Genomic DNA, 288,358 nt, shown 5'->3' with positions numbered 1-288,358 from the left:
GTTCCAGAAACAGAAACCCTACTGGCTTGAATGGAAATTTCCAGAATCCACTTATCAAACCCTAAAGAAAGTTACCATTATATTTATTATCTGCTTCAAATTGTCTCTTCCTTTTTGGAAAAAAAGAGGAAGTGTCAGAATAGCTACTCAATCTCTAAAGGAAAACCACACAAGTTTTTTAAAAACTTGACTTTACTGTGTACTGTATCTGCCAGCTACAACAGAGTTCATGCCATCAGAGGGCAGAAATAATCTCATAGCTGCCATCACAAAGATGACACATGGAAAAACTTGGTAGTGTTAGTATTTCAATATACATTTAGTGGAATTTTCATTAAGGTCGGGTATAACCAGTCCTGGTAACAGCTCAGTAATGCACTGTATTAATTGCTCTCCACCCACAGTTAAATCTGGAGGAGCTATTGATGCTCAACCTGTCATGGGATGTCCTCAGAGCCTACAGGATCAGTAATTCAATGTGCGGAATATTCACAGCTTGTTTTCAGAGAACCTTGACTAAGTGCATTTTCCTTTGCAAAATATGTCATCTTTCTTCTTTGTGGCTTTCTCCTTGGGCATGCCTATGCTTTGAGAAGTCCTCAGTGCGGAAAGTCTTACTTCCAGGCCTCTAAAACAACTGAACAAAAAATATCTACTTTGCAAAGTTAATTAAATTCTCACTTTTCTTAGCTTGTGGAAAAGTCATGGACATTGCACACAATATTGGCTGAAAGTTTGCCCTGCCTTTACACCCCTCTAGATACCAAATGACTCACATGTCTTATGCTGAATTTGTTTGATGGCTTTTAGCTCATAAATGTAGTTTATGTAGGAGTATCTGTGGCCTAGTGCCTTTCCTCCACTGCTCCTCAGTTAGACCTGGGTCTCAGCTTTTATTCTCTGCAACACTAAACTTTGGTTTACTTAAAGAAATGGAGGCAGCCACGTGAGGATGAATCAACGCTTCATGCGTAGTTGAGCAATAGACACAACATGCCCAAATCAGCTTTAAGTGGAAGGCTAATTTTCCCCAATTGTTTTTAAGAGTGCATTTTTAAACAGAGGCTGGGGAATTCCTGAAAGAGCAGAAAAGTAGTACAAGCAGGAGAGAGACCAACTCTTAGCAAATACTGGTCAGTACAAATTTTGCCCTGAAGCTCATCCCAAGCAGCAATGTGGAACACCTAGAGGAGACATTGCTGACATGGGGAAGACTTGCGGATTTACCGCAAACTTTCTATCATTGAGTTCCTAATTTTCAAGGGAGTCATGTGAAGAACAAAGCTGTATTATCCAATGAGGCGTAAAGGACTAATAATAAAATCAGTAGGTATTTATGTTAACAGCTGAGACACTTGGGACCACAGTCTGGTTGTGCTTTAAGGGGAGCTGGGGTCAGTGGAGCAGTTACCCATCCTTCCCCTAGCTGGTAGAGATGGGAGGGCTTGAGCAGTTTGGGGAGGGGAGTGTTTTCCCCCAGGAGTCCTGGAGAGCCTGGCTAAGGTGGGATACTGCTGGTGAGTGTGCTTGCAAAGGCTCACAAAGGAGGGAAAGGCTCCTCATCCTGTAGAGGAAGGAAGAAACGGAAAGCAAGTTGGGATAGGTGACCCTGGTGTGCTTTGTGTTTTCGCTTGTGCCCTGTGTTGTCTTGGGGCTGTCTGTCGGAGCAGACCTAAAGGGTTGAAAACGTGGAGGTGAATTCCTGGTTGACTGAAGAGCTCGGTGTGGGAGCACAGGATTAGGTGATCACTGATCCCTAGGCCAGGAAAGGCAGTGGAGGAAACCAGCTCTGCTGTTTTCTGTGTTCATGTCACGTGTTGACTTGTGGAAGGTACCGAAACTAGAAAGAACCTGCTAGGGTTAGACTGTATTTTTGTATTTAACTATTAATAGCAATTACTAAATTAAAATGACTGACCACACTGCAGACACTGCTTGCTTTCTGCCTGGCTTAGCATGTGGCTGCTGTGGGTTCTAGTCCATGACCGGAGCTGGAGGAAGTCTGATCTGGTCTCTGAACTAGATCTCAGAAAACATCTTCAGCAGTTTCTGCTTTCTGGAATTTTACCAAATCAGTCTCTGCTGGAATCAGACAAGCGTGGGGTTTCCAAACTTACCTGGTTCCAACCACTCATGCTCTTAAGGAGTTTGAAGACCATCCCTGAAGACTGCTAATCATGAAAACTGCTTGCCCATAAGGATTTTTTTTCTTAATATTACAGACTAATTCTTATATCAGAGAGTTTTCATGCAAAATAAGGTTCTAGAATATCTGATAACCAGAATCTCTATTAAAGTTTCCTTTCTGCTGTGCAGTTAGTTGGTAAACAGACTCTGCAAAGGTTGTGTGGAGCAAGAACTTTGTCTTGGATATGCAGTATAATACATGCAAATACATGCAGGCAGAAGCTCCCTGTACTTTTTCATTACTTCCACTTATGTCAGTGGATCTTGGAAGAGGCATTTCAAAATGAGCCCCAGAGTTGTGCAGGTGGTACTTGGAGCCTGTTCACCCATTAGGAGATTATCCAGCTGCACACAAACTGGCAGCACATTGAGTGTGATATGGCTAACTAACGAGCTGCAAACTGATTTTTTTTTGAGACAGTTCTCTGCCTTTCCTTTTCTGCCTGCAAGAAGCCACTAGATAGCAGTACAGAAGCAGAAAGCAAGTTACATTTTTCTGGTTCTTCCCAGCACACTTGGATTTTGGGTGATGTTTCTCAATTCACTCTGCTGCATTTAGCCCAGTCTTGCTAAAGAAACAAAGCTTACATGATGCTGTGTTCATTCTCTTCCTTCCCTAGTCACCTGCAACATACTGACCAATTCTGTTTTGACAAGCTTCATGGAAATTCGTAGCTGGATAAAGATCCAAATTTGTGCCCCAGGTGGGATTCAGCTGCTCCTTGCACTGGCATCAGCTGGGCATGGGCTTGAAGCCACTGCTTAATAGTGAGCGATGAGAGACAAAGGACAAACTGGGATCATTGCAGGGAAAAAGTCTTCAGGATATTGGACACATCAGGTTTCATTAGTTCTGTTCACAGAACAGCTGGGGCCGTGTGTACTTGGCATTGTATGAACTGTACCTGGTAGAATACAGCAAATTAGATATTTTACTGATTGCTGGTTAACCTACCTTATAATGTTGACAATAAGACGCTGCTCTATTGTTGTGTCTATCCCCAGTGGTTGCTGTTTATGCTGCACTGAAGCATGTGAAGGTACAGATCAGCATTGCAGCATCACTGATTCAGAATAAACTCAGAATAGTTCTCTGAGTTTCACGGTGCCTGAATCTGCCACTAAGTTGGGTACAGGAGCATCAGTTGGCTACATGCCGGAGAAAGAACCAGGCACCCTGGCTTTGCTGGAGCCTGGTCTATTGGGGATCTACTTCTTGCTAGTGCAACATAGTGGTGGTGTGAGGGATGAGGATGCTAATGAGAGGTAGCCTCCTACTCCAATGCACTACTGAGTCCAACAGGTCTGCAAGCACAAGAGTCCTTCTCTGATGCTGTGTTGGGGTGGATATTGAACAACTAATCCCTCCCCAACCTTCCTGTGCTACCCAAGATTTTGTAGACCTATTCCCGGTAGGTTATCTCTTTTCCAGGCTAACTTATCATGGACTACCATCTAATCCTCCTGTGGAAGCTCTTCCATACTTTCCACCATTCTTTTTGCCCTTCCTGGAATCCTTTTTGGATCTAACGTATGCTTTGAGGGGACTAGAACTATACATAGGATCCAAGGTAGATTTGTACAGTGGTGTATTGCTGTCTTCTGCTTTGTTTCCTATTGCTTTATTAATAACTGCTAAAATTTGATTGGCCTTTTTTAATGCTAAAAAGCAGAGGGGTGACATTTTCATGGGCTTGACTACTCAGGATAAGCCCAAAATCTCCTCTCTGAGGGGGTAATGTCTGGTTAAAGCCCATCATTTTATCATTTGAACTTGGAATTTTTTCTCCCCTTTGCACACAGTTTTGTCTGCCTGCAATTCTTCATTCCTGACCTTAATGCCCTGAATTACTTTTGCTTTATTACTCATTTCCAGAGAAGAACTTTCAGATAACTTCTTTATCAATTGGCCAGGAAGAGTAAAAAAAAAAGTCAGAAAGATTAAAAAGTATTTCTTGGAGTTGGTGTTGCAGATTTTTGGGAAGGATTTATTTTTTCAGGAAAACATTTGTGAGTGTCTCTGCAAGACTGTCTTTACGAATAGAAAATATGAATCTGGTGAAAGAAAGAGGAGGGTCTTCAAGCAGAAGGCAGAATCAGGGGAAATGAAGGGATTAAGAAAATGTAAGTGAAGACAAAGTCAGAGGTGGAGACTAAGCCAAATACTTAGGAGTGTAAGAGCACAGAGCTTGTTCTTGCTGCTCAGCACCACAGAACAGTAATGGGCCTTAAGAGTTCCATGGAAAGGCAAAACAAATAGTACATTGAAATCTCTGGTGGTAGTACCATGCTGAGCGTCTTGGAAGAGGAAGGAGAATGGGATAGGATAGAATGGGATAGGATAGACTAGTTCGGTTGGAAGGGACCTACAATGATCACCTAGTCCAACTGCCTGACCACTGGGCTGACCAAAAGTTAAAGCATGTTATTAAGGGCGTTGTCCAAATGTCTCTTAAGCACTGACAGGCTTGGGGCATCGACCACCTCTCTAGGAAGCCTGTTCCAGTGTTTGACCACCCTCTCGGTAAAGAAATGCTTCCAAATGTCCAGTCTAAACCTCCCCTGGTGCAGCTTTGAACCATTCCCGTATGTCCTATCGCTGGATACCAGGAAGAAGGGATCAGCACGTCCCTTTCCATGTCCACTTCTCAGGAAGCTGTAGAGAGCAACGAGGTCACCCCTCAGCTGCCTTTTCTCCAAACTAGACAAACTCAGAGTTCTCAGCCGCTCCTTGTCGGACATCCCTTCCAGCCCTTTCACCAGCTTTGTTGCCCACCTCTGGACACGTTCAAGGACCTTAATATCCTTCTTAAATTGTGGGGCCCAGAACTGCACACAATTCTTAAAGTGAGGCCGCACCATTGCTAAATACAGCAGGAGAATTACCTCTTTTGACTGGCTTCTGTCCGGAAGCGTAGGAAAGAAGCAGTTGTGGTACATAAAATCTGGAAATGGAGAAACGAGACTTCAGTGGCGCTCACTCAGCATCTCTGGAAAGCGTAAGATCCAGTTTTCTCTCCTTCCACTCGCTGCCCTGGAGTCTCCATCAGCTAAAATGTCCCATTTTGTGCTGTTTCACTGGATTATGATACAGATCCTTATAGGTGAGTCTTCACCTGCTTTTTGTGTGCTTGCTCAGTAAACAAAAATTTTATAAAATTAAGAAGAGCGACACTTGTTTTGTGAAAACAAAACAGTGAAAAAGGTCATAATTATATACAGAACTTTCTTAACTTACTGAGTTAATACTGATCAAGAATTTTTTTTTTTTCTTTTTAAAAATGTATGTGGTTTCCTCTGTGTATGGGCTTGGTTAATTCTCTTGTCCCCACAAATTAACTAATTTCTTTACTACTGTTAAATGTGTACTTCTGGCTTTGCTGCTTCATCTGTCTCTCTACCACACTACAGTGCTGACACAGCCCAAGCTAGGGAATTGAAATACTGAGAGAGTAATGAATGTATATATGTGATAAAGAAAAGATTTTCTGAAACTCTGAGGGCTGTCTGCTGCTATAAATTGAGTATGGAAAAGCACAGCTGGAGATTCTTCTCCTTTTACTCCCAAATGTTCATCTCAGCCATCTAAAATCTGAATCCTAAAAGAGATAGAAGTCAAAGAAGAGTAACTTGGGAGACTGGGTCTTGCAAGCGTGGTTGGCATCGGCTACATTTCTGCATGCGCATTTAAGTATCAGCAATGCAGTTTCCAAATTGCCTGAGGTGGCTCAGGAATGTGGGTTCACCCACTTTCAGTGGGGCATGAGTTCCTAATGGGAGCTGTGCTTTTAAATCACTTAAGCATTTCAGGAAATTCTGTCTCAGGTGGCTAAATATTAATTGGCTAACCTCTGCCAGGATGAAATATTATGTATAACATCTAGAACAACTGCAGTGTTCTTAAACTGGTCTGAAAAGTAGTGGAAAAGTTTGCTCAGTGGCGAGATACACTGAGGGACAAGAGGTGATCCATGCCCTGTTCAAGCAAGGTAACACAACCTCCACGGTGTCTGCTGCACAAGCGGAGCTTTGCCAACGCTTTGCTGTATTTTTTGTCTTTTGCCAGTCTCAGCAGAAGAAACAGGAGGTCTCTTTCCTTGCTATATCTTCAGCCTCAAAATAAATTGGAGGTACTTGCCTCCATTTGGTCTTATTTTCAAAAACTTTCTTATATGCAGAGCTACTGAAGGGTGAGACTGGCTGTTTTGTTACCTTCTCTTTAACTTGGCTCCGTCCTGAGAATGGGTAGTCTTGAGGCTCAGGAAACCAGCAGAGCGGTCAGTTAAATGCATCTTTTCTGTTTATCAGTCATTTTCTCTGCAATTTCATCAGTACAGAATCTTCAAGAAGAAGTAAAAAAAAAATAATAAATAAATAGGATTGATAGGGAAAAGATACCAAGTATCTTCTACAAAGAAGGAAAATTATTCCAGAAATAGATCAAGAAAAAAAAAATTATTTTTTGGCCAGCTGTCTTTGCTGGAGGATGTACGTCTTTGTCCATCCAATGGCCAGTCTACAGGAGAGAAGACCACTACAACAGCAACTATTGGAGTTACTGCTTAATACCAACTGTCACTGAGGGTTGGTTCAAGAGAGAGTATATATAAATATGTGTATATCTGCATGATCTGAACAATTATGAATAGCTCTTTCTATTTTGGAAGATATATTAAACATCTGGAGTCCATTTCTCCCTCACTTGGATTAAGGATTTAGAGTGGCAAACCTCACTGACTTCAGTGGGACTACCCAGGCATAGCTGATGCTCAGGGTGCCTTGGGTCAAATCTGGATGCTTAATCTGCCACGAGCAAGGGTAGGATTCCTCCCACAGTGAGACTAGCACAATATAACAGTCTCAGGAACCTCTTAATTTCAAAGACTTGTTCATTCAGTGCTATTTACTAGTTCTTTTGGAAAATGTATCTGTGGAAGAGGCTGCAACTGAGAAGAAAGTTATTTAGTCCTTGCAGAAGTTCATACTGTTGAATCAAGGCTGTTGTGGTATTGAAGCTTTCCATACCAACCTACAGGGCAGGCAGATGTTAGCAACATTAGCTTCACATAAATTAAAAGAGGATTTGAAACTGCAAAACCTATAACTTTCTAGCACAATACTGGTGGGAAACTGCACTGGAGACAATCTGGTGCCTTTTGTCTTCCCTCTTCTTCCTTCTATTATTTACTTATTTATTTAATAAGTTCAGAGCTCTGCTTCTTTCAAAGAGAAAAGCAGGTAAATTTTCATTTGTTAAAGGATTGCTTAATGAAGCTGCCTTTGTGCTGTGCAGCACTGGGATGAAATAAGATTAGAAGATGAGCCCATTTTGCCTCAAGCAGCAGTGACCTTAACACCAGGAACAGTTCAAGCTGGTTGTGGTTTTGCACATATCTTTGTTGGGGTGACTTGAAAATATGTGTTAACCTGCTCAGTGACTAATGCCCTGCTCCTCTAGGGATACTTTCAAGGTCAACTGGATGAACCGTTTTGTTCTGTCGTTACAGAAAGAGGCTGTTTTCTTTGTTTGTTTTGCTGTAACAAGGCAAATGAACCTACCCTTTCCAAGGACTAAAACAAGCAGCCATCTTGCAAAGCCTTATCCTGTATTCAGGAATTCATTTTTTGGCACATTTCTACCTTCATTTCACTGCAAAAGCTTCTGCCCTTCACACCATATTGCATGTTGTTTTGTCTGCCTCTACTCTTTTAGCATTTGGAGCTGTGGAAACCTGAACGAGTTGGCTTACCTTGCCAATGGGATAAGCAATAATGAAGCTGAAATGTCATCCCAATAACAAGTCATGAGGCAGCCTGCCACAGACTAAAACCTCACCTGGGGAATAGTCCATTAAAGACAAAACAAAAGAGACATGGACACAGTTGGAAGCATCTGTTTGCTATCTGGGAGTCATGCCAAAAAGAAAAGGCATTCAAACAGCTGGCAAAATAGAAATGTTTGGCAAGCCAGGGCCAAAGCTGGTGATAATAGCAGCAACTGCTGTAAGTCCTCTTTGGGGTAAGCAAGCTGGCCATGAGATGTCAGATCTGCAGGATGATCCTCTTGGTGCAGCAGAGAACCAGATCTGGATGCTCCCCAGGTCCCCGAGTTCCTGCTCCACCATATGTAAATGATAACATGGGGAAAAAAGGCAACAACGTAGGAGGACCGACACAGACTAGATGAATGTAAACCAGAAAAGATTTGTTCCTGTATGGGAACCTTTTTTGTATAGTGCCTTTCATGAAGAAGAAAACCCTTTTAGGTCAACCTGGGAACTGCATAGGCAGTTAAAAGGGAGCAGTATGTAGCAAAGATTCAAACCAGATGCTAAGGTGGGTGTTGGCTGTAAACACCAAGTAAAGCTGGTTATTAAGAGTAAAAGCACAAGGACAGCATGCCTATGCTCTTTTTAACATCAGTATAATGCTAGCAGTTAAAACATCTACGTATACAGTGCTCTGAAAAGTAAGTGGGATAGTTGACAGGACTTGCTCAGAAACAGAAAAAGCAGTGCCCTTTCTGAGAACAGGTTCCCATAGACAGATCCCACTGCTCTGCCAGCTTAATTAGGCCCTAATTTCATACATGAATAGGTATTTTGGACCCTGCTATTGAGACTGTCAGTGAAAGGAAACTGTGACAGCATTTCCTTTTTGAAGGAGATGATGGTGAACTGAGAAAACCAGATGTGTTTCACACCAGGTTTCTGAACAAATTTCAAATGGTCTCTTAGGAGAGGAGATGGGATGGGAGCGGAGTTCCCAAACTCCATTTGCAGAGGTCTATTCCGCACTTGGGCTGCCAGTGACAGACCTCAGCTTTGCTCACCACATCTTTGATGTGAGCGATGTATTTTGTGAGCAGCCCTCCAGCAGCAGGGCAATGTCTGCGAGCTCCTGGCTGTCACCTGTAGTGCCCCGGGGCCGTTAGCTGCACCAGGCTTCAGGAGAAGGCACAGGGGATCCGTAACTGTGCCCTCCCTGCAGGCAGGAGTGTTTCTTTTCCTGCCTCATTGTGTTGCATAGGTAGAGTCATGCATCGGAGACTGCCAACGCTCATCTTTCCTTGTTCTTCCTCCACAGCGCACACCGCATCCGAAGCCGTTGTTAGAGGAGTAATAGGGCAACCTGTTCAGTTGCCTTGCTTCTACCAGGTGTCACGACAGAAGGACATCTCCGATATGTGCTGGGGCAGAGGTCCCTGCCCAAATTCAAAGTGCAGTAATAAAATTTTGCACACCACTGGGAATAGGGTGACGTTCAGAAAATCTCAGAGATACAGTCTCCGGGGCTATATTTCCTATGGAGATGTGTCTCTCACGATTGGGAAAGTGAAGGCAGAAGATGCAGGTATATACTGCTGCCGCGTAGAGATCCCAGGTTGGTTCAATGACATCAAAAGGAACATGCGGCTGGAGGTGGTCAGAGGTGAGTTTGGGGGCCTTCATGATACAGCCAACAGGGAGAAAACTCTTACTGGACAGGAGTTGAAAATTGGAGTCTACATGTGCTTTCTTTGTTTGTTTGCTTTGGCAAAAAAGTGTTTTTCCTAAATTATGTGGTTTTCAAGGGTGGTCTGCAACCAGTTGTCAATTTGAATCACGTTCAATGAGCAGTTTTGAAGAGAAAATAGTAACTTTTACCCTATTTTTGCCTTTCAAATGAAATATTTAATTTCTCATTGTATATCTATATTTGATGTCTTGAAAGATGATGGAATTAAAAAAGGGCTTTATCATTTGAAAAGCCCTTGGAATGAAATTCAGTTTTTCATCTGGGGTGAACCCCAATGCCAAAAAGGCTTTCATTTGGTTCACGTCATAAGGAGACCCACGTGTTTAGAAATTTTGTCTCGGAGCCTTAAAGGACTTTTTCCCCTTCCTCACTTTATCCTGCAGCTCAGCAAAATAATAGGGTCTTACAAAGTTGAGAAGAAGCTGAAAAGCATTGCAAAGCACAGGAAAAGTTATGGTACCCACCCTCCACACTGCAGAAAGATAATTTTTTTTTACTTTTACAGGGTGCTCAGGAATGCAATTGGTGCTGATGTACACAGCACTCTTGTATGCTTGTTGTAAGCTATGTAACGGGGCAAGGGGGGAATGCTGCAATCCCATGTCTATCCCTGAGTTTGAGGGCAACAGAGTTCATAAACAAGGACTGGTTGAAAAGATTAGCAAGAAGGTGGTAGCTGAAAATCGAGCCATTTTATTTATTTTATTTTTAGGAGGACATTGAAAAGCAAAATCACAAAGTTTGCAAGTTTTGGGGTTCTACTATACAAGGTTCTGGCCCTTCCATTTCTGTAAGAGGGTCAAGGAGGGGTTGTTTGAAACCTACTGAAAAAAAAGAAAAGCAAATCTGTAAATCTGAGAATTACTCTGGCTGGGGCGTGTTTTCTGCTAATTAAACAACCTTTTTAAATAGCAACTCTCCCACCTTCATTCTCAGTATTTTATCAGCTAGGTAATTTTCATTCATTTCTGTGTTGGCTTTACTTAGGGTCAGTTGTGAATGCTCTGATCTAGCTTTTCTCTTGGCTATGTTTTTTCCATGCAGCCCCTCCAGTGATGACAACCACCACAAGAAAGGCTCCTGTTTCCCCCAAACATTTTAGAAAAACAACTCTTGCTCCCAAAGCAACCTCTGATCATCAAACAACAGCAGAGACTGCTGTCCTCCTGACAACCACCATCCCCAAAGCAACAACTGAAACCAGTGATCATCAAACAACAGCAGAGACTGCTGTCCTCCTGACAACCACCATCCCCAAAGCAACAACTGAAACCAGTGATCATCAAACAACAGCAGAGACTGCTGTCCTCCTGACAACCACCGTCCCCGAAGCAACAATTGCAACCACCGAGTCTCCAGCAGTAATTACACTGGAGACCATTGATCCCCCAACATTTGCTGTCACAGAAAATTATACTATTCCAGCAACTGTGAAGACAACCAGTGCTCTCCCAGATTTTCCAACTGATTTCCAAGAAGCTGACATGAAGACTGAAGACGACGATGTGTTCTGCACAGCAGAGTCTGTCCCTCTTCCTGGAGGTACAAAGGGTAACCAGCACCAATCCTTTCCTTTTTCTGTGTAGCAGAGATGGTTTGTGTTAGCCTGTCTCTGGCATCATAGAGACTCTCTAGATACTTATATTTGTATCTGGGAAGTTTTCTCTGAGATGCCTATAGGTCTGTCTCAGTAGGTGTAAGGAAACACAGGTCAAATGTTGTGGATGATGCCAAACCCGGGTGAATGGCCAAGATAACAGAGGGTCAGGCTTGCATTTAGAGGAGTTTTAACAGGCTGGAGAAATAACGTGACGGAAACCTCATGATGTACAACGGAAATAAATGCAAAGTCCTGCACCTGGGATGGAGTAAGAGAGATTCACTCAACTATGCACTGATTTTTTTCTTGATTTGGGAAAGACAATTGAAACGGTCTGCTGAAAAGGTTAGTTTAGAGCATTTTCTGCATGAGCAATCAAGTCAGTGAGAATTCAAAACATGCTTAAAATTGAGTACTTACATTGTCATCCCATATGAAGGCTGCTGTTATTATTAATATTTAGTTGATCAGAGTGACCTATTATTATCCTAACCATTCCTAGGTTGCTACTTATCCACATCCGTAACTTATTTTCCACAGATTGATGTCTGCACACAAGGCTGGTTTTTGTACATTTTGGGGGTCTTCTATCACTTGGAGTTCTTTGCGACCTGAACCTCTGAGGACAGCTTTTCTGTATCATCTCCTGTCTTCCAGCCCTAACGATGTCCCCAGTTAAACTTGGAAACAATTAATTACATCCACAGCTGAGCAGTTAAAACATGTGAACACTGGCCATGCTAGTAAAGTACATCAGTTATCTGGGTAGGATGAGCTGCAGACATGAAAACCAAGATGCAGATTTTCACCTCTTAGCTGCAGATGCAGAATTGTGCAAGCAATTCTGAATGCCATATGAAGACCCTCCTAATCAGTGATCTTTATGAGCATTACTTTTTACTTTGTTTCAGTGACTACCAAATTGCCAAGTACACTTCCGACTGCAGAGGGAACTAAAAGTGCTCACACTTCTCTCACGGTGGAAGGCATGCCAACTACAGGTGAGTAGGATAATGTTGCGAGGTCAGAAGTTGCACGTTCAAAGAAATGAAGAAGTTGTCATAAGCAAAAGGGTTGCCCGTTCTTAAGAGTGTACTGATAGCTATTGCATCTGGAAGTAAGAGGTGTCTGGGGTCCACACAGAAATTGTTTGAGATCAGGATGTAACAACAGCTGAGAAAAACATGTTTTTAAGCCTCTAAAGGAAGTAGACTTTGAGTCACTCACTACTGTTGGGTATCTCAGGTCTGCGAGAAGTTAAAAACTGGTCTTTGTCACCACCCAAGCTGAATCCTCAGATATCTGATTTGTCATCACTGTGAGTTCATTGAGCTTTCCATTTTAAATCCTCCCTGAGTGTTGTGAGCCTTGAACCTCACTGAGTGTATTCAGCCAGATGTGGCTGCAGGCTCACATCTCCAGTGCCTAACATGTGTCCTTGGTCATGATGGAAAGCAGCAGGCATTTACCACAAATATCAGTCAGTTCTTCAAGAGAGAAGGAACTGGTATACAAAATTCTACCATGTCTGGGAAATGAACAAACTTACATGAAGATTGCACTTTATGTCTCTCAGTCAAGTATAAAAGTAGAATGGCTCAAGTTACTCAATTGTGATAGCCTGCTCACCAGATGTCCTCAAACGAGGACTTGAAAAAAGGAAAGCTAAAATTCAAGGATGACATGTCATATTTGGCTGTTAAGAGAGTCCTTTAGTTTCAAGTAGTGCCAAGAATCTCTTCTTTCTTAAAAACACAGTATTTAGATTTTTGCAGGTCTTCTTTTGCTAGACTTAGAGACTTACAACAGAAATAGAGTTTAGGAAACTGTTGCTTTATGCCCCAGAGAGGGCTCACGGAAGAGACTAAACTGGTCTCTTGAGCATTTGTGAGGGTTTCTCATCCCTGTTTCACTTGTCATCTTTCTGATAGAGTTCTGGATAATGCCTATATTCTGCCATTGTAAACAGGAAGTTTTGCAAAGAGTCTTACCTCTGGGATTCTGGGGGCAACTTAAGTTGTGATTGTGGGGTAGAAAGAGCTATCACAAAAGCAATAACAGCAGAAAAATATACTGTGCTTATGTGACTCATGTACACTCCCACCCATGCAAAAACTTGTGTCATGCTATTTCTGAGAGCCAAACCGTCATAATGTGTGAAAACATTGCAGCATAAATGAGCACTGTCTAGTAAGAGCCATAAGCCAAGTTAAGTTCTTGACTCAGTCTCCTTTTACTCTGTGAAATAATGCACTAAATGGACCAACTTCAGCCTTATTGTAATGTAAGGGAAGGCTAATTTGTTGCTGAACTCTGTGTTGATGTTAGCACAGTGGCTGGAAGAGAAACCTATGGTTGAGAGAGCCCTCCATCTCCAAGCACGATTCTTGGCAGATAGGTTGAGTTAGCTGGGGTGGTTGGTTCCTGCTGATCAGGCTCTGATTTAGTTTCTCTTCTGCCTTCACCTGCTTTTCCCCAGCAACAACCCCTCCAGCAGCAACCACGCTTCAGACCCCAGAGAGAACCCTTGCTCCTCCAGGTATGGAAAGTAAGAAGCAATAGTCGTTCCCATCAGCCAGGCTGTGGCATGCTTCCAGAAAGTTTAATTTTGACTTGTGGGACATGTATGTTGGAGGGAGATATGCACTTCTTGTGTATTTGGGGGTAGTTCTGCTGAACTTCCCTGTCCTGCCCTGCCCTGCCCTTCCCCATAAAACAGGCATACAGCAACATGCAATGTTCACGTATCCCTGGGATTTTTAGCCCTTGCTAGAGTTTTATTACCTATATTTGTTTAGCTGTAGTGCTTATTAGCCATAATCTCTTTTCTACTTTAGTGCAAATTTCTAGCTACGGTTGCATGTGTATGAGCTACCTGTGCCCTGTCCATGTCTGTTAAAATGCAAGCACATTATTTGGTATGTGGAGACAAATCAACTCAGCTCTCATAGAGAGCTGATCAGAACTGAGGAATTTGGGGAAGATTAGGTTATTCACTGAATAACATACTCTGAAAAGTTAAAAGTAGAAAAAAGCAATTTTTTTTCTCTAATGGGATTATTTGTGACCACCTGATCACCCCCATCAGCATGTGACATTCTGGGTGTCTCATGCATATAAAGTTTCCTTTGGCTGTGGTCTTCAGCACCGCAAGTGTGTTACACAGAGATGCCTCGACAACTGACTCATCTGGTCCTTGGTACATTTTGCTCAGATGGAGGATCTATGGTTGCTCTCTTGTTACACCTCTGAAAGCACTACTCATCACAGTCTTTCTATACATTAGGGCATGACCTAAGGCATAGGAGCTTTCCTGTCACAGGATGCAAGCTGAGGTTTTGATTCACTAAACTGAGTGACTCTTCTGTTTTTAAGATGCTGCTAAACATTGGGCGCTTCCTGTGACAGATCAAGTGCTCCAAATACTTAAATATTTCAGTACTTTGTAGCATGAGGTCCTGATGAGCTAAGGCCCAAGCCTAGATTAACTTTTTGTGACTTTAAATTCACTAGCAAAAGTAAGAGAGTAGGATCATAGAATAACAGCAGAAAAGTTTGCTGCAAGGGTTCTTGAGCATTCATTTAATTCGCCCCTATTTCCAAAGCTTAGAAAGCTAGAACTGAATTATTCTTAATATCCCTAGATAGAAAAAAAATGCATTATCTTCATAGAGCTTTCCTAAAACTGTGGTAAGTTATCTGAATGTAAGGAAGTTCCCTGTGGTTTTCAGTACTAACGCAGCCTGCAAAACCTGCGATCACACTTAAGTCTGACCACAGTTCAACTGAGGCAGTTCCTCCACTTAGACTTGTACCCTGTTTACCACCTCTGCTCTCTATGACATCTTGTAATGCTTACAGAATTGAAAACTCTTTCACAGCAGACTGGTTTCTACTGTCTTGCTTCATGGGCTCTCCCTGGGAAGCCTCCTCTTTCCTTGATGAAGACTGACATTTCCCAATGACTGCCTGACAGACCATTTGTGGCGGAAACAGATTGTTCCCTTTTGGTTGCAAGGTGCTTTTTTTCTCCTACTCAGGGCCAGACTTTGCCCTCCTCGTTCCATGAGAGTTCATTACTCCTTGACTAAAGCAGTGACAACCACAGTGGCCCTCACTCCTTCAGGTGACTGTGCCAGTAATAATTTCAATCTCTTTTATTTCAGCGAGTTCAGACAGCAATGCTGAGAAACGTGATGTTAACAGAGATAAGGTAAAACTTCCTCTAAGTTTCAAGAAGCCAGAAGGACAGCAGGACATGCTAGTGATTTTCGATATATTCATACTAAAGGGCCAGTGTTTGCAAAGAGTAGCTTGAACTTTTGTTTAGAAGCTCAGGAACCATCTAGTCATCTTTCCAGTGGATAGAGCCAAAGTCTGTGACCATCCCATCTGGCTTGGACACTTCAGAAAAACCTCATCCCCCTGACGCCCCTGTAGGAGAGGCAAAGGTAGCATCCTAGTGTGGCCAAGCAAAAGGCAACTTAGGAGGGTTGTTATGCTTCCCTGTCTCTAACTGAGAGAAGGATGAGGGTGACTAAGCTCCTACTTTAGACATCTTATTAAGACGTTCATGTTAAGTGGGACAAATCTAGGCTCAAATGCTTCAGAGGAAGATTTATTAAATACTTAACGTAATTCGTGTTGTTTATCATGATCAACCTGATGTGTCTTCTCCATACTTTGTAGAGGCAAGCTCAGAAAAGCATTGTGAACTCCAGCCCAATGCAGATATTTCAGAGCTCTTAGCCGCCAGGGCAACGCACTCCTGCGTGAATAGGTCTGAAGTAAACAGGTCTAAAGCCTTTTCAGTTTTTCTTTTCTCCCTTCCAGTTTCCCAGCTATGCCATCCTCATTGCCTGTCTCCTAGCGGTGTCCATTCTTTTCATATTGATGCTCTCGTTGTTGTTTTGGAAACGTAAGTATCCCTAAGCACATAATTGATTAACGTTTCTAATGCTGGCCTAGTGCAGATGTCCTTCTGTATCTCTGGTTAATCTTCTGGTAAATCTGCCGTGGCCCTGTGACAGCACTCTGTTCATTTTATGGGGGTTGCTGTCCTTACTCCAGGACTGTGTCACCACGAGGAGACCAGGGAGCATGAGTTGGTGGGGATGCAGAGGAGGAAGCCTGTGCAAAGAACCTGTTCACTCACTTGTTGCAGGTCTGGCTCATCTTGTTGGCTCTTGCTTTATAGTAAAGTGGTCCCATAGATTCCTGGAATTGCTCCTGACAGACATTGGTGTAACTTAAATCAGAATGAGATCCTTTCTTTTCTGCTTAGCCCACAGAAATTTTGCAACTTACTATCTTTGCTTCTGAACTCATTTGACTGATTCATTAGAATTGCAGATTCCTTTTTGCCATTGTGACATTAACATTATTTTGCTTCTAGGTAAACACACAAAGAAGTTTATGATTAAAAGGTAATCCATTTTGTAATTTCTTTTAAAAGTTCCAATGTAATTTTTCTTAGAGGCAGGAAGGTATTGGCCACTGATTCTAATGGTGTAGTATTGGCTTGTGGTGCTGACTACCAAAGTTGTATTATGAGCAAGCTTCAGATAATTTCACCCTAGAAAATCAAACAGTGGTTCATGGATACTGCTGCTGTGGACTGATGAACAGACATCCAGAGCACTGGAGAACTTCGGCAACTGGTACTCACTGTTATGTAGCAACCCAGCTTAAGGAAGTACCTAATCTGCTTTATTCTTTGATCAAGTACCAGAGCATAACCCTGGTGGGGGTATTTTAAAGAAATGAAGAGACAAATGGTTATGATGATCAACTGACAAAATGATTGCTCAGAAAGGGATCAGGGATTTATGGACAGTCCTCCATGGAGTGGTAATTCATGCCAATACACAAAGAATGGGCCCCATGAAGGGCACACTGCAGCAGTGTGGCAAACCAAGCTTTCCACCGCTAGATAAATCTTGCAGCTCTCATGGGGCCACTGCACCTTCTCACACACTCTTTGGGTCACGCTGAGGTATCTGAGGTGATCACTGAGGTGATTGCTTTGAGGCAGACATGAAATAGGAAAGTATGGTGAGTCACTTTGTGCGGGTGGTACTGAAAAATTCATGTCTTCTGGCTTATCTTCAGAAAAGGATTTTCTCTAGACACACCACAGGATAGTCCAGTGAAGTATCATCCCTTTGCCAAAGACCAATAATTTTTTCAATGGTAGATGGTCTCCCACTGCATACCCCACATAGGAGATAAGGCTTGGGGGCCAAGGAGGGACTGTTTTCTAATCCCATGGTGGTTATCCTACAGCTGCCATTATGAGATCTGAACAGCCCTTTCCTATCCATTAGAAGAATGTAAGCAAGGTAAATACTTCAGTGGTGCAATGCTTACTTCTTACACCAGAGAAGTCAGTGGACTCAGTAGCTTCTGGTCTCCATTTCAATGGGAATTTGTTGATGTGACAAATAAAAGACAGGATGCTCTGAAGCAGCAATGTGCTTTTGCCCCATCCATAGTGATCTATGCTTCTCACTACAGCCTTGGACGAGCGGAAGACCTTGAAAAAGTTTTTAGTGGCGCTGAAGGAGAAAACAGCGTTTTTTCCCTATGAAGAGCTCCTACATCATCGTAGATGCCAAGGAAAATGAAGAGGGCCTGTTTCATGCTGCATTGAGAGATGCTTATGAGCCCTCAAAATACCAATGGGTGTAAACCAAAGGCCAACGCTTCAACTGTGAAAATTTAAAATCTTTGTGCAAATTTTGCCATGTCACCTTTAAAATGCAGTGCATGAAGAAGCTTCTTTGAGAAGGTGCTTTATGCATTATTCATAGGTGTTTCTGGCATCTGCCTTCTTACTAATACCATGTTACAGAACTGAATCTGCTTTCCTCCATTTTTACTAATGCACTTCCTTGAATACAACTTATACTGTGAGGAACAGAAGAGAGAAGAAAACATAGAATGCTGCCTAACTTCAAATTGCCAAAAAAAAAGAAAAAGAAAAAAAATCAGCAAATACAGTTCTTATTGCTTTTATATAATCAAGAGAAAAATTAAGCCACAAGAATGCTGCGAGTATAAATCAAAAAAGCAGATTACTTAAGGAGTACCAATGCTGCCTGTGATTCAGCATGTTTGAACGACCCTTGGAGAGTATGTTAATAAACTTTGTAATTTACCACTAGCAATTGTATTTTTTATGCCACATCCTAAGGCATTTGAACAGGAGTTAGTTATTCCCCAGGTGTTGAAATGACTGGTGTGCTGTCTCAGCTCTCCAAAGAAGTTGTGCAGCATTTCCAGAGGTGGGAAAATTCCCAGAAGACCAACCTGTAGGGAAATTTTTCTATCCTGCTGGCATAAACCCCCATACCACTCATTTGTAAATCCATGTCTCCCCCAGTGATGTGCAAAAGGGATCCCCAGTCGTTTGTTTGGAGTTGCCTTTTTGTCCTCACGACAACGACCTGCAAAACCCAGCACCTCTCGTGGTGGAGTCTGCTCAGCAATGCAGACCTGCACCATCCAGCCCCGGGGTGCTTCATTTGGGCACCCAGCACCCAGTCACAGGTTAGCATAGTGCTGTCTGGCTGGGTTTTGTGTGGATGAGACTGGGCTGCCCAGTCCCACGAGTGCTGCCCATTTATCTTTTAGAGAAGCTGCAGGTGAGAAGCACAACACAGAGCGCAGCCACATCTTGGAAACTTGGCCGTCCCTCCAGGTGCCCATGGGAGGTGGGTGAAGCCACCTCAGTGTTTCTGAGTAGTGTAGGTAAAACCCCTGTGATTTCCATGGAGAGGCTCTGGGGACACTAAAAACAGTGAAGAAGAGATGAAGGGTGGCATTCACCTGCTGCTGCTTCTGGTGGGACAGAAGGGCTGTGGGGGAGAACATTGCTGCTGCTGGGGACAGAATTTGTCCCCAGTCCTTCTCCGCAGCAACAAGCTGCCCCCAAACTCCTACCCCATCCTCAGGGACACCGCCAGGACCTGCCATCCCTGTTCCCAGGACTTTGGCGTCACAGAGCTGACAAGCAGGCTGTGGCTGTTTAACGGCTCAGACGTATCCCTGTGTCGTGCTTAGGGCTGACCCTGAGGATGAGGATGGTTTGGACACTGTGGACCGCATGGGCACGTGTGTGGTTAGCACAGGGGGGTCAGCTCAGCTCCACGCTGTGGACCTTGGCTTGGCCCTGGGCTGCCTGAGCAGGAGACAGGGCTGCCGGCAGCACAGAGCAGTCCAGGGAAGTCCGAAATCCTCCCTGTTATCCTCAAGCCCTGTAAATGCTGCCATAGTGATAGCTCTGGAGCACTGACCTTGTCTTCTACCCAGCTGGGAAAACTGGAGCCTTTGAGTGGCTGCGGGGCAGATCAGCAATGCACGGCAGAGCAAAGCCCATCATTTCACCATGCTAATTGCACCCTTTCTGAGGGGGCTTTTGGTTGTGTTTCAGCTGGCTTGAGATTTAGGCTTTAAAAACTAGACTGAGTCAGTAACCAGCCGGGGGGCATTAGTGAAGTGGGACTGGCCATGGAGGCTGGGGGATCATCTATGGGGTACGCTGCAGAGCTTTCATGTATCTCATCGGGGTCCTCACCAACTCTGCTGCAGCGATGATGGGAACGGCACGGGAGAAGGTTCAAATCCACGACACTGTTGTCTCCATTGCCTGGAGTTCAGCAGTCCCTGCTATGGCAACTCTGGGCAACGACAACTTGAAGTAAGAGCACATTGTGGGAATCACAGTTGATCAGAAGACAACATTGTGTGGCAGCTCTGGACTTCCCTGCTAGTCATGCTCAGGGCTGCGGTGAGACTTTTTGACCCTACAGCATCTTCTCACAGGCCATGAGTTAGGGATGAGCAGGGGAGGTTCCTCTTTGGGGTCCCTCTCAGTCTCGCCTGGGTTCAGCACCCTGGTCCAGGGGCACGGTGGGAGGCAGAAGAGAGTCCCCGAGCAGAGGATGTGGGCTGCAGGCTCCCAGGTTGGGTTTGGTCAGCTGAGACCTGGGTCTGTTCCACGCTGCTCAGCGTGGCTGCTGCTGTCCCCAACACACAGCACGTGCTGAGCCCGGGGGGCTGGCACCCGACACAGCTTCTAGGCATGAATCCCACACAAATCTGTACGAAATAAAAGGGGAAAAAAAAAACCCAAACAGTTTTCATGTACTCCTCATAAAAAACCCAACAAACCAACACCTTTTTTTTTTTTTTTCTCCCCAAGTAAACCTGCTAATTAAGCCAGCAATATCTTCATTGCAACTTCCAATTGGCAGGGCTGGGCCAATCCTTTTGCTCTTATTAATTAGCTCTGCACTAATGACTTCTTTAGAGCAGGGCTGGCTCTTGCTGGGGAAGGTTCTAGCACATTTGCTGTGGTGCTGGCTGGACTTGCAAGGCCCTGCTTTGGGGAGTTGCACAAGGGCAGAAGAAATCAGAGCCAACAAAGTGAGTTTGATCTGATCAGCCATGTGGAAATGCAGCCCAGAAATGCCGTAGGGAAGCTGTAAGTGTAACTTATGTCACTGAGCATTTTTATTTATCTTTTTATCCACCCCAATTATTGAGGCTGAGGTTTGGGTTTAGAGTGGCAATTGGAAGCAAGGAATCTGGGAGGCTTGTATTTAAATGAAAATACATCGAAGTAATTTCTGAGGAACTGACCCTGGCTGTCTGTATGTTCAGTGAAAGGTTAAAGGGAGCCTTTTAAAATGTAGCTGGAGGAAAAAGAAATGCTGTTTTCCAAAAGCAACAGAAACCCCAGAATGCAGTTTCTGGGTCTAGTGAGGAAAAAAAGGATGAAAGCAGCAGGTTTTTAGAAAGAAAAGACTGTCAGAGAGTACGTCATTGGCATCTGGAAATGTTAGCCTTTATTTTTAAGACACTTACCTTGGGAGGCAAGGAAGAAGTGCACTTGAGTAAAGATAAAGCACTGCAGCCAAGAAAACCCTCTGGTAAGCAGCTTAAAACAATACACAGAGTTTTAGCTGCAAAGCCCTACAGGGGCCAGTGCTTCAGACTGGGAAAACTTTGACAAAAGGCAACCTGGCCCCTGGCAGCTGCTGTGAGGCTCATGCTGTTGTGTTGTGGGATGCAGGTTTCCTCAAGAGTTGCTTTGCTACAACTTGTTGCTACCCGTTGAACTTGCTGAAAAGCGTGTCTCCCTGCAAAGTCTGCCCGTGTGCACCTTCGCCCTGCCCTTGCTGCCCTCCTGTACCTCCCAGAGAGCTGCCAATGAGCAAAGCCATTTGCTTTAAAGATGCCATGCGTTTCCCCAAAAAACTCCAGTCCCCCTAGACTTTGCCTCCCACCGTCTCTCACACTGCCAAGCACTAAGACCTGAAATCATCCAGGTTTAATGCCTCTCCCCAGTGCTCTGAGCTGCTGAAGTTATTGCAGCGTTTATGGGCTTGTGCTGGGAGCCTGTGGCTAGGGCGAAGCACGTTTTAATTTGTTTGGAGTCCACGGCAAGCCTAAATGGTGTTATATCTGGGGAGTCTGGCTCTGCTCCATGGAGCAATGTGGTTAATTAATGAAGGATTTAGCTTTTGGTCCAAGTAATAATTTTCACTGGACCCCAGTACTTTGTGGACAATTGTCTGTATCAAAATGACCGATTAAATTGGGTAAAGGAGGTCTGATGTGAAGAGATAATGACTGAACTACCCAATTAGTATGGAGAAATACAGAAAAGCAATTAAAAAGGGAGATCTGAATATTTTGGGACATGGGATTGGCTAATGAGAAAACAGGAGGAAATACTGAAAAAAAAGGCAAACACCGAGTTAGGAACACAATTCCTTTAAAGAGAAACCAGAGAAGTGAATTAAATATCATTTTGAGATTAATGAGACCTCTCTTAATAGACTTTATTGGAGCTGACTGCTCTGATGGTCCCTTTCCATCTCAGCAGCACATTTCATTATGTTTCCAGGTTTGTTTCTTAGCCTTAATGTGCTTTCCTAGGCATTTTTTAAGGTCAATATAAATAAATCTCTGGGTTCCAAAGGTGGAATCTAATTGGAGCTTAAGAAAGAGCAAGCAGAAGGGAAGAATGTGGCTGCGTACATAGGAAATTAGAAATAAGAATAAATAGCATCATGGGACTTGGGGAAAGAACAGAGATAACCGCACGGTGTGAGATGAATGCATGAAAAAGTGGAAAATTTTAGCCTGGTAGAAAGAGGAAATGGGACGTGCTGCTGCAGACATGACAGCAGATGGCAAAATCGAGCTACAGAGCAGAGAAACAGCTGGAGAGATTAGAAGAGGCTGTAAAGGTGATGCAGATTTGCTGCCACCGAGCAGAATAAATGCAGCCTCCTCCAGTCACGATGGAGGTCCGAGCTGGGAGCTTGGCTCATGGCTGGCTCCAAGGCACGCTTTTGGCACGCTTTTGGCACGCTTGGCGTGGACTCCGGTTTCTGTGTCCTCCAGCAGCACGATTTCCTGCAAGTCTTAGTAAAGGCTGGAGGCCATGGTGCCTATGCACTTCTTGGTTTCCTCTTCCCACTGATGTCTAACCCCAGCTGGGAGCAGCGTGGCTTTGGTTTCTCTTGCTATTTTAAAACGCAAAATCCAAGACTCAGCACCTCCTGCAGTCACATCGCAGCAGCAGTGACCTGGTAAAAGAAACGCCAACCTCTAACCACCCCAATGCTCATCTTGGCATCCGCTCCCTCCTGCTATCAAGCTCATGAGAAAGGGTGGTGGTCTTGGCAAGGGGCCCTCCAAATGATCACTTTGGGGAGTGCTCAGAACTAAGAGAAACACTGAGATTAGAGCGGGGCTTCCTACAGAGAACCCTTTGGTAGGAAGGCTCATCTCCTTACCCCGTGGTAACCTCTGCTTAAGAGTTCCCAATGGTTTGAAGCTGAGTGAGATAGGAGGCCACAAGGACACTGGGAAGATGGATGCAAACTGGAGCTTGCAAAAACCATTGGAAGGATTAGGGAGAAAGGTGTTGGGAAATGATCTTTGCTATAAGTTCATTGACTTTAGTCTTTCAAGCACTGAGCCTTCTCCAAGGGGAAGGGAAATCCACCACTTCCCAAAATGCTAATAAGGAAAGAAGATATACATTGTCCTGCTATTTCAAAAATGCAGGGGTTGGTTTTTTTTAATATCTGGAAAAAAGGAAAGGTTTGTGGTTGTGGGTTTGGTGGTTTGGGTTTTTTTTAATATCCAGGAAAAGAGGCATAGGGTAGGTAATCCAAACCAGGGAATAAGTCCTGTCTATAGTTATGTTTTCTAAAACAAAAAATACTGAGGCCTGGCTCTCCTCTCTCATGTACTGGTGTATGCTCTGTAGTTCTATTGATGTTAGTGAACCTTGAATCCTTGAAGGTAACCCCTTTTCATGCTTAAATGTCCATCTAATGAAGATTCATGGCTTCAGAGTTGCTCTCAAGCACCAGAGCTGGTGTCATTCTTAACTAAGCCATCCAGTAGTTAATAAACATCACACAATCATCTGCATATTTAATGCCGGGCAGAGAATTTTATGGAGAAATCTATAGCTTTTAATCCAGTGATGAATCATTTATGGGATTTTGGATTATTCACTTTGCACTGAATTAAGTTGTCTCTCTCTCTCACCACGTGAGACCCCCTGACATGGTCTGCGTCGCAGACCAGGCTGCACAGTGATGTATGTTGCTGGGATGAATTATTTATTGGACGTTTTAGATCACTTGCCCAACAGTCAACTAAGCCTGTTAATTTTAAATCTGTTCATATCCATTCCTAAGTACACATAAAGGATTTTATGTACATGTAATCCATCTCTCCTTCTTCCTCCCTCTGCCTCCAGTGCACTAGTGAATTATCCATGAAGTTTGGGCTGAGTTAGTTTTGGATGCAAACTTTCCCTTAGGGGATGCAGTGACAGCATCCTGGCATCAGGGACTGTTCGTCCAAGCCATTTTTGGACCTGCTGTGCAGAAGGTGTTTTTGTGAGCCCTTCAGCTCTCAGTTGTGTCCTACTTTAAAAACTGTGGAACTGAAATTATTGTGATTTCTTAGCTTGTAATGCACATGGTATAAACCTCCTAAGCCCAAGGGAGCTGTGCAGAGAACTTATCAATGGACCTAGTATAGCGAGTACGGAAACTCCCATAGGCTGTGATGATCAAACACTCCTTTTTTTTTACTTCTGGGTTTTTTCACTTCTGTTTTTTTTTCACTTCAACCTGCAAGCCTCAGCCCATGCTGGGGCAGAGCTCTTTCCCAGGGCTTTCCTGTGAGCTCTGCTTCAAGGACAAGGGGAAATCAGTCTCTCAATGGAGTGGTGAGTCAATGCTGCTTTTGAATTCTGCTTGGTGTTTTATGCCCTTGGTCCATTATCTAATGGAGAACATGATGAGGTAATTATGGAAATACACAAATTGCAACCTCATGAATACCAAAGAAATTCATGATGATCCATGCTAAAAGAATGCATAAAAATGCAAATCATTTCTAAATGGGGAGCGGTAAATCTTGTTAATATTAATAACTCGGAGCATTTAATTGCATCAGGTCTGGATGAATTCTAACCAAAGCCCTCTGAAGAGAGGTGTTTAAGACTCTGTCCTGTGAACTGTGTACCGTGAGGTCAAGGGGAGCTCTAACTTGGAGCCACATGGTGTATGGTTACCTTTGGCTCCCTCCATAGTTGAAGGAGGGAGGATGGGACTGGTCCAGAAGGTGATCCAGCCCACCCTAGGGAAGGTGGAAGATGCTCTTTTGTGGGAGAACTTCAGAACTCTGTTGGGCATTGCTAACTCTGTGCAAGACCCTGGACCTGTATCACAGGGACTCACAGTATGAGACTTTGTGTCTGTTGTGTGGCTTTGACTGTATAGTTAGGTTAAATAGCACTTTTTGGGGAAATGTCCTGGGTGTATAAAACCTCATTGCCTTGTCAGACATGCAGGCTCTGTCCTAGCAGTACCAGTGGTGGTGAGCATGGCTATCTCTGAAGCTAGTAAGAATGGGTTGTCTCTGAGGTGGTATCAGGTCTCCATCTTCTTCTCTAGGACAGGATGTCTGTGTCATTCTAGCTTTTTAAAAGTAGTTTTTGCCCATTTGCATTATTGATAGTTAAGAGTACGCAGTAGGCTACCAAGTACAGAGCTCTAGTAAAGTGCATGATGTTGTCTCTGCAGAGAGCTAATTTATCAGCTGTGGGCAAATATGTCATCAACCTGCTGAGTTATGCCAGTTTTCTCAGTCTACCAGCACTTCTGACAAGCTTGTTCCACATTCCTCTAGTGTTTATGGTCATGCTCCGGACACCATCAGCATCATCAACCTGAGCATCTCCACAGGCTCTGTGGTGGCTGTATCACGGCTGTCCTGGTTTCAGCTGGGATAGAGTTAATCGTCTTCCTAGTAGCTGGTACAGTGCTATGTTTTTGAGTTTGGTATGAGAAGAATGTTGATAACGCTGATGCTTTTAGTTGTTGCTAAGTAATGTTTAGTCTAAAGTCAAGGATTTTTCAGCTTCTGATGCCCAGCCAGCGAGAAAGCTGGAAGGGCACAAGAGGTTGGGAGGGGACACAGCCAGGACAGCTGACCCAAACTGGCCAAAGGGGTGTTCCATACTGTGTAATGTCACTTCCAGTATATAGTCTGGGGGGAGTGGGAGGATCGCTGCTCGGGGACTAACTGGGTGTTGATTGGCGAGTGGTGAGTGATTGCATTGTGCATCACTTGTATATTCTAATCCTTTTATTGTTACTATTGTAATTTTATTTGTGTTACTATTATCATTATTAGTTTCTTCCTTTCTGTTCTATTAAACCATTCTTATCTCAACCCACAAGTTTTAATTCTTTTCCCGATTTTCTCCCCCATCACACCGGGTTAGGGGGAAGTGAGTCAGCAGCTGCATGGTGCTTAGTTGCTGGCTGGGGTTAAACCATGACAACAGCACGGAGGAGATAGTAGAGAACTGGAGCCTGCAGAGGACTTGGAACTTGCAGAAGGCAATTAAATGAATGAGTCATCAAACTGGGATGAGAGGCCATTAACTGTGAATTTCAGTGCTGTTTCTGACCAACCTGATCCCTTCTTCTCTCCCTAGGTTGCTCAGTTTACAAAGCTGGGGAATGTGCTCATCCTTCCTGAGGGGCTTACCAGTACCATAACTGCATCTTGAGCATGGGTATGGGGAGGACAAAGGCCACAGCTGAGTGAGCCGGGGATATATATAGGTGATGATTAAGTGCCTCTGCTTTCCCTGGGAGCCTGCTCTTCTGTGGTTGCCTCCTTCAGACAGTCTTCACGGGGAACAAAACCCCTCCAGTGCTGAAGAGGAAAGGAGCTGGTTTATTAAGCTTGTTGAGAGATGGCCAGTGTGGATGTATGGATTACAAAGCCCAGGGAGGTCCTGTGACAGCAGTGTCACTGGAATGGTTTAAACCAATTTTAATACTGGAAGCAAGATGCTGGGAAGCTACAGGGCCGCCCTTTCTGTAGCATAAGCACTGCTTGGCCAGTTCTGTGGGCTAACGACAGGGCTGGGATTTGTCTTCAGGCTTCTCTCTGGGTTTTGTCATATCACACCGCATCTGGTCGTGGGTTGCAGGAGGTGCTCCCAGCAGCATTCTGGGCAGGAAAGGGAGAAGAAAATTCAGTTGTGTTCAGATTTTTGCCTTTTTTGTGCTGTTGTTGTGATCCCTCTGGCCAGGTGTAGAGGGCTTTTGTTAGGAGTCTGCTGAGTTGGGTTTCCTCTGGATAACCACTCACTGAAGCTTTCCCAAGCCATTAAGAAACTCTTTGTTTGTTTCTTTTCCTTTAAACTTTGCCAGGCTTGACAGTGGCTGGGTGTTTGGTAGGGTTCACATTTATCAGCTTGTTCTTCCCTCTTTAGTTCATTCATTTCCTGTCTATAGTTGAGTTATTCTACAAAAGAAATTAATTTTATAATACAAAGATACTGGATGGCACTTTCAGACATGATGCCTGCAGCTTCATAAAACCTGATGAAGGAGAGAGGAATATTCCAAGAGAAAACGAGGAAAGGTCATGATTTATTGCTTATAAACAGCTCCCTGGATCTTATTATCTTTGCTGTGTAGAAGCCTGGAGATCTAGATTGGGCTTTATAATTCACATCGAAATTCATGGTATCACATATCTCCTGTAAAGCCACATTTTTGAATGATACGGCAAACCCTATTAAACAGGTACTCATTAAACTACACCACCTTATAAATTCTTCCAGAGTTTTGTTGACAGTACACATCAAACACAAACCATTAAGAGCTTTTCATTTTCCTGGTAGTGTGCAATCATAATGCATTACATGACAAAATAATGTGTTTACATGACAGATTTAATGCTTGATCTGCTGCATGAAATGCTTCTGAGCACCAGAAGATAAGAGAAAAATGTAACATTACACTTCCAAGTGTCTATTAATTCTTAACTAATAATAAATTACAGGGGGATGCTGATAGAAATGGATGAGAGAGGCACATGCACATGGGAGGCATTCATGAGGATCAGTGACACGGCAATGAATACTAAATGCAGACATCATAACTAGAGCTAAAACGAAGCATTTCTGTGTTGGCAAGAGCGCTCCTAGAGCCTGTGGGCTTGCTGCTGCTCCATGGGTGTGTGTTTCTTCTTTTGTGTCCTGACAGCCCACACTGGCTTGTAGTGAAGGTCATGTTAGACTTACTTCCACTTGCCTCTCCTCCAATATGGTGCTAGCAAGCAGTCCCAGCTTGCCCTGTCCTGGGAATTGGCCAGGCACGTGGCCAGCATTGAAACGGAACACCGACTCTGGGGACATGAGGCTGCCCTACACTGCCCTGGCAGAGCTTCCTACGAGTCCTTAGTGTTACCCTGGGGCTGAAAGGGTTACCCACTTGTCCCCTTTAAACCTTGTAAGCAGCAAGGCTTGCTACAGCGAGTTGTTTTTCTTTACAAATTGTCAGCCTGTGCCTAGCCTGACAGCTGAGGGAGCACCATGGGATGGCTCTGCGGACCAGGGAGCAGCTCTGTGGACCTTGCAGCTCCACAGCAAGCCTCTGCGTGGATGTCCAGGGATGATGGGTTCATTGACGGACAAGGGCAATCACCAGTCCCCCTGGGTTGGGGAAAGCCAAACAAAAGTCAACCCTTGCTTGTTTGCTTGCAAACTGTCTCCTACCAGCAAAAGAAATTAAGCAAGCTTCTGTTTTTTCCAGCCAAAAGGATCTCCCCTTTTTTTTTCCCTCCTTGGCTCCTCTAACTAGGAACTGGTCCATCCCTGCACCTCCTGTGCTGATCCATGCGCCCTGTGCACAGTGCTGGGCACATAGCTTCCCACACTTATCCTGCATGTCCAGCCACTCCAGCCCATGCACCTCCAAATCAAAGCCCAAGGGAAGGTTTGCTTCCATGTGAATGAAATGTTGTGTTTGAGCAATGATTTCATGCTTTGGTTTGGATTGTGCTTCCTACTTGTCTTCAAAACAGAACACAGATGAATTTAGTCTCAAGGCATTCTGTTCCAAATTTCTTTTTTTTCATTTGAAAACTTCTAAGGAAACTGGTTTTACTTTTGCTGTTTGTTTGTTTTCCTCAAAAATGGTTGCTAGTTCTGGAGTTTCTTTATGAAAAATTGTCCTTCAACAGATCTCATTTCTCCACAGTGCTACTAGTCCACTGCCAACCCTTTCACTCATGCAACTCTACTATAATCCATTACTTAGTTGACTTCCAGCCCCAGCAGCTAACTGTCAGGACCTTGAATTTGGAATTTCAAGAGTGACATTCAGCCACTTCACAAGTTTAGAGTGTGAGGGCAGCTGAGTCTATTAATCTTTAAAAAGAACCCAAATCTCTGTTTTTTATTACAAGTGGGAGCTAAGAAGGAATTGGTATGTGGGAAAACAATGCTGTAATAATGACATACAATCAAAGGGAGGGTAATAAACCTGCTAGTTCTCTATATTTACTGGGGGAGTTTGCTGGGGAGCAGGAGCTGAGGCTTGTTTTAACTACAGACAGCTTTCTCCTTTCAGTTTTTATGGCTTTCTCAATCACTTTGCTCATCTGCTGCTGGAGGCTTTTATTTGCTGATAAGGGCTGTTAACCAGTTGGAAAGTCAGACCAATGAAGTTATGTAACATGCAGTGAACAGTTTTTGGCTGGTTAGAGCCACGGTGCCGGAGGAGTGAAGGAGATGGGAGGGCTCCTGCCCCTCCTGTTGGAAAGGGAAATGTCCTGAGGAGGAGACAAATTGCAGTTTTTTATATATATATATATATATAAAAATAAAAGATATATAAAATATAAATAAAAATATTTATTTTTAGATATAAAAATATATTAAAATATATAAATAAAATTTATATATATATATATATATAATATTTATATAAAAAACCTGCAATTTGTCCCCCCTCAGGAGGGGACATATATACACATATATAAGTACATAGGTGTATATATACACATACCTATATCTGTCCCTGCTCCTTGGCATCTGCTGGTGCTGATGGGACAATTTGTTCCTCTTCTTTATTGTTCCCTCTTTTTCAGAGAAATTTCTAAGGTTTCCTTTAATGGGGAAATGAATAACAAATGCCGATTTGCAACGGGAGGGGTGCTCAGACTGCCTTGCCCCAATGTGGTGGTGTGAGCAGTGTCTCTTTGTGAGGAAATGACCAGTTGAACTCCAAGAAGCCTTGGAGGTACATTAAAAGGTGCTTCCAAAGTGACTCCATAGTACCTTTCCTTATCTGGGAGCAAACAACAATAGAAATGGAAAAAATACCTGATTTTAACATTGCAGGTTTCCTTTGAGCAGTCTTCAGAGTTGTGGCTCTGCGAGCCTGGATGCAGGCAATAGTGCTATGGCTGCAGCATTTTCTTTTCTAGCAAAACAGTTTCTAGGAGCAGAGCATCAGATATGTGTAGGCTTCCCTGTGTGTCCATGAGTGCTTTGAAAAATCCCAGGTTTGGCTGAGAATTCAGATTTTCTTGTTTATAAGCTGTGTCTAGCAATGTGATCTTATTTCATGGCATTTTGCCCCCAAGACAGTATTTCTAACCCCTGGATCTCTGTGTATGATGCTACTGCAAAATTCAAGAAGAGAGTGCTATTAGTTTGAGTTCTTAAAGAGATATTCAGCAAGGAAAGCTGGAGTATAAGACACAGGGTGTTATGATCCATGGTGAACCTGTCTTTTTTGGTTTGGGATTGCAAGTTTATTCTATACAGGTTTTTTTTGCAAAGGCAACAGTGATTCTGGGTGTGCTTCATTTTGCTTCCTCAGCCATTATTTATTTATTCTTATATGCCCCTTTTTGAGAGAATTAAAAATTAATCTGGAATGTCACCTCTGGAAGGTCATGTACTATATATATATATATATATATATATAAAAACTTTATAGTTTTTAAAGTTAAAAAAAAAAACCAAGAAAAAACTTTTCCCAATATCTAGCTACAATCATTCAGGTCCTCCCTGCAAATTGCTAGCATAATTCAGTCAACCTGAGTGCACTTTTAGTGGTTTCTCCAACTTTACAATTTTTAAAAGGTTTCTAATTTGCTTCAGCTCATTTCGTGTCCCCAGGGTTGTGGATTCTCTTTAAACCCTGTTTTTCTCACCAACTGTTTGGAGGTCTCAATTACTGGAGTACAGCAATATGTAGTTTTCAAAAAATTTCCTGGCAAAGCAGGCAACCTTTTCAAATGTCACCTCCATTTGGTCATCACTTGACAAATGAGGAGCATCAGATTTTACAAAAGCATTTCAGTTCCCCTTCTTTCTTTCAGAATCTTTTTGTCCTGAAACAAATTGGAAACATTCAGTAGTACCTTCTTGTAAAGTCTCACTTCTCAGATTGTGCATGATAGAAAGGCACCTACCTACCTACCTCCTACTTTCAGTCTTGAGAAATTTCCATCTACCCACAAAGAAATAGCATGTCAAAACTGATGTCTCTGTTTGGAAGTAGTCCACTGTAATGTGACAACTCCTCTTCCCTGGAGCAGCTGGTAGCCTGGGAGAAACACTGCTGACTGCAACAACCAATCCACTTGATTTTCCTTTTCCTCTCTGGAAACAGCTTTTTCAAAGCCCTCTGCAGTCAGGGAGCCTGAAAGAATAGTTTTAAAAGGTCTAGGACAGGATTTACTCTTTGCATTAGTTGACAGACTGCTACTTCAGCGTAGAGCAGTTAATTGAAAATGGGGAAGGAAAGGCTGTTAAAAGGTGAGTATCATGTGAATCTTGGCTCAAAGTGGTAAAGCCCAGCTTTCAAGCTAGTTTCTTCCCTGTTTCTTTCTTGAAAGAGGTGCAAGTTCAAGGGATAGAGATCTGAGGGTTTCTGGATGGTCATAAAGCTGCTTGGTAATGATGGAACATCTCCTGCCGCAGAGTGAGTGCAAGCGCTCGCTGTGAAAGCCCGATGGGGCTGTGACCAAAAGCTTTAGAGTAACTGATTTCCTCTGTTTCTATAAGCGTATGAGTATAAACTTCCCAAATTGCTATTGCATCTGGTCTTTCTCCTCTAGCAGTCTGGATTTCGGGTCCAGTGCGTCATGACATGGTCACAGCAGAGCAGGTTGGTGCTCTGACCCCACGCCTTCTACTACCTCGCAGGCAGTGGTTGCTGCATTTGCACTTGACAGATGAGCCCAGCTGCTTCATAATTTGGAAGATCACTTTCCAAACTGTGGACTCTTAACTGTGTATAGTGTTGGCTCTGAATGTGAACCTCACTTCAGGAAAGGCTGGTATGAATCCTATTAGAAAAAGTATAGCCAAAGAGTCTGCCCATATGTATGCTGGCATGTGCAGTGGGTTCCCTTTTCTACCCTCTGCAGGAGGGATTTGAGATCTCCTTGGCTGATGTTACATTTTCTGATGGAGATGCATTAAAAATTGATTACTTTTTTTTAGCAGGCTCCACTACTTTCCTGCTGGGGCTATTTATGTAGAACTAGATTTAAACATCTCATATTTACTCATAAATTGTATTGACCTGGTAAAATCCATGCCATTTTCAGCAAAGTCTGTTCCATTTGGAAATAAGATATAAATCTACTGACTTCAGAAAGCTTTTCTGAAAAACCCCTCGTCTGAGGCACAAGTGGGGTCAAAGCAAGCTAGAAACTGCGATCCAAAGTTTTCTGCGCCGCCTCCTCACCCAAGCTGCTACCTGATACCAAAATCTACCAGTGTTGTTTTCCCATGTTAAATCCCCCCAACCATCAGAAAGTTTCACTTCTCAGCACTTCTACTTGTGGGTTAATAAAATCCACAGTCTTAACAGACTCAGTTGCTTTCCTTCTGCTGCACCATGTTTGAACCCCTCCGAGACCCAGAAATGAGGCACGTGGCTGGCTGTCACCTCTAAGGGGCTCAGCCTGTGCCTTGCTCCCAGGGTGATACTGTGCCTCAATACTGAGTTTCCTATAAAATGTAATTGCCGCTGCTTTCTTTTAAGACATGACCAGAGGAAGGAGAGGTGCTGAGGGGAAAATCCCTTCTTTATAAAGTAACTTGTGAGTTACAGTGTGTGCTCATGCACTGGAAATCAGGAATTCATCTCCACCCTTCTCCTTCTCCTAAACCCACTTCTCCCAAGACAGTGGCCGAGCCAGTGGCTGCTCTGCGGTAGGGACACTTTCCTCCATCGTCTGGAGCTAGGATACTGGGGAAAAAAAAAAAAAAAAAAAAGATTTGGGTCCCACTGGTGGCAGAGAGAGAGAAAGTGCTGTCAGAAAGGAGCAGGATCCAGTGAAAGAGAGACCTGGGCTCTGGACCCTCCCCCACCATTGCTTTGCATTTTCCATTCAACACCCATTCAACCAAGTATATAAGCTTTTGGACCAGGAACAAAGTCCTTTTCCCTCTCTGTGAATGTCTTAGCAAGCAGCTTATACCCGCAGAGATCCTGTGCCCCTTTTGCCTGTTAAGAAGATTGCAGGTGGATCATCCGTCTGGATGGTTCAGCTTTGGCTGGATCATTTCCAAGGCAGCTACTAATCCCTGTGGAGTGCCCCTCTTCCAGGCCCTTCACTCCAGGATCTGGATCCACTCCAGTAGCCAAGCACCTTTACTCAGCCCCAGAAATTGCCATGCCTAATTTTCAGATGCAGAAGGTACTTTCATCCAGCCCTGAGTGTATGCACACAGGAATAAGTAAGCCACTTGATGAACTGATTAAAGATTTATAGTTCTTAGAGCACATAGCCGTCTTTTGGGGAAAATCCTGGATCAGAAATCCATCTCTGTCCTCACTAATCCACATATTATTCTCTCTCATTACTTTGTATTGATTCATTTCCATTTCATGTTGCAGCGTTGAGTCACCAGTGTGTGTCTGATATTGCAATACATTATTTAGCTGTCTCCTGACTCTCTTTGGTATTTGGTGGCATCTGTTAGCATGGTTGACTCCTCTCTGTCTATTTATTTAATGATGGTACCTTAATTTTTTTATTAATAATACCAACATCCTACTGGTCCATTAGCTGTTTATATTCTGCCCGAATCCAAAGTTAACTCTTTTGTGCCTTCTCTTTTCTTTCCATTTTACTACCTGCAAAATGCTATCAGGAGTTGCTTTTGTCTCCTCTGACTTTCCAAGTGATACAAACCCCATTTATGGTGTCATCCCATGGGAATTCACATAGAGAAATTGGAGAGCAGAGAGCTCTCCTCTGCTTTCACATACCTCTAGGCTGCCACTCAACCACTGGAGTGAAGTACCCAGGCTATTTAAGGAGCTTTACAAGAGAATGTGTACCCAGACTGAGTGCCACGCAGACCCAGTGTAGTAGGACCAGACTTCGGCTGTTTTCTCTCTTCATCTCTATATTTTTGACGAAACATTGCAAGTCAGGGATTCCCCTCCCTCTAAGCAAGGGAGGGTGGGACCTGATTTCCTGGTTTGGGTTCCAAGGCGTTATTTTAATACAAATAGAAATCCTTTTCTCTTCCCAAAGCCCACCACATCCCAGATACTTGTCTCTAAGAACATGGGAGGAAACCAGCAAGTGGTTCTTGCTTTCCAGTGATGAGCAAGTTGCTGCAGCAAACAGCAAGCCCAGAGCTGTGCTCCTGCTCAGGCTGAGCGTAGATGTGGGCTGGCGTTGCTTGCACAGACACGGACGCAGATGAGCGAAGTGTTCTCCAGCTGCCTGCTTGCACAGCCCTTGCCTTTCTCAGTGACTGGTCCCTCTGAAGAGGGACTGCTCCACGTCTCTCTGGGCATGACCCACTTGCTGCCTCTCATCAGTTGTGATGGGCTTTTAATATTTTAAAATGTCAGAGAACATCTATCAGCCCCAGCGGTGATGAAACCTTTCTTCGATGTTCCCAGGCTTGTAAAAGTGGTGTTGCAAGGGACTACAGAGCACCTCTGTTTAGTTTCAAATCTGCTTGTAACAGCTGGGCTGTATCATCTCCCGTGCTCAGAGCAGCGCAGCGTGGCAACCCCTCTCAGCAGGCTGCTTTCTCCATCTCAGCTGCATCCCTTCAGGGTGTCTCTCATCCAACTGGCCCCTCCTGAAATCCATAGCAGATGCAGAGTAACATTGGGATTTCTCATCATTTTCCTTTGCTGGACTGCCTGAGCAACAATGGCAATACCTCTAGCATCGCTCTCCATCAATTAGAAAATGCTGTGAGTTCCCTAAACTGCAGCTATTCCTCTCACTTCCTCTGGATTCACAATAATAATAAAAGACAGCTGGACTGTCCTGTGTAACTCCTTCCTTGCTTGGCCAGAACACCCTGTTTCACAAGTTTTGAGGACATGGCAATACCAGGACTTCAGTAACCTGGCTATGCCGACACCTGCCCCATCCCACGACTGGATAGAAAAGACTCAGCTGTTGGAGAGACTTCACAGCAGCGTTTAGGAGAGGCTTGGCTGCTGGAGGGAAGTGTTGCTCAGAAACACCTCTATGGGCTCCCTACGACTGACAATGTGAACACAGAGGTCTTGCAGATAATCCCCTCAAGTATTTTTAAGAGGACTAAAAGCCATCAAATTTTCAATTCCTTTTATTATTTTCCACCTTATCAAGCACATGGCCCTCAGCTAGTATAGTATCCCTAACCAGAATGGAAATGAGGTCCCGTTGTCCAGAGTGCCAATTTCTGCCACCCCTGTTCAGATTTTGGCTCCCATTCATCCGAGAAGGGCTGCACCCCCAGAGGGTGATGCAGGTGTTGATGCTCGGGGCTGACCTCTCAGCAAATGACATTCCTGTATCCTGGGTTGTGGGTGGCATCTGGTGGATGCCTGTCCCTGCTGCAGTAAGATGAGCTTTGACTCCGTTCTCCCATGAGAAGAGCGGAATCTTGACTAAACCATCTTCCAGCAATACAGTCAGTTTTGCTTTGGAGATATTGATGAGGGGTGTGGGAACTCAGCCAGGATTAGTTTGAGACCTCTCCTTGTTTCATTTCTGGTTTGGCTGCATCCAGATCACAGCCGTAGCTTCTTACCACGCCTTTCTCCACGCAGCACCAATATTTCTTCCCTGTGAAAACACTCATTTCCAATGCTGACTGGCTTTGACTTTCTTGATAAACAAAATTGACCTTTAAAATGCCCTATGGACTCTTACTTTTCTAAATCTTAAATTGTTTTGTGCTTCTCTTTTTCCGCTGGTTCAATTTTTTAATATGCTTTTAAAAAAAGCCATCGGCACCAGGGTTGAACCAACATCCTGGGTTTGTCTCGCCAGTGGCACAGTTGGGAGTAAAACTCACCTTCTTCCTTCTGCTTGCTCCTGTGTGGTTGAGCTGGATATGTCCCCAGTCTTTAATTCAAATACTTCCTGTGACAGAAAATCTATCAGGTGCTAATGGAAGATGGTCCCATGGTTAATTACTCTTTTTGGTTTGGGAAAAAAAAAAATCAGAAAATGACTCCCCATACTTAGCTTGGATTGATCCAGTTTCAGCTTCCAGCCATTGGGTCTTATCCTGCCCCTGTGTGCTAGATTAAAGAGCTCTTTCTTAATAGAAAATCATGTGGATACTTTAGTGACCTCTTAACCTTCTCGTGGTGAAATCAAATAAAAGGAAGCTCTTTGGTCTCTTACCACAAGGCAAGCTTTCCTCATGGGGGTCAGGGCAGGCCAGCAGGGTCCAGGTCAGAGATCACAAAAAAAGAAAATATTTGTGTTCTTGGCCCACTTTCTGGAAACCCAAAATAGATGAACTGTGAGAAGGGATTGGGCACTTAAATACCTTTCCTCTCTCCCCTCTTCATGATTCAAATTAACAGAGAACTAATGGATAAAATTAATCAGGTGCTATTTCATCTATCTCCTTCATGAAAAAGCAGGTGAACATTGAACTACATTAAACATTACTATGAGGAAATTGAGATTCTATACAAATACAGTTAATTAAAGATTGAGACCAGCCAATTACGTGAATATGTACAAGAATGATTTGAATACGGATGCTACAAGATTGGAGGAAGGAAAAAGGGAACCTGTCTATACCCCTGAATACCATTTGAACAGCTTAGTGCTGCATTTCGTATTTAACTTAATAAAGGCATTTACTGTTAATGAGGTGATAAATGCACTGGAAAACACGACTAAGGGATTAAAATAGGAAGTTCTTGAGGTGTAGCACTTGGCAAGGGTGGAGATGGGAAGGAAGTGGGTTACTGGGAGCATCTGATGGGAAGGGCTTTGCTGGGACCCATGAGACTGGCAGGTAGGCACCCAAAGACGTGTCTCATAGTCCCTTTCTTGGCCTCTTTGGCTTCCTGACCTTCCCTCTTTCTTCCTCCTCTTCCTGATGTTGCTGACTGTGTTGCTAATGAGCCCAGATCGTGCTGTTGCTCTGTAGGTCTGCAAATATAAATGAAAAGACAATCTGTGCCCAGTGATTTTTCCAACCTACGTGCATTTGCTTGTCCAAAACAACAGTACCAGAGGCTAGGTTAGTAAGTTGGTCACAGGAGCAGAGTCCTGTTGAATAATGGTAGCATAATTTAGCCCTTAGATCATAGGAGATTTGGGAGATTCTTGAATTATGCTAGTATAGCTGGGTGAATTTCATGATTTTAGTGACCTCCAAGCAAGGACAAAAAATACTGCTTTCTGTCTAAAGCCACTTTCTGCAAAAATAAGATACAATTTCTGGACACAGAAGAATGAAGGCATTGTCGTTTCAGATGCTATGTATGGGACTTATATTTGCAAATTTTCATTTGTTATAAAACATTGATAGGTTGAATTCAGTGCCTCAATTCCCCTCTGGAACTGACCTCCTGGGAACAGGCTGCTGAAGCATTTAATATTTAGATTGCTGCGAAAACTACCTGCAGCAAAAGCTGCACCAAGAAAATGGGAACATGTTAGGGTTTTGTCGCAGCATACCTGCATTGCCCTTTCAATTCAGGTTAAGGAACGTTAGGCAACGGAACACCCTCAAATCTCACTTTGCCATTGGAGAGCTGGCAATTCAGTGCACGTTGCTGGGATAGTGAAGGTAGGTTTGGCTCTGCCTTTCCTTCGCTTCTGTGCTGAAGGGATGCAGTCTTGCTTTTCTGGGCATAAATCACGTTTAGTTATGGGAGGTTAGGAAGAAACCTCCCTGGAAGCGGGTTATCCAGTGATTGACTATTGAGGAGGTTTTGTACCTTTCTTTGAAGTATCTGGCTGAAGGCTGTGTTGGCTCATACAATTCAGAAGACTTTAATGCAACAACAGCCACCACTACATTGGAGGAGAGTGCTCATGAGGAGGGGAGAAGAATCCACTGAGTGATCACAGGAGTGTCTTGCTCGTGCCATAGGCACTAAATCGTAACAGCCAGAAATGGGCTGGAGACCATCCTCCCTGGAGGATTTAGTCCTTGTCTCAGACCTCCCAGAGGTGGCATGTATGAGCCCACACTGGCAATGCCACGCAGGTTGGGTCAGAGAAAAGCTGAGCTGTGTGTTATGCATACATTTAGACTATGTCACATGCAGGACAGAGGAGAAAATAAGATAATGGTTGTTTTGATTTCAGATGTATAGGCACTGTCTCTGCCAGGGAAGAAAAAAAAGAATCAGTGGAAGGAAAGACAGTGTCTTCTGGTTTGTATCATGCAGAACAGGATAGGGGGTGACACAGGAAAGCTAGGAATGATGACAAAGGAGAAAATGAGGGATAGAGCAGCTCCTTGAAAATATTTGGCCATTAGGTGACACTCTTTTGCTATGTTTCCAACAGCCAACGAGGCAGGTGGACAACACTAGGCAGACACAAACTCTTATTTTGGGTAAGCCAAGTGTAACTGTTTCTTCAGTTTACAGGTTGAATTCACGTGGGAACTTTACAAGAAATTTTCTGATCAAGAACCTTCCACTTCATCCAATTCCTGATTAATTTGATTCTCCACTTTAATGTGATTGAAAATTCAGGAACCAGCTCCCTTGTGTTCAGAATAATAACCACCAATATATTTTGCTTGGTTTAAATCTCTTTAGGTAGGTATTGTGAGATAATTAAATCATCAGCTCCAGGGTGTAACTATTTAATTTGTGCAGAGGGTGGCATTTCAGCACTGTGGAAGGCAAAGGAGTCCAAGAAAAATACGTGAATAACAACAAGAAAGAGAGGGACAGTCAGGGAGTTATTTTGCTGGTATTTCTGGCTGTGCCACTGATCCGCCTAATGACTTAGGTCAAAACAAAGACTCTGAAAGCAGCACAGAGTAACCCCAAAGTCAGAGAGATGAGTTTGCCATTTTCTGGCAGCAAAGTCTGTATAAGTGCATCTGTTCCACCTACTTTTCCACTGTCTTCTGCTACTGTAACAAAAGATAAATGCATGCTTGGCCATCCCTTGAAAGAGCAGCATTGACTTCTCAGATTACATCCACATCATTATGACTCAGTTGAGAATGATGGCTTACATGGAAAAAGCAGTAGCATTAATTTTTTTTCAGGAGCATTTGAAAGATTTATAGCAAACTTGCATATTAGTTCTAGGAAAGTAACTAGATTAGTACTAATTAAAGACTACATTTTAGATTTTAAAAACAGTCACTTATGGGTTGCAGATACAAAACTCGCTCATTTTTGCTCCTGACTAAGATTTTTTTTGTTGTTGCTGCAGTCAGCAAATGGAAAGTTCCTGTTTTCTGCAGTGTGCCTTGCTGGGAGGAAAATTGCCAATATAAGAAGTGAAGGAGACTGGTGGGGAAGGCATTATATATTTCTTTTTAATCTTTTTAATATCCATGTATAAGGGGGACAGCACCTGCAGTGACCCCTCCCCAGGTGATGGAGTGCCTCTGCTCAAGGTCACTTATTTATGCCTGTATTTGTTTGCTCTGGAGCCCACCTATCTTCTTGAATAATTCACGGGCATGCTCGGGCCCAGGAGCCCTCTTTAATGGGTTCGGGAAGCAGCCAGGGCTCAGCGCTGCAATCAGCTTCAGACTGCTGAAGTGCAGAGCATGGGGCGCCGTATGCCAACCCAGGGCTCCAACGTGTACCTAACCAATATTGGACTTGAGCAATTTACACTCAGTGAGGACAGGAGGGGGAATAGGCTCCAACAGGAGGCTGCCAGACCCATCCCAGTGGTTCTTCTTCTTCAACCCTCCAAGATAATTAAACTTGATAAGAAGTGAGGGACAGAGATTTAATTTCTGCTGGGAGGGCACTCTGATGCTTCTGTTCTTTTTTGACTCGTTTTCCCTGTCTAGGGCCAGATCCTGTCCTGTTTTGCAGGTTTAACTGAGTCATTGAAGCTGGAGTAAAGTACTGCTTAATGGGAAGTCAGGGTGATCGAACTGGACTTGGAGGAGTCAGTGCAGATGGTTATATTCTGTCTTTACAGGATTAGGAATACGTCTGCTTGCTTATCTGCTGAGAGCTTCCCACACAATACTGTTCATAAAAACAAGAGGAAAACGATCTTGTGCTTTCTTTTTTTGCCAGATTTCTGGTTGTGTGGCAGAGGGAACTGGGTCTCTCACAGGCTCCCCTGGCAGTATCTGTATGCTATGACTCAAGAACAAGGAATGTGAAAAGATCCATGAATACACTTGCTGTAGTAGCCACCAGCCTTCATCCTCTTCCTGCTGAGCACCTCCTCTCTGGGAGGAGCCAGCATGGAACAGGATTTACATGTTTGCTCCAGCCTAGCTGGTATTCATAAGCTTGCTTACAAGTTTTCAGAGAAAAATCAGCTTTGCAGATATGCTCCACTAATCTGCAATGACTTTGGTGTTGGTTTTTCATTCCATTGGCATACTTGTATTTACTTTTTTGCAACACAAGGTATTTTTTTGCTGTCTTCCTTTCTGCATCTGTGTGAAGTAGGCAAGGCAATTTTCTGTTTGAATTGCTTCTGGGGAAGGCACATTTAAAGCCATACGCATGCTTGAAAGGCATGTTAAAGACTTAAAGGGTCATCTTAGGGACCCAGCTGTATACCTCAAGTCCTCCAGTACGCAAAAAAGGGCCATAATCTGGTTTGGTACTTCTGATCCTTTCAGGAAAGAAAAGAAAAAAATAGCTTAATTTGCAGTAGGTTTTTTGTTGGGTATTCTGGAAAGCTTCCTAACTACAAGTTCATCGGAACAAGCTGAAGGAGGCTTTTTCAGCAGGTTATGCCATCACCTGTCAAATGCTGGCATATTAGATCCTGCAATAAAAGAAAAAATAGCCTCGATGTCCTCTTGGTTCCCTGTTTCTGACCTGATCTCTCAGATAAGGGTAAGCAAGCATTGCATTATTGACCTCAGTGAGTCTGTAAAGACTTAAGTCTGTTTGGCTCTTCTTCTATGAACCTGAACTAGACTAGCAGTTAGACAAGATTTGTGTCCTCCGCATGTAGTGATCCTGCCTTTCAGTAAGATGATTTTGCTCCCCTTGTTAGTAGTATGCGCTTAGGTGGGATTGTCAAACCTGGGAAATTATATGGATTTGGACTTGTTCCTGTTGCAAAATGAGCTCTAAAGAGCAAGGTTCATGTCCCACAAATCTATATTTTTGGATTATGTTTTTTTGGCTGGTCAGTTGAAACATTTGATCTTTTCCATAATGCAAAATAAATACTGGAATGAAAAGCCATACCACACTGCTGCTAAAGCAGTTGAAGTGCTCCATCTTGACATTTTCAGAACAGAAGCCAGATGTTACCAAGATGTTTATGGGATGGCCTGTGTTTTTCTTTAATGAAAAATCATTAGTGAGCAAATATCCACAGAAGGACTGAACTTCAATGAAATGGGATTTTTCTGATAGAAGATGTTTTACAGATACTTATTGTTGCTTTTTTTGGCAGTTAATTGGCATACCCTTTCTGTGCCTATGCCCTTAATCCTGCCTGTGTGATTTGATCAGAGCATCTCCCTCCCAGAAAGACATTGCTCTGCATACTGCTTTATGCCACATTCCCAAGAGCTTTTTGCTGTATGGAGATGCTCTGTTAGAGCTGCCCAACCTTTTCCAAGTGGTGCAATGGAATTTGTGCTGGCCTGTAAATAAAAGTGAGTTGTGTCTTTAGAGATCAGCTGGCTGTAGCCTCAGTGCTACTGGAAAGCTGTCTCTGAGGACCAGCGCAGGAGGTTTGTGATCAGATGCTGGAGCTGGGGTGAATGCCACGGACTATTTCATAGTCACTGCTTGTGGTAATCTTGTGTAATAGGACATGTGGATTCTCTCTGTGACCATGTCTTGTTGCAAAGCCTGGGGTTAGAGATGAGCTGGCTGGGACATGTGGGGAAACTTAGAAGTGCTCTGCACTGTTATACTTCAGAAAAAAGGGGAAAAAAAGGCTATATTTCTGTATATGTAAAATCTGGTCAGACTGGTATCTTTTCTCACTGTGGCTGTGTTGTGCTTGTTCTTCTGTGCTACCTATGACTACAGAGTATAATGATTGTCCATTAATTCCCTGCTGATTGACTGAAAACATAACTAAGGTGTTACTGTGTAAGTCTATTTTCACTAAATTAGAAAGATTAACAGTAGCAAATTGATATTAAACAGAGATTCAGGGCAGTAGCAGTTCCAAGTGCAATCACTGCTTATTCTTCTGAAAGCCCCGGGCAGAACTTACAGTCCTACAGCCCGGTATGGGAGGACCACTGTTGGGTCTTAATCTTAGCCCTTCTCTGGTTGGGCAATGAGAAGTGCTTGATGGAAAAAAAGCCACCTGAGACCTAAGGGGACAATGTGAAAAAAAGAAGTGATCAGTGGAGGTCCCCAGCGAGCAGGGGGCTGGTATTGGAAACTGCTGGGAGGAGGTTTGCTCATTCTCACGCTTATTTTCACTCCACCGTGAAATTATTCAGAAGTGACGGTCTTCGCAGCATCACCGAGAGCCCGTCCTTTCCCCACAGCTGCTGGAGGAAGGGATGATCCAGCTGCAGGGATTGAAGCCCCTGGAAGTCTGCTCACTTGCTGGCTGCGGTGTGCTGCCTATACGAGCACAGCTGGGCACCGGCAAAGCCACTGCTGGTCTGGGCAGGCACAGTCCAAAATCTGCACGCACACGGCTGCTTGGAGCTCGCTTTGAATTTGCTGCAAGCATCGTAGTCTGCCTTCATTCAGCCAGTGTTTTAGGAAAATAGCAATGCAGAGATTCCCACGTGTAAAAAGCACTGAGCTTGCTATCTCTGCATAGGATGTTTTCTCTGAAAGTCTGATCTATATATGGACCAAATGAAAATTCTTGCTTGATGCTCAACCTGCAGACGCAGGTCCCTGAGGCTGGAGGGGACCTATGTTTTAGTCTTTCTGCTGCAGGTGGCAGTACTGTTCCTTTTCTTTTAACTCTCCGAAATCTGAAGTGATGAGTTATTTGCTATGGTCCAAAGGGCAGCAGAAAAGCCTGACCAAATTTAACTAAACCAGAAGGGCACAAAAAGGATTTTGAACAAAATGTGAGTGACTTGCTCGCCCTGCCCATCCCTTCTCAATTACTGAGAGCAAATAACTTGCATGTAATGGCTATGGGGGGAGAGGCATGGAGAAGAATCAGAAAAGTCTTTTTGGCAAAAACAGTGAGCTTTGGGCAGAAAAAGCAGATGAATTCCATAGTGTTTGCACAAACACGGTGTGTGCTCGGCTGGCTTGGGACTTCACAACTAGCCTCACAGCTGACACTGAGCAGCAGCAGTCTGGTACTCAGGGCTCCATGCTGGGGACCCTTTTGGATTTAATGTTCATCCTTTGCACCCTGGCTTGGAGCAGCAGCTCTCCACAGTGCCAATCCCCCAGAATACATGCCAGCAGGTTTGTCCTGACTTCTCTAAGGACATAAAGAGAATTAGCCCTCTCAGCACCATGGTGATGCTTCCTCTCCTGCAGCCTGATGTGCTGGGGGTGTGATGCAGAAGACCCTCAGGACCCATCACATAGGTGATGGCTATAGGATGGTCAAGATCAGATTCCCCTGGCAGAATATGGGCAGCTAGTTTTCTTCCATTTCTTAAAATCCAGGTGAAGCTTTGTTTTTCCTTGTGAACTGTGTTGGGGTAGTAGAAGGGAGGAAACCAGTAGCAGTTAGTGGACCAAATGCAATTATCAGGTGGTGCTCAGGTAGGAGGAGGGAGGTGGTGGGACCCCTTCCCATCATCCCCAATAAGTCAGCAAAGGAATGCAGTGTTTGGGGCAGTTCCACCTGCCCCAAACTGTCCATCAAATCATAGCAGGTTCAAAAAAGAACAACAAAACTTGAAGACACAAATGTGTGGGACTGAAGAAGCTAAGGTATTTAGCAGTTTTATCCAAGGGAAGGTTAAGAGGTGACCCTGTCACAGCCTGTAAGTAACAATAGCAGGCAGAACAGTTTTTTAATTGAAGGGAAAGAGTATAACTAAATTTCAAAGGCTGTAAATGGAAGCTACGTAAATCCAAGTGGGAAATAAGGCATGTGAAATGCCATTCAGTTGCTACCCTGGGCAGGTAACAGGAGGGTACATGCAAGATGTATTTCTTACCTGTGTGCGACACCATGTGCACTAATCTAAAAAGCCCATAAAAATCTTCCTGCAATTTAGCTTGATTCCATGCAGTACAGGAAGAGTAAACAGAGAGGAAAAGTATATGGATTGAGTTGATGGAAATTTACTTTTGACTGATTGAAACTGAGGTGACATAAAGCAGATGGAATTTTTTCTCACCACTGCTAGCTTAAGGAAATGAAATCTTTCATGATGATCCAATTTTTTTATTAATTTTCATATAAAGAACACAAAATATTGTGGCTGTGAAAGAGCTGAATATGAAGCAGAAATAAAATATGTACATAAAACAGGATAACTGACAGCTTTAATACATTTTCAATTTATATGTGAATATAGACACAATTCCCCCCTGCATAAACCAAACACCTAGCCACAGGGTATAACATGGGAAGCATAAAATCAAAGCAATGTGCAGCACTTGAGCTAGAGAAAGGGTGGTAGAGTGTTGGCAGAGAGCAGGTACTGCCCGTTGGCTTGATGGGATGAGCATCTCCCTCCTTCCATGCCCATCTCTGTAGCAGGCATCAGACTTACTCAGGACTTGACAGGCACAAATCTTTGGTCTTTTAGTGCAGTGTCTAACACTTTGTTCATCAGCAACCCAGCTGTTCTGCTAGAATCAGAGAAATCATCAAGGTTAAGGAATTGATTGTAATGGCCAGATGTGACAGAAGGCAATTTGAAGGCAAAGCTGGTGCGACCAGACCGTAGCTGTTTCCTAGCAGCTCCCAGGTGACCTATAGAGGCCACTTCAAGATCGTTCTAAATTGCACCAGGCTCCACTCAGATCCTGTGTGACTTCAGGCACACTGGTGCCATAAAGCCACCCTTACCATCTTACCACCTTACTACCCTGTGATGCCTGTACTTCACCCTAAAGTTTTGGCTTGCTTAAAAAAAAGGAAGGAAAGGAAAGGAGAACAAAAAAAAAGAAAAAGGAAAGAACATAGACAGAAACACAGAGGAGCAGAATAAGAGAGGGAAGAGATTAAATTTTCTGCACCCACAGCAGTAACCTGTCTGACTCCCAGGATGCTCGGCTGTGCCCAATGCTGCCTTTTTAATTATTGGCATAATCAGGTCGTGCGGCTAATCAGCACCCTGGTGTGGGAGCTCATGCTCGCTCTGAGTCACTCCTCTGCCAAGGCTTTTTTGGAATTTGTTTAGCTGCACGACATAGTGAAACCTCATTAGGAATAAGTCGGGCTCTCCATAAAGGATAAGTTCTGACGAGTGGGTCTTTTCTCTTCTGCTTGAGCTACTGAAGGGCTTTTTGAATTAATTTAACATAAGCAGCAACAAAAGCCTCTCAGACAGCTCTGCACTTTCCTTCCCCAAATGGCTGTTTATAAGGATTCCACTGTCCTACCCTATGTTTTTCAGCACAAAATTTGCAAATATTTAGCAGATTCCACCAGGGCCTGCTGCAGCTGTTCTTTGTTCCTGCAGGATGACTGTCCTTACACAGCAGAGTTGTTGTTGTGTCACAGGGAACCACACGCTTTGCGGTGGCTGCTTCCCTGCTGGAGTGGTTGGGTGGCTGTAACATACTGGGAGAATAAGGTTGTGCTATGCCTGAAGAACAATATCTCCAAGGAAAATGGACTAGGGATTTCCCATGGCTTTTGAGGAACGTCCCAATCTAGACCCGCTCTTTAAATCTGCCCATGGGTTTCCAGCAATGCCTCAATCTAGATCTTTTCTAGGAATTTCCCACAGTTTTCCAGGAATCGCTCCATCCAAAACCTTTCTAGGAAATCCCTAGGAACTTCCTTTCTAGGACCCCCCCCCCCCCCCTTAAGCTTTCTAAGAATATAACAGTTGCTTTCTAGGAATCCTTGCATTAGAAAGTTTAGGGCAATTTCCATAGTTTTCCAGGAATTCCTCAATCTAGAGTCCTCCTAGGAATTCACGTAGTACTTTCCAGCAATTCCTTGGGCTAGAATCTGTCTAGGAAGTTTCCTGGTTCTTTCTGTGCAATTTCCTGCTACTTTTTAAGATTTTTTCCAGCTGCTCTTCAGACTTATTTTTGTGACATTGTGTAGGCAATTTTCTCACAGCCTTTCAACATGTGCTTTCTAGGAAAATTCCTGTTGCTTTTTGTGACTTCTCCCCATGCTTTCTAGGAATTTTTCTGCTCTTTTCTGTGACTTTTCCTGTTGCTTTTTAGGAATTTTTGTACTGCTTTCTAGGAATTCAATTGGTGCTTTTCAACTTGGTTGTTTTCTAGAAAATTAAATTAACTAATTAATGTGATTAAAAATTAATCTGTTGTTTTCTAGGGATTTTACTGGTGCTTTTTTGAAATTTTCCCATCACTTTCTAAGAATTTACATGGTGCTTTCCAAGCATTTACCCTTAGATTTCTAGGAATTCACACCAAACTCTCTAAGAAATTCCCTACTGCTTTCTAGGAATTCACACCAAACCCTTTAAGAATTTCCCTGCTGCTTTCTAGGAATTTTCTGCAGTGTTGAAGGACTTCATCAGTTGCTCTCCAGAAATTTGGGTGGTGCTTTGAGGGAATTGCCCTATGCTTTCTAGGAATTTTCCCGCTCCTTCCTAGGCATTTTCCTCCTACTTTTTAGGATTTTCCCCACTACTTCTAGAAGTTTGCTCTGCTGCCTCAATTCATTTTTTCAGGTGAAAACTCTGTAAGCCACTTTCTGCTCTGCTAGCATGTCCTTGCTGTGCTAATGGTGTCCAGATTAACAGCACGTACCATCTGTGACCAGGTAAAACAGACTAATGAGACAGGGCAATGGTGTGGAGAGAAAAATAGGGCAACTCTTACATCTTCACCCATGGTTATCACTTGGTTCTGCTATTGCAATTTCTGCCTGTACTATGTCAAAGCTGAGATTTGAGGAGAAACTTCTATATCTTTAAAAAGTTTATTTTTTCCCGTAGAGTAACACTTAAAGGAGTTTTGCAATTAGAATTGCTAATGCTCAAGTGTGCTAACAGCCAAGCACAATGCAGCCTTTCTGTTTGGAACAGCACTGATGAATTGTTAGGAAAAGGAACTGATTCACTTTACTAAATTAGAACTGATGCCACAGGCACTATGAATGTTAACATCCATGTAATTATGCAAAATATTTGTACTTTTATCTACATTAAGTATGGTACAAGTGTACAAGACACTGAGGCTGTCAGAAAAACACCCACAACTTACCCAAAAGAAAAGTTTCTTATCTATCTCCTTGGTTCCCAGGAAAAAAAAAAGTGTAGTGACAGGTTCCATCTAAGTCTACTTTTTGTAGTGTATCATTACACATAAAATAAAGCAGAATTCAGGGTCTGGGGTCTCCTGCTTATTAATGGGAAGAGCTGGCCTGCTGTGCTGGGAGCACTGCTCCTTTGGTTGCAGTGTGAACTATGTAGCCCAGGGAAAATAGGAGTTCACCATTTCTCCCTGTGAAATAAGATGTGAAGGTAACCACGAAGTCTGCACAAGGAAATGGAAGAATAAAGTATGACCCAGATAAATGATGTAAGGAGAAGTCAGGCACAGCTAACAGTGCCTTTCTTCATACCTCTCGCTAAAGCAGAATTCTCGGTTTGGGTTTGTTTTTTTTTTTTTTAGCCTTTTCCCGGTAGTTATCACCCTTTCCTGCAGTGCCAGAGGACAACTGAAGTTGCTCTCAAGACCTCAGAGTAAGGTAAGTAAGTCACATATTATGGTGGCCATTGATTAACCTTTTCTGCTTGCCAGCTTGAACTTCTTGTCTCGGTGGTAGGAATTGACACAGGACAAGGCAGGTGACAGGCTGTGGAGAGACACAAGCATGTTTTACTCTGACAGACTCTCTCAGGCTGAACTAATTGAAAGGATAAGCATGTTTAGAAGCGATAGTCTACCTGTTCCACCTGTATTCACATACCTGTGGTGACAACACTGAAATCTTTGCAGGTCTGTAATGCCATTGCATTCATACTTCTCCCTATTTGGGGAAAAAGTTAAATCTTAATAGTTTAAACACTAAATCATCCCACATGTTCAGAGCTGCCAAAGGAATTGTAGAAACAACCCAAAATATGTGATTTCACTTTCAGCTGTTTAAAGTTTTAATCTGAATTTAATTACATTTGGGGAGTGGAGGTGGTGGTGGGGGTGTTACTACAGAACACTAAATCTTCAGCACTTGCTGATTTGAAGGTGACTTCTCAAAGGAGAAACTTTCTTAAGAAGGGTTTCAAGGTCAGTCGCACTTATTTTTAACCAAAAAGAAGGCTGTTGAAAAGGATTCTGATCAGCAAAACCCTTGATCTTTCACTTTGGTTTCATAGATTCTTTTCGGAAGACTCTGTCACTTTTTCCTGTTCGTTATTTATCTAAGAAGCTTCATGCCTATGGTTGGAGAGATATTTGACCTTTCGATGTTGAAAGTTGTTCAGGTAGCGACTCCTTTAATACAACAAGCACTTTCCTTTAGTAAGTTGAACCTTGGCTGACGTATGTATAAAACCATCACAGTCTGGACAAAACCCCACAGTCCTGGGAGAGATGCTATTTGTTCATCAGGCTTGAGAAGTAAATGACTCTTCATCAATATTAACATGGTTCGGGAAGTCAATACCCAATATGTCTGCTGACACTCCAGGAGGTGGTTTGAAACAGCAGTATATAGAGATGAAATTCCTCCACGGGGTCAGTGGTATAAAAACCTTGGCAGTTTATTCACCTTTCTACTTTTCTGACAGCCATTGGAGAGAGGTGTTAGTGAATCAAAATGTTTCAGTTAACCTTAAAATATCTCAAGAGTTTTGTACGCTGTGAGGTTCTGAGCTGGATCTCACTGTAGAAAGGGGGTTGCTATTTCCTTGAACACACAATGAGTTTTAATTACTTCGACTGTTACCATCAGCAAAGTAAGTGTCAGCACAGTGTTGCACTGGTCAGGCCAGGTTCTGCCATACTGGGAGAGAGTGAAGGTGAAGAGATGTCTGCTGCTACCTGGGACAGAATCAGGATTTAGCCCTTACATGTTCTGAGTTTGGTGGTGTTTTTTTTAAAAAAAAAAAAAAAAGGAGGAAGCAAAAATTGGTGATTCTGAAGTGCCAGCCTGTTTAAGCCAGTAAAGATATATTCCGGCACATTCCTAATCCACCCCACCTCATTCACAAAATCATCAGCTAATCCTTTCTACTGGTTGCGATGATCTACAAAGCTTCAAAGCAGTTTCTTTTTCAGCTAGTACATTAAACAGAATTGGTTCTGCTGTAGATCCTTTACCGCTCAGCGGAAGCAGTCATGTTTGAGTGAGAAACTGCAGCAAGTGGGATGTAACCGTAACAGCCACAGAACATCAGCCGCATTTGCTGTCTCCCCTCATGAGTGATGGTCTCAGAGCAGGCATTCCCATGGCCGTGGTTGCCGTTAAGGCTCAAGGCTTTGCAAGCATAGCTCATGCTGTTGGCAGAATTAACTCTTCTTTTCCCGAGATCCTCTTTATCATCTTATATGCTATATGAGGGTTTATGGCATGGGACTACTGACAGGTGCTGCCCCAAAGAGGGCACTGGGAGTCTGGATGTGCGATAGTCAGCGATGGATTGCAAATTAGCTCTGTAACAGTAGGATGTGAGACTGTCCTCTTCCCTGATACTGTCCAGACAACTCATAGCGATCAGGCTGAGTCCGACCTCCTACGCATAAACAGATTTTAATTTGCTGTTCTGCTGAGAGTCTGACTGGAAAACTGCAAGTGATTTCTCATAGATGTATCTCAGTCCTAGATGTATATTACCAATATGTGTTTGTGTGTGTCTGTGTGCACATACATGTACAAAGTGCTGGTTTGTCATAGCAAGGCATTTTAACCTTTTCTTAAAAAAAACACCAAACCAAAACCACAACACCCCCCTGCCTCCCCAACCCCCATGTCATAGTTTAACCCCAGCCAGCAACTAAGCCCCACACAGCCGCTCGCTCAGTCCCCCCCGGTGGGATGGGGGAGAGAATCGGAAGAATGAAAGTGAGAAAACTTGTGGGTTGAGATAAAGACAGTTTACTAAGTAAAGCAAAAGCCACGCATGCAAGCAAAGCAAACCAAGGAAATCGTTCCCCACTTCCCATGGGCAGGCAGGAGTTCAGCCATCCCCAGGGAAGCAGGGCTCCATCACGCCTGATGGTGACTTGGGAAGACAAACACCATCACTCCAAACATCCCCCCTTCCTTCTTCTTCCCCCAGCTTTAGATGCTGAGCATGATGTCATATGGTCTGGAATATCCCTTGGGTCAGTTGGGGTCAGCTGTCCCAGTTGTGTCCCCTCCCAACATCTCATGCCCCCCCCAGCCTGCTCACTGGTGGGGTGGGGTGAGGAGCAGAAAAGCCCTTGGCTCTGGGTAAGCACTGCTCAGCAGCAATGAAAACATCCCTCTATTATCAACACTGTTCTCAGCACAAATCCAAAACATAGCCCCATACTAGCTGCTAGGAAGAAAATTAACTCTGTCCCAGCCAAAACCAGCTCATCCCAGAGGGAGCATTCATTTTTAGAGAAGAGATAATTCCACCATAGGACCCCATCAATAATGAACTGATGCCTGCTGTGCCCTGCAACTAGAAGCATCCTAAGATCAAAAAAATGGTGAGAAATACTGCCTCTCCTACAGGAATCATGTGTCTCTCCTTAGCAATGTCCAGGCAAGGTGTTTCTGTGGGCTGAATCAGGGTGAAGTCCATGGTTTAAGGAGCTCTGCTGTATCATGTTCCTTCAGGTGATTTGACAACTTCGATTTTTTTGTATAGCCAAGATTGGTAAGTGGTGGTGATTGCTTGACACAGAGCTTTAGCACCTTTAAGTCTTGTCTTCATAGTCACCTTATTTTAAGATGATGCAGATTACGATCAGATCCACACCTCCCTTGGAGCATTTGGGTGCTGTTTGACCAAGGGGAAGACAGCAGTGTGTGTCCACCAGCAGATGGGACATAAGCTGGGAGAAATTCTGGTTGCAGCTGGGTGAGGCATTGCTCTTTAGTCCTGTTACCTCCTTGTTGTTTCATTTTCTGGAAAGCAAGAGCTGAAATGAAATGAGGTGGTTTGCAGCCACTACTTTCAAGCTTGACAACTGCAGCTGCTGGTGGGATAGGAGGGTCCACAGTGAAAAGCCTGAAGTGCTGATTATCCCACCCTTAAGCAAGGTATCTGATTTTTAAGCTAGAAGGTCAATACACCAAGATTTAGCTTGGGAACAGTCTCCAAAGTTGTTTAAAATTCTTTCTTACGCTATGACTGGGTGAAATATTTTGTCAGTCACGAAATTTATTCTAAATCCTAGAGAGCTGCAGAGAAAGAAGCAGTTTGTACGTGATCACAAAACAGCAGTTTCATCAGACTTGTTGCATATTTACAGCTCTCCTTCTCAGGAGTTTTCCTATTTCAATTAGGAGTCAGGATGCATAAGAAAAATACTTTCTCTGTCTCCTACATAGATTTGGGTCAGCACAGGAGAAGCAAGAAATTCAGCTGAGCAGTGGCTAATGTACATAGGAGGTATTTGATTTGTATTGACTATCATAACTAGCTTGAGCTCCCATATGTGATTCAGACGGGAGACTGCCAAACTTCTGTGTCAACATTGTGATGGCAACGATAAAAAAGAAAGGAGGAGAGACTACCACAGAGAGCAAGCTCTGGAAACAATCCTTCACAGTGTGACTTTCTGCGTTGTTAGACAAAGAGGGAGCAACTAATTGGAGCACTATTTTCCTAACAGAAGCTCACATTTTGCTCTCAGTTACATGTTAGCAGCTACACTAAAGTAATTGGAATAACACCTCCAGCAGAAGAAGTTCAGATACCATGGTGAGGAGTGCTAATAGAGAGACTGGTTAGATAAAGCAGGATGCATAGATGACAGATAGGTTTAGTTAAATGTATTTTACAAGTCAGAAAGATTTTCATGTATGGCTTTCTTTTGAATCAAACACTAAACCAGATAGCTTTAGGAGTCTTCTTCCTAGGGAGGTGTTAATTTGCAGGATTTTTATGTTTGCGGTACTAATGCTTCAGAGATCCAAATTCTGTTTTCTTTAAAGTCAACAGAAATTTTGCAGTTATAAATTGTGATCCCAGTTATGAAATCTTAGTTATTACTGGACAATATACATTTCTACCACATCTGCTGTATGATTAGAAAGAATTTTCTATGTGATACTTTTAAAGATGCGCGGGTCATGAGTTTTCGGAGTAGGCTAATGACACCTCGATGCTAGTTCTGAAACACGACTAGAAAATCTGTAGGTAAACCTAAGCAGCGTGTCTATAAATGTTTCATTGCTATGAATATTTGCTGAAGATATCTTCCCTGGGTGCTAACTGCAGAGGACAGAAACTGATTTTTAAAATTCCCTTTTATATTTTACCCAGTTAATACTCAAACAAGATTAAAAAAACTGTTCTTGACTAGGATTTTTCTTTTCTTTTTTTCAAAACATCTGGAACTAGCTATTAGGTAGTTTAAATGATTAAGCTTGTGATAATTCTGTGACAGGCCAAAGTTGATATGAACTTTATTCTCTGAACTGTATCTTGGGTAAATTACTGGGTGTGGGAGGGAACTGGGCTGACATGCCCAAAGAAGAACTCAAACAACTGGTTTATATGCAGTAAAGGCAGTCACTGTATGCCTACCAAAAAAATCTAGATAATCCACTCAGAGTGAGACTTAGACAGTATTCCCAAACAGACTGTGGGAATCTCTCTAGGAGGTTTCAAGGGAGCTGATTTGCACTTCAGACTTCAAGATTTCTTCATTGATGTCCTCCGAAAAAGGTAGCTCAGCCATCTAGGACAACAGCTTCTCCACCTCCTCCCTTCCTTTCTACTCTCAGAACTGATATCGTCCATCCAGTATTTACTCAGCAAGATGTATGCTGGCTGACAAAGTTTTGCATCTTTCACTAACAGGTTGCTTTATAGAGTAGCACCTACAAAACTGATGCTTGTGAGAGCATTTGCTTACAATTGCTTGTAAGTGCTAATTAAGCTGTTCAGCCATTAAAATACCACTTGCACTGAAATACAACAGTGTGTTGAATTGTGGTGGTCTTCAACCACTTTTGTTTAGGAAGCTCCGGAGGAAATAATTAAATGCTTTGGTTTCATATAGCTGAATAGTATATCAAAGCTTCATTCAGTGCAGAAGTACTGATGTACATCCAGAAAATCGAAGCATTCCTATACATAAAAGCAACATGCATGAATTTTTAGAAATCAAAGTTCAGCTTTATAAGCGGGATTATCCTTTTCTTTTTAGCACCATATGGAAGTTAAAGTCACTGCTTGATGGGTGGTAGCCGACAAGGAAAATTATAGGGTCTGACTGCCTTCTTGCTTAAAGTAGAAGGTCAACTTCCATGGTATCAGGAATCATTCCTTTTATGATCTGGGTAATATAGGTTTATTTTATAAGCTTCAGCCAGACTCCAATATAAAAGCCTGTAGATCACACATGGTGGGAAGCAGATTGTCTCTTCATAGATGTCTCAAAGCTCATTCAATGCAAGACCTCAGCAGAAGATAACTGCTACAGGTCTCTTCTAGGGATGTCACGTGGGCTCTGCTTCATTTCTTCTAGTCCTCAACTTCTGCTTTTCCCAGATTTTGTCTAAGTCTTTTAGGCAAACATCTTCTGCATTACGTAATGCTCAGGTGTGTTGCAAATAGAAGAGTTCTGTGTTAACCCCTGCAAGAGGGCTGTAAGTGTGCATTTCTCTTAATATGATAGACACTGGAATAGAACTAGGAAAGGATTCTGTATTCAGGTTATCTGAAGCTTTGTGCTAATTATTTCATTATGTGTTAGAGAAGTATCTCCCAAGAAATGTATTAATTCCTAGAATAGAGCTGCAGACAAAGATACTAAATGGCTTATACGGAATTGTTCTAAGCACAAGGTTTCCTGGACCCTAGCCTCACACATTAGTCTCAAAGTCAATCTTCCTCAAATAGTTTGCTCTGTCTAATTTTATCATAAGACTGAAAATTCACAAATTTGGCCCGAGTTCCACTTTGCAGCTAGAAGCCAGAAGTAATAGCACTTTGCTGAATATTAATGTTTCCCCCTACAAGGAAGCTCCTCCAAGTCTGTGCCAGCTAGTGGCTACTCTGATAGACAGAGTGCGACGTATTGGCATAGGCAAGATGTTTCAGGGCCCTGAATGGAGAAGTTCGGCTCTTTTGTCCTATGTAACTATATGTCAAATGTTAATTCTGCCTTGGAGGTAACTCAGATGTCTCTAAGTTCTTGGGCTAGAGCTAGGTAAACTCACTCAGATGAGCCTCAGGGTTAGTATCGGTACAGCCAGACATTATCTCTCTATGCTGCTCTTCACATTGGTTTCATGTGTAGCCAAGGGGTGGGAGAATGCTGTTTCCACATTAAATTCACGTTACTTGCTTGCCTTTATCATTTTGGAAAGCAAGTTTTTGCATCTCAGAGGTGTCTGACCTGATGTCTGCAGAATCTACTGCAGGGAACGTCAAACCAACATTTCCAAATTTCTGCCAGTTAGAGGGAAAGCAATCAGAGGAAGGCATCTGTCAGTCTTTTGCCAGCTGAACATCTGGGAAATACAAAGTGGTCTCAGAAAAGTTGGTGCACCGAGGCATTTTAACAGCTATTTGTTAAGCAAACATTGGTAATTAACAGAGAATTTGAGAACATTGCCTATCAGGTTTTCCATGTGCCTGGCATCTCATTACCGCGCGTACAAGTCACAACTGTGTTTGTTACTCAGCGTCAGGCTGAGAGCACCACCTTAGGAGGTGCACCAGGGAGAAACCAGAGGCAGTACAGTAACATTTGAAAAAGAAAGGCAGAACAAAGCAGTCCTGGATGGAGCATCTTCTGCACCCATGATTTTGGACTCATCTTCCCAGATTATCTTTCTGCTGGGGCAAGTCCCAAGTTTCTTGGAGACAGGAGCTAAACTCAAATTTGTGTTCAATCCTCCCCCAAGGACCATACTAAAAATAGCTAGGTTTTCCTATTACTGCTCAGTCGTGCTGTTATTTTCCTTCCTTTGGAATGAGCCAAGTCTGAATGCTGGAGGCCTCCAGCTCTCCTGTTTCTTGAGAAGTCATTGTTAATTCTGGGATAGTACTGTTGTTGATGGCTTCTTGCTTCCTCAGTTCTCCCCAACACATGGGCGCAGGGAATGCTCTGTCTGGCCAGAAAGGGCAGAGGAATGAGAGCCAGAGATGGAGGCCCTTTTGGTTTGATTGTGCTCCAACATTTCACTAGTCCTATATGAGTTTTGTCTGCTGTTTGACTCTCAGTATTAATAAAGAAAGGAACTATCTTTCCACAGAGCCATTCCATACAATTTATCTTTCTGTGCATGAAAGAAGATGGGCTAGCCAGGCAAAATACCAGTTCTCATGACAATGGTGATTTTTGCTTGTCTTCTAACCCTGTTGTCCCATTTTGACACTGTCTTCACATCTGCCATGCAGCAGCAGATGTCCGGGGCATAGAAGCTTGGCTTCAGTGATCGATAATTAACAGTAGTCAGAGCATTTCTTCCAAAGACTCAAAACTTGCTTATCTACAAAGATAAAGACCTGGAGGGCTGGGCCTCCCAGCACTGCCTGTGGCTTTTCCTGTTACAGGATTCAGCCATCTACCTGGGGTTCACTAAACACATGATTTAAGGCAACAGCTACCACAAGGTGAGCGACAACTTGTGTGAGAACTGAGTGTCTTGGCACCAGAGTCTTGCTCTAGCTGGACTCCCAGCCTGGGATTGGACTGAGGGCTGGATTTCTTTGCACGAGTGGGAACTATTCCTGGTCTTGCTCCCTTCTGGGAGGGCCAGCAGAGACCCTCGACTTCCCACCCTCTGCAGAACCAACTGCTGAAGAGCCTGCAAGCCCATCACCTTAGGCTGCATGCATTTGGCTTTAAGTGGAGCATTTGCATAAGGGATGTTTCAGTCTGCTTTAGCCTCCCTCTTTGCACCTAATCAGCCCTCTCATCTTGAGGGAAATCATTGCGGAGAGGTGTCAGGATGTCAGAGGCTTTCTGTGCCAGCTCCCCTGCCCAGCCAAGTCAGAACTAGCTTCTCCTCTCAGGCAGACTGGGACATAATCCATCCCATTTTTCCACAATGACTGTAATCCTAGCACTGTTTATTCAAGCATGGCCATGCTACAATTAGAGCCAAGGGCTTTAAACATCCAAATGATGCCATTGGCAGAGCTTGTGCTCCAACGAGCGAACTGCCAGCACCTCCTCTATGATTTGTGCAGCCTTTTCCCAACCGATAACTGAAATGCCTTAGTGTGATCTTGAACCTAAGTGGAAGAAAGGGCTTTTGCAGTCTCACCTCTGACTCCCCCCACTCCTTCAGCACACCTTGTCTCTGGGGTTTTGAATAACTGACATGGCTGAATGGACCTGCTTTTTCTTCTGAAGCTTTTAAACTCTCACTCCAGGCAGAACTCCTATCTGAATGCTGGGTGAAGTCCTGAACACCAGCGCCAGAGCCAGAAGAGAAAAAGCTTTAATTCCTCCGGGAATTCCTCTCCATGCAGCGTGTAGAAAATCTCCCTCCAAATCTGTCTCCTGCTGATGAACAGAAAACCCATCCTGCTCACACTGGCACAGCTGCATCCACCCCCGAGAGGGAGCTACTTCGCAGCCTGCCAGTGGCTGCTTCAGAAGCATATGCCTCTCTTTAGGTACGTGAATGTTCCCACTGAAATCAGACCTAGCCTTGGCACTTCTGGATCAGAAAATATGATTTCATCACTAATTTTTTCAGCTATCTTTTCGCTTGAGCCTTCCTGTTTGAAGGGATTTTTGCTAAGGTCAACAGCTTCCTAAAAGGCTTAAACTGAAACAATATTCCTGGGAAAATGCAAGTTAAAGCTAGTTGTTAGCAGTCTAATGCAGACAGGCCTTTTTCTTGCCCCAACAAGCTTCTAATGCCTGTTAGGTGACCTGTTGTTACATTAAAGACTTGTAGTTCCCGCTCTGGCTCCAAGTTCTCATTAATCAGAGCGAGGAGCCGTGCAGGGCAGGGACGTCTGCGCAGTGCAGTGCAGCACCAGCCCAGCGGTGCTGAGAGTGGGTGCTGCTGCCTGCTGCAAGACGATGCTGGGGATGTAAGTGCCCATCATGGCCTGGTTTGTGCCGAGCAAGAAGTTTGCCTGCTGCTGTTTTGGTGGAGGACGACTGCCTTTCCTGTGCTGCGTTTCTGTGCTTTAGGGACTCTGAATCCTGTGTTTAACTTCATCCAAGTTTTGTTGGTTTGGTGGTTTTTTTTCAGTGAAAAGTGTCAGCTTTTAAGTCTTTTCTACTGCAAGCAAGCTACCTCAGGAGACTCCACGTGGCTTCTGGGATTGAGGGAAGCCAGAGAAATTGCCACTAGAGCAATGCACCCTGTTTAATTTCTCGTGGATGTGACAAATTCCAAGAGCGAGAAATCTTGAGGGGCGTAGAAAAATCCAAGGTGGGAAATCACTGCCTAATCGATTTTGCAGTTCAGCAAGGATCATTTAGAATTGGCCATTTATCCAACTGCAACCAACAGAGTATTTTACAAGAACGTTATATATGACTTGATCTCAGCATAGAGCAAACCCAAATGAGCCGGGATAGTTCCAGTGTCACTCCATCACAATATCCTCCAGGGAGTGTATTCTTTTCTAGATATGACCAAAGAGCAATTGCTTCTAGATTTTCCAGAGTGTTTCTAGATTTGCAGTCTAGGTATTGTCATTATGGCTTTTAACTATTTTGTTCAGGTGCAGATGCCCATGCACCTTGGGCTCCTGTGCAGCACCACGTGGCTGGCTGATAGTTGGCTGATGTGGACACAATGACTGGTAATTCTCCATTTCTTTGGGATGGTAGGAGATTAATTTAACATTTCTGGATTCTCTTTAAGTCCTTCTAAGGCAAGAGTCAGGCATGTGCGATGGAGCTTGTTCTTTCCATTCTGTCAACAGTAAAATAACAATATCCTAACTACTTTCATAAATTGAGTAATTGTGGTCAGGTCAGATGCAGTTATTTGCTGGCATCCATGTAACTTTACAACTGCCTGGCAGTGACTTCTGGTGCATGTGACACCAAAGCCATTACAGCATTAGGTCAGCTCTGCATCTGATGGAGGAACCGCGTTTCTCCATGGTCCCAAGCATGCTGCATTTATTCCTGTTGCATCCAGATTTCTGCTGCAGCTCAGCATGCTATGATATGTGCATTAGAGCTTTCAGCCTACTGCCTGCTGCATGATGGGCTGGTTTGAGCAATGATGTGCTCCTCACCTAACAATTTTTTTATGTGGTGAGATGAAAACATAAAAAGACAGATCCTTCTTTAATATGCAATTAGGGGTCACTTTATAAAGGCCATGCCATGTTAATGGAACTTAGCAGTTTATAAATGTTTTTTAACTGCGAATAATTCATTGTAATTTATTGAATGAACTGTTTACCCTGAATTGCCTGCCATCTCCATTTCTGCACCTTCTAAGGCTTATCTTAAAAAGTCCTCCTTGCAGTTCTCATGTAAAGCAGGGATGAAAATATTCTTTTGAGGGCAGTAGCCCTTAGACTATTATTAAATTATTAATTTATTTTTAGCCTTCTTGTTTTGGCCCTGATGGCTGTTTTAGTCTTCTTTCTCAGGAAGGGAGTAGCCCACATCAACTCTCCTGAGCCAAACTGGCCTACGGTTTGGATTAATCTGGATCCAAACTGTCATTCACATCATGCCAAACTTTGGCCCTTTCATTTTAAGCTGGCTGTTCTGTCTCTTAAAAATGGGAGTGACAATCTATATGTAGACAGAGCACCTACTGATTTCAGTGGGAACTGCTTGAACTTGCCCTAGGGTTGCAGAGCTTTCAATATTTCTGCTGTCATTTTTTGCTTGTTACGTGTTACAAAAGTCATCATGTGTGAGAGGGAAAAAAGTGACAAGCAAGATCCATCACTCACTGCAGAAAGCTAGTGCCTGTGTCCACCTACCTTTCTCACCCCCGGGACACATGGGCCCCACCAGCTTCCATCTGTCTCACCGTGCTCTTACCTCTCTCTGTGATACAAGTTGTATGTGCAATGTCCTTGTCCTGCAAAACTGCAAAACCCGAGGTCTCTCCTTGGCACATCGTGCTCATCAGTTTTATTCCACCCAAGTCTTTGATTTGATGGACACCAGCACACGGCTTCAGGTCCAGAAGTCAATGGAGAAAGCAGAAAGGAAGAAAAACAGGAAAATAATCATCTCATGACTCTGCTGTTCTCAGCTGCTCTGCCTGGTCTGCTGTCTTCAGGAGGAAAACATTGACTGTCCTCCCAACAGCCAAAGTCTGAGCAGAGTTTGAACTGCGAAGGTGTCTGAAATGTTTCACCTGGTTTCTAACTTCAGATGATGTCAACTTCTTTAAACTATTATAGAATCTTTCTGCTTTTACCTTCAGTCTTTCTGGTGGAAGACAACATGAAGGGCAGCTTCTCACCTGCTCTGGGGAAATATTGTGGCTTCACCTCATCATTCAGAGCCTACACAGGTGTGAGTCAGACTTACCGGGGGATGCGATGCTGCTCTTCTTCCCACAAAGAAATGGTTCCATTGCGGCACTGCCGAAAAAACCCCCCATGTCCCTCTTGGCTGGCAGGACTGTGTACTACTGTGCTGGGCTTGGGGATAGGGGCACAGCCAGGGTTAAGGGTAGCTGAGATGCATATACCTTAGAAAAGTGACCATTATAAAAGTCATTGTGGGAAGGAAGCTAAACCATGCTCAGGGGTACTGTGCTTTAAGGGGAGCAGCAATCTCAGCCACCCCACTGGAACCAGGCAGGACTGGTGTTGCTCCAGAAATGAATGAAAAACAAAGATCCAAAAGCATTTATAAATTATTCAAACTGCAGCAGCCAGGAGCTATGTTGGGAAATGTCTGCTGCTCTGTTCGCACAATGTGCCTGTCCTGGTTTTGGCTGGGATAATTTTTTTTCTAGTAGCTGGTAGAGTGCTATGTTTTGGATTCAGTATGGGAAGAATGTTGATAACACACTGATGTTTTCAGTTGTTGTTAAGTAATGTTTATACTAAATCAAGGATTTTTCAGCTTCTGATGCCCAGCCAGCAAGAAGGCTGGAGGGGCAGAAGAAGCTGGGAGGGGACACAGCCAGGACAGCTGACCCCAACTGGCCAAAGGGGTATTCCATACCATGTGATGTCATGCCCAGTATATAAACTGGGGGGAGTTGGCCTGGGGTGGGGATCGCTGCTCGGGAACTAACTGGGCATTGGTGGGTGAGTGGTGAGCAATTGCATTGTGCATCACTTGTTTTGTATATTCTAATTCTTTTATTATTGTCATATTATTATTATCATTGCTATATTATTAGTATTAATATTTTCTTCCTTTCTGTCCTATTAAACTGTCTTTATCTCAACCCATGAATTTTACTATTTTTCGATTCTCTCCCCCATCCCACTGAGCAGAGGGAGCGAGTGAGCGGCTGCGTGGTGCTTAATTGCTGGCAGGGGTTAAACCATGACAGCCTGGCAATGCCACAGGAGCTGCAGCAAGCCCAGAACAGCCCAGTCCGGGCCAACCTGCCTGTTCTGCTTTTGGTTTCTCCCAAGCCTGTCCTGCCTGTGTTCTCCTGCTAGCTCCCACATCACCTCTGTCCCTGCCCCAGGAGCTACTGAATGCAATTCTCAGCTCTGCCAGGAATCCAGCCAGGTTTGTTTATGCCCACGATCCGTATTTGCATTCGAGAAATAAGGCACACAGCAGCTGGTTAGCCTGAGAGCATGTCACGCAGCTGCGCGGCCAGCATCAGGACTGGGGCTTGGCTGCAGCCGCATAATCAAACCAGGGATCTCAACAGAGGAGGAGAAAAAAGACCCGCAAAAGCATTAATTTAATGTCCTGCTAAAGGCCACTGCTGGTGTGCAGCCCTCAGTGCAGAGCCCATTCCAGCACTGGGCAGGGGCAGCTCCTTTTACAGCCTGGCTATAAAGAATTAATTTAAAAGCAGGATGTGGCCTTTGTATCTCCTGATTTCGTTGTTCCCGTCATTAGCCTTTGAGCAGCAGCTCGCTGTTCTAGTGTTTCAGCTTAGCATAAAAACAGAGCGGTGGGGGAAAGGTGCGGGGCGGTGGGTGACGACTCCTGACGGAGCGGTTACAGCCACAGCAGATGTCTGGAGACCAAGAAGCGCTTGTATCTGTCAGCTGGCACTGGATGAACGACGGCATGTGCCAGTGCGGTGCGCAAGTGGGGTCGCAGGGTATGTTGGAATATTAGTACACCAGGCTGGGGTTTGCTAGGAACTGGATTTTTGTCTTAAACTTTCTTAGCGTGCAACTCATCATCTCTACTGCTAAATGTCTTCTTGCCGGAGGAACAGCACGGTCCTGTCCCCTGCCGTCACCCCAGGCTGGGCTGCACTGCCAGTTTTTGTTTCCTTTGACTGCTAAACTGTTCAATGCAAATTAATTCATAAATAATTCATTGGATGTTGCATTCTGTGCTTAAAAGTTCATCATGTAGGTGGTAGGTTGTGGGTTTTCTTGGAAGTGACAGTGCTTTCTCCTTTCTTTTTTCTTTGTTAATCATGTGTGCGTGCGTATGTGTGCAGAGCTCCCATAGCATTCACAGCCTGATGGTTCCACTATAGATGTTTTAATGTCTTCATAGAAAGATGATAGTTACTTTCCAATTTAGTTATTATGGTTCAAGATGAGTGTGTTGCAAAAACTCTCTTTTGAAATTGGGGTTTATTGAAATACCCAAATGCTTTCGGGAATTGCTACAACTGACACAAAATAACACATTATTCAGAAATGTCTTTTCCCCCATCCCCATGCATGCACACACACAAGTCAGTTATTATTCCTAAGCCTGATGATACCGGAAAGCAATGAGAAGTTTTTCTACACCATGGTTTGCAAAGGCAGGTTGTGTTTGTTGGGTGGGCATCAAGATAAACGTGGCCCTCTCTGGGACCAATGTCATCTCTAAAACTGCTTATTTCAGCCCTGGGGCCTCCTCGTTTTGTTCCCATAAGAGCATTGAAACCCATATAAATATGTCACTTGGGACACACTGGGGTGACAATCGTATCTCGTGCCTCCTGACAGACTTCTTGCCATGGCAGGAAGGGAATGTCTTTCTATGGAGCATCCTACGTGCTTGCACGGCTCCATCCTGCCATGCTGGGAGGAGCGGGGCATTTCCCCATCACCCTGCCCCGGTCCTGAACCCATTGGGGATGCAACAGATTGCAGCCGTTGAGGCATGGTGCAGCCAACCCCAACTGCAGCAGCTTCCATCAAAACTTCATCCCCCAGGGCAGGAGATGTGGCATCTTGGTTGGACGAAGGAGGGAGGCCCTGGCTAAGAGTGGCAGCCGTACAGAGGTAACAGCACCACTTTTTGCATGTGCATGCACTGGTTTTTGTCTTTGTTTATTGTTAGATTTCCCTAATCTGGCAAAGCAGATGCAAGACCCATATTCAATGAGTAAGATCCCATCTCAGTCATGTTCAGGATCCTTCGGCTGGCTTGGAGCTCTCAGCTGCTAAACTCAAGTTGTAGGTAGAGTTTAGGCCAGGAAACGTGGATGTATTTTTTGTTCAAAAAGGTGCTGAAATATGGAGCAGCACTGAGGTCCCCTGCGTACTTGCGGGTTATGCTGTCTTTTACAATATTTCTGTTCCCTAGGCTGAGTCAGGCAGTGGCACGGGAATCGGGCTCTCGAGGAAGGAGAGGTGGGACCAGGAGCCCCAGGAGGGGTCCAGCCCCGGCAGGAGCCCAGACTGCCGCCAACTCTGCCTCTGCAGCTGCGTGCTGCAGCGGGAGGAGCAGAAAACCAAGCCAAATGAGGTTATTTCAGAGATTTAAAAGGTGTTTTGTGCTACTCCCCTCCCTACACGCACCCACTGAATGGAGCAAAGCAGATGGTCGCACGCATTCCTCAGCGAGGAGGCAGTGGGCTTGTTTTCTGCCTGCATTGCCGTGCTGCTTACGAGACTGAAAACAAAGCCTAGAAGTATGGTAAAAAAAAAAATGTTCCTGTAGGTGTGAAAGGGAAAATACCACAGCTGATGTTACACAAGCCTAGTTGTATGATGGCCTGAAGCAGAGCTGTTATATGAAAGGCTATTCACAAACCCCAATTTTAAAACATGCAGATCATATCAGTAATGTATATTACAACAGTCCGATAGTGTGAATCAAATATTTAAAGACTACCTACAGTCTGCTTTTTATTCTGAAATGACTGCAAAAAAGAGCCAAGTTCTAGCTGCTGGCCAGACTTCTTGCTTTTTCTCTATTAAATGAGGCCATATAATTTTCCTCTGGGATACATTTGGCATTGGAGCTATTTAGACCTGAACCTTCATCACTAAATTCAGGAGGATTTTTCTGTTCAGTTTAAGGAGAAAGAATCAAGGTCACAGCTCTGGAGAAAAACTGTTGAAAACAGATACTTCTCATCACTGATTTCTGGACACTGTTCATAAAAATAAAAATAATCACCCTGATTTAACAACTGAACTTCAGCAGCACCAACTTGTCTGCACTAGACTTAAATGAAAAATACAAAACCCAGCTGCACATAAAATTTTAAAATGTTGAAGTTGTTATCATTTTACAGAGTATGAAATGGACTCATTTCATCTCAATGATTCTTTTCCGCTTTTCTAATTCTTTTTTTCTGTTTGGTTCATCTTTTCTGTTTGCTACTTAGGAAAAAAAAAAGAAACAATTAATTACTTACAGGGGTACAAAGGAAAGAAAGCAAAAATTGGGAAGTACTCCTTAAAAAATGGAAGGCAAGATACCTGGGAGAAAATTACATTTTGATAATTTTCCCAGGAGTCAATTTTGAAAGACAAATCCTGTTTTTAACTACAGCTTCCCAGGCTTTAGAAATGGTTAATATATTGTTGCTACTGAGTACCGCACTTTGCATTTCTAGCATGGGGGCACTGCAAATATGCTGCTGTTAAGGCTGAGTTTCGTAACTACTCACTGCCTAAATCACAACACATTTACAGGCAGCTGATGCAGAGTTTGCCTGTACTGGGGAAGGATTTGGCCGCTGCCTGCCGTGGCAGTGCTGGGTGCTGCCCATGCAGCTACGCAGAGCTGCATCTCCTGCGGGTGCTGTGAAGTTCCTGCCAACACGCTTCTTAATGGGGGTTAATTCATGAATTATTTCATTGTCAGTTTGCTAGAAATTCCAAATTCAGGCCAAGAACTGCAGCTGAAGTTCAGCTGAAAGATGTCTTTTTTTTTTTTAAAAAAAGTGCAAACAGTCCAAAACCCAGCAAGCGAGAAGAAGACAGTGCGTGCCCACCGAACAGTACTGAGTGAACTTATTTGGAGCCTGGTAAACAGTAGCGCCTGCAAACTGGTAAACAAGTATCCCTACAGCCTGGATTTTGGCAGTGTCTCAGCTGCGAGGACTGGGCTCGAACTCTCTGTGCCCTTGGAAGGCACGCACATCTTTTCAGCTGGATTGAATTCTTGCTATTCGTTCAGATAACAAGCCTCAATCAATGCTCTCATTTACTGACAAAATCCAGGGCGAACAAATTCATATTTAAAACCTAGCTCCTGCAAAATGCCCTCAGAAGTGATTGCCTGGCACGTGTAGAGTCACCCATGAGCATCTGATTAGTTAGCCAATTAAAATAAAACTGATGGATCATTAAAGCAGCCAGAGGTTTTCAAGAGGCTTTCTGTGAGTCGGTCCACACTGCTGGGTTTTTTTTTTTTCTTTTTTTTAAATTATTATTTTTTTGCAGGCAGACTTGAGCTTGTGCTCCCTACATTGTGTGCAGGTGGGGGCTCACTCCCAAATGCATGCACCCGGCTCTGGTCCCTTTTGGAAAACCTCGAGTTCCTGCTGGTTTGGAGCACAAGCAGCACCAGATCCCCGCTACTACAAGTGATGGTCTTCGAGAGGTTTATTGTGCTCAGGCAGGACCCCAGTGCCTGCAACATTTCTTGGCTGTGAGTCTCTAATGCTAGGACAAGGGTGAGAAGTTCAACAAAACTGTAAGCAAGATGGTAACTCAACTTTCCCAAAGGGAAGATTTTTTTGTTTTGCTGACGACAGGTTTTCTTCTGACAGCCATCCGCTGAGATCCGCGTTCCAGCCTCTACAGCGTTTTTGGCATGAATATACCCAGGGCTTGATGCTGTGAAATGGATCACTAGTGTGATCCTGTCTGGCATATCCTACGGACATACAGAAATACGGACATATTCTACAGACATATCCTATCCATATCCTACAGACATATGAAAGTTTGAGGTCTAATTCATGTTTGCCATGCTCAAACAAACAAAAAACCCTCAACATCTCTTTCCTTCTTAACAATCATTATTTTATTAATATATTTTACAAGATTGCAGTTGAAATCATTTAAATACAAATTTTTTTTTATACAGAAAGTGTAATAAAGTTAAAATAGTTCCTTGTGTAATTCATAGCATTATTGCAATGCTTACAAAATTTTGCATAGAGTGTGCAAGGATTGATGTTATTTGATACAAAAAAGCTTTATATTTTCCCACACAACCACACACATACATAAATTAAAAAGAAAAAAGCCAAACAAATCTGAATTTCTTAATGAGAACTGTGATAAGACTTTAAATTCATTTTGTCCTGTTTACATGACCAAGGTTATTGGTGGTTATCAGAGCAGAGGTCAGAGAAGGTATTTTACCATCACAGATGAAAACTCCTATAGCATATGGGTCATGCCTTTTATGCTGCTGCTGTAGATGAACTGGGTTTTGCTTCAACTCGCACTGAATGTTGTTTTGCTGTTGGGTCTACCTACACAGAGCATTTGTTGGGTTAATATCAACAACTCTATTGCCATTCACGCACAAGGAAACTGATTCAAATAAAGGGTGGGCAAAAAAACCCCAAACCAAAACCCAAAGGGATCTGAGTCAGATCCAGCAGGTCGATCCCTTCCCTGTTCCCAAACTACTACACAGTGCAGATCCTGACCGAGATCTGGGTCGCAGCTCAGGAAAAGCTCCGACCTAGGGAGGAATCCAGGTGCGAATGCTGTCAACTGAGCCCTTCTTCAATAAACACAGTATGTGATAATTGCTCAGAACTGCTCTTTATGAGGTTTCTGGCACGCTCTTACTCTGCTGAGCTAGGGCAGGATTTGTTCATCTTCTGTGCTCGCTCCGATAACCCGCAAAAGGGGACAAGAAAGTGAATTCCTCCAGCAGCGCCCGCCCTGTGAAAGCCACTCTGCAAACAGTGCAGCCCTGCCCTACCACCAGCGGGACCCCCTGGCAGACCCCCGGTGTCTGCCCGGCGAGACCTTCCGCTTCACCCGTTACCCACCAAATCACCAGCTGAACTCCAGCGTGGTCAGTGGTGGTGGCAAGGAATGAAGCTGGATGAACATGCCTCCATTTTCAGGTAGCGGCTTGAGCTGGCAGCGATGGGAAGACTTGCCACAGCTCCTTATCTGGAGCTCGTGTGATAAGGAAAGCCCGGAGGCAGGAGGAGTCCCCTGTCCCGTGGTGGCCCCAGGAGCACCCACGCTGTAGTTTAGACAGGGCAGCCAAACTCTTCTTTTTGATTTCACAAAAGGTGCTAAACCTGTAGGGCCAAACCCTCAGGCTACCAGTGACTTAAACGGAACCAAATCCTGATTTACACCAGCTACAGAGTCAAATCCCCTGTGCTGTTGCACTGCTCCAGCCCAGGCTCCCAAGGCGGGCATCACGCCTTGCTGCTATTTCTAGTGCAGAGGACCCGGCAATGGGATGGAGATAAACGAGAAAGGGCAAAGCCACCCACCAGCCTCCCCCACCCCGCAGGCTTCCCGAGGGGAGGCAGCGTACCGGGGTACCATCCCCGCGGCATCCCCTCGGATGCTGTACAGGTATTACCGGCACAAAGCAGGGGCGGCTTCAAGAGCTACTGGGCTGCGCCTTATGGAGTTACTGCCAACGCTTTCAAGGTGGTCAAAGGCTTGTTAGAACAGCAACCAACAACTACCAGCATTATTTGTACCACTCAGACTGCAGATACGTATCATCTGTAAAGTCATTAATACTGGTGAAGTGTTTCATTATCCATTCTGTCAGTAACAGCACTGATACCGAGTGCACAAGCCCTGAGGAGGACCCAGATGAAGACAAAATTATCAGGCTCTGGTTTAGCGAAGGAGCTAACTCCCTGCTCTAAGGGCAGCTACCCTAGAGAAATCTAGCCGTAGTGTTGGGAGATGGTGGTGTTTGCAGCTAAGTAAGTGTGGGAGAAACTCTAACAGCAACATTTTTTCAACTACAATCCAGCCTTTGATAAAAATAGAACCGCCCACAAATAATTATTCTTCTACTCTCCAGTGTGAGTCTGCCTCAAGATGTTTCAAGGACTCCGTTATGAGGAAGTTTTTAAAAGACCAAAGAAACTACATTGCTTTAGAAAGTGATAATGCATTTAGCAGTAGCAGGCTTCGGAATGCTTTATCTCCTATCGGCGGTTAAGCCTTTTGAATGGGGCAAAAATGTGAGAGTACAATGCAATTTAAAATTCCTGTTACATGCAAAGATGCACACGACCTATGCTTTGCAATGGGCTATTCCAATAATGGCAAATATGTTAGAAAAGGTGAGACTTTCCGTTTGGGTAGGACCTGATGAAAGGCTCCAAAAAGTCCTTTTTAATCTCAGAAGAAAAGACTGTTTAACTAAGGCTGCATGTTTTTTATCTGAAGCATTTGGTAGCAGGGCACAATGTAAATGTAACACTTTCACACACATTTATTTCTCCTTCTGATATTTTCTCTTGCTGGCAGAAAGATTCAACCAACTAAATGCAAGACAAACATACAATTACATATCACTTCACAGTGGACATATCCTTCCTATGTTTCAATACTGGTTAAAAACTACGAAAAGCTCAGTCCATGGAGATGAGTTGCCTCAAAGGAAATCTGGCTTCCTCTGAACAGGCAGCCCATCGCTACCAACTGGTGGCAGAAAATCCCAGCTACCGCGTGGCTTTGAGCTGTAATAAGGTGAGACATTTCCTGGGAGTGACACCAGTGTTAACTTCCCTGCAGGAATTATACTTGTAGCAAATTAATTTTTAAGGGACTCGCACCTCTAGTTTAAAGTGACTTGGATGGGAAATCTCGGTGGTGCCCTATGATTACATTTTCTTCTTCGCCTTGGATAAAAATCCTGCAGCTTTAAATATCCATCTTTTCCTGTATAAAGAAAGTGTGTCGCTTTTCACAAGGGCACAATACAATTCAAGTGGTAGGACAAGAGAGTCTGAAATGATAAAGCCTCAGGGTTGTATGTGCATAACCATGGGCTTCTCAACCACAGCAGACTTCAAAGCTTTCTAAATACAAGCTATTTATTATAATTTCCATCGAAGCCCCAAGCCACTGTGGTTACTGTGGACGGAAACAACACCCTAGCAATCTTGAACAGCCCAAGCTGTAAGTGGTTTCAGTGACAGTAATTCCACTGTGCACCATGAAAGATCAAGGATAATTGCTACCATATTTAGTAAAATGGATGTTATTAATTTAAAGTATAATAGTGTAAACAGACAGAGAAGTTTGCTGCATTACTGTGATTAGGGTGATGTCACTCGCCTTTTCTTCCCTTTCCCTCCTACCTGCCTCGTTTAATTCACTCCACTCTTGCTTAAATAATCTCATCAGCGCCACATCAGTGTTTAACTGCGCTCCACTCACAGCTGTGAACTCGGCTACATCAGCTGTGAAAACACAGCCATTGCCATGCAGAATTTACCTGAAAGTCCCCAAATCCACCTTAGTGCCACTGCTACATGCAGGTTTTGGTTTTTGGGGGTATGTGAGAGCAGAGAAGTGACACGATGGGGATTCAGGGGCTGCTGGCCACCTGCTTGCAGCCCCCTGTGTGGCAGGACACCAGCTACCCAAATATTACACAGCAATTTCAGAACTGAGGAAAAAGGTTAAAATGGGGAAAATGGAAATATTGCCAAGACTGCCTTCCTCAACAGCAATGGCAATAAAAAGGCTGGTATTTTCACATTCAAAAAGCACCAATCCAGTGCTTGGCAAAGCTTCGCAGGAACGTGCCCTGCGCTTGCTGGGGTGAATTCTGGATGATGACATTTCAAAATTTAAAATGTCAGCCATAAAAAAAAAAGAAAAAAGAGCACAGCCTCTAACTTTTTTTGTTTTTACTGTATGCACTTTTAAAATGAAATCATTATGGCACAGTTACTCTTCTTCACTGAGCAGCTACTGGAGTTCCTGATCTGCTAATGCTTGAGTGCAGGTAAGTGAACAGCCAGTAGCATTTACTCAGTTTATTTATACTTTCAGCCCAGGATGATGTCTTTTAACGTTCTGGGCTATTTCTTCACATTTCACATTTCAGGTAACCTTGCCTGCACATATTTAAAGATTTTTGACATTATTTCCTTTTCTGCCCACTAACGAAGTGAGAGTCTTCCTGCCATTTTACTCTCTCAAATGCAGCTTTACGATAAACCTGTATTTTTCCTGCCCAGTTCAAAAAAGCACCATTAAAGTTAACTCATTTCAAGCATGAGGGCAATCAGAGAAGGGATGAATTTCTCTAAGTCTTTGGTCTTTGTCTCACTCTCTTTTGCAATGTGAAACTTAAAGCCATAACAACAGATAAAAGAAAATTGGCTTTCGTTGTAAGCAAGCGTACGTAAGTGTGTGTGTGTATATGGGTGTGTGTGCGCGCATCTTATGACAACAAAAGCTAACTTCCTTTAAGAACATCTGTATTTGCAAACTAGGTATGATGTGAACTAACCCGACATCTTCACAAGTTTACAGGAATCTCTCTTTAACCTTGGAGCAATTTCTAGGGAGGGGTTTTTTATTTAGACATCATTTTGCTATACCGTATATCGCAGATGGTATTTTTAGGCTTATGCCTTAAACTTTTTTGTTTGTGCAATGTGACATTTATGATTAAAGGAGAAAAAAACCCCCTCTTAAAATCCAGCTGTTTGACAGCACATGACTGAGATAACCGAATACAAATCACTCTGGCACATGCTTAGTTTTCTAAAAACATATACCTAGGAGAGGCCTTATACATAGTTACCGGCTTCCCCTTCTGATGACTTCCTTTTGTGTTAACATTTCTTTGTACTCTTAAGCTACCCATTTCACTGACTACTGGGTAACATACTTCAAAAAGTGTAACTAAAAAAAAACCCAACCCCCAAAAACCCACAAGGAAACTTGGAGAACGGATACAGTTGTAGAGTCAGTATCAGGATCTCTGCTTTTGCTAATTGCAAAGTCTTTTTGCTTTAGAAAAAACATCCTAACTCACCTATGCCAGCAGAGGGATCATATACTATAAATGGATAAGGTACTGGCGTACAGGTGAGCACTGACAGTCATTTTCCTGACTGCTTACTGAAGTGTCGCATTTAAAGCAAATTTAACAAAGTCCTGAAGCCCTATAAAGTTAAGAGTTACAATACATAAACTCATTTATGAATCCTGCAGCATTCACGGTTGCCTAAGGTGTACTGACGTTAGTATCAGAGTCCCTTGATGAGCATCTCAGTGGGGTTTTAGTGCTCGCAGCTGCAATGCAGACCTGCACGCGGTGCCGAGGCAGGGTTCGGTCCCGCAGCCACCCCAAGGGCTGGCAGTGTTTCCACTGCCCTCGGTGCCCTGAAATGTCACCTGTCCAGCTCCTGTCCCAGCTCAGGCCACGAAGTCATCGGCGTCTCTTCCACTGAGCTCAGCAGAAATCAATTCACCATCCACCCCAGCTTTGCCTTAGCGTTGGGAGGTAAAACTAAACTCTGGTTTGAGATAAATGCCACGTCCCCCAATAGCAAATGCTCAATTGAACTAAACTGCAGGCCCGATTCACAAAGAAATACACAAACCCTTCTTCGTTTTCAGCATTTTATCGATGGCAGGTAGAGCATACGCGTGAAATTCCAGCCAGGGAGGCTCTAATTTAAATGGACTCAGGGAGAACCAACCCGTACAGGTACAGCAACTGTGAGGGGTTTCTGGGCAAGGCAGGAGGAAAATGGACTCTCCTGCGTTCGTCCTGCCCAACAGGTGAGTCAGTCACTCCGCAAAAGCCCCCAACAACAAAGTACGAGATAGCTGGATGTGTTTGCATGCTGCTTTTTAAACAAGATGCTCTTTTTCCCCGCCCAGGATCTCGGACACACAGTCCTGTTTGCTCTGGTTTGCCACTCACTGAACAGCAGGGGACTAATCATGCGGCCAACACAAGCGCAGGCAGCACCATCTAAACTGCTGTCTTAAAAGTCAAGTGGGGCTCAAATGATTTACAAGTCTCTATACGGGTTCAATCCTTCTAGCAACAATTCCTCGTCTTTCAACACAACGTATAATTTTATGCTTAAGATGGAAACATGATTGTGAAATGCATTGAAGCAACTAGAATTCCTTTGTGTAGACGTAATTCGGGTACCCTTTGTTCACCTCGGAGAAGCATCTGCAGGGATGGCACGGATGTGTAAGGTTGCTCCCTAACAGCTCCCCCGGGGAAATTCATACCAAAATAAATCGCTGAATGTCCTTAAGCAGTTTCACGGCCTTCGTGATACGAGAAGGTGATAACCTCATCCAAGACCCCAGCTGAGAAGACCAGCCACTCAAAATTAATTTGCTGGGACGGAAATCCTCAGCAGAGCAGCCAAAGGGTGCACTGGGATGAGGACTGAGCCACCGGCCTCTTGGGAGCGGAGCATGGAAATGGATGCAGCATCCCTGCTGGGTCAGTCCTTGCCTTTCTCACCAACATAAATACTCTCAGGGACGGAAAAGTTAAAGCGACTCGTTTTCTGTACAGGGTACTCCTCCTGCAGCATGTGTCTTCACAACTGCTCAGATGGGATTTGTTTATGAGCTGGGCCGTGCTTGCTATAAGGTTTGTGATTGGTATTAAATGAAACAGGGAAAAAAAAATTCTACAGTAAATGTAGGACTATGAATGGGACTTCAGTTGTGGTCCCAGAGGTAACGTACACAGTATTTTGCTATATTTAAAATGGTAAAAAAAAAAGTCTGTATCACTCTAGGTGCCCCTACAGTCTTAATGCATTTCATTAATATCTGTTTTAATTTGCACAACCAGTTCCCAAGACACCCTCCTGTCCCTCCCCCCAAATAAACTAGTTTTAATAACAAGATAAATATGATGTGCTTCTCCTTGCTGAGTGCATTGACTTAAGGCATAGGCACAATTCCCCTCTTTGAACAGAGATGGTATAGTCCTGTGTCCCAATACAATTGTTATCCTGGGTGACCCTTTGCATTCAAATGTTGACTCAAGACATAATAATTACAGGAATCGTTCATTAACAAATAGTTTGAATTCGTTAATTAATCGGAAAGCATTACTGAAATAAAAATAGATCGTTCAATCCTCTTTCAGGAATAAATTTTATGGAAGTGCTGCTTTGTTAGGCAGCAACACATCTAATCTAAACTCCATAGAAATCTTTCCTTTGAGTCCAGTCAGTTTTGGATTAAGCCAGAATTGTTCATTTAAAAAAAAAATTAAAAAACCAAACCCTGGTACTCTCCAGACCACAAGAAAATATGTGGAAATCTGTAAAAAAGGAATGGGCTAAATTATTTGTAAAGATTTCTGTCAGCTACGTTTTATCTTGAAGATTGCTTGAAGAATACCAGCCTTGCTTAGATATCACTAGGGATGGGCACAGATCTATCATATTTGCACATGAGGTAATATTTTCAAAAGTATCTCAGTGGCTTAGAAACCTTGCTGTCCTTGTGAGATTTACTGTGACTTGGATACTTTTGCTGTAATTGGTATATTTTTTTCAAGGATTTTTATATGCATGTGGATGCAATTATGGGTCAGAATTCAATGATCTGGGCTTTTCTTGTTATTTTTCAAAAACTTGAACAGTGGATGTAATGTTACCAGATCAGATTTCATGTTTTATCCTGCCCGTAAATGACTCTAGACTTTAAAATAAGGAAAAATGCAACCATGAGAAGATTCAACCACTGAGTTTTTGGGGCTCAAATTCTAGAGGAACTAGCATCCAAAACCCTTGCTTTCCAGTAATCTGGCTTTGTTACAATCTTTATAAATCCTTAAAAAGGTCTGTTTCTTTGTCAGCATCTCTGATATTTGCAGTCTCCACCAAATCTAAGTGACCTTGGACTGTATATCCTGAAAAGAAAGGTGACAAAAACTCTGGCATAGCATCTACATTACACACCTAATTTGTATGAATTTCCCTGTTTCTATGGGTAGAATAGGTAATTTTCTCTCTTTCTGTAGGTATTGATAGGCAATGTCCAAATCTTAAATCTTCACACCTTCACACCAAATCTTTTCAAAGTTAAAGGTGCTAATGGAGAGTGTGTAGGGTGATCCAAGACACCTGCTAATTAAGGAGGTTCAAGATTTTTCTATTTAGTCCAACTTTCACAACTTCTTTCCTTCCAAGAACTAAATGCAATGCCAGTTTTGTTAGCACAGAGATGACTTTAGGCTAGGGTTAGAGCTGATGTGTCACATCTGAATAGCACAAGGCATCCTTGCCCATGCACAGGCAAGTCTCAAACCCCTTCAGAAAAATACACGATTATTCCAGCAAGAAGATCTGGACTTTTCTACTGGCCAAGTGCAATCCATCTCTCCCATCAGGGAGCCATGCGTCAGGTGAAAATGAAAGAGTGTTAATTTAACCTTAGGTATCTTGGATCACTCTTAGGTGATCAGTACAGCACATCTGGCTGTTTTGTTGGTTTGGTTTTTTTTTTTTTCATGCCACTGATTTAATGGTGCAAAAATAATCAGAGATGCTTCTCTCCCCTTTGTATGTTGGTGGGTCTACGTTGGTTCCAGGGTCTTGCCCAGCCAGCAACCCCAATGCCCTGAGAACACGATCAGAACCAAGGGGCGATCATTAGACTATATTAATACAGAAGGGACCAGGGGAGCATCAAATCCAATTCAGCAGATTGTACCAGTAAAATTTGGTGTGGGAAAAAAGAAATGCTACACAAATGTAACAGGGTCACCCTGGGATTCCTTGTACTGAAACATCATTTTACACAGAGGATATATATATTTTATATATATATTTTTATATATATATTCACACACACGCGCGCGCACACACAAAAAAAGTCTTTGATAGGCTTTCTGTGTTCTAATAAAAATAGTTGGCAGCTGCAATCTGTGAGACCAGAACTGGCTTTTGTGCTGCCTGCGATGCCCCACTGCAGATTGTCTCTCAAAAGCAGACGCTTGTATTTATCTGGCAGGTCGAGCTAGTGCCTGCCTGAGACAGAAATAACCTCCCATTGGGACACACACAGAGCTCGTAGATTTTTTGCCTGGACCCTGCAGAAGAGGAAGATCCTTGAGGCAAGTTAGGTAGTTTGATTTTTGCAGAATTCAACGTTATCTGAAGTCAGAGGTGGGGAAAGAGAGAAAAAGAGAGAGAATTAGTGGAGAGCTGTTATTTTTGATCTTGTGTTTAAAGAAGCTTCCTTCGGACAACTCAGCTGATACACAAACTGGGTAGGTATTAGGATGGGAAGGTCAGATACAAATCTGGGGGAGCATATTATCTGCCTTTATCATGAGCCACCCAAGACCTCCAGTTTGTTTCTGCTAATCTACCCACCGTGTCTTTGTGGCTCATAGCTCATAGTTAACCCAACCAGAGGCACCCCACTGCTAGGTGGGGAGCGTGTATGGTTCACGTCCACACAACGACTCCGCTCCTCCACTGGGACTTCTGGCACTGTGATCCCACTGCCAGTTATGCTTGCAGGCTCACAGCACTGACTTTTATGTATATTTTATGTATATGTGTAACACTTTTATGTATATTAAAAATAACTGAAATGCTGTAACAGACCTGAATTTCTCCTTATAAAACAGAACATAAAAGTGAACATGTGGCAGCTCTTAGACACATGGCAGCTACAGGGGAGTGCTCTAACATCACTGAGAAGAGCACAGTAAGATAACCTGCACACCAGAATATGACAGGGCGACTGACAGTATTTGCTCTTATCTTGCAATTACAGTAAGAGTCTCCAGTTTTAGTATCCAACAATCTGTTCTCCAGAGACAGGTCAATATATGCATTTTAAAAGCAACTTAGTGTTAAAAACATTAAGGCAACTGCTTGCAGTAGTGAAATGCCTTGGATTTAAATTGTAGTATTTTAGGTAGGGGTTTTTTTCTATTTTTGAGAGTTTTTTTGTTAACACCTGTGGTCTGGGTTCGGAATGTCTTAAAATGCAAATGTTTAGAAATAACAGGAATTGCAATAAAAATCCCATTCTATTTATTACACCTGACACTAAGACAGGAAAACATTAGCTTGTGTTGGGGCCCTATTGCTGGGAGGTTTGCGTTCAATGGGAAGCTCCCCCTGCCAAGGCTCTCGGTGGGTTCCCCAGCAGGAGCTCCTCAGTCACGTCCTTTGGTGTCTTCCATCATTGTGCCAGGAGGAGGGGATGAGGACCATGTGCCCACGTATTTTTGAGACACCACAAGAGGTTTAACTCAACACCTATTTTACTTTTGTTCTGTGTTACCAGTTTTAGTTATTCTCTCTCCCCCTTTGGAAGTTTCCCTAGGGCAACAACCTGTGTCTTCTAATGTTCCCTTTCTTTCCAAAATGAAAACGTCAGCTACAAAAGCTTTTCAGATCAATGCCAATGAATTAAGCTCTTCTTATAGTAAAATGTATGATAAAAGATTTAATTATGTTGGCCAAGTAAATCTTGTTTTAAAGTGACAAGGAAACAAAGAATTTAGGAGCACTGGGTATTTTACAGCCACATAAATCTGCTTGAACAACAGATGCTATTATCCAAGCACTTTAAAAATAATGAATCAGCCAGCCTTTGCCACAGAGTGAGTCTCGTTTGCATATGATATGTTCAATCACTGCTAGCAGAAACTAAGCTAGGAAGGCCTGCTGCACCAGTGCTTTCACACCAGTCTTTCAAATGCAGCATCTCGGTGACTCAGAAGGTTACAAATCTGCAGGAGATCTGTGGCTTGGTTTGTTTTTGCTGCCGCGCTTGATGCCCTTCGCTTACCTCTCCGTCTTTGGACTCCAGCCTGAGCTCTGTCCTGCACGTGGCTTTCAAGCTGCCGGCCTCGGCGTTGATCTCGATGCCTTTTGGAGCCTCCATCACCAGCGCGCGCGTAGGCGACTCCAGTCTGTAACAGAAAGGGGAGTTACAGAGCACGGTGCATTGAATGTGCACGCTCGGTCTCAGGCTGTCGTCTTGCACGGCCTGACTGCCCATTGCACGGCACCTTAGGACCTACTGATGTTCAGATCCACGCCTGGTTTGGTCAGTGGGAAGAATAACACATCACAAATCCAATCTACTAAGATTTCGTATCAACTTTGCTATGCTGGGTCAAGATGCAAGGTGCAGTAAAGTTTCCCCCATGATCAGCTTGCTCATATGCAAGTTCAGATTTCTACCTAATCAGTGCTAATGGGGGATATTAGCAAAGCAGTATACCTACACAGAGAGTGCAAGCACTTTTCTTCCTCAAACCACTTTGCAAGTAGGAACAAATTAGTTCTCCTGACTCTCTATAATGTGAGGTCTGGAAGGGTTTAGGGACATAAGGATACCGATGAAAACAACCAGGCTGAAGACCCCCAAATTCCCGGCCTCCAGTCCTACGCTCACATCCCACTGCTCACAGCCATGCCCCCCTCTGCAGTGCTTCAACCCCTCCTAACCATGGATACACCACACAGGGATCTGACAACCCTGTTATAGCACTAACACAGCCAAACCTTTTAGTTCAGGCAATTAGGGTTAATGCTGTAAGATGTAGAAGTGCAAGGTTCAGTCTTCCTTGCTGATTATCCATTCATAGTTCTTTTATTATACTTGTCTCTTCTCTTCTTTATAATACAGGCTCTTATTACTTTCTGTATTGAAAATGATAATAAAACCCAATTCTCCCTCTTTGGGAATATCCTCTTAGTTGATTTTATCACCATTTATTTACTGTACCGTCACAAAATCTAGACTATGATCTCCCCAGGTGAAGCAGGCAGGCAGACTGGAACAGAAAGCCCTCTGCTTAGACTGCTTTGGGCGGGCAGCACTAACAAAACCGAAGCACAGGGCAGCACACAACCACCAAGCTTACTTGGGCAGCTTTTAGGATTTGCTTGCATTACTGCAGTGGCACTTTAGCTGTTTCTCTGCTCTTCATATGTAATCATTTGTGCAAGTAAGTGTGTTCTTAAATGGACTCCTGCTGGTACTGAGACAACATTACAGGAGACCGAGGGAATTCAGCTGTATTTATTGCAGCCAACAGTTCAATAAAGCAAAGGCAAGGTTCGCTCTGTGTGGCACTTTTCAAGTTACGACCTTCCCTCTTGTTGGTGTCTTCATATTGCTGCTTTTCGAATACCTTTCCCTCAAGACCCTGAACTCATCCATAATTTCCTAGCTGACTCAACTAAATCTACATTTCAGGGAAGAACTGAGGCATACACAGCCCGAGGAATGAGCATGGTCTCATGGTTAGCAGCCTCTGCACAATCTTTCTGAGCTGCTTTTTGTTTGCTCTCTGCAGGGAAGCTACATCTTACATAAACCTTCTTCTGATCCCTCCACTGGTATCACCCCGTGGCTGGTTCCTGTACAAGAAACCTAAGGTTAAGACTAGTGCTACTCACTTTTTCCCCCCCTGATTGAATTGCAGATTGCATGGAGGAGAAAAAGCTTGCAAAGAATGATTGACATTAAAAGTGCTACCTGGCATATGATTTCCTCTGACCTTCCAATCACAATAACTGCCTTTCCAATATCTTTTAGAATTTCTTTATGGTAAAAATAACCACAGCACACAGCTCTAGGGCTCTGGCACATGCGCTCTGGTGGCTTTCATTACGGTGGCTTAACACGCTGTGTGCCCCACATTCTCCCTGGAGATTTCTGCCCAGGGTTACAGTACGCTCTCATCCTTGGCGGTGCAGCTCACAAGCTGGTATCTACCCCGAAAAATGAAGGACAGTCTGCTTGCACTAAGCCCCCAGGATCTGAGCTGCGGTGGCTGGGATGCAGGCACATATACCTTCCCGCTGCCTCCAGTCAAGAGGCAGGCTCCTCCAGAGGAGAAGCAGAGAGCTGAGGGCCAGTAATGTCTTAAGTCACTGTGGCTAAATTCACCAGAGGATGTGTCCAAACCCCAAGATGGCTGAGCTAATCTCAGGATAAAATAATTCCTAAGAACCATGGCCAGGTGACTCTTCGGCTCTCCAGCATCTTAGTGACTCTTCAGTTTCTTTGATGTCTTGGCTGTCTCAGTATATTTGTTCATCTGTTAATCTTGTAGCTCTTCTGCCCACTGAGAAATAAATCTTGTAAGTACAAAACAGTGTTCAGACACCAGAGTGCAAATGCACTCATTTGCAGCAGCAGCAGCTCTCAATTCCTGCCCTGTACCTGAGCAGCCTCCCAGTCCCACACCAGTGCTTTGCTGGAAAGGGTGGAGAGCTGGGAAATCAGTGAATGTCTTCCCATGGTGGGGGAGATCAAGAGGGACCTTCTCCTTGCATACCTTCCCCTGTGCACACAGGTCCCCGTAACATCAAACCAAGTTAAATGGATGCTTTGAACAAGCTACCAGGTACCTGGGAGTCTATCAGATACCATTGTCCCAAAGTTTTATTCTGTTCTCCTATCTAACAAAGTGACCGAGTTGTTCTCCCTCCTCCACCCAATGAAAAACTACAGGCAGGATAACAGCATCTTACAAACAGTGATGAAAACCCATGCAATTAGACACATCCTAATCCCTGCAAAGCTTCTTGCCTCATGGAGGCACAGAGGACCCTCTCCACCACCTCCCAGTAGTCCATGGCATAAGGTGGGACAAGCACACAACGCCGGGGCTTTGCTGCTGCTCCGTAACCCACCCCGCTCCCCGCAGCACCACGTGTTTTTTAAAGTTAGCTGAGCTGACCCCCACTCTGTCATCCTAAATCACTAGCTCAGACAGCTGCAATCTTGCTGACATGCTGAATTAACCAAACCCCATTCCTTTAATGTTAAAAATATCATTTTGAAGCCCAGGGGTTTTTTTAAGAACCTTAAAACTATGGAAATGAGTGCAAATACTATAACAGCAAAGTGCAGCTCTTCCAATGATGAGAAACTTGGGCTTGCAGCCCACATGGTTTTGTACTTGTGCCGGTGGGTTTGGAGTCTGACTTTTCTCTCTCCTACATGTTCGATATTGGTGTAACTCTATCTGTTCGCATGGGACTTTTGTCCCAATTTATGCTACTGTAAATGAGGACAGAAAGGTCTTAATAACATTTTCCTTGGCATTTGAGGGTCATATGATTGTAAGGGATTTAATTTGATTATTTTCTGATATCCTGAATGAATCCCTGAGACACCTGTCTTTAAACCAGGAGCTGAAAAATCTATGCAAAGCCAGAGAGAGCAGTTGAGGAGTTTATGCTCTAGGGGGTTTGAGTAATGTTTACTGAATACTTTCATTTGAAGCAAGTGTTTAAGAGACACTCTGCTTTTAAACCTAATTCTGTCTTCCAGAGCAGAACCAATTTGGAGACTAATAACAAAAGAAAATGATTTAGCAAAGAACAGATAATTTGTTCAAAATCAACATTTGTTTTCCAGTGTGATACTCTGGAGCTTTCAGCAGGATTCACATCTCCCGGTTAGGTGTAAGCCCGTACTTACAGCAGTAGGCTGGAAAGGTGGCTGCATGAATATAGATTGTTTCATTATTTGCTCCTGCTCTTGAATTTTCCATCCCAGCAATTGGCACATAAGCCCTTTTTATTGACCATGGGTGCTGCTTATTTTTGTTCCAATATTTCCAGGACCGGATTCTGACCTCTCTCACAGAGCTGGGCAAGCGGAGTTAAAGCTTGCTGAATTCAGGACCGAGATAAGCTATAGCCATAAAATTGCTCCTGTCCCACCTACAGTCTCCTATAGGTGGATGAAGAGACAGTCTCCTGTCTGGGTGATGACCCACAACATGGGAACCTCTCCTATGGATCCCAGGGTGTTATGTAAGTCCCAAATTTTAAAAGAAAGGACACACGTAACAGGATTTTCAGAACTATCAAAGTACCCAGGTTCCACTCATTACAACGGGTGTTAGGTACTTTTGAAAATCCCATTGAGCACCTAAACGCCATAACAAATCTGACCCTTAATCTCAGTTCTTAGTTCTGCAACAGAGGTAATAGCACTTCCCAACTCCACAGGGAGGATGAAAAGATAAATATATTAGTGGTTGTGAAGTGGTTACATACTGTAATAACGGAGGCCAGGTAAGTACCGTAGCCAAAGATAGATGGCTGGCAGATGGATAACTGATCTTTCCAAAGCTGCAATATTAGGCTCTTACCTTCATCAAAAATACTGTTAAGTCTTGTTCCTCCCACTGAGCACACTCAGCCTGCATATCAATGCGCAAGATGATGTATGCAGGGGAAGCCTTTCTCCAGCTCACCATGCTTAATGGACAGTGCTAAATGTGCCTCTTAAGCCCTTTTACTCAAACCTATCACCGAAGCATCTCACATTTTAAAGACAGGTGACGGCATGTCTGCATCTCGCAGTGAACCCCTCTCCTGCTACCGATGGAAATTCTGTGCTCCTGGGAATCAACGAGGGAGCAAAATTTTCAGTGCCATCCCTGCTTTGCTTTGAAAACTTCAGCAGTAATTTAAAGGAGGGCAGCATATGAGTTTGTATTGTGGTTTCAGTGAAAGTCATTCTCTTGGAAAGATCATTACTTACCCAGATTTCTAGTTTTCATTTCCTTCATCATAAACAGTCACATTAATCACTCCAGTACCATGGATGATTATTTCCTTCATGTCCCTCTCCTCACCCTTTCCAGGATAATGTGTCGTTTTCCTTACTATTATGAACAGCCTTTTGAATTTGGGGAGAAGAGAGGATATTATAGATGCGAAGGCAGTACCACCAGCAGCTAGGGGCTGCTGACGTGCTTCCAATAAAGTGGACATAATTTCCTTAAAAAAATAAAGTTTAATGCATATAGTTCAGGGGGGAAAAATATTTGCCTGGGTCCAGCATTGATGCAAACAGGACTTGCAATTCATGGCTGGTACCAAAGGCTGCAGCCATGAAGCAGAGGGATGATCCTCAACATGTGAAAGGAGTTAACGTGAGCTGGGGACCTATTGCTGCCACTTTTAAATTTTTATTACTAGAAGGAATGGCCTCAAGCTTCAGATTTTCTCATCCCCAGTGGGATTTTTCTGTGTGGGGCACAAACTTTGCTTGCAGCATGGAAATGGAATGAGAAGTTTACTCTCAGGAGGTGAGGAGCATATGATGCAACAGTGTGGTAACATGAGTTAATTTAATTTTGCTTAGAAACCTCTGGACTGAGAATATAGCATGTATTACTGCAGCTGTAGCCCATTATTTCTAATGACTTTAATTATTTCTTATGGTATCCATCTGACCAGCTATAAGATTTCACGTTGAGCATAAAATTAGCCAATGTTACCACTGTGCCTGCTTACATCTCATACAATTGGTAAATTATGCTAGCAAGTAAACGTAGAGCTCCATCAATTTGCTGGTAATGAACCAGCATCTCAGGTTGAAATTTGTTTTCAGTTTTAACTCCCTTGTTTCAATGAAATCAATGGGATCACCCATTCACAGAGACTTATCTTTCTGACTCCATTATTTGTGTGTTCTCTTATATACATCTATTCATAGAAGAAAACACAATATTTTTCTCCCTATTAACTGGAAGTTAATTAGCTTTTACAGAATTGCAAAGAAACCATGCTTAATTTCTATTTCTAGAATGCTTTTAAACCTTTTTTCTTCATTTGTCTTATCTTTGCTTGTATTGGAACAGAAAAAGTTTGGAAGAAGGACCAATGGGTTGGTTCTGGACTCACCTGGTGAAAACCTCAACTTATCTTAAGTTCAAGCAATGTCTTGTCATCTCCCAAAGAGCAAAAGGCTCTGCCCTGAGCTCCACCCTTCGTCACTAGATTTCCTTCCTACTGGGAAGTACTGCCATTTCATGAGAACAAAATAAGCTAAAGTATGGCAACAACAGGAAGCCTAATGTAAAACAGAGAAGAGAAAAAAAGGGAGCTGGCCTCGGTACTTCAGAGTGAGAGGTCAAAATCAAAAGGTGAAAATGCACAATGTCTGTTTCCAAGATATCATGATTTTGACAAAATATGACATACATGGCACAGTGCAAAAGCAGCAAGTACTCTGAGAGCTTACAGAAGAGATCATCACTAATAAGAAAATATGTATCCCTGTTATTTATTGCCTAGCATTGACATAAATCTTGTTTTCAATTACATTTTAATGAAGCACACCAATTACTGTTTGAATAGGGACATCTGATTACAGTCACAATCAACAGAAATGAATCATGCTTATGGAAGGTTTCCAGGGTATTTTCTTTAGGAACATTAATTACAGAAGTAAACAAGGATATATTATTATCATGTCATCCAATTGTAAATCCTGCCTAGTGCTGTAAATACTGTTTAGTTTGAGAGCGTGTGTCACTATACGGTTTCGACTGTTTATGCTGCAAATCTAATAAGTGACAATTCCAGTGCAGCCATACTCTGAAACAGATTTTTATGGCTGGTGGTCCAAAGCCTCATGTAATTCCTAATATGATCAAGCGGACAATGAATGAAAATTCTTTCAGCTATCATCCACAAACCATGGTTAATTCCTAAGGAAAATCCAGTTAAATCTGTCAGAGACTTGACAAGAGCAGAGGTCTAATGATGCTTTATTGGAAATTACAGTTTTCTAATTGAGTTCGAGATAAGTCTGGTTCAAATGGCCAGGGGTGCAACAACTTTGCTTCTCTGTATTTGGGCAACACAGATGCTAAAGAGATTTTGTACAAAGCTGAGGCAAGAGAAAGAGAAAAATGAGATGAGAAAATAGTATGAATTACCCTTGTGCTTAACATTGTTCATAAGCTTTAATATTTCCTTGGATGGGGAACCTAGTGAACATGCTGCACGAATAGTCCTGCCTGGACTCTGCAAGTGCTGCAGTCCCTGATGGATGAAGGAACGGGTGGGTGTGCGTGTGTTTGTGGGTACCTGTGTGCTTGCTCCATCCTCCCCTCCTGGTGCGCTGCATCGATCAAGTCCTGACCATTTCTCCCTGCTTCAGCTCTGCTAATTCAATCTCATGCTAATGCCTTAAATCTCATTTTACAACTTTCTTTTTCTCTTTTTTTTTTTTTTTTTTAAAAATAGAGCTCTTACAGCTGCAATACAAAAAGAAGTGCTTAATCACAAGAAGTGTAATAAATCTGCTGCTGGCTTTGCTAACTTCAGCTTAGTGCCAAATGAACCAGTTTATATATATTTCACCTAGTTTGAGGTACAGGTACTGTGTTTAGTGAACTTCTTCTAAACAGAGTCCATGCTGAAACAACACTCTCCTGACCATATAATGGGAATATCTTAATGTCTCTTCAGAGACTACAACTCTGGGAGGAGGGCTAATTGAGTAACAGGAGCGGTTTGAAACCATTGCAAAGCAGGTCAAAGCCAGCATTAGGAAGATGCTCAGCTAATATTCAAAGAAGATTTGAGTGGGTCTAGACAAATGAGGAACCAGAGGAGTTTGTAGGTACGGTTCTGGCTTACAGCACTAAGCAAGTGAGAACCAGCTTTCATTTTCCTCCGAAAAAAATGTCATTCCTCAGCAAAAGGAAAAGTTCGAGCATGCAGTTCCTCCCAGCACGCTGCAAATCCCCCGTTGTAGTCTTTCAGTACGCTTTGCACTAGCTGAGGCTTATTCAGAGCACTAGAAAAACATGGACGAATCAAAATACAATTGTAAATTCTTTGTGATTGCCTACAGCATGGGAATTGCTGAAGGAGATGTAATTATGCAAAGTTGTCCTAAATGTTTTAGGGTTTGGGGGTTTTTTTGGACTTTTAAAGTAATTTCTGGAATGGTTTACAAGAAGCCAAATATAGTATTTAGAAGACAAAACCAGAGATCAAACAGAAGATATCAAATTAATCTAGGGAGAAAAATGTACTGTGTAATACTATTGAGATCTAGTTTCATTAAGAACTGGAGAAGTTGTGAAGGATAGAAATTGTCAAAGAAAAAAGTACGAGATTAATGTTTAATGAAGTGGAGGTATGGCTGGGAAAATTAAAATCATCTGGATAATTAAAAAATTCTGTTGCTTATAAATCAAGGAAGGAAATTATCATAGAAATTGGGAGATAGTAGAAAATGATGTGTGGTAAATACAGATGTGGTTTAAGAAGATGATGTGTTTAAGTGGCCAGGGAAGGGATTCAGGGATGCAAAATGAATTATTCCTATTTTAAGTGTAGAGATGACTGCAACTTCACTGTCCTCACCCGGTGGGTTGTGAGCAGATTGGTCTTGCTCTGATTCCCTACTGTGCCTGACAGACCCAAGCGGAGAGCTGTCTGCAGGATTACCTCCGTCCTGCGGTGCTCAATCTTTCAGCCTTAATTGATAAGCTGGAACACCCAGAGTCATTACTGTGCCATGTGGTGGGAAACCTCCACGTAACAGCGCCTGGCTGTGGCCAGAAAAAGATGCTGAGTGGCCGGGGGCCGCATCCTGAGCAGGCGTAGTGCCACAGTGCACCTCTTGGCAGAGATGTTATCAGCTGGGAGCACGGGCACGATTAATAAAACCATAGCAATTGTAGGTGGGACTGAGAAGATTCAGCCCATAGAGTATAGCCCTGTATGTTAACATCATCTCTGCCAGGAACCAGCCATAGGAGACACTATAAAATACAGGAGCAGAGAGTCAGCTTTGGCTGGAGGAAAAGCAAAGGACAGATGTTCCCTCTCCTGGCATGAGCAGAAGTGGGACAGTAAATGACATTATCATCGAGCAGGCTGAGCTCTAACTAAGCCATAGTGCTGCTATTGATGCCACTAGCTGGAACTTAAGAGCCTGTAATTGTTTTTATTACAAAAACCTGACCACCAAATGTCTCTCGTCACAAGTTACATAGTCTGGGTCAAAACTGGTCAAGTAATGGTCTGGAAATTCCTTTGTGGCTGTGTGTGCTAACCAGAGAGCTTGGAGCTCCAGCAAGGCCATGCCTCTGCTCCCGCTGACCACAGCTTCGCTGCGCTCCCAGCGAAGCAAAGTAACAGACTCGGTAGTTAAATATGCCCGATCTACTACCTAAACAACCTTTTTTTTGCTTGTCTGTTATACCTCGTTACGTAACTTATTGCAATAAAATAGAACAAATCGAAACAAAATAAAATCCTCCGCCTGTTGGGTGCATTAATGAGCGCACTCATTTCACAAGTGGAGAAAAATAATTACTTCTTATGTTACCATAATTGCCTAAACCACAAATGCATTTTTCAGAAACAAAGGTTGGGCTGGTGTAAGTTTCTAATTACAGGTTGAAAGCTTCTAATTAAAAGGCATAAATTGGAAGAAATCCTTTCAACCAGAATTACAGAAGAGGCAGCTAAGATTGGGTATTATCTTGACATTCTGTCACCAAGCCAGGGAGGAGAAAAAGAAATAGAAACAAAGCGTTGCAGCTCTTCAACGGGGCCACTGACACCGCTTGCTACCTAATGCCTAACAAAGTGCTGCCATCAGGAACACGGAGGAGATGAACACATCACAAAGTAGGTCTGGGGGGGCCACCAAATTTCATAGCAACCCTGAGCCACTGGAGTGGGGAGAGGGTCAGCTATACTGTAGTCTGGTGGTAACAGATCAGGCTTAAATGGGCTTTCTCCTGAAGTTTATACTGGCTGCTGGATGGTGGCAGAAGGACAAAAGTCACCTGAGTTGGCCTAAAATTATAAAACCTGATGGAAAGATGGTACTTGAGTCAGCTAAAACTTGCTACATTAACCCATAAAATATTTGTTAACATAGACGTTATACAGTGCTCTACTTTGGGGTGACTTTCATGTGCGGTCAGTGGTTGACCACCGGATCAGTTTGGGCCAACTCTCTACTACTTTCATGGCTTGCTATTCCACTCCACTTTGGAAGATGACTGCACCATACAAAATTTTTATCTTAATCTTCTGTTTTTCAGGGTGTTAAATAATCCTGATGAGCAGACCAGCATGTCATCACTGACAGAGAAATCACTTTCTTGTGATAACCTAAAGTACTCAAATGAGAGGATTACTACTGGCAGGGGTGCAGGGCTATGCAAATAGTGCAGTCGTCATCATCAGTAGTTTGCATGCAGTCTTCTACATCAGAACTGCTTTACGGAGAGAAGGAAAGTTGATCTAGATTTCCATTTTTAAGTTCTTTTTGAAGTCTTATCTGTCATGGGATTTTTACCTGCTGTTTGGTCAGACATAAAGGAAAAGGGTCAGGGAGATTAAAATCTCATGTGGATAGCACACCGGTTCAGCCTACAGTGCTTTCTGCAGTGATGATTTATTTTTTCTCTTCTTCAATGATTTATTCCATTCCTTCCAAAAAGATTGGACTTAATAGTAAGACACTTACAATGAGAAATATAGAGATAACAAAACTAAAAAGGATTCAAAATGGTAGAATAAAAAACCTGCTGGAAAAAAGGGTGTGTCTGTATGCATCATGTACTTGGTGGTGATACCCTTTGGAAACATGTACACACTTGCCTAAGTGGATTTGAAGAGCTTATTTAGCATGACAAATTGGCTACAACCTGATGGCTATTTCTGAAAACCCACTTATAGACCTTCAGACTCTCATACTCCTGTGGCATATCCATTCATTGTACAGTCAATTTATAATGATTCCAACGAATTAAATCTTTATTAACAAACCTATTGACTCTGGCTTTGACTTTTTGTCCCCCCTTTTAATTAACTGCAGTAATGAGACAAGCAACAGCCAATATAACAACTGACCAAACATTTTGTTTAAAACCTGCAGTTTATTTCAAGCAGCTTCACAAAAAAATGAAGGCTGAATTGCTATTTGCTAAATGTCAATTTTCACACTCTGTTGAACCTTTTCTGAAGCTTGTCAACCACAAATCTGTAGTAATTTTCCCCCCTCTGATCAGAGCTATATAGAGCATATAACAGGTTTTCAGTTACTTTTAATTTTATGCAGAAGATGTACCATTTGCTGTCCCCAGTATACTTCACAAAATGGTAAATACGCAGAAATTGTAAATCTAAAGGGATGCATATGCCAAAGTTGTGGCCTCTTTCACAGTCACAATTTACACCTGCAATACAGTATGTCTGCCTGCGTAAGGCCACAGGAATGATCCAAACTCCTCAAATCCAGCCCATTATTATGCAACAATGCTGCACCATCCTCTTTTCAAACGTGCTGGGCTCCTGCTCAGAGTTAGGGAAGTGTTTCACCCTCCAGAGCACTCATTCACAGCCTTGCTCCCTGATTAAAGGCACAATTCCTATTTCCAGCTACAATTCCCTGCCCTGCTGCCTGGCAGACAGAAAGCAGCCTCGCTTAATCACAAGCGCGTACACACGTCCTTGTACAAGCAACTCTGACCACGCACAGAGGTGTAGGACTCGGCTCCAGTGAGAAGAAATACCTTTTGCAGGGTCAAAACCACTGGCAATCGCTAAATTTGTCCTAACTTTTCCCACACTTATTACTACTTGCTAAAGCTGCGATAGCAAAGAGGGATGACAAAAGATGGTGTCTAGGTCAGGATACTACCACTGAATAGGGCGATAACCAGTGTCTAGTCTGATTTCTGGCATAAACCAGCCTGGAAGTCAGTTGCTCATTCCTGTATCAAACCCGGCTGAACTGAAACCTGCCTTTCAACAAGACAGCCAATTTTTAATAAGCATCCACTGATGTAAGATTTCTCTACATCCCTCCTTTTTAGCACTGCTTCGTAACCTATTTTGACAATCTGGAAAATTTTCCTGTTTACAACTTACAATGTGCAATAGAGAATACAAATAAATGAAAAACAAACACATCTTCTCCGGAGGAACGCCAAGACAAAGCCAAGGAACAGGCAAGACTGCTGAGAACAGAGAGAAGGGCCCAGTGCTCCATTCTGAGCCACTGCCATTTCAGTGCTGAGGAGTTTGGCTGGGAAACGGGAGGGATGGGGAGTATGTGAAGAAGTTAGTCTTAAAGCTCTTTGATAGCCTAGAACTGAAAATCTTAAAGCTATTTGAGATTTCCAACTGATTTCTTGCTTTCAAATATGCAAAGGAAAATAGGTTGGGAAATGGTGCAGAGAAGAAAATAAAGGGATTGTGTGGGTGGGTGGAGGGAGGAATGGAGCAGAGAGAGAAAGAGATTGGGAAGCAAAAAAAAACCCCAACTTGCTGAAAAAGAGAGTATAGAGTTGTCTCCAAAGGGACTACTTTAATTCTGGGAATAGCATGTTTTGCAAATTCTTAGCATCAATTTATCTTCAGCTAAAAATGAAACTGTTTTCTGTTTATCTTTTGCATATAATCACTCCTGAGTAAAACATATGTTTTAAGGTAAGGTTTGGCAATCTTTCAAGAGAGATATGCTAAATGATATTTTTCTTAACTGAGAGAGAGACTGAGCCTGGTGGTGACAATTTACCATATGCTGGGAGATGAACATATTGGCATGGACCCACCTCTATGTAGGGCAGCAACATCCCTGTCGTGCTCTACCTGGAACTGGTGGGAACTGGTGGGAACTGGGAGCTATGAAGCACTGCTGCTCACAGGTGCTTGTTTCAAGAAGCTGTGAACCCTTCCCTCGGCTCTGCTTATGCTATTTGATTTGTGCCACTGTGCTATCGCTGGCATCCATACTGTAGGTTGTTGACCTTGTTTGTTTTAAGGTATTGATATCTGTTCTCCAGCTCCTTGGGTCAACCACAGCAAAATGAGAAAATGTTCAACATTTCTTGACTTCCATGAGGTTCCTTCCACCCTTCCTTGGGCAAGTCTGCATTTTGACTGTAATAACCTCCCTTATATGACTTTTTAGCAGATAACAAAGGGACAATTACAGCTGCTAATGGAAGAGGTCAAATGGAGGTGAAATGAGATGGATTAAAAAAAAATGAACCGATGTCAGAAAAGCCCTCATACCAGTCAGTGGCATAACCACTTCCTAGAACAGGTTTTTAGCTGGGAATTTCACTTCATCTTACTCGATTTTATTTTGATTTTAAAAAGAGAGGCAGGCAGCTAGGAGGACTGGCTTTGTGGTTGAAGCTCTGGAATTCCATTTCCAGCCCTGTGATGAACTGCCTGTGTGACCACGTGCAAGCGCATCCAGTGCTCCCTGGGTTTACTGCAGTATAGCAGCAGTGGGGATGGCTCAGCACAGCCCAGGAGGAGTAATTGTCCCCAACACAGCAAAGTGATACAGGCAGCTCTTCACTGCTGACTTCTCCTAGTACCCAAGCCAACTCACCTGAAAACTTTCTCATAGCAGACTGCCACTGCCGCTGCAGAGCACGGCTCTGAGCCATTACCTCCACAAGGAACTTCACCAGATGGTCTTGTGCGGTGGGAATGCCCCCAGGTACACAGGGGTAACCCACTGACTTCCCAAGTACTGCCTTTAAAAGAAGTCAATAGAGTTACCTTGGGAACATAACACGGGAAAGGAAATTGGACCTTAAAATCAACCTTAATTCTTTTTTGCATGGCTAAACAAAATAATAACAATGAAGAAACATTGCAAGAGAAAAAGATAATTGTGGTTATTTTACGGTCTTCAAAACCAACAACAATCAAAGCTGCAAGGTATAATTTTTTTTCCTGGAATTCCTTGCTTTTTCTGAACTGCCTGTGCCCTCGTGGTACCTCTCAGCAGCCATGTTAACACTATATATTGATTGTCTGCTTGGTAGGTAGAAGAAGGGAAAAATAAAACAGGCAAGAACTTAACTCTGTTTAGGTTCCTCCAGTGCATGTGGAATTTGGACAATTTTCTGTGGGTGGCCACCACTGCTAAAACCTTCCCAGTGAAAATTACTACCATGGTCTTCATCTGTGTCCATAACCAAAGCCACCACCGAGCCAGGCAGGGTGGGAGTTAGGGTCCGTTTCTTCCCTTCTCTTTAAAATGCTGGTGTGTTACTGTTCTTCGAAGCAAAAGGTATGAGAGATGTCTTGATTTCTACCATTCGAAGCTGTCACCCTGCCAGGTTTCCAAATGTCCCCTGCTCCCCATCGACAGAGAAGTGCTACATGCTAAGGCTGGCCTGTCACACCCCTAGCACGGGGAACGCCAAAATTCAGCATCCCTTCTAATACCCCCATGTCCCAGCAGCCAGGAGTGGTTAACTCCAGTTCCAGAATAGTGAATCCAGTCCTCGCTTTGTGGCCCCAAGGAAATGAGGAAATTTGTATCATGTCCACGCACCATCCTGAGGAGCCATGTTCAATGCTGGACCTTCCAGTCCAAACCGGTACCACTATCCACTTGCTAATGTTACCCACTGGGATATCACTGCTGGGATAAAACACTGGAATGAGTCAACCTAACAGATCACTGGTTTTGACACTGAATATAAAGCCTGCCATATAGAGGTCAGAGAATCTACATATCTGTATCAGAGAAATACAGTAGAAAATGTCCTTCGGAGAAATTCCTCAGTAGGGAGGAGGCACTCAAAGCTGGTTATCTCCTGTCCCCCCTTTCCGAGACGGATAAGGAAAGTTCTCAACATTAATGACACAGATTTTTTCAATGTTACCTTTCATTTTTCACGATTAGACTTCAAGGTTGCCCAGATATCAAAATGCAACTTTTCAAGTTGTCTCCAAACATTCACCAAGACTTGGCTGCGATTTAGAGGGTGAAGAACAACAAGCCCCAACCCATGGCTGTACATCAACGTGTCAGGGAAGTGTTTAATATTGCGAGCCCAAAGCTTCCAAATGGAAACTTCTGCGGTTTTTGAGCTGCTGTTCTAAAACGCATTCCATGTCCATGCAACATCCCAGCATCCCAGTTTATTGTGGCAGTGAATATTTGTTTTTCAAAGCAATTTAGAAGTGGTGGAGAGGCAATGGCCTGGGAGTCAACCTGGGTTTTCTCCTGCCTCAGCCCCTGCACTGCTGCACACCACCAGAGAGGTCATTTCAGCGTGCTGTGCCCGGTCTCCTTTTGTCTTTTCTTGTTTGCTCGGGACACAGTTAGGTGCAAGGACTCTCTCTTTCGCTGTCTACACAGCATTATGCACAGTAAGAACTCGTTTCATCTACAGCATTTAGGAACTAATCCTATGTAAGAAAATATTAGCCAAACACGCTCGGGTTACCCAAACTCAATTAGCTGTGAATTGGAAGGGAATATGTTTAAAAGAACAGGACCATTAAAAAAGACTGGAGATTCGTAAAGATGTTTACATGCCTGCTGGCCTGTTTTTAAAATTCTGGTGTTGCATCTTTCTGTGCCCATTGCATGTGAAGGAGGTAACTGTATCTTATCTTCATGTAGTATCTGCTGCTGGATTCTCTGGCCTAAATGATTTTCATTCTTACCTAACATACCACATTAATGCCTAAGGGAAGGAACCTATTTCATCCCCGGACTCAATAAAACTCGGACAATGGGATCATGAGTTCCATCACACAGGTCTCTCAATAGAACCTGACTCTGGCTTAAAGAGGACGGGAAAGGAAGACAGCTGCCTTTTACAAAACTTGGAAATTGCCAAAGAATTACTTTTCTGTCCCTCACATATTATTAAATTCACTGCAGTTCTTCCCTCCATCTTACCCCAATGATTCCCACAGCCCTCTTTTTTTCCTGTGTACTGCTATAGAGCAAGTCACCGGGTATAAACAACATTTGGTGTCACCCTAAAAAGGAACATTTGCAATTTTTAGTTTATAGGTGATGACAGTAACGGAGTACCCAGGGCAAAACCACTGAAACCACACAACCCCCCAGGCCACTATAAACACGCTCTGCCACTTCAGAAGAGTTCAGCTGACTCCATCCCAGCAGCATTCGTGGTGGACGAGGTGTGACCTGCCTTTCCGCCGCCTGCAGAGCTGGGAACGCCTGCCTGGGGCTGCAGGGCACGGCCGGGTCTGGCGGGGTGCAGCTCCGGCAGCGGGGATGCCGAGAGAAACCTGGGGGCAGGTTTTATCCGGTGATGCTGACTACACTCCTAATATGCTTCTACAGATGACAGTATACAGAGTATCTTTATCTCCTCTAAAGGGTATCTTTTATAAAGCAGTCACATCCTGACAGTCATGCTGCTTTAACTTTACTGCTCTAGTTAGAGGTATAATGTGGGGAGAGCTTAAAGAGATATAACTGGACAGGCCTGTTTTAATTGTTCCCACTAGACCTGTGCTCTGTGACCTTGGACATCTACAGAGCCATAAATATAAGCTTTGATTGCTGTTCCCATAGTGACTGGCAGGAAGAACACACTGGAGGGTGGACTAGGACCACTTCAAGCAGGCAAGCAGCAACTGGAAATGATTAAGTTCAGAAGCTCTGGGGACACTAATGTCACCGCAGGCCAGCCAACCTGGAAGATAAACATTGCTGGGCACTGCGAAAATGATTTTTCTATTTGCTTTCCGCTGAGAGAGTGAACCAGGCACTAGGCTTGGCAAATGAGACCGTGAGCTCTTCTAAGGCAAATTTACCGGTCCTTTCTGCTGCTGGAGATGTCAAAGCTGCTAGCGGGGCTTGTCACATTTGTGCTGTGCACACTTAGTGTTGAGGAACAGGAACAGCAGCCCTTGAGCTCAGTTAGACCTGCAGAGCAGGGACGGCTGATGCACAGAGAACACTTCTACACGGAGCAACACACAACGTGGGAGGCTAAATCGCCCCGTGCAAAGTTGCCTGGGCTGTCCCTCTTCCAGCGCCAAAGCCAGCGCAGTTATTTTTATAGTGCTCTGCATTGTCCAACGAGGGCTGTCACAGGGTTTGGTGTGGAAATGGGAGACCTTTGGCAACCCACTCCAAAAGGGTAAGGACCTGCTGGATGCGCTTGGCAAAAGGAATGCAGCTTGTCCTGTGACTGTGACATCCAGCTCTCGCTCTCACTGTGCCCTCTGCTGTTGTCCTGGTTTCGGCTGATAGAGTTAATTTGCTTCCTAGTAGCTGGTACAGTGTGTTTTGGTTTTAGTGTGAGAATAATGTTGATAACACACTGATGTTTTAGTTGTCGCTAAGTAGCGCTTATCCTAAGTTAAGGATTTTTCAGTTTCCCATGCTCTGCCAGCAAGCAGGTGCACAAGAAGCTGGGAGGGACCGTGGCCAGGCCAGGACCCAAACTAGCCAAAGGGGTATTCCATACCACAGAATGACATGCTCGGTATATAAACTGGGGGGAGCTGGCCGGGAGGGGCGGATCACTGCTCGGGCATGGGTCAGCAGGTGGTGAGCAACTGCACTGTGCATCACTTGTCTTTTCTTGGGTTTTATCTTTTAAATTTTATTTTATTTTACTCCTTTTCATTACAATTATTGTTATTATAATATTTTATTATTATTAGTGTTGGCATTTTTCATTTTATTTTACTTTAGTTATTAAATCGTTCTTATCTCAACCCAGAAGTTTTACTTTTTTTTCCAATTCTCCTCCCCATCCCACTGGGAGGGGGAAGCAGCAAGCGAGCGGCTGTGTGGTGCTTAGTTGCTGGCTGGGCTTAAACCACGACAGCTGTGAATACATAAATAGAATTCCAATAGCTCTAAACTCTCCTATTTCAATATAAGAAATGGTAGGGTTTCAGGAAAAAAGTTCAAGATACATCCTGGTGGCCTGAGTATATATAAAAGCAGCTCAGGAATATTTATATTAGCAGAATGCACAGCAGGAAAAGCTGAGCTGTGCTAAAGGCAAAGCTGCCAAAGTATTTCTGAGTGACTTGCTCAATAGCACAGCGTGGTGTGCTTGCTGGCTGCCCATCCACACGCAGCTTCATTAACTCCCTGGCGATCAGGGCCTTACACATCACAGAAGAATGGAATTTATACATGGTCAAATCTAGCATTGTCCATAGATCACTCAAATTTATAACCCTCAAAACCACAACAGCCTCACTGTCTCCATGAGTATATTAAGGTTTGGAAAACTGCTGTTCAACCATCCAGGATAAATCAGTAATTATTCAGATGGAAAGTAACACTGAATCTACCTGCCTATACACTTTGTACACTACCCAAAGTCTCTAATTCACATATATTAAACTCTTCAGACTTTGCTATTGTGGTAACATTAATGCCAAAAGAAAACAGATAAGCCAATAAAAGAAGTACAAGGCATCACTTCTCCCTTACTACATACAGCACTTTCACATATACGCATAGGTCTGTTAAAAACCCATGGTAATTCTGACATGTTTTGAAGTCAAGATTACATGGTGTTTTATGAGAAGAAACTTAATGACACGCCACGGGGAGACACTGTACTATTCTTACGTGATAACCGATCATCCCGGTCTCTTCTCTATGCCTCTAGCCTTTCACCGAAAGTAGATCCCATCATTTTTTCAAGTAGCTGAGTCAGATTTGCAAAGTCTGCACATTCTTATAGTGACCATAAGCACTTAATGCATCAGCTATTTTTTTTTCTAAGTTTGGTTCTTCTTTTTTTTTTTTTTTTTTAAACCAAGTAGAAAATGCAAGAATTGTCCAACATTTTTTAAAATGACTAGCTCATGACCCTCTGATATTTAAACAGTATGGACCATCATACTCTGAAAAATCAAGCTTTATAAAAAATTAATCTCTCAGGTGCTCATATGTCTTAAGTTACTTTTGGAAATACTGACTAATAATAATTATTGCCTGCTCTGCTTCAATGTTAATCTCTCTTTCAGAAAGTGCACTTCTTGAACTGTAGAAAATGACACTTTTAAGAAGAATTTTGCATTTTTCTGACTGCAGCAAACCATATGGAGAGTGGCTGACGGGTCCTGATGGATAACACATATACTAGCAGCCTCCCAGAATACTTAAATCTGAAAAGAAGGAAGCTCTGCAGAAGTGGCCTGGATAGCTCCATAAATCAATGCCACACTGTTAATTCCTGACAGCTACTAAAAATTAAGGGATGGTCAATTTTAAGGATTGGTCCTACAAAAGTCTTGCAATTGTTCTTTCACGAGAGCCATAATCTCCATTTGGGGAGCAAGAGAACCATTATATGTAATTATTCAGTGGCTCTGCTGAAATTTCAGCCTAGCTCTTGAAGGCTAATTTTGCTATTCATCACTCTAAGTAAAAGCGCAGCCAAAGATGTCGCTTTTGTTTATATCAAGTTTTTTTTCCTGGAAATTCAAACCAAAAAAAGCATCGCATTTGTTGTAGAATCATTCAGTCCCACTGGCAGGTTAGCCAGTGCTGTAACCTACCACAGCCTGGACGAGGAAAGCCAGACACTAAGGAAATTATATGTGATTTGCTTCACTTAGAAACAGACTACTGGCATCCAGCTAGAGGAAAGCTTCCTCAAAGAGATGATTATGAAACCAACACTCGCATTGGTATCACACAGACATTTTGACATACTGCATGAGTCAGAGAAACACTTTTAATGTGTATGTAAGCACCCTTGCCTGCAGAACTCCCATTGCATTGACACCAATTCTACTTTCAAGTCACATCAGTTCACAAGGTATGATGCAACATCAAAATGTGCATGTATTTATTAGAGGTTACAGCATAAAATATGCAGGCACCTTGAAATATATTTCAGACTGTGACAGCAGGCAGAGTGACTGAATACATGTCAGAGGTTTATGATGAACTCTAAAGTGTCTTCATTTAAGAGGCAGCATCCTTTTTTATAGGCATCCTTTATTGCTTGATTTATTCTTTCTATCTGTAACTAACCTCTAGACTCATAGATTTAGACTCCTGGTGTGATGTTGCTTGAATGCCATGCACCTCTGAGCTCTGCAAAATGTTCTGACAAAGTCATTGCTTGGTCGTCTCTCACTGTTCAGAACAATGCCAATGGATTGAGAGATTAAATGATACCCCACTGCTCAACTGAGAACCCATAAAATCAACATATTTAGTGGGTGTTTTAGAAAATTTGTCACATGCTAAGCAGGAAAGAGAAGGAAAGGACTAGGAGAGATTTAGTGTTCCATTTTCCGCTCTCTTTAGCAGTATTGCCCTTGATGTTTTCAGTAAGACCTTTTTTTGCAAAGAATTAAGCACAAACTGATGGTGGGGATGAGGAACTGAGCGTAAGTGAATGGCAAATTACTCTCTTCTTGATACAATCAGTTTGATCCCATATAGCGAAACCTGAGCATTTATGGAAGTATGCAGGGCATAGACGGGCCAAGCCCCACGCTAAGGCAGCGACCAGATCCCAGGGATGAATTCAGGACCCAGCTTGTTTCCACAGGTGCAGGTCATGCAAAAACGCATACAGTGTGTTTACAAGAAGACCTCATTAACTTGAAAGGAATGATACAGTAGTGAACAAGGGTCATAATGTGCTGTGTAAGGCCATCGTTACCTCATGACTTCATGGGAACTTTTTTATTAATAAAGGCAAAGCATTGCCTACAGGATTTAGCCTATTAATACTAACACCAAAACTGTATCAGTAATCCCACATTACCAAAGTTTCTTCAAAAAGTATTAGTGAATTAAGCCAATGCCTGCAGTACGATATACACCTAAGGGTTTGGATTTGGCAAGGAGCAGAAATGCATTGCCCAAATCTCCCGGCACCGTACAGCTGGGACTGGCTTTTTCCACTGTGCTCCTAGCACAGTTCCTTCTGCCCCAGGGGAACAAGAATTGATGATCTGGTACTGAGAGGTTTGGAGGCTTTAGATAGAAATGAACAGCAACTACGAAAGACTTAATTTTTGTACCCTAAAAGGCTCTGTCAGAAATGTAATTTGTAATTAATTAGAAGTGTATAAACCAGATAAAAGCCTGTTAAAGTCAAGTAGTTTTTAACCAAGGGAACTCTGCCTTTCACCTACCAGCTGAAAGCTCAGGACCTTTTCACAAGTTTCTCTGTGCTTTCCAGCTGATCATTCTGGCAGCACATGAGTTTCCAAAATCAAATTCTTCAGGTTTATAAAAAAGTTTCCATCTTTAGACAGAGCTCCTCAGCTGATTCTTGTAAGATATCCTGGTTTTTTTAAAGAGACTTTTATTGCAATATGAATTTATTACAAACCATTCCACATGCGCACATATTCCATCATACCTTGTGGGTCATAAGAGAGAGAATTTAATTTCAGAAACCTTAGGAAGCAATAACAATCTTTAACCTCTGGCATTGCACGAGAAGATACTGCATATTTTCTATCAAAATGAACAGCTCTAATAACCTTCCATTAATATCCATTTATATTTATTACTTCTTCATTAAAGTTAAGGCACCAAATCCTTAATAAAAAAAAATAATAAATTGACATTTCACTTCACTTCTTTCTCTGTCTTTTAAAATGTTAATACTTAAGGAAGTGGACAGGACATGACATATTTTTATCACTGCCACACAGTTCAGCACTAGCAGCATAAACCCTTTGTGTCTTGCTTTTCGCCCTTATTATATCAAATATAAGCAGATTTTCACTGGGTTCACTGACAGGGAACATCTCCTTACAGCAGCACATCCCCTCATTATCCAGCCCTCTCAGCTGTTCTCAAGCTCACCAGGAGGCCATTTCCCCTCTGCTTTACAATCTCATTTATGATCCTTGATGGCCTAAGTTTGGGGTTTTTTTGGTTTACTTTCTTGCTTGATTCCCCTGTGTCACTTTACAACATGTCCTCAGCCAGCCTTCCCACAGTCGTCCCTAATGACATGAAACCAGGCAAAGAGGGGGAGAATGTGTTTTTCTTTTTGTATTGTGAAAAGCAAGAGATAACTCACGAACCGAAGTCAACTCGACATGAGAAACAGAATTGCAGCTGAGTTTCAGCTGGTGAAACAACTGCCAGGAGGGTCCCAAGAGCCCAACACCCATTCGTGTTAGCCTAACCCAGGGAAAAGCTCCTCTCCTGCAGCTACTGCCCACACCCTGGGAGATATGCTCCTTCTCTCTGGAGAACCAAGCGATATTACTGAACATGTTTTTTCAGGCTTTCTTGGAGCCACTCACCTGCTTTTTTAGCTACAACAGGGTTGCAATCACGTTTCTGCTTCCTCATCTCCTGCATGGTCCTGAAACCATATGACACCGTGTGAAACACAGGCTTCTAAGTTTGGCTTCTTCCATCCAAGGACACAATGTCCTTGTGCAGCTCAAGTGAAATACGGCGTTATTTTACTTGCCAGCAAAGCTGTGTGTATGTACTGAGGTATGTATTTATAGCAGCCACCTCTGCTGATGGATGAAATGGTGGCTGCCACTTTGCCTTTCAAACTAGCAACGCTCCACCTTTAATACGGTGCTTTCACGTGCTTGGCCTCAAAAAATGCTGCTTTTTTCAGTGAGTCACTCCAATGCCAACTCAGCTGGGAACCTGAGCAGGGGACTGCCAGCTTCAGAAGCATCAGCAGAATCTGGAAACGAGGCGGTGAAGTCCACAGGCTCTCAATTTTACTAAGACAGAGAAAAGAAAGAGGAACCACCTGCCAGCTTCTGCCTGCACTGCCGGCACCAGTAGCTTCTGCATTTCCATTTCCTCCCTTCATGGGACATGAGCGTGCACAAGGTGCAAGACGGGTCACCAACCATCTCCAGCCCGACGCTGCCGAGCCAACTCACTTCTGAGCCCAGAAAGCGCACGGCAGCACGCAGCAAATGCTCACGCACTAATAATATATTACTATCGTTCTAGATGAAGCAGAGACCAGGGGAGCAACTATGGGTTGTGTAGGGGTCCCCAAAGAGGGACACAGGTTTGACTGCTGAGTCATATTTAGAAAGGGGTTCTCATTAGCCACGTGCTGCCTCCGCAGAGCTGAATCCAAACACCATTTGACAGAAGGGAGTGACATTCCTTTACTATGAACTCAGCAATGCTATTTGGTCGGAAATTACTACTATTCAAAACAGCCAAAGGTGCCACAATAACCCACGGGATAAATCCATCCTGCAAAATATGCAGGTGGAGTAGAGCAGCAGTAGCCACCGCACATTAAAGAGGTAAAATCAATTAAAGTCATGAGGAAACGACATAGCTACTCCTGTTTGGCCTAGAGAAAACAACCCTGTTCCACATGAGACATAAACTCAGAATAAAGATTCTGTAGGCACAGTGAATATTTATGATTTCTCTTAGTAAGTCTACAAAATACTGCTTTCAAAAGAAAGGATCCCATTACAGTTATGGACACATTTTTCTCCTCTCTTTAACAGGGTTATGCAACAGGTATCGATTCCTAACTACAGTCTAAAGTACAATTAGTGTATTTGTAATAGTGTCCTTTTTAATCACAGTGGACTTGTATAGCTCGAAGTACCTCACTCACACTAAATAATAAGTATTATTGCTTGATACAGCCAAACCCTCCGGCATCAGCAGACAGCAGTAGGAAACGAAACCCTGAGGACCTCTTCACTTGGGCAGAAAAGCGTCTACACTGTCCTTCCCTATTTTGTACGAGGTTAATGAGAAGTTCATGTTAAATGCTCGGTTTTAAGGAAGCTGGTTCGTAACCGCTGCTCTTCGTCAGGCAAAACCCCAGCTGCGGTTCCCATGCTGGGCTCTGCACGGCTGCGGGCGCGGGGAGCTCTGTTTGCCAGAGGGCTCCCAGGCTCGCGTGCAAAGTCTCAGTGGGGAGACAGTCCTTCCTTAAAAGCAGGTACCGAGTGCTGAGTAAGGCAAAGATTTTTATTTTGCCTGCTTTGCTCTTCATTTCGGGTTTTAGAAATGCGAGATACACAGCTGGAGAGAAGCATAAAGGGATAGAGAGAAATATTAAAGAAAACCATGTATTTTTCTACCCAAAAGCAAACATGGTGCTCAGTGGATTACATTCCTCTCATTTCTTTAAGATAAGAATAGCGTTCAAAGGAAAATCTCCTTCTCTTCTGAGCTATTCAGTCATTTTGAACACGATTACATCCTAAATATCACAGTATTTGCAAAGGATTGGGATCACAGTGATAGGCAGGTAAGATGCTTTCTTTGCCACCTTTCTATTTACTTCTGTATTTCATGCTCAATATCCTTGGTACAAATAGCTCTATCTCAAGTACAAATGTTATGATAAAACAACAGTTTTTGAGCCTCTCACAGAGCATTAGAAATGCTGCATCCCAGACCAGCACACCAACGGATTCACAGTGCAGCATCTCCCAACTACGCTACATAAGAGCAGCACTAGCCAGGCTCTGCTGCAAGGCAAACGTGTTGCCCAACTTGCACTGAAACAAACGCTGGTTTGCCTGCCCTCCTCTCTGGGTCCTTGTCTAATGATTGCTTTTAGGACACTTATGGCTGCAGTTAGACAATAACCTGTTACAGTTGACACCCCAAAAATGGTCCTTAAAGCCTGCAAACCAGGTTTTCCTCCCAGGGCACAAGCAGTAAGTTATGTCACTCTGGAACATGTAGCCCTCCTTAATCATTATCAAAATGTAAATGAAAAGCAACATTTTCTATAAACATCTGCATTCTAGAGGCTAAAGGGTATTTGCATCATTTTCTGTAAGACCTTCCAAAAAATACCACCTCAGGGAGCAGACTAACCTACTAGACAGATACATCATGTTAGATGTGTCATCACATCCTTTTAATCAGTGCATAGTCAATACTCTGTATCATATGAATAACTAATTAGTTTCGCAACTTATTTCCACAGATGTCATTGCAAAATCTATCTGAGGAATGTCATCTGCACTTGAGAGAAGGACAAGCATTGTAATTAAGTATTAAGCCATTTCACCAGTGTGAGTCTGCCATGGAGTGTGAAATGGCTATAATTCACATTTTTAAGACCTTGCATTTATTAGCATCTATTTTCTACTCAAGGTTAGTGGTGTGCCGTACAGAGAGTTAAAAAAAGGCAAAAAAAGCTCACTTTTTTGTTATTCAAATGGATATACATGCATGTCTGACTGTACAGATTGGTCACACCGATAGGGTTTCTCTTAAGTCCCAGAGGACTTCTGGCTCATACACCTTTGTGAACAGCACTTGAAGGTTAGATGAATGCTCTGATTATGGAGCAAGCGACATTCTGCTGTTGAAAGCTAATGACAATCCTGGGCGCAACGCACCTAGGCAGGATACAGATCTTGTATACAAGAAAGATATTCAGTCTGAGATAACAGTCAGGATTGACGATTAATATCTCCCAGAAAAAAGGCTTTGTTTGCGTTAGGAAACCCCTACAGAATACATGCAGAGAGAGAATAATGAACCAGGCTACTGTATTCTATTCAGGGCCCAGGGAAAGTTAAACTGGTCTCTGTCTGGAGCCATTGCTCCAGTTGCAATTATGCTACTTAATTATATGCAGAAGAGGAGTCTTGTGTATCCTCCCACCAACCACCAAATGAGAGGGGTATTTCCACTGCTCTCTATCCCATAAGCGATGCCATTTGGCATTTCCTTTAGAAATCTGTCCTTTACTTCCCTACTCCCACTTGAAGGGCCACGTGGCTCTGGTGGAATATGCATGCTCTGGTGGAATATGCATGCTCTCGCACCCACGCATTCCTGCAGCACAGGGGACATGAGCACATCTGGAAAGAGCCACGCACCCCACTGCAGGCTGCTCAACCACCAATTCCAACTGCTTTGCCTTTTTTCCGTAGCTCGAGTCTATCTCATTTTTTATTTCAGCAATATACCGTGTTCAAAACACCTTCATGCCAAGCTCCCCTTCCTGCCAAGCCTGCTTTCACCATCCATTAGCCCTCTTTGAAGAGGATCTGCCTGTCTATGGACAGATGCTATTAGCAGCACTGTGAACAGGGCAGGGCCATGATTTATCCAGCCGGGATAAATCAGCAAAGCTCTGTCAACGCCTCTGCCATTTCCCAGGCACGTGCCTCCTGAGCATCTCATCCAAATCTAGGCTTCACCTGCTAAAAGCAGGGAAGGAAAGGACACCAAGAGGTAAATCCCCCTTTTCTGGTGCTGGGTGTGAAAGAGATGAAGGTCATTAAGAGAAGATTTGCTGGGGTAAAGGAAGGGAACAGCAACCTCCCTCTCCCCCTTTTTGCAACAGAAATACTTTAACAGATGGAAAGCCCCAGCAATCGACTGCCTTGTAACTCCAAGCCTTATAATACGCTGCCCACAAGAAGCCTATGGAAAGCCTGCCTTTGATTTGGGAGGGCTGTGGCTTGTCTTCTGTAACAGATGAACAGGCAGCAGCTTTGAAGGGATGTCAACAGGAGGAAAGGCTAAAGCAAAGTGGCTGTGGCCGTGAAATCAGTGTGAATTCTGCTCTGAGAAAGTTTCATCCAACAGCAAGCATTTCAGGAAGCTTTAGCTGTTGCAGGAAAATTGTTAGATCAGGTGTGGTCTCCTAGATTAAACAATGAAGAGTTATGAGGACCTCTGCCATTCAAAAGAAACTCCCTGAAGTCCCCTGAAATTAGCTCGAAGTTTAGAAACCAGGAACCTGTTCTCTCATTTTAGTTGCACGCTAATGTGTTGACTTCAGTGGAGATAGTCATATAAATCCAACCCATCTGTGTCATATGAAAATAGTTATATTTGTTACAATGTGGAAAGTAAAGCTCACCCCAAGGCAAAAGTCTGTTGTCTTTTAAGCTGGTAGGACTACCAAAATTATTGGGATTCCACTGGTATAACAGAGAAAAGAATTGCATCCTTTCTGGTAAATTAAACGGAAAATAACACCAGATAGTTACAAGGCTACATTGGCCATTTTACATTTGCTGGCACCTCACAGGAATCCCCAAGTGTTTGCTGTAAACTAAACAGTGTTTCAGTATCACACACTAGTCTTTATAAACAACTTCCATTTCTCATCAATTACTTCCTCTTTCATACCATTCATTTTTTGCATTTCCTCTAATTTTTGTTCCCTTAATCTTTATTAATGTAACAGGTTTTAGACAGAAACATTATTTGTGCTCGTACTTACTGAAAATGTCGCTGCTGCCTTGTGAAACACAGCTAAGAGAAACCTTAATTCGGTAAGAATTACTGTTTTGCAAAATGAGTATTGTTACATCAGCTAAGCACTGTATTAAATTGCTTTTTGTTACAATAGGTCTCACTTGGACTATTTGGATAGTTCAGTACTGCACATGGTAAGGTAGAATTGCACTAATAAAATCAAGCTGCAGGTACATTTCATCTGCCATTTGGTACTTTCAGTGCCTCATAATTAACTTTGGTCAAAAATTACCCCTTCAAGCCCAAGGGATTAATTCTTCCTTAACTGTATTTGTGCATTACAGGAAAACGGTTATCCCTTGGTTTCCTGGCCTTGGATGAGCGGTTTACTGCATTTTTAACCTACAATAATTGTGGATGAATTCCAGCTGTGTGCTTGCCCCTCATGGAGTGAATTTCGTGCCGATTTCTTTTTATTTAACTCTGGGAACAGAAATGCCCTAAACCTGGTTTCCATGCTCTGGGTGCCCCTGCCCAGCATGACCTGGACACTGGGGAGGTACTCAGGCTAGCTCTGAGCCCAGGGACTGGGATGGATGCTGTAACACAGCACCCATCTGGCATACAACCTCCCAGCTTCCAGCACTTAGCAGTTTAACAACATCCTCCTGATATTTTTTCTTATATTGGATCACCCACTTTTTAATCCCCTCCCCTCAAATTATTTCCCTTCTTCCTTACTCATTGGCTAGTCTAGCCTTTATCCCTCACCTCGGAAGAGTGCTGATCTTGTGTTTGTCCGACAACTTCTGTTAGCCTCCTTGGATATATTTGCCTTTTGGAAGAAGATAAATAGAGAAAGGCAGGTGATTCCTGCCAGTGTCAAGGAGAGGCTCTCAAGACAGGCTCTTGACAAGTTACTTGGGTGCTACTAAAATAATCCAGTGAAAAAAGGTCATCCTGAATTCAACTTTTATACATAGGCAATCACATTACCATATGTCAAAGACACCAGCCTGCATTAAAAAGAGTCAATGCAGATAAGTACAATTATTTCAATGTCCAAACAAATCTCCCAAGCCCTCCCCCTAAACTATTTTGGGATGATATTGAATGGCAATATTAACCATTCCAAGAATTTCAAAATAATTTGAATTTGTTTCCTTTCTTTTTTACCTTTTTTGACCAGTTTTGAACCCAATGAACAACTACCAAAACTTTCAAGAGCCTAAAATTACTTTAAATAAGTAAAAACATGGAAACGTTCACAGAAGTATATCAAATAGTTTTTCAACCATCTCTAGTTCTTAGGTCATTATTAAAGAATATTCTAGATCCCATATAGGAAACATGAACCGTTAATAACACCCTGCACTAAACAAGACATTTATGAGCTCTGGCATTCCTACTACAACTGATACTGAATAGGATTGGTTTAGGACACATGAGTCTGCAGCACGAGAGAGCACCTCCTGAGAAGATCAGCAGCAAAGTCCAGACCTGGATCAAACAAACATCGAACTAATTCTTGCAGCCTTGTGATGGGTGTAGCATGCAGGGAAAAAGTTACGCACATATGGCCACCTGATTTTCCTCCATCTAAACCACTGCAGACAAAAGTGTTTTAAAAAGGGCAGTCGGGAAAGAGGAACACACCTTGTCTGTTCTCCAGGAAGGCGACCACCTTGTAGAGCAGCTGGTTACTAATAAATGAATTAGGCTACATGAACTGAAGACCGTTGGTCAGCTAAATGGGGACAGAAAGTCTGTTGAGGATGTGTGTGCTGTCACTTGGAGCGTGTCAGTCTTCATGACACTTGGGCATGACTGAAGGGCTTTGGGAGATGGGAGGAAAAGAAGGAAAGAAACAGGGGTGACTGGCATGATTAGCGTACTGCCTGTCTTGCAGGGGAAATCAGTCTGTTAAGGAGAGGAGAAAGGGAAAGAAGACATACAGATGGTCTGACTCCCTGTGGTGACAGGAGCACTTGGTCTCCTCTCTTTCTGATAGTGACAGTCACTGTCTCCTTATTTTGAAGTCTCCTAACGAAAAAGTGGGAGTCAGTATGGTACTGAAAAGACCAAATGGATAAATCATGTAACTAATCGTAACTATTTGGTCTAGGAAGAGTGATGGAGATTGGTGGCACTTGGCGACGGCCTGCAATAGCTGAATGTGTACTTTCCCACCCTGAGAACTTCAGACTAAGGAGGAAAGAAAGTTTGCATGATTTCTTACAGAAAAAGGTCTTTTAGAATCAAGCTAGCTACTGAGTGCATGTTTACAATGCTGTTTTCCTAGCAATGTATGAGAGCTCAGGACCCATAGGGTGCCATCTCATTCAGCCCCATTTCACTGCAGCATCTTTTTAAATAGGCCAAAAGGACACCTTACGCACACACTCTGCTGTCAAAATAGGAAGGTACCAAAAAATGTCCCCCCAAAGTAAGATTATTTTCTCTCTTAACTCTGTACTGCACCCAAAAGGCACCATTTTACCTAAGAAGCAGCCAGTGCTCCAACATGTAGGGAGAGAGATGGATGGTTCTTTGTTTGGGGAGGAACAGAGCATTTGCTCTTGGAAAACTTTGCTTTCTCTACACCATGCTACCATTGCTCTTTTCTTCTCAGGGTGGTGGAAAAACATTTATTTTTGCCAAGATAAAGTTTTCAGAAGCACACAAAATGTTTTAGGACCCTGTGGGATTTTTTTTCAAGGTAAATCCTATTTAATGATTTTCCCTTAAAAAAAAAAGACACGCCCCTCCCCTCCCCCAATTTTTATAGGATTTTTTTCACCCAGTCCACTAATGAAGTCAGTTATCTAATGGCTCTCTGCATAAAACAAGTGAACTAACAACACGAATTTAAAGCAGAGCAAATATACTGAATCAACCCCTCGGATGGATATTGCCAATAATTCATTTCAACTTCATTTATCTTAATTCCCTTTGGAATAGAAGCATACGTAATCAGATTAAGGCCATTTTAATTCACATTTTCCCCCTCTAATATGACACCCTACACTTATTTGGATTAAATTCCCCTCCCATGTTTAGAAAACTCCTAAGTAACCACAAACTTAGACCTAAATCTTGCATCTCTTTTTCACTACTGAAAATGGGACCTGGTTTTGTAAGTGACTTAGATGCTAGTGGATATTTTAACTATGAACTTGCTTTTTTTCTTTTTTCTTTTTCCCCTGAAAATGTCAGTAAACATGGGCTGTGCCTGAAAGCCTTTGTTCCCCGAACCTCACCTACAAATCCACCCACCTGCTGACTGCTTCATTTGCTTGCTCTGCCCGGAGAAACGGAGGGTACGTGTGCTCTGCACCACCGCACCCTGCCCTCCTGCGGCTCCTTCCATCACAGCAGACCCTGGAGCTGCCCTGGCAGTCACATGCCAGGCTAAGCAAAGACCCTGTTTCCTCTTTTTTTAAAGGAAATATACCAAGATTGGGAAAACCACAAGGCAGGGTTAAAGTTACTTCACGGAGAAAGAGAACAAACTTTCCTAACAAACTGAACCACAGCACCACTGTGCTTGTTGTCTGACATATGAACCCCTGAGTGCAAAATGGGAACAATTAGAGTGTTTCCAGAGAGAAACTGAAAGATAGAGAGAGACCCAAGGGAAGGCAGCCAGGGTATTCTTCATCTTCCACGGTGATCTAGCTGGGCCATAACTATGCCCGGTATCAGAGCAGAGAGAGTTAATGAGAGGTCCTCTCCCACCTCACTGCATCCGCAGTAAATCTGCAGCGCTCGTGCACAACTTCAGCTGTCTGAAGATTGCTTCACCCCAGCAGTTTCCAGGAAAGGAGTTTGCAACCTAAGACCTAAGGACAAGATGTCCTTCTGGAGACTTTTTTTTCGCCTTTTCTCTCTCTCTCTTTTTCTAAGGAAGGAAAATTAGAGCATTGATGGCAAACCCCTACAGCCCTCTTGGTCAGAAGATATCAGGAGATTCAGTCAATAATTTATTAGGCCATATGATTAGTGTCTTTTCAGAGACTAGTCATCCAAACTAACCTGTAGTGCCATGCCTTTTTTTTTTTTAATAAATATAATGCCCAGCATAAGCTTGAGGGCAAAGCTGGTTCTCAGGAGCTGTGCTGTTTATTGCCTCCTGAAATACTGTTGTCAGCAAGCGGCATCTCTGTGAGCGTCAGCAGTTACATGCATGCACAGCTAGACCCTGTGTAGGTCAGGGAGGGTTTGCTTTTCTGCGAGACAGATAATGCTGGGGAGCATTATCCTTTTGCCTGCTGCTACTCCCTGTGTTTCAGCCCGGACTCCAGTATCTCCCTGCACAACCAGGAAAAGATTTCTCTGTTTTTTTTCAAATGCTGAGCCCAAGGTACGCAGAGCATGTTACAGAGGAGAAACAATGTTCTCGTGAGCTGTGATTGCCTTGAGCTCGGTCATATTACATGTAAACACAGCAGGTCCCTTCTCTTCCATGGCATCCTCTTGGTGATGCCTTCCAAAGTGAATCCCCAAGCTCTTAAGCAAAAGCAAAAATGATGCCCAGCAGTATGCACAACTCCAACAAGGCGCCACTGAGTTACCGTTAAACCACATTCCAAAGTTTACCTTAGTTCCTTGAAGGGGTCTGCCCTGACATTGGGAGTTTCTATAGATTTAGGGAACACTGTGCCTTCTGCTCCTGAAATCACAAAACAAAACAGAAGACAAATTGTAAACATTATAAGCTGTTATCAGGGGAGTGATTGTCAAATCATACCTAGGTGCAATTTAACCCGTCACCTGACCCCATTTCTCTCTTGCACACAACCCTTCTGTCCCCAGGAAAAGCCAGATCTTGATCATCTGAAATTGGTTGCCTTGATTACAACTGGAATTTGCCTGTAAACCGCACTTCTGGCTGTAAAAGCAGCTGCTTGCACCCTGACTGTGGGAAGTGTTTGCTGACCCAACTGATGCAGGGAGCTTGGAAAAGATACCCCCTTGGTAACCAGGCATCTAATCCAGCTACGTCCCTCATTAATGAACCTGGATGCATGCCATGACATTATTTCTTTTGCTGGGCTCTGAGAGATACTCAAAGGAGAAAATCAAATTTTGGCTCGATCATTGCAAATGTCTCTCCGGTCAGGCTGTGCTCCTGCCTGGTGAAAAGGAGGGAGGTGTCCACCTGATGAAATGCAGCACAAGCAGGCAGCAGACTCTGCTCTAGTCCCAGCCTGGCCACTGGTTTGATGTGTGACCCAGAAGTTATTTAACTTCTGCTCATTTCCCCTTCTCTTAGAGATGGTGGGGAAGGCAGCACTACCCACATTTGCTGACTGGTTTTAGATTGCGAGCTGTGAACTGCTAGGTAATATGAACAGCTTTCCTAAGTTTCAGGCTACTGCAATCCTCTTCCGTGGCCACCTGCGTATAGCCCAGGCTGGGCCATTTCACCCAGCCATCCCTGCACTGGGTCCGTAATTTGTGACCGAGCCATGCTGTGTCTCTCTAGAAAGATGAGTTTTCCCTCCCCATATCATTTAAGCCAATTTATCACCTTTTAAGCCAAAGGCAGCCCATGCCATCCTCTGTGAAGCCTTTCCACTAATTGTTCTAGCTTAAAAATGTGCATCTAATCTGAACAGGTCTCACTTCAGCCTTCAGGCACTAAATCTTCTCGTGTCCTCATGTGCCAGCCCATTGGCCCTGCATGAGCAGACTCTCTACCTTCTGTAGATACCGACAGTGACCCAGTCACCCCAACCTTCTCTGATTCTCTGAAAAGTTACGGCTTTCTGAATCATTCACTGTGAAGCAGATTTTCTGGACTTCTCATTGCTCTTTTCTGAACCTGTTCCACTTCTAAAATACTCTATTGGGACACAGGAGTCCCCACGTGCTGTCACTGATGCTCTTTGCTGCGGAATGTCATGTTCTTGCTCCCATTGAAACTGCCAATTAAAACACAACTGAGAACGGTACTAACTGCCTTACACACAGCAGTGCACTAGAAATTAATGTTCATGTTCTCTAATATATAGCTGCCTACCTGATGAGCAAGTACGACCTGTATTCTTAAATTTAGACCTGGGGTCTTGTGTTCAGACGCATTGTGAACAATTAGTCATTTATTATCTGTAGTCATCACAGCAATTTCAGTGTCAGCATGCAAACAGCACCAGTGGCATTTTTTTAATTCCTTAATTATTACTTTGATAAAGCTATTGGTGCAAACTAGAGATCCTGATGAGACCGTTTACATATACTGTTTGAGATCTCTTAACACGTGCTATTATAATTGTTACCAATGTGCAGTCTGGAAGTCGCCACTATAGAATAAAAAAAGTTCTGAGATGATGCAAAACATGTTAATAAAACATCCTTCTGTAACTTCTGCTATAAGTGAGAGACACCTGTGGCTTCATTAAGGCTACACTTTCTTTGCACTGAAATAAATTATCTAAGCTGTCCAATGGTGTTAAAGAAAAAGAATCAGAATGAAAATAAGCACTCTAACATTTATTAAAAAAAACCAACTGCTTTTTAACCTAGAGAAAAACAAAGTAATCTCAAAGATGATAAAAGCAGCCTAAAATTTGAAGCTTTATACTTGGGAATTGAATTGATCCTATGGCACAATACAGTTATTTAGCTCTTAACTTTACTATAAGCCTTCATCGTTACAAGTTGTCAAAAGCAGCTGTAACTTGCTTGAAGGTTATTATTATCAGATCTGTCCTCTCTCCACAGTTTCCAAATGATTTAAATCTCTGTTTATCCACACAATTGCCTTGGCTATTAGCTTTGCAATGAAACTTAGCAAAAGACACAGCTTGCACATACCTGCATAATAAAACAATGATTTTCCAGAGGAGGAAGATGAGGAAGTGTAGCTGCAGAGGTGCACATAGATATTCTTATACCCTTTTCACCTGTATTGCTTAAATGGTGACCTTATGCTGGTAATTTTAATTCATTTTTACACACTTGAAGTCAGCTACTTAAGTTATGCAAAGCCCAAAATAATGATCTGCACGTAACCAGAAATGCTTGCAGAATAAGGAAAAACTTTAGCATATTTCTAATGACTTGGGGTTTTCCAGGCTTTCATTATTTAATTTAAATGTAGGGAGCAACTTTGGAAACAAAGACAGCAGAGATTCCAGTGCAGTCATTTCAGGAAGGCTGAAAATAAAAAAGCCTGCTATACCTCTCCTCCATCTCCTTGTTCTCCTTTCCCGACACACAGTTCTTAAACCCTCTTTTCCTGTCTTCTTTATTCCCAGATCCATGAAAGAGTCCCTTATGCACTGGGAACAGGAATGAGATTTCCAAACCCTTCTGTTTCTCTGCTTTGATACGAATTAGAACTGAATGCTACCTTGATAAGGCTTCCTGCCTTGACAGCGTAATTTCTTATTATTCTGTTTTAAGACCACAAGATCTCCCAGAGGGCCACCTGTCCCTGTCACTGAGTTGGCCATCATCCACGAGGGGATGCTGAGGGACCAGGACTGAGACATCCCTCCCTTGACTCTGGCTGTCAGCAGCTGAGGGACTCCTTGAGCTGGCCGTCTCATCCAGCCACTGGAGAGACACTGATAAGCTTTCCTCAGCTCACCTAATTATCATTTTAAGTGTCCCCATTTCTGTAGCAGGGAGTTCACAGATGAATTAAATACTCTGGAGAAGTTCTTCCTTTGGTTTCAACCTGCTGCCTGATGATTTCACTGGATGTTTGTTCTGCCTTGGACTGTGAAAAACAGTAAATAACCGTCCTCTTCTTTTTGTGCTACTGGAAATTTTATAGACCTCAAATGTGCCCACTCCCACCAGCCCTCTCTCTGCTACGCTGAAGAGTCTCGGTCTCTGCCTGGGGGACCGGCAGCTCCCGCAGTGCCTCCTGATCGAAACAATTGCCTTGGACAAATTCAACCACGCTGGATATTGGTGTCAAAGTCTGGCTCTTGGCCACTATGGAAGCCCCTAGCCAGGCTGTGATATCATCAATGTTGGACGGCGTTGAAAGTGAAGGCATTAGGCTGGAGGAAGTGACCTCATTTAGTGGTTTTACTAAAGGCTTTGGCAAAAAAAGAAGGAAAGTTTGAGGGAAATGTGCTGTTGACACTGAATTGGATTATTCTGGCTCTGCAGAGGAGAAGGGAGATGTCACAGAGAAACAAATGTTTGACCTCAAGGAGTGGAAGAAAAGAGAGAGGGTGAGATTTAAAAATATGAAGTCCAAGATCATGTGCTTAGAAAGTAGTAAAAATTTCTTCTCCATGTTGGATGCTTCCAGGATAGGAACATCCCTGGATAAAGGCTGAGTGCCACTCATGATTCATGGCAGCAAGACAGTGCCAAAGGAAAGGCAAACGTGACATTAAACTGAAAGGCAAGAGGCAAGTCTAACAGGAACATGAAAAAATCACAATATTTTAAGAATCGTCAGCGAATCCTTTAACGCTCATGTAGCCCTCAGCTCATCCCCAGTGAGGAAAGTGTATAGAGAGGAAATACTGTCATGGCTGCACTAACAGAAAAAGTCTATCCTACAAAAGAAGACTGGAAGGACTTGGCTTTTTAGCTTAGCACCATGATGGCTAAGGAGGTATACGAATGCTGTGTATAAATACATTAGGAGGATAAATAACATGAAGGAAAAAGAACTGCTGGCTCTAGGCCAATGTTGGCATGAGAGCAAGTGGCAACAAACTGGTCCCAAATATATTTGGGGAGAAAAGTAAGTGTTTTCTAGCCGAAAGAGGAGCAAAAACGGGAGCAGCTTTTCAGTTAGATGGGACAGACAATCTAACAGATTTGACAAATTCATGACTATAAGACATGGCATCTCAAAACCAAGGGACAAGATTTGCAGGACCAGAAAGTGACTTTTAGTCTTGCACTCCCCTAGTCTTATTTTTACCGGCCTCTACCTGAGGAATGATGGGTTTTGGCAAATGGTATTAATGCACAGCTTCAACAGTTCAAGGCTTAGCTGCTACAATGTCCCTTCTCAATCACAGCTGTTATATCCCTCTTCTCCCTTTACTGAGCATAAAGCAAATGTAAATTAAATTTATTATTGTACAACACAGCTTCTGCTTCCTGAATTATCTGTTATTAAAACATTTGCTATCTACCATGAAAAATGCATAATACAAAATTTCTATTTCATTGCAAAGTACTGAAAGTAATTTTTTCATCTTATGAGACTCTCTGCTGCTGCTAAGGGTAACTTACCTGCAAACAGCCAAAGACAGTTAAGAGAAAACAATCACATAATTTGTATTTAAACATACTATACTGTACATCCCTAGGCAATAAATTATTCTTTCTCACAGTACTATATCAGAGTGACTTCTATTAAAAGCCATACCTACTGATTCCCTCTTCTGACGCTGTGTAATTTACCACCGATAAATGTTCATAAACAGTTTGACTGAAAAATCCATAAAGCCATTTCAGCTTTATTTTAAGTTCCATTTAATGTCCCTCAAAAATGATTTCATCAATGTGTTTCCATTAGCTGGTTCTCTGCCCAATAACTTATTTCCACACAATCAGTCAGGAACTTCTAAAGCATATGACAGGATCTACCTAAAGTGTTTTGAATCACCACAAAGATTCACTCAAAGAATGTTTCTTTTTTCCTTTCTAGTGCATAAGGTGTGGGGGCACAAATGTCGAAGACCCTTGATGTGTTCACTTCGTGGAAGAACAAAAATCAAGAGTCCTATGTCAAGGGAATATTTACAGTTCAATTTCAGGGTTTGGGGAATTTTTGTTTGTTTGTTTCTCATCTTTCATTTGAGACTCAGAAGAAAGACTGCATGAGAACAGGTCTGCCAAACAAGAGTTTGTATTTTCTCTGGCACTAGTGGTTTCTTAGAAGCTTACTGCCACATCCAGGAGACAAGCCTTGCAGTCTGGACCACTGCAAGTGCGTTGTTGGAGCGACATCCAGCTTCTGGACCTTCTCTCACCTCCCTCTTTCTATTCTGCACCCACCAGAAGAGCCTCCAGTGCCACCAGTCTGTTGTACCTTCTGAACAGCTCCAGCTCTTGCACAGAAAGACACTGTCCTTTCTTGCTGCAGAGCACGTGCCTGGCACAGCAATCTGCCCTCGCTGCTGCCAACATGGAAGCAACAAAAAGAGCCAGGGGGCTGGGCTTTTGGCAATCATCTCGCTCTATTACATGAATCCAAGACAGGATTAAACAAGGTGGTTTTTTAATCCCATTTTCACATTGAAACAAAGCAGAAGCATCATGTTGTGCATGTGCGTGTTGGTCTGCCGGTCTCCTGTTGAAGGGTGCCTTTTGAAGCCCTCTTCATCCAAATGTGGAGTTGGCTGATCAATCTCATGAGTTTTGTGAGGAAAGACTGGGAGATTACTGACACCCCACCAAGGCAAAGGCTCTGGTGTCAGCTCAACGCTGGCTGGATGCCAGCAACTCCGTAGGGGAGAGAGGAGTGACAAATGCCCCAAGAAGGGAGCAAATCTCAGCTGGAACGTGTATCTTCTTAACCAGCAACAAATCTAACCAGAGGAAAGTGGGCATCAACAGTTCAGCTTTCTAAGCTGCCTCTTGCTGTCCCTGTGTGCTGCAAAAGTACCTGAGCTGCATGACACTGTCCTGGCACCTTCCCTGGTGCAAAGGCAAGGGTCATCCCCGCTCCCTGTGGCCAGAACTGGGCTCCAGCCGTCGTGGTAAGATACTGATCACATACCGCTCCCTCTGCACAAAACTCGCTCTAGGCTTCTACTACTATCAGCTGGAAGGGAGAGAAGAAGAGCTCAAATGCAATGTGATGAGAGGTATTTTTAGACTAATGATTGATGCTCCTGCTGTCAAGGGTAGGTGGCAATCAGCTGAACAGCACTTGGGGGTGAATAGAACGCGAAGGAGGGAAATCAGGTTTCCGCTCAGGTGCAGATGCACCTGGTTAGCTATTCCCCACTTTCCTTTTTCTTTTCTTTCTAGACAACACATTTCTTTACCACTCTGGGTATTCTTTTAGTAATAATTCCAGACCCACAGTACACCTTTAGTGTTGCGTATCACTGCTTTATAATGAAATTGGGGTCTCAGAGCCCTGTGACAAACCTGGTAATTAACTTGGCTTAAGTGTATCTTTTCTTTAGGGCTCTGCCTTCATGTAGTACTGTGCAAATGAGGGGAGAAGGAGAAGGATTTGCTATGATTTTTTTCTAGCTAAAGTCAAGAGGCAATGTATAGCGTGCTGGTGAGCCCCATAAACTACCTCTATTCCCGCCATTATTGATCAGGACACTTTCAGCAATTTGTTCATGAAAACACCTGTCTGACGAGGTTCTCTCCTCTGTAGGTCTCATCAGGGTAATATGTGACAGTCTCAGAAAGGTGTCTGTGCAAACAGATGTCCAGGAAGTAAATCCAATGCAATAAAGGCAGAAATGATTTGCGCCTGCTTCTTTTAATTCCTAGCTTTAAAAGCCTTATTCATCCTTAATTTATGTTTTTAAATGGATGAACATAGTAATTGCTGTTGCTCCCCTTGAATCTCATCAAATCTGAAATCAATAAGAGCTCCATTTCAGGGCCCAACAATAATAGCCTAGCTAGGTTAAGCCAGTGCACTGAACAACAGCCACAAAGCTTCATTCATGTTTCTTTCTAGGATACTATAGAAATAGTTCATTGCAAAGGTCTGTCCGTCTGCCCACCTTTGTTGTCAAAGTGTTGGGGAGTTGTCCTTTTACAGGTAATCTATGTAATGAAATCATGTGCAGCATCAACAAAGGTGTTTATAATAAAAATGTAATATAAATTATTTAGAATCTTCTAGATGTTGGTCTTGGCACTGTATGCACATGGGGAGTGAGTAAACCCTTAGGCACTGGGCTGCGGTTGAGTTAGGCGAGACGGGAACTCCTTGTGACTCCAGCACCGCCAGCTTCGCCGCGTGGAGGAGAAGCAGTTGTCTGACTCATAGTCCCAAGAAATCAATGGAGCCCGGTTTTAAGCTAGAAAACTTGCAAACAAGATGAGCCTCAAGCTCTAAGATGAGCACGCGGGTCATTAGTGATGTGTGTGTCTGCAGACACACGTTGATCTTCAGCAGACTAGCTTCTGTGGTTGAATGTCTGAGAAACTTAAAGGGAATAATAGAAAAGAACAGAAGGGCTTGCATCCAAACTGAGAAAAGACATATGAAGAAAGGTTGCTACAACTTATGCTGACCTCTAGATATTTCCTCCTTGACTAGTTTTGGGGTCCTTCAACACTTTTTCTGCAGCTCAACAATAGCAATGTCATCACTGAATTCCTTTGAAGCTCTTCTTGGCACTCTTGTGCAAAGTTGCAAAGAAACTCAGGAGAGCACCTGAAGTAGGAATACACAGTGGAAATTTATCAAGGAGAATATTATGTGAGCTTCAAACAGATCAGGTTGTGAAGGCTAGGGAAAACACTTAGGAAATAAAATATAAATCTGCCACACTTTTAAACTTGATTTCACTGTTGGTAAGTGTACAGTATGTTTCTTTCATAATCCTTGTGACATTTAGTCAATATTAATCTGATGGTGGATGATTCTTCTTTTTCCTTAAACAGGATTAAGGTAACGCAACCTGAACACACATTTCAGCCTGGACTCAAAGCCTATACACTTTACACAAATGCTATCCTTTTTGCCTGGAATGTACGTTGAAGTAAAAGCAAACACAAGTAAAACTTCTTAGTCTATCTCCCCTCTCGACACACATTGCTCTCTCCAACAAAAGACAAGTTTAAATCTGGGTGAGTGGATTTTGAAAGGCAATGTTAGCTGAATTTGCCATTAAAGGAATGGACAACAGTGCCTACACCTATTGCCCCCAAGGCAGCAAAGCAATGAGAAGTATTCATTCAAGAATTGTATGTTTGTTCAAGATCTGGTAATTTTAATTTCTTCCTTTATTCAATGGGAAAAAAACTTTATTTGGAAGAAAGCATCCAGAAATCCCATCCCAGCCTCTCGGGACAAAAACACCCACCCAATTCAACCAAATAATTTTTTTCTATATAGTTTTTAAATTCTGTGTCACTGCTGATTACAGATTAAATAACTTTTTCACACTGACTTTTACATTGATATGGAAATGGTGCAATTCCTAACTGAGAGCAAAAAGGAATTTTCTTGAGGCTTTAATCACTGATAGGAAACATTTCTTTTTTCCCCCACTGCTCCTTAATTTTGTTAAACATATTTTTTTTTCAGCACCACAGCTCTGCAATGAGCCCAAAGAAATTTGATGGAAGTCCATTGCCATGACTGAAGGCTACACACAGTGGAGGCTGTTTCCAGTCTTGCTAGTGCCAGTGCTAAAACCTGGTGTCTACATTTGTCAGCGTATTTCCCTACTTTCCTCATTTTATTCTCTGTCCCTTTTCTGCAGGACCAATGACTACACGACAGCTTGGCAATCGCTCTGGGACTGCGTTAGTATTACTGCTTAATTACCTATAGGGAGCGCATAGTGAATATTCATAGCTGCTTCTAAAGAAGTTCATACATCTTCAGCAAAAGATCAGATGCCTGCCCAAGCCTTATGAGCAGCGCGGTTGTGGCACACTCTTTTCTCTTGCCGAGAGCACAGAAGGGAGCTGTGGAGCAACTGCTACCTCCAGGTGCCTCTGAAGCAGCCTGAGCAAACAGGAGCTCATTTGCAACTGGGTAAACTGGGAAAGGCCTCTGACCCCAGGCTGATGGTACAGAGTTTGCTTCCAGAAGCACAGTGAGGTACCCCAGCAAGGTACCATGGCCACGCTTTGGCAGCACTGAGCCATCTCTGAGTTAGAGGCAACTTCTTCTCTGCTGCCTTTGTAAAGGAAAAGGATCATACTAGGAAAATGTTTCAATTTGCTAGGAAAAGAGTCTTGTAGCACCATTCCTCCTTTGAAAAAGCTTTGAAAAGTAGCACCATTTCTCCTTTGAAAAAGCTTTGAAAAGTAGCACCATTTCTCCTTTGAAAAGTATGTTTCTCAGGAAAATGTACAAAATCCACAATACAAAGATTCAAGCTTGGCATTTGTCCTCAGGCATAAAATTGCAGCAGACTCGGTGGTGAGGCCAGAAAGCTCCATTTCATCTCTGGATCAGGCCTGATTTCAACACTTGGCTACAAAAGTTGTTCCCTGTGCCACAAACAAATCAGCAAAATGCCAGTTTGAAATCATAATGGTGCTGTAAAGGGCAACCGTGCATGTCCTGACCCATAAATAATCGCTTCTGAAGATGGGTGCATGCAGCAAAAATGGGTGGTAATTCCTGGAAGTTGTGAAATTTCTAACTTACACCACCCTCTGAAATGACTGGTACCAGTCAAATAGCTTTGTGGATTGTTTTAATGAAATATAACTACTCTTGCACTCATTAAAGTTACTCTGCTGTAAATATTGCAGCAAACACAAGCTAGAAAGCACGTGCCAAGAAGCTACTAAAATTGTAATATTGAGGAAACGTGAGCAGAGTCCTTTAACCAGGCTGGCATTACAGCCACAGTTCTGCAGGGCTGCTCCCAGATCAAGCTAATACAAAGCTCCCTGAAAATGTTTGTAGATGTGAAGCTTTAGAGACAGCTCGGCCAGCTTACACAGACATACTAGTGCACCGCATTCATATTAAATCCTGTTTTCCTCTTGTCCAAAGGGAAGGACACTGCAAATACTTTTTTAACCCTTCCATGGGTAATAAAAGCCACCACTTTGTGTTCTGCAAATACAGAGAAGGTTACCCTTTCTGCCCCCAAAAACAGAAACCCCCACCCCAAACCCTCCCATTTAAAAGAGCCTTCTACAAGACAATCATGCATTGATCTCGTTGACTACAAATTTGGGCTATGTTGCTTTTATCAGTGGTGTTCCTCCACTAAAACCTCTGAAGTCTGTAATATATAGCTTTCATAAATAAAATGCTGGAAATGTGCCTTGGAATTAATTACTCCAAACTTATTAATAAATTTGCAATAGCATTTCAACAGCTGATTCCTCTTGTCAGGTGCATTCCCAGGCACCTGGAGAGAAATCAGAACAAAAACCACTCCCAAACTAACATTTCTGAAACTCTAACCTGTGGCCAGCATTTGAATGCTCCACACAGTTCATCACCCGGAGGGAATATGCTACAGTGGCAAAAAGCTGCAAGGTAGAAATAGAGCTACTGGCTAATTATTTGAAGGGAGGGCGTGCGAGGGGTTGGCGAGAGTAAAGGTACGTTTTAGCCAGCCGTGGTGCTGGGGAGGACTGCGATGTGTGGCGGGGAGGTCACACATCTCCTGCAGAGAAGCTCCTGCAGTCTTTACACTGGGAGACGAAAGGCATCCTACCCCAAGTTAGTTAGGTTTATTTTAGTTAGGGTTTGCCACAGGGAAAGGCTTTAGCCAAATTTTTATCATTAGGCTATATTAGAAGAAAAGCTCCTGCTATAGTCGTATAAATGTCTAAGAGGCACATTTTCCATGGAACAAGAGTGGGAGCAACTTGGGAGGAATCCCTGTACTCTTCTATTACAGAAAAGGGATCCTGAGGCTTTATTATTAATCCTATCCTTATTGCAAAGCAAAATGGTAATCTTAAGAGTAGTTAAAAAGCGTGGTTGATTTGTAATCCACAGCATCCAGCCCATGCGATCCTACCTCCCACGCAAACTTTCCTCCACCACTCAAAACCAGGCACTGTGGAAGCCTGTAAGCTGCAGGAACACATCTTTTGCGTTTTTATCTCAGCTCACTGCAATGCATGTGGATTCCCATCAATATTTAGTCTTAAAAAATATTGTTTAAAGCCATCATAAATATTAAACACCAGAGTATACTGGCAAGTTTCCCTGAAAACAAACTTCAGAAAATAATCTCCAAAAAAGACATCAAGGCCCTTGGGAGAACTGACACTGGCATGTCATCAGATGTTGTCTTATAAGGCTAAATTAAGTATCTGACCAGAGTTTAATTTCTGTAAAAACTCATGCTAATTTAAATTGCTTTAGATTTAATTAAAAATGCTTTTCTATAGAGATAATAATGTAACTCTGTTAATTAGAATCAAGTGGCATCTAGAGGGCATATTTAAAAACTAATCTGGAGAATAAATAGAGCTAATTAACAGTAAGAATAATGCTTTATGATTGTCTTTTGTTTATAAATGCTATAATGTTCAATATGCTATTAAATGAAATTGGTAATTAATATATATCAAAGTTATTTTTTAATGCTCTTTTAACTAAAGAGTATTTCTTCCGCACCATTTTTCGGACGATCCAAACATGTTTCATTTCTGGAGGGAGGGAGGAGGGAAGAAGGGGAACCGCTGTATGACATACCACATACGAATTCGATCAAGACCAGCTCATTCATCTCCTATAACGCGGACCGTATGTGTTTATGAGCCCACGGGGGCTATCCAGCGAGGCGTTACCGTGCATCTACATGGTGTTTGCCAAAGTGCACCACTGATCGCGGCAAGGGCCAGCGCAGGGAAGGTTTGCATTTCACCCTACGTACGACCCCAGGAGCAGCACCGTGGTGCTGTTTTGCGGGAAGAGAAGTGGCAGATTTTGCTTTCAAAATCTAAGCCTTGCAAAAGCAGAGTCACGGTTCTGAGGAATAAGAACGGCTCTGAGGTTTGCTGTAGTATCTTTTAAAAGACCATGAGGTGCTCAAATACTACAGGAGTGAAGGTGTAAAAGAAAGGGGTGCTAACAGCGAGGATGTGCTGCCATCCGATCCCACCACAAGAGTGGAGGAGATGGCTGGGCAACTGCAGGCACTCACAGATAAGCTTGGAAGAAAAAGCACAGACCAGATTTGACATAAGGCTCAGTTTCTACATGACTTTTTGCAGGCAAACATTAGCGCCTTCTGAGTCATCTGGAGCAATGCAGCTGCTGAGCTCCCAGCTGGCTCTGAGCGAGGCAGAGGGAACTCATGCTTGTGCCTGGAAAAGTTTGTGTAGATGTTATCAGAGTTGACCATGGCCAAAGGGCTCAGAGGGCTACCCTTGTCCTCAAACAGAAGTTCCCGTTATCTTCCAATCTCTCCTATGACGACAGGTTTGACTGGATTCACAAATGAAATTAAATCACTGAAGTACTCTAAATTACATCATGCATGAAAAGCTGAGGGGACCAACATTGTCTTTCTGTGTCCTTTAATGGTTATAAATCAGAATTAACTACCCAAAATACAACTAAAATAAAAAGCACTTTCATTTGGTAATCTGTACTACCCATGCTGTGCAATTTTTTGAAGCACCATCAAACGCAGCACATGTCCTACTTGTATTTGTTTTTTATCCATACTTCTGTGTATTCCTCCCTTTTTTTAATGCCTTGCTAATGTTGAAAAATCCTTTAGCTACCCAGAGCAGAGTCCATTTCAGAAAAGGAAAGCACCTCTTTTCTCATGTCAAGGCTTCAGCATTACTTTGTAGAACAAACTTTCAGAATCAACTTTGAAGAGCATACAAAGAAAAAAAGTCATTATCATTAACAAGATTAAAAGCTAGCCACAAGCCCAGTAACTGCTGCTCTAACCTCTGTGAGTTGACTTTCATGCCAGATTGCAGACATACACTTCCTCCTATAACAAGTACGTGTTCAGCAATAACAAGAACAGGTTGAGATTATTTACATAGCGTAGATAGGTGTCAGCAGACACATACCAACAGCACCTGAGATCCCAAACACCAGAAAAATGATCAAAGGAATTTGTCTGTGTACTACAAGTTGGACTTGCCTCAAGTGCAGACAAAAACACTGGAAGAAATATGAACATATGGTATAACACTTCCCAGCATGGCAAACAGCCATGGCAAACACTTTTGGAGGTAAAATTAGATTGGGGAAGCAAAGCTGGAGAAAAACAAAGCCAAGCATGAACTCTGAAAGCATTTCAGCTCAAGGTCATTGAAAAACTTGCCATTTAACATCACCAGTGGTATCATTCTACCTTTTCTTTTCTGATAGATCTGCATAAGCCGAATAAACCCCGAGAAACACTCAGCTGCAGATAAAAATGAAAGTGCTCTACAGTGGTTAGCAGTATTTTTGATGCTGTTTATTCTGGAGACTAAAACAAGGCAGAAACTCAAAATAACTATAAAAAATAAGTGCTGTTTCTCCAAAGTACAAATGAAATAAAAAGCAATATTTTTGTAAGTATGTAATCTGAAAAGGAGTACTTGCAACTTGCAAGGTAAGTTTCTGTATTTTTTTTTTGAAGAACCAATGATATAAATCTCTCTCTTTTTAAGGTCTCCAAGAAAACACTTAAAAACTGTTGCTTCCTGACTTCATTTACCCTCCACAAAGACTGTACAATTAAATAGCTCTGACGGGTGCAGTGTGAAGAGAGATTTGTGGTAGAACAGGGATTGTGACAAATGTTCCCCAGCTCTCTAACACTGCAAGAGTTTTGAATGGTCCTTTTCAAACTTTTAAGCTAAAAACGATACTGTTAAATTTGTGAAGTTCAACATTTATCTGATAAAACTCACCTAACTTTGAACAGCTGGTGACTGAACTAGTCCAGTATGTAAGAACAGTGACCTGCAAAGAGTTACACCTGGCCCGTCTACAAAGAGCAACCATCTAGACTAGCATGACATCAAGTAACAAAAAATGTTGAGGGTTGGATACAAAGTCCCATTCATGATGGTTAGACTCTGAGGCGCTCATTTTAAGCTCCTTTAGATCATACATAATATACTTATAATATGCTATGTAATCTGTAGAACTGATAATAATTAAAAATATGATATATCATTCTAAGCTCCACTGATCTCTCTGTTCTTAGGACCTTACTAGAGAAGTAAGGAACAATTTGGAGCCAACAGATGCATCCAAATCAAGCCATTAGAAAACAGGTATCAGTGCATCCGCAGAGATCAGTGGCACTGTTATGTGACTAACTGTTAGCAATATTGAGCTACCCAGTCTGGTCCTGCAGGAAAACATTCACGAGCAAATTTTAGACTAACCAAAGAGCACAGATTGAGCTGGAGAGCAAGAGAATTCAAGTTCCTAAGAGGTAATTTCATGTAACTATCAAATACATTTTAAAATTTTACAATTGCCGTAACTGTTTCTTCTCTCTAGTTAAAAAAAAAGATCCAAACAAACAATAAACAACCCCCACTCCCCAAACCCAAAGTGTATCCCCAGTTTGTATTAGGAACTACCGACGTAAAGCCTAGCAGGCAGGTCAGCTGGGGAGGCAGATCCCGCACAGGCAAAAGGAGAGCTCAAGCTGCTCTGTCTGTCTCGAGAGGCAGATGGGAAGCGGTGGCATTGGTAAGGTTGGCCTCTCCTCCCATGCACAGGACACTTCACCCTAGCCACAACATAGCTGAAGATGGCTCAGAGATGCACAACGTGCTCTTGCGTGTGGCTAAGGAAAGATAGCTAATATAAAGGCCACCAAACTCTTCACAGAATTAATGTGGGGTCCTAATTCATGTTGATTTTTTCACTGCAGGTCTCCTCTTCGGTGTTTGCTTTAGAATGAAGGAGGAGCTGGTGAAAGTGATGTGATCGAAATCATGAAGCCTGAGGTTTCCCTACGCACAGCGACAGCAGCCACGGAAGCATCCTTAGAGTGATCCCTCACTGTCCTTCATCCCAGACCCAAGCTGTTCAGTTTCCAAAGCTGGTTTTAAAGCTACTTCACTGAGCCAGACAAACCACTTCCAGGAGAGTCTTTTCTGAAGGGGAAATAATATATTGTGCAAATTAAGAAAGCCCTCTGATAGAAACTCCTAGACATTATCTGCTTGGGGAAGATTCAAAGCAATAAAGACAGCAAAAGGCTTTATCTCCAAAAGAAGCTTTCCGCAAGCATGAAGTCAGGCAAAACTGTACTAAAATTTGAAGAGGCGCATATTAAAACAGTGATTTAGTGAATAATCTTTTACCTAAAACTCTCAATCTCTCTGCTCCAACCACCACTTCGTTGTCATCTGCAGAAAACAGCAATTTTCCAGAGAGGGTTTTCACCTCAAATTTTTGGCTATGTGCTTCCACTGCTTGGGGACCTAGAGGGAAGAAGAGATTTAGCACAACTTTTTAGTGAAAAACATAAGAAAATCACATAGTAGCTTCATACATCTAATAAGCCCATCTGCTAAGAGCTCTGCAGATACAACCTGCATCTGACACATCAAACAGGGAGGTGTGTGCTTTTCAGTGGGTGAAGTCTCGTTAGAAAAGGGCACTGTTTTGTACCCAAATAACCCCTCAACTACTTCTACTTACGTTTTTGTTAATGCTTATGTATGTCATAAAATCACCATTAAGCTTGGCATAGCTAGGAAACTTTTACAAAAAGACAGATGCACATGTGAAATAGCAATGAATATACCCAGCCACGCTTTGAGAGTGTTGGTGCAGCTGTAAGAGGCATCAAGGGTTCCCAAGTCCATTTTGCTTAGACTAATGCTGTGGCGTAAAAGATTCTTGGTTTTCTGCCTGTTAAATATACCTGGATTAAAATGATACCAGTGTCATGCACAGTCCAATTAATTAAAAAAAAAAAAAAAAAAAAAAAAAAACACCACCACAGGAGCAAATGTTTTCTTTTAGGCCATTTCAACTATGTGCAGGCCAAGACAATGGCAGGCTCTCCCACATTTCAGGAAGTTTTTAGATGAGTAAAACTTTCCTTCACAGCTCTTATTTCAATTCTGCTGCTTCCCTGCAGGCTGCTGAGCAAGGCAGTGCTGGAAAGCCTCTGGCAATGTGTTTTGTTGTGGAGCCTGATAAACATCAGCTGCCTGAATAGCAATTCTGTGCAGGTCTGTGGCTCAATGGCTACAAAGAGCAGGCTCCTCAGTTACCCCACCTAGGCTAAACTTCGGACAAACCACCATCTAACAGCCCTGCACAATTCAGTCCAAGCCACAGCCTCCCTGGAATATGCTACTGCACAAGGCAGGTGATCAGACTTTGCATTAGTTCTGGCCATCTTCATGACCAGTCTCATTTCTCAAAAGACAAGAGAAGTAAGACCTGAAAGGCAGTATTTTCTTATAGGCAGTTTCTAACTCCATCTGTACCCATGTTTGCCTGCACGGGTCATCTGTATTGGCATCAGGGCACACAAAGAATTGCGTGCATGGTTCGCACTACAGAAAAGTGAGGCTATGCCAAGATCCCTGGAAACACTTAAAAATCTCGCAGCCATTCTGAGAAAATCCAGTACTTTCGAGCTTTAAGTTCAGTTTGTATCTTGCTAATTAACTGGCTCCCTCCTCATCGCTGTAGCTTGCACTATGTGGGACCACATCTTCACTCCACTTTGAAACCAAAGGTGCTGCTGAATGCAGAAATGAGCTCAATAACCTGAACATCATGCTGGGAGACATCACTGACTGCGTCCTCCCAAGCTCTCGTGAAATGGAGGTACTTAAGTGAACCAAATACCCTCTTGAAAATATATGGAGAACCAACAAACTAAACATGTTCATTCTGAATGTGAGAATCAGGGAGCCTGGGGTTGAATTTATTTCCTTCCTCCAGGCAATTTTCACATGTGCTGCTTAAATCATTGTGTACTGAAGCTGCATATTTAATTATTTAATACTGTGACTAGAGGCCAAGATGTTATATAAGCAAACCAAACAACCCAGTCTCAAGTAGAAACAACATGTTTATGGATTACTGGCTCTGCCACACAGCAATACATCTCCCAGTCCCTAGATAAATCTCAATAAATAAGTATCTGTCCTATAGCGCATATATATATATATAATATTAGAATATATAATGCATCAGGCTCTTTCAACCCAAATTACACATGCATTCATTCAAAGGCTGCTGTGCACTGGGGATTTACGAAACACCCATTTCGCCATGAAACACACTCATGCTTGGGAGCACGAGAGCGTTCTTCATCGGCAGACAGGCACAGAGAGCTCTAAATTGCAAACTGTCCCAACCCAGCCACAGTTAAACTGCGGACTTCCCAAGATCTCAGGCAAGTTAAAAGTGTCTCAGGAAAAGCCTGTGCCTGTTACAACAGAAATGTCAGCCTGCATATGTTCTTCTTGACCCTGAAGTTGTACAACTAACCTTTCTGTCTCTGGATTGGCTTTCAAACGAAAACGATGGTCTGCTTCGTTATCAGAAAGCACCAGCCAGCTGCCTCTCCAGCATGGCTTTCATGTCTCTAGCTTTGTTTCTACAAAGTGGAGCGAAATTTTCATTTGTACTTCACAAGACACCTGGGCTCCCCTCCTGTGTGCTGTCTAAATCCAACGCAGCATCCCACAACACACCCGCTTTCATCCCTCCTTAATTCTTCCATGCAGCCTTTCCCCCTCCTTACCTGTTACAAGGCGAGTAAGGACTTTAGTCTTCTCGTTGAGGATGTTCACTGTCACATTTCTGGCAGACTGGAAGTACAGCGGGTTGCCCTGGAACGAGACCACGAAAGCAAGCAAGTGAGATGGGGACGGCTGCCTGAGACCAGCCTGCTTGAGACACCCAGAGCTTTGCCTAATGCCTGCTGCTAATGGCCCCAAGGTTGGGCGTGCGGTTGAGGTGCATTAATTTTTATTGACCAGGATAAAACCATAGTCCACACCTCTGTTTGGCCCAGATAATGTCCCAGAGACTAGCCTTGTTTTAGGGATGCTTAGCTTTATTGCCAGTATAAGCCAACCAACCTGTTATTTTAAAATGTGCAGGTGATACGGGACCTGACCTAAGCTTCTTGAAGGTCATGCTGTTTTGGGAGGGTGGCTGACTGCAGCAGTGCATTTCAGCCTCAAGTCTGCAACATTACAGCCAGCTTCAGCTGACTCCAATGGGTGACTGTATCTGCCCACCACACAGCCACGTGAGTGAGCCGTGCCCATGGGCTGTGAACCAGAAAACCTTATTAACATGTAGAAAGTGCCTTTGATCTCAAAGCACTTATGAACCATCCCGCCCGTACCACTATCACATTCCAGACTGGAATGCCAGCTTGGGACCAGACCCATCCCATCGGCTCCGGAGATACCCAGGATATGAAGTCTTTCCCACTTCCCACTTGACCAGAGAGATTTCTATCCATTTTTCGCTTTTATGCTTTAAATATACCTCTGAGAGAAGAGCTAGAGCAGCTGTTAACACACAGGAGCCACACAGCTACCTGGCAACATCCATCTCAGGTATTTCTCCCGCAGAGCGAAGCCAAAGAAAACCCACAGAGAAAACCATCTGGCTCCTTCTGTGTGCAAACACATCCAAGACACCCGGGAACTCGTGTTTTCTACAGGCAGCCCCAGTCCACGCGGCTGGTTTCTCAGGGACTATTAGCCACCTACGGCACTAGCACAGGGTGACCCCAACTTAAATAATCCAAAAATCTGATGTGCGAGGTGGAAATTCACTGCCAGTGAATCTCTTCATAATGTCTAAAGCAGGCAGCTGATTAAATTCATCAACTGACTAAGCCATAGGATCGGTAGAGGGGATAAAATAGCAAGAAAATCACCAAGGTGTTGAAAATTTTATGTCCGTGTGCTTCCTCCACCATAGTCTTTTTCCAGTGTTTCAAAATCTTTCCATTAGGAATGAATAATCAGGATGGGGATAGAGGATCGTGTAGGTCAGGTATGTTTTCCTTGCCTCCTGAATTTATAAGGAACATAACTAGTATTTGCATAAATGCCATTTTTCTGGATTATGGCAGCAGGACTAGGTTGTCTGCATATAAAATATAACAGGAGCACAAGAATGCACTCATGGGAGTCCTGTGATGGACTGGAGCTTCAAGGAACACTTCTAGTGATGGGTAAGCAATTCCCAGCAGTGTTTGCAGAAAACAAACCTCAGAAAACTAAAACAAAACCAGCCCCACACCTGACCAAACATTCACAATAGTTAAATTTGTTGCCTTAAATATTCGTGCTGCATGCACCCATGGGATCAGCCCTTCAGCAAAAAAGGGGAAAATAGGATTTATTTGATCACTTATAACTAGACCATTATGGCTACATTCAGACTATTTACAACTAAATAAAAATAATAAAAAGAAAGAATTCTACTTAATAATTTCCAGACCTTGGACAAGTTGCAGAAGCTCTTGGGGTCTGTCTCCCCACACACTAAATGAGGACAAATCATCCTTATACACCTCTGTGATGTGTTTGACAGCTTAAGTAATATAGTATATGAAACTGAAATATGATTAATAAGTTAGAAGGAAGGAGCAGTGGTAATGACTGGTAATGATTTTGCTCTTTTTTATTAATTTTTATTTGTGATCTTCTAGAACCTAGAAATTTATTTTGATTACTATTTTATGGTTAATAGCACAGAAAAAAAGATGGCTTCACTTGAATACCCACTTGCTCTGGTATTAATTCTCCACAGCCCTGATCAGGGACCTAATTTGAACACCCCCAGCAACAGCAGTTTACTGCAACATTTTCATCTCACACTTACAGATGAAGGGTATTTTTAAAGGCAGATAGCTACAATCTGCATAACCTATAGTCAAAGGTGAGACAATAACCACTATAAACATGCCATATAATGGACAGAAAGGTCACATTTTTGACTTGCACTATTTGACTTTTGTTTATGGAATTATGCAAGTAGCTATAGTGTTTTGAAAAGGCCAGGAAACCTTCTAGTTCAAATTCAGGTAGGAAAAATAATTCAATCCCCACAGCTTTGAAACTCTGTTACTGATCTGCATAACAGGAGATTGCACTACAGAAGTATTACAAGATAAGCCAAGTGGTTAATATAAAAGAGTCACAGAAAAAGTTCCTCTGAAGAAGTCTTACAAGACAAGCTAAGAGCTGGTATCCACCTACGAAAGACTTAAAATACATAATCAGACCTTGAAACGCTTACCGCAGCATAGTCATCTCATTCACTGATTCAGAGCTCAGATTCATGCAGCCTTCAAAAAACTAAATTTCCCTAATGGAAGACTTATGTTTTTATTGGTCTGCAGGGAAGGAACATTTCAAGCGCTTAATGCAATGCCTGCTCTCATTTTCATAATTCTTATTCCATTAAGAAATGAAAAAGAGCTGAAAAAATTACTCCTTTTTGCTGAAAAGTCTGCAGATTTCTGTCCATCATCTTCTGTTTACAAAGGTAACAACACTGACATCTTTTACACACTGAACATTTAAAAAATTCCTCTGTTGCAAGCTTGGTGATGATGTCAGCTTCCTTCAATCACACAGAAAAAAAAAATTAAAGCATTAAAATTTCTTAAAACAGTTAGAAATTATAACTGAAAAGACAAAACCTTTCACTTGTCTTACACTTCCATGTTATCATGACACAAAATTAAGTATTCTGATGCACATGAGCAAGTGGAAATCTAGATCAATATGGCATCATCACCACAATAAAAATAATTATGTAGTGAAGTCCTATTCTCATAAACTGCCATAAACACTTGATAGACCTAGAGTCAGATTATCAACATGCAACAAATAAGCACATCTGACTAATTATAACACTGTATGTATGAGACACGCCACATTTCTGAAGTATAATATGCAATAATCCAGTTCTGAATCTTTCCAGATATATAATATTAAAGAAATAAATATATTTTACTCTTAGGATTGATGCAAAGAAAATGGAATTGAATGGAAAACTGGGTTAAGTATTCTTTTGGGTTCACAAAAGTAGGGAAAATAATATTTTTGTCTACCTGTTTCTTTTCAAAGTGTTCAACCCAATTCTTCAGAAAAGTACATTTGAGATAAAATACATCTGATATCTCCAGTCACATAATAACCCAACATATTTCACTGCCTGCTATCGGATGTACTGAGAAATCTCTTTCTCTGTCATTTGTTCTTCTTCCTCTCATCACAAACAAGACAACAAGGTTTCCCCGCACCTCTCTTCACAAAAGCAGATGCTGCTCCCAGCCCACATGCTGCCACTGACTTGCTCTGTATGCTCAGACTCGGCTGTTATGACTTTAACCTCTTTACAACAACCCTCTGTTAACTGTGCTGTGTTAGCAGAGTCCTAGTGTACGTCCATCTTAGCCATCCCATTGCCCTGCACTGAACTACAGCCTTTGATTTAACTTCCTATGCAACTTTGCAAATTAAATCAGTGGTCACCTCTTTCCTGACACTATTTTACATTATTGCTTCTTTCCAGTGGTTCCTTTGATCATTCGGCTGAAGAGACTGATGTAGAGACATCGATGGGAGTAGGATGCATTTTTTTCCCCTTCTGCATTTTTCCTGTTTGCTTCTGATTTATTTCAAGCTTTCTCCTTGCAGGATACTGATGGAGGATCCCACCCTGCTCTGGGCTGCAGCTCCATCTCTGGGGGCAGGTGAGGCTGGGATCTTTTAAGGACTCTTTGGGCTGGTTATCTACTTCCAGCCCACCATGAATCTACTATTAATCTGCAGGAAATTCTACACAGTAAATACATCATTCTGCCTCTTACTCCAGCCCCTCATTAGCAGACCCAATGGACTAACAATAATGCAAATGTTTGTAGACACACAAAAGAAGTTGCCACAGCTATTCAATATATTAAAATGTTGGACACATGCTGCAGAATAATGAACGTGAAAAGTGCAAAAATACGTCAAAACAGTACAGCTTGTTTCCTCACTAAGCAGTGAGATATCCAGTAAAACGCAGAAGACTTTGCAAAAGGTTTTGACTGATTGCTAGGTTAAACACATGGCAAAACAAGCCCTAACAGCTCACTAACTGGCTGTCTTTGGCTTACTTTGGAAGAGATGCTAAAAACTCCTAGATCAGAAACTAAAACAGAAAAAGCACTTTGACTGACAACCTTAATTTGCAGCTGAAGTAATCCCAACCAGTGCTGTCTTTAAGGAAATTTAATACTTTAACAGATGTCCTTAGACTGTTTTAGGAAGTTATTAAAAATCTTTGGAAATCCTTTTAAATTTTAACAGGCAATTTTAAAATAATGCATCACAGTCGGTGTGTTTGTAATTTGGATGGTCAAAAGGAGTAGCTTTGATTTGATCCTGTGGATTCAAAGACTTCACACAGTAAGTGCATGTGAAGCTTGTGGAAATAATGGAAACGGTGAATTTCCTGCAGGCTTGACAAAGTAATGGGAAAAATTAAAATATTTAAGCATAATCCAGGTTGGCAAGGAGCACTCTACGGAGAAGCCACTCAGAGCACTATTCTCCTGCTCAACTGTACCTCTCACTGACATTACAGAAAGAGAACACTGCTCCACACGCAGCTGGACTGTCGGAGAGCAAAAGCTCATTTTCCGTAAAGCAAGCAGCCAGCCCACTATGAGAGCAAAAGCTCTCCTTCACCTGGCCTACAGCCACAAGCAGCACATTCACTTGCCTGCACCCTTGAGAGCTGTTTTAAGGTGCTGCTGATAGAGGGGAAGTATTCATGCGGGTTATAACAAATACACGGCTCTCTTGAAGTCCAATCAGTCCTACTATACTAGCAGCTAAATGTGACAGTAGTAGTAAGAGCAATGATACTTACTGCCCTGCATTTTCCGTTGGTAGGGACAACTCATAGCTGCACGAGGTAACGCTTCCAAGTTTTGTCTGGAGTGGCAAGTATTCATTGCCCCTTAACTGAGACACGAAGCAGTAATTTCAGGGCACCTGAAATGTCCTTCACCAAGAATGGTAAACTGCTAATGAAAACCCATAAAAACATCACCTTGGCAGTACTTCCTCACGTCACCGGACCCAGCAGCATGCACTGCCTGGGACACAGCAGGGCATGCAAGCTCATTTTTGCAGTTGTCAGGCATGTTCACAGACCTACCAGGAAAGCTGACTTTTTAACCCTTAGTCTGTCATTTTTGGTCAGTTGACACAGGTGTGCTTAAATTAGTATCCCTGACCCAGTTTTACATGTTCCCATATGACTTGCTCATCCTTCAAAGGGAAGGACTGATAATAGCCTCACTACATGACACTAAATGCAGAGTTTCCTAACCACAAAGATCTCCAGAACATGCTGTGAGTAGACAGTCCGATAACCCAGACCTGACCCTGAGCGTGCATTTCTTTCCCCCACTCCTGCCTTGAGAACAGAAACACCTTTGGGGAGTGTCTGATGCTGGAAAAGCTCAGAGTTGCCCCCATAAAACAGAGAGTTGGGAGGAAACAATTGAGTAAAAAAACTTCAGAATTGGTAACAGATGCTGCAGAGATCAAGCAACTGGCACCGCCGTGAATCACAGCAAACCTCACCAGAACATCGTACAGACATTGTGCACCTCCTGAAAAGCAAACAGACAAAACGCTGGACAGCATCTATCTTTGGCTGTGAAGAAGACAAACTTGGGAGTATCTAGTGAACCCCATGCCTAAGATCACACTTGGAAGAGCAGCCTGGCCTTCATCTACCTCAACAGAAAAACTAGACTTCAGGCCAAACTTGCAGGCCAACCATTACTGTTTCTATTTCAAAAATAAACCCAATAGCTCTTCCTCCTGTTTCTGATCTAGCTCCCCACAGCAAGAATAGGATTTTGCCCAGAAGCCTTCTGGCACAAAAATTTAAGTCATGTAGCTAAATCCCTAGGTGCTAGATTGAAAACATCCCTTAATAAGATTTGAATGTACTTTTTGTTGTTTAATCACTGAGCCTCTTTTGATCTTGATTTTGTCCTTCAAACAGCTGAATATAATGTTCATGTAACTAAATCCCTTTTTTAGAATACCTTCTGATTTGACAGTGTAAGCTTTTCATAGCAGAATGAAAGCAAACCATGAATGGACTTGGTAACAAACAAATTTAAAAATATGCTACAAAATGCCCCAGTATGTGCCACATTTGTGTCTAAAGATGATCGCTTTTAGGAAGGAGGCAATAGGTCCGGTGGAGAGCGAACAAAACGTAGTCTGCATCTTCTTCCAGGAAACAAACTCTTTTCACAAGTGTAATGCGCCCAGGTCATATAACCTGGATCAGTAATGGAGCTGATAGAGCCCTGACCTGCAACTGGCACTCAAAGACATAAATGTAGTATCATGAGCTGACTTAATGTGCTGTGTTCCAACTTCTGACACTTTATTGTATTCAAATGCTTAAAACAAAATATTCAAGTTCCTTCTTCTATGCAAAGAAGGTACAGTCACCTTTGCAGAAAGATACGTTTTACAGTACCATGAAGATCAGAAAATACTGTGGTTCCACCCAACGTGACATATTTTAACAGCATAGATAGTGCACATGCTGGAGTTTTATGTCCAATACCCCCCCCCCCCCCTCGTTTATGGCATTTCTTCAAGTTCATTTTAATAACAATAGAAACAAAAGATAAATTTCCCACTGCTGCATTAAAGCAATTGCATCTCTGACTCTTCTTTGTAAAGTGTAAAGAAGGGAGGTCTGTGATGTGAGATCTAAATGACTGGGTTCTGCTTTTGGACGGCTACCCGAGGGGGTTTGTATCCTTCAAAGTGATTTATTTCTGGCAATCTAGGGGTTTCTCTAGAAGAATACCTGTAATAATCTCATGAACACAGTGCTTCAAGAGAGTGGCTACTTCTTCAAGATCCTAATCAGCTGCTTTGCCGCAGAGATTCTTCTGAAAATTAAATTACACCACATCTGCTAACATTAAAAACAACACCAAAAAAATCTCCAAGACTTTACATCTTCCTTGACTTCTTTGCTATTCTTTTTTCTTTTTTTACTTCATTGGCTTATCATATGAAGAAAACCACAGATGATGTGATGAAACCGATAGGCGTACACATAAAAATAAAATGCAACCATGCATGTTGGAGTTCTATTCAGTACCCATGGGGGTCGGAAATCTGGATTTGTAATGTCTGAAGGCTGCTGCACATTCACAAAACTTTCTGTTTGATATGAATGCTGATATGAAGAAAACAGCACAACTTGTAAAATAACTAAATAATTCTGAAAATGCTTCAAGCACTTCATTGCACTCTGCGTTCACCCAAAGGTGTTATACCAGAGTCAATCAAATATGCGCTGATGATTAACTTTCCATCACCGGGGAATGGCTCTCCCTCATACAAACTAAGCAGGACTCGAGAAACTGTGATGCTCTTAAACAGGGGAACAGCGGTCCTAGGTTCTCAGCAAGGTGATTATCACTTCCAGTAAAAATCAACCAAGTATTTACTAACCATTTCAATTTACTTGAATTCTTCTGCAGAAATACCAAACCACAGTTGCTGCTCAGTGGCAGCTCGCACCAATCTGCTCCTTGTCTATAGGAGGTGTTGTAGCAGCGGGACTATGGATTTGTGCTAAGTTATAGCCTATTTTCTGCCTCAGGCTGTCCTAGTTATGGTCAGACTCCAGTGGTGACAGATCTCCTGCTGAAGTGAACACACTGTAGATAGGCACAGGACCATAGGAGAGAGGGAGAGAAAAGAAAAGAGCTCTGCTGAGGTTTAAAATATTCTAAATCATCCAACTATATAGCTACTCCACTGCTCATAACTTTTACTCCAGGCAAGTGTGCAGACCTCTGTTCATGTGTTTTCATTTTTATGGCCTTTCTGGTATGCCTACTGCCTGCCTTAAACATTTTTTAAAACTGCTGGTAAATCATACCTTACTATCTGTAAAAGGCATTTGAAGACAGTATTAAAATTAGACAGAACTGGTAATTTCTGAGTTACTTTCTCTTACTATCAGCATTACTTGGACCACAGTGCAATCAGAAACAACTAGGATCTCACTCAGTTAGTGAGGTAAATACACATTAAAGAGTACATACAGTTAATACTAAGAAAGGCATAGTGGTATTTTCCAAAAGTCTGATTCAGCAGAGACGCTTGGGTTCTGCGATGCTCACAGCACCTTTTAGGCATTCTGTCACTGCACTGCGTAACGCTGAGTTATATATCCAGATATTTTTCTCCAAGAAGGCTAATAACGTGGCTATCTCCGAACATTGCTTTGAAATTATAACTTTCCTTTGCTGCATGTCATGGATCGCTTACTTCTTGTATTAGATTATAAATGGCCATCCCAACTTACGTATGCATGTACAGCACGAAACACAGGCAAGATCCTAGCAGAGGCCCCTGGTGTTACTGAAATTCAGCTGCTGCTAATAAGAAGAAGGGAAAACATTTCCATCTGTCTGGATTGGGAAAAAGAATTCATGAGTCTCTGATTCATCTGCATCCATATGCTGATATGTAGACAATACTTACGGACACATAGCCTAGGCGAGGTAGCCAGCAACAGAAATCAAATCAATCACAGATCACAGCATGTGATTTGCCTAATTATGAGTAACACCTCACATTTTTTATCTGCGCAAAAAGCACTCTGTGAACGAGCAGATGGCATTGCTATGGGATGGCACCATCCTCGACAGTTGCAGATGCAGAGCATTTACACAGCACGCTGAAAAAATGACACAACACAAGCTGCTTCCTGGGAAAAAGATTCAAATTGAACAAGTGTCACCAAACAAAATACACATATTTATTGATGTTCTGAACTTATCTGATCCAGCCTCTCTCCTCAAATCAAATACATACGCGCAGGCCAGGCAGCGATGCTATCTAGACATCATTAAAGTTTCTTAGATAGAACTGCCACGTGAGCTGCCTAGCACCGAAAAGCGGAGATGCAGACCAACTTGAGTCTAGTTCCAACCTGCAAACAATTTAAATCCACACAAGCAGAATCAATAGGAAGAAGCCCTGCAGAGAAAGCAATTACACTGCAAAAGCAACTATATTACAGCACGGTTACGGCTGGGAGGCAGGACGCAGAAGGCCATCCTCACTTCTGTGATTACCCAGTGGAGTTCTCTCCAATGCATCTGGCCTGTGAAATGACAAGGTTCAGCCCGGACATGTTCCTGCAATCAAAGCGGTTTCTGGGCTTCTATTGCAATTATAAAGCAATTCTTTATGAGACCTGCCCTTCAGGTTTGCTGTGCTCCATAGGCAAATGCGGGTCTGTGCATCAGGAAACAGGTTTGAAGGGCTCAGTGTGCTCTCCTTTTCAGTAGCTTCATGGGAGTAATAATCTCATTTCCCAGATCTGCAATTATTTATTCACTGGTGACTGTGCACTTGCCACTGCACAAGACACAAAGAAAGATCATCTGACCATTCCTGGTGACAGAAAATTCAGGTTTTCTATTCAAATTCTTGCTTTTATTTGTGGTTTGTCTGCACTTTTCTTCCTGAGCTGCTGTAAGCACATACACTGGTGTGACAGGTTTGAAGCAGCTATAAAATGATTGATGAAAACCATATTTTGGCCTTATTGTGGGAATATTTATTGTAGAAATATACTCATAAGGGCATATCTGGGAAAATGGGAAGGACAGAAAAGAAAGGCTGGGCCCATGACTGTACCTCTGATACCAAAGTAATTTGATCTGCTTTAATTATGATCCAGGGTTATGGGGTCACAGAAACATTTGCACAAACTGTTTTTGAATTGCTTTTATCTAACCACTTTGTTTCTTCTGCTGCAATGATCAATAGCCAGCTTTAAGACGGATGCTCTGTTGGTCTACATGACGAGACAGCGGGGCTAAACTCTGACCTGCAGTGCCATAACAGTCGATGTGCAAGTTAGTGCCAGACAGGAATCATCTTGGAGAGGAAGAACCGCAGACCTCCATCGCACTTGGAGAGGCTGAACATCTAACAGCCAAGGCAGTAGTACATTTGAAAAGGTAAAATGACAGATGCAGCTAAGCATGTGACATGAAATTGGATCGATCTGGAGGAAAGATGCTAAATCATGCTGGATGTTGCTCCACTGAACACAAGTACCTACAGAGAGAGCATGACAGCAAAGGTCTGAGCAGTGGGACAATTGCATGAGCAGGAGTAGGGTGCTCTGTGTTGGGATTTGACTGTATCTTGTGGCTGCCATTCAACACACACTCTCGAGTATCTGCTTTGGGGTGAAGAGAGGAGAGGAACGCAGGGTATTGCCATGGTACAGGGCCGATGAGCAAAAATACCTCCCTAACCAACACTGCTGGGGAGTGGTATTTCAAGAGATGTCAGGCTAGCAGAAAGAGGAGCAGATGCTTTTTCCATGCCTGGAAGAAGTCAGGAATGTTGTTTGGGGAAATGGTGAGTAATGGCAAAAGCAGCCAAAGAGATTAGGATGTGTGAAGGTAAAATAGAGCACAGGGAGGCACATAAAAGCCAAGGACCCTGAATTACTCTTTGGGCAATCAGCAGGGTGGCTCAGCCTGCCTGGTTGTCTCCACTTTTAAACAGAAGGCATTTGCCTCCCGATGTTTTTATTCCTGAAGTTCTTTCAGAACTCTGGAGGAACAAAACTGATCAGTGAAGACACCCGACCAGTGGCTCCTACCAGGAAAGGGCACAGAAGGGTCCTGCGTGTGTGTTCCCGTTTCTTCTACTTCAGCTAAGCTACGCTTCCCAGAATGCTGCATAATAGATAATGTTGCAGAGAGAAACAAAAAGCCTGCTGCTCTCCCAACTGTGTACCAACATCAAAGTTCATCATTTATAAATAACAGTTGGGTTCTTAAGGAAACCTATATAGAAGTCAGTTTGCAGTAGGAACTGGGGATTTCAAGAAGTAACAAAATACAGGTAAAATATTTTGGCTTGAAGCAACAGTAAACATGCAATAAAAGGTGCTTCTCAAGCCAGCAGCATTGACAACATACATGCCATTGCCCTGTGCAGCCTTTACTTCATTTAAACAGTGAAGGATGTTCTGCAAAAAAACTGGAGGACACAGGCTCTGAACACTCAACCACAGGAAGCATCAGAGGAAACATGTTGTCGTTCATCCCATCAACCCGCTGTCCTCCAGCCATGGCTCTTTGGAAACCAAGTCACTAAATCAGCTCAGGAAGGTCATTTACTCTTGACCTTTTACAGCAATTAGTGTGTGTTTGGATTATGGATTATTTGGCCATTCACCACGTGGCTTCGCGTGTGTACAACACAACAGTGAATCTGCTTAAAGGGAAACGTCAACTGCTCTAAGGTGATGAACAGCTATGCCTGCTTTGTACTTCTAACCTGCAAAATGTACCTAGAAAAATCATGATTCTAAGAAAAATAATGGGTTGTTCACACTTACAGATCAACCTAATCAAAAGAAAGACAAAAGCTTTTGTCTAAAGAACTGAAAGCCTTGCTGGATAGATATGCTTGTTCTGTCAGACAAATGACCTCTCTTCTCCCCTCAATCAACCTGACTGTAACTTTATTTATTTCTCCACTTTTAAATATTGATGCCTTACAAAGCTTCTCATTGGAAAAATCACATCTTACTCTTCAGCTGTGCTGCCTTGGGCTGCAGTCCTGTCAGATCACATCCAAGAGGAAGGCTCAGCTTGCATTAGTACTTGGAAAAGAAGACTTTCCAGGCACTGTGAAGAGAGATACGGATGATTCAGTGAACAGCAAGCTTCTCTCCAAATCAGTAGCCACCCATTCAAGGGCAATCTTTTGCAGCTGCTGCTGGTTTCTTAGCAGAGAAGCAGAACTCAGATGTTAACCACTTTTATTCATTAAATGCCCCATGACAAATCCATCCCTTGTCTAAATCAAGAGAGAGAAAATGGAACAGTATATTGTTCTGCTCACAGAGAAAAAGAACTAGAAGCAGAGTATCAAGCTGTAGCTGGAAAGAAAGAGAAAGGAAAAAGCTTAGGTCATAAAAGCAATTTTCATTGCCTAGTTTTAGCCTACGAATTAAAAATCCAATAGAGTATACTGCACTGACTAAGATACTGTGCAAATCTTGGCATGCATTTACTCAACATTTTCATAAACAGACAGTGATTTACAAATCAAATTTTAGCACTGCTGCATTTGAAATAAACTTTAAATAAAACCTTCCCTTGTAGACCATAAAGAAAGACCTTCCAAAGCAGGACATGTCTCTATCCTTAGAAGGGATGTTTCTGGGGGAAGTTCAATGACAGCAGGACTGTACAGTTGATGCTATCTGGGGAACCTCAGTGGTGAGAAGGCAAAAGCCATGGATGGTTTAGCTCCACTGCTGCTCAGGGAAAATTTAAGGTTTGAAAGTGAGGAATATCCTGCTATTTTATGTAAGGATGGCAAACAACGACTATCTCCTGATGGACAAACAAGGAAGAAATACTGTGAGCTGAAAACACCTTGAATTTTCTTTCTGTTCCATAGGTTATTCGATTTCAGAGAGAAATGAGGAACAGACTTCCTGCTAATACTTTGTACAACCTGCCTCAGAGAATTTTAAGGCCAGACTGGAAGCAAACCTAAAAAGTTCACTGGACTCAGAATTACAGCAAATCAAGAGGAAATCAATGTACATGTAACATTTTATACTGAAAACCTGCAGTAAAAAATGAAAACAGAAACAAACAAAAAATGGGCACCATGGAAACTGCTTTCTTTCACCCCCGCTAAGGACCACTTTTTATCGTATCAGCTTTTATTTGAAAATATCTGCCCGCTCTATCATCACACTTCTTTACACCTGGGGTATGTGTTCTACTAAAATGAGCATGCACATGGATACAGGACTCCTCACACCAATCCTCAACTGCTGTAGGAGCGAATGAACAAGCCACTTTCTTCACCCTCATCCCTATCTCCTGGTCCCACTCTCTGTCTACCTACTGACAACGTAAAACCTTTTGGAGGAAAGGGCGCTGTACGTCCCCATGTTTGTAGAGAGACCAGCAGGATGCACTCCTGCCAGTGGCTTTGCTCTGCCACAGACATGCAGTATATGTAGAAATTACAGGGCATAACCCAGCAAAGAACACAACGTACGCCCAACTCTATGCATGCGAATAGCCTTAGTGATGTCAATGAAATTACTTATGTCTGTAAATTATGCACATAATTAAATATCTGGCTGGACTGAAGCCTAAATCAATGATTCACTGACAAGTCAGAATGCCTACCTCTGTGACTAGATTTATAGCCATTTTTATCACACACGTACAGTAGTGTCCTGCACTCCAACACTGTGCCACTAATGCTGGCGTGGGACCGTCCCTTCCTGAAAGACGCTGGTGTACATGGGAGTAGACAGCCAGGCGCAGCCTCAGACAAACAGAGATCAAAAATAGAGATGTTTCAACCAGGGAGATGTTAACAGCCAAAGAAATCTTATTTTTCTTTTCAAAAGCAGCAAGTCAGTTTTCCCAAGACCCTCAACCAATTTGCCCTAAAAGAACAGGAGCAAATTTAGAATTGTTCTTGTCTTTCCCTGCGTTCTTCTTTCTCTAAATTCAAGATCCGTCATTTAGAAACAATAATCAGAGCAATTCTTATTACTGGCATAGCACCTGGTAAATGAAACCTGGAAGGTCTGGCTTTCCTTTCATGTTGCAAATCAAAGAACACACAAACTGAACTGTCTGTAAAACCAGTTGTGTGTGCCTGCACTTCCTAACGACAGCACAGCTTGTCTTGTCAAGTAACGGTTGCCTTATAAAATACATAACTTTGCTGCGAAATAGTTTTGATCAGCAGAAGAGTTGCAGAAGTGTTTGCTGTCCTGTGGTAAGAAGACATGAAGCTCTGCTCTTGAGGCTTCTTGGAAATATCAGAAAAACATTCTTTTTCTTTATAATTGGATCTTGCTATTTGTCTTTCAGTGTTTCCTTGGTCTATTTGTCTCTATCTTCTATCTATCCATACTGTGTAAAGTTTTATTCCTTTTCCATTTTTAGTATTAAGAAGTTGTTTTTATATTTTAGCCTTTCCACAGCAGCCAGAATCCTGATCGTCAGCAGCGATGTCTAGACGTAGTAAATCCTTAAACTCAAGGCCTTTGCCCTTGAGAGAGAGAAATGCAGCAATACACAATCGCACACGTTTTTCCCTGAGCAGTTTCAGGTGCTTTGTAAGGCTTAGTTCTTTCTGAGGCTACAGCTTGTTAAGATGAAATTTGGATCAAGTTTTGGACTGAGAATTCAAGGCTACTCTACGAATGCGTTCAATCCCATGGGCTGGTTCAGGTCAGCTGTAGTCAACTACCAGCAGAGCTTCTGTTTTAACAGTAATACCTGTCCGGCAATACAAGTCAGCAACAGAAATCCCACAATCAGTAGGTGTGACTGATGTGTCCCACACTCATAAATCCCCCAGTAGCCCCCTGTGCCTTTTATTTTTTCTAATATAAGATTAAACATAGAAAAATAAGGATGATGTACAGCTCCTGAAGGTATAGAAGCCTGTAGGAATACTGAGAGGCCACAATAAACAGCTAATCAGGAAAAATGAGCTTCACAGGAGCTTCCCAGTTAATTCAGAGAGGTAGTGTGCAAATTCAAGATGCCAAACAGAAGCTGAATTAACAGACACTGGAAGAATGGTACATGTCCAAGGAAGGCAAGAAACTGCCTGCCAAATTCATTCAGCTCAGCCATTTTTATTTTCAACTTTAAAATCAATAATTCCACATCTTTTCTTTTTCCTTTTGGGGGAATAAACTAAATCAAATGTTTATTCTATTCTTTTAGCTCCTAGTGCCTGCACTCCTGTCTCAAGGCTCGTGACTCAGTTGAAAACACATTACCTGATTTGCAACATTTCCATGGAAATACAGCCCTACCACAAAACTCGGCCCCACTGTCCTCCTCTTCACAGCTGAAATGCAAGCAATTTCTGGGATCATGGCAAAAATGCAATGCAAAAGCTTAGAGACCACAGATCACCCAGCTTTAACCCTGCGGCTCACTTTGAGCTGTGATGCACATCACTTGTTTTTATGACTGCAGAGTCCAGCTGCAAATGTTTAAAACGAAGAGGAGATGGGAATCAGATCAGAACAGCAAAACAAACACATGATTTGAAGAGCTCCCCTCTCCTTACACAACTAGCTCAAGCAGAGAAATTTCACCTGTCAAAGGGAAAAAATCAAACATGTTGGGAGATCATTTGGGAAATTCTCCATCTCCTTCCTCCCCAGCTATTAACTAGTTCACATCAACTCCACGGCTCAAACTCCCTCCCTAGAAGGTGAAAAACACTGACTACAAAGTGCTTATTTAGCTTATGGGTTCAGATACTTCTGCAATGACCACATCAGGTTTTCTGGACACAAAATCACCACTGATGTTAGGGTAAGAAAGTACAAACATGTTGTTCCCAGAGTTAGTTCAGAGGTGTACCCATGATGAAAATACAGACAAAAGCTGAGGTAGGTAGCCCACTTGGCACAGCTGATTGACTTTAATAGGTGTTGATTACACTGCTCATATTGCATGAAATTAAAAAGCTTACAAATGTTATGAGCCATTACCCTTCCATTTAAGAGAGCTTATGACAAGTTAGCAACATTTAATGAAATCCTTTTCAAAATGCCATAGGCGGCCTCCACGAGATTTTGCTTTGAAATGCAACTTGTGGAGTTATTTCAAAAAGTTTGTTTACTTCAGAGCTTCCTCTCTTGCTCTTGTTTGGGATATTCCGATTTTGCAGCTGGTGGGATACTTCAGTTCCCTGTTGTGCTCTCAGTGTGCGGCACGTAACACCAGCTCGTTAGACAAACAATGGGGGACAGACAAAGCAAGATGTAATTCTGGTGTTATTGGAAGTACCCCTTCAGCCAGCCTACAAAATTTCCTTCAAAACTCAAAGCCGAGAGACTTCTGGCCAATTTTACTATGAAGGTAAAGGGAAATGTTTTCATAGTTGCTGTAAAATTTACTTAAACTTCCACCTTCTCAGCACACTGGAAATATCACAGGAGTCCCTAACTGCCCCCAAAGCTCTGGGGCAACCAAGGTTCAGTCTGAAGTAGGCTCTCTGGATTTTATAGCTTAAGAATGAAATTTATTAGGGGTAGAGTATATCAGTTTTATAAATCCCACTGGACACTCACAGCCTACTGCCGTACATGGACTCATATCTGCTTTGGATAGTGATGGCATCCATATCCGTGCATCAGGTGAGGGCGCTTCTGCCAAAATGATCCCTTTTGCAACTTGCTCGGCTGCTTCTGTTTATTTTTACTGTTTGTCCTGCTGACTGCCAGCTCTCCTCTCTGTTGATAGCTGTTGGGCAAGCAAGACTCAAACTGACCAAACTGAGAGAGACATTTATAGCAAAAGCACACCGGCACAGACTCTAACAACAAGTTATCTGGAGTGGTGCCACAACGAAATGCTTAACAAACCCTATAGGGGGAATATCAGATGGCCAGGCACGGCTGCAAGAAGCTTGCTTTTGTTGGCTGCACCATCACTAGCAACCTTGTTCTTTTTTTAAATTTTAACATCTGCTGCCAAAAATCAACCAAGAAACAGTAAGCTATGAAGATGTAGTTAGAGGAAGTATTGTGCTTCAGAAGTCAACCTCAGATAGTGTTTTTTCTACCCGAAGCTACAGTGGCAGCTGAACTGCCCCAGAGGCAAATGCCAGGAGACCAACATCTCCGTGAGCTGCCAGGAGCTCTTAAAGGCTCGTTCGTACCATAATGTGCAAACCAGAAGACTCCTCTCTTCTTTGAAGAACCGGTCACTAAGGGAATAGTTAAACACTGGGAAGAGTAATGGCCAAAGAGGTGGTGGGAGTGCGCAGGGTCTGCTAAGTGACAGCAGCATGGTGAGACGAACTTCATTTCCACCCTGTGATGGTTTCAGTGAGCGTGCTGAAATCCTTAAGCACTTTGATAGACCAAATCATCAGGAACTAATTCAATATCCTTTTATTGCTCTGTAAACTCTGACAAAGGAAGAAAAAGAATTATTCTGTCTCCTGCGTCAAAAAATAGCAGCCTTCTTTCATGCTATCTATCTGAGCCTTTACTGAAAGCTGGATTTCTACTACACAGTTTGAGCATCATACAAAGCTGCAATTATCTTGCCACCCGTGTTGCCTTCCTTCATGGGTGAATATTGCCTTTTAATCCAGATTAGTATGTTGTATTGTTTATAAATATGTATTTAGGGCTATGAGGCAGGTATGCCCCATTGTGGGCACATGTCATTGTTTAATCCAAATACATGGTTTATTGTTTTTCAGTGCATATTTTTAGCTTTGAGGCAGGTAGACCTGCAGAGCAAATAATACAAAAGAGTATGTCCATTACAGAACTGCTTCTGTGCTTTAAAATTATACCACTCTTCTTCCAGATCTGAACATAGTGAGACAAGTACATTGGCAAAATAATTATTTATCACTCTTAAAAGCTTCCTTTAAAATTTCTATCATTCAAATACTGGCTGGGGAAAATGTAAAGTGCAGACAACCATATTTTATGCACTTGCTAGTCTAGCTTTTATGCTGATGAGAACTTACTAAACACCAGTAAAGGGAATAGCAGTTATCAGCCCTAATTCACAACTGTGAATTTTTTAGGCCAAACAGATGCCCTTGCAGAATCACAGCCAAGTGTTAATGACAGGCCCAGTCCTTCTTCCACTGTAGTCACTAGTTATTTCATACGGCTTCAAATGAGACCAGGTTTGCTCCAATGCTCTGAGCTAGCATGCTGCTCTCAGCGAGACATTCACTGCCACAGCGAGCAGGATAGGGACCTCTAACATCACCCAAAGAAAGGAAAATGAAAAAAGACACTGTACTTTGCCTCGGGGTTTTTAATTTGGTGTACAGGATTCTTCTTTTAAATTCTTTTTTCAGTTGATGAAGCAGACCTTCAACATGAAACCAGCTAAATACACTAAGAGATCTCTTTTGAAAGACACTTAAAATCTCGTCAAAATCTGTTCAGTGAATTTTGCCATCACTTGTACCTGCGCAATGACAGAATAGCTTGGAGCTCGCCCAGGTAGCAGAGGACAGGCAAGAAAGGTTGGTGCCCGTGTTTAGACCTGCGTTCCCAGACCCACACATCTGTATGAGAGGTTGCAAGAGAGCTGAACAGGCAGGACCCAAGTCAAGAGCTTTATACTGCAAAAAAATCTTTGTCAGGCAAATCCATACTCTTGCCTTTAAAAGGATTCAGGGTAAGAAAATTTAAGCCCAGGTGTAAACATTTGCAAACTGGAGTTTATTTTTTCTATCTATGCACTTGAAATGAACATTGAAAGGGCAAACCCATCCTAATCCTATCATGGCAATGTCTTTCTCTGCTTCCTAAAGCTGAGATTATCATCTCATTGGTTGTCACACAGCTCCTGAGAGAAGTAATTCACTTGATTTTCCTGTATAATCACAGCACAGGATTTTATTTCTGTTTGTTACTGGAATAGAAAATACACATAGCCTGTTCTCTGTCTTGCCCCTTTTAAGTTACTTACAGACCTGGATGTGACACCCCAACTGCACTAAGAAAGCTAAATCTGTGCTCACTGTAAGTTTCAAGCAACCTGCTTGTTAGCAGCTCTTCTCAACAAAGGCAGGAAAATTTCTAGTTTTAAATTTCTATTTAAATTAAGGCAATGAAGACTGAAGACCACAAAACTGTTGCCATTCCTTTCCAGCACATAAAATTAACAATTTGTGCTGCTGCGTGCAACTTTCAGTCAAAGTTTGTCTGATTTATAAGCAAGCAGATGGTTCACATGATAGTCCACAATAAATTACAACAGTTAGAAAGACAGCTACATTTTGAGAGTGACAGTGCAGCTGAGCTACAGATGGGTTTATAGATGACCCTTCCAATTTTTAATAATCTCCATAATTTATGTGCAAGTAAAGAAATGCAAGGATTCCTAATGCACCTTTTTGACTAAGTACAAATCACTTTTATTTACGCAGGCAATACTTCATGGTCCAGTTAACTTCTTAATTAAAGGCAGCAAGATGCTCATGTTCCATGCAAGTGGCATGGAAAATACTGTTTAGTGTGCAATATGTTCAGCTGGGAGTTTAAGATGCTCTGAACACTCCTGGAAAAGGGAATGCATCTATCTCATTTCTTTAAAACAAGACTACAAGGGTGCAAACACTGCTACCACCAGTTACTATTCATTAATCTCCAGATAAACCTTAGGCTCATGCAGTAACAAGGTTATTTTATTTGCAAGCTCTGATGCTTAGAAATAGGCTCCTAGTCCAGGAGGCACTACAAACCCAGTATTACTGAGCCAGGACTAGGACCCTCATTATATGAAGACAGAGGGATTTGGGGGGGGTCACTTTTGAATGGATGAGGGAAAAGGAAAGCGAGCCTGGGGAGGTGTCATTCCTGAGACAGGAGGCAGCAGTGATGCAGAAAGAAACCAGCTGGAAGCAGCTTTAAGAAGCCAGTTCATATTAGTGATTTTAATGGCCACTTCTCTGGGATGGGACTGAACCACCTCGGTCCAATCCTTCTGCTAACATTTTTGAAGGGACTCCCAGAAAGATGCCTTTGTTGGGTTGTCACCAATTGCATGCTACAGCACAACAGATTTAGTTCTTCTTGGCTGTAATTTTGGTTGCAATGAGTTACCTTCCAAAAGGAGCACAGCTAAATGCAACTACTCTGTTGAGAGGGTGATGAAGGGAGCAGTACCTACTAGAGCTCTTTAAGGCACAAACTACAGAAACTCCGAAGTTCCCACAGAGCCAGTCTCTCTGGATGACATTTGAGGGCTATTCCTCCTCTCTAAACCTTGGTCTTCCCTTCCTGCCAAATTAATATGAAAAAGAAATCCAATTTTAATTGGAAATCCAAAACTATCTTTAAACCAGAAGACACAGCTCCTAGGAATGCAAGCCTGTGTGTAATTTTAAATACCACCTTCCTGGGACTTAAGAGGTGCAGCAGAGAAGAAGAGGCACCAGTGACAAATTCAGGCTTTCAAGAATTATCACAATTCATGTTTTGGAGATATTTCAGCAGGGATTGCCCAGCTCTGCCTGCAGCAGGGCAGCATGGGGAGCCGCACTGCAGAGACACACGAGTGGGAAAACCCACTCCATGGAGGTCATGGGACTGCAGCCACTTACACAAAAAGCAATTCTTCCCCTGCCACTTCCACGCAGCACCAACACCCCTTCAGCTGCTACACAGAACGACAGTGAAATTAAATTTGTTGTTTTTTTTTTTAAAAAATGAAATTTGCCTATAAATAACTGGTGTCTGAAAGTCTTTTGAGCTTTATATAAAACCATTATCTATTACTGTACACAACTCTTAGGTTGTTTAATTAAACATATGAAAAATATTATATGTCAACTTATTTCTGGGATGCTCTTTACCGTTATTTGTCATATTGTTTCTGTTATACTTTGCGTATTTAAAGGTGCATTATGCACTTCTGAAACCCAGAGAAGACTACTAGGGAATTAATACGGATGTTCATCTGTACTACTGAGTGCTGAGTTTGGCACTTTATTGTAGCAATATTCATCCAGCTCAGGAACTGCTAGTACACTTCCCTCCAAGAGAAAACTGGGTCATACTACTGTTCTTCAAAATAATATAACATTTATTATTTAATAATATTTTTAAATCTTCTGTAACTATCATCCTTTGATTGACTGCAACCCTTTCATTTGCTTACAAGAGGCCAAATTCACACACAGCACAAGTTGATTGAAATCAATAGGATCACCCCTGTTGCTCCCAGCCCAACAGTAATTCCAGCGTTAGCATGAGCAACCTGAAAGCCAGCACAGGCTAGTCCAGTTTAACTTCTCTGGGAAGTCAGAGAAACTATACGCATTGTTTATGTAACTATATAGTTAATACAGTTTCCAGGACTCATCTACTGAAGCCAGCAGGGATGCTCCAACTCACTAGGCTGGAGATGAGACTTTCTGGCTTGCAGCTAGATCCTTCTCTGGCTAACAGCAAAAATAATCCTGGAGGAGGGATAAAGCAAGGAACACACACACACAGGCCTTATCTTATATTTCTTGTTCCTTGCATTCATTAAACTGTCAATGGTGTGGAAACTAGTTTCATAACCTCAAGAAGGGGACACCTTTTGTCCCCATTGTACTATTAAAATGTAGATCAATATGATAATATGAAAACAGTAAACTCCCCAGTAGCAAGAAGTGGTTCTCAGTTCTCTTGGTAATCAAATATTATTTCCAGCATTCTAACTAGAGAAAAAGAAATGTAAGTAGCGATTTGTCAGTCTATTTATCAAACCAAGTGCTGCACCTTTCCCACACACTTTACGTTAGAAAGTGTATGACATGTAAGGTTCTATGGTTCTGTTTTAATTCAGGGATGAAAACATTTATAGATATGAACATTTTCTTATTAACTTCTCTTCCTAAAGGATTATGGTTGTTCAAATCAATTCCTAGCCATCCTACAGAGGTTACAACCTTCAATAACTGAATCGGATATTGTATTGGCTGTTGTGTTGATTATGCTACAAGTTCCAATTTGTACAAGAGCACTGAAATGCTGAGATAAAGGGATGTTAACTTTATTTAATTAGCTATCTGCCATTGTTATCAAAATGGAAGGTTGGTATCTGACTCAAATTAACACTTTGGATCAGGAAACAAGACAGATGACATCTTCTGAGAAGGATCCTGGAAACTCTCTAGAATCATTTGAGTTATTTTAAAGCTGCTCAGGACAAACAGGACTACATTAGAAAGAGCAAAAGTCACCGACAGTCAATGAAGTGCTGCTATGAAAATGCTATTTCAATCACACTTGGGTTCTTTCTCATTTTCAGTTGTTAACATCCTTGCCACTTTTGTCAAGCAGTCTCTCCTAGCAGCGCTGAATTTTAACTGCACATAATTTTAAAACACAACATGAGATAGGACTGAGCACATAATATGGGTTTATTGTGCCAGCTAGCAACAGATCGGGCCCTTGTGCCAAGGCATCACCTCTCTGCTTTCTGCAGAAAAGGAGTAACTAGTTAAACGCAAGCTGGATTTAAGAACTGCCTGCCATCCCTCTACCTCGGAAATGTTACGTCTCTGAATTGAGGGTGGTTTATGATTTATCTCAAAAAGAGACAAAAAGACAAGGTGAAACCTCAGAGGTCCTGGAAGCATTTTAACTGTGGCTTACACAAACTAAAGCCACGTATATCAACTTTGCAACTGCCCAGAGGGTATAGTATCCAAATGAAGTCCTCAAAGGACACCCACTGTCTCACTCCCCAAATTACATTTGTATAGAGTGGCCAAAGTAGTTTATCTAATAACCATACTGCTCTGCCACTTCATGGTTTCTTACTGTTAGGGCTACAGAAACATGCTTATTCCTTTCCCAACAACTTACTGGTCTTGACCGGATTTCTTTGGCGTAGAGAGGTTTCAAGAATTCTGAATCTCCTTCGAGCTTTAGACCCTTTTCTGTGATTCTCAGGTTCCCCATTCCATCCTACAACAAACAAAAAAGAAACAACCCCATTAGTTAAAATTACTAAATTCACCAGGATGCCAATAGCTGATTTTTTTTTTCCGTAGAGGATAACATGTAAAGCACTGGGAGACACTAGAGAATGCAATTACTTGTGTTACCCTTTTAGCTCTGTTTCTGTGAAAATAAAATTCTATTCAGAACAATCTTCGGTGCCCCCCAGTAAACCATTTACACAGATGAAAGATGTTCTTTTAAGCTAGTCATCTCTACTCAAAGAGACACAGCAATGTTCTGTGTTAACAGGAAACTATTCCACTGGAATATTCACTGGCTGCCTGTATATTCATATACTTTCTCATTCATAGCAAATCCGTATAAAAACTATGTGATTAATTCTACTGAACGCCATATAGAGAATATGTGATTAATTCCACTGAACCAAGAAAATAAAGTTTTGCTTTGTAGGAGTATTGCAATAAAATGCGGTAGGGAACTTGACCCCTGTTATTTGGGGAAATCTCTGCAAAACATGGACTCTTTGGTGGGATTTCTTTAGGGCTATTGGACCTTACAGCAGAAAGATGTGGAAACCTGTTGATTAGTTTCCAGTCTCAGTCTTTCCTGCGCTTTCAATATTGTTAAGATGCTACACAGCTTTATTGGAATATACATTTATGCAAATATTTGCTCTGGGAGAAGCAATGATACAACAGGAATATCTTTCCAACAGACTGCTCTCCTGTCTTGGGATAACTCCTGCCTTTTCTCTCCCACAATGATCAGCGCAGGATTGGAGCCCTCGCTCTGCTCCTTGCACAGCCCAAGCACATCACAGCAACCTGAACCTCTACATCTAAATGTTTGGGTCTCCTGAGTCATTCTTGTGCCCTTCAAACAACCATTGCAAAGTCCATCGGCCAGGCATTAAGTGACTCATGTGACATGTGTTTCTGTCCTCTCCTCATTCGGATTTCATAGTTGCAGCTATCAGTCCCCACCCTCTCCCCAGCCCTCCCAGGCTCCCCAATATCCACCGCTCCCTGTGCTTCCACAGCAAAAATCTTCTTGACAAATGGCATGAAGTGCTGGCTGCAGGTCTCCAGCAGATGACCGCAAATAGTCCCTTTTCTTTAGAAATTGCTTAGTTATGTGTGTCCAAGATGTAATGAAATATCTGACAAACTATAATAGCAAATAAAATATATGTCAAAATTTTATACGAGTTTTTCTTACAGTTTTTATGCAATAAGACAGGTATATGAATACATTGGCTTAGAGCAGAATTGGACCAAACTATATTTCACCTTTAACTTGTGAAAGTCGTAACTTTTACTAAGATGAGGGATTTAGGTTCATTTAGGCTATAATTGCTTAGAAAGGTGTGTGTGTGCGTAAGAAACATGGTGTGGATAGGGAATTGCACAGGTGAATGTATAATCAAAACCACATCAAATGCAAAATATTATTTCTAAGATTCAGGGTGATTGTCAAAGTCTGCAAGTATTGAGGTAAGTTGGGTTTTTTTTCTGAGAAAAAGATGGTCTGAAGAATACCTTTTAGCATAAATTTGACTGACTTCACTAGAATTTGAGACTAACGCTAGCAAAAGCTATGTCTCCACATGTATAAATTAAGATTGGGAAATGACCAGGAGTTGGGTAGTCATGAACTGCCATGACAATCCTCAAACATACCCCTTAAGGAATCTTTCCACCTGTTTTTTTTTTCCCCATTTCTCCAGGCTAGAGAAGAAGAAGGATGATGCTATACGATGCCTCAAGGCCTCCAGGATAAGGCAGAATACAAAAATCACAAAACCTACAATAGCTGGAGCTCAGACTGCAGAGGACATTGCAATGAGGGACACACACATCAGCACTTCTAGGCAACAGGATTCATGGTTAGTGAGAGAGACGTTGAAACCAAGGGTCATGCAGGCCACAGGATGGCAGAAGTAGTTATTTGGAGGAATTACTGATCTATAAATATGGACATGCCATACTGACTGCATAGCATCTCATTATGTAATTTAGGGATTCATTGAGAGGGACTGGGCTGCCTCCTCAAGTGCTGCTAGGCATGTCCTTAAACACTGAAGTCCAAAGCAAAAGAGCCACCTCAGCGCCTAACTCACAGCTGTTTCAGGGATTTTAGAGGAAAGAGGTATGTACTTGGGTAGAAGCCCTAAGAAGATCAAGAGAAGACCAGGAAAATCCAGGAAAATCACGTGTACTTGGACATACATCTTCAAAAAATAAACCACATATGTCCACTTCTCTTCCTCCCATTGCACGTGCACCTCCCGCACCGCAAGAGGAATCACTGTCGCTAAAGGTGAATGGCTAAGCCAAACAGAGTTGTGTGAACTATTGCCAAAAGACATGAATTTGGAGGGATAAAAATCAAAGACGTAGCATGGCTCAGCAGTGACACTGGTCACTTGCCAGAGGTTCTCCCGTTCCAAGAAGTATCATTCCCAGGGTGTACCCTGCCAAGTAAATACTTTTCTTGACAGAGCGTGGTGTCTTATGAACAAAGGCAGGCTCAGGAGCGCTGGGTGATAAAATGATCGCTGTCATCTCATTTTGAAATGAAAGCTGTAAGCAAACTTTAAACAGAGACATATGCCGAAAATGCTATTGATTATTGAAGGGAGGAGAGTGAGAGATGGGTCATAAAGTGCCGTTTGCTACATTCCTTGTCCCGGGTGTTAAATATTGGCTTATCAATTCTGGGTTGGTGGTGGCACAGAAGGGGTTCATTTATCTCAAGCAAAAGGATGAAGGAAAATGAGTGAAATATGATTATGCACCAAAGAGCCCAGATTAAATTTTGATAGTGATATGCTTTGCAATTTGAGTGAGCAGGAATTATTATAGCTATCCGCAGACCCTCACACGTTTTGTGCTGCTAAAAAAACTACAATTTTTTTCCCAAAATAGATATTTCAGTAAGTTTACAAGCCCTGAGGGCTTTCACATTTCAGGGTCTTCTCTGGTTTAATTATGAAAAGTAGCAGGTTGTGCGAGCTGGTATCTGCCACACATAGCTGCAAGAATGACCACTTCTGTGGATACGCAATCCTGACCCCTTCCAGGGCTCGCTCCTGAGCTGAAGTGAGGCAATACTTTACCAGTAACATGGACCAATGGATAAAGGGACCTCTCAAGTCACCAGTGAAGCTATGGGAAACCAGCAATTTTGATGCCTCACGACTATGTTCTATCCTAAATAGTGATACGGATCCAGCATTCTACTCTGCTCCTCTCTTCCATGTTTCTCTTCCATGTTTCTCTTCCTTTCTCTCCTTTACCTTTACCATTTTACCCAAGTGTCCCACACAGGATTTTTATATACAAAACCCACACATATGGGACATTCAGCTCACAGCTAGCAGGTCCTATACATCCCAAAAGAGGTATCAGGCCTATGGGACAATGTACTACCACCAAAACATCAAGAACACATCAGATTTATATATAAGTAGGTGTACATGGGTTTTCTCCACTGGGTTGGAGAAAAAGAGGCACTTCCCCATGTTATTCTTCTCAGCCTTTGATCCTTCTCAACCTCTGATCCCTGCTCACCTTTCTCTCCTCCTGCGGCTGCCAAAACTAATAAAAGCTGCACCCACCAGACATTATCTCTTGACTTCCCTGGTGCTTGGGATCAGGATGCAATGCTTAGCACTGATTCTTACCACAATTAACTCTCTGCTTCTTATGTTTCTCATCATTAAAGATGACAGCTTTTGATAGTGACAGTCTGGGTCACCAGGTGAAAAAACAAGCAAAGGTTGCAATCTCAGTTTAAAGTTAACAAGTATCCCGGCTTCTTATAGTACAATCATTATTAAATCATATTAATGTATTGTTTCCCATTAGAAAAAAAGTAAGCAGCTTGCAGAATTATACAGAGATCCCCAAATACTGACACATTAGAGAGAAATCACTGTATGAAAGACTACCTCACATGTTGTTTTGGATAAAGCATCTTCATCCTCCCTAAATTATATGGTTTAATAACAAATAAATGTCATACTCTGCTACAGTGAATATATATGAAAGTTCCTATGAAATTTCATGGACCATGACTTATAAAATGTAGCAGAAAGTTGCCCAGAGTGACAAAGACCATGAGTTTTTATTAAACACTGTGTCTATGATTGGTATGTATCCTTATCTGCCACTCTATTGCTTGTGAATAAGGAAAAAACCCCACCAGTATTGATTATTTGATACACCAACATCTGACAATCTTTGTTTCTCCCCTTTTTATTAGCAGACTCCTCAGCAGAGAGTGAATGACACTATTGTGCTGGCACAAGCCAGCTTTGTGGGAGCTTCCCAGAGGCAAGTTCCAAACAGGAGGCACAGAGTTGGGAGCTTTCCATTACCACCTGCTTTGAATTATTTGGCTTTTTGGTAGGGCATGGTGAAAACTTTCATATAAATTTTATCATCTACGCCCCCTCTCTTATTATGCAATGCCTTGTAAGGGGCAGGTATAAAAATCTGTGTGCATTGCTGACTGCTCTGTGTTAAAAGAGGACAGCAATGGTAAAATCCTGAATAACATAAATGTCATTTTGGTGATGCTGAATGAGTAAGGATTTTTTTTTAGTAGCTTGAGAAGCAACTCAGTTTTATGACCAATTACAAATGATGGTGTCAGTGTTAGGGGAAGAGCCCAGCATTGCTGCTAACTGATCACCAAGGCTCCTCTCTGCCATTTGGTTAGCAATGTGGTTATACATGTGGGTAAAGCCTAGCTGCTTTTTTGTTTTCCTTTTTAACAGTTGTGGGTTACTTTGATTTTTTTTTTTTTTTTTTTTTAAATTGTATGGCTGGTATCAGGGAGATTCAGTTAACAGTATAAGTAAAAGCAGCCAACCTAACCAGAGACACGTAATTGCTGTGGTAAATATCTGGAAGTGGTGTTAGCCACACCAATCTGGACTGCTTACACACAGGAACAGGGGTAATTTTCAGTGGCGTGTGCCATCCATGGGCAGCTTTATTAGATGAGGCTGCGCTCACACCACAGCTTAACCCAGTCAAGCACCAGGGCGGCGGTAACACATATTGACTGTGGCCCTTCGTGCCAGGATGCTTTGTTCTCTACAAACAATAAATTCAGCCTCACGCTCCTCTGCGCCTCCTCTGTTCTCCTGGCATTTCTGAACATAAAGGCAAATGTGCTGTTTACTGAGGTCTTTCTAAGGATTTTAGGGACACCGGTGATGGGGAACAGAGAGAGCTCCAGCTGTCTGCTGGCCACAACCAGCACCAGTGGCTGTTTCCCCATGCTTTTTCCTCCACCTCCATCCCTTTTCTGTTTTCAGGAGAAAAAACTGTTGGCAAGGTTTGTCTCTGCACGGCAGGTAAGCATTTACTTTTTTACTAGGAATAAACTGAAGTTATGTTTGGCAATGTCCTTTGGGAGAGAATTATCTTTGGAGACTGCTCATGTCAGATGGCTGAAACACCTGATTACCGTTGCTTGTATTATTGATTGCTGTGCTCTGCATCGCTTCCAGATATGTGCAAGTTATTACACAGCTCAATAGATCCAAAGTTAGGGGAAAAAAAAAAAAAAACAAATGCAAGTGACCTGTTTTTTTCTTCCCTTACTGGGAAGATTTCTGTGCTGCCGTTCTACCTCTGACTTGACATTAAGTGTTTCCAGGTTCCACAGATTTAAGGAAGGTCTGTACAGATACACATCATTGCCAGTTCTTCACAGCCTCAAACACCTACTTGCTCTAGTAGGATTTGCCTTCCCTCCTTCTCCTCATTTTCTTCCGTTAATTTGTCATCTCAATAAAGATCCCAGTATCCAGCTGTGGATCAGCAGCAATATTTTCCTATGGAAGCCAGGAGAGCCTAAACACTTCCCAGCAGCACCAGTCCCATAAAGTTAAAGCTGGTTACACAGCACAGTCCAGAGCAACATACACTCCAAGGTAAGGAGACAATGTGTGACAGCTTCTTCCTCTGACATAAGACCTTGTTTTGAGACTTCACTTATGGACTCAGGTTTGTGAGGACAGTAGAGAAAAACAAGCCAAAGTACTGTTACACAGCATATATGATAATATCCCTGTATGCACAGATATGTACTTATGCTTTGAATTGCACCATAGGTCTCATGTCCACAGCTGGCATTCGTCTCCCTCTTTTTCTGCCTGCTTATTGACCCCAGATGTCCCCGTTGGATGTCTTAGTGGTAGTGTTTTCATTTAAAGGTGATAGGCATAGCATAGGATAGCTATGCTGAGACATCAGTGGGTGAAGGAAGGTGACCCCAAGCGCCTTGCATCACTGCAAGACGGTATATATGCCCTCTCCAGGGAAGGAGGGAGACACAGATGAAGCACAGCTAAAATCTTTGCAGCTTATTGGTGCACTAAACCAACATTATAAATTGCAAGACTAGAAAGCAGCTAACTCACTGCTCCCTCCAGAAGCTCCTGACCGTCTGTGACAAGACACCTCTATATAATCTCTGACGCTGCGGTAATCAGTCACAGGGAGACACGGACTTGAGTAAGAAAAAACCAGCTGTGGGAGTCAACCACTGGAAAATGACCTCTAGAAGCTGCTGTTAAAGTTGTATGAGCTATGTAGGCACTTTCAGTTCCTTCCACAGGTGTGAAGTCATTTGTGATAGCTACAGAGAAGTCAGGCGGCTGCTAACTTACAAAGGAATTACGTGCAAGTGGAGGAAACTGCCTGCAGACCATTATGATTAATGTAAAATTCAGCCCAATCCAAGCCTATGCAAAGCTTAGAGCTCTTCTTTTCCAGTGGGGACTGCTGTTTTTGTGAGTTCCTCTGCACGACTGCAGAAAAAGAGGCAGAAGATGAGAAGAGGGGATACAACAAGGAGAGCACAAGAACCGAGAGGACATCTCACAGTTACAGCAATGAGCTGTGATGCAGAAAATCTTGACCTCATTCCCATCAGACTCGCACGCCAGGATGGCGTTAGGGACATCTTCCACGTGCACACTCCCAGAGCGCCTTTCCCTTCTATGTGTTCCTTCCACACTGACTGAGTGCTCACCAGAGCCAATGCCATTTATTATGAAGATTACTCAAAGAGCCCTATGAAGAGCCTGTCATTGAAGGCCAAAGAAATTTATGCGTTGGCTTTAGTGGAAGTTAAGGAGAAAAGTCTTAAGCAGCAGGAAGAACAGGATCAAATGTGGTTTTCCAATTACTGCTTCAAACAGGTTATAACTGACCAAAGCAACTAAATTGCATGCCTTGAAACAATTCCAAACTAGAGTTGGAGTAATTTCTAAACAAATTGTTCAGCCAGAGCTTGAAGAAAGCTCAGCTCTGGATTTACTGCATATTGCTGAACTACTTTGGGCGGGAGGTATTGCTTTTCAAAGCAAACTGCTAGTGAGTTTACTCAAAGTATGATCATGTGTGGCACAACAAAACCAAGATTTCTAAGAAATGAGCCACCCCATTTGAGAGTACATTTTTGCAGGGAAGAAGATTAGCAGACCTTTTGGGGAAATGATTATGAATCCCAACATTGTTACTACAACACAACCATCATATGCAGAATTCCTCTCTAGGGTAATAACTTCCCTTCCCATTGGTACAGCAGGGAAGAGATCGAAATTTGGCTTTCACGCCTCCCAACTCCCTGTTGTGGAGCACTTTGGCACTGAAGCATTACAAAATGAGCCATGCTCTCTTGAGCGTTTTTCTGCTTTTTTGCTCCAACACAAATAGTAAGGTTTCACATCTTATCATCAACATACATTCCAAATGTGTCCCTTGAATTCTCCATCTTTTTTAGTCTAGCTCATTACCATAATTATGCTAACTGGAAGGGAAAAGTCCCATCCTGCAGAAATTTGTGCACACTCAGAAGTGGAAAAAAAGATTCTTATACTCGTAGGAACAAGTGTTCTTATAATGCAGCAATTTAATAATAAAATGAGCGCATAAATTCACTGTACAGTTCAAGGAGTTTCAGAAAAAAACGGTTTTATAAATTATGATCTACTACTCCTGAATTATGATTGTCAATCACCAAATGAAGGAAAGAATAAACACTTTTTTAAACTACAAGGATCTTGGACACAACATCCTCCGTGGCATCGCTCCTCCAAGTCATACCAAGGCTGAATTGAACTCACTCATCTTTATATTGTTGGAAGAAGCTTCCAGAGAGAAGGAGGATTTTTTTTTCCTTTCTCTATCTTAGTGGATCCAGAACACAATTCTGTACTTACACTCTGAAGTAAGATTTTTTTCTGACTAATCGAGTATTTAGCAATTCCCCTTGACCAGGAATGAAGCTGGCAGATTAAGGCCTGACAGTGTGAAGAGAAAAGTACCAGGTGTCATGCAGCATATCTGAAGGTGAGCTCTTGAAAATGGGGCCAATTATTGGGTCATTTTTGTCTGATGTGAATGTGCCAAAGCAAATCGGGGCACTAATTAGAGCACAATACCAGGTCCGTTCAAAGAAATAAGGCTCGCGCAAACATGCTCTGGTTTCAGACCCCCGTTCGAGACCCACGCCGACACTCAAGATATCAGAAATACAAGCACAGGTGGAGAGAGAGCCAGCAGGGCTGCGGCCACTCTCACAAGTCCCGTCTATAAGGCACATTTGACGAACCCACCTCAGCAGACTGATTTACAGGCTACGGGGGAACTCGGCGGAGGTGCCTGTTGCACTGACCTTCTCAAAAACCACCACACCTGCATTATATACTGGCTGCTATGGCAACATCAGCCTCCGAAGGTAGGATAATCATGATGCGAATCCATATTTTCAGTTGCTTCATTTACTCTCCTCCACTATTATCTCCTCTATTTCCAAAAGCCAGGAGAAAACAGGGTGGATGGGGAGGAATATTTTCAGTGCACCTCAATTAATCACTTCTGAGCCCAGATTCAGCTAATATTAGGCATTTAACTGAGGAGCCTGCATTTGGAAGATAATGACCCCGTGCTACCTCTGCAGTCAGCGGAGAGAAAATGGCAATGGAGTCCACCTAGCACCCAAAGCACTCCCTGCAAGTGCTTCCCAGCTGCTGCAGAGCTCCTCCAAGGTGACTTAGGCATCTTTTCTGGTTGCCTATAGATAACTGGCATAAACCTAGACCTCGGTAGTGTGCAACAGGATTCAAAGAGAAAATAAATGGGTTGCCAGGCAAAACAATAAACAGATATCATGAAATAAAATATACTTCAAAAATGTGATTCCAACTATACCAACGTACAGTGGCTTCAGGAATTATTTTAATGATTTTTTTTTTTTTTAATCAAGACTCATACCTTCAATAAGAGATGAGAGATTGGGCACATTCAACTTATTTGCACAGGTAGGTAAAAAGAAATTTCCTTTAAAATCAAATTCTCTGTGTTAAGAGGAATCCATAGCCCCCCTGTTAAGAAGCTGCCCTCATGACTAAGGAACCACCACAGAATTTTTATAGCTGTATTTGTCACAAAAATATATGATTTTGCTCTTCCACTATCAGAATATACTGAAAAATAATTTAAACTGTCTTCCAGACTTATCTACAGTGTGTATATGACATTGTTGTTAGCAAGGGAGGCTCTGGGGACAGCAAAGAAATGAGAGAACTGAAAGCGCTGCTCCCAAAGAGGCTGAAATAAGTATATTGCTTCTATTGCTTTTTGAACAATTGCCAGCAAATAATTATTCATAGAGGAAAATATATGGGTATGTTTAGGGTCCCTTGCCACTGCAAATGGTGGGCAAAGAATGAGATCGGATCTGTGAGTGCATCTACTGATTTCAAATAGCTCCACCAATTTACACCCACCTGGTATCTGGCCCTAGAGCAAGGAGGTAGGAAATGGAGGGCTTCTGCAAAACGCCAAGGGCTGTCAGGCTGCAGTGACAGTCTTTCAGGCAGAGTGGGTGCAGGAGGTCATAGCATGTGGAGGAAACCCCAGCATGCACCCACCGTGCCTTGTTGGGGGGGATGGATGCACTGCCAAAAGCAACCAAGCCCCCATGCCTTGCCCTGACGCTCCGTGATGGGCTGCAACTGCAGCAGTTTCATTATTTGTCATCATTTACTCCTCCCCAAACTCTCAATCCCAAAGTATTTAGCATCAGAACTAACATACAGCCATCTAACATGCCTTATACACGCTCTCACATCTGTGCGTGGCACACGCTATACTGCGTGCGTGCTCACACACATGAACACCCTCTTAGGGGAAACTGAGGCACAAAGTCAGGCATTCACCAACAGTCACGCGAGAAAGTCGCGTTAAAGGAAGAGCTCCCAAAGTTTCTCTCCAGCACTTTGTTGTGTCACAGCACTGCAGCTAAGAAACTATATATATCCTGCTCCTACGAAACAACAGGTTAATTTTAGCAACTTTCAGATGCCAACAATTCAGACTTCAGATACTCTCTCTCCTCCCTGTGGTTTGCATCCCTCTGCCTCCTTGCCAGAAGATGCATTATGCTTAATGCCCCCTGTCTTCTTCACAACTTTTTAGTGCACATACAAAAGAGTTTACTAGAATAAAAATAATGATCATTACGCAGCAAGGGAAGGAACTAGGAGCTTGCTAGTCATCAACCCAAGTCCAGAAGCATCCTGCAAGACGGCGCTTCCTGATACTTTCCACAATTATCATCATGGTAGTTTATACTTCTTGAGCTGCAAAGTAACTGGAAAACATTGAGATAATTTTCCTACTGTTTACTTTGTGAGGAAAATAAAGGCAAAATAGCATTTTTTCTTATCCAGAACTCACGCGTGGGGTGTTTTTAATTTCAAATTATTTATTGAGTGGGTGCTTACTGAGTCATAGGGGACTTCTGCCAGATGCAAAGAGATTCTCTTGGAAGTCAGGAGTACAATATTATGCGCTTGAAAATCAGGCACTTATGGGAAATAGCCAAGAATCACATGGAAAAATATACAACTGGCATCGGCAAACTACAACAGAGCAAGACACAGCACCTTTTTTAAAATACTTTTTTAAACAGAGAGTCTTAAAGTCACAGGAAAGTGACAGCTCCTACTGTGCTTTGGCCTTTAGAGAACATAGCTCTTCATTACAGAAATATGCCTTATTTGGGGATATTAGCATTTCTTCCTTCTTCTGCTCCTTTTTAAAACATGACACCAGCAGGAACAAATTAATAACTCACATTCTGCATACTTATTTATCTGCCGTGTGTAACGTCATCTCAGCTTCTTTAATTCTTTTCACTAGCACCAAGATCATCTAAATAATGAAATCTTTCAAAATAAATACTAAGTGTCTCAGATCTGGATTTCCTTTACTGTGAAACACATTTGAACCTTCTGCCAGGTTACGTGCATTTCAGATGTGAGCTGCTCCTGGGCACAGTTTTGCAGCAACACCAGCATGAGTAAGCAGTGATGCCCGCTCCCTGCAGCCTGGCAGAACGAGCAAGGGTGAGCAGAGCCCGTGATGCTGTCAGTTTGAACACTTTCTATTCTCCAGTGGGTGTCTGCAAGGTTTGGCAGAACCCCCTGGTTTTGCTCCCTAGGAACTTTTCAAAGTAAATAAACAAACAAGTCACAGGAGGAGGCTGCAGCTCTCGCCAGGAGCAGCTGCCTAGTCCCACGGGCCAGCCCTGACCGGCGCTCGGCACGCTTGCATGCAGATAGCAGCACGCGGGGAGATGGTAGACAGGATCAAGCTACGTCAAAATAATGTTAAAATAACGAACTCGGTGAAATGTTTTCAATCAGCGAGCGCTGCCGGTTCGAACTGCACCGCTATGCTCCTCCACGCAGCCTTTTGCAGGCAGAACAGGGCTGGCTCAAAGGCAGCAAGAGGCGACTCAGCTCTCCATCATGGTCCGGACAGAGCTCTGAGGGCAACCTAGACTTTTCTTACAGCTTTTTGCCCATTTTGGCAGCCTGTGCTTGTTACTGCCTGGATAAGACTTTTCCTTCTGAAAGAAGAACCACCGGGGGATAATGACACATAATGGCTAACTGTTGCACTTGGTTAGGGACCAAAAACGCTCGAGAAGGAATTTTTATCCCTTAAAAGAACACAAAGCATAGAGCAAAAAATGCCAAGCCTAACATTTGTATTTCCTTTTGGCTGTCCTTCGGCAGAGCATCCAGAGCCTGCCTTCAGACTGCCTGAAGCCACGAGATCTCTTTCCCTCTCTGCACCGGGGCTCCGTATCAGCATCTTTGCCTGGGACGTGGCTGTGACAATGGGGTAGGAGCTCTGCAGCACTGCCACCTCCTCCCCTTCCCATCCACCTAAATCCTAAACAAGATTTCTCTCTCTTGTTGTGGCTTTCATCACTGACCTACTTGACAACTTTAGTGAATTTAATCTCAAATCACTCAGGGATATAGGGCAAAAAATATTTTTTCCCAGGCTACAGATAAAGAATGTAGTTTCAGGGAGCTTAAATGGCTCAACAGGACATTTTGGTGACCAGAGGAAATTTAGAAGCTTATGATAAATTTGGGATATTAATGTAAGAATAAAGTCATACTGCTAGAAGCAATATCTTATTGACAAAACTGCTAGAAAGTTGCAAAGGTAATAAACAAGGAATTGAGATGGATTACCGGTGATATGCTTTTGAATGTATTACTCAATGCCAGCTGTTGGATACCTTGTGAAGTCCTTACATACTTGGGTAAAATACTGGACTTATAAATAACTTTCTCAGATGGGACTATTAATGAGAGTAACTACAGTAAGTGTGGTCAGTGACTTGTTATCGAGGAAGAGGTACTAATACAAGTGTTATAGTTTTATTATTCTAATTGGTTATTTCAAGTCTGTCTGTTAATACTATAAGAAATGTATAGTTTATAGCTATAGCTATGGCTACATATCATGGCTATTTTCTCACTTGAGAAAAAAACAAGGTTTAAAAAAAAATAAAATTCTTTCAGTTACTGGTGGGGCCTTAAGGACTTTAGCAGTCTTGGCAATCAGTGCAATATACTGTGTATTTCCAGGAAATCCTTGAAAAATATCTAAAATTTCTAACTCGGGAAATGGGATCAGCTCACAAGAATACACTCCTATGGGATGTTTGCTGCTTAATCAAACAATTTCTGAATTATGAAATGTCTGACAAAGATTTCTTACTTTAATTAGTGTTCCATGCTTCTGTAGGCTGTAGGAGACACTCCTTAGAAAACCATGTTGATTCCTCAAATGCTTAAACATTATGTCATAGTGTTTATTTCCAACATTGTTACCAAATGCAAACAGCAAATGCTGCAGATCAAAATGTTGCGAGACTTTGTCAGAAGTCCTAGAATTTGTTAAAATACAAGACATTGCCTAAGTACAGGATATTTCTATTAAATGAAAAACTATTTAAGTATTTGCTAGTGGTCAGCAATATCCTTTCCAAAATAAAAAAGAAAAAAACCCCCACAGTTCTTAAGAAGTAGCAGTGGAAGTCTTTGCAACTTTAAAGACTTCATTTAAGACTAAGCTTGAAAAGATCTGTTTGGGAGCTGAAAATCCTTTGTATGTAATTTAAGGATAGTTTGAGTTACTTTGGGCAGAATTTTAATTTCTGTGAAATGATGAAAGAACTAAAGGAATATCTTGAAAGGCAGACTCAACTGAAGGAAAACAAACATTAAAACACTAATTATATAGACACAGGGAGTATTTCTGGTACTCAAAAAAATAAACAGAAAGAAAATTGGGATTCAGCTGCAAACTCATTAACAACCAGTATTTTCAAAGCCTATTGATGTGTCTAGGGCCAATATTTAATAGAAATATTGAAATTTACAGTAAAGCTATGGAAAGCCAAAAATAAAATCAGACTCAAACCCATCTCTCATTCAGCATTTCTCTGATCTCAATATTTTTGTTTTGTCTCAGCTTGGTCACCTCTTTCTATTCCTTGGCAGCTCTGCACTGCTTCTACAATACAGGTGTACCACACCATCTACCATGAAGCTGTGCAATGAGTTTGCTAAAGTCCTGCTAAAGGTTTGTGTTTCTTTTCTTTCCCTTCTCAATCACTATCATGGGGGAAGAAAATCTTATGTAAGTGAAGATAATAATAGCTTCGCTTGTTAAACATCAGACTAAGTATTTCTGGAGAAGAGATGGAAAGTAACATCAGTAAATAGAGAAAATAGCAGGGTATAAAATTCTGAATAGTCATTAATTTGTCTCTTTCAAGACAGCTCCCATGAATGACGTGCAGGTAACTGAAATGAAACACATTAATTGCGTTTGCAGAATTTAGTTCAGAGCCTTCACCTTTGCCAATTTTAAACAGTCTGAAGTACCAAGAGTGTGCCAAAGAGGACCCAAGTCACCTTCAATAAAACTGTTTGTCACCTGTGAACTGCTTTGTTTACTGTGACATGAAAGAGGACCTTCTGCTAATGTATTTTTCTTTCCACCATAACTCACGGCTCCAGATGATCAGAGTCCACACCTCCTTTGGCTGGAATTGGCCACGGAAGCTCTGCAGAGGCGTTGAACGGTGTGTGCCCAAGCTGGTTCTCTTGTGGGCCACGGGCACACCTGCCCCACGGCCACACAGGGCTCTCCAGGATGAATTTGGAGGACACGTCCCAAGGGCCTGGGCAAAGGGCACTGGAGGGAGGGATGGGGCCAGGCGACGGGTGGGAAGGGCGACACTGTTGTTCCAACGCGTGCGCTGAGCTCAACAGTGCTCAGCATCTGCAAACCCTCCGTTTTTCTCCAGACCTCACCCGCAGACCACACGGGCAGCCTCGCCAAGCCTTGCCGAGGGAGCGCGCTCCTCCAAACCCAGCACGGGGACGCCCGCACGGCACTGCCCACGGCCACACAGAGATACCTGAGGTGCGGGAGCTGGCAGGGGCAGCACCAAAACTCCGTTAGCACAACACTTCACTGAGCTCTAAATAGGTGACCCTGTGGCTCCCTACACAAAACTGCATTGTACAGTACAAATCTACCCATATGAGCCTTCAGCTATTTCATTTCCCACAGGTCTCTTGTCATCGTTTCATTACATGCCGTCCTTTTCCAGTGAAACTACATTTTACTTAAAAAGGGCTATGAAGAATAAATGTAGCCGTAGTTGAACAAACAAGTCAAGTCTGTGGGTGTACCAAACTTTTAGAGGAATCTTGCAGCAGTTTCTCATTTACACTGAATGAACTGAACTCCGCTTTGCTATATAGTTAAAAGTAATTGCTTTGCCTGCATAGCAACTAATTTTTAATGATTCCTTTTTCTGCTGAATCTTATGCTGTTTTTTTTTCTAAAGAATATCTTGTGCGTTCGAGTAAGGCAGAGATTCCTAAATCACTGAAAAAATACAATTTTGTTTACTTAACTTTTGGATAACGCAAATAACTTACTTGTACATTTGCTTTTTAAATTCTCCTCTGGCTATTGACTTTGTACATTATCAGTCTCTTGTTAAGCTCACTATAAATCTTTCAAAAGGAGTCACTTAAATCTGTAAGCTCTCCATGCTTTGGCTTCTAGCTGTATTTGGGACTGTGTTCAAATACTTGTGTTCTTCGAGTTCCAAGAAACATCTTATCTGTCCCTAGAATCACTCAAGGAATTTTGGCATAAAACCGCTGTTTATTTTCTGAAGAGACAGAAAACATTTGACAACCAGGTTCTCTTTCATCTGATAAATGCAGACCCTTACTCACTCGTTAATGGCCACGTGCGCTCAAGTATTCACCTCTGCAACAAGCTGACACCATGCAAAAGGGGAGCGTGTGCATGGCATTGCTGAAACGGGCTTTCTCCTCCGTATTGTCTGAAATTTTGATGAAAGCCAGTCTCCACATTAGTTCAATTAGTTCACTAATGTAACATGTATTCCACTTCATAGACTTCAAACTCCTGTTTATTGCTCACATTGTTTTAAAGACCTGTAGTTAACAAAAGCTTGTGCCATGGTTAATAGAGGTAATATCTTTAATTTCCTTAGCCATGAAACATCAACAGCTGTCCCAGGATTATCTACAGGGTGTCTTTCAGTTGGAATGGGAGTAGAGATGAATGCCTATTAATTCAAGTTAATTAACGGCCTTATATTTTCTAGTGTGGACATTCAGTAGATGCTTGTTCAGCAAAACAAACAGGCGTGTGCTTAATTGTGGTTCATTCCGGGCTGATCCATTAACTGTTGTGTGTCTTCCCAAGAATGCTCATTCATTAACTCAAGTTAATTGCTGTTCAATTACCTTGAGTTATAGTATGTCCCTAAACACTAGTGCAGACAGACCCCCTAGAGATTTCATGTACTTCAACCGTTAATTAAGCCATACCGCGTATTGTTGGTAACTGATTACATCTAGTTTTGAAATAATAACTTCACAGTTACGCTTAAATTGTTTCCTATTAGGATTTTTTTCAAATCTCCTATATAGGTAATTGGAGTGATAACATTTCTTCCTTGCAATAAAGCACACTTGCATTAATATTATTATTATTACTGCACTTGGCCAAAGATGTTCCCTGCCATCATTTTTTTATATAACCCATTTGTTTAGATGGAAAGAACAGCATGTATTTGACTTGATTATTTCAGAATGACACTTATATGACGGCAGTTGTTTTGTAAATTTTAGGGTTCTTTCTCTTCATTTTCAAATGTTTTTAAGATTTTTGCCCAGTCTTTTTGTAGAAATTTCAAAAAGGTACCTTACCATTTAATATTTTTTTTTTTTTGGCTCCTGCTAACAGAAAGACAGCATGACCAAAGCCTTTCTTTTCACAAACTTCAGCAATTCTGATAAACAATAGCTAGGAACAATTGACAAAGATCTCAGACGATCATCACAGCAAGAAACTAAAGCTTTTCAATACTCAAGCACACCAGTGAACGAGTAATACTCTGGCATCACTCTGCAACATTGAAATGTATTTAAAAGAATTAGAGTGATCAATACCTTCACAGTATTTAAAAAGAAGACAGAAGTTAAGGCAATGACCTTAGGGTGCAAGTTTATTAAGAAAATGTAAAATTATTTTTTTTAATTTAACATAATCCCCACATTAAGGATAAAAGAATTAGTCAGAGCTAAGACCGAAGATGAAGCTGTAGCAATAAATGTTTTTAAAACTGGTCAATGCCATTTGAATATATTTCTACTCAATATGTCCTCCTGACACTAATGGGGCCCCTCCTGGGCACTTAAATCAGATGAACGAAGAATAATTGGGAACTCTTAAAGTTGTTATACTCCTGATGTGAGCTAGGGATGTGAGGAGGGAATCCCACCCCAGTGGCTCCCCATCTAACAATCACCCCATGAAAAGCTCTTTGCCCCAGAGGAGAATTTTATCATACTATCAACAAAGTAAAGATATCATAAGCACCCATTTGCTCTGAATATTCTTTAGTCCATGCCAAGAGAGAAGCTTTGCAAATTTTGCAAACTTGTCAAAGTTCTAAACTTTTAAAAAAATGAAACTGGGTTTTGGATGTGTATGTGTAGAAGCCTGCCCAACTTCTGCCAGAGCAGCGTGCAGGGCTCCTGGTTATGATACTTGTCAATCCGACAAAGAAAACCATCCTGGTTTTGGTCGTCTTTGTGTCATTGGGCAGTAGGCAGAGGTGGCCCTGTCAGCTCTGAATGCACCTCTACATAGCAATGGTTGCCTGATAGGCAACAGGAAGGGAAGAGACAGAAGGAAAACAAGTGAAGGATAAAGAAAGCGTTGGAATAAGCAGTTTTGCTAGGAGTATATTTAAAACAAAACATATATAACAGTAGCAGCAGATTGCTTTGTTTCTGAATCACAGAATCAGAAGATCAGTTGCTCTGTTAACACTCATTAAACCATGCAAAAATGAACTATCTGCTTACACTCACTGGAGTGACAGAAATCACAAGCAATACACAGCTCTTCCCTTCCCTGGGCCACATTGCAGAAAGCTATAGAGAAGTGGGGCAGGGCTACAGCAACGGGATGAAGACACTCAGGCTGGAGATATGATCCTGCACGCTGCAGAAGGGACTCTAGCCCCTACGAGTTCCTCTACCTTCCTTGCAGGGCATCGCTCCGTAGTGAGCACACAGAGACGCTGCACTGAGCTCCGGGGGCTGGAGAAGTCCTGACTCGGAGAGCTGGGATGAGCATCAGTCATCAAGGCTGTGTTTTATCGCTTACACCTGCTGACTTCCCGATGCCATTGATCCTAGGACTCCCTTTAAGCCAACACACTTTCTTCTCCCCTTCCTCCTGCCCAGTACAATAATGAATTATGGCACCTTCAGTGCCAAGCGGAAAAGCCAAGCCAAGGAGAGGCCACAACAGGGCTGTGCTGAGCTGCATAGCATATGGTTAGCACTATTAAAGCAGCCAAAAAGCAATAGCAACTCGCGGGGAATTTCACACAAGACTCCCATCAGGATCAGCTCTTGCCAATCTCTAATATCGGCATAATAGAAGGGGAAAATTTCCAAGTTGTACATGGCCAACAAGCACCCTCTCCACTCCATGACAGCACCTTGGGAAACAGGTGCTAAATGACACCTGTCTTCTGAAAATCTTTTCAGTGTCTCCGATCCTCTAAAAAAGAAAGGAAAAACCAATCCCCTTTGTCAGAGCCCCAAAGCCATGCAGTACACATCTTCCCCCCAGTGCAGAAGACCTCGCCGTGCAGTTCCCAGGGGAAATAACTTCCATTAACTTTCCCCAAGTGAGACGCTGGGGGTTGTCCCAATAACACAGATTCAGCTCCCACATGCAACATATGGCATGTAGATCAACCTGCAAAGCATCAGGAGGTACAGCCAAATTTACAAAATTACTTAGGTGCCTTTAGCTAAAACTCAAGCAATTAGTTAATATTCCCTTTCTCAAAATGATCTGTTTCTTATTAACCTGAAAAGATTTTCAGAGGTGACTAGGACTTGGCACTTGAAATGTGGAGGCTGCAAACACAAAACATCCAGAGGATCTGGATTTTTTAAAACAGACTAATACCCACTGTCTGAAAACCAGGCCCTCATAAAATGGCTGAGGTTGATCAGGTAGAACCACATACCATGATTGGTTCGAAACATCTGTATTTTTCACTATATGAAGCAAGAACCCAGTTTGGATTCCTTCAGACATCTCTCCAGGACTGCTTTCCCCACATGTCCCAATTACATGGGCTCTGTTAACACCTCATGGTACAGCTGCATGATAATTTATTCATAAGCATTTTAAAAAACAATTCTACATTTCCAAACAAAGTCACGGATGCTGCTGATTCATTTACCCCAAATTAAAAAGCTTCATCTTAATTTCTCTCTCCCACATTTAACTTTCAGCATTTTAATTGTTTCTTCCTTCATTGTTAGATCAATATCAATCATCGTCTTCAGTTACCAGAACTTGCATGTTCCTGAAAATTATGTTAAATTTAGATGCTAATGAAAACTGTTTACACTGTTTAACCACAGAAATGAAACCTCTATTACCAACCATAAAACCTGTTAGTTATAACAAGAAACCTTAATTTCTACCTCAATCTCCTTTCTACCATCTGCTGCCCTACAAGACCCATCCCAGAAACCATGGACTAAACAAACAAACAAACAAACAAACAATAAAAAGGATAATTGTTAACTTTGCTTCACAACACAACAAACATTAAAAGAATTAAAATAGTCCCATTAACCATTACACTGAAAATTATGTTATAAAGGACACTAATCCATGTATGCCAGCACATGCCAATATTCCTTCTCTCCAACCGTCTTCCCAAACAACTAACCAGACATCCTATACAGAAATACACAGAAATATGTAATTGACCCATAACACCCACTCAACACTCTCCATCCTCCCAGAAGGAATAAGACAAAAACCTCCCAGCCATTAAAAGAAATACCACAAATGTGCCCTACCATAGCAACTGGTGATGATTATTCTTTCATCTAAAGCACTACACAGTTAATTAGATATAATTATTTAAAATATTTATGTTTTAAATAGAGAAGTAATATTTGCTCTGGCCAATTCCTCAGAAATGGCTATGTGAAACACTGAGACTGCGTCTCTGTCTGTCGTTCCCAGATGTTGTTCTCATGGGTCACCATGCGTCTTTGTACAATTACAGACACTATCATGTTCTGGGAAATGCTGCATCAATCAGCATCAGCTTCTCTGTGTGGTGGGACGGAGAGAGCTTAAAGCAGACAGTGGGTTTCAGGATAAGGGCCATATTCAGAATGCACCAAAAAGGTCTAAATCTCCTAACATAAACTGTCATTCGCATTTCTAGTATAGAACCAAAATCTAAATTGCGTGTGGGGTGAAGAGAGGTTAAAATTATTACAAAATGCTAATACAGTATTTTAATTATTTTCTGTGCTGCAGGAGCCAAGCAATCTTAGAGAGTCAGCTTTCCTTTTTATTGGATTTAGATGAGATACAATCAGATAAGGTAAGACACTCTGCACTGTATTTTACCTCTTAATGGTTGAAAATCTTTGTTTCTTGCTTTTTCCTGATCTGGCCCCAAAGAACACTCAACACATCTCCATCAGGGTTATAGTATGAACAAAATTGTTCCAGTAGTGACTTGCACATTAGTCATGTCCCAAGGAAGACCAAGCAAAATCAGACAAACACAGCCATGCTACACGGCTGCTAAATAAAGTCCCATGAAGTAAGAAGCTAATGAGCTCATTTGAGCAATAATGTGGTAATGTGGTTTATGCCATCTGGAATGCAGAATGAACATCTCCCTTCACTCTCTGCTTTCTCTCTCTGAATCCTAACTCCCCCTTCCAGCTAATATACACAATGACAGGGAGACAGTTTCGATTCCTGATGTAAATCCACTGATTTCCAGAGACAAAAGCATGATTTGTACCTTTTTTTAATGAAAAAGAAAAGAAAAGAAAGAAATTGTACATAAATACATCACTCTTTTTATAATCTGGACAATTTAGTCAGGAGCTATAGTCTACCTCTTGACTGAGCTAATTCACTACTTCAGTTATCTTACACACCTTCTTTAATGAATACATGTTCCTTTGATTAAATTAACATTTTTGTCTACCTAATTAGCCTGAAAAACCTGTGCTAAACCAATCTAAAAGTGACTTCATTACTGCTCATTGGTGCATGTTTGCTACCCATCACCGTCAACTCAACAGGCGAAGGATTAGAAGAACATTAACTCTGCCTTATTTGGCTTTCCATAGCAATCGTTGCATTCGGAGTGCGCAGCCAATCCAAGCTTTCAATTGACCCGGTAGGACACTGACAGATGTTTTAATCATGTGGCTTCATTCATTAGTGCTCATTTGCCTGGTTGGCCAGGTTTGTGGTTCTGAGAGACAGTTGAAACAAAAAATAATTAAACCTAACCAGCTTAATTACCTTTTTACATTCATCCTTCAGCTGGCACAGTTCACAAGTAATGACAAATTGAAAATATAAATAAAAACCAGTTTATCCAGACCAATGAGCTAATAAGTAAGCTCACCAGAAGATGCATCATTGCTTGTCTAGGAACATGAGCACAAGTTGCTTAATAGGTATTTAATGTACATCGGTTAATGAAATCATACCAGAACTAATGAATATATACGATTGGGTAGGCAGCTGCCAGTAAAAAAAAATTTTACTGAAACCATCTTGCTAATTCAGTTTGCAGAGACAATTAGAGAAGGCCGTTGAAGACAATTCAATAGAACCTGCTAATACTGTGACTACTATCAATTATTTGCGTGGTGATATCATGTTACTTTCTTTCCTGACTGGCTTCTCAGATAAACAACGCCCATCCACCTCTAAAATACTGCACAAATAAACTCAAATGCATTTCAAAAGAAAATTAAATAAATTTTAAATTCATTATATTAAAAACCATCTAAACCAGTGACTGAGTGTCCACAACTCAATGAACCTGCCAGGATTGCTCTCATCAGCCATCAGTTCAGATTCCATCTAAAGCCGAGGTAAAAGTGTGACTAAAATAAAATTTTTCCTGAATAAGCTCAGGGAAGATATACAGCCTAAATCTGTGGTGATAATTATTGAAGCCTGCTCTGTAAATTTGGTATGTGAGGCCTTGGGAAACCTGTGGCAGTGGAGATGCTACAGAACAATATCACAAACTCTCCAGCTGTTTTGACTTTTTGCTTTCACCTGCTTTGTTCTTTCACAATCAGAGACCCTAAAGTCTTGCATCATTAAATGTCATTCTTCAATGAAAATATCTCCTCTTCTATCCTCTGCTTTCATGTTATTTTATGTATGGCATTATAGGAAATCCTACGTCTGCATGGGGTGAGAGAGTGTCTCTGAGGATTTTTATTAAACGTCCATTTGACTTTTTTCAGCATCACCACAGACTTTTTTTTTCCCCAGTGGTTGAATCAATATGAGTGAGAACTGAGGCAGAAAGGTTAGAGCATCTTTTTTCAAGACCATCCTTGAATATACTAAGACAGGACGCTCCAGCAAGCAGGAATGGTCTCCCTGGCACGGCCGAGAGCCCGCGGCACCGAGGGCCGGGGAGATGAGGCAGAGGCAGCCCAGTGGACCCCCCCCAGACATCACCCACCTGCGGCAGACGGGAAAACCAGCAGAATGTGCAAGAAATCTGGAGATGGGAAAGCACGGTCCTCCCTCACACCATTTATCCTCCTGACTACCAAAGAACTTAAACTAAAATTCAAGACCTCTGCAGTATAATTTAGCAGACCGTAACTACTTTTTTCTGTTAATGATTTTTTAGAAAGCTCTGGATAAATAATAAATATTGGTACATGCATTTTATCCTAGTCATAGTTTGTTCTTAGCTTTTCAAAGAGATTTTTTTCCCCAAAATATCCTGTGGAGACCATTTGGGGTTTGTTTTCATTTTCAGGCTCTGCTGAACTAAGCATTTGATTCAGAGAAAATAACAGGTTTGAAAGAAAGGCTCTGGGAACTTAAACATAACAGATGCTTATTTGCAGACATCTGATTTAACTGAACGGAAAACCCCAGTCTAAATCCTGAAAACCATAAATGTCAGCCAGCTAGAACAGAATAATAACCACTTATCGATATGGATGCACCTAGTAGATAACAGAGTTCCTGGATCATAATATTCATATAACTGCTCTCAGTTTGCTTCTTCCGAGCTCTCGAATTACAACTGGCAATACTGTATTTCATTTCTCAGTGCTGCACATTGGTGGGTCACAGTGAAGGGACTGGTTCATTACAAGCTGGTAGTTTTCTTCCAGCATCAGGTGTGAACTATTTAGTCCGGAATTAATATCCAAGGAAGCTCATATAGGATATTCCCAGCGGTGTAAATGGCCAACAGCAGCCACCTCTGTGGTTTTCAAAAAAGCCCATCGGATGCAAGCTGACAACTCGCACCTTGTAAATCTAAATCTCTTAATCTTTGAAATTACAGAACGTGGGTGATCAAAGTAAAGTCACAGGCAAAACCACTCTGAAACTTCGAAGCAGCCTGGATTGGGATTTGGCTTTTCTATGTGTCCATTATGAGGCAAAACCAACGTTAGCAAAAATTTGGTGAAGATAGCAATCTAAAAATTTAGGACCATTTGAAACAAAAGTCTTAGCACCATAAGTCAACCAGAATGTACAGAGCAGAGAGGACACTGGCATTTTAATGACAACCATGAAATTTCAGCTTAGAAATCAGCATCAGGTAAGGCTGTTTAATACTTTCTTGTGCTTTTCTCTTTTCCTGGGTAAGGGATAAGATACAGTCCAAATAACTTGGATGGCATTTCAGCCTTAGTCTGGAAGTTACATTTTGTTCCCTGTGCTCTTGCCCTTTCAAAATCAGGCCCAGATTACCTTCATAAAACATGAGTCACCTAAACATTAGGTGTACAATCTCAGCAAGGTGCTCAGGTTAACTCTGTAGCCAATGAAAATAGAAAGCAGTCACCGGAGGGTGATTCATCCTGCCCAAGTCAGATGCCTACTGTGGGATGTGCTAAAACAACTCTCTCCTTGGATACCTGAAACTTGGCAAAGGCAATTTCACATCAGATGTGTAATATTCTTGATTCCTTAAGCCAACGGTCTATCGCAGCAGTGTTAACACCAGTGCATTTTCTGTTTGTACTTCTAATTACTTTTCATTACATTTTCAAACTTGTCTGAGACATACGTTGAGAAATTTTGGCAGTTTGATTCCCCCATGATTTCTTAAATTCATGGCTAAAAGCCCAATGCGACATTAATAGATTTTAATTAAATTCATTACGCCGTTAATTCAAAGTGACCCAAGGTAGTCTAGAACATTGTTGTTGATCTCAGTGGGAACTTGGCTCAACATTTTCTGGGCAGATGAGCTGACAGACAAGGAGGTGGCTGCTAAGGTTGACTGGAGATACAGTTTATGTGTTACGGGCTGCATTTTCAGGTGGTAATATCCTAGAACTACTGTATAATGCACTGTATATATTTCGTTGGGCAATGAAGTGTTCTCCAAAATTCGATGAAAGTATATGGTAGCTTCAGTGAGATTTTATGCAAATCTGTCAAGAGTCAATATGGATGCTGCATCTCTTAAAATAGTCATTGAAAATGGGGAAAAACCTTTTTTATTAAATAGTCCCTGATGTACATGTAAATGTTAAAACTGGGAAAAGATGAGACTAGCATCAGTCACCATAAAGAGAAAAATCAATTTTGTATAAAAAATAGCTTATTCAAGACAGTCGTGAAACAGAAAAAAATTAATTACTTCGCTACATGTTGTTCTATCATGTTGTATTTGCCAAATCAGGCCACCGGGAAGAGAGTGAGTTATTGAATGAGACAACAGTAAGAGGAAAAAAAAGGACAGCAACATGAAAAGAAAAAAAAGGGGAGAGAAGGAATTAATGACATGATCTGTGTGTGGTCAGGAAAGCAAGAGAAGACAAATCACTATACAGTCAGAGAAGTCAAGAAAAGAGATCAATATAATATATACCACGGGGCATAAGTCAAGAAGAAATGCAATGTATAATGAAGGGAAGCATCATTAAAAACTTGGGTCAGGACTCACTGGGTGCTGTATCCTCTTGGCCCTGCTCTGGCAGCCCAGAGGGTGTGAAGCGATCGGTGGGACACGGCTGTGCCAGCACAGCTAAATCTTGGCCTGGGGCAACATGTCCCTGAAAGTCACTCTGGAGCTGCCTGTGGCCAACTGAACGCAGCTCAAACCAATGTCACAGCTGCTCCAGTCCAGCCTGGCCAAAGGGTATTTACTGTAAAATGCAAAGCAGAGAAAAGAAGGGAGCAGCAACACAAAGGGGCTCCGGGCAGCCCCACTCAGCCATGCATGCTGCAAGAGGTGCGGGATTTCTCCATGCTCCTGATGGGGCTCAATGTTATCTTCATTCAAATACCTTTGTGAAGAACAGAAGGCAAAAAAGGTCACATGAACACACTTAATATGAAAAGTGAACTCATAGCTTAAATTATTACATGCACTGCTGCAAATACAGTAATGTCACTGCATTTAACACAGCTTTCCCTCGCATCCACGCTCCTCCTCAGCACACAAAAATCATTACCCTTCTTTCTCCAACGGCCCTTAGCAGAATATCCCTTACATCCCTCATAGGGCCGAGCACTCCAGCACACCCCATTCCTGTTGGTGCCACCCCACCAAACAGAAAGCCTTATTCTGTGTGCTCATAGCTGATAAGCAACCACGCTTAAGATCAACAGGGCACAACCCCACGTGCACGACTGAGGTCCTGGCTTCCTTGTATCAAAGCATGTATCAGAAATGTAGTGCTAAAAAAGCACTTCAATATTATTTTGGCTGTTCTGTGACATTGATATTCATTTTTCCCCACACTATAGCCTCACTTCTGAAGTTAGAGTAGTAAAAGTAATATCCCGTTGCCACAGGGCAAAAACTTTCATTCCACACTTATGTAATATATGTTTCTACAGCAAGGAAAGTTAGTGAAAAATGAGCTTGTAGAAGTGACTCTCCTTAAAGTTAATGTTCCAAAGTTTTTTTAATATGATGTAAGTAAGTGAAGTTTTACATCCAGAATTTATTAAGTAAGAGGAGTTGGGCCTTAAAGGTGCTATCAAAACCCTGAGGACACTGCAAGAATATAGTCCAGCCTTTTAAATTAGATACTAATTTTTTTTCTTTCTTTCTTATTCATGGACTGCTTGAGGTCAATGGCTACATAGAAAATAAAGAGGAGAGCCTGACAGATATTGTTGAAAAACACATCCAAATATTTCACTACCCATACTGACACAGGGAAGAACTGTATCTCACGTCATCTGGAGAGTCCATTTAATCTGCCAAAACCCCATTAGTAATTACTTTCATTATTATCCCTGTCCCAAAAAGGCTATTATCTTTATCAAGTAATTCATAGTTCTGACTGTCCCCTTTCAAAGGTTGCAGTCTAAAATTTTGAGAGAAAATCAGACTGGATGCCTAAGTGCTGTGCGTTTGCAGCCAGATAAACGCACGTCTAAATCTGTGCAATAAAGACTTAGACACATGGATAAGTCAGCACAGCACTGGTGAGGGTCTTCTGAGCCATTTTATTGTGCCTGTTCATATTTGTAACTTGTGGTAAAAGTTGTGGAACTGTAAAGAGTATTCTGCAGTTAAACAGGGTTAAGCTAACATGAAATATCCTGTATTTGTGGCGGACAAGTGGTATTCAGCTGCACAGCCTATTCTTTGGGCTTTGCTAACACACGGTAGTTCTTGAAAATACATCTGAAGGCTCAGCTGAGGCACATCCAGACCTGGAGACCGTATCAGGTGGGCTTGACCAGTAGTGGGGCACCTAAAGAAAGAACCACCTTCACCTATCACCAGTTCACCACAATTCACCGAGGCTGGGAACTGACTCATTCACCCATGTCCTACCTCTGACAAGTAAAGGACGTTATGTGCCCTTTGTAAATACACCCATTTCTCCTCTGTTTTCACAACTAACCAAAACCATTTCACTTTAGAATTTACTTGCTTTTATGCAGTACGCTACATAGCGTTTCCATATTTACAGTTGGTCTTGATGAGCAACAGTAATAGTTATGTTTTGCTTCAGCACTTGCGCATATGGCAGCAGCGATAACCTACATGGCATCAAAAAAACCACAAAAAGGATTGCAACACCAAGCTTTTAAAGATATTTAGATTGAGGACCTAGTTTTGGTCCTGGTAGAAATTTCAGAAGCAAGCACAATTTATGACTAGGTAGTCCTGAATATGCCTGGGCGCTCTTAATGCAACCTCTGCAACTCTGCATGCCCTGGGGAGGGATGCAGTGACCCTGCAAGCAGAGCACGGGGCAGGGGGCACACGGGCACCATTGCCTTGCTGAGAGCCCCAAATGGCCAAAAGGCTTATTTCAAAACTCACCAAATGTGTAAGCACAAGCAAATGCTTTGGCTTTTCATATATTGTGACATTTGTACATATTATTATAAAAATGAATCTGTGTTTCTGCTTATGTGCTCAGCATATTTTACAGTTCAAAATCTTGAGACCTTACTCAGTTCAACCATAAACATATTTATTTAGAATAAGGTTTTGCTGCATTAGGTTTTGGCTCATGTCATAGGGAAGAAGATTTCCTAGGCTACACAAAGGGCACAGTGCTGCACATTAGACTGTAGTTCTTGCTTTTAGGCAACTTTACAAAGAAGTCTCCCTTTCTTCCTTCCTCAAAGAAAAACTTTTCATAGTTTTCATAAAGCAGGTTAGAGTATTTAACAATTACCCATCTCCAAAGGCATGTTTAACCTCCCTCGTTTATAGAGCTTCTGGATAGTATTTATATGTTCACAGCTCTCACTGAGCAACTCTAGTGAACTCTCTCCTTCCCCACTAACACTACTGCTAAGTTCCCATACTTTCAAAAGTAAATATTTTTACTTTCTTTCTTTTTAAGCACGTTGGAGTCATTAATCCCTTTAGAATTTAGTGTATTCATTTCTCTGGGTATAAAAGATCTCATCTTCAGCTCTACAGAGTATTTTCAATTTACCCTGAATTGCAGGAAGGCTCAAAGCTTGCAGACGGCATTCAGCACCTAAGCACACCCAACCCTCGCCTCGCCTGTTCCTCCTGGCTCCAATTCAAGCTTCTGGCTTTTGTCCTTCCCACAATAGTCAGAGAGATCAGGCAATTCGTGGGACTAACTAACAATTCCTCAACATGATGAAGGGTTGTATAATAAAAGTCACACATGTTTTTGGAATCTGATAATGAACCCTTTTGTAATTCACACAGAGAGATGAGCGCTTAAACGTAGCGACCACATATAAAAGAAGAAAGATCCAAACCCATATCACACATTTTAACAAACAATTAGAAAGAAAAGATGATTAAGATTGAAAATTTTTAAAAAAGTGAAAAAGGGCATAAGATGGCAAAGGTGTGATTTGTTCTCTTGTTTCTACTTCAGGTATTTAAGACTATACCAAAAGACGAAGACTAATTAAGTGATACATATTCTTGCCTGGTTTTTAACATTGTAAGCTCATCGAATGTGGCAGAACATTTTCTGAAGGCTGCCAAAATCTGAAATCAATTTGTAGAAGAAACAATAATCAGTCATTAATTCATTTCTGATTCTCTATTCATCCCAATCAAATTCATCCATGTGTTCTCATATAAATCAATGATTGCTTATCAGTCACTTTATCATGCTTTCCCTTCCCTGCAGGGTGGAGCACAAAAGCCTGTCAAGGAAAAGTCACCGTAACTCTATGGGATGCCACCAACCAGGTACTACATGGACTGACACCGCATCAGGTTTCCCTTTACTTTTGCATGAAGTTTGTTTTAAGGATTTCACAACAAAAATGTGCGTATCTGTACACAGCTGCATCTGTAATTGGAGCTGTTACATTTGCATGCTCGGCTGTAAATGAGGGAAACCTACCCCCCTCCCCCCCCGCCCCCGCAAGTCCCAGTTCAAAATCTAAGGAACAAGTAAACCCAGCGCTGGCCTTAAACGGGACTACAACACATACACAGCACCCTGCACAGATTAATTGTGCCTTCTTCCTTAGCAATTTCTGTAAGGTAAATTTTCATGTTTTGGCTGTAATATAAAAAAAAGTCCCTCCAAAAAAGTCTTCACTGTGCCTTCATTCAAGCATTTTTCTGATACAAATTCATCAGACTTCATTTCCATTTCATTAGCTGAAGATCTGAACTCGAACATCTTTTTCATACCTGATGTTTTATTTGCTCCATTTACAAAATACACAAATAAAAAAAGAAATGCATTTCAGAGCCAGCAGAAGGGCAAGTAGAATGAATTCAGCAATGAGATTCACCTTTACAGTTCAGGTTTGAGCATGAACTAGGGTCTCTGGGAAGCCAGCCCTGCAATTCCGCTGTGCTCTGGTGGAGAACAACCCACAGCCCTAACCAAAGCCCAGCTCATCACAATTCAGCCTATGCTGTGATTTCAAATGGCAAAACATGTTCTGCAGCATGCTGTGTATGGGGGGAGATGGGACAAACTCACTCCTAGAAATACGAGAACAATTTGCTCTTTTTTTTTATTTGGCATTGCTAATGCAATCTTTGACAAGATGTTCTGCAAAGAGCCCATGGGCTGCTCATGAGACAACCCCTGGTTAGCATTCAAATGAGTATTTTCGAATGTCGCTTGGGAGTATGTCTCCAGAACCACTTTTTGCTCATTAGATGGGTCTAAGCTGCTGCCACAGTTGCAGGGGAAACTCAATTCAATGTCTTTCCAGTAACTGAGCCTAGCTGAAATATAAACGTCAGTCTCAAGCACTGCTTAGCCTGTGGGCAGCACAACCCCCAGCACTATCATGAAAAAGAAAAAAAAAAAAATCCTATTTCAAACCCTTCAACCACATTACATTCTTTTCCGTTCCCTATCTCATCATGAACTATTACATTTATGTTCATCCTGCTCCAGAAGCCAGTTGGAGTTTATGCAAATAAAAAACCTACTTTTATAAAGAAATACTATGCATCAAATTCTAATTCTTCATCTGCTTAAAGACAGTTAGTAAAGAGCTTTTACAACTTCAGCAGGGCTACATCTGTATTTCAGGGCTGCTCTGAGGGGCAATATATCATGATGTTGGGCCCTTTGGCTCCCTGTAACCTCCCATGAATATATAACTTGAATTAGAAAGGCAATGACATATTTATACTACAATTAAAAACATGTTTAGCATTCCTTCAAGGAATCACCTTTTAAAATTATTTTCTGCTAAAGGTGCATTAACCTGCTGCAGCAGCCCACAACGATGAAGACAACAGTTGTTCCCATTGCTGAAGTTTAAATATTGAGTGTGAAAACCAATTCTGGATTTCCATAACCTTGAAATGTCATCACGCATGGATTATACTTATGCTTAAACACAGCTCGCTCTTTTAAACAGAACCTTTAGAAGTCCTCACACAAAAACACGGCTTCGTGCTCTTTGGCAGTAACACATTTCACTGAGAAGTGTGATTCCATTTGCTGCGGGAATGCAATAAACAAAAGGCGAACATGTAATCATGCAGCTAGGAAAAAAAGTAATACACAGGCAAGGAAAAAAAAAAAGCAGGGACAAGAAGTAAAGAGCAAGACAAAACACATAGGCAAAGTAGTTTCACGCTAACCTTTTCATTATACTAAAAAAAATTACGTAAAATAAGTTTTGCTGCACTGCAGCAAGGCCATCTCAACTCGCATCTGCCCCAGACAACTCTTCTCAAAACACCGTTGAGGCATCCCACCTTACCACAGGTGAGCAGCCGGCGGCTGGAGTACCCACCAAGTATCCCCAGACCAGGGACCAAATATTCCTGACATATTCGGGAATCCGCAGCACCTATAAATCACACTTTTGCAGAAACAAAATGAACCTTGCCTTTTGCAGCTTTTCTGCACTGATTGCCTAACAATTTCCAAAGGTATAATACAGTTCCAGACCAAGGCATGATGATAGCTCCCTACATCACTTTGAAGTTGGTTTCTGCGTGCAGCTACTGCTATTATCTTGTACCAAACTACAATAGCTCAGCCGATATTTGAGAGCGAACAGAAGCTGCACAATGACAACCTGGCTAGTGATCTGCTCTGCAAATCGCTCAGACTAGCTTGAGCTTATCAAAATCCGTCTTCTCCAGAACAACCTCCAAAACATGACTAATAGGCTGATTCTCCTCCAACAATATCTATCTTGGTTCCTGCTGTAAAATAATCAATTACACTAAATGGAATTATTTATACAGAATACGAAAGCAGTTTGGCTTTGGTGGAAGTAATATGCTTATCAGATGGATTAAGATCTAATAGGCTTTTCTCTCTGAAAGTATAGCTGTTCCTGATAGTCTATCAAACCTCTTATGTAAATTACTTTGCTCTTGACAACATAAATTAGATAAAAGAACTATATTTTGTTTACAGATCTCAAGTAACAAGATTTTAAATGTATTTTAAAGCTGTGCCAATAGAATCAAAAACTGTGTTTATGACTAAAATTGCCTTAGCTTATTTCAACTGATGAAACAAAAGTGAACTCTGCATACTTTTTGTTAATACGGTGACTCCATGAAAGTCAAATATTTATGTCTTTGGTCTAGATGAGTTAATATACAATTTCTCTATCACAGGAAAAAGAAGGTAATGTCTTCCTTAATGCGTGCCTTAATGGGGTATCTTATTTCTGTAGGATCAGCTCAGAAGAGCTGAGGGCTGGGCAATGGCTCAAGGGAAGGGAGCGGCAAGAGCTGATGACCGAAGCCAGCTTGGTGACCACCACCAGCACGTAAGGATGCCAAAAGTTGTCTGTTCATGGAGACTGCGCAGTTAACTGATGGTCTGTGAAAACTTACTCAGAAACATATTCAAGAAAATTTACTCAGATTTCTAGGGGCTGCGCTTTGACTTCTCTTCTTACTGCTTTCCTTCAGGAAGATGGTAGAGGAGCCCTTACACTACAATTGGAATAAGAAGAAATGCGTTTCTCCTGTCTTTGGAGATGCATTACAAGTCCTAAAAGCATTCTTTGTAATAACTTTATTATACACAAATCTAAAAAACATTTCTTAAAATGTATGCAATAAGTAGAGGCAATGTCTAACTTAGGAATACATTTAGTATATTTAGCAATAAGGAAATGATATCTTACAAAGCAAAACTTTGGACTTGCACTGATCTGAAGTACAGGATGAGAGAGAGAGTTAGGGATTTGTCGATTCGTTTTTAAAAACTGGGTAATACAGCACAAAAGCAGTTTGGCTCTATATGCCCATTTCACAGCTCTGGACTAATTAATATCAAGTAAATTACACTTGGCCCAGAGCTTGGCTAAACAAAAAATAACAATGTACGCTAAAATGAGTCTTAAATAATTTCACAAAAGCCCAGATGATTTCCGTTATGAGATGCAAGTAAGCATTTTTGCCAAAAGAGAACAAACAATTTATGATGCCATTTAAAAGCTGGGAACGCTTCTCTTACCTGAAAAATAAAAAATAAAAAAAAAAAAAAAAAGGAAAAAATGAGTCCCTGGCTTGATTATGATTCACTGTGTGTATCAGTCCTCTGCATCATGGGACCAGAGTATCCTTTTATCTGTGTTATTCGTCGGGACAGATTGAATAATGACAAGTGGAGTGCCGAGCTGGAGTTTACTCGCAGATTGGTTAACATCATTTTGTTCCCAGAACAAGTCTCATCGGCCCTTATCAGGAGTCTCCCAGAATTGTTTGAAAGTTACAGGCAGCACACCAAGAAAATTAATTTCCCTGTCTCCCTCCTAGTGTTGTCCAAATCTTGTTACCCTTACTCACACAAAGTAATTCAACGATCTTAGCACGAAGTGCTGCTGCATTTTTGCTTAGTCTTACAAAAACCAGTAACGTATAATTTCTAGGGACCTGTGCAGGGTTCATTTTCCATTAGGCTTGCACATGACATTTTCTTTTATATATATATATATATTTTATTGCTGTTTACTCTGAATTTACTTGCAGTGATTATGAACTTTGCTTACCAACAAACTACAACGTTAGGAGGATCTTAAGAGAAACACGGTCCATCCTGCAGCTGCTGCTTGGACCCAAGACTGTGGAGTCTGTTCCATCCGGTGAAGGAGCCACGCTGGCACAGGGATGCCACTCCTGATTTACGGCAAGATACGCTAGGGATGTTTTTATGCCTCGGGAAATCCAACACTCTGTATTTTTAAAGAATGTAGGTTTTCTGAGCTCACTACCAGAATTAGGAAAAAAATATGTGAATCAGGCTATGTTTTATTCTTTCAAGTCTACCCTGAGATTTCAGCTTTACGAATGAATCAAATGGAAGTGATACAATGGGAAGCAGTTTGTACAATGGACTAACTGGAGACATGAATTCAGGGAGAAAGTTTTTGGGTAAAAAGAATTGCACCAAGACCTTCTAACTCAAACAAGGATGGATGCAACTTTTATTGTTGGTTTCCTACAACAAACAGGCTGTGTGATTGCACCCTCCATGTCTGCATGAGCAACTGTGGGTTTGTGCCATGAATTTTTAAACACATAGTACATTTTTAATCAAATTCAGCAGAGACAATCTTGATGATTTCATTTACCTTCTGCTTTAGTGGAGACTTCAGCATGCAGCAATGTATAAAGAAAACAAATCTACTGTTTAAGCTTTACACTTGTTCTCAAGCAAACTTCTAGCGTTTTATCTCACATCAACATCTGTGGAAGCTGCCCAAAACTATTCACAGCAGTGTGGCCTCAAGTGAGAATTGCTTTCCACCCATCTGAGTAGTCTCGGTCCTGCGACTTGTTTAGAGATGCTGCCTGCGGCTGTTTCCAGTCATCCCAATTCTCAGCAAAGTTTTGCATTGAAGCTTTTTCATTTCAAGTGCCTTTGTTCCGATTCAGGCATACAGGTAAGAGTGCAAGAGTGACTGATGGGGCAATCGCTAGATTAGGTTTCTGTTTCAAAACGAGCAAATCTAAATATATTCCTCGGAACAGACGCTGCGGTCAGATGTGCTGTTCTGCACAATGCCGAGCGATTGCAAAGTCACCACCTTACACCCACGCTCAGCCGCTCCTTGGTCCACCCCCACACGGGGCACAGCACACCCAACCATCCCTCGACCCAGTTCTGTCAAGCCAGTCTGGATTTCTAAAACCTGCTATTAAAAGTGTTTAAGCCAGTTTGGATCTCTGCGACGGAACCGAGAGAAGGAACAGCGATTTGTGTGTTTATGCCAGTAGATGAGAGACAAGCAAGAAATCTTCAAAGGATGAACCTCTCTTAAACCTGCTCGTCACTTCTGCCCACTGGGTAACCCTCCCTAGGACCGGTCACCAGTCCAGGCTACGCAGCAGCCCACAGCCTGTAATACATCCAAGCTGGGCAACAGCAAAGAGACCTTATAAACTAATTCAACACTCAGTTTTTACCTTCACCTGGTTTGAAGACCTGCTTTTTTAATTTATAGGCTGGAGGCAGTCATATTAAATGAAATTTACAGTACTTTACTGAGAACAAGGGAAAAACACTGAGGCGGCAGACCTCTCCAACACGGATGCTGAACAGATGTTTTCAATGTCTATTTGCATTTTGAACTGAAATTAAAGGGCACAAATCTCAATGGCTTTAAGATCTCTGCCAACAACTTGTGAATACTAACAAATGGCACCTAATGATCCATTAAAATGGGAGATTTTTCTAATTTTTCTTTTTGGGAAGTACAGATTTAACTAACTAAACAAAATAAAAGAGAGAGAAGTGAAAAAATATCAAATAATAAAATCAAGAACTTAAAACAGGATCTTAAAGCCCCGGCTACAAAGCCGACAGCCGTGCAAAAGTCTGACAGCAGAGATAGGGTTTAATATTCTCTTAGATGAGGGAGCTTTGATTCTCATTTAATTTTATCAGATTTAGAATCATTTGCTAGGGGCCAGACAGCCAACTAGTGTAAATCAGTTGAGCTCCATTAACTTTTACGGAATTACAGTTTCCAATTTACATCAGCTGAGAACCTTGCTGTTATGCTACTATTATTAGCTGCTATTTATAATGCAATAATACCTAGAGCAGTCATCTCAAACATGTGGCTCAACAGGCTTTCTGACATTGCCTGCAGACACTGGAAGACTCTGCTCCTCTAGCCTATGTTGCCCAGAACAGCAAAGTTATCTTTCTTGTACTACTTGCTCCATATTCAACCAAATGGACTACTGAGGCTGGAGTCTACTGGTTAATATTGAAATCTGAGCCTAGGTTTGCAATGATATATATAGAGAAACATAATAATTACAAACCTAATAACAATAATAATAATGTACCTTATTATGCAAAAGCTGTCCCTTCCAAAAAATCTCATACTGGCAATCTGCAAGGGATTAGGAAGGAGAAAAAAGGGCCAGAGAAACGATGTGAGGTTACACAGAAGGCCAGCTATAGAGCTGCAGGGAGAAGGGGAACCCCAGCACTGTCAGTGTGATGGCTGGGCCATTTGCTTCTCAGCGAGTCAAAAATCATTCACACTCAAAGCTGTACAGGGTGATTACAGAAGTCCAAATCCCTCAACCCTTGCAGTAAAGAGAGTCAGTTTTGAGCTTAGAATTTCCTAGTTTTAAAAAGAAGTTTCTGAAGTTGTTGCATTGGGAATATTCACACTAACTACATTTAGGACCTAACTTACGTGCTTAAATTAGGTGGCTAGAGACATTCCTCCAAGTGCCATTCAGTGCAGAAGCATAACTTATATGCCCTGAATTATTTTCAGAAGGAACCTAATTCTCTCTCTTGGCGATTCAGAAGACACTAAGGAACTCCCCTCCTCCTTGCAATTAGACATCAAAATAGACTGACAACAGAAACAGTTCCCCAAACCCATCTTGGGGACACAGACAGGTTTTGATACCTTCTTGTGTCTCTCTCTTTGCTCAGTGCTCATTTATTATGGATGTACGTCCTACTCTGGCACTGTCCAAAGGAAGAACCGTCTGTGCCCACAAATCAGTCCACAATCAGTCACAGTCCTTCACCTTACGCAGGGGATGTCTTCTCCCTGACTCCGTAGGGCAGACAGAAACAAAGGAGGACATGTCATGGTTTTGGTCCACTTCCTCCATTCGCTACTTGACCTTCGCACAAAATCGGGAAGAGCCTTCCCTCACACCCGCTAGATTACCTGCAGATCCTGTTTCATGCTCAGATTTATTTGTCTCCTCTTCTGCAACACATAGTGAAGGCAGACCTGAATCACAAAGCTGGAATTTCCTTCAGAGACAAACCAGACTCTTCTCCAACGTTTGGCACTGTCCCTTTCCCACATCTAGGCAACGTGGGAGGCTGGAGACTGAGATGCACAGATCTGCTGGGACCAGGAGGAGGTAGACAGAGAAGAGACACCAAAGAAACGATCATTCCCATTAACAAATGCAGCATGAGGCCCGTATCTCATGGCATGATCAAAACTTTGCAGCATTTCTAATCAAAGCAGCCTGTGTTCATTCCCTGGTTGGCTCCCCGTTTTGAAGCTGAACTTCCCTTAAGTTCAAAGGCTCAGGAAGAGAAATACAGTGCAGAGCTTTCTCTTTTTATTTATGAAGTCCTACTCAGTAGACTTCAATCTCACAAAGTGCTTAAGCTTATGCAAAGTCTCTCTGAAGCAAACGGGACTGTTCACACGCCTGAAGTGCAGTCCTGTGCCGGATCAGGGTGGCAGCTCACTTCTCGTCAGTCTTTCTGAGCTCTATACATTCTGTTCAAACATTTTCTAAGGCACACGGGTTAGTGTTAAATATAGAAAGCCCTCTGTTCAATTTTTTTTTCTCTCAGACTGTCACAGACTGCTGAGTTTTACAGCAGCACTGTGCACAGATCTGCAGAGCACAAGGCTGCCGCTGCTTGTCCACCACGAGATGGTGGGTGCTTGGAGAGGCGCAAGACAGATCATCTCCGAACTTATAAATATTAAGAAAAAGTTTTCCATTAGGACCCAATAACTGTTACTTGCTTATAGCAAATACCACATTAGAACATCTTATTCTGCCCCTGTCAATAATTAGGCTGACTACAAATCCTGAGCCATTTGCTGGGTTTGTGCTGCTCTCTAGGAGGATGATTGAGAGCTCCGTATAGACTGATCAAGCAATCCATTAATATTTCACAGCTGGGCTTAGGTTGACTGGCAGTAATTATTCCACAGATTACTTTTTCATTTGAAGTACAGCTGGTCATCCATTACTTTCTCCACGGCTTTGAAGGTCCAATAATTCCAATTATTTTTATCAACAGGAGACAGGTAAATGGGCTCTATGGAAATCTTCCCCGACATGGGCACTGAGTAGGTGACTGGAAGCCCACCGCCATTACAAATCCACTCTTGAGAGCTGAGATGTTTGTGTACAGTGGCAAACTCTTTCCCTGATTTTCCAGTCTAGAACACAGTATGTATTACGGCTGTAAAAGCTGTAGCTTTTGCCTGTGCTTAAAGCTGACGGTCACTAAGCTTTCCCTGTGTGCTCAATTACCGTGGACAGGACTGGACCATCAACTGGTTTCCATTAATGAAGATACTGGCCAAATCTGTAAATGGCACACTTCAAAAAATAAAGCCTTGCAGTGCTATGGGGCAACAATGGCCAATTTGGTCCCTGAAGGCCATGTAGCGTCTTCTTCACTCATCGGCTGCCCCACCAGTCGCGTAACATAGCCCAGGCAGGACCACTGGCTCTGAGCTCCTGGAGAGCTCTATGTGGCTGAAGGGAGACAAGGGTGACTGTCTCACATCGAGGGCATCTGCTGAATCCAGACACTGAAACAAAGGATGGCTCTCACAAGGCATCGTAGCAGGACTTGTCTGCGTTGTTCAGAGCAAAAGAAGACTTTCAAGCTCTCCCATGTTTCTTGCCAGCTTTCTCTTTGCACATAGCACTGTAACTTACGTGAGGGAGCTCGAAACCTGCAGCAGCCCAAACGTTGAAAATTATAACGACAGAAAGGGTTCACCATAAAATTGGCAATCGGGTCTGGTCTGCAAGTAAGCGTTTAATCTTGGAAACATTAGCTGGATTGAACCTGACTGCTCATGAATTATTGTCCCTTGCTTGACTGGAAGGTCATAAACATCCCTGATATTAATGGTCTGGTGGAAGTCAAGGCTCCAGGCAGATGGACTGTTCTCTCCCCATTCCTCATCCACCAAGAACTTTCTGCTCCACTTGTTCAGCAAGTGGGCACTTTGAATAATGTGGGAAAATGCCACTTATCTATTCATAGGGTTCCTCCGTCTCACTGCTGCAGTACTGCAAAGTTTGCTTCAGGACAGAATTTTATTCTGCACCTATTTTTCTTAACCTAAAGGTCCGTTTAAGAGGTCTGTTCTACAAAATGATAGCTCTGGTGTTCACTGCTCTGCTCTAATAGCAGCTACATTTATTTCATCCTTTCAGTGGGAGTGAGATTGCTTCTCTTTGACTCAGTGGGAGGGAAACTTCAGCAATTTTTTTCATGCCATTGCTTGAGCGTGTGCATTGCAGCAGCTTCTCTTACATTAGGACCAGGCTAATAAGATTAACAAAGTGAGGCTGTAGGGCTCTTCCTTTCCCCATTATTCTGATCAAGCTCTTGCTTCTCTCCAGCGCCACCCACAAGCAAAGTGACTGAATGTGTGTGCTAAATGTGCGCTGCCCTCCGCATTTCTCGGTGTTCCTCTATACGCTACTCCCAATAACACCCCATGCTCCACTAAAAATGCAGAGGCAGCGAGACTTCAGAGGAATATGAAGCCCAGAGGCAGATGCAGAGAGGTACATTTGGGATATTCTCCTCCACAGACTGCATTGCAGCTACTGCCTCAATCCTGCATTGCTGACGATCCTCGGGACTGTGCATGCTTTGCCATGATGTGAGAGTCTGCACACTCCTACACAGCATCATGTGGAGAGACACCTCCCCACAGCACGGAGGCATTTACGGTCAGCACGTCCCAGCTTTCCGTGAGCAGGTATTGTATGTTTGTGAATGCTGAACTGGATTTCTCCTCTCAAGGAGCCACTTGCAAGGCTGAAGACCCAACTCTGCCCAGTGGCGGTGCCAGCCTTACCTGGAAGCCAGGCTTTCTTATGCAAGACACAACAGATTGTCCCTGTACAACGTGTTCATTTAAAATACTTGGAAAGTGCTATAAAAAGTGTCCTTATTTCAGCTCACTGAGTATGAAATACATGCATAATATTCAGGAAAGTTACAAGAAGATAATTTTATTAGCTATAATGTCCCATCTTACTGAGTCCCTGAAGGCACACTCCACAATCCACCAAGCACAGGAGTATCCCAGCGGGTATGTCTACATCGCTTCTCTAAAAAAGAGCAAAAAGGAGCCCTGGGAGCAGCCGAGAGCAGAGCGCACCGCCACGCTCGCCTCCTGGCCACGCAGGGGCCTCCCAGCTGCCTTGCAGACCTTCCCGCAGCAAGTCTTCCTGAGCACGGCTGCTGCCATCCAAAATTGCCTCCCAGCAGCCTGAGCCACCTGGCCCACACGGCTCCCCACGGGCCCCACGGGCTCCGGGCGACACTTCCCAGACACGGCCTCGGGCTGAGCTCCCAAGCTTGCCGTCTGGAGGGGCAACAGGTTTTGCGTCGGGAGTTTGTACCTCCCAACGCGTGCCCTGCTCTATCTGGAAAGCTGGGGCAATCGAATATTTAACATATTGAATGAGAGCGCTCCCAGCTAAGAGGAACTGCAATTAAAGACCTGCTGACTCATCAGATATCAAAGGGGAAGCGACACAGTGGGGAATAGAAATATTCTGAGGGAGCCAGACGTTTGCAGTTCACTTGGGCCAGGAATTCACATTAACAGCATCCCAAACAAGCTGGGAACAATGTTTGCTTAAAATGCCCAGTGGGGAGCTACATCATCAAGAGGGGAAAAACCAAAGGAAAATGGGTATTCTGAAATTTATAAAGAATATGTCCTTTATTCTGCAACAAAAATGACAGAAGATGGCAGTGTTACGGTCTTAGATGCCTGGAACCTGTCTATACACCACAAGCAGCAATGTAGATATTTTGGAAAACATGCTCTTTCAGCTTTCTCTGCAAGCTTACCCACTTCTATACGCACACATCAGGGATGCACATACGTTTTATTGTTGGGCCAGTCCTGGTATTTCTACTTAGTATCTGCTCATGTGTGTGCTGCTTGCTGGCCCTGAATCAGTGCCCTGACTGGAGGCAGATGTGGGTGAGTCCGATCACAGATGCTGGATCTTAAGGTCACATCTGATTTTTCTTGAGCAGAAGACAGTGTGTGTGATTGCTGAATCGGCATACTGATAACACTCACGGAAAAGGATTAGAAGGCAAACCTCAAGTCCAGTAAACTCATCCATGAGCCTAATGAAAGCAAAACTGGACCTGCACACATTAATATCCACATGATCACAGCTGCTGTGAGTACAGAGGTCCTGTAAGTGCCAATACTATGTGAAGTGACTTGGAATTTTCTGTGATTCACTGTCAGGAGACATTAAAAATCTCAGAAATTGAGAAGTTCCTATAGCTGACGATGCTGAACAGGTATCTACTACATATTTCCACACCGTTACAAATAAGTGTGTGGCATCACTCACTGGTCAGCAGCTGGGCAGGCAGCAGAACAGAACTGGACAGGAGTCCAAATCTTTGTGATTACTAGACAGATTTAGCACCTTCATTGCTGCAAATCCATGATAAAAGCAAGTAACTGCGTAAGTCAGTACAGGCCTGGTGACATACAACTTACCAGCCGTTCCTTTGGGAAAATGTCCTTTATGTCACTATATGGTTTACTTCTCCAAATGTCATAACAAAAGACAAATAAACTTTCTCTCTGCAATATCAGAAGTGTGATTTAAAAACTACAAGGGCAAGCCAAAGCTGTTTTTCCTCTCTGCTCCAAAATGTTCCTCTGCTTCCTTTTCCATAGCGCTTCCCAATGTCCTGCAAATATCCCCACAAAATTACCCACCTATAAAGACAATATCCCGATTCCACCACCAGAAGAAGGTCACTTGAGCGAGTCTGTACACCTCAGTTCAGGTACTCATTTTTAAGTTTGGCTAACCTTAAAGCAAAGTGCCCTTTAAGTGCATATCACTTTAGCCCTAAAATACCTAATCATTAACGATTTAAAGCAGAAAGGAATTTAAGTGAGTTAGACATCCTGTAATAGGCCTTTTGACTAGGGCCATTAGGAACATTTTGGTTCAGTTCAGACATAATTTATCATCCTGAGTGGAATTCACCTGAAAGGCAGGCAGAGGCTTCTGCTCTTGTAGCAATTCTCTTAAAAAAAAAAAAAGTGGTGGGGGGGGGAGGGATCCATTCAGCTTTTCTGATTTCCTAAATAGCTTAAGGTTATGAATGCCAGATAGCTTCCAGCTAGGCATTTACTGCTGTCTTTAATAGCCAAAACCTATCAGAAACCTCCTGAGGCTAAATACAGAGGAGAGAGCAAAAAAGTAATCATTTTATATTCCAATCCCTGGTAGAAGAAAACTGCTGAAAGAAGGTTAAAGCACTGTAGACTGGTCTCCTTACCATTTCTAACTCACCAGTTAATTATCGCAGCTTGGCCAGCTCCTTAGCCAACATGCAGCTTTGCTGACTTCAGGGCACCCATGAAAGCAGCAGAGCTACCCTGGGACCTCTGCAGCAGCATCCCCCAACACTAATGTACTTCTGGATAGCGACAGTAAATTAAGAAAAGGGCACAGCTTAGCTATTAAATAGCAACAAGGCCATAAAATAAGACATTTCAGCATCTATATGTGATTTTTAGGCTGGTGTCAACTTACAGTGATGCTCCAGTTATTCTGTGGAATAGAAAGTCTGACAGCCTCTATAAGCATGGCTCATTTTTATATGGGAAACATATAAAAATGCTGATGCATTATACTGTTGTATATAAACATGAAAAATAGCAAAGGTAAGCCAGAAAAGGTTTAAGTCCTTCAGAATTCAATAGAAAAAATATCCAGCCATCTTCCTGAGTGATTACAGAAAATTACATCCCTATCAAAGAACTGTGAAAGATAACAAAAAGCTGCTAGGATGGACATGTTCTCTCCTTAATTTAGTAGATTTTGAATGTCATTTCTACCGAGCCGTAGTGATTTTGTTGCTCTTAAGTTTTAAAGATTTTTTTCCTATACAGACAAGTATGGAAAGGGTGTGAAATACCTGAAATACATCTCAAAATACCAGAATATAAAAATGCCATATTCTCACATTACACTGCAAATACTGATGCATATTACCTCTCTCCCTTCCCCATAATTTAAAACCATGCATACCACCACATTTCTTTAACAGAAGGCATGGACTATCCTGGCACTTCAACTGCAGAAATCGGTACAGCTGGGCTGGCAGGCGTCAGCAGAGGAAAATTATTGTATTGAAAAGGAAGGTTCTTTCCTTTTGATTATAACAAGATGATGTTGAATGCCTGACTTGGCATGGCTGTGAATGATGTTTTACAGAACTAAGGTCAAGAAAGATGGGAACTTACTAAAAATAAATACATCAGACCACCTGTTACTTTTACTAGCGAACACGGATGGACAGTGAGGAAGGGAACGTGCATGTTCTGAGACTACCATTGACTGCAAATTTTTAAAAACTCTAATTTACTCATTAAAACTCAATGGAGACACCTCGGATAGGACTCCTTATGCATGGGATAAAAAAAGGACGTGCAGAAAAATAGTGACTGAGCAACAGGCTACAGTAATGAAGACCACACCACATCCATCCAAGTCATCCGTCCCTCATCCCCACAGCACAGACACGACGACTGGCTGCTGCCGTGTGACTACAGCCTGGAAGTATGGGCAACTGCTCAGTTTCCACTTTTTATGGTTTTAAAGGATTTTCATGGGGGGCTGGCAGCTTTGGTAACCGATTAGTGTATATTACTAAGACAATTCACAGGGCTTCTATAAGCCAGAAGGAGTCACGCTGGGAGATCTGCTTTCTGCTCTAAATATAGCAGCACAAGAAATGAAATCCAAGTACCAGATTTCAGTGGGATTTCCCAGGGTGAAATGCATTGCACACATGGCTCATTAGAGACCTTTAAAACAAAAACAAGAACTAGAGATTGCACCAGTGTATTCCCTTCCCGGTGCTGTTACTGCAAACATTTTGAATGAATGGTGGTCATTTCCCCACCATGAATCTCATCATCTCTCTCACCTGTTTTCAGCAAGCATTTCAGCCAGTTCATCCAATATGAACATCAGTGATAACTGTGACTGAGCAGTGAATTTAGCCATTTAACTTCACATTTCTTTAGATTAATTTTAAGAAGAGGAAAACATAAAATGTGGAAAAGGAAAGAAAGAAATAAGTACAACAGATTAGTTCACTCTCACTTATTGGGGTTCACATATAATTGTCCACCATTTCCAGGTTCCTGTGCCATGTTTCCAAAGCTGGGAGCCTGCTTCTGTATGGCTTTGGAGCATAAATTTGTAGTTATTTCCAACTATTTCTGTCCACAGCGCCTTCTTGGATCCTCGTCTGTTTTGTACTGCATCAATTCTCACAGCATCTATGTATTTGTTTTAAACTGACAAACTTAATCAGTGAGTGAAATCCATTTAACGTGTCTCTACAGATTATTACCAACCCAATGCAACAGTCTCTTTTGCTCCCTGTGGGGGAAAAAAAACCCCAAACCAAGAAAATCCCAAACCAGGACACACTGTTCTTTCCAATTGCCCAGATATTGTCTATATTTCAAAGTTTAAAACCCTTTCCTTTGCAGCCTGCCTTCTGGAGCTGTATGCTGCCAGCCTGTTCTCCTCTCATTTATACCTGTGTAACCCTGAAGCGATGCCATGGATTTACATCCCTGTAAGAGGAGAACCAAGCCATGCATCAAACGACTGCCTACTCCATGTTTACTTAGCATACTCTACAGGCAAAATGGAATTAACTGCCTTCCCAGCCCCAGGCTCTGACCCCACCTGCAGCACAGATTTTTCCCCCAAAGTGGTGTCCTGGTTTCAGCTGGGATAGAGTTAATTTTCTTTCTAGTAGCTGGTAATGTTTCGGATTTAGTACAAGAAGAATGTTGATAACACACTGATGTTTTCAGTTGTTGCTAAGCAGTGTTTAGACTAAGTCAATGATCTTTCAGCTTCTCATACCCAGCCAGCGAGAAAGCTGGAGGGACACAAGAAGCTGGGAGGGGACACAGCCATGACAGCTGACCCCAACTGGCCAAAGGGGTATTCCAGACCATGTGATGTCATGCCCAGTATATAAACTGGGGGGAGCTGGCTGGGGAGGGGCGGATTGCTGCTCGGGAACTAACTGGGCATCGGTGGGCGAGTGGTGAGCAATTGCATTGTGCAGCACTTGTTTTGTATATTCAAATTCTTCTGGTATTATTATTGTCATTTTATTATTGTTATTATCGTTATTATTTTGTTCCTTTCTGTTCTACTAAAGTGTTCTTAACCTACGAGTTTTACTTTTTTTCTCCGATTCTCTCCCCCGACCCACTGGGTTGGGGGGGAAGTGCGTGAGCGGCTGCGTGGTGCTTCGGTGCTGGCTGGGGTTAAACCACGACAAGTGGAAAGCCGCTCCCTTGCGCAGACTGCTCCTGCAGGGGAATCTCTTAATGCCATTTTGCTGAGTGCAAATTTGTTAGAAGTTACAGCAAATTGCTCCGGCTGGTACCTGGGAGGATGGGAAACACGACCACAGCACCGCTCCTGCGGGGCTCCTGACATCGCAAGCACAAGGGTGGCACTGGGGTCTTTACTGGCCTCAGTCTCCCCACACAGAGAACTGTTATTTTAGCCCTGAATATGTAAAAGCTTCTCATTCTCAGCTCAAAGAAAAAAGGGACTGACAAGGCAAACTGTTCTGCAGAAAAGCTTCCTATTAGAAGAAAGGTGTAATGGCAGTAAATGTAGCTCCACTGGGAAGAAGAAAGGAATTAAACACATCTGCCTTCTAACACACAGGGTTTTTCTTGGGCAACGTACAAGACAGAATCCTTTAAAATACTAAAAAAGACAAGTATCTTTGGTCAATAGGTCTTGACATGTAACTTCAAATAAAGATGTAATTTGCCTTATAATCTATACCTGCTGGTGAACTGAATCGTTCTACCTTCTAGACAATGCAGTTTTCTGTAAAACCACAGCAGAATTGCTGGGATCCACCCAATATTCCTATAACCCAGCCATCAGCTGCTCAAGCTAAAATTCCTCCCCTTCACAAGGTTCAAGGCTTTGCTGAAAACCTTCTATCAGTCTCTGCTGATGACATCTTTCCGTAAATAAGTGCTTGATTCAGAAGTGGTTTGTGTGCACAAATATGTAATTAGCAGGAATTCCCTTTCTAGGATGCAGAGGAAATAAAGACTGTACAAGGCATTCGATTTCCTGGTTTCCTAGAACAAATTCTTTAATGACTTTTTTTGAAAGATTAAATATTTGTTGTCAGAAACAATACCACCCTACTAAATAATCTGAATCAAAATCAGCACCTACACACGTCTATATGACTTGCACCTACACGAAATGCAAGTATTTTAGGGCTCTGCATACAGAACTAAAGTACGTTTTTTTCTAAAATGAAGAGGTGCACTTTGCCAAGCATGTTTGCTTCCGAAGAAATAACAGAGGCAGGTTGCACATGTTTTCATGTATTCAACTGTAGCTGCAACATCAAAAAATATGACAAATCTACTGCTGAGAAACAATGACGTTTCTGTTTCCTGACATTTACCTGTAGCCCTCTAAGAGGTCACTCTGAAAGATTTCAGTCCATCTAGACATTTTATGTGTTTCAGTGCACATTAAAGAGAACCTTTGGGATAATAAAAAGCAGAAATCAGATGCACGTTCCGGCTCACTTATGTGATACAAGGCGTTAATGAACAATGCAAGAACACAGGACAGCTGAACGCTCTCATGTTTTTCAACACTGGTATCTTCAGTGGAGAGAATAAACAGTAGAAAATGGCCATGTCTGCTTCTACGACATACACACTTTTATTTTTGTCGTGCCTGTTTTCAGATCCGTAATACCAGGAGGGATTTTAATAGAGCCGAAGGGTGCAATCAGAGCGACTGTGCTGCCAGGAGCGGCACAGAAATGCTGATAGTCGTAATTAGGCAGAATGCGTAAGTGAAGTGCTGCACGCTTGAGCCTGAGGTGGTGGCTTTAACGTGAGGTGCTGTGCTCCTCCCCGGACACGGCACCCATCGGTGCAGGTTCCCATCGGACCCCTCTGGCCACAGCGCACCGCTCTGCACCAAACGGCACCTCAACGAGAGGAGCGGGACCGGTTCCTAACACCCGTGCCACAGCTAGGTGGTTTATAAAAAGCCATGCCGGCTTTAGGGGCACACTCCATGCTCCAGGATTACCAGGGCAAGGCGTTGGCATGACAGAGATCCGCTTCTTGCAGCAGCAAAGACAAAGCCTGTGGCCTTGGATGAGGAGGAGCAGGGAGATGTCCGAGATCTTCCCAACCCCAGAGGCAGTACTGCTGCTCAGCCCCACACACCTCAAGCTGGCAGAGCCCCTCTCCTGTGCTTTGCAGGACACACTAAGCCAAAAGGCTATTAATTTTTCCCTAGAACCTCCAAAATACCATTGAAAGTCAACAAGAACTGTACAAAACCAGAAACCCGTGATGGAAACGAAACCGTCAGGAGGACTTAGGCAAGACACGTGCACCCATCTGCAGGGGACACCATCACACAGCACGGCCAGTTCAGGGAGACGGACTGTGCCCTTGGACTTCTCATAAACACACCACAAACCAGGCTTTTGTGTAATTAAACTTTAATTTTAGCTAGTTAGCCCATACTGAAGATTCATTTATGAGGACCCTCAGTCACCCTAATTGCATAAGGATAAAATAATTTTCAGGGACCCCATGTGTGGGAGTAAACTTTTCAGGTTTGGGGTTTTTTTTTTTCTTCCTTTTCCTGTGGTGGGGTGGAAACTCTAAAGACTTCAATTAGAAGCAATTACTGGAGATGTAGAGGCTTCTCTGAGGTTAAGCCGCCCTTCATTTTCTCAAGAGAAGCCTTTAATTAAATGCAAATAATCACAAATTTCATATAGCAGATTGCCATAATTTCACTATTAGTTACTGGATCTCATTTAAAAAGGAAAGAGGTGGGCAGTAGTGCTGGGCGGACGCAGAGTAATGAGAACTCAAGAGGTCAAGGCTGAATTACCTGCGTTAATCTATTCCTCTTCTATAAATCTGCCTGCAACCACATCATTTCAGTGTTAACAGGTTGTCCTTCATGCAAGTGCACTGGAGTGTAGTCCCATAGAAACTCGGGCCTCAATACAAATAATTACCTCCGTCCATCTTACTGTTGACTATGGCAGCGAAGGCAGGATGGGTAATGGGGAAGATGTAATTGAAGTGGAAATGACCAGAACTAAAATGCAAGCTATGATGAATTCAAATGGTATATTCAAGCTCATCTCCATAGCAGAGCTCTGGAAGAACAGGCACATGAAATGGGAGCAAGTATTTTAAATACATCTATCAAATCAGGTATGGTAGCGTATAAGCGGAGACGAGATAATATAGTGTCTGCAGGAAGGGAGGGGAAAGACAGACTCCACACAACCACAGGTCTGTAATTCTGCCCTCAAAACTGTCAGTCTTTAGAGCAGGTTCTGACAGTTACAGAAGGTAAACAAACACATACAACTGCAGAGAGAATATGCCACTTTTTTCTTACTCTTTCTGTTTAGTCAAACACAAACTTATCCTAGCTAACAGGCAGCAGTTAGCTGGCAAGCGGGGGCTTCACCCAAAGAAGGTGAAGGTTTCTGCCGCTCAGTACTTTGCGCTTTGCACAGTCATTTACAGCATAAGAGAGAGCCACCTCCATCCCCTTTCCATGGATTATGCTACAACCCAAGATGCAAACAGCAGGCGTTCAGGACCAAACGCCAAGACACATTTTAAGAAGCAGCTTTCTGAAAAGCTGATGGCTTTGTAGTTCCAGGACAAGTTGAAGGAGGCATGGAGGCTACTCCAAGCAGCACCTCAGCCTTAAGGTAACCACGCAGAAGAGATGCTTCAGAAAAATTATATTTTTGTCATAGCAATGGCTGCTAGGTTTTCAAAGCTGAGAAGGTCATTGCTCTCTGCCGTGCAGAGAGTTCAGGAGGGATGTCAGGAAGCTTAGAAGGAAAAAAAAGTGCAAGGAGCAAGAGAAGAACCAGTGGAAAACTTACTCTACAGCTCAGCTTGGCACATCATTGCAGTGTGGATTCCCAAATTAAATCATTTCTCCTACTGTACTTTGAGAATATGGGGAGGGATCAGAATGTAAGCTATTCAGAGGACTAACTGATTATCGACATTTTAGCAGTGAGCTTGTTTTTGTTCTTTCGCACATTTATAATAATACCTTTTACATGTTCTCTAAGAGACAAATCTCTCTGCTTCAGAACTGCTAGTCTGAAGATCTTTTGTTGGCACTGAAATGAATGCTAATGTGAAATATCTTATTTCTTCAGATGAAAGAGAAGCTGAGAACAATCCCCTCTGGAGGGAGGTGGCAGAAGGGGGGATCTGGGATCAAAAGTTTATGACTCGCCCCCCCGTACAGCCCACCCATGCCCTCCTCGCTGTTCACCAGGTTCAGCTGCTATCGCACCATGAAGCGGCTCCTCCCAGTCTGATAAAGCTTCCCATCACGCTCCCTGCAGCACAGCAGAGACACGGAGCATCAGCAGACGGGACCCTCCATTCATTGCCTGGAAATGAAGCATTATGCCAGAGACCAAATGCTCAACCTCACATTGCAAACCGCCCAAATCCCTGCCACTCTTCTCCCTTCTCCATCTATTTTTATCCCTCGGTTCTTGGAAGGACCAAAGCTAGAGTGTATTTTTAATGCAGCGATGCATTTTCCTGCTGTGGAGATATGCACAAGACTGGTTATTGAGGCTCAACAGCACGGACCATACAGCCAACCTGCCAGACGATGTTTTGCCTGTATGCATGCACTGAGCTGCAAGTACGAGGAGAGGGCTGTTGCTGAGTTTCCAACAGCTTCCTTCAAATCAGAAGTAGTACTAACCCAGAGATGCTGGGTCCTGGGGTATTGGGGTGTCAGGGCTAAATTCTCCGGTGCCCAGTAGGAAAACAGCACCAATAAAAGCTTCTTCTGGTATGGGGACATTTATAATAATCTCTCACTCCTGGTGAGTATTAAGTACAGAGCTTATGCAGCAGCTTCTTCCACAGTAGGGTTACTAATAAATAAGATTGCTTTCTTCTGCCTCTAAAAAACACAGAAACTAAATACATTTGAGACATTCCTGTCTCCTGGACACATATTTTTGTTCAGATTGCTTGAGTACGAACAGTGGCTTAGAAACAATTGAGAAGTGAGAGCTGGAAGCCTGTCCCTCGAGACAGAAGCGCAATCACGTAAGCCTCAGTTCTTCACGAAACCCAACCCAAAATATTTGAGGGAAAAGGGCAATCTGCGGTCGTAACACTCTGTACACCACAGACTGCCTTGGGCATTACTCAAACAATAAAAACAAAGAATTACCTAGATGATTGCAGTGCAGCATATCCAGCTTGGTTTAGTGGTTCTAGTGGAAGACTTACTATTTCACAATTTCTTTTGCTCCCATGACATATCTTTAAGCATATCCAATGCTATGGCAGGCCTCCGAAAAACTCAATGGTTCAGCAGAGAGTAGAGACAGTGGAGTAAAAATATGGGGTCCTTTCATCACTTTTTGGTAACAAGGAAGATGAAAGCCTTATGTGCTTATGCTGGCTGAGAAAATGTGGTATTAGGATAATAAAAATGAAGTATTATCAGAGACTGACTACATTATTCTAAACTCCAAAGGAGTGAAGGCAAAAAAGTACTGTATGTATCTTTAAAAAAGTTAAGTAATCTCAATTGCTCTTCATACAGAAACAGAAACTCTCTAGGAATGAAATTCAGATCTCTAAAAACAGTAAAAGAAAAGCATAAAACATGTTTTCCTCAATCCAGGAGGAAGGAAATCAGAATCTACTAAAAACAAATTTACGAAAAAACCTGCAAATAAAAAGTGTTAAGTGAAGGGCTTGATCCACTGATGTCAAGGCCAAGATTCCTACTAAATGCCAGGGGGTAAGGATTTCACCCGTAGAAACTTCTTCACTTAATACTACAGTCACTCGCATTATTGCTGGTGTTGTCAGACCACTACAAGATTAACATCTCTATATCAGAAGATGCAGTCCATGTGAATGAGGAAAGAAGGGAAATACACAAAGCTCTTGGGTCACGCAGGTAGTCTCAGAACAATTACTTGTTTTATAAAAAGAGCAACATGAATTAGGATGGAAAAGTGCACAATTTTGTTTGCGTGTGTGTGCAAGGAAGAGAGAGGGAAAAAAAAAGAACTTCATTCTTTCCTCAGTAAGGATATAGCAATATTAATTCTAACTAAACAATTTTAGCTGACTGATTACAGTTGCACTACAAAGCAGAAGCTGAAAAGCAAATCAGATTTCTTTCCCATGTTGGCCCTACCATTGCACCTAAAGAGACCCCAGAGAAATCACAAAAAGGGAATATAAACTGCACAGTCATTTTCTTCTGAGGCAATTTTTAATTAAAAAAAAAAAAATTAGAACAAAGTCTGTTCCTTTAAATCATTAATAAAAGAATCCTGCCTGTTAGGGCAATGAGCTTTCCTAACTCTAATCCATCTTTACTGCTGTGTTATTACCCTACTGTTTTCCTGTAATTAAAACATGGCAGGTAGTTTACACACAAGAGGGAGTAATTGTATTGGAAATAACTGTTCATAACCAAATTTTAAAAGCTCATTTTTCTTATCAACTTTTAATAAAGCAAGATAATAATGATATTGAGCATTTGTGCCACCTACAGCAGCATTTTGTCTCTCTAAATTGCTAACATTTCATTCAATGATGCTAAAACATACCTCTTCAGCTATGAATGCAGCCTGCAGCAAAAAAGGAAAAATCTGAACAGTTGCAGTCATTTGTTCCTGTTCCATTAAAATAATAAAATACGGCTGAACCTCATGCTAAAGGACGCAAATCTTCAAAAAACCTGGTGTGGTTCTGGAAGGAGAACACAGAGTTTGCATGTGTTGTGGTTAGGGAGCACCCCGACCTCAGCCTGACCAGGCTGGGAGGGAAAGATCCCCCTTTCTCTGCATCCTAAGGAAGGTGGAACAAGGCAGGTCATTGCCTGCCCATTTCTACCTGGCATTTCCTTGAAGGTGCACGCACAGATGGCACAAGCAGTCTGTGCAGATCTGCACAGGCCTGGAAGCGGCACGTGCCTCCTGGTTTGGAGGAAGATGTTAAGTTTGGCTCATGGAGGGCCTCCTGAATACCAAAGCTGCAGAGTATTTTCCCTACAAAGACTATTCTGGAGCCTTTGCTTTAGATGATTTTTAAAAGGTGGTTCTCCAGGAATTTCAAGTCTTGCAAGCTGATTAGGGGAAAAATATTATTTTTCCATTTATTATTGTTTACAATCTAGTAGAACCTGCCAATATATAGGACTACAGGATGCCATATGCAAACAGCTTCTGTCCCAAAGAGCATACAATTCAAAACACATGACCAGGCAGCTATGGATAGAAACACCAGGGAAGGGCAAAGGAAAAGCAAAGGGTCCTCAATGGTTCGATGGGTGGATGAGTAGGTGGGCATTTGCCATTTAAATGCAGCCACAACAGGACACAGTTCTTGTCCCTCCTGTTATAGAGGTCTTCATGCTGCCTAATACTAATGGATAATGGTTTAGACTCCTAACACTGTTTAAAATACCAGGCATTGTATGCTACCCTTGTGGAAAGAGGTCAATGCACTGCCATTGCCCATTATCTGAGCCTTATACTCTTTAAAATAAGGATATCGGTTTGTTGTGTTTACATAAGCACATCTTTTGTTGTAATATTCAGAAACTAATACAAAGGAAGCTTTTAAAAAATGGTTTAAGCTCACTAGTAACAGCTGAAATAGAGAACCCCAGCACATCATAGGCATGCAGCATAAAAGATGCATGTGCTTACATGCACAGTCATGGGCAATCCTACTGCTAAAGAGCTACATCACTGGCTGCTAATGCAGGTGGACCATAAAGAGGAAGGTTGTTAAAGAGCTCTGGTTCCAGCCTTGTAATTAGATTGGCACATACGAACCTTGCAGGAGCTGAGCCAGCCTAAGCCGAGCTCTGTGCAGCTCGAGGTTGAGCCCTCCACCACGCAGGCGTGACAGCAGGATACAGCCCAAGCCTGCGCTGGCCCTGCAGGCTGAGCGGCTGAGTCACATATGCAGCCCACAGGCATTAGTGCTTTCTCCCCAAACCCAGTATGTGCAAACCACATACTTCTACCAGGCTTGTCCAAGATCTGAACGAAGTGGAGTTCCCTTTACCTATATATCATCGGAAAGTTGAGCGCTGGATAGCGGTTTCCACCTCAATTAGGTTACGCCACCTTCAGGGTGCATTTGGGTTTCAACCCAAATTGGTGGCTTTGGTCCAGATTCATCCCGTGGTTTGGCTTAAAAATCAAAGTAAGGTTTAGAGGTAGCAACCTTCACAGAGCTTCCCACAGTCCCAGAGCAGCGCAGCCCTGATGTAAATGAACAAGATAAATGGACCTGGCTATGGGAACCAGCCATGGGACAGGCAGATGATATTTGAGGTCCCCTCCAGGCCAGTTTTTCATACAGCCTGTGCCTGATAAAGGCATTTAAAACAAATCGAGGATCAAATACTACATGGGGAGTGAATGACTGCGCCAGAGGACAGACTAGACAGTGACCAATTGGCCCCACGCAAACGTGACACTGCTTTGACAGCTCCATGTAAAAAGCAATAGCCACACATAAATTTATTTAAGCCTTGAACGTTCAGATAAAAGCAAAACCTAGAATAAATTAGTGATGCCTTGCTTATTAAAAGCCACGGATTGGAAGCTTATGGTTTGATTTTACAGGAGTTGTCTCCTGCAGCACAAGCCAGCGGGACATGCAGAGGGGAGAGAAAGAGAGGTCAGGGCTTGACGTGGAAGTGGAATGGATGGATACTGCTACAACGTGCATTAGAAGGTGGGTTTTTTTCCCCCTGAGATTGTCTTGCTTCATCTCCTCCTCCCTTCTCCACTCCCCATCATCAGCATTTAAAACACCCCCGAGTTTTCCTGAGCAGGTTCGCTGTGCTCATTAAAATACTGTGAGCACTTATTGGCTATAATGAGCGCTCATTAAATTCTGGTAAGTGCGAGGACTGTTCTGTGGAGTTGAACAGACTGAGGTTCTGGGAAGAGAGCTCAGGGGCGGGAAGATACTGGAAATACTACATTTTCCACAAGAACAGAGCTACAAACTTTCCCCTCCTTTTTTGCTCTGCAAGCACTGGGGTAACTCAGACCTGTTAAGCAGCAGCTATTGCTTACTGACTACTCAAATCATTCCCCTGCCCCAGAAGGACTCTCAGCTCCTCTTATCAGAACAGGAACAAATTAAAGATTTTTCCATATTTGCATCTCCTCATTTGAGAATTTTCCTACATTTGTTATTTAGAGATAAAAGTCTGCCTCTAAAAATTCACTTAGCAAAGTGGTTTTCTCAGCCTCAGGGAATGGTGCAGGAGGGATTGCAGAGCAGGATCCAAAGCAGCTGGCAAGGCTGCAGGAGCAGCAGGAGATCAGGAGATGAATGGGTACATATCGGGGCAAGGATCACACTTTACATGCCCTGTTCGTACATTTATTTCCAATTGGCTGTGTCAGAGACACACACCCTGACTAGCGTGGCCGTGCCTATAACTGCAAAGCAGTTCCCACTGCAGGATTCAGTACCATTGTCTGTGGTTTTATCACCAAATGCTGTTCATCACCTACTATCATGAGAAGATAGGAATGAACTAAAACCATATACAAATATAATTTACCCTGGACTATTCCCCAATGAATCAGAAGGCAGGTGACTATTGAAGGAAACAGAATCAGACAAGAGCTTGAAGTTCAGTGCATCGCCAAAAAAGCCAGTGTATATCTTAGTGGGGTGGAGGTTTCTGTACATATCCCTCAGAGATGACCCTTCTGCAGATGGCCTGCAAAATGCAATGCATCAGGAGAAGGTAGTGAGGGAGAAAGGAGCAGAGAAGTTCACCTGGCTTCCCAAGCAACTTGCAGAGAGTTGACTGACCACCATCACCAAACAGCAGAAAGCATGGGACCGACATATCAAAGTTATGTTATTCTAAAGAAATAAAGTTGCATTCCTGAAAAGCAAGAATCTGAAATCCTATTATTTTGTGCTTGGGCTGATACCTATACCACTGCCTGTATGGCGAGCATATGACCAAGCCTTCCATCACCTCAGAAATATCTATTTTTCAACTACATTAATCTAAAGACCACAGTTCAGCACAAAGTGTGTATCAAAATGGCATCAATTTCACAAGATTAAGTAACTGGTCTGGTTAAGCATTAATTGCTCCAGTTTGGTTCATTCTTCACCTACTCAGAGGAGCTTTTTGTGGATTACTGCTTTATAATTGCTTGCTCCCTAAGCACACGTGCATTGCAATCTTCTGCACACCTTGACAGCATCCTGGTTAGAGAAAATGAATGCTACATGTTCCCCTGACACAGCACTTTGTCTGCTGGATACAGTACGTCGGAGATTGTTTACTCAACTTCTCATGGCCCATTAATGACATAATGTTGGACACAGCTGTTCAGGGCTTCACAAGACCACAGCAGAGAAAGAAATGTCGGGAGACTTCAAACATGCTGCTCACACCAGAGCCTGGCTGGGAAAGTCCTTAAAAGTGGTCTAGCAGAATTTAGCCTTACAGCTCCCTCATGAAGTAAATCCAGGATTAAAGCCTCAAACTTAGCTTCTCCTGAAGACTCAAATGATCTTAGAACAAATCCATCTGACCAAGGTGGCAATGACTGCTTTGAAGAAGAGGGGACCAATCATTTCATTTTCACTCTGCTTGGCCAAATTATCTACTGAAAAACTAGGACCTGCCATATACAAAGGCTCGCTAGCCCTAGAAGCGGGGTGTGCCTGGTTCATCATGTCCTGACTTTCAGTGTGTTTGAGCAGGAGAGGTGAAGCTCACCCTGTAAAAAGGCAATTCAAGATCAAGGCACCCCTTAAGATCTCAAAAAGAGTTCGAACAGAGTTCAAGGGATGCACAGAGCGCTCTGGGCCCAGAAAGCACCATCTGCCCCAGTGCAATCTACCTCCCAGTACAGCTGCCCAATATTTTTCTAGGGGCTTCTGGAATGCTAACCCTGGCCAGGGGGGCTGTGCAGCAAGGGAGTGTTGCTGACAGGACTGATGTGCATCAACCACAGCACAACGAGGATAAAGATTTGCTCCATCTAAATACTACACCTGGAGAGCTACCTTGGAAATTTTATTTTTTTCAGAAGCTTCTGGAACCACGTCATTATGGAACAACATGAATATTCCCTAAGAAAAAAGGCAAATCGAGTTTCTCAGCAAGTTTCTCCAGCCGTGGAGATAAGCAGAAAAAGTCTAAGAGAAAGGCTCAAACCCATTCCCACACTCCAGTTCAAAATAACCTATTACATTAATTTTAAAATACTTTATAATTGAAAACCGGGGGAGGGTAGTGTATATTGTTTACATATATAAATTTATACATATAGCAGGTAGGAGGAACATGATTTGCAACACTGAGCTGATTCCTCAGCTTGGCAATACTGCAGACATCTCCAGCAGAAAAAGAGGATCATTAGGTAAATTTGTTCCTGTCCGTAATAACGGCTATCCATTGAAACTAAAACACCCCGTTACCGAAGCTGTATCTGAAGTCATGCTCAGAGGAAAGACCATCACCCTCCCTCATCTTCCCCAGACCTTTCCGGGTAACCCTTACTTACAATTGTGAAGTTCATAACCTTCAGAATCCAGATGGTCATAGCAAGGTTCACCAGGATTAAAATCATTAGGAGCAGCACAAAGAAATAGAGGCATCTCTTCCGCCAGCCATAAATCCCCACTTTGTATACCTGGGGTCCTTCCGAGGTCTGCATGGTGCTCCGGTGCGCGTACTGTTCCTGAGGCATCTGAAAGGATCACAAAGAAATAACGATACGTTTTGAGTGGCAAGAGAAAGCTGATGATAAAAACTGCTTGTGTCTGTGCCTCTTAGAAGGTTTTGTTTTTTCTTTTTCAGAGTTTACCAGCAACTCTTTCGATATCTTTGTTCTGCATTGTTTTTCTTTCGGCTTACTGTACGCAGTAACATACCGAAAGAGAATTTTGTGCATTAAATGCGTATGTATATTTATAAATACATATAAGCACACTGTCTAAAGGTATCCTATGGAGATCACTCTCGAATGACTCTCTTCACCGCCCCAGGTTTTGCAAGGCAGGCACTCCAGGGCCTCTAAGGATCCTGAGGGGAAAATTTTGCATGCGTTTGGTAAAAGCAGTTGAGTTCAGCAGTTTGTTTTGAAGATGCAATATTACTTCTCAGAGGCTTTAATTTAAAAAAAAAAAAAACCTCAAGTAAAATCATTCCTTCCAGCCAAAGAAAAAAGGGGGAATGTTTGCCTTTCTCCCATCCCACATCCTAATCTTTCCTAGCCAAGTAAACCTGAAGCACAAGATTCTCCAGCTGCCACATCCCTAACAAATTATCCCCAAATACCTATGCCGGTTTAGCAAGGACTCTTGATACCCTGGGTGGGCATCGCATGCTAGGATAACACTGGGGTCCAAAACCAAGGAAAGAGGGAAGGAAGGAAAGCTCTTGCTGAGGAAAGCAGTGCAGCAGCATCCCCAGGAAGAATTGCTTTACAGTCCCGTGTGGCCAGCACCATCCTCCCTCCTACACCCCGGTACCCAGCTGGCTGCAGGCAGTCGGGGATCTGACTGCACCCACCATGGATGGAAAGAGATGGGTGCTTTTAAACAGCATTGCAACCAGCTGAGACGGGGGTCCGGAACACAGCCCCTGCACAATGGTTGTGTGCTAATGGCTGCGTGCGCACGGGGTTGTGATCGTGACAGTATTTTGTGCTGTACAAATGAACGTATTCACATTCTCGCCCTTCACATTCACCGTGCAGAAAGCTGCTTGCATGGGCTTCCCCCAGGGATCAGTATGCTATGTTTTCAGACTTTTTTTTGACGCACAGACTGACGATATCATATAATCTCTAATAACACAGTTTGCTGAATGTTTTGCATTTTAGACTCTAGACAGATAAGAAGCCACCAAACGCGTTCTTGCACTACTGATTCAACACCACGGGCTTCTTCCTCAGGGTATCTGGCATCAACGTTTGTATGCAGTGAATTACAAAATTCACATAACTGGAGGAAACAACGCAAGCTCCTCTCTGTGGGAGTGGGATCCGTGAGGGCAGAATGAGACAATGGTAGAAATTAGATGCTCACTGATAGCAGCTTATGTTTGTTTACCATTAGTGTCCTGTTTTTTTTCCTTACTTTTTTGCCAATAGCTCCATACTCCAGCATCTAATAAAGTACAGCATGCAGTCGGCGGTATGCAGAGCCCATTGCCGGCTGATGCAAGGCGAGTTTCTTCATGGCATAACTTTTATTCCAGTAGCATTGCACCAGGGATGAAGTTAACACTTTATCTTTCCTGCTCCAATGCTGAAGCCCACACATTTGAAGCAAGGGCTGCCTGAAGAACCAGTTACCCTTTTTTAAACCTTTCACTGCTCCAAAAATTGCAACGACCTGTGTTTTCTTACACTGCCTGGTGTTGTCACATGCAGCATAGGGGATCAGCCACCTCTCCCTTCTTCCACGAGCCTTCACCCCTCACCCAGGCTGAAACATGGTCTCAGGTGCTAAATAAATCCGTTCAGGCACTAAATTCTTTTCAGATCAGAGGCACCGACACCTCTCCTGATCTGGACCTACAAAGCAAAGCCGACTTCGCAGCATATTCAGGAAGGCTGTGTTTAGCCCGGGGAGGCTGGAGTGTTCACACCCCTGCTCTCACCCCAACAGCAGCGCTCCTCCGGAGGGTGGAGGTGCCCATCTGCCTCCTTCTCTAATGTCAGCAACTGTGTTAATCCCCCACACTCAAAATTCATGACAGTGGCTGAAAACAAGAGGATTTTAAAAAATAGTAACAAATGAGGTACTCCTATCCTTTTCCTCTCAGGTTTCTGAACCACCGCATTTTTAAGAATTTTTTCCCCTACACGCCTGAGGGCTTCGGTCGGTCCGCCAAGGAGAAAAAGCAGGTCAGACTTGTGCATCAGTGGGGTGCTGCAAAGGACACCCGCAAGAGGAGACTCTGGGGACCAGCGCTGCTCATCTGCAGGCAGCTGCCAGGCTGAGCTCCCTCCTTTCGAACGAAGGTGCTGCCTGCACTCGCTAAACTAAAACTAGAACAAGGCGAGCCTCGGCCAGCCTGTCCACGCCTCCAAGCCCGCCTGCTTTTTCCAGCTTTCTCAGCTGGTCTAAAAAAAGGATCTCACCTCCCCCCCAAACCATGCCTAATTTACAGCCTCAGACTACCCCAGCCCCAGCTAATGCTGTGAAGATCTGCAATGACAACTAGTGCAGACAGTCCGATCACGTCAGGGGGCACTGACAGCTCGCACCAAAAAAGCCTGTTCCTCAATAGGCATTGGCTTAGCCAGTTTAGCCAACGTGCATTAAAAGTCCACCACCAAAAAAAGGTGTGTCTGTATTAAAGAGCAGCTTTCAACAGCGTAAGCGGGCTCACCATAAAACACTTGAGACCAGCTGGGGTATCTCTCTCTATACTGCAAAACCACCTGAAGTCCAGGCAGACCCGTAGCTTTTACCAAGGGGGAGCAAAGCAAGTTGGTTACAACAGATCCAACTCGGTCTGCACCGGTATTTTTGCTCACAGATGCCAAGTCAGCAACTGTGGAGGGCTTTGTAGCACAGAGCTCATCAGAGAAAAGAGCTGGGTCACCAACACACACACGCGCTTGGAGAAAAACAGGCCTTTTTACACTACTACAACCACTCCAATCTGTGCAGAGGGAAAACTTAAGCAACAATAAATTACAGAGTTTCCACTACCTGGGGGAAATTATAACCACAACTACTGTACAGTCAAGGATTTTATTGCCTAATATTTTAACAGGGGATCCTGGAGAGCACATATTAAATGCAGCCTCTCCCTTGGAGAAAATGAATAAATTGCATTGCTAACCCTCTCAAATTATGGAAGAGGTTTGACCAATAAGAAACAATACAAAATACCCAGCTCAAAATATCTCTTTATTGCAAAACTTGTTTATTCTCTTTATGTATTTCCTGCTCTCTCTCCTTTTTTTTTTGTTTTGCTTTATTTGCAGTCTCTAGGATGGAGAAAATAGCATATCCAGCTGGGGAAAAACTTTGCAGACATCAAAAGAGTTTATAGGAACGGAACATAACCACAAAGAGCAACTTGTGTCCACACAGCAGCCTGATTTCGAGTATTTCTCTGGCTCCAATAAAATATTTAGCTCACGGCTGCCCTTACAGAGAGAGCAACTAAAGTACTACAACACGCATGATGAGCATAGCTTAGCAATACAGTATAAATTTATAACAAGAAAATAACATGGGAATTGTAGATAGCATGTTCTTCCTATACAAAGTCTCACACAGCTATATTTAAAGCTATATATATTTCTAGCTAGCATTTCCCCCCTGAATTGTGAATACCAAAAGAAAATGCTCCTGTCTGTAGTTCTCCAGGAAGAGAAGACAGAATGATGGACAGAGAGTGCTGAGGTGTGTTAAACGAACGAGTAGAATAAGAAGACCTGCAAGGCAACTACACAAGGAACCAGCTATATCCGCTATCAATAATCTGCTCTGTGTGGGAGGGAAAAGTATGCTAGTCATAATTTACATTTTGGCAACCTTTCCTGACTCGAACATTAAAAAGATCTAAGGCACCAGAAAAACCAGTATTGCTTTGAAAGGATATCCAGTGGTTACCCCTCCTTTTAATTACTGAGCTAAGGGGAAAGGCTGCTAGTTGCTTAATAGGATTTTTTTCTTCTTCTTCTTCAGGAAAATATTAGGAACAACGACCTAATTTCATAATAGTGCTGAAAAAATAATACCAAAACAAATATAGAAATTGGAAAGAGAAGCACTCCTTCCAAAAGTCAAATCTGAAAGCGTCTGCCAGACATGAGAGGCCTTAAAGACACACGTGCACAGCATTGGACCAGCATCAGCACATGTACAATCCCATTTACAATACAAAAAATGCAGCATGCCAAATGTTCACAGTTTAGCTACAGACAACATTACAATGATTACAAAAGTATAGCCTGGAACCTGGGTAATTCTCCAAGGAATTCTTGCTGCTGGAAAAAAAATGGGCAGTAAGTTTTTGCATGAGCTGTACACTGAGTCCTTACATACGAACGCTGCGAACAGAGCCTGATACAAAATCCAGTCCATTTAGAAAAGCTATTAATCCTTTCACTTTAGCATACCTTAGAGATATGGTCCATGACAAGAAAGATTTATTTGGTTTTTTAAGACCAGTGGAAGAGTCATGTCACCACATCCTCTGATCCACACAGGCTGCTCGCCGAGTACTTCTGGAAAAGAAGCTTCAGCACTTTCCTTCAATAAAGCCGGAACCAGGCTCAGCTGAAAGGCATCACAAATCAGAACTGGCACTGCGCTTCCAAAAATCACATCAGACCCCACCAATTATGGCAAATCTTTACTGCATGCCTCTCTCCCTTCCTCCATGTCCTCCTGCCCTGGCAGAAAGCTTCTCACTCAGGGCGCACAACCCAGGTTAACAGATTCCTCAGGCAGAAGAAGTGTTTTATATGCACAAGGATGGATAAACACCTTTCCCTTGCAAACACCAAAGCTATAACATCCCCTGGCCATGCTGGCTTTGTAGACTCAATGAGGGCTATGAACAGGGTGAGGCATAACAAGAGGAATCAATAATGTTTCTGTGCCATGGAGATTTCTTTGATCAGTGCTTAAATGAGGTATGCTTAGTAAGAGAACAATTTTAAGGTGAAAGGGGATGCAATCTGGGAAGGTGGCTTCTCTCTTATGAGCCCACTTGAAATTTGCTGCCAAAAATGCCCTAGAGCCCATTGAAACCACTCACTACAGCACAGACCAAAAGCCCCTAAAGCCCTGTGCAGCCGACATGGCATCTCTCCTCCCTGCCTGCTTGCATATAACCCAGGTGTAACAACTTAATCAGAAAAATGAAGAGCATCTGACCCCAGGCTAACCTGTAGCATGGTGATGGAAACACATTCTAGGGATGAGAGAGGGGTTCAAACTCCCTCGTGCCTTGGACCTACATCTCCCACATCTGGCTTCTCTTTGTGTCCATATCACCGACATCCTATTCTCCTTCTCTTTGTTTTTTGAAACAGAAACCTTTTCTTTTGGGCTGAAATGAGGAAAGAAAAATACTAAAAAACCTTCAGAGGTGCTCTCTGCCATATCACTGGAAGGCAATGTACTTGTATTCACTAGCTGTAAATGCTCTGCAGACTCATCCTCTTTAATTTCTCTGTCTTTTAAGTGCACACTACCCACCGGGTTCAAAAGAACAGACATTTCTGCAGCGTGACCGAGAACAAAATTTGGCATGAAGAAGAGTGTTTTGAGCCATCTATCAACAAGACTTTTTGCCTCTCCACTCTCCATAAAACTCTCTCTCAAGCTTGACACCCCCAGGTCCGTTAATCCACCAGTGTCATGACCTAGAATTGATTTATGGCCCCGCACATGGGTCAGACCACAGCCCAGGTCTCCATAAAAGGATCAGGCTCTGGAAACTGACTTCTCACTTGCAGCTTGGCCAGCAAGGGCTGAGCACTAGGGAACAGCCCGGAGGATGAAAGACTTGCTGGAGTAGTTAAATCTCACAGCACTTTTCTCCAGCACCATCTAAGCCATGAACTCGAGCTCTTCTACCCCGATGGCTGTGCCAGTGTGGCCTCTGTCACTGCCATCAGTGTCCCCAAAGCTGAAATCTTCCCTCTCTGCTCGTCCCTCTGCTTCTGCCAACAGTTCCCATCCCTCCACATGGGGAGCAGCTCTTCCATGAGTTAGGAAGACCATCATCACTCAGTGCCCACTTCTGGGGTATCACCACAACATGATACATGGCCGGAAAGACAAAAAGTGGAAGGAAACATCCTAAGGCATGTTTTCTTCTTTTCGGACTAGTTTCTATCAGTGGGGTATATTACATGTAGGGTTCTTCAAATATCTAGCCTGATTCCGGCAAACATAAACACATCAACAAGCTTTTCTTGGTCTGCACAGTCCATCAGTGCATGCTCTCCCTGGTCCACTAGGAAATACCTCTTCTCCCATCCCCACCTTTTGTATTTTGGGGGAGTTGGACTGACTTAGCACAGGCAGATGGGGAGACCTTGGGGATTTATCTCCTGGTAAAGCATCTCTAATTCAGATCCCTCAATGCTCCAGGCTAACCCCTACCTCTAACATCTTGAGAGCTCACGTAATTTCCCCAGTTGCTAGGGCTGACAGCATTTTGACAATAAACATGCTTGAGGATAAGGGCACTGCAAAAGCCTCAGTTGATAAACCAGTATCTTTGAGCAGATGGATTGAACGAAAAGCTGAACATGGGACTTCTGCTCTGCTCCATCACTGCTCTGCATTTAAGGAGCACTTACAGTAAAACTCTAAACATATTAGAGTTTGCCAGAACAAAACAAAGTAACAGGCAGCTCCATCTCTGAATAGCATCTCCTAAACCAAAAGTGGTATTTTATTCTGATGCTGCAAGAGTCTGTGAGCAATGTGATGTTACTATTGCTTGTCTTCTCTGAGAAGAGGAGAAACATGTCTGTTTTCTTATTTATGAGTGTTTCTTCTAACTTTTAGACTTTTTTCTTGATAGTTACCTTGTCTGGATATTTTTCTTCTTTGGAATTAAGGAGAAAATGGAAAGGAAAGTTAACAAAGAAGAAAAAGTTTCTGCAGTGAGTTCTCTTATGTATCGAGCTAGTCAATAAAGAATGTCTTTCACAAAATGCCCCACAATTTGTAGCGATACGTTCACGCTGCATGCAAACATCATACCGGCTTTGCTACATTCACACACTGGTTCCTTTGCACCACTCAGATGATGTGAAGCAATCATAAGCCTATGTCCATCTGTGCCAAGTTTATAAACGCTCTTTCCCACTGGAGTGTCTCAAAGCAGGATGAACAAATATGAGAACTACACTAAAATAGCCAGCAGCAGGTGTGACTGCAGGAGGCTGTGGGAACAGCAAGAGGGATATAATCAACTGAGCTCAAATCAGAAAGCAAGCTACAGGAGGTGATACTTTGCAGATTTCTGCCCCAACACACTCTCACCTCACAGTACCAAGAAAAGAGCTATGGCTTGTAAGAATGTGCAAAGCAGGATCGTAATATGGATTTATACGGCTGGAATCCAACCGGCATGGCACAAATTGAGAACTGTGGGCTTGAGCATGTGCCAGGATCCAGAGTACAGTCTCTGCAGTGATCCTGCTCTCACAAGTTAAAACTTGTTCTGCTGCATCTTCCCTCCACCACCTTCCCTCTACATGATGTGCTTAACTGTGCTTATCTGTTTGTTCGTTTGCGCAGACACACTTGCTTTCTAGTTTGCTCTCGGGAAGGACCAGGAGAAGGAATACACGTGTTAGGGTGTGCTAACGGCTCTCTTATCTGTATGCTTCCAAGATCAAGAGACCCACCAATTTCACTTTAGATGCATAACATTCTGTCCACACAAGCATGCACTCTTCACTCCTTTTGGATACAAAGCAAAGCTCGAATACTTGACCCGGGTGGAGCTGCAGAAAGGTCACCTCTGGCAGGGGGAGGCTCAGGAGGGGCTGCCAGAGTTAGGGAGGAAACCACCACCTCCCTTGATCAAATCCAGCCCAGGGCATTGCAAAGAGCCTCCCCTGCTCTGCCTGGACTCACACCTACACGGCAAACAGCCCAGCTGGGCACGTGGGACATCCCATGATCCAGAGTGATCCCATACCTGATGACGAACCTGCACTGCTTGTCTCACCCAGATGTGGGGCAGGAGCACCCCTAAAGCCAGGTACCGCAGCCCAGCCCTGGCTGCTTCTTGCTGAGACAGACATATTCCACTCTCTCTGTCTCTCTGGCTCTTCGACGCTGATGATCAGATTTGGGAGGTGGGATGCTGCATGATCAAAGACAGAAACTTTATTTTTTTTTTTTTTTTTTTTTTTTTTAAATAAGCTTATAACTAGCAGTGAAGAAGATAATAGGCTGACTGGGTGCCTAAATTAACAGCTGCTGAGAAAAGCAATAGAGCTCCAAGTCTGCAGGGTAAGATGGCAGCCTGCGAAGGCTCAAGCAGTCCAGATCATACGAGACCTTAATTTAACACAGCATTTTCACCACAGGTGTATTTTCTGCAAAGCCAACTTTGAGCTTATCAAGCCTCTTCATTTTCATCATATGCCTCCCTCTTCCACAGCTTATCTCTGTCCTTCCTCTCATTCCCTTCGCCCCCATCAGCCTCCAAGAAGTTACAGTACATCCATGGCTCCTGGAGGATGCCCTTCCTAAACCCCAAACCAGCCAAGTCCTCACTTGGCCCAAACCAACCCATTCCAGCTGACCATCACTTTCACAGGAAAAAACAGACACGGTGGCAAGGAGGAGATGCTCCCACACACCCTTTTTTTGCCTTCTGTCACATAGAATCTATTTGCACTGGACCAGATAATATTCCCATTAAAGATTCAAATCCACTGAATGTCACTCTTTCCAGGTAGGGTTTGCTGTCTGCCTGAGCCTGCTGTTATCCTTCGGAGTTGCCTACGTACACATTTCACCAGCATTACTGGGAGAAAGCTCTGGCCCTGTCCCATACTGGATCTGATGCACTTTGGTGGCAAACCTCACCTTGTCACTGAATTTTCTGGATTGCCAAGATGAATGACTGTTTGAGCCCTGTACGTGCAGTCCTGCTGGATGCAGGCAAAGCAAACTGTGGGTCTATTCCCATGAACCAGCCAGAAATGCTTAGCGCTGTCCCGCTGTATAATTTAATATCCTTAATTCATTCCTTGTTGAAAGAAAAAAAAAACCACCACCACCATAAAACACGGCATTTTCAACACATCAGATAACATTGCTGTGAAAATCCAAGGAAGAGGCACTGGCAGAGGCAAGGAAGTTTCTGAAGCTACGCGAGGCGGACTCCTCCTGACACCTCCATCCGCCTTGACGAACGCGCCGTACCCTAACTCCCAAACGCCAGCCTGCCATATAAGGTGCTGCTATCTCTCCAAAGGCAAGACAAGCTTTAATGCTGCGACTAAAAGGATGAGAGAGTATTGCCTAAATCTGGCAGGCTCCTAAAGAGAGAGCAAGCTTTTTATCATAAATATTCCTTAAGTTATTTGGGGAAAGAAACGCAAATCAGAAGAGAAGTTGCAGATAGAACAGCCCCTAAATTAATGTTTTTCCTTCTAATCTGCTCTGCGTGGTTTCTGACTGTGCTGTCTGTTGCAGTTTGCTCATGCTTTATAAAATACAGAAAAAAATATGCAGAGAAATCACAAGGCAATGATTATTACTGAATTACTGCCTCTCTTCACAAGCAAGCTGTACCAGGAATTGCCAAACAACCCCCAGACAAACATGCTTTCAACTCATTAAATGACTATAATACAATGTACATATAAATGTATTTATCACGCCTGAATCACGTTTTTCATCAAAATCTGTAAGTGACACATGGTACAGAGCCAACATTTTGGTAGCTTCAGGTTATATACATACTTATTCCCTGAAATGAAAAAGTTGGGAATTAATTTGGTTACAGCGTTCACGCAGCCAGAGACGCAGCGCAGGAGTTGCTTTGCCTGAAGAATTAGTACCGAAGCAAAGTTAGCCAGAAACCACCACCCAGCCTCAAACTACTCCCATCCCTTCGCAAATACACCACAACTTCCCATCCTCGACTTTTTCTCTCTAAACAACAGCCCGAAAGCAAGAAGCATCTTTGCACGAGCACAAAAGAATGGCAAATCACCCCGGCCGCAGCGGGAAGGAGCAACGCAGCTCTTACCTCTCCCTCGGCGGGCAGATGAAAACCCAGAGGGGTGCTGGAGGCTGGGGGGCAGATGCAGCGCGGCGTTTCAGAACAGCACGAGGCCTGGCCTGTGCTCATGAGCTGCCCCTGTCAGATTTTCCAACAGCAGAATTGCAGCCAAGTCCCTGCCCATGCCTGAAGAATTTCCTGAACAGCATTCCCGTTCTTTTTCTAACTGCTTTGAAACCACACTGTCTGTACTTCAATAAGGCTTTGTCAGGCCAAGTTACAGCTACTGGGCTGGCTCCAGATAGCAATTGAAAACACATGTGTTTTGCATTAAAAGCCCCCTTCTCCACGCACACATTCAGACACAGACACCCCCGTCTGCACTCAGCCCTGGAGCCTGCATGTCTTGCCTTTGCAGCTATAAAGCTAGCCATTTCGGTTAAAAAGAATAAAAGGATTACGTTGGTGGGGATTTTCTTTGGGAAGACGAAAAAGGGGGTGGGAGGGATCCCATTCCCACAGATAACACCTCGCCCTGCCTCATATGTTTTGCTCGTATTAGCGGGTCCCGGGCGCCCAGGTTAACAGACAGCTTTGCCAAACCCCAACAAGCAAGGAAGCACAGGAATTAAAATTTCAGTTCACCACTACTCTCCTCTTACCTTTGCCTCTGTCTCTTCTAAAAACTGTGAGAAAAGAAAGCATATTTTTAGCACCCTCAGACTCAGTTCAGCACATCAGAACTGTATCCTAATCTTGACACATACTCCTGTATCTGCTTATACTAAAAATAATACAACTATTTCTGAGTACTTTCATCCCTCTCTGCTTTCCAGCTGTCCTAACCCTTAAAAATATTTTAAGCACCTCGCATCTCCTTTTAAAGAGCATTAACATTGCTCTGGTGTTGGCTTAAAGAAAAGAAATAGAAGATATAATGTTATACCTTTAATCAGAATGGGTCCCAGTTCTTAATATCTGTAATCATTTCCAGACAGCACCATGGGTCAAGGCAGCGAACGTGGGCTCTGCAGCTCCAGATGCCCTGCGCCTGGCATGTGCCTGTGAAGCAGAGCCGGAGTAGATGTGGAAACGCACATGCATGTCCCCCTTATTCCACCACGGCTAAGTCCCACCAAAGATGAAACACAGCAGCAGAGTTGTCAAGGTAACAATATAGAAAAGAGACAGTTTAAAGAGAGAGAGTTATATTTTTCCCTCTTAATGTTCCTTTTCAAAACCGTGCACTCCACTTCCATCGGGTTATTCTGTTCTGTGATTTACAGAGGTGCAGCGGCCAGATGAAGTGTTTGCAAGAGACAAATGCAGCTGGGGATCGGAAATAATTGAGAGCCTTATGTATGGTCTGATCCACGTATGCTCACTGAAGGCAGCAGGAAGCCTGTTGCCTTCCACAGGCTGTGGATTAGGTCCACAGCAAGGACTCAATTTATCCGCAGGAAGGTGAGATCTGCCTTTCACGCGCTGGCAATGAGATCTCACAAAACCCACATGGGTTGCTCATGTGGAAAGCCTACAGTACTTCATCCATCCAGCCTGTTTTGAGAGCTGCTGTGGCAATACCGTGCACGGCTTTCACCCGCACCCTGCCCTGCTACCCGAACGCCCTTTTCTTAACTCCTGCAAAGAGCCACACGTCGGTCAGCAACATGGCAACGTGCACAGCCCAGATTCTGGCAACCTGGAGCAGCACCCCAGCTGCACACAACTTCAGTGGGGATGTACGCGGAATGTGATGCTATTTTGCAGGAGACAAGATGAAACCACCCGGTCATTCTGCCTCAGTTTTCAAGACTACAAGCCAAGTGAAAGGCATGCACACAAGCCGCACGCATACAACCACTGATGATAGCATTTCAGATTTATTTGCACAGCTTGTGAGGAGTCAGTTTGTGCCAGAACAGAAACCACAGACTTTTGGATCACAAATCAGGAGAGCTATCGATGCAGCTAAAAGAGAGTCTCCTGAACTGGCTGCAACAGCAAAGATAATACTTTCTGGGTTGGCAACCAGTAATGGCTGAAGCCAACAGCGCCTAAAACCATTGGAGTCTCTTAGTATAAATAAACTGAAACAGAAGAATATGAACCGCAGATTCACATAATTAGATTTTCAATTGTACAAGACAATGAGGCATTTGCAGAGCTGTTTGCAAGACGATAGTCCTTGCCTTCTGTCTTAAATTTCCCCATGGTCTTTATTCAGCAAACCAGTTACGTATGGTGACAGGCAGTAACTTCAGTGGATCAGCGTGTGTTTTGAGTTAAGCACATGCTTCAGTGCTTTGTGGTCCAGGACTTCTTATGGCAGCCTGGCTCCAGCAGGACCAATAGTCAAATCATTTACCACATGTCAGTACAGTACTTTGAAATTATTCAGTTCTTATGGTAAATCAGTGGTTTTCAAATTTTTCTCGGTGTGTAAACCCCTAAATATTTGCCAAAGGAGGTGCATACCCCTGTAATAATTTCACAGAGAGAGATTTCTACATACCTACACAAAACTCTTTTTTTTCTGTCATTTTTCAGTTTCCTTGGGAATAGTCCACAGGCCTCCCATACGTCTGTGGACCACAGGCTAGAAACTACTGCTGGAGATAACTTAATCCCTTATTAAAAATGTAAATGATCTCTTCTGTTTATGTGCCATACTTTCTACCTTCAGAATATTTATGCGAGCTAGCAGAATGCTGGCAGGTAGAGACATGGGGAGGTGACAGCATTAATACTGCATTTTTTCCATTGGCATAATTAGTAGGCCAAGTCTATAAATATTTACATTAAATCTGTCAGGCATCGCACCAACCTCACTGATAACTTAAGGGTGTCTTACTGTAAACTGCATTAATGCCTAACTATTTTGTCATCAAGTAACACATAAAATGCTCCTTCAAGCTAAGCCACTTTGACTAGGTTGTTTTTATCTCTTTCTCATTTGGGTATGGGGTTTAGAGATGCTTCAAGCATCAGAACTGTGGCTCAGGGACTGTTCTATTTTCTGTTATTGAGCTATCATTTGTATTAGTGCCAGTGCTACCAAAAATATATGAACCTTGCAAGTGTAAAACTTAAGTTGATGTCGACATAACTATCTGCGTAACTGCTATTATTTCTCAGTACTGGCAGGGTTATGAGGATTAAAAAAACCTACCAGAGCTCTTTGGGAAGATAAAAACAAATTAACCCCCCTCAAAGCTCCAATATCTTTGCAGCTGGAAACTGCAACATGTAGGGACTTCCATTTTGTGCATGAGATCTACTCCACCTGGATCCATGAATTTCTACACCAGGAAATACATGAGACCTACAAAAGGCAGGAAGGAAAGTTCCTTCTCTACCGTTTATAACTGTCCTGCATTTTGGCATCCACATTTTCTAGAAGCAGCTGAAAATGATTTAGTATTTACTGTTGACTTCGCAATATTCATAACTAATTCCATTTAACTGATAATATCTATTTGCGTACAAAACGAAACTTGGGATTTTCATGCTGCGCAGATTTCCAGGGACTCGCTCAAATATTCCCAAAACCTTCCTAAGAAAATCAGGGCAAAACAAATATGCAGAAAGAATCAGCATGTAAATGCAGGTGTGTGTGCACCTGGAGTGGAGGAAGAAGTCAAAATAAAAATTTTAATATCTGAATGAGATAATTAAGCAATCCCTTGTTTGACCTTTCCCTCCAAATGCCTTTTTTTTAATCCATTAAATCTCTTGATATACCACAATAGAACAAATATAAATGTTCAAATATTTTTAAACTCTCACTTGAAAGAAATCATCTGCCTAATTATTATTATTTTAAATCGCCCTCAGCCTTGGACTCTGGTAACGGATCTCTTGCATACATGTGTGTAAAGGGAGAAGCCAAGACTCATTTGAGCTCCATCTCCTTAAATGCAGAATTAAGGTAGCTGATGGATTAGAAAGTTAACTGTTTTGGGTCAGGAACAGCAAGCCGTGCAAAGGCAGGTATTGGCATTCCTGACAGATTCGCTCAGCCCTGAGCATCCAGAGAGGATGGAGGCCAATGTAATGAGAAATGGAGGGGAGGAGGGGGTTCCCCAAATTTGTTTAGCTAATGACAGTAGCTGTAGGCGAGGAATGCCTCACTGGAAGGAGAAAACCCATCCTTCTGTGTATGTGTGCGCGCAGGGAACGAAGGTCTGATTTGATGGTAGGGAGCAAAATCCTATTTAAGTGCTGCAGCTGTGAATGAATGAAGGCACACAGGTCATCAGGTAACCACGCGCAGGGCTGAGAGGGGCTTGTTGGACAAGTGAAAAGGAAATGGGAGAAAATGAAAAAGCACTCGTGTGTGTGTGTGCTCGGGTGTAAGGAGCCTGTTGTGACTGTGCCTGGAGAGCAACCGACTGTCTGTGCATGCAACCATGCGCTAGGAGCAGCCAGACCTGCAGTGCCTACATCCTCACCCACTGCTCCAGTTTCTTCAGAGGAGATAAATATGGCTACATTTTAGTAAGAAGCTATAAATACAGGACTGGTTGTGAGATGCAAGATCTTCTAATTCTCGGAAACTAAAGACAAAGAGAGGCAGAGCTAACGCTGCTGTGGCCCTGCTCTTGCACAGTTGTTCAAGGACATTCTGAATTTCATGCAGATGAGAAACTCCAGTAATGGCAGAGGTGACCCTGAAGTGGAGACCTTGCTTCTCACGACACTGAGTTATTTAGATCTGAGTACTAAATTTTGCTCCTTCTATTCGCATGGAGTTAGCAAACAGTATGATAGCATAAACGATCCAAGGGAAACACAACAAAAAGTCCCGGTTTCATAGTAATTTTACAGGTAAGCTGGGGAATGGGAGGTCAGGGCAGCACTTGGTGTCGCTTGTACAAGGCTGAAAACACGTGAGTTCAGGTGAAGGACTGAGCTTTTATGAGAGGCCAGACCCAGAGAGCTGCTGCTCGGGGTCTGCAGTTCAGAAACACCCGCATCTCTGCTGCTGCTATGAGACAAGGATTGAAGTGGCAAAAAGTCATCACCAAAGGCAAAGATCTTCCACTATACAGACTGAGGAGAGCTGTAGAAAAGGGAGGGTGGAGGATGGAAATTCAAGTATCCAGCGTGCCAGAACAACAGCAGGCTCATGCTTAACATTGCACAGATTGATGTGTAACACCTGCACTGAGAGCAACCTACTCCTAATGGCTATTTTCTCCTTAGGGTCCAAGACCTGCAGACTCCCCGAGCTCATTTGCAGACTGTAGTGCACCTCATCAGAAAGCTCTGTGCTGTGTTCCTTTTTCCACAAACGCTGCACCAGTGTTTACCCGTTGGCCGAAGAGCTCATCCAGGAGCTCATCCAGCCCTCCCCCCCGCCCCAACCACTGCTTTGTAATTATTCTGATGATTTCAGCCATTTGCAGGCTCTTCTCAGAAATAATTTAAGGCCAGTAGAGCTTGTTAATAGGTAAAATGGAAAGTGTTCCTTTTCATTTCTCCAGCAACATTAATGTAATTATCCTGAATCATTCTCAAACTACGTGGGCTGTAATTTCAAGGCAATATTACTATTACAGGGCCCTGTTCTTTCAGCCAGCATGTGTCATACTCCCCATCCAGAAGTTATTTATCAATAATCGGAAAGGTCTTTATTTACAAATGATAGAGCCTCTTCATTTACAGCATGACAAGGAAGCAGGATGGGTGTCACCACGCAAAGGTGTGCCGCTTCCCTGGCTTCTACCCCTCCAGCATAAGAAAAGCAAGCAAGAAAAAATAACTGTGAAGGTTAATTTCATACGGATATAAGAATAAATATTCAGTTGGCCAGGCCAATAACTATTCTTCTATTAAAGTCTTAATGGTATCCAAATTTATTACTCTTATCTGAGCAGCCTCACCCTTCGTTCTTTCAGAAATCAAGTTCAAGGCACACAGCTGCTCTCTAAGCTTCGGTTAGATATTATGCCCCAACGCAGACAGATCTTCACCTCAGCCTGCAATAATCATCTTCTGGGGGAAAAGTTTCAGTTTCTCTGCCAGGTCTACTGTGGTGGGGATTTTTGGAGTACAGATACACCATGCTGCTTACATTTAATGCAGAGCATGGTTGCTGGTCAAGGAGAGCTGTTCAGCAGTCTGTGCTTATCACAGTCTTTCCCTTTGCACTCCCAGCTATTTTTATTCTGTCAAGAGAAGCTCTGCTTGTTCTTACACTTAGATATCCTATTATATCACAAAGTTTAACACCACCCAAATTTTAACATGCACCCAAATTTGGCTCTACAGAACAATTTTCATAGGCAGGACGTGTATTTTTACAAAGCAATTAGGACTCTTGCAGAACACTAACAAGGCAGACTGTCAGTCCATGAGCAGCCCTGGACATTGCCTTTTGTTTTAATGAGCTGTGGTATGTCATTCTGGAGACTAAGACTCTTGCATGATCTTATGAGCCTCCCGAGATGAGCATTAGTGACCTTCATACACAATATCTGATCCAAAGGAGAACCCTTGCCCTGTTCTTTCCATAACAAGATTAGCCACTCACCATCAGGCTAAAACTAGATATAAAACCAGATATATCTAGATCAGACTAGATATAGGGAAGAAATATTTTATGATGAGTGTGGTGAAACACTGGCACAGATTGCCCAGACAGATGGTAGATGCCCCATCCCTGGAAACATTCAAGGTCAGGCTGGACGGGGCTCTGAGCAACCTGATCTAGTTGAAGATGTCCCTGCTCATTGCTGGGGCATTGGACTAGATGACCTTTAAAGGTCCCTTCCAACCCAAACCATTCTGTGATTCTAAAACCTGATATACCACATCCACTCTAGAATAAGAAGCAAGGAGACAGCAGTTCTGGTAATCACAATGACAAGCAATCTTTGGCCAAATTTTGCAAATTCTTTCTCTCTGCTTATATTCTGCAAGAGGTGATAAGACGCATACTGTTCATAAAGCAGCTCATGACAGTATGCAGATACTTGGAGACATAGCAGGGTAAAGAATGATTATGCTTATATACAAATAAATGCACACATGCACATGTACTCACATATTTTGAGTTTCAGCAAAGAATGAGGGGGTAGGTTTAAAAAGAAAATTGATAGGAACATTAAGCTACACTGAGATTGTGTAAAACGTGTGAGCCAGAGGGAAGGAAAAACGATGTAATGGCCTGAGAAATAAATGCATGTTTGTATGTCGGTAATCACGTCTGACCTTTGCCAGAGAACTCAGTATGGTAGAGGCATATCTGTGAGGATATTTACTCCAAGGACCATGAAAAGGCCATTGTGCAAAAATTCCAGACTCAGATTTATCTACAGAGATATACCCGAGGGCCTCTCAATCTCAGCATCTCTGCTTCAGTTATTGGCAGGATGTCGCAAAGTGTAAAAAGCCATTTAATTGGGAAATCCGTTTATCACTGTAGCTATTACCTCTCAATTTCTGAGAGGATTCCTTGTGCTTTCCCATACCTAACCAGTTTCTTGGAGCCCGAGCTAGGGGTTTTTCATGTGTGTTCAACACCAGCAGTAAGGGCTGTGATGGCCAAGAAAGTTAATGAGACCGTTTGCACTTCGTCCGCTGTTCTCTTCCAAATACTTATCTAATTCAGCAGCTGGTAAGGCTTAGCCCTCACTGCAGTGTCAGAAAGGGCTGCTGCTGCTTCCAAATCTCTGTGTGAGCCAAAGATTCACACTAAGGATGACTGTAAAAATGTTTGGTCCCATAAGAGTATGGAAGAGAGAAACAAATGTCCTGTCCCTTTCTCTGCAGAGTGGAGAGTCAACATACAATCTGGTTCTTGGCACTGCCTTTTTATCCCATAACCTTGTAATTACAGTCTTGGATTACTGGTGAGCACAGTGACCCCAGCAGCCTTCACCAGCACTATACTGCAGAAATCTTTACTGCAGAAGTGGAGGAATGGAATGATGTTCCTCTTGCAATATTCGTTCCTACACAGTAGAAAAATGAGTGGCTCATTGTGCGACTCCTTCTCTAAGCGAGCAAAAGTACCCTACAGTTTGGCAGCAACAGGATCTTTTTTTCATTAGTAGGACACGGGGAAAACCTTTTCTCATTCGTATATTCTGGAGTGAAATTTCATCACTGCTGTGATTAATGTTAGCATCATTTCTGCCCTAAATTCTCCATTCTCTCAGGCTAAAAATACCCTCCTGGATTTCCTGATGTTGTCCAGTGAGAATCACAAAGTGAGTGAGGGCAAGGAGAGAAAAGGAGAGAGAGACCCTTTGTGTCTTGCATCCAGACTTACTTTTGGGGCAAAGCAGCTGTCAGAAAGGTGTCCTGGTTTCAGCTGGGATAGAGTTAATTTTCTTTTCTAGTAGCTGGTAGAGTGTTATGTTTTGGATTCAGTATGAGAAGAATGTTGATAACACACTGATGTTTTCAGTTGTTGCTGAGCAGTGTTTAGACTAAGTCAAGGATTTTTCAGCTTCTGATGTCCAGCCACCAAGGTGGCTGGAGGGGCAGAAGAAGCTGGGAGGGGACACAGCCAGGACAGCTGACCCCAACTGGCCAAAGGGATGTTCCACTGTCGTGGACATCCACACCATATGACATCATGCCCAGTATATAAACTGGGGGGAGTTGGCCTGGGGAGCAGATCGCTGCTCAGGAACTAACTGGGCATTGGTTGGTGACTGGTGAGCAATTGCATTGTGCATCACTTGTTTTGTATATTCCAATTCTTTAATATTATTATAGTCATTTTATTATTGTTAACAATAACATTATTATTTTCTTCCTTTCTGCTCTATTAAACTGTTCTTATCTCAATCCACGAGTTTTACCTTTCTTTTTTCCCCGATTCTCTCCCCCATCCCACTGGGGCAGGGGGCAGGGAGGAAAGTGAGTGAGTGGCTGCATGGTGCTTAGTTGCTGGCTGGGGTTAAACCATGACAGAAGGTAACAGAGCTGTTCCCTTCTAAAATGTGAGGGATTTTACTTGCCCACTTTTCTCTCAAAATGATGACAAAAGTTTATATGGATGCTTCTCAAAGAGTAGTACCGTTTTCATGTTATCCCTCACTCAGAGATATATTTACAATTATAACTCTACGAAACAATACAATTTAACTCTATGAAATCATTAACTGATAATTAAAAAAAGCTTATTTGATTTTGACTTTTTTCCAAGTGCCTGTGTGGCTTATTCTCACTGTTGAGACATGACCTGCTCAGTTTCTGTGGGTTAGAGGCACACTCAAGCTGGAGTAAACTCTCCCTCCACTAAGGCAGGAAATAGGCAAAGTGAAAAATTAAATCCCTTTCCCACAAAACCTGTTTCCAAATGCAAAGATGACCTAATAAAAGGCTTAGTGTTTTTGTAACCCCCTGTCTTACAGAAGATCAGCATGAGAGAAATCAATGCAGAGCATTACTCTCAATTGTGTGTGAAAACATATACGTGTATTTAAGTAGAGTGATATTTAAGTAATAAGTAATGTATTGTTACAGTGGGATTAGATGTGAATTCTGCAGCAACAGCTCCTATCTGAGAAGGCCAGAGGTTGAGTGTTTCTCAACACACTGCTCTAGCAAGTGAGCATCTGCCCCCTTGCATGAAGCAGCACTGCACTGCACTCACACGAGCGCTGCTGAGCAAAGCCTCCTCCTTTCACCCCTTCAGCTATTTATCATCACCATAGAAAATCGGGAGCAACTTAGCACAGTGTTACAGAAGTCTCCATCCCTACTGCCGCACAGAGGTTAAACCAATCTCCCTGCAACGCAACAGCAAAGCCAGTGCATTTCTTTTAACCTAAATCACACAGGTATTTAGGCTTTAAAGGAGAGCTGGTGGGGGAATGCAAGCGTTTGCAGGGCTTGCTGCTGGGAGCACGGTCTGGAACAGTCCCAGAGTTTTATGGGTTTATCATCCCAACACATAAACTTTCTCCCAGTAGGGCTCCTTTTCACTTACCTGTTTTTATTATTCTACAGCTGGAACTCCACGGCAAATCTCTCAAAGGTTAACAGGCCTGTCCAGAAAGTGCAAGAAACAGCCTGGCTGCAGTCTATGAATTTTAATGCTCTACATTACAACAACGTGCTATTTTTATACCAGATAGCAGTCCACAATCAGCACTATTTTGCTAACTGTGTAAGATATGACAGAGGCCAAGGAAAGGTGCAATAACAGTTGTAAGACAACCCGCCTGCAAAAAATAATGGAAGACCACCATAAAGATGGAATGGGAGTAAGAGGGGAAATAACAAACCAGGGAGATTCAGAGAAACTCCAGCAAGGGCACCTCCATCTGCTAGCCTTGGAAACCAAGTAAATGTTGTTGTGCTACAGCAGGTCGGCACGCATTTCAGACAGATGGTGATCCCCCTGTGAAATTAGTCAATCTTTCTTTGATAGGCTTCAGAAAGCCCCGCTGCTGTCTTCCTAAGAGAAATGACACCTTTATGCTGAAAGTTACAGGTTGTTGCAGGCAAAAGGACAGAAATACACCCACACACTTTCCTCATCTGCTGTACACTCAAGCTGGCAGTGTATTTTGCAACAAGGAATGCTTGCAGGCACTGAAACATCTCTCAGACACATGCTCTGCTCTCTAAACCAACATGTTTTAGAAGCTATTAAAAAAAAAAAAAAAAGCTGGCTACCAGAATACATGTGTTGCATCTCTTCATTCACTGCAATGCAGCGAGCAGCAAATCTTTAAGTGATGCTTAAGCCTCACACACCTCAGTAAAGGATTTCTAAGCACCTTATGATGCGAGATTGTCACTGGGCCAAAATCGGGCTCCATCAATTCTTTGGTAGCACAGTGAACCCTGAACTCGCTTCAGCACCGGGGAAAAGGCATTTGCCACACCAGTCTTACAAAGGTTGAGTAATCCTCGACACTTGCCAAGGAGCAGATGACCACATCAGCCTGTGCAATATCGGCGCAGCTCCGGTTGGGATCCACGGCAGCACTGCGCTGCTGAAGGTGTAACCGCAGGCTCCTGGGTCCGTGGATGCACCCAGCAGGCTGCAAAGCACTTGAGCACAAGTCGTGTTTTAAGAACTTTCCATAATAGATGCTTACGTGAGCATCTGACGTAACTCAAATTACATGCAATTCTATCCACAGAGAACTGGAGTAACCCATGAATAAAATATTTCAATAAAAACCTGCTTCAGTGACTTCTTTAAATGAGCACTAGAAGCCCATCAAGCCTTGCACTTTCTGCATCTTTTTATCTACTTTCAAAACTAAGCCAGATTGCCCATTTGATCTCCTTCCAACCGTAAAGCTGTGAGAGTAAGGGCCAAACTCTCTAGCTGGAGGACACAGCACAAGGTGTCAACAGTCAGTCCAGGCACAAAGACTGGGACCATGCTTGGAGATTAAGGGCTTGCAGGTCTGCACCATCATAATGCCTCTTACACCAGGGCCCAAAGAGAGTTTAGCCCTGTCTATCCTAAGTTATTTGCATTTCTATGTAAAGACAAAGCCAAAGATTCCTTAAATATAAAATTTGTCACAATTATGTGCTGGCATTTCTTTATAATTATCTTAAATACTTCACTCTCAAGAAAATGTGGTTGAAAATGCAAGAAAATTATGCTGATCATTTGCTCATAATTAGATAGATTCAATAAACCTGGTGCTTAGCATGTTTTGCATCTGTATACTCTTTATACAAAATTAATCTCAAAGATATCTCTATCATTTTTTAGTCCTTTGCTATCAAGCACATCTGGTCTGGCACGGATGGTCTTCATAAACAGATACCTCTTGAGGATTATTTAAAATCACTGCTTTGCCCACAAAACAGTTCTCTAGCACTCCAGTTTTCCCTTCTGTTACTGTCATGCAAAGCTTGGAGAATTATGGGCTTTGGCTTGTTCTGAGAAGAAACCAATTATGGAACTGGTGATTTTTGTTGGAAGCCTGGTTATTTATGAAGAAAATAAGAAGTCTTGTTTCCATGGTGGGAAGAATGTGGGGAAAAAAAGTAGTCATCTTGTGGCCCAATGCTCCAAATGTCTTTTAATCAGCATTTAACCAAAATGTTTGCTCGAAATGTTAGCTGCTTCTTGAAGCTAAAAGCAAGGATGAATATGTACATCTCAGCACAAAAGTTGTCTTAGGGAGCACTGATGAAGCTAAAGCTACTGGTAGACTCATAAACCCTATTGCCATAGTTTACCTGTGGATGAAACTTCCATCTCCTGGTCCAGATAAAGAAAATCCCTAGGAGGTGATAAACAATTGCCTGTTTTCCTATGCAAAATGGCCCTTGTGTCATGGAAGTCCTATTAATTTTCCTGGGAGTGCACAAAATTAGCTAAAAATGCTTATGTGTACTAAACAAGACAAAAGATATTTATGGAGCTCCTTTCTGATGCCTCTCCAGAGCAGTCCAATTATGTTTTCAACCCCATATATAAGCATCTCTATTTACTACTCTGAGTATCTGATCTTCTTTTCTGTGTGAGAAATTTTTCCTCTTCCTTCAGAGTACTGTCCCCACTTCTAAGCCTGAAGAATATGAAATAAATATGGTACTGCATATAAACAATGCACAATATAACAGAGCTTCTAAATTCAGAGTCAGCCGAAGATATCAAGTTTATTTTCTTTCTCAGTGATTGATGCCCTCTAGAAGAAATAATAATTATATGGTACAAGGAGGAGGAAAAAAAGCATGTTGAATGATACAAGCACTTAGTCAAAACATAACTGAAACACTGAGGAAAAAAAATGCTTTTAAAACTGCTTAGCCTGAATAAGACAGCATTATTATCTGCAAAATGGATGAAAAATAAAACCCCTCCAATAAGAAAAGGACTTAAGAAATCTGTTATACGCTAATGCCATCTACCAGACATCAGTGGAAGTAGCAGAAAAAAAAGTTAAATGAAACAGCAAATATAACAAAGATTAAGTAAGAATTTATGCACAGACCCAAGCCTTTTGTTTGTTGTTTTTTTGTTTGGGTTGGTTTTTTGGTGTTTTTGTTTTGTTTTGTTTTGGTTTTTTTTTAGCAAGTACCAAATTAAAAATCTTGTTCTGTCTTTCCTTTTTTTCTCAGAGCAAGGATTTCAGGGCATCTGTGAATGCAAATATTTATCAAATTCCTAATTGGCAAGGTTGCGGAAAAAACTTTTTAATTCCCCTTCCAACACAACTATGAGGCACAACATATATTTACATGACTTTGAACTATCATTACTCTTCTCCTGCAAGCTGCCACTCTTTTATGCAAGGCGAAAAAACCTTATTGTGTGTCAAATTCCACATTGTCTCAGGGCCTCTTCATCCTGCCTTGACTAGCTTAATCAGCGAGTCCAAGCTCAGTGAGCTTTGCCAGTGGTTACACTGCCAGCTTAATCACAGCCCTTATCTGTATGTGAAGACCAGTTTCCAAGGACTGCCTGGTAACTGTAAAGGGGTTGCTACTTCTCTTCATGTCCCAAGTGGCCCCAGATTTATAGCCATCTCCAAAACATGCCTCAAGGGCATGTGCCAAACCTTAACAACGCAGTCTCTTTTCCAGGAGAAAGATTTCCAGCACGACTGAAGATGAGCTCCTTGAGTTGTCTCCTCCTAGAGCTCCTCCTCCCCTCTGTCTTCTCAGCCATGCCTTTTGTGCTGAGACAGAAAGCTGAAACAAATGAGCCCCAAAGGCAGCATCAAGAGTGTTTCTGTGTTATTTTAGGGAACAAAGAACATCTGTGTATTCTCATCTTTTGGAGATTGCAGATGGGATAGAAAACTTTTACTGAATCCTGTCACATCAAGACAGCTGACTTGCATGGCCAGTGATACTTTGACTTCTTTCTTTGTGCCCTTCCCTGGCAGTTCACCTTTGTCAGCAAACCCAAGTCAGTCAGGCTGCGAGTCACACTCTACCTTAGTCTTGCAATTACAAAGACTGTTGCAGCTGGACCACTTCTTCAGCTAAACCTTGTACAATTGCTGATCCAACCCTCACTTCGTGTCTACCTTCAGATCATTCCTTAACTCCTGCTAGGAAGTTTCTAACACGGTCTGAATCCTTTCCTGTGGTCACCAGTTCTTGTTTGAGGGTTCATTTCCTTTTGCAAAGTTCACAGCCTCTTGGAATACTGTTTTAAGTTTACTTGTGAAGGCTTCAGCTCATGTTTTGGGACTTGCTTTCTGCAGATTTTTGTGGATTCTGAAACATTCACCCTTCACATGGAAGCAGAAAGCTATGAAATCAGTGGGACTTCACATGCATGAAATTCTATTTGTGCTGTAGCCTGGGCGTAACAAAGGCCAAAATACACAAAAAAATGCAGGTATAAATTTACAGCAGAAGTCTCTAAGCAGCACAGGACCCTAAAACTTGTGTAACTGAGACAAGAAACAGTGGCCATGGCCCTGTCTTTAGCTAACGTACTTTTCAAAACCTGAAGCTAGGTTGTTTCTGGTATCCTTCAACCTTCCTTTTGGACAGCCACCAGAAATAAATAGCAGATGCCGGTTCAGTCTCAAGACAGGGAGAAATAGATGCAGCTGCAAATCTGCCACCACTGTGCCATGGGCCTGGTCTCCATCTGCTGATGCAGACATACATACACACAGAAAGTGGGAGACGGACAAAGCCATATCTGAAACCAGCAGAGCACGACGTGGACCTGAACCATTTTGAGAGACCAGAGAACACTTCCATTTCAAAAGGAACACCATCTATCTATGTGCCTGTTATTTAAGACACAACCTCATTTCTTCCAGCACATAAACTTACCCAAAACTAACAAAATACGTTAGGCTTTTAGTCCCTAATATCTCTTTAGAAAAATATTCCAGAAACTCTGACAGTTAGAAAGAATCTGATTTTCTATATAGTGTATTCAGATCAACGACACCTCTTTGCATCAACTTTACCTTTTTTTTCCCTCAACCCCAGCCCATTGCTTTAAGAAGTATTTACACATACCATCTAACAAAGGCACTATCCAGAAATTCTGCCAGTATTTGTCTCCTCCTGATCTTCCAGAAGGACAGAAACAAGAGCTATTTAGCAGCCCCACTTAGTCTGTCTCTACAGTAGAAAGGTTCAAATGATGAAGCCGTATTGAATAGCCACTGATTAAGAAATTGCAGCACTACTAGGAGTTGCTGTTGATTCAAGGTGAGAGGAACTGAACTGAGCTGGAGTTAGTTGGCAATGCACAAAGAGGAATCTCCACGTTGTCAAAAATCTTCCGCTGTGTCTGATTCTGGCATTATTTCCTACTGGCTTGTTAAGAAAAAACAAGCCCTCATCACACTCCTCTGGTGCTTCCTTTGCTCCTTGGATGAATATTCTGCAAGTGCAAATAAAATGTTCAACAGCAGCAATTTATTTTCTGTCTCTTACAAAAAGGATTGCAGGCAGCCAGGCTTTTGTATCAGGAGCTGGAAGCAAGTGTGTTACAGAAAAGCCTCCCTGCCAGGTCTGAGTTCCCCTCCTTCTTCTGTCCTTTGCTTTCTGTGAGATAATAGCTATAAGGCACCACAAGGGCCATAATAATACGGTACTGGTTCTCCGTCTTTTGTCTCATCTCTACTATTGTAAGTGCCTGCGAGACACTAGCAGGATGTAGCCACTCACGAAATTTAGTCCTGAAGAGTCAAACCCATGTTCCTGAACTGCAGAGAGAGGATGCATAGGCAGTTCCAAACTGGGCAGAGAATCAATATCGGGGAGGAATATCTCATTATTATTGCAATATAAGTCTGGGGTTTAAATAGCCCACGTCAGAAGAGTTGAGACATCGCCATCACAAAACTTTTATTTCCTATCCATTGGGCTTTTAAGCTTCCAGCTCCCCAGAGTAACAGTTATGCCTGAGACTATAAACAGGTTTTTTTCCCTGCCTCCAAAATTGCAAACACGCAGTGCAACCATGCTTAAGCCTGTTGGCTCTCCTCTCTCTTACAGAACAACATCCACTGCCTGTGTTTTGCCCATCTTTTCTTTCCCAGGATGCTGGCAGCACATGGGTTAACGAGACAATTATTTGAGGGAAAGACATTTCCAATAAATCAGCAGATAGCAAAAGGGAAAAAGCACTAGAGTATTTTTTTCTGCTCACAATTTCATTATGCTCTTGGCTTTGAGCCATTATAAGGTAAATCACCCAAGTCACGTTGCACAGACATTTCTGAAAGGACAGTTATTTAAATCACTTTGTAAGCTACGCTCCTTGTTTTGAATGGAGAATCCTGCTTATTTTGTACGGCGCTTTATGCCCATTTAAAAGTTTTGAAAAGGAGAGCTGCAGTCAAAGCTAGAGCTGTAATTTGGTGGCAAACAGCACATCATGGTACTGGCCTCAGCATTGTCCCCACAGCTCACATTCTCCTTTCCCTCCTGCACCAGACCTGCCGGCAGCAACCCAGCAAATGGACATACACCCAACAAACCTTGGAGTAATGCGGACCAAAGATGGGATAATTACTTGTATTACCTTGACCTGGGCAAGTCTGCTGAGCTGGTGACATTCACTAACCCCCTCCCCAAGTTTTTACGTCCATCAGCCTCTGGTATTCACTTGCCAGTCACTGGCTCATGGCTCCTCGGCAAACATGGAAAACGGCAAAAATGTCCTACTTTCATCACTGGGACGACTCTCCTGGGATGAAACTCCCAGAGCAAGGAAATAGCAACTGCTGGTAAAAAGATTATAGTTTTGACAGTCTTTTCATTCTCTTTCTCCCCTACATCCCTACAGTGTGATCGAGTGGAGACAGAGCGAGAACAGCGACGCAACAGCAGAACCTCATGGACAAAGAAGATGGGGGATGAAGAAAAGGCAAATACCATGGTGGCGCAGGTGGCCTTGAAAGCACAAGCTTGTCCCTGCACAAGCTGTCTTCCAGCCATTTTTAATGGCTTTTCACTTCACACAGTGTCATTAATGTTCAATATTTTTCTTTTTACAGCTCACAGCTTTCAACTTAATGTGTTCATTGTTACTTCCCCCCCACCCCCACCCCTAGAAGTCACTGAAAGTGCCTTTACCTTCATGATTTGGAGTCTCGCACAATTTACTGAAATACTGAGCATCAGTCATAAAAACCACACATAAAAGCCAAATGCACTATAAGAATCTCAAGTTAACACAATAAAAGCATCCTCACATGCACTCCGGCAGACAGGAATCCCAATTAATGCCTTACACAGAAACACAAGCTCTTCATGCTTAAGTTTAGATATTTCATTTCTGACTGTTCAAAACAGGGTGAAGGCTGCTTGCTTTCACCGTCTATCCATCTACCAACCTCTCATTTGGGCTAAGTTCAACACAGCAAGAAGCTATTGCAGGAGACAGAGATTCCTCACCAGTTTCTAAACTAGTTGACAGACATTTCCAGCTGCTTTTCAATGCACGTTCCACTGTCAATCAAAATTACAGGGTATAATTAAGCAGGCAACAGCTAAGCAATGTCTGTCTTCTACCCAAGAACCCAATGAAAAGATTAATTTACCAGTGAAATAGAGTAAGATGAGTTCCTCTAAAAAAAAAACTTGGCAGAATCAAGGCACCATCAATTTTTTTCCTATCTAGCAGCAGGTTAAATATCGTATGTTTCTGCAATGCAGAGTTTCAAAAGTTGCCAAGAACTCAAAGCTTTCTGTATTATCCCATATTAATACTGGTGATCTCAGTTCAACCTGCAAATTCAGCTCATGAATACGTCAGTGTGTCATTCAGCCTCATGAGCGGGACCACAATACCATCTACCGGGCAAGTTCCAGTTTGGTGTCCCATGAAAACGGCATTTGCTACCCTGCACTGGGAACCCACCAGCACTGGTCATGCCGGACACGGAGCAGTGCTGCGTCCCACTCCCCAGCATCGGCTCCCGGAACCAAGAAACAGAATTGCCCCAACGAAATGTCCCTGAAAGATTCAATCAGCTTCAGCTCCCTCTTCCTCTCCCAGTGCCCTCCCGTCCCTCCAGCACTCTCAGTGTGCATCTTCACGTAGACCTGCAGAAGCATCTTGGGGACCACAGATCTCACCAAGGCACCCACTGTGCTGCCTTACAGCATTTCGAAAATGGCATCAGATATCAGAAGGATGATGAGGTGACACACGAACCGTTGTAGGAATGACAGAATCTGCCCCAAGCTGTTGTAAGCTCCCGAGACCTTCTAAATACCTTGCTCTACCTGACATTTCTTTGTGCAGTGTCTGGTATCTTCACTTTGCATCACTGAACTTTAATTAGTTTAACAACTTGCAGGGGACTTTTTAAATAGTATTTTATTTAATCCACAGGTTTTTCATTGTAATGTTCAGTTGCACCAAGAGATCACACTAAGATAATGAAAAGTATTGGAGCAACTGAAAACTTAATTAAAACACGTAAAAATTAATTATACCACTCATCATTGATTTTGTCTGAAAAAGCTGATATTGCAAATAGGAAATCAAAAGCAAGGAGGTCACGTAGAGAATCACTGATGCGAAAGTGATGTATTACAGAAAAATATGTTCATGCTGAGAGGAACCTTTCACTCCAGGTCCACGATCCAGTGCTGAGCTGAATTCCATCCCACATAGCAAAATTGCCAATCAGGCATCAATAAGGAGGCTGATTAAGGTGGAGCCAGAAGAACAGAGTACATATAATACAACTATTATGTAGACAATTGTATGTGAGATTAGAATCACACGATTAATAAAGTCAGCCTTTTCAGGATCTTTTTCTGCCTCTGCACAAAAAAGGAGTTTAGGAGACTAACTATCAAATGTCATTCTTCAGGCTCTCCAAAAATGTCCGAGATAGGTGCCTGTGTTAGGACTAGGCTTGGTGTTTCAAACAGGGATTATAACACCCCTTAATGGCCATAACTAAATAGGACCCTGCTCATGCCTGCATTCAGCCCCCAGTGTTAGGGTGGCAAGGGGAGCAGCTGGACGCTCTACCCCTTTCTGCTTTATCCTGGAAAAAATTATGTATTGTCCTCTAACTTAAATAATAATTCTCTCTCCCTCCTGTCAGTTCCTGAGCTTGTTTATGAAGCCTAATTGTATTGTATTTCAACTTGGAATCAGTAGAACCAGTTAATACATCCTTTTAATAAAATACCACAATACAGAAAGGCCAACCTGGTAGCAGCATAAATTTTATCCAGAGCTCTATCATAGACTCCTTTAGGCAAGTCACTTAACTTCTCCGAGCCTAAAGTACAGAATGAAGGAAATACTGTTTTACTAAACTCAGCAGAGAGATTATCTAATATATATAATATTTATAAAGCACTTTCAGATCCTCAAGTAAAGACCATAGAAATGTAAAGAAGTACTGACCCAGATAAGGGTTAAGAGCAAAATCTTTTTCCCAGTGACAGCTCTCAGATGACCTTGTAATGTTAGGATTTATTTTCAACGCAAAGGAAGATCTGTCAGGTCTAGGAGCCATGTTTTGCTCTTAACTGCGATGACTTGCTACCACCAGGAAAACAAGTTTAGTCACTGATCCAAATGTCAAGAGCTGCCAAATCAGCGCTTTGATGAAATGTCAGGAATATTAACGTGGTTTCAGGTCTACTCTGATTTAACGTTGTGCAGCCAAAATGGAATCTGGTCACACTGTTTTTTTCCCCAGGAAAATAACAAGTAACCAGCAATATAGACATTATATACACTTCTTCACTTTCTTTGAAGTGAAGCTGAAGAAGCTAAAAAACCCCACCTAAACCCATAAATATTTCCACTTCTGTGTTTTGAAGGAGTCTGATCTCCACATGCTGCAACTTCAGGAGTACAAATATCCCATTTAATGAGACAACTGAAACATTCAGGGATTTTTTCCACACCTGCCACTACACCTGGTGCAGGAAGATACCCTGCAAAGGGAGTCTTCCAGTCATAAGGTTGCTCACAGGAATCAAAACACATTCTTTTACATGACTGAATGTTGAAAGGACAGAAAGCACAAAGCAGGCATATTCAAAAAAGATGATTGTATACTCTATTTTCTTAGCCAACAACAACAACAAAAAACCCAACCCAAAAAACCCCAACTAATAGCTGTTATTTAAATTAACGAAACTAATCTCAAAGGGATGTCTCTTTTTGTTAAAGTAACCAGGTGTTTCCAAAGAAAATATTTAAAATATCCATATGCTGTTGCCAGTAAAACTCCGTGGGAAAAGGATGGCAATCAAACCCTTGTCATCGCAAGAAAAGTGCTGAAGAATTTCAGTGCTGGGAGAAACTGTAGATGTCCAATACGTTGGGGAACTGTAAGAAATTCTGCCCCAGCAATTAAACACAATCTTAAAAAAATCTGGGTAAGAACAATTTGCCTTATTCCCAATTCCACACTTTATACTCTTGCTCATCTCATTGACCACACAGAAAGTATAACTAAACAGAAACAAAACCACCTCCTCTTCTACGAAAGAAGCGTGCTGCACATTCCCTTTCTGCACCCAACCACTGGTAAGAAAATACTTGTAAAGGAGCAGTACATGCAGCCAGGTATCTGCACAAGCAGGGCGCTTACCCCATTGCATGTGAACAGCGGAGTGGTTTGCTGCTGAGAAGCAGGGATGATATTTCACGTGGGAAGTGTGTTGATAAAAGCTGGCTGAGTTGCTGCAAAAATACAACTCACAACTGACACTACCACCCATAAGCTCTAGATGAAACCCTGCAATAATCTATACGCGTTATCCTGTATTGACACGTACATGAGTGTTTCTAACACAAAGGAGCCTTTATGTGCAAAGTATAATTTTGGTCTCCAGTTTCAGCACATACTTCAAGCTAATTATCTATCCAGTACTGCACACTGAGGAAGTCATACCGTGGTACTTGAAACCCCAAATAACATCCCATCGCCAGCATGGCAATGATTCATTTTATAATTCAACCTGGACAGCACTTCCACAGGAGGAAATATAAAAGTATCTCCTGCCAGGAGAGCACTGCCAGATCTTTTATAAATACTACAGAAGTTTCCCAAGCAGGTGGCCCATCAAACTCAAATAATTGATCCATGTCAGTTAGACCTGGAAGCTCAATAGTACAGCACATCATTACAGCAGTCAACATAAGAAGAAAGTCCTTGTGGTTTCCCCTGCAGCAAGCAGTTGAAAGGAAACTGAAAAGCTCTGCTATCTTTTCAGCTTTGCACATACTTCCCTTGAAGTCTTCAGGGGAACAGCAAATACTAATAACCCCTGCAACAGGCCCCTCCTCTAAGACTCGCCTGCTTTTTGGAAACATAAGAGCATTGTAATACTTTCTTTTTCTTTATTGGAAAGAGTTCAGTGTGGATAAAAAAAAAGAACCTTGGCAGGTTCAAGTGGTGCCATTAAATGGCCCATTTCCTGATGTAATGTGCAATTTTAATGGGTGACTTTCCTCACGGCCAACAACAGCACGCTTCTCTTGGCGGCACTGCCTTGATGGCCGTGACAGTGGCGACTGTAACAAAGGACACCAATTCAGCATCACAGGTAGATTTAGCAGTTGCAGCTGAAATCACTACTGCCTCAAACCTACCCACTGGAGGGGACATCTCGGTGGATGGGGTCACCACCATTCACAGCCTGACTCCTCCATGCCAAGGGAATTGCTCCCAGTTACAGTGGTTCTCCTTGGTCACACATGGACATGACTCTCTGGATCTCCTCCATCACTGCTCTTTCTTGGGTCAACCACAGTCTGATTAAGTTGGTTGTAATTTTTACTTAAGCATCCCAGCCTTAAATTTCCAGTGCTATGGCTTCCAACGAACAAGTGAAGTCACTCACGGACTATGCATTGGACATAAAAGAAGATAAAAGTGATGTCTGAATCATCGCAAGCACAGAAGAAAGCTCTATCAGCCACAATCACATAATGAATTATTTATTGAATTTTCACAGGAAAGTCAGAGGAAATATAGCTATTAAAGCAGCAGCCCACAACCTGTACTTTGCCTGTAAGATCTTCCAGTGCTACCCATAGCCGTGGCAAATCAAGAAGTTTCCACCAAAACAGTAAGGAGGGCAAAGACTGACACTGCCTATGGCGTGTTGCTCCTTCAGTATCATGCCTGAGGCCCATGAAAGGTTGCAGACTGCTCCATTGAAGAGACATCACTATAAATGATCATCTACAAAACTTATTTCTTTTCTTATATTAAACATCTCTCTTCTTAGGGTTTTTTTCACTCATTTGGAAATTTCATCAGTGACTATACATATAACACTTTCACAGATGCTTATACAAGTTGTTTCAAAACACTGCGAACAGTGCAGCAAACTAGCTAGGGTGGGTGGTGCTTGCCAGGCAGGAGGAGGAAGGTTAGAGATACTTCTCCCTGCCAAATTTTATGCCACCAAATACATACCATAGCATTGCCTGAGATATCTAGCTGAAAATTAGCTCCACACGTGCTGAAGTTAGCCTAGGGACTGCAGCATGAACAAGCCCTATGGCCCCCGTAGAGACCCTTTGCTCCTCACAGCCAGATCCCTGCTGACAGGCATGGAAATTTAGGCCCTCCTGAAAGCAAAGAGCGAAAGAACCCTCTCTTCCCACCTCCTCATTCTCTCTACACATAAGGGCTCAAGGTGCAATCCCACAATGAGGCCAATGAGGTTTGAAAAACCTTTGGGTGTTAAGGGCTTCATTCCTAAGACCCTGCAGGCCACCTGCAATGCAAGTGAACCCTACAACTGTTGGGACTTTTCCAGCTGAGAAAGATGCTAAAGATGACTTGGACACTGGACCGCTGCTATAAGCAAGTTTGAGAGCTTTATTGATTTGACTTTGGGTTTTCTTTCTCCCCCACCAAACTTAGGCAGTAAAGCACTAGCAACAGTGAGCTCAGACCTAACCTCCCCGTGCTCCCACCAGCCGATCCCAGGGCAGCTCTCAGCAGAAGTCAGGCAGAGCTCAGGTGGGTTAAATCATCCTCTGGAGGGTCCTGGTCTCTCTGCTACCTACAGGGAAATTCTGGGTGCCTGTGCTCCCACCTAAAACCCTTCAGCAAGATGGAAAACATTAGATGAAATGACATCAAGCCTTTATTTTTCAGTTTCCACCTCCATAAAATAGGTATTATAATACTTACTTATTTTCAAAGAGAATTGTAAGGCTTAATTAGATAATTAACGAGAAAGTGCCTTTAGAAAGGCTATGTACACACAAAGCACTACTGTATTATTAGTGTAGGCAGGCATGGGGAGCTCTTAGAGATTTTCTAGCAGGTTATTTGTTATTCTGGAAGAAGTCTTTAGCTGCATACAGCAGTAGTATAATTATTATCATCATCAGATTCACTTCCTAAAGTTATTTATGAAACACTGTATGAAAAAAAAAAAGCATCAAGTTAAGTAGCACTGAGCTGAGTTTCTGTTTTGTTGCATATGCTGATTAGGAATGCTGTTAAAATGTTGCTTTGCTGTAGTGAAAATGCTGGTGCCAGAAATTTAGTTATAAGTTTGTTACTAGAATCATCACTATTTAGATGTAAGTGGTAGCTATCAGCGATTTCCACGCCTTTTTGTTTTTATTTGCATTTCTTTGCAATGGGATTTTTTCCTGGAGTCTACTGGAATATTACAAGAACATGCAGAAACTTATGAACTTGAATTGCACAGTTGCACAGCTGATTTTGACTGTACCACACATCCAGGAATTTCTCTCTTCTGTGCATTGCACAAATAGAGTATATATGTGTGTGTGTGTGTATGTATATATATATATATATATATATATAAAAATCATTGAATTATGACCATGAGCAGGGAAAGCAGGGATTTCCATCAGGCAATAACTATGTTATTCTACCTCCATTAAAAGATAGAAATTACAAGTACCCCAGCTCAGTCGTAGTACTTGGTATATGAATAAGCAGGCCCAATTTACTCATTTAAGTCATACAAATACTTCTGTAGTCCATAAAATTTCCCTCATGAGCCACGTGAGAAGGATTTCACCCTACAACCCTATTTCTCTGGTTCTTTTTCAACCAAGTGTCATGGTAAACTATACTGTGATCAAGTTCACGTGAGTTTGATACATCTACCCTCAGCAAATTTCTCTTGACTGACTCCCATACAAAGTAAAATCAGGTAGAGTCTTATTGGAGATATGTCTGCACAGCTCAGGACTGGGCCCTGAAACATCGCATCAACGATGTTTCTTCAGAAATTCAAGGACAGCCAGCCTGTTGGACCCAGCAAGGCTGCTCTTCAGTATCTAAGGATCAGGTGAAACCAAGATTGCTTCTCCATTTAAAAAAATTTCTCTAGAGAGTATTTTGTACTGTCTGTACTGTTATGGCATAAGGAATGAAGAGGTCAATTCTCCCCATCAGCGTATATAGGCTTTCATCTACTTCCTATCAGCAAGAACAAGAATTAGCTGAACAAATTCTTTTCAGAGTGATGGGATAATAAAATTGCCAGGAATTGCATTCACCACCTTGCAGCTTCTAATAGTCCATATCAGTATTTTTTATTTTGAAGAAATCAGTAAAGCAACATATTCCCCAAAGAGAAAATATCTATAAATCTCATTTTCAATAATAAATTTAATATTTAAATCTGTTCATTTTGATCAGTCTCCATGATTCTGGTACAAAACTGGGCAGAAAATGTGTTTCCACCCAAATCTAATTGAGTAGAAAACCCTCCATAAAAGAACAGGAAAGAAATCTAAACAACATCAAATATTTATATCATGGGAAAACATCAAGAGATCTTTTTTGCAGCTTGTACTGTATATATTTTACATGTAAATTAAGCTGAGTAGTTCCTCTTCATAGCTTCAAGCTGCTGCTAATGCTTCATAGATTTTCCAGGCAGACAAATATTGGTGAAAATAGTTTTATAACCTTCATACTGAAGATTTACGATTATACATGAACTAGAAGTCTAATGCACTGACATGCAGCCTTGGCTCAGTCTCATTACAGAGTAATTTGCACCCCTAGTTTAATTGCTGTTGTTTGAACGTAAATCATCCTCTCCTTTCATGCAGCTCTGCCACATTTGATGTTAGTGGAACATACCAGATCTGCTGGAGTTTGCACAGCTTATGCTAAAACTAGCATTGGCTTACACTAAAACTGTTGCAGCTTTGGAAGAAAGTTCGGAAAACCCTGTTCCGCTCTCTTTCCCAATGCAAATTGGCACTGCTTCTTCCTGCCCTGGCTCCACTTCTGAAAATAATCTGTTTGATATTTTCAAATGCTTAGACACACCACTTCGATTCAGCCCTTGTACTGCTCCTACTTGAACAACAGAGTAACACCGGTACATGACACGAGGCAAATTGCAGTACCTCCAGCAGCTGGCAAACCTCACGTCAGCAATTCATTGAGATTTCCAAACAGTATTACGATAAATTAATGCTTGTGATGGAAATCGGCCAATGCAATTAGAACATGGTACTTAAACTATGACATTTTCTATTAGCAAAAAATGTATGCCAATACCGCTAGGTATTGTGCATACAACAAGAGACAATTAATGCAGTGGACTGCCACTTACTGAAAACAATGGACTTCAGTATGAGCAGATGGCAAAAGACTGCATTTTTCCTACCTGCTTTCAGCCTCAAATCTCTGACTGACTACAAAAGCAAACTGCATTGGTTTAAAATATATAACCGCCAACTACTGTTATTAGCAAAACCATCATCCCAGTGGATATTTTCCAAGCTCGTGAACTATTGAAAAGGGAGTTAAACACATTCTTAGAGGGCAGGTCCACGGTGGTCTAAATACAATTGCTGGCTCAGAAAGTCCTTGCGAACTACAAACTGTCAGAAACTAGGAGCATATGGCCTGGGATGGATCACTTCATCCATCCTGTTTACTGCTCGAATGTCAGCATCCACTACCAGTGACAGATGAAGAAGAAACATTTTGTACTTTATCCAGACCGGCACGATAGTTCTTATGCATTTCATAACCCAGGACCTCCAGGAATAACGCCTCTGTAAGCAGATGAAGTTAGGGGGTGCTCTGCAGAGCCAAAGAGCAGCCAGGATGGGGGAACAGTACTACACGGCTAACCTGGCACTTCTACATCAAGTGTCTGAGAAGAGATATCTGCCTGTGAGACATTTTGTGCTGTCCTAATGGGAGAAGAGGGAGAAGACCCTTTAACCCAGACCCATAAATCCACATCTGCTTTATGAGATGCATGCTTAAGCCTCATTAAAGTGCCTAATGGCAAAGTTGTACTTAAGTGCCTTACTGAATTTGCATGGATTTATCGAAGCAACTCAGCAATTCATGGAACTGAAGCCCAAAAGTGAGAGTTTCTCTTGTTTAACCTAAAGGCGTTGTCTTTGGCTAGCTGCTATAGAATGCTTACCATCTTTTATAGCTCAGCCACCAGGGAGGAAAAAAGACACATTCTCATTGTGTTATACCTGATAGGTGCATAGAATTTCTTTCCTTACAGCTTCAACCAAGTAATGACCTTCATCTGCGATACAGATAAGTTTGTGAAAAGCTATAAATATGGAGAAGATAGACTATTTAATAGCCAGTTACACTGCCTGTCTTTAGCTGGGATTTGTTTCCCTCTTGAGGATTTCTTGGTCCAGTTGCATTTCCCCATGGTTTTCTCTGCATAAACCTATCTCTAACACAGACTGGGCTTGCTGGGTTTCCTCTGGAAGATGCTGCACTGGGATGGACCATGCCATCAATGCAGGACAATCTCAAGGAATTTTTGCAGCACACGTGGATTGTACTGTGTTTGTTCCAAGCTATCTTCAGAGAAACAAACATTTCAGCAGAGATTTTTGGCAAGTCTATGGCCAAATTCTGAATGGGGGACAGAGGAGCCTCAAAAAGCAAAAAGCAGAACCAGGCTTATTTGAATCATGACTACAATTCTGAGATGCTACTACAGGTGACTGCAGCCACTAGGCATTTTTCTGCAGCTCTCTTCCCCCGCAAACTGTGTTAAATACCAGTTAACCCTGGGCAGCCAGCCCCAGCTTTCCTGAACATACCCAATGAGTGAAAAAAGCCAGGGATGGTGACCTGACCTGTTCCCTCTCTGGCTCAATACGTGCTCTTTATGCTGTTTCACCATCACATTCATACTGCACTATCAAGTTTAGGATGGCAACAATCCTGGCATCTCCACCTGAGGGCATCTCCCAGCACGCTCAGCAGGACAGGGAGCAGAACCACGTCGTGAAGACTCAGCACTTGGGGAACCTCCCAGCTCACACACGGGCAGGACGTGATGTCTGAAGGGCAGCTCCCCGCAGCACCCCCAAGAATTTCTAACCAATGCTTACAGTTAGAAGATCACCCATTTCATATTTCTGCTGATAAAATGAAATTTGCTGGAGGAAGCTGGAAAAAAGGCAACCTGACCAGCTGTAGTTAAGCTGCTGACCTCAGACCACTGCCATCTTTGTAGTTTTAAGTTCTGTTTTTAGGTAGGGAAGGCTGGACAATGGCATTCAACTACATAATACAAGACAGAAAAGAATAACAGATACCAGCCGAGCTGGATCCTCAGTTTGGCGTTCAATAGGGCTGCACTGATTTGCACCCAGTGAAGATCAAACCCATGCTTTTCTTGCCCTACTAGAACTCAAACCATTAAAGAAGCAAATTACCTTTTATCACAATAGCCTCATTATAACTATACAAATTAATTTTAAATGGAATATTTACTGTGGAATATACATATACACATACTCAGAAAGCTATTAGGCATGGAAATATATTTGAAACTATTTGGACTACAATTATTTCTTTAGCTCCAACATTTATCTCTCAAAAATGAATAATACATTTGCGGGATACTTTTGATTTTAAAAGCAGGGTCAGTGGTGGGAATGGCGTGCTTTGCTTCTGACTAAGAGTAAGCAGCAAGGATTGCACCTGATCTGTCCCCAGAGAGAAAATCACAGTTCTGATGTTAAATCCTGCAGATGGGAAGAGCAAAAAACACATCCAATTTCACATGACCTGCAGTGATGACTCTCCTAAAACTTTCCAGTTAACTAGTACGTCCAACTTGCCCTATGTTGTCCTACAATCAGTGTAGGCAGCCCCTTAGGACATGAGCAAAACCACAAGTTACTCTCCTTAGTTACAGTCTCTAAGGCAACTACAATATATCAGAAGGTGACTCCACACAGCTTTATCCTGCACGGTGCTTTTCCAATACCAATTATTGGTACTGAGCAGTTGGAGCACATGCAAGATCCAACATAAAAAGCAGGTGGATGCCCAACAGCAGCAGGGTGAAGAAGGAAGGGGAGCAAAAGAAAGTCTCATTCCGCATGAGTCGGAGGTCCTGGGGGAACTGCGTGCTCAGAAATGCCAGGAGGAGATGTGCAATGACAGCCTTTTTTCTTGGTTTTCCCATCAGGTTGTTGCTTCCCTGAAGAACAGCTTTGCAGAGCACCACGTTTGCCCCAGACCTCAACTTCGCCTCAAGAAACTCCCCCTTTACCCTGCTAGAACAGCAATTTTGTTGACATCGCTATTGCCGCATGGGGGAAGCCAGTAAATGAGAGCAGTCTGGAGAATATTCCCATCTTTCCCCGCTCCAGTTTGGCCAAAATCCTTCAAAGGAACAAAATCCCCAGCCTGAGGACTAACAGCATTCAATTCAACATCACTTCTTTCCTTGTGTGCTTGGTCAAGTGGGAAAGGAGAAGAAAATCCCATATGAGAATCACCCCAAACTGCCACCACCTCAAATTTAATGTGGGAAGAGCTGGGAGAAATCATGTGAGAATTTTTAAATTTTTAACTATGGATTTTATGTTCCCTTCCCAAATCTCTGTTCCCTCCATGGTCTAAGCATCCATATAAAGAACAGCCTGCGGGAAGGACTGATGGCTGGTACTCCAGGAAAATGCTTCACCCTCTTCTTTCTAGCATCAGCATTATCCCTTCAGCAGCATTTCCACCACTGGGTACGTCATCCTGAGTACAATCAATGCTTAAAACATTTGAAAACAGGACTGTCACAGCCCATGAAATGTACAGGATTTAATGTCTACAGAAGCACAAAAGCACTGTCTCCTGAGCACTTAACGTATTGACAAGCCACGTGAAAAGGGAACGTTTTTCTCCAAGTTGCCAGTTATTTTGGTTCCTCCGAGGAAAGCATCTCTATCACAATATCACATACAGATGGGGCCCCTCGCTGCTTCTATAGCCCCAGATGCTGCAAGTCCTCAGTCTTCACTGCATTTTATACCAAAATAATCATACCAATTAATCTAAACTGTGTAGGTAAATTTAAACTGTAGGCAGGGAATTCTCTTAAATGCATCAGAACATTTTCCAAGGAAAGGTCTATACACGGCAAAGGATTTTACTTCCAAGCTTTTGTTTTAATAATTTGAAAATGGCAAAACCAATCATGCAACCAAGTGGCACTCTCCTTAATTAAGATTCAGAATCAATATAAGGGCAATTAATCTGTGGCTGTCACTGGCTCTGAATTATGCTGATAGCCCCAAAGAGGTGACCCTGTGACCTCCAACACTTCTCCCAGGGTCTGAAGGGTTTCACACACTGATCTATTATTTTACAACAGACACACTGTTAGAAAAGACACTGATAACTGTCAGGAAACACTGAGGCAGAAGTGAACTGAAAAGCCTATGTCTTTTGCAAAATTATTGTAGTTAAACTTGTTCTTGCTTTGGATCCTCTTAAAGGCACAAAAGCTCGCTGAAGGGAAAAATGGGATTCAGTGGAGGAGCACATGTGCTCTGCAGGGGACTGAGGACCCAGCTGATCATCCAGAATCAGAGCTAGAACTAAAAACCCCCATGATTTCTGTATTTCCCGGCCCCAGCCACTCCGAGCTGCTTTGCCCCTGCCCCAGCCTGCACTGGAGCCCAGGGCCGGGCAGCACCAGAGGCACTGGTTGTGCCACACGCTGCAGGACCGGCACCGCCGGCGGAGTCATGTCAGCATCGCTTTGAGCAGCCTTTTCTTCCTAAGGGTTTTCCAACAGGTCTCTGGAAGGTTTGGGGGAGAAGGAGCATGCAACTTAGTACAGTCCCTCTGTCCAAGACAGCCTCTTCCTTTGCGTTCTCTGTGGAAATGGGGCAGTGCAGGATTTCAAGGGGAATAAGGAGAGTACAGAACAGGATAAATCTCTTGGCTTGTTCCCTCTCACACACCTGGGCACAGATCATTGTGGCACATGCAGATTCACATTATCAGTGATACACACAGACTGGCACAAAGAGAAATTACTTGGCTTGTTTAGGGCCAGAGTTCAGCAGGTTGCGAGACATCCCAGTGCTACGGAAGGTAAATGCAATGAAATTCAACAATAGAGAAGAACAGGTTTTGTGGAGCGACTCCCTCCTCAAAAGACAATCCCTCCGACTTCACTGGAACTTCATTACTTATGGAATATGGGGCTACTGGAGCATGTTAAAGTATCTCACTCTGAGCCCTTGTAAAAGTATTATATTAAAGAATATGTAAAAGCCAGGTCCAGGGTAAGCAGAGGTGCAACTAAGCTGCCATCCAGGGGAGACTTAAGAGCTTATCTGCATTATTCTGTACCACTCTCCACTGACAACTTCAACAGTCACTCTAAAAAACATCTTATTTCCTCCACTGTGTCCCATGCATCTGTAGCTAATACCACATCCCGCAGAGACTTCATTACAGGTGTTTTATCTGGGCCCAAACCCCGTGAAACACAGCTTTGACTGATGTAGCCCCGTATCTGAGAACTCTGACTTGATCTGTCTCTTCATTTCTATTTTTTTCCTGGTCCAGGGCTATAGCTCATCTTTTGGTGCCTCCCTTTTCTTCCTTCCTATTAGCAATCCCCTGTCTCATGAATTTTGAGTTAGACATTTCACCTCCTCTGGCAGGAGTTCTCCAGTGTGAGATGACTAACAGACATTAAATTGTTAGTCTTATGTTCTCTTTAAAATATGCTCAGAGCAAATGCTAATAGCAGCACATCTCAAAAGACTCCTACCAGCATTTGTCTTGATCTTTCATTACCCATCTGTCAAAACCCAGGTGACAGTTACGAGTTTAAATCAAAGTTCAGAGGCACACGTAAACTTTCAAAAAACTTTTGCCTCTAGGGCCTACATTTTAAGAGGCTGGGTGTGCTTGCCAAGTCCCAGTGTTTGAACTGTTAGCAGGAGACTAAGTACATGGGCATTGTACACAGTGAGAAGAGCTAGGCAATTGTCCATTTAATAAACACTTGGGGGCACATAAATCACAGCCCCTGGGCCGAGCATCCAATAAGTCTACTCTGTACCTCCTCAAAATGGCTCACATGGCTTCGACTTATCAAACCAGGCAGGGTAAGGTGACAAAGAACGGAAGAAAAGAGTGGCACCAGCTAAACAGCTGGCATCACCGAAAGTCAGGCAATTGCCTCTTTCAAGATGCTGGAGATTATTAACCTATGCTAATCTGATTGGAGAAAGAGCTACAGACACACACCTCTGCTTGTGGAGCTCAAGCCACAGTGCAGAGCTGAAAACAGAGGTCATGGTTTGGTGTGAGTGAGGATCATGGAGAAAGACAACCCGTAGAAAGCTCTCAATCCTCTTCAGAAACTCCGTCTTCTCTACTGGAGTCCCAGCTCTTGGATCCGACCTATGGTTTTAGGTTCTGACATGTGAACTTAGCTTTCCAGACTGCTTTGAATAGAAATCAGGCTGAATAGAAAATTCAGAACCAAGTAAGAAAACCCTCCCCAAAGGTCTGGCAGACTTTGGTGGAAAAGTGACCTTTGTTCAAACAACCGGCAACTGTCAATCATGAAATCATCAGCCACAGCCCAACACTAAGTTTATTTTGCCAACTGTTTGTATTGCCTGCTGTAGACTATTACTCCCATACTTTTCCAACAGTTGCAGCACATTTTCCACTTCTTTGAATGGTTTCTTTTAAATTGAATGTCACACATCTATTGAAAAGCATGTGGAAACAGACTAGTGTCTACATCTTCCTGGTGATTTCTGGGTACTGATGAATGCCAGTGCATGCCACAGTGTGTCCTTCAGAAAGGACAGAGTTGGACTGATGCTTTACCAGATACCCTAAAAGTTTGCTGGACTAGGCACAACTTACTTTTTCTTATAAGCATAATTTTCACATCAAAATGTTGGCTTTGGCTTTCTATTTCTCTTTTCGTATTTTGCAGAAAACTTCTACCTATACCAAACTAAATAATTCATAGTCATCATATCCCAGCTGTATGTTGAAACGAGTACGGAAAGTAGATTGCAACACAGCTGTATATTGAAACGAGTACAGAAAGTAGTTTGCAACACAGCCAAAGAGTATGTTCCTGTGCAGAAATAATTTTGCAGCTCCATTATTTGCAATCAACTAGCAATGCTGTGCTTCAAGGGTTGATTTTGATACCCTGAATAGAAATGCTGTTTCCACTTCTCTGTCTTGTTACAAGAGACTTGACAGCTCAGCGTGTGCCTTGTTACTAATCCTGTGGTTTCATTCATAGCACCTGGAGGTCACATCAGGGGTGAAGCTGCCAACCTCAATGAAGCATGCATATCTATGTCCTGATCAACCCTTCCTCGGCTTAACCTTCATCTTGTCTGCATACTCCAATCAGACTTAAAAAACAACCTGGAAGTTTGTTCTAAACAACTGGAAGCACACAAAAACCCCACATGCATCTTAAAGGTACCACTGTGTATATGCAACAGGTCCCTCAGGAATCTGACTCACTTTTTGTGCCAGTCTCTGGAATTAGACCTAATAAATCAAAATAAGTCTATAAGCCAAGCAATGCATCTTTTTCAGTGGATGGCAGAATACAAATGTAATAATTCGTTCTGATTATGGTGTTTGATTACCGAGTGTTAGAAAAGGCTCAAACAGAATGTAACTTTTAATTATGCCATTTTATGGCAGTTCATTGCAAACCCAGAAGCTCTTTCAGGGCCATGCAAGTGTTTGCCTCATTCCTGATAAAGCCTGAAATATGTCTTGGTGCCTTCTATAGCCTCTGGGTATAGTCTGTATTCATTCTTGCAGATCTCACTGTTGATTTGCTATATTTTGCTACTGCTACCCTGGCAACCCTATGAAACACAAAGAGCTTATTTCTGCACCTCTCTTTTGTAAGAAAAAAATGTATTTAGATACTTCTAAATAAACAACACCTGCTATCTAATGAAAACCCATGCAAGAGTGTAATATTGTTGTCATTATGCAAATTATGGTTGACCAAGAGTTGCAAATAAATGCACCCCAGAAGCACTGCATTTCCTCTGCATACATTACACGGAGCACGACTGCATATTTCTCTCCGGGAAATCCTTGACATAAATATGGTGGCCTAAGGCTGAAGGAATAAGGTGGGATTTGAATATGCTATGGCTATTTGAATATGTCTTATGTGTGTAATTGAGGCCAGAAATACTCCCAGTTGATTTTTTTTTTTTTACTTAAATATCTCAAAGATTGATTCATTTACACAAACCTTTCAAGCCCCACCCCAGCAGGCAGCAATGTCCATTTGTGAAGTTCAGACAAACTAAGAGCAACTCACATTTCACTATTTCCTATATTCTGCTAAAAAAAAACCCCAAAACTTAGAAGCAAAGTGAAGCGAAAGCATGAAGAACCCAAGAAATCTCATGTTTGGGTTGATACGAAAGCCTGTGTTCCTCTGGGCATAACAAGAGTATTGTGGGCCTCTGAAATGAAAATCAGTTCCCTATTTCCTTAATGGTCGTTGCTGCCCCCACCCACCACCAGTCCATGGTGAATGCTGGTGTGGGCAAGAGTGTGGAATGGGGAGGGAAATGCAGGTGGTAGTAGATCCTCCTGAGTTTACACATGGAGAAACAATGCAAAAAGTCAGAAAAGCCACAGAGGTGGTTGCTATAGTTAGTGTCGGTGGCAGAAATGAAGGAGAGAAGATATGTTCAAGAGATGCTGCACAGAAAAGCAGAAGCATTTCACAGAATCTCAGAGATGGGGGAGGAGTGAGAATTGACACCACTGTTGTGAGCCTGTGGCACACGGGGCGGCAGTGGAGCTGTCAACGTGAACGGGAAGAGGAGGAGGCTGGGAGGATTTTGAAGGACAGATAAAAAGTTCAGGGTCTGAGCTGTTGGGCTTCACTTGTCAACAGGACATCCAGAATCTGCCAAGGAAAAGGGAATGGAAAGAGAGAAATCTATGAATCATGAGCTCTGGATGGCAATTAAAACCTCCATGCCATGAGCTGCTCTGTCAGCAAGCCCCTCTCCTGCAGCATGGGTGGAAGCTGCTCAATACTTGGCATTTTCTACCCAATTTCCTAGAGGAATTCATGCAATCCATTGTTCACATCTACCTTCTAATTATGCTCCCGTGGCAATTAAGCATATATAGGTCAAAGGTTTGCCTGGACTGTCCCAATGAGCCCACCTTGCCCCCAGGTTTTAGGCCAGAGGTCCCAGAGACTGGCTGCCAAAAGACATAGATACATACTTAAGAAGCCCATATCAAGTTCTGAACCTGTTTGTACCTCATGTTTTCTTGGGGCCACTGCAATACAGCAGGACTATGTGCGGTCTTTATCAGAGCTGCCAGTGAACATACTGCTTTGGGCTAGTTTTGCATTGCACAGCAGGGTCAGGAGAAGAAAGCCACAGTGCTTTGAATAGAACATCTAGTCACCATTTCAGCAACTGCAGGACCTTTATTTTAACATATGATTCACCCTTACATCTTAAGGGATTCTTGGGCAATTTCACATATCTCTAATTCAATTTTTTTAAAGGGATTTAAAAGCAAACATTTTCTCCTCAGAGCCTGTGAATGGAAATGTGAATCAAGCATCACTAACAGTCATAAATTAGGCATTTATGTCCCCTCCCACTAGGCAAATGGCACTACCTTAAGGTATAACAGAACGTGCGGTTCCAATCCCTACACCTGGCATCTTGTGATGCCCTCATCCCCAGGGAAGTCTCCCTGCCCCACTCTCCAGCACCCAGGGGAGAAGGCTACACGCAGTTCCCACCACAATTGCCCTGTGTAGGCTCAGATGAGCAGCCTGACCTGAGTGGGGATGGGCATACTGTATCTCTGAAATAAATATCTTTGTACCTGCCAAGGTGATAGACTCTGAGAAAGACCTCCAGAAGGAAACCAGCCGGAGGAACTGTACACACAGCTTCCAAAATCCTTCAGAGAGCCCCACTGCTAAGCTTTCCTCCAGAAATCCTCACTGTAATCACTTCACAACCACACTTGTCCCACCTAAGATAGGCTTGAGAAGGAGCTCAGGCTGCTTCAAGCTTTCCTGCTTGTGAAAATGTCATCCTCCTGTTTGCAGTCACACGAAATGGGCCATATTCCCTCCCCAGTCCTCGCTTTTCTCCCAGGGAAAGGAACACCCCTGGGGCAGCGCTGGCCATGTTTTTCACATTATTTCTCTTTGGGTTCTCAGAAACATCTTCCTACAGCCTGGCCAAGGAATACCTCCAGGGAGAACCGCATCTGGACTAGTACATAAAGTTAAGTCAGCTCCTCTGAAGTACAAAACAAGCAAACAGCCCCCGACACATAACTGTGGGTCATGGGTACAGATTTTAGATGGATGTCAGAATTCAAAGCAAAGCTTAATGGCATTTACTGTTCAGAAACAAGCCTGTCTTATTATTATTTTTAGTACGTTTCTCAGACTTGTCATTATGTACTTCTGATTTACAGTATTAATGCCAGGCAACTGTGTTACCTTTATTCCTCCCTGCAGGATTACGTGAGAATATTCTTTAGAAAGAATATCACACTGGGCTAAGGTTAAAAAACAATCAAGACATGTAGCAAGCTCCAAGGTGCCTTCCCATATCTCTGAAATATAAATGATTCCCTGGCATAAAAGATTCTGAAATACATAGCCATAAAGTCAAAGCTTTGCTAAGCAAATAACAAATACAAGAGGAAGCTCTCCTTCCAAAGGCTCTGAATCACGCCGACAGCTATGGTATGCGTGAAGCTAAAATATTTCTGAAAAAGCCAAAAGCTGTCAACAGAAGGTAGCAAAGCACTGGCCAGTTCCTAGACTTTGACTATAATTCACACAGAAATACACACTGGGGGGATGGACCTACAGCTTAGAAAAAGTGCAGTATGTGTTTCTTGGAGACTTTTATATCCGGGTGTTAAAGACTAAGGGTCTTACGCTCTTCTGCCAGTGACACTCAGTAACTAACTGGTAACAGCTAAATACTAACTGGTACCAGAATATCAAACAGCTTGGGGATTTCTTCCTGCCTCCTGAGATCAAATACCACTACTGGATATAATCAGTCAAAACACACAATCTCACTTTGCTTTAAAAAAATCCTGTCTATTAACAACTGAGGAATAAAGTCAACATACATTGAATAAATTACTTAAGTTGGATGCTGTGTATGAAATCAATACTTGTGTTTCAGAACTCAAAATGAGACCATAAGACTCCTTTTTTCTTTGACAAAGACATTTTTCTTTTGCCAGAAATACAAGAAAACAATTTTTAAAAGCCCAGCTGGGCAAACCATCTCCTAAGATTCAACAAAGCTTCTCCCACTGTCATGTCAGCATACCTACACATAACAGATTCTGGTGTTCAAGATTAGTCTTCCAAATACATCTCCATGTATTTGATCCAGCCATGGATTAAACACATTAATTTATATTTCATTGTGCAGATGTGAATTCCTCCATCCACAAGCAGTTAGCACGTCAAGGAGAGTGGATTACTTCAGTGTCTGTGCTCCAAGGAAGCATGTTTCCCTGTCTGCTGTAAAGAAAAAATAGGGAGCGCAGAAAATTACTCCAGTGGGTTAGAGTATAAAAACCCCAAGTGTTTAAAAAGGAACCTGCAAGAATACCAGAGGGGCAAGGCTCAAGATCTTTGCAGGCAAGGACAGGCATGGTTTTGCCCATTTCAGCTGCCTTTCCACCCAAAGCTGCAGGAAGGAGCAGTCCCTCAGCCAGGTTTGTTGTCGCTGGGCTACCAGTTTGCAACCATGGAGTTTCCATAATTTCAAATGGTATAAACAGCCAGCTGATAGGTGGGGATGAAGCAGAGCAGAAGCAGGAGTACTGGGTTTTCTGTTTCCATCCAGAAGTATAAAGTTCTTGAGCTGTCCCAGTCACAACAAGTGATGTGCACAGGAATCCAGCACTTGGGCATGCACACGGCAGGCACACATCCAGGGGTGGCACCAGGGAAACCCACTGAAAAACAGCAATATTGATCCAATGGGCCATGGTCCAGGGAAGTATCACTAGCACGTGGGAAGTATAAATACATTTCCATACCTTCTCTAAACCATAGCCTCTATTAGTTTAACCTGTGTCACTGCCATTTTCTTTTTTTCTTGTTCTTTCTTCTTTTTTCCCTAGGTATATAATGCTTCTTGAATGTGAAATACTTGCCAGAAGACATAAAGAAATAATGTCAGAGGCCTGACATATAGCATGAAAGACAATGAGCCAGACTTTTCCTAAATTCTGAAACACAGCCTACAAGCTATGTCCAACAATATTTCTTCTTATTCCAGATTCCAGAAGGAGTTACTGAATTTTTTATCACAGTGAATTTAACTTCTTTTTTTTAAGAGACTGTGAATAGAGAGAGTGTTATATATTGAGTAATTCAAGCTAAAGGTATATAGCTGTATCTCTGCTAAAGGCTTATATATAAGATTATGCAGATCATTAGTCAGCTAACTTCAAGCACTGTAACATGCTACATGCTGAAATACCCAGTAATCTGTTCTACAAGAGAAGTCATAGTCGGTAGTGATCAACCTGATTTGCCTGACAGAACCCTACAAAATTTCTAAAGAAAGTGCAGACCACAGGATTGTATTTAAAAATCCTGACAGAAGCCTTGTTTTTACTACTTACTTTCTGTAATCCCCATAAGCAAGCATAAGCTGCTGGAGGTCCAGGTGCAAGAGGCTGAAAGGCACTTTCAAAACCAAACACAAAAACATGGCACACTGTCTGTTCATATCCCACAGGTAACCATTTATCAAGCCCAGGATAAAAATCTGGCAAGTTTCATATTAAAAGTGCCAGAATGAAATAAGTAATATCCTGAATGCACATGCAAGTGTTTCAGCGCAAAGCAACTAAAAAAAGAAAGAAAAAGAAAAAACCCTGTCTGCCCGACTAGCCCTTATAATCATGTGCAGCCTGAAAAGAATGAGTAAGAACAAGTAGGCACCAGCATCATTTGTCACAAGCAGGCCTAGCAGCTCTTGGTTATGTTGCACAGAAAATTAATGTTATATATAAGTCTAAATTCAAGTTTGCTTTCCTATCTCCTATTTATGACAAAGACAGAGCTTTGGGAAGCAGAGATGAAAATATCCTTTAAAATTAAGATCCCAGTTGAGCAGAGTATTGGAGGACTGAGGCACTTCAAGTTTGCCTGGTATTATTCAGGCACCCAAACTGTGAGTGCAAACCACCAAAATCTTCAGAATGCAAGAGCAGCTTTCTCTAAACAAGTAACCTTACCATAGATGGATCTTTTCGATTCAATTTCGAAGCAAAGCAATATTTTGTGATTTAGTCCCACTAAACCTTAACAAAACAGCATGAGGAACGCATCTTTAGCTCAACTGTTGGTACAGTCTATCAATATTAAAATAATCTGGCGTGGACTGGCTTGCTAATAAGCCAGCATTTCAGAGATGTTGCAAAACAAAACTGTCTTAAATGTGTGATTTGTGGAGGATATAAAACATAAAACCTATGAAGAAAAAAATGCTGCCATTGGCACAGCAAGATTAAAAAAAAACAATTACAAGGCTGAGTACATTAAAATAAACTTGGTGCAGTCATTCCTGACAAAAGTCCTACTGTCAGTAATTGCACGTATTTGGACTTGTAATTGTTAAAAATATCACAGTGCAAGTGTTTGATGCGTCTGAGATTCTGCTTCTGAAAAGCCATACAAAATTCCCAATAGAAAACTCAGGTTTTGTTTTAACATGAGCTCCTGTAATATTTGATTCTTTGCTGCTTGCTCTTTTACTGTTTATTGCCTTGGGATCAAAGATCCATTTTGTAGTGAAAATAAATTCCAAATCATTGTTTGCATGCTCCTTTACCATGAGAGACATAAGAGCCAGAGTGACTGATTCCCATTCATCTCCCAGATTCCTGGTCCTCTAGGGATTCCAGAGCAGCAACGTCAGATTGCAATGGTTTAATAGGGCTGCTGTTGTCTCACTACCGTAGCTTTAATTTCCAGTCATCAAAACCCAAACTCAACAAATCTGCCCTGCAAAGACCAGCAGACAAAATCCTGGGTGATGCCCGAATTCTCCTTCAGCAGATACTACGTTAAATTACACCTAAAATGGATGTTGCCTTAAAGTGCTCCAAATCAACTGTCACAAAATGACGATCTCAACAAAGCTATGCACCACCATTTAATTAATCAACCAGCCAGAAACTCAATTTTACAAAATAAATAAGAATCTAGGAAGTCCCTCTTATGTATTTCAACATCAAGCTAACTTTCCTGAAATAAGAGAGTACAGATCAAGCAAGCCAGGGCAAAGTGAGGGGGGATGCCTGATTATTTAGTTATTAAAAATATTCTTGCTATTTTATACGCAGTTCATTGGTATTTACACATTCTTGTCTTGCAGTGTGATCTGCAAACATTGTAATGGATCTACCAAAAAGTTACGCAGTCACTGTCGTGTTCACAAGCTCATGCTTGCGAGACACAAAACCATTTGTGTTGCCATTTCCTAGAGTGAAAGTCCTGTCTAAAACACACCTACACTTTGCACAGCAAGCACTTTGGAAAGTCCTCTTTTCTCTTGGGTAAAATACGGTTTAGTAACAGAGCTTTCTACTATACCACCAGTACAGTTTCTGTTTTGACACCTGTCATTTCCAAAAACCCTGAGGAACTTGAGCACCCAATTTCTAGGCAGGAAAAAGTGGCATTCTGTGTGTGTTAGAAAAAATCGTATCCTAATGTGTACATCTGAATTGCATTATTGTAGGTCCCTTTATTCTCCCTTCAAGCACAGCCTTTTTCTTCTGAGCTTCTCAAGATCAGTAGACACAGATGTTGGCAGAGGAATGCAACACAGCAGTTTGGGTAGCACCCTGTCTGCACGTCATTGGTATCACTATTGATCACAACTCAGTCCAAAACCTTTTAAGCAGATAAATTAAAGCACACAAGTGAAGTTTTCTTGAACTCAGGGAAATTATCTGTCTGCCAAGTTAAGACTTGGGCTTTTGTATGCTGTTGAATGAGGACACTGCTTGTCACTTTCAAAGTTGTAGGTTGGAAGGAAGAAACTAGTCATCCATATACATCTGTGGTATACCAGGAAAAAGACACTATCCTTGCTCAATACCTTCAACAAAACAGTTTTGCCAGACTCCAATACAAATCAGTTATTCAGGCATGTAAATGGTAGCTGGTGGGACCTCCTGTAACAACTCTCCTGTTCCTCTTAAATGGACTGTGGAAATTTTTAATCACTGTTCTTAGAAAGCACACTCCTTAGTGAGCATTTAAGAAGTTGCATACTTATGAAACTTCAGAAAAGTCGTCCAGAAAAACTTATCACATCTCATCTAAGTCTAGACACTTGACCTTTTCAGTGTCTGCTGACACGAGATGTTCACCACGTAACATTGCTTACTTGGCTTATCTTGGATTAAAAACCTTCACAAAGCTAACAAACCTTTTGCCACAGCTGCAATCCCTACATGGCCCTCCCAGATGCCTTGCTCTGATGAAGTTTGGATGCAGCAGGTAGGTCATACCACCAACACACGGGCCTTAGTCCAACAAGCCCTCAAGCCATCTGCTCCACGTCCTAAGAATCAGGACAGAAAGGGGTAACCACAACTGTGCTACGCACCACCAAAACCTCCACCCGCATCAACATTCCCAAGTGTGACAGGAATGCAAAAAATTATTATTTAAGGTCAGCAATTTGTTTGTCATTGCACATTAGGCACCTCCTCCCTTTCTGGAAAGCGTGCTGAAGCGCGGGGCTCGCCGAGGCAGGGCCACCGTGCTGGGCTGCTCGGCAGCCTGCTCTCCTGTGGCCTCATTAGCCGAGCTCTTGCAAGCGAGGCAGCTGAGTGGCGTCCCAGATTTTCATGCACCAACTCTGACATTTATAAAGTACTTTCAGTCGTGACAAGATCAAAAACTCAGCATTCTTTCAAATCTCATAATAACTCTCAAAAACCCCCAGCACAAGGCTGGGAAAAAAACCCCGCAACTGAAAATGATAAACCTCTTACTAGATAAAACTGGAGGAATTATGGGATTCCCCCCCACCTCCATCTCACTCCAGGCTTCATTTGATTTCTGCAACATACTTTGCTCTTAGAAAACACTAATCACATTACCTCCTGGACAGGCCTCATTTGCAATCCCTGCAGTCCTTCCCATCGGCTCTTCCGCCAGCAACTTATTCAGTCGCTTGTGGCTCTTGTCTCATTTTGGGCTCTCAACCATCTACTCCTATGATTATACTTAAATGTCAATGTGAGACAACTCCACTTTGCATGTTAGAGCATCACCCTCTAGCCAAGCTTAAACAGAAGTTGTGTTAGGGCTTGTAGTCTAAATTATTTGTTCTGAGTTGGATAAAGGGACTTTTGTTTTATGGATTTTGCCATAAAAACTATTGATCAAAACAATGTTTCTCGTGTGCTTGCACTTAAGAATTGCTAGAAGTGACTGGGGTGGAAGGGAGGGGGAAAGGTTGAGAATACAGTAGAATTGAGTCTCCCTTGGTCACAGCAAATTGTATAAAAGATACCAGTATAGAAAGACACGTCAGCTGTCGTGTATTCACATACGTAAAATTCTTAAGCTATTCTTCACTCATCATCATCTGTAAGAAACATAATGATATACGGTGCTCTCCCTTCCTTGCAACCACACATTCCTGTTATCTGTGGCGCGTTTGGACTCTCCTTGCTGCCTCATGTCATGGGATGGCCCTCTACGTGCTACCACTGAACCACCAGCATCAGTAATAATTGAGGACACCTTGCGCTTGCATAACATTACTAATCCAGAAGTACAGCACTGAGTTTAATCTATTTTTTATCTGACTTTAGCGCCAAGAGCTTGGCCAATACATGTGTTTCAACAAAAGCAGATTGTACACTGAAGGTTGCAGTTGTGCTTGACCAAGCAAGGGCATTACCATCTCAGCTAACAACATAAAACCACGTGGCACAGATGACGGAGGAGGAAATGCTGAAGGCACCAGGTAACCAATTCCCTGGGAAAGCCTCTTCCTAACTTCCAGTGTTAAAGACTATGTAATTCTCAAGAAATGGAATATTTCTATCCTTTTCAATTTTCTTGGTTGCTATACAAGTATTAAGTCTTTGCTTTTGCAACCCTAGATGTTCTTTTAATCTATACTAATACCCAGCTTTTCTTAAATCTGGATAACTTTATGCCCAAGTAGCATGCTACAGCTTATCTATTTGCAATACTGTAGAAAAAAAAGACAGTTGAATACTTGAGACAGGCTCTGTTTCTTCTGTCTTGTAATAGCTCTATTGACAGCTCCTACCTAGAGTAAGCATGACAGAGTCCCTGAAGTACACGTGAATCAAAGCAAAATAATAACAGGAGCATACACATGGACAAAAGGAGTGACAAATTTTCTGGGTTAGAAGTTATACAGTATTGTTACTTATTACTCTAAGGACTTTGTTTTTATTTTCCTTCTGTTGATTCATGGCCTTTTACTTATTTTTTTTACTTGTTTATTCCAAATATAAAACAGCTATTAAATCCAAGCTGTTCAAAAAAATACACAATTGAGAACATTTCAACTATAAACAATACTTGCAGATTCTCTCTATGAAAACCATAACTAAAAAGCAGAGTGACTCTTCAGCACAATGAAATCACAGACAAAATAGGCAGGAAACAATTTAAAAAAACAATAAACCACACACTGCCATTCCAGACCTGCTTAATAGCATTCCAGGGCTTTATAAAAAGTAATGATCATCAACCATGAGAGCAGACTTTTAATTAGCAAACTGATGTATTCTATAGAACGGAGAGTCACGTTACATTGTTTTCAAGAGTCTCAGGTGTCTTTATACGACTTACTAAAATGAAATCTTTCATTCAACCTAAGCTGGGCAACCGTATGCAGCATAAAATACAAGTTCTTGTTTACATAGTGAAATTGTGATTAATGTGCACCATATGGAAGCACAGGCCAGCCCCAGCAAACAGTTGTGTCTGTACAGAAACTCGTAATGGGTTTGTAAAAGAGGCGACCTGGCACTTTGCTAGGGAATGGCAAAAAGGATTTAAACAGAATATCCACCAATGGGTTAGTAACTTTCAAAATAGCAATACTGGCAATTAGAATAAATACAAAATAAAAATTTAACTAGGCAAAATAATTCTCCAAGTAGCGGTTATGAATGTGGTAGATAATCAGGACAGGTACTTAGGACATGGGGATTATGTGTGGGTTTTCATTAACAGAAAGAATGCAAGTGATATTTCATCTAGCAAATTGCATAACCAAACTGAAAGATTAAGCTAGCACGTTAATCTGAATCAGAAATGCACAGGAATGTATAATTAATGTATTGTTCAGGCAGCTCCTGGCATGACACAGAATGCCAGTAAGCAGATCACTAGGCAGTGTAACCTAGCACAGCTCCAGGCAGCTGAAAATACTCTCCCTGCTGCCCCAAATTAAGGTAGCTTCCACGTTAACACACTCTTACTGTATGTCTTGCCATATAGTCGGTATGATTAACGGAAAAGGGGAGTTAAAGGTATTCCCTGAACAGAGTTATGTCATTTAAACAATACTATCCAGATTCTTAGCAGTCCTTGTGCTTTTGCTCCATTTTCACCTAAGCTGGCCCTGACGCTGGAGCAGATGCAAATTTCTGGACTCCTGGTAAGTCTCACTAATTTGAAATAAATGATGTATAAACATGATTGAAACAGCAAAGCCACAGACCATAAAATCTTTATCTATGGTGTGTATCAGAGACAGGAGACCAACTCCAGTCTAATAGCTCAAAAAGTTTTGGGTTTTTTTCTTTTTAGTGTTAGACAGAGAAGAGACCCTGAAGTTGTCACTTGCCAGAAAAATGGAAGCTGTCCTGCCTAACATCACCACACAGGTCTTCCCTGTAACCCTTCTATACAATGCAATCATAGTTTGCAGCTGCTGACTTCAAGACTGAACATATCCCACTATTATATATGCCTAAAGCAAGTATTTTTGGTGGGGGGGTTGTGTTGGTGTTTTTTTTTTGTTTGGCCCTTTTTTTTGTTATTTTTTAATAAGGTAGATAGAATAAAAGAAAGGATGAAGAACTAAATATTAAGTAACTTAAATTTTCTACCATTTCAGAAGCAAAAATCCTAAGTATATTAATCCCAAAAGAAGGGGAAAGTCCATGGCTTGCAGTACTGAAAAGTTTATAAGGTTTCTAAGAGTCCAGCCCCAAGGGCTGTAACTGAACTGTGTTGAGTTGGGCCAAATCTGACTTTAGTAAAAGTACAAAAGTTTTTACTTTCCTGTCTCTTTTATAGTGCTAATCACAGGTGCAGAGCTGCTAGAAGCTGGATCAAAACCACTGCCACAATATTTGATACAAGATCACTCAGCTTTTGGAGCTTAAAACCCTCCTTGACCTGTGACTGAACAGGCACTTGTCCTGCAGAGCGTTCAGTTTCTGCCAAACTTTGCCAGTTGAAGGGGTGTTACAAACAAATGCACCATTAACAGTTTACTCATCCAACACTTAAAAAACCACCCCAAAACCACCAAGAACAAGCAGCAAGCTTTAAGAAATACACTCAAACAGCTGACATTAATCTTGAATGAGTCTGCTTCTAAGTCTCAATAAAATCTTCAAAACAGACTAAATTTCTAGAAACTGAAACAGCCTAGTGGGGTGATGCCCCTGCCTGATTTTCTGTAGAGTATCTAAAGACTTATTTTCAAGTACTGGTACCTGTTGAGGAGTGGGGGTAGCCCGAGGCTTGACTACACACCTGGGGAGCACTGATGTCCCCCATCCCTGTTCGTGACACACGCAGCTTAACCATGATGTCCCCGTACCTGTTTCAGGTTTGATCACCAGTCAGATGCTCTTCCAAGGGAGCTGAGCAGAAATGCAACATGAGCCAAGCTGACGCCTCCCATCCTTCTACCGAGCTTGGGTTTGAATTACTCTTCCTGAACAAAAATGAGAAGATCCTCCAGGATAGGAGCTCTGTGCAAAGGGACTGCTTAGAAACTTCTGCTGTGGGCTACTCTTTGCCATCTAGCCATAGAGAAATGGGTCCAAAAGGGCTCTGGAAATGGAAGTGACCTGGCAGTTAACACAGGAGACATCTGAAGCACGTGGGAAGCAGGTGCGTCTAAGAACCCTTTGATGACAGAAGCCAGCAAGACCACCTGAATTGCATCAACAACAGACAACTCACACATTTGGTCAGAGTTTCCTATTTCAAACCACTCTGCCAATTCCTTACGCCACTGTAAACATTGAGAGCAAAAAACCAAAGCTCTTTTTCTCTAAACATGAATATTTAGCCAGAAGCTAAACTATGGCACCCAATGCCCTGAGACCCCTGTGGAAATGACACCCATGGGGTGTGGGGTGGGTCTCCTGTTACCCAAACACATTACTTGAGCATAGAGAGGAAATAACTTGGGAAGAACTGCCCTAGCAGCAGTGGTATTTTCTCATGGGCATTCAGGTCTCTACACACGGAAATGGAGACTGATTTTTGGGGGGCAAGTCATGGCGAATGGATTGGGGGGAGCTATGGGAGAGACCACTGCGTGTTTGAGCCTTTGCAAATGGTTTTGCTCTGCAGAGCGTGGATACGACCGCGACCATGAGCTCAGAGCAGAGCAAACCACTCACTCGGCTGCTGCCTCCTCCTCCTCCTTTGGAAAGCGGGCAGGGAACAAGCATATCCAAATCCCATGTGGTTCACCTTTCGGACGCTGAACCACCTTCTGCCTGGTCCCACAGCTGGTTTCAGGTTCTGCTGCTGAGCAGATTTACCCGACGTGGTGCTCGCAGGAGTGTACAATAATGAGAGCAAAACAGGCTCTTCATTTCAGGGATGTTTGTATGCTAAGAAGGTCGCGAAAGCATAAATCAGGCCAACAGACCTGCAAAAGCCTGCTCTGTATTCCTTCAATTCTTCTTGCCTCATTTTCTTCCCTCACATATTTTTACCTTCTTTGCCCTGCTCTGTTTGGAAACTCATCTAATTGTCACTTGAGATGACAAATGTCCTTTGCCTCAGTGCCCCTTCCTTGGTAACGGATGTTTCCTTTCTGTATCACTCTGCCTGTAGAATTCATTTTCTTAATTAAGTGATGTCTGCATTTATCACTTCCTAATTTTTATTTCACATCTTTCTATCTCTTTTTTCTTGGCAAGTACGCTTAAAAACCACTGCTCGTGCTCTTTATTTTATAAGCTGAGGTTTAAACATCATAAATCCTCCCCTTAAAAAGCACCAACTTCTGGTACCGTGGTTAGCTTTCACCTTAACCTGCTGGTTTTGCTATTTCCAATAAAACATGAACATGCATTCAGTTTAGCTCTGGAAGAAAAATGAGGCATAGTGTATTGATCAAAAAGGTTTGAAGCCAAAAAGTGCTATTCTGATCATTAGTTTGACAGTCCATACAACACAAAACAAACATTTGTCCCTGGGATTCCTGCCTGTGGTAATTCCATTTAAGAGCTACTTGGTTGCTTTTAGGTATGGATTTTCAGCCTGCTGACCTGAAGTTGGCCATGTTAGAATTAAAAGAAACCAGAAAATATTACATTCTTCACTGTCTTTTGATCTGTTTGTTCTTTTTGCTATCACTGCACTACTGTACTACTTTAGAGTCAATCAAGAAAAACACCTAGTTTTCAGCAATGATTGTGATTTTTTTTTCACTTTTGCTACCAAAACTGTAATCAAATGTTTCATCCACCATCTGATTTTAAAAGAGGCCAAAGACAATAAGCCATCTTCTAGAGCAAGAATTAGCGTAGGCTAAGTCTTCTTAACTGAATGGGGAAAACCAATAATCAACAGCATCCACCAAAGTTTTTATGCTGCTACTTCCTATGACCTCTCTCAGCACCACAACCCTGTTATAAATACGGCTTTCTTCTGCAGGAAGAAAACATTTACCCAGAACATGAAAATAATTTGCTTTTTTATTGTTTTCAGTCTCTTCCCCTCTTCCTTTCCTTTCCTCCTCCAATTTTCATCCATCAATACAGCAACGGAAGCAAAGCAGGGAAAGCAAATGCATTTCAGTGGCATGATACTTGGTACGGGGTGAGCAAAACGCCACTTGCATTGATGGTACCTGGGATTTCTTGGCAATCTCCCATATAAAAGCTAGCCGGGGTCAACACTACTTAACCTACAAATTCAAATGAAACAGAATATATTCAATCTGTTCGATCTACAGACCTTATAATATCTGACATCACCCATACTAAAAAGGGTGTCTAATTAATTTAAGATAGTGATTGTTTTGACTTAAGTCTGAAGAATTAGCAATCCATACTCTGGGAAAATGGCAACAAAGGGAGAAGATGGAGAGTTTCCCCCACAGAGAGCCGACCCCTCAGGTACATACCTCTGTGGTTCACAGCACTCAGCTGGGGGTCAGCTCATTTGTGGGTCTCCCACGCCACACCACGGTGGGGCAGAAAGGGATAGCCGTCCCGCAGATGCAGCAATGACTTAAGACCCATCACACAGTTCATCTCACTCTGCATCTATAATGAAAACAACTCTATCTGGACAAGTTATTTAAATACCCTTTACAGTCAATGGAGACAAAGAAGCCCTTCTAGGATATGAGTCATCTGATCCACCGAGATGTATACCTTAAAATAGAAGTATTGTGCCTAAAGGAAGGATCTGCTTCCATCCTTCATTATGAAGGGGATCTCTGTGAGTAGGTCAAACATTGAGATCCACAATTTCATGAGATATCTAAATTAATGAAATTAATACAAGTCAGTGTCCAAGTTAGTCACATATATTAGAAACAATTTAAACTGCTAAATAGCCCCAGAACATGAAATAATAATTGGTCTAGTTATTCAACCCACTTGGCTCCCAGCTTTAGTGTATTTGCTGGGAAAAAAAAAGTCACGGTAAAATATGATTCAATACATACTCCTACAGCCTCAGCATCTGGTGGACCTCTGTGCTAACAGGGTAGGTCACGGTACACCCAAAATGTCACAGCAAATGATCTCACGAGGGAATTACACGGGTCACAGAAGAAAAGAGCCAAGAAAAGAATTTTATACCTGTCACTCCCTGTATAAAAACTTCAGACAGTCAGAGCAGACACTCTGCTACACACCCAGAAAAGACAAGGAAATGAAAGGGAAAGGAGGGAAGAGAAAGCAAAGGGAGATTGTTAGGCCTCTATGAAATACAAGATGATTAAATACTGTCAGGCTTTAATCCCTGCTGACAAGCAGAGCTGCATGAGAGATACGGGTTGATTAATTATGAGGAAAAAAAGCTGTGACACAGGCATATGAGGCAGAAACACCAAAAGGAGGGATTTGTTATTTATTTATTTATTTATTTATTTTTAAATAAAAGGCATCCGCTAAAGAAAGGAGAGCCACTCGTCTGGATCTAAAACTTTCAGCCCTACTTCTAAATCCTAATGCAGTCTCCCAGCACATACCTGGAAAAAAAAGATCTCATGGTTGAATTTGCTTTTCATAACAGAATTGAATTCAGGCCCTGTGTAAGCCTTTCTGGTCAATACTCTGGGTTTTATTACTAGTGGCAGCAAAGAACAACCCTGGAAAGGCTGGTTCAACGTATTGCAATGGCAAGCAGACTGGTGGGAAAAAGGACTGATGTCGGGCATCCCTCAGAGCACAGAGAAAGATTTCAGAGGTGCAAAGTGAAGGTTTTGAGAAGCCAAAGTGCCAGGAGAGATGCAGTTCAGTGAGTACTGGTAGGGAACACCTGATTTCTGATTATTTTCTCTTCTTTCACGTGACTAGTCAGTATTCAGAGCTTCCTTGGGTTATTTGCTGTTCTAAGAGAATCTGATCACAGCATTATATTTTTTGGTGCAGCCCCCTCCCCCTCAAATACAAAGCATAGTATACTTTTTTTCTCTAAAAATAAATAAATAAAAATTTAATCAGAAACTTGTTGCTTTGCTCGCAATCCTAAGCCATGCTCTCTGGCCACAGCTCTGCCAAAAATAGTCTCCTGGGAGCCTTTTCACAGGGCTGTGCTCTGTTTGAGGCACCATGTTGTCCGAGACGTGGTTCCTATTTCACCCAGACAAACCCTGATGAAACTCAATTACTTGTTCTAACACCCACAATTGATCTGGCATTTGGAAAGCAGTTTCTGTTGTTTTAGCAGGTGCTAAATAAATAGGGATTTAATTCTGGGCTGCCTGGAAACTAGTCAGCCTAGGTCTAGTATGGCACTGCTAAGGTGAGCTTTTGGCTTGTGACTTTAGAAAGATGACAGAACAACCAAAACAAAAGGAAAGAGCAAACAAAATAAAAAGGAAAGAATAGCTTTGTTCAATGGTACATTTCCCTGATACCTTAGCAAGGGGAATAGCTCATTTGAAATAATTCATTTTAAAGCTGAAAAGATATATGAGACATTCCCATAGTCTGGGGTAAGGGAAACCTGACTGAGACAACATCTGCTACCAGCCCAACTTGGATGCTCTAGCAAACTTCCCCGAATTAAAGCTAAAACTGTCAAGCCATTTTGGCTGCTGAGAGATGTGTTGTAATCAGGCATCTTATCAGGAAGGAACACATCCTAAAACAAGAGACTGAACAACCTCTACGTTACTGCAGGCGAAAACAATCTATGGTTTTGAAATCGGAGGAGGAAGAAGCAGCTGTGCACGTTCTCACTCCTGATTTTCAAACAGGTGAATTTGTCCTTGCTGCAGACACTGCCACCCATGGCTCCCTGGCCCGCGTGAGGGTATGTCGATCTGCAGCGTGCATGGCAAGCACAGCCATACGCTTGCGTCTGATTTATGTGCGGGCAGACTTACGATTTCTCTTTACACCCCAGTGAAGGCGTGTTGCTGTTTGAACGCGCTGTGTTTCTGGCCTGCTGACTTTCAGCTCAGCACCATCGTCCCTGGGATTTGAACGGCCCCTGGCACCCCAGAGCTCCCTTCTCCTCCCGTGACAGCATGATCTGCGGATCACCCGCCTCTGTTTAAGGGGCTCCCTGGCAGCAACTATATGAGGTGCCCTACTCTATCAAGAATTAAAATTTATTTTTAATTTTTTTTTCTCCCCCCCCCCCCAGCAAGATGCTTGCTTCATCCTAATTTAGTCAGCAGAGATGTCCAGGGCACTAGGAGGTGAAGAGTTCAAAACAGATTTAAAATCCAGGTTTTCCTTAATCGCAATTTCAGCTTTCCTCACTAAACCACTCAACCTTTTCAGATACCAATTCCAACAGCAAGAAATAAGAGAAGGAAAAGCAAAGAGAAAAAAGATACGAGAGAGGGAACAGAGAGAGGAAAACAGAGACAATCTATTATAGCCCCATAATTTCATCCTGCAAAATTTCAGTCTGCATGCACCACTGATTCAATTACTGTATACAGCTTTACCCTTCAGCAGAACTAGAATTACAGAAAAACCCATTTGTAAAGGTTAGTGAGAGAATTTTTCATTGACAGTGACCTGCTTCAATAGGGGCACACAATGTAAGGTAGGAATTGTATTTGCCTTACTCCTCCAAAACAGATATTTAAACCTGTTTTAGGCTGCAAGTGAAATATGTCTGGTGATCTTAATCTACTCCCCATAGAGAGCAAAGCCAAGGAACACTTGATTACCAGGTTCTGCGCAAAATACTGAACCTGGCATTACGGAGGATGTTTTCCTGGACAGAGGAGCTGATCCCTATGGCATGTTTAGGAGTAGATAAAAAATTCGGAGTCACAGCTATAGCGCTGGCAGATCAGAAGGGCCATGGTTTAATGCTCCTAGCATCGGGAACTCCACTCTTCGTCTCACGTGGTCATGCTGTCGCTCTCCGAACCGTTTCTCTTAGCATTCCTTCATTGGTATTTTGGCAAATTGTATATACTTAAAGGCAGGTATTCTGGGCTCTGTGGGGCACACCCACTGCTGAATGCCAGAGGAGACTTGGCACCAAAGCTGCAGCTCTTCAGTGTCTTCACACGTGCAATTTAAAGCATTTCCCCAAAGTTGTTCTAACATGCTCAAGAACATAAGGCCAAAAGGGCTATTTTGATGAGAAATAATTGGGGTTACTGCTTAAGTATAATTTTTAATTACCTAAGCAATGGTAAGCAAGTTGCCAGCGCTTGTTAGACAGGGTAAAACCATATTCAAATATATTTTTTTTTTCTCTCAGTATATTTCTCCAACATGTTTCATTTACCAAGGCCATAACCACAAGCATACAGAAGTTTGTCTGCAGTTTAGACTCTTGAAAACCATCTGATAAATAGCTGTCTTTTAAATCCAGGAGATCATACCTATGCCTTGCTTAAGAAGAGCTCTCCAAAGGGACCAGCAAAAGCATCTATGGCAAATCAGAGGCCACGTGGCTTCATTGAGCCTGGAGAAGGGCTGAGCTCACAGGATGCCACTGATGCTGAGAAAAGATGGAATTATCATAACTATTTACATAATCAGCAACGCTAAGACAAGATACAGTAAAAGTAGTGAAATCACTACTAATTATATTATTCTAAACTTAGTGTTCTCAACCCAACATGGAGTTCTCCAGGGGAATTTTCTTGATTATTTTTTTTAATCAGCTAAATTATAGCCTTCCAAAAAACTCTGGGCAAATGACAGCTTATTCTTCGAGAAGACTGCTGTACAATTGGACTGGTGAAATATCAAGATCATTTCTGTGGAATATATTCCCATTTCCCATCCTAATTACTGATGGATTAGTTAGTGTCACTGGAATTATAATAATTTGCCTAAGTAGCAGGTTTTTAAATAAAGATGGAAATTGCATTCAGAAGCTCCTCTTCCACACATTATTTATACATACTGTGTGCCTGTTTACTCTCCATGCATGAATGGCTATTTTGTCCCTAAAGATCCAAGATAACATGATAACAAGGATCCTACAAGCGCATACACACTTTCATCTTTTCTCACTTGCAAGCATTTCCATTTACAGGATTATCATCATGCTAATGCACGTCTGCCAGCTGTCGCCCTGCTGCATTTTACGTTCGCAGCGGTGCCTTCCTCTCCCCCTGCACATGCACCTGCATGACACATGCAGGGGGTTGTTAGTTCATTCCAGCAGTGACTAACTCCCTCTCCACCTTCAGAAAAGATAAAAAAACCCTCCTTCCACCTTCCAGCTGCCATGCAGGTGGGCTAGTTGGTTGAAGACCACGCTCCCTCTCATCCAGCTCCAACCCCCAAGCAAAACCCTCTCCTGCGCGGAGCTCGTGGCTCCGTGCTGATCCCCTTCAGGCGATTGATTCCCCCCAGGGTGATACCACATGCTCTTTCAGCCACTTTGTGGTATCTTCCTCCTTCCCTCTTTGGCTGTTTCAGTCTCAGCATGGCTTCCCAAAGGCTATGGGGTTTTTTTCTGTTTTCGTAATTCATTTGCACAAACAAAAACATTTAGTACTACACACAACAAAGCCTTCTGGAACAGGCTAGGCATCACTAACTTGTCATCACTATGCTGTTTTTAGCTGGCTGATTGCTTTTCCCCCTTCAAAAATAAACGTAAAGTATTTGGAGGAGAGAGGAGGACTTGTTTTCAAACTAAACCAATCTCTCCAAATCTTTGCCATCTGCAACCTCCCACTGGACCAGGGGAAGAGCGCCGTGCTCGGGCCATGTCCAGCAGGCTCCAGAAACTGGTTGAGTACAGGTCCTGGTGAGAAAGCATCCTCAGTCTCCCTGTCCATCCCCTCATCTTCACCAGCCCTGGACCAGACTATGAGGCCAAAGACCTACAACAACACTAACCCTAACCCTGCCCCGACCTCCCTCCTGACAGCCATACCTCCTAAATGCTAAGCAGCAAGATTGTCCAGAAAGCATTTGACCAAATACATGGCCTTTTGAAGCTTTTAAAAGTTCTCAAGTGGTGTTTCTCTTTCACATCCACTTTGGCCATTGTAAAAATCTCTTTTTTACCTTCACAGAAGCGCAGAATGACAGCTGGAACCTAAAACTGAGCCATTTTTCCTTCTGAGCCACTAAAAAACCTCAAACGTAACGCTCCTGCTCAGCCCAACATGATTCAGAGTCTTAAAAACATGTTGGTGCCATGGATGGGGCTACACAGGAGCTCACACGGCCACCACACTGGAACCAGGGGAGCCTGCATGTGTAGCACATGTATCTGCTTGGGAGATGAGGTCAATGAGAGATTAATAGTAAAGCCACAAAGGGAAATCAGATGCTAAACTACCAAAAGCCACAGGGAACTGGGTGATTAATGTTTTGAAAATCCTCCTTATCAATCAGGGGCTATTCTAAGGAACAAGATAGGTTAGAAGTATCTCCAATTAAAGGGAAAAACTATATTCAGTTATTTGGGAAGAGAGTTCGTACTTGTTAGAAGCTCAGAAAATGAGCTATTTTCACTGTTCTTATACTACATTTTTCTTTTTCTTGGAAAATGGGCCCATTTTGAACAGTGGCAACACCTTGTTCCAGGATGAAGCACTCAGCACATGCAATACAAAAAGGACAGCATCACCGCTTCCATTTTACAGGGGCACAACAGGATAAAGCGAGGGCTCTGAGGACACCTTTCCTGCAGCGAGAGAGAAGATTACATCCCGGGACCACAGAGCCCCTGTTCCAGCCACAACTATTAAATAATACTCTTACATATGTAGGCAGCAAGTACAAAATATTGGCAGGAGCCCTAGCGTGGTAACACACAAGTGTGACAGGAAACCTGAATAATTGCTTATCTTGTGATACAGAAGCAACAGGGGCCCAATACAGTGCGATATTCCAACAAGTTTGGTAAACATGCCAGAAACTGCTTGATAATAATTTTGCCTGTTTCCAGAAAAAAAGACCTTTTGAAGTTTGTGCATGTGATGTCAGTTCATTTTTTCAAAGGGGCAACGTGACAGCTGTGTTGGAGATAATCAAGAAACCCGGGGGCAATTAGGTTTTAATGCTGTGACAGTGGGGAAGTATATCAACCTCCTCGTTACAGCCACAAGTTTCTCAGCAAAATGTTCTATAATAGGGCACATGGGATATCATCATTTCTTTGCAAAATATTTTCTTTTTTTTTTTTTTTTTGGTAGAAACCGTGCAAGGAATTACTTGCAGATTTGCAGATGCCAATCACAGCTACAGCACCCTATTTCACTTGAAGTAAACATTATTACAGTTATAATCTACATTAGGTAGAGGAAAGGAAATTTTGCAGACATTGCTGCCTTATGCAAACTGAAGAACAAGTATGATAGCAGGCAGTGCTCCAGAGAGCACTTTGATTTCTCTGGTACATTTATGCCTGATGTAGGGATGTTCTTCAGTGTCTCTGGTGTGGCCTCTGACTACCTCACATCTGGTAAAGTACTAGTCTTCCCAAAATCCCAGGTTAGGGTGAGGGAGCGCCCCTGGAAAGATGGAAAATCCGAAGCATAGAGAAGCCAGCTAAATTATTCACAGAAATTATGTTCCAGAAACAGGTACTCAACCTGGGCTCTGTTTTTCCATTCTGTTACTTTCTTCTGTTGGCACACTGCAATTTCCCATTTGTTTACAAACAATTTATGAGTGTATCCTCTGTGGAAACTGAACTTTCAAGGTCTGCTTGGAGCACCTTCTTCTCCTGATGCAAAGACTGTAGCTTAGGCTGTCGCAACATCAAGAATGAGGTGGACTTCACTATGCCACGGAAATCTCACCTGTAAGTTACTCCCTGAGCCTAAAAGACCACCTAATAATTGGTCATTAAAAAAAACCCACATATTTTCATTATATTCCAGAGCAGTTCAGCAAAGCAAAGGTTTGGGGATTCCTACCCTGCCACAGACTCCTGACATGCTGCTCATGAGAGTGATACAGCTGAGGGCAGAACTGCCATCCATCCTCTCCCTGAGCCCTGGTGCTCCAGGTGCAAAATGCAGCTGGTCTTATCCTCCTTCTTATCCTTCTGGCAAAAGCACTCTTACACTTTTCCTTCTCCAGTTCCATGAAAGCTATTTGAATCCTTGCTCATTTCTCATAGTGGTCTTGCAGAGAGAGAAAATGGAAGGAGACATGAGTTAGTGGTCGGGGCGTTGTGCCAAAGTGATGTGCTGGGGGACATGGAGGGGAGAGCATCCCATCCCTTCCCCACTGTAACCCCCCTTCCTTCCCACACCCTCCTGACTGCACGAGTTCAAAATCAGCTTTAGCAAGTCTACGCTGTGGAATATAACGCAAAGCGGTATCAGCTTCAGCAAAAGTTCTACAGCACCCAGCAAAACATCAAATGCACAGCATCCAGGCAGCATGCCTCACCTGCCAGGGCAAGGAGCCTTGGTGGGACAAGATGCTCAAACGGCCGTCTGACTCCCAGGTCCAGAGCCCCAGCCAGCCCCAATAGCTTGCAGCTCCCTCACCTTCTCCTTGCAGGCTGTAGGCACCCACAGCAGCACCAAATGCAAGCTCCAGCCAGTGCTGTTTTACATTGAATTTGCACAGGTGTAAACTGACTACTCAAGGCAAAGGAGAATCAGCTTGCTTTAGCAGCCAAAGGTGAAGCGATGCTCTGTTTTCAATTGTACAACCTCCTTTTCTCAAAGCTCCCCATGCCATACAAGCCTGCTGCCCTTTGCCTTCCCTTCCCAGAAAGATTATAGATTCCCCCACCACAGCCTGCACTGCCACAACACAGAAAGCACCAGATTTCCAGCAGCAGAGAGAAGGGGGGTAAAATTAGGAACTCTTGACGAAAGGCTGCCTGTTCTCAGTCTTCTCTCCTAGTTCTACACTCAGACTTTGTGTCTGACATAGTTTGGTTTTATATGCAGGTCACTCAGTCATTCTTCTCACATGTACATCAGGCGCTGCTGGAAAATGTGGCCATTATCCATCAAGTCCTTTGCTTTAGTCAGCTTCCAGCAGAAGAGTAACAGATGCACTTGTGTTGTCACATCATTGTCCACAATGTCAGGGTAAAAAGCCCTGAACATTAACAACTCCCTAAGGAAATCAGTTCTTAAAAAAATAGAATAAGAAAAAAAAAAGTGAGAGGGACAGAAAGATGCAGAGCATCCCTTTTTATCAGGGATGAGTTATGCAGAAAAGTGCCCTGACTAGCTCTATGCCAGCCAAGTACCCACACCGTAGTTTTATTTCCACTGAAGTTTACGTTGCATCTGGATAAAGCAACATGTGCATATGTTGGGTTTAATTTCCAGGATCCAGAATTAGAAATAGTCTTCTCTTTGGACATCATACATTAAAAAAGATGTATCAGTTTGAAGGGTGAGTATAATCTCTTCCCAGGGCACTCGCATTAAGATTCAAACAGTGCGGTGAGGTGATAGTATCAGGCAGAGCAAATCTTCATAGACAGTAAAGGAAAAGGTGGATAAAAACAGAAAAGAAAAAGATGAAATCAAAGATGACAAGAAGCAGTAGTCAAAGTTAGGAGGAAGAGGAGGTCAGGCACACAAACTAATCAAGGTGGCACGGTGATATTTTCCTGGTGTGGTCAACCTCTATGATCTGCTTTTAAAGGATTTGCTAAAGTTAAGGGAGAACTACACAAAGCTTCAAATCTTTTAAAGCCAGGTAAAATGTTGACAGGAACAAAGATATTTCTTTGCTGAGATGCAGGGAAGAAAAGCTAAGTGGAATGGGAGGGAAAGAATACCCTGCCCAGAAAAGTCTGAAGGTGAATTTTGGTGACCTCTACTCACTAATTCCTAAAAAAAATACCTGACCTGGGACTACAAACCCTGCAGAGGAGCTGTCACCAGTCCTGACAGGCTTATGATATTGGTACATATTTTTATATTTGCTGCTGCAAGTACACAACATCAAAACCTCAAATGAGAAGGAGAAGCTGCAACAAATTTGAAAGTGCTTTGCCCGCTGTGTTTTCGTTGAGTGCCCCTTTTACACAACCCCTCACTGCAGCACAGTGAATACATCCAAGAAAGGTGCTCGTAAAAAATAGGAAATAAAGCCAAAGTTAGAGAAGACTGCAGGAATCTGGCTCAGAGATGAATAACATCACCAGTTCAGTCACCAGATACATCCCTCGCCTTTCCAAACTCAAACATGTGCAGCCTCACTCATGCAAACTCTGAAAACGGACCTTTCAACTCATGTCCCAGCGTGGTACCCTTTCGGACAGGGGAGGCATGGCCACACTCTCAGCACTACAACCTACCAACAGTTCCTTAATTGGGCTTGTGTATTACTGATAAGTAATTGATACACAGGAAATGAATGCGAGGCCGCCACCGAGTCTGCTTCTGCATACAAATACGGGCAGCTGAATGCGAAGCAGCAGCAAACGCTGCAGCTTTGCCATTCCTATGGCATTTCCAGTATGGACGTGCTTAAAATATCTCAACATAAAGTGTTTCACTTCGTACAAATGATGCTGGCGTGACTGCTCAATGCCTTTTCAGAGAAGAAACCGCAGAGTGCTGAGGGGGTCAGATAAAAACAAAGATAATGTGTTATGCAGACACTACTCTGGATAAATATCTAGAGGAGAGAGACTTTAAGGGGCAACACAATAAGAAATCAAGATAAAGAGGAAAGGCACACAAAGGCGTGCATACAGCTCTCCACACATTCAGCCTTTAGGGACAATCTTCCTATTTTTTCCTAAGAGCCATAAAAAGCCCCAAAATTAATCTCTGTGCACAGCCTAAATTTGTACTTAGTGCCAACTTTGTGTCTGCATCAAATTCCTCCACAGCGTAAGATGCAACTGTGTAAATAGGCTCATTTTCGTTATTTTATCAAATTGTGTTAACTTTCCCTCTGCAGCATTCTCTGAGGCTGGCAACACCGAGACGTGCAGGAAATGTAAATCACTCCCCTTTTGATATGATAACCGTAGCAGTGAATTGCATCCCAGAAATCAGCTCAGGATTATAGCCGAGAACTCGCTGAAAGGCACTTAGCTGTGGCATTGCGCCAGAAGGGTAAACTTCAGCTGGCAGGTCAGTGCAAAGCGGGCTCAGGTCTTGGGAAAGAAGAACAATACGTAACATCCAGCTATCTGCGGCTGCAAAGACCTCAAAGCCAACAGCCTCAGGGTCAATATATAATTAAAGGATGCCAACAGGTGTTAAAAACAAGTGTGTATTTATGTATGCAAATGCATGGGAGACCTATATTAAATATGAATAAGCACCTAGGAAAGCAACAGCCAGCAGGCTGTAGGATAAAATCTATTTGCCAGACAAATACAGATGTATATATAAACAACCACATTAAAAAAAAAAATAATTTACATTTCCTGCATAGAACTATTTATGGTAGAGAACATTATAATAATCATTTTAATCATGTATCATTTATTTAAGTAATTTTTTAGTTTCAGAGATTCAGCAGATGTTAGAATGCAAATAAAGATAATCAGAACGTGAAAATAATTGTTTTCTTACTGTCTTATTTTCATGTGTAAACGCCACTGCTAACAGCTACTAGCATTAACCCTGGGCCAGAACTCCACTGAATTCAGTACTGCACAAACACAAAAATAAAAAGCTGTCTGAACCCTGAGGAATTTGCAGCTCTAACAGAAAGGAGGCAGCAGATGGATATAGACAGAAATAATCAAGAAGTAGTAGTTAACAAGGCAGGAGTTAGTCTCAGCAAACCAAATCCCTGATTGCTGTGAGCGTCGTACAGGCACCACAACAAAGAGGAGTTTTGATCATTGATGCCCCGCAACACACGGAGCTCTGCACATCCTTCATCTTTGCCGCTGTGCTCCATCTGTCTCCTCCAGGCTTGCTGGCAATCATGTCTCGTTCACCCACTACACTTTGGTTTTTAACAAGAAAACTCTTTGGGCCAAGGACTGTCATGTATGACCTCACTCTCCAGCACCGAGCATAGTAGGGCTCAAACTGGTCATAGAAACAGATAAAACCATTTATGAACAAAATGGCTCATTATTAATAATGTTTATTAATAACTGCTCCAACAGAGTATGAGCATGCACGCACACAAGTCTAAAGTCAAAATTAACAGACACAAACCCCATGTAAAACAATAGAGGCATCCGTCAGTATTTGAGCAACAGTGCCTTCTGATGGCTTTTATTCAGTCCACACACCTCTTGCTCTAAATCTGAACTATGCAGAGGAGAGGAAGAGTAGCTGGCACATAATTATCTTGTGAAACTGCGACACATCATCAGTAAATGCATGTACTATGCCCCATCTCAGCTGGAACCTCCAGAGGCACCACACTACATACCACAGTAATAAAAACTAGCCCAACAGATAGCCAGACGGATATGACAAACAAGCGCCATAAAAACATTTAAAACATCCTAAAACAGTTTTCCGTAACAGAGATAACATCTGCAGGGTACAGCATTCTTGCTGGAAGGTTTTATTTCAGCACATTTGTCTCTATGACCTACTTATTACTACACCTTTCAGACTAATCTTAAGTCAATAAAGTATTTAATTTGTATAACCAAACCTGTCTTTCATGACACAAGACCATTCTACATGGCTTTCAGGTTCTTAAATTAAATGCTTAAAAGTCACAAGATGGGAGAATAAAAGACTGCTGTATAGCATCAATCCATCCCTTCCTCATGCTTAGCTGGACCTGCCCTGCCCTTCCAGCCTCCACTTCCACACTGTCATCAAAGGGTTAAACAACAAATTTAGCCATTAGAAAATTAGCAGTAAATGGTAAAAGGATTGCTTTTGCAGCACCCAGTGCAGCGCATACAGCCAGGTAGCAGAAATCACAGCCCTGAGCTCCCCTCCAAAGCTGCTCTCAGTGGCAGCAGGGACCCAAGCAGCTAAACAGTTGGGTGCTGTGAAGAGCTGACTCCCTTTCAAAAGCCTATACTGAATACTTTTTAACATACTAATGTTTTCAGTGATGTCTCTGTGGAATAAATCTTCAAAACAACTCCACCTGCATAACAAAAAAAAAAAAAATAAAAAAAATCTGTCGTTGAGCATTATATATCTTTGCAGGAACATCATGAACATATATCTTGATAGCTAGGATTCAGTTCTTCTCAATATCTTTGTATTTTTTAATGATTATTTTGTGTCTTTTTTTTTTAAATCATGCATTCTTTTTTTTCCCCTTGGACATCTCCCAAAGACCATAAGCAACTGACAGAAAACATTGCTTAGAGTCAAAGTTCATGAAGACTTCACTCTGCACAGTTAGGCATGTTCAATATCTATTAATTACATTACTTTTTCAGTAAGATATAGTGAATTGCAAGGTAAGAAAGCAACTCCTATATAATGGCATGCTCAATAAAGTGTTAGCTGCAACTTCCATGTTCAAACGTGCAATGTAACAAATTTTCCAATGCAATTCAAACCTCAAAAGTGGAAAAGAAATAGCACGTAAATGGACCTCACTTGCTCTTAAATCACTGTTAGCAAATCTGAATCTCTTTAAGCCTGGTAGTTTCAAATCAGGCCTATTTAACTTGCAAAGGTAGGTCAGGTTTTACTGATGACCTCTAATGCTTATAAATGCACTCTTAAAAAATGAGAGTAATGAGAGACATAAACACACGGCTCAGTTCCTAAAGGCTCACTGGAAAAATATGTGATAATATTTACAGCCTCCAAGCTATGCTGTTGTCAGTGCCATTTCTATACACAACAGAATGCAGGCTCGCCACTTCATATGGGAAAGGGAAAAAACGAGACCTTACCAGAGAGGAGGTGGATTAGTATTTGTATTTACTAAAAGCACAACTATTAACTTCCAGAATACAGTCACAGCAGCACAAGTTCTCATTTACTCCTCAGTTATTATTCCTCAGCCTTGCTTCAGTGCAGTATTTTGTGCCTGGATTTCCCACTCAGAGTCCATGCTATGCCCTGCATTTTGAACTACTAACAACTGGTGGCATTATTCCAGTTGCTATAGAAATAAGGCAGGCTTATTGTTATTTATATTATGGCATCACCTAGAGGTGCTTTTAATTAATCAGAGTTCCTTCTTCTACACCTTTCAGAGAACGACCAGAGAACAAGCCTGTTTATAATACTGATGAGGTTGTTAAATACACGAGGGCTGACTATTTGAAGAACCTAGATTTTAAAGGAATGAGATGACAAATAAAGGAAATAAATACATGCGATCTGGCTAAAGGCCAGTGATCCACTTTTTAGCTGAGAAACAAGGGAACACCCAAATAAAATGAAGTGCAGCACTTTCCACCCATATGGACAAGCACGAACCAAACACATTGCAAGATCTAGATACAGTCTTACCTGATACAGCTTTTTGCTTTCCTACCCTAGCTTTTCATAAAAGATTTCACTTATGAACCACTTCTCAGACAAATGAAAAGTATTTTAACATGCAAAACTAAACATGATTTTCACTCTGTTATTTTTCATGCCATGCGAAAATAAAACCACAATGGATTTTCAATTGATATCTGATGTATCACTCCCATTCCAACTATTAAATACTCATTTTTATGGCCTGACAGAGATTCTAAATATAATATTTACAGACAAATAAACACATAAAAAACCACTGCAGTTAATGTACTAGAACAGACGCAGGATTTCTGGGTTTTATTCTACTGCAGGCTTCTTGTGCAACTCAGACAAGTTCCTTAATCAACCCTTACATCCAGGCTTCCTCCTCCATCTAATGAACAGGTAAGGTGCATAAATGGATCACTGCCTAAGACATGCTCTGGAGCTATGCTGTCAAATAGTTACAAAAGCCAATAATAAATAGCATAAATCCTCATCATCAACTTTAGGCAATTATCAAATGTTTATTAGCCTCCAAAGTGAAGGCTAATAAACCTGCTTATTTTAGCAGATAAAGTCAAATTACCTTGATTGAAGTTGGTAAGTGTTCAAAGATGAACAGCTATGGCCTCATTCGCTTTTAGTTATTTTTGATGAAATGTCAGCTCAAAAAACTGAAAGATACTTCCTAGTTATTTAGGCAACGTGAAACTTGGGCAGTTATTTTCCAGGAAACATGGCCTGCCTGACAGGTTTTAAATGAATAAAAGTGATATTATTACAATTATCATTAGAAGAAGATGTCCCTCATCAAAATGTGTCTGGATTTTAATTGACAAGGTCTGGGTTAATGCTGTGAAAATGCCAATGAAAGCAAAGCCTGTGGCTCAAACTAATTGTCAGCACTGAGCAACCTCAACCTCTAACCCACCACAGATTTATCACTCTGTGCACACTGTACTCATGACAAGAAACGTTTGAATTAATCATTAACAACTAGAAATTCCTCCCAGACAGAAAGCGAGCAGAGTGCAGGGCTGCCCGCCCCCCTTTCCCTTGCTCCTGAGCCAAGGAGAGGTGCCTACAAGCCTTCCTAATGAGAAAGACTTGTTTTGTTGTTTCACCGCCTTTTCTTTTAAGAGCATCACAGGAGAAACTTGCTGTGGTCCTAAAAGGAGGAGAGAGACATTAGCCTGAGCAAACTGCCTTGCATATATAGCTAAATGTCTTCCTACCACCCCGGCCACCCTCCCCAGACAGCTCCAGCACAGCCAACAGAAGCACACAGCCTTCCTAACAGAGGGGACGGTGGTACAGCACGACCACGTGGGGTCACACACGAACACAAATCCCCACGCAGAGGCTAAAGGGGCTTCCTTATTCCCAGCAAGACCCACGCAATTGGTCCCTCTTCTCAAGAAAGGCCAGCCCAGTCTGCAACACGCTCTCCAACAGAGCAGATGCGTGGTGCTTGCCCAAGGCATGGCGACTGCTGCTCAGTGCGCCCAGCCTGCTCCTGCTGCCAATCTTTCATACGGACTCATCCCAAACAGCGGCACCAGTTTCTAGTACCGGACTACGCAACTGAGCACCCACCAGTTAATTCAGGGTAGGTGCTACCACGACCACTGGGACTTGTCAAACTGGAGAGCAGCCCAGTGAGCTTCCTCTGCAGTGGTGGCCATCAGTCACAGGGCACCGGGCCACACTGGTACAGAGACCAAACGGCAGTCCCGAATCCCAGGAGAGAAGCCAGCAAAGACTGGGATGTGAGCACAGGCCTAGCACGGTGGTCCTCCGTGTTTTGGTGGCACCCCTGGGAAAGCACAGCAGCGCAGAGAAGGACTTGCAATCTCCCTACGTCAGTCACAAACTCAGTAACACTTTGGAAGGTCCCCTCAGCTGCAGTGGCAGTCAGCACCACTTCTCCCACCCAATTTAATAAATAAAACACAAAGGGGTCTGCCAAAAACTTCCTGAATTCTCTTTATTTATATTTTCTCTACCCTAGCATGCTGGTGCAGACCCTCCAGAATATCACTGGGCAGGAGAGAAGCTGAGAGCCTCCAGTACCTGACAGAGGCAGGAGGTCTGTCCGGGTAATGGCATGGTCCTAAGCCTCACGTCCCATTTACAGTCTTTACTTGGAACGCTTTGGTTCTCAGCTTCTCCATCTGCATGGGTTATGGCATCATCACAACACAGCTTGAGTGCACATCAATTTGCTGGTCCTCCCAAGCCCAAGTCTTTAAATGACAGCTGATGCAAAACTAAAGAGTTCCTTCTCACATGACATTAAGACTGGAAAGCACAACAGCATTGGGAAGAAAGGAAGAGGGGAGTCTCCAGAAAGATCAGAGGCCAGTTCCTGAGGTGGGGGAAAAGGCATATGGCCACTAATGTCACAAGGCACCAAGCTTGTCTGGTGAGATATAAATGGAGCTACTTACTCCACCTAGTAGGCACGGGGCAGGGGGAGAGAGAGATTCTCCCTGTTATCAACTGACTAGTCAGGAGAAAACAACAGACAACATTTGCTGTGGTGAAGGAGTAAGATGCTACCTTGCTTAGAGGGTGACAGTGCCAACAGGGTCTCTGCTGGCCCCTTCCCAGTAACTGGGAGGCAAAGACTGATGGGGGCATTCACCCATCAACAGAAATGCTGCTCACTTCACTGTCCCTTTTCTCCCAGAGATGAAAGGCAGCCGTTTGTCCTCCCATTCACCTCCAGCTAGCCTGCCTTTCTAGTTTTTGCTGTTTTCTATAAATTCAGAGCAGGATCTACAAGCTGGAAAGCTCCCATTAAATGATGCCAACAAGAACTCTCCATTCACAGCTAACGCTTGGCTGCACACATTCTCTCTTATTTCCAAATGTTTTCAGTATGTTTCAGCCTCCCTTCATTAAACATATTCATAATTATTTGCAGCACATCTAAAGAACTGGTACAACAGATTTGTGCTTCCAAATACAGTCTCCTGCCTGCAAAAAATCAGCATGACAGCACTAGAAAGAGGTTTGCGTCAATCAGGACGTAGAGCTCAGGAAGAGGAAATGAGATGCCACAACATCATGATTTGAGTCAGTGATTTCCACCAGGCAGCAATTTGGCCCTTTACAAAATCCTAGGTATTTCTTAGAGCATCACCCCTCAGTTAACTGTCAAATTAGTCAGCAACCGTGACAATAAATTTCATAATAAAAATGTGAAAATTTGAGACTTCTGGTACCTTTACTGAAAACTTGAACAGCCTAAAGGATTTTTCTGGTCTACAGAGACACTGTTAATATAGCACAGTATCTCCGTAAGACTTCACACCAGTTAATGTTGTGGCTTTGCAAGGCTATTTCCATCACACAGTTCAATATCCTTCAGAATAAGCAAAGGCTCATTGAGGAAAGTTACACCAAATTCTCATTTCTTTAGCTCAGCCCCAAAGAGTCACTTACAAAAGTTGTCAGGGCTTTCCAAAATCCTGACTCTTTCAGGCACTTTCATGCATCCTACAGAGCTATCTAAGGAAGGGCATCTTTGGCATTTAAATTGTGCTGTGCTGGCTCTGCAGTGCTCAACTCAAGCTAGTAGGAGCCAGCATGCAATTATGAGACCAGAACAGCTCCTGAAGTACACATGGTGCTGGGGCTTCCAGCAATTATTTCTGTGATCCTTAAGACAGAGGTTGTTCAGGGACAGAACAGCTCCTTTAGGTAATTATACTCCCAGAGCTACACAGTGCCTGCAAACTCTCCCCCCTCTACATCACAGGCCAGTTTTTGTGGATCATTATGAAATAAATATGTCATGCTGAAGGATGAAAATATAACAAGCTGTGGCTCATCTGAACCTCAATATTACCAAGTCATCGCTATAATGAAACACAAAATGTTGCTCCCTGACTGCGTATGGGACGTGGGTGACTTTCCTATCACACACACAGGCCTTTATCAACTAGGATGCGCAATTAAGCTAACATTTGTCTAACGAAAGATAAAAATGACTATCTGGGTGGTGTCACAGCTGCAGGCAGAGCAGTAAAGGCTCTAAAGCATCCTGAGTGATCAGTCCCACATGTGACATTCTCCACTAAGCTTTGTTCTGGCAACACTCCCACTATTCGAGGAAGGAAATGCAGTATTCTCCTCCTTTTTTATGCGAGGCTGGATGTAAAGCTTGGAAAGCAGAACAGCCTTAACTACATGGCAGGAGGATGGTAGTTCATAATTAATTTTCCACATGAACTGTTGGCCGCCCTCCTCTTCCTCTTTGCTAGGCTGCAAACTGCCAGTGGATACTCATCCAAAGAGTAGACATGCCACAGAGCAAAAAGCATGATTATTATTAGCTAATACTTTATAGTGTGTGCCAGTCGAAAATAAGAGGTAAGTGAGCCCGGGCACAGTGAGAGCAGTACCAGTGCAAAGGCAGCCCTGCCTGAAGCTGCTTATCATCTGAGATGCAAAAATGAAGGGGACAGAAAAGCAGGATGCGGAGAGCGAGACAGATAGGAGTAGGCTGCAAGCAGATATGGAAACGTGGTCTCAGAAGAAGGTTTTGAGTCACGTAATTTCAAAACATCTGCAGCCCAAAGAAACACACGCCCTTTTCCACCCCAGTTGCACTCTGGCCAAGACATGGCCCATGGGCTGCCAAGCACCAGCTCTGCAGAGGACAAGGGGCTCCAAACTGCTTCATCTTCCAAGAAAAAGAAGGTGTACTCCATTCAGAATTGGCATTTTCCACTCCTCAGTCTCCAAATCTCTCAAAGACCAGAGTGCAAAGTATTTACAAGGAGGTCATTGGTCCTCACAGGAGAAAGGTCTCCAGCAGACAACAAAACACTACGTCACCACGCTCTCTGAAGCAACACTGCAAACATCAGAGTCCAGAAGGCAGAGCCACAGGCTGACAGCCCAGGAACAAGCCCATTTGTATGACTTTGGGCAGACCCATTGAATTCTCAGTACTTCAAGAGTACAGGTAAAGGACTATTGTATTACTGTTCTGTGACTGATATCTTAAAAATCTCATGTTAGTTTTGGAGTTTCGTACTTACTTTCAGAAATTCAACTCAGTTCTGTTGCTGATATCAGCTTTTTAATTCATTTTACACTAAGATATCTGTTATCAGAAATTGTGCTTTGTTATGTGTCAGGTTGATGGATTCAATAAAAGCCCTGTCAGGAGAAGTTGAGTGAATAGGGTTGCAGAAGTGGTGTCATCAAGGAAATTGATATGTTAACAGCCAGTCTGCTGATCTTGCAACAAAACATGCAAACATAATAGCCATTTTATTTCCTCACCCTGGCAAAACAGTTCAGAGAAATACTACAAAACATTTGCATAAGTGTTACTTATACAAATAAACTCAGTGTGCTCACTGATAAAAAACATACATAAAAAGTGATCCTGCATGCCGTCCTGTTTACCTATCTGGTGTGCAAAATCAGTCAAGAAGAATAAAAACTTTATTCAAAATAAAGCTTTGATTTAACTTTGGGAATTCAAGCAGCCATCCCGTGACGCTCCAGCTGAACTTTTCCTTCAGTAACGTAGGAGGACGATTTTATTGACACATTTTCAGACACAGCCAGTAGACCTGCACCCCTCATCAAGTCATAAGAAAGTCGCATTAAGGTCTTACTTTGACATCCAAACCCACAGGCACATAAAATCAGTTTTTGTTTCTGATTTAATAAATGAAATCACATAAGAAGTAAGACAGATTTGAAGAGAGAAATAATAACTTTTTATCAGACCACATAATACAGGGAGTGAGAAAAGGACACCTGCCCACTGCTCTGCTATAGGTCAAGCACAGCTTGAATATGCAAGCTCTCTGCTTCACCTGTATCAGACCATCACAGCTGCAACACTACTGTGCTGTCCTGTAACGCAAAGAGATTCTGTTAACTTGAGCTGATTTACAGAACATTTGGGAATGGTAAAAAAATGTGATGTTGAGATTCAACTTTTAAAAAAGAGAAATAATATTATGGCCTAAACAAAGCAAAGGGAAAACTTCCAAAGCAATTCATCTGAAAAAGGTGAATTACATTGAGGATTTATATCCATGTAATGAAGACAATTAATTGCTACGAGACCCATAAAACACATTAAATGAACAGGGTATTTTCCAATTCTACTTGCAAGATAAAATTTATTAACTATGTTTAATGGCTACTTAAAATTTTTCTTACATATTTATTAAATTTGCTTTTTCAGCAGAACAGAGCATTTTAATAACCGGATTCTACTAATCTAAAAAATGAGCAATTTAAGAAAAAAATATTACTCTGCACGTTATCTAGAGATCCATTTAAAATATTCCTTACACAATAAGATTACCATCACCACAATTGCATAAATGCTGCTAAAAGGGAATCTGCTTGTCTCACATGCACAAACAACATTCTGCTGCGAAGATGAATGAGTTCGGCTAGCATTATTTGGACATATGTTGCCATTTCCAGCAGAGATATGGAGCAAATGTGGGTCCTGATGTCATCTGGTCCTACTGTAATCACTTAATTAAAAACTCCTCTACTTGTGAGGGCAGGACACATGGAAGAAACTGGCTTAGATCAGAGCAGTGACCTCAAACAGATCCACACCCAAATCTCATGCTTTGCCCTATAGACTCAGCTGCTCAACCAAGGCTCTATTCGATGCACCTTTTGCACTTGTGACTGCATGCAAATCAGGGACAGATGTTTACCGCTTAACAGTGACCTAGAAGTGACTGTTTCTTATTTACCATCTGTAAAATGGGGATAAGTAGCATTTCTGTCTTACAAGGGTCTCATAGGAACAGATAAAGTTGATGGTAGTCAATTATTCTGGTAAGTTCGCGTGAGTTCCCAAGATGAAGAGAAAGGATTAAAAAGGGTCTCAGCTACTTGAATGAACAACAGCAGTGTTGCCAACTCTTTAAACTTTAGCACAATCTTCTCAATCTGCAATACTCTTCTTCAAGATCAAGTTTCCATAAATGTGAGCTTTCCTGAAATAAGAATCAAGTTTTTAGATCAGACGGTCACAAAGTAAAAGGCAAAAATATGACCAAAGTCCAACCTAGAGTCTAATGCCTGAATAATAGCTTTGCAGAAATCAATTGTATGGTAAATGCTCTGTGTCCTCTGAAACTGTGAGGTTCTGCAAAGTCCTGCACAATCTCTGCATTGGAGTACTACTCATGCTGCAGTCTAAGATGTGAACTTTAGACTGAGAGGCGGACCGACTCAGGTGGGAGGGATGTGGGGAGCTCATCTCACCACCATCCTGCCCAAGGGTCAGCACCACAGTCACACCAGCAACCAATTGCTCTGGTGCAGATCCTCACATGCCCTGGGGCACCCTGCATACCCAGCAAAACACACATGCTCATTGCAAGGAAGATTTACGCTTTCACCTACAAATCTCACACAGAAATGGGGAATAAACAAATTGCTGTGATTTCTACATTATAGTAGTGCAAAATATTTCCCTGCAAAAGTCGAGAAGCCCTCTTGATTATGAAATACCTCTCCTACAGCCTTCCCCTTCAGGTATTATAATCACAAGAGCAGGAGCTTGTAAATAAACAAAAGTGAAGATGGTAACAAAAGCATAAGCAATGTTTAACAACCTCCTCTTCTAGAAACCAGATGCCACTGGAGCAGAAGACAGACAAACAGCAAGCAGTGCAGTGGTTTTAATAATGGGAACCTCTCCTCCCTGACAACAGTGTTGTTTTCTTGAAATACCTGTACAAATTAATAGCATATGATGTAGCTGGAACAGCTCTTTCTCGACCCTCAACATTTAAAAGTTAAGTACCTAATTTAAGCTATTCCCATCAACTTTTTTCTGCAATCACTGGAGACAGAGCTCTGCTGAAGCATGAGAGTTTGAGCCTACAATTTCCAGAGGTAACATTACTGGTGCAACCAGATCAAAAGCAGGAGAATGAACGCATACTCACCTGTATGCCTCATGTTTTCTTAGAGACTTCAAAGTCTTGATTTCCCCCCCCACCTAACAGCAAGTGCAGGTGTTATATTGCTTCTGTACTTTTCTCAACAAGACTATACTGCTGGTTCAGTCATATAAGAGTAGTCAATACCCACGTGTCAAATGAAAAACGGTAGCATTATCCGATACCATTCTACTGCGATCTGGGAACCAACATTTTAAATTTGAGGGGTTTTTATCAGCAAACTTTGCCTTCACAGAAATAACTTGGCCTAGATAAAAGAAGCTGTAGAATCAGAGGCTATAGTACTCTAAATGCTTCTATAGCACAAGCTTTGTCCACAATACATTCCTTAAGTACTGGCCCTCAATTTCTCATTAAAAGATAGTTGCATATTGCCTTGCTACAGTTACAGCATAACCAAGGCAATATTTGCGTGTATATGAGAACATCCACACATGCAAAAATTTTAAGTGCTACACTACAAAGGGGGCACACATGATTATGCAAGAAATTGGTATTATTCTGTCCTTGGCAAACAACAAGAATATACAAAGCACAAAGGAAACTACAGGGCTGTATTACAAATGGGCTACTTCAGCATCATTTATTTTTTTTTCATCTCTGACCCTCTGAACTGCAGACATTAGTGAAACACAACAACTGGGATTTCAAAATGTGGATGCCTATCACCAAGTATACAGCACCAACAGCAAGACACAACCATCAGCAAGCATTTTGTTCAATAAAGCACTTGACATAAACACGCACCCCCTCAAGCCCAAGACTTCAAAAATGCTTTACTCTTGATGAACGCTCTCCAAATTCAGGGAGAGCAAAGGTTATTTATGTAGGCAGTATGAGCATGGCACATATAGAGCAATAAACACAAAGGCTGCTAATTTTTTATTTTCCCCCATATGTAGATATTCAGAAAAGAGCGAAAAGACAAGAGCAGAGGGAAAATAACATACCTTACCAAACCTGACTGTTGGACACAACTCGTTTCAGAGCAACATTGGTATGAAGGTAAGCTCCTCAGGCGACCACCAACTGCAATTCCTTTCTGAGCTCCCCAGAGGCTCCAGCTCTCCCTTGTCCGTGTCCCTGAGGAAGATGCAGTGTCCTCCAGTATTTCAGAGCCTCAGCTGCAAAAGATGCTGTTCGGAAAAAGGAAAGAGAAGAAGGTGGGGCATTAAATTCTAGGATCACTTGTTTGGCAGATTCAGAGCAGAACATAAGACAACATCAGATAGGAATGAAATGTCAAGGCAGGACAAAGAGTCTGTGACAATCCATCATGCGTGGCACCTTTGGAGGGCAATCTTTGAATTCAAGAACTGCGGTGCAAAGCTATTCTTGCTTTACAGTACTTTAATAGTGTCCCTACACCAGGAAACAAATGCCAGTCCAGCTCCTTTTTATTCCAGTCCGATATTATAATAAGAAAATAAGTAATACACTTCTCAATAGGGAATATATTAATTCGTTATGGCATTTCTGCAGAATAACAGGACTTTCATATTAAAAGCAGAGATATCACCTCAGTCTTAATACTTTGCTCTGTTAAAATGGCTCTTGCTCAAGGAATTCAAAGCTCCTAAACAAGCAATCACATTAGGACCTCACAGCTGATGGGAAGCAGCGACTCTCAGCCCAAGGTCCAGCATACGGATTTCCAAAGTTCAGCCTCCAAAGCAATTGTCATAGACAGGTAAATGGCTCGAGCTTTTCTGGGAGGGTAGGGGCTCAGCATCACCATGTTTTCTACCTCGCTATCACTGCTAGATGTGCTCAATGTTTCCAGGAGGTTGGACCCTGGCACTGAACACGGACATGGGGGCCTCACTGTGGACACCCAGGTAAGAAGACAGCAATGAAGACGACCACCTGGCAGCAACACTGCCAGCAACCAAAAACCTTAAAGAAGGACCGAGAAATTCAAATGTTCATCACTGTCATTGCATTAATCATCCCTAATCCCTGGCATATGCGGAAACACTCAAAGGATCATCCTTCCCCCACCCAGACAACACAGCCTGGCGAAGCAAAACCAGGCAAAGCAGCACACCACAGGCAAGGACTGAGCAAAGAGCAGGATCCAAACTCCCTAGGTTGGATACATACACGCTAGGTGGTTTGTGTCCTTAAACTGGGCTCAGAGATACTTTTCTAACATTAGCTCAACAGAGCAGCCATGAACATACTCTAACTTTGCCTAGAAATGCAAAAAGAGAAAAAAAAAAAAAGAAAAAAAAATAGATATACAAACATATTTGTTCCTTAGAGGTGTCCTGCACAGGAGAAAGCCTGTGGCAGCTTGAAATACCACAAAATCCCATTACATCTTCACAAAAAATCATTACCCCATGAACAGGTTACAGCTATCTGGAAAACCCATTAGCTTCCCGGCTTGCAAGAAGGAAGATTTCACTAATCAGCATGTAAAACTGTCCATACTGAAAGTTAGCATCATACTGCCTTTATATATATAATTATTTTTACCAAAAGTCCACATAGCAAGCACGGTCACACAGATCAGAACAATCAAATATATTCACTTCATTTAGCACTAATTACTTCACTGGACCTTGTATATGTGGTTTATGTTACATACCACACCTAAAGGCTCTACAAGCAGACAACCTTGTGAGATACCCACAACAGCAGTCAGGGTGCCAAAGCCCAGCCCTGCATTTCTTGGTACACATTTTCAGACCTTCTGCCTCTCTTGAATTCAGACATGCAGGACAAAAGTGGACCTTCACAGTTCCTGTCCTCTTCCAGGTGAACCACAAAAATTCAGACTGCCGACCGAAATGGCTGCTGAATGACTTATGGGTATAGAAATGGATGATGTTGCAGTAGTTTGATATGCAGGTAGCAGCAAGACCTAATTCTACTGCTTTTAAGGGATTTCTATCTCTGGAGACCACAGTTACAAGTACTTTTTAATTTTTGCTTGTAAACTGTAACGCAAAATTGTCACAAAGAAAATCAGTGCTACATTTTTGTGCATTAACTATAGCATCAGCTGAGTTGAGAAGTAGAATTAACAATAATAGGACTAGATCATCACTGCAAGCTAAGTGCAGGAGCCTGGTCTCAGGTTGGAAAAGATGTGTTTTTGAAAGCTCTATTTAGTACAGCCTGCCAATGCTCATCGGAAGCAAATCTCTTTGGTAAGAAGTTGGCACGTTGCCTTAATATGCTGCTATGCATGCGCATAGAGTTTCTGTCCCATCTGAATTCCTGCACTGCTGGGTGGATCATAAATTACAGCACAGGCAGAAGCATGCACTTCTAGCTCTTGTCAAAGACAGAAAAAAAAAAAAAAAAGAAAAAAAAAGCTTCCTTCACTCACAAGTACTACCATTACAGTAATGAGAGCACAGCAGAAGTGAGCTGGAAAATGTTGCTGCCAAGCAGTTGCCTGATGCAGACTGAAAAGGCAGAGTACTGCAAACATGCAGTAATGTGGGAGGATGGGAAGTAACAGGAGGTGTGGACATGGAGGGGAAAACAACTTTGGTCATGACAAAATGGAATCATGGAATCACAGGATAGTTTGGGCTGGAAAGGACCTTTAAAGGTCATCTAGTCCAACCCCCCTGCAATGAGCAGGGACATCTTCAACTAGACCAGGTTGCTCAGTGCCCTGTCCAACCTGGCCTTGAATGTTTCCAAGGATGGGGCATCTACTATCTTTCTGGGCAACCTGTTCCAGTGTTTCACCACCCTCATCATGAAAAATTTCTTCCTTATAGTTAGTCTAAATCTACCCTCTTTTAATTTAAAACCATTACCCCTTGTCCTGTTGTTACAGGCCCTGCCAAAAAGTTTGTCCCCATCTTTCTTATAGGCCCCCTTTAAGTACTGAAAGGCTGCAATAAGGTCTCCCCGGAGCCTTCTCTTCTCCAGGCTGAAGAACCCCAACTCTCTCAGCCTTTCTTCACAGGAGAGGTGCTCCAGCCCTCTGATCATTTTTGTGGCCCTCCTCTGGACTTGCTCCAACAGGTCCATGTCTGTCCTGTGCTGAGGACCCCAGAGCTGGATGTAGAACTGCAGGTGGGGTCTCACGAGAGCGGAGCAGAGGGGCAGAATCACCTCCCTCGCCCTCCTGGCCATGGTTCTCTTGATTCAGCCCAGGATACAGTTGACTTTCTGGGCTGCGATCGCACATTGACAGCTCATGTCCAGCTTTTCACGCACCACTACCCCCAAGTCCTTCTCTGCAGGGCTGCTCTCAATCCCTTCATCCCCCAGCCTGTATTGATACTGGGGGTTGCCCCGACCCATGTGCTGGACCTTGCACTTGGCCTTGTTGAACCTCATG

The 288,358-nt window shown here is 42.5% G+C and overlaps 2 protein-coding genes across 2 annotated transcripts in view; one reads left to right on the top strand and one right to left on the bottom strand.

Annotated features, from left to right (window-relative positions):
- Positions 1-17,894, top strand: part of LOC104839092 (T-cell immunoglobulin and mucin domain-containing protein 4-like) — a 25,415-nt gene extending 7,521 nt beyond the window's left edge. Inside the window, exons 9-16 of the mRNA XM_010579213.1 lie at positions 5,101-5,291; positions 9,274-9,618; positions 10,750-11,247; positions 12,217-12,306; positions 15,472-15,518; positions 16,139-16,223; positions 16,701-16,731; positions 17,822-17,894. Coding sequence (XP_010577515.1) covers positions 5,101-5,291; positions 9,274-9,618; positions 10,750-11,247; positions 12,217-12,306; positions 15,472-15,518; positions 16,139-16,223; positions 16,701-16,731; positions 17,822-17,894 — 1,360 coding nt within the window. The remainder of the gene's footprint in view (positions 1-5,100; positions 5,292-9,273; positions 9,619-10,749; positions 11,248-12,216; positions 12,307-15,471; positions 15,519-16,138; positions 16,224-16,700; positions 16,732-17,821) is intronic.
- A 56,497-nt stretch (positions 17,895-74,391) lies between these two features.
- SGCD (sarcoglycan, delta (35kDa dystrophin-associated glycoprotein)) lies at positions 74,392-285,182 on the bottom strand. Its single transcript, XM_010578986.1, has 8 exons — positions 284,997-285,182; positions 204,395-204,580; positions 148,369-148,470; positions 125,621-125,708; positions 123,210-123,329; positions 107,898-107,970; positions 76,383-76,506; positions 74,392-74,725 (listed from the first exon to the last, which is right to left on the bottom strand). Exons 2-8 carry the CDS (start codon positions 204,578-204,580, stop codon positions 74,552-74,554), a joined length of 867 nt encoding a protein of 288 aa, XP_010577288.1. The 5' UTR covers positions 284,997-285,182; the 3' UTR covers positions 74,392-74,551.
- Between the last annotated feature and the right edge of the window lie 3,176 nt (positions 285,183-288,358).

The sequence above is a fragment of the Haliaeetus leucocephalus genome, unplaced genomic scaffold, assembly GCF_000737465.1.
Source record: "Haliaeetus leucocephalus isolate CR32 unplaced genomic scaffold, Haliaeetus_leucocephalus-4.0 Scaffold656, whole genome shotgun sequence".
NCBI classification, from domain to species: domain Eukaryota; kingdom Metazoa; phylum Chordata; class Aves; order Accipitriformes; family Accipitridae; genus Haliaeetus; species Haliaeetus leucocephalus.
Note: the sequence above shows the minus strand (reverse complement) of the source record. Positions and strands in the feature narration are given on the sequence as shown.

Excerpts from the sequence above, each read along its gene's own strand:
- SGCD (XM_010578986.1), bottom strand. The coding sequence starts at position 204,580 with ATGCCTCAGGAACAGTACGCGCACCGGAGCACCATGCAGACCTCGGAA. Across the intron at positions 125,709-148,368 it reads AAGAAATCCGGTCAAGACCA|GGCAACCCGCTGTACTTCCA; the intron begins GTAAGTTGTTGG and ends GTCTCGTTCCAG. Across the intron at positions 123,330-125,620 it reads CCTTACTCGCCTTGTAACAG|GTCCCCAAGCAGTGGAAGCA; the intron begins GTAAGGAGGGGG and ends TCTTCCCTCTAG.